This window comes from Platichthys flesus, chromosome 11 (assembly GCF_949316205.1).
Source record: "Platichthys flesus chromosome 11, fPlaFle2.1, whole genome shotgun sequence".
NCBI classification, from domain to species: Eukaryota; Metazoa; Chordata; class Actinopteri; order Pleuronectiformes; family Pleuronectidae; genus Platichthys; species Platichthys flesus.
Window position 1 is genome coordinate 2,561,221 of NC_084955.1, and position 262,371 is coordinate 2,823,591.

The window sequence follows — 262,371 nt, forward strand, 5'->3', positions numbered from 1 at the left end:
TAAATCAATCAGCAGATATATTAATAATGAAAATAATCATATATTACACTTTCATCTACATCACGCAGTTTTATTGTTGGGTTTTCGTCAGGGTGTCGCAATTGTGTCCTCATAAAAACATACATCATTATAAAATGCAGCCATATGGTGTAAGACTGATACTGCCCTAAAACACACAAGATTTGATAAATTTGTAAAAAGTTTTTTAATGCAATTTAAACATTTGAAAACTAATCATTCACCACAAAAAGTATTTTTCCACTTTAACACAAATATAACTCTTTTTATATTTTCTTAAGGTATCCATGTTCAGTGCAGTGGTGCTGGTGCTTGGCTGTTTTCTGCAGAGGAAACTGGTGACCACAGAGGGGCATCATGGGACCAATCGCTTTGTCCTCTATGCAGTGCATGTGGACGGTGGCATCAGAGCCGCCAGAACTCTGGCTGCACAGCACGGACTGGAGTTCATACAACAGGTCAGTGCATGTTTAAACCCCCGGTTATTCCCTCTGCCTATTATTTACACATTCAAAATCGGGTTACTGATAATTTTTTCTACTCGAGAATTGTGAATGTGCTGACTTCTAGTTCCTATTTGAGGGATATCTGACTTTCATCAAATTACAGCAGCATTTCTGAATATTTCATATCTGATCAAGGACATACAGACTAGGCTGTCCACACAGAGGGAAACGCACACACACACACACACACACACACACACACACACACACACACACACACACACACACACACACCCTCACGCACACACACATGCACAAATGAAAAGAAATATACATTTGGACCCCGTTAGACATGGGACAAAATAACAAATTGAAACTATATCGTCGACCTGAGTCATTATACATGATTATTGATATGCTTGTGCCAGCAGTCATATATATATATATATATATATATATATATATTTTTTTTTTTTTTTTTTTTTTTTTTTTACATGATTCCAAAGTATGGTACATGACAAGTTACCTGGTGTTTGTTCAAGACTCAAGAGGCACTAAGATAAAACTTTATTGATCTCTTTTGTACATTGTTTAATCTCAGTTTGTGTCAAACTCTCTGGAACTAACACCAATGTGATGTGATGTTAATAAATACATAAATCCTGCACTTTAACTCTTTAGGGGCATTTTGTATTCTTCAGCTAGAGAGATATCATGATATATTGTTATACGATTATCTTGCTTATCGTTAATTGCATAATCTCTATATCGATACTATTGTTATTGATATCATATCGCAAATTACCCTACGATTCTCTCCCATAGACCCCACTGTACATGCACCCAAAACAGCTAATATAATGTACATATCCAGACACTGTCCTAGTTTATGCCTGAGAGAATCTTTTCTGTAAGAAACTATGGGGTCTTTACCTATTTGGCTGAGTTTTAATCTTTCCATTTGTCACAAGAGTACATGTGATTTATCCACATCAATATGTTAAAGGTTACTCTGGTTGTTGAGTCTGAAACTGTGTCAGCTCCCTCCCAAAAAAAAAAAACAGTTCTCAGCTGCGCTAAGGGCACGGAGGGGGCTTGGTTAGGTGGAATACAGTAGTTCTTCTATTTTTTTGCCAGAGTGAGTTCAAAGACAGGGTTCGAGGGTATATAAGATTTTGAAATGAACATCTTCTGATTCTCTTTTGTGTAAGATTCACAGTCGAGATCTAGATTTAAAAGGTCAGGGCCCTTACGAATTGACATTCATTGCTGCTGTGCTCTGTTGAATCCAAAAGGGATCCTTTTTTATTTACTCCTTTTTTTCAAATGCAACGACTAACTTATCAACGCAAATTCTTCTGATAAAATGTACCATTATTATTACTATGATTAAAAACGGATCATAAGCCATCCATCAGAGAACATTTCAGATCCAAAATCATACAGATGCTGTAACTACCTGACCTTGACTACACAGATTTTGACATTAAATGTTTTCTTAGTTATGAATGTAAATTATATAGTCAGAGCCCTACAGGAGAGAAAACTGAGAAAATATTATAGCAGCACACCTTCAGTCTCTAAGAGTCCCCGTAAAAGGTTTGAGTAGCACATCTGTAATTTAAAAGCGTGGTCCACTTTGTTCTTTGTTGGCAGATGTGTGTCCTTGCATTGATTCTGCTCACAGCAGACGATCAAAAGCACTGTTTATTTGAACCCACTGATGAGTGATACTGGAGATGTGTGCCTGCGCTTGTGTTTTGACATTATTGATAAGAGTTAGTGGGGGTGTCCTCTGGCCTGGTGTGAGGCTGTGTGCAGAGTTGGCTCTGGGGAACGTGGACGCAAGCTCATTTCAACCTTGGCCCGGCTGCCTATGCTGCTGCTGCTGCTGCTGCTGCCGCTGGATCATGAATAAAACATCTCTTTGACCTTTATCAGAAGTGTATTGGACAGTCCACCCCCGTCTCCGTCTTCCGCTCTGCCTGTCTCTCGCTCATTGTCCCTTGCTCATTGCACATAAACACCTCTTCCTCTCTCTGCATTGTTTTCTGCTCTTTTATACTCCACTGACCAAAACAATCCCATTGCTTTATGCATTAGCACAGCACGTAAAAACACATGTATTTCCAATAATAGTATTGTTGTTGGTTTTGTTAACTGGTGAAACAATTTTGCAGCGTGTTAGAAAGTAATGACAGGATTCCGTCAGGAGCATTTGTAGTAGTTAGCATGATTGTTAGTTGATAAAGGTGTACAACCCAGCAACATCATATCCTGAGAGCCTCAACATACACAGCCATACCCCTCCAGGGCCCAATCTGCTGACTGGCTCCTTTTACCTGTCTGTTGCCAGAGGCTGATGCTAAATGTCACTGACACTCGATCGCCTTTGTTCAGTTAAACCTATTTTAATTGTGTCACCTGTGATTTGTGCCTCGCGTGTGGCAAATACTACTATCAAGAAGAAGCTGCTGGCTCACAATTTTCTGTGATTTTTTTCCTTCTTTTTTTCCCTTGAAAACATTGAAGTGGAATGAAAAGTCTGACAAGCCCAACGCCAGCTTGGAGGATTGTGATGTCTGCTGGCATTCCAGTGGTAATGCCGCATGAGTGGAATGGGAATCAAATGTCTCCATGCTGGCACTCAACATATTGTTGGTCTCTTTGATTTAGTGTACAGCATCCAGGAAAATGTCATCGCGTCTCTCCATTGTGTAGACTTGACATATCCATTTTGCAACTGTGAAATACAAAGAAAAACAAATCAAAACACCCAAGGTGATGTCTTAATGCTACATGGACAGATCTGCTGTTGGTGGCAGACACGCTGAAGCCTTTCCTTTCAGTCTATATACAGTATTTGTATATGTATTAAAGAGAGAGAGAGGTGATCTGTACACAATTATCTCTCAATAACCATTTAAATATGGTTTCTCAACTTTCTTTTTAAATTAGTGGCCATAACAGCTCATTCAGAAGAAGATGCTGCGAGGTGGCACAACAAATTTAATACAGAAAGAAACCCATCAAATGCAGTGGACCTGGGAAGCTCATAATTATTAGAGCTGTGTAGCAGTGCTGGTGTGGATTCAAAGATTAGTGTCAAACAATGGTGAGTCTCATCTCCAGCCAATGCTGTGGTGAAGTGTAATGCAATCACTGTGAGTCAGAGAGACAGAGAAGCTCTGAGTATGCAGGTGATTGCAGCCATTATAGGTGCAGGGTTCCACACACGACGGCTGAGGAAAAAACAAGCTGATTTTCTCTTTCACATTTTGCAACAATAGAACAACAGCACAGTGACTTGATATTACACGCTGACTTGAGAAAAAAAGAAGCTTCAGCTTGCAGCCTTCCTTACAATTCAGCCGACCTAGTTTAAAATCGTTTACAGGTAATTATTCCAGTTTACTTAAGAGTTTTTAAATCCGATTAAAGCCAGATTAGGTCTATGTGTTGTATTGTTTTTTATTTTAGCTGAGTTCACTGCTTCAGAAATTACATTCCTCCGTTTTCGTGTGTGTGTGTGTGTGTGTGTGTGTGTGTGTGTGTGTGTGTGTGTGTGTGCGTGTGCGTGTGCGTGTGCCTGTGCCTGTGCATGTGTCTGTGTGTGTGTGTGTGTGGGTTTGTGTGTGTGGGTTTGTGTGTGTGTGCGTGTGTGTGTGTGTGCGTGCGTGCGCTCAGGCTTTTTGTCTTGAACTTTGACACCAGGAAGTCCCTGGTCTACAACCAATGGTGAAAGGCCTCCCAGATTCCCCTTCTCTCCAGTCAGGTGGAATACCGCCGACAGATTACCATGTTATTACCATATCATTAGCATAACATTAACACGGCACAGCTTGGCTTGCTGTCTGCGGATGTGCTATCAGCTCATCGAGAGATTCAATCCCCAATCCGCTCCATGCTTCCCCCTCCCTCTCCTCCCCTCCACCTCCCGTCTCTCTGTACACTCGAGGTGTGTTTTCCATCTGAGTAAAGCAGATGTAATTGAGGTAGAGCACTGGATTTACCGGCTAAATGAAATCACACAAATGCTTCACAATCAGCCAGAGCCACTGTCGTACACATTCAAAGAGCTCCTTCTCTGAAACCTCATAGTGCTGCAGCCAATTCAGAATTTCTAATATCCTCTCAGAAATGGCCTGAGTGAGATGCCAAGCTATGTCAAGCCTTACTCTGGCTGGATTACTCTGTGCTGTGATGTTATGACCAGGTGTGTGTGTGCTCGCACGTGTGCACAAATGAAATAAGGCCGATGTGCCACCATCATCTCCCTGGCTCCTTCCTTTCCCCTTTTCTGTAACATAGGGCACCCAGGGGCGCCAAAAGGGACACCAATCCTCTAATGGTTGGAAGCGAGGGCCCATTCCATTAGTCAGGGGGCCCAGAGTTCACCGCAGCTCCCCAGCACGAGGAGGGTGGAGGGAGTGAAATGGAGGCAGGTGTTGGCCGGGGGCAACATAGAGGGCAACGCAGCACCAGCTGCATGCTGGGAAATACACATCTCCACTCCTCTGCCTATTTCTAATTCTTCGTGCAGAGTACAGATGCACACACACCTTGTGCATATGGCACACGTATGTATGTATGTACGCACGTGCACACACACACACACACACACACACACACTGACTTCCTATCACCCGCTTTTGTCACCAATTTCATTCATTCCAGTAAGCTTTTCTCCATTTCCCTTATCTCTTTCTTTCGCTCTCTCAGCCTCGCACACTCATTCACTCATGTCTATCTCCATCTCTTTCATTTTCGCTCTCTCTTTGCTTACCTCCCCATCGCAACCCTCGCTCCAGTCCCGCTCATTCCTCACTCTCATTTGTAAATGCAGAGAGGACCGGACTGAGGAATATGTGGAGAAAATGTGGTTCCCCTCCCAGGTGGGAAACTCTGCTGGGAGGTGAGGGTAAGAAGAGGAGGAGGAGGAGAGCACAAATTATGATACCACTCCCTCTCTCTCTCTCTCTCTCTCTCTCTCTCTCTCTCTCTCTCTCTCAGGACTGAGATGATGTATGGCTGCAAAGGCCACATGTTGGCCGTGTGATGGATTAAAGCACTTTGTAGGAAAATTACTGAGAGCCTGATTCTAGCCCTTAATAAAACTCTCTTCAATATTGAAATGGAGAGAGAGAGGGAATGAGAGAGAGATAACGAAGATAAAGGAAGATGGTGGATGAGAGCAGGGAGCAGTGGTCCAAGCGCATAAACATGTCCATACATAATGTTACATTTTGAGAGATATTGTAAAATGCTATGTTCCCTTGCTTTTTTGTTCAATTCCAAAACAACGTTCTAAAATTGGAAATAAGGGCGTTTTTTGTTTGAAGCTTGGTGGACAAACCTTATGTGTTTGTCTGCTGCTGTTTTTATTTCCATTTCTTAACCAAAATAACATCAGAGAGAGTTTTCAAGAAAATACAGAATCCAGTTGAAACCTGTGTAATAGGATTCAGTGCACACCAGTCTTCCCAATAGCAGATGACTAGAGGATTATTTGACTTCAGGTGGAGAGTTAGTTTTGCAGTTGAAGAACTATAATTCTTTGTTTTGCTTTGGAGGCTGGATTTTATTTGTGGGGGCTGGTTGTTTACTAAGGGTGTCTAATGATGGACAGATTTAATATTATAATATTTTATGTATACAGGCCTGTCGTGACTTGGATTTGACTGTAATCATCAAAATGTTTTCATTCTTTTATTCGTACTTATTCTTGTAATCAGATATATTATCCTTTCTCTATTGAGGATTTGAGTGGTTGTGATATGGTGTGTTTGTTCACACCCTTACATTTTCTCGTACTTTTGGCGCGTTGGGGGGAAATAATCATGTCTCAGTGTGTTTCAATTCTTGTTTTGCTTTAATAGCAGTCACGTGTTATATTCTTTTCCTTGTTTGTCTTCATTTTAGTGATGTTGCCGCATTCCCAAATATGAGACATTTTGTTGCCTATAGAAATATTGGTACAGCAGAAGATAAGGTCCAGGCTGTCATATACTAGAATGCTTCAGTAAAATGTACATATTTAATCCTAAACTAATAATATTTTCAGACCCGTTTTGTTTCTTTAAAAAGGACTATAGACCCACCTCTCCTTCCTGGATTTCCTGCCAATACTGTAACCAACCAGGCTTAACTGCTCACCTCATTTAGCCCCTAGCATACCCCCTTCATCACAAGGCCCTCCTCCCATCTCTCCTCTCTGCTTCTCCACAGTCAGGGCTGTGGAGGCCACAGCCCCTGTAGGGCTGTTAGTGTACACACCAGCTGCTGTTTTCTCCATTGGGTGGGCTGCCTCACGTGGCTACCTCAGACAGCTTCAATGACTCCTGATGTCTTGATGTTTGCTTTTGTTTTATCTTGCAATATTTTACTGTCTTCCCCCCTCCATTTCGCTTCCTCTCTCTTCTGTCTTTGTGTCTGTTTGTGGCTGTCAGCAGCAGTGGGGAGTACAGCCTTCGTGAATGAAGTCCAGCTCTGCTGAAACTGGCACCCATCAGGATTGTGCCGAAGCTTGTTATTAAGACCACTGCAGAGATGTAACAAATTTAAATATATGTATTTTTGGACTGTGGTTTTTGATGGGTTACAGGTTGTGTTGCCACCAACATGAAGGGAAATGAAAACAGTCTACAACTAAATAATTGGATAATTAAATTAAACAGGTGATAGAACTTAGTTGAAGTGCACTGGTTGCCTGTGTACCTGAAATCAGGTGTTGTAGTGTTTTCTTTTTTCACTTAAAGTCTGTTGTTTCCAGGCACAAAGAAGCTCATCCAAAGATGTTGAAAATTCGGCCCCAAATGTAACTATAGGCAAAATATGACAAGATTAAGATGCATTTATTAGTCCCAAACACATGCACAGACATGCAAAGGCACACTCATGCAGGTAGGGAAATTTAACCTCTGCTTTTGACCCATCTGGTGCAGGACACACAGAGCAGTGAGCGACCATGTACAGCACTCAGGAGCAGATGTTGGGGGAGTAAGGTGCCTTGCTCAGGGGCACTAGACAGGGTAGGGAGACTCTTGGATTTTTGTAAAGATCAATCCAGGTTCGTCTTTTGTTGTTTCTTCGTGGAGTCGAACCAGAGACGAACCAGAGACCTTCTCTGCCCATAGTCCAAGTTTCTGCCACTAGACCACCGTCTCTCTCTAGGACATCAAACCTCTATCTATATACTGCATGTTAAAATTCCTGAACTTAAGGTGGGATCAAACAACCTGTAATTCTCTAACTTTATTTGAGTCTTTGGTGCTGGGTAGGTTCCTGCTGCTGTAAACATGATGAGAGCCCTGAGACTGGTACGTTAGGAGCTGTAAAAACAACTAAAGCATAAGCTGGAAAACATTAAATCGCTGTGTTTAGGGAAGCTTAGGGGTTGGTTGTGTTTTTCCTTTTGCATAGTTATAGTCACCGTGACAAAGAAATTTGTTACATGCAGCTTTAAGTTTCATTTTATGGCATAAAGAATCATAAAAAAAAGCAGAAGTCAAATTTACAGTCGTTTCCTTTTCTTTTGCTGTCTCACTATTATTTTTCTCTTTAGATGTGTGGTCTGTGTGTCTTTCTGTGACCGAGGTAGCACAAACTGTTTCAGACTGATTTAGCAAAACAACTTACATAAGTCTCCTCATTAACTTATTATCTTCTGCTGGCCACAGTTTCACAGATGAAACATTTAACTTTCTAAATTCTTTCAAACATGTTCAATCGTAAAATGAATTATAAAAGCAATGTCTTAACACTGCTCACGTGCATGCTGTTGTCTTTACTTTTTGTATTATATGATAATGATGTCATCCTAAAGAATTCCTCGGGAAAAAAGGATGAATGGTTTGACAATGTTTAAGGCAGAGAAAGCCACAGATCATCATGAAGCTTCATGTCATGTCACGTTTTTTTGCAAAAATGTACCTTAATAGAAAAAAAGAACACTAATACATAGAAATAAACTCAGTATAAAAAAACAAGCATTAATAAACAAAACAGAAAAATGCAAATACAATGTAATACCCACATCTCTTCCTGAGGTTCTGTGTTTACACAGTGTCTTAAAATCAGCTTTTCTTTATAGTGAGTAGTTTTGAATGTTGATTTTCGGCCCCTTAAGTCATGCATTGTGCAGTATGAGATTCTGATGTGCTGAGGGAACACAGACATTTGATCATAGAATCAATGAAGAACAAGTGAAAACTAAAACAAATGCAGATGCAAGGAAAATGTGTAATAACGCAGTAATTAAATAAGTGTTAGAGTGGACTGAATAAGATAGAAACAGAGACCTACCTCACATAATAGGAAAGTAGAGTTGTGCTATAACATGTGTGATCTTTAGCAACTATTTATCATTAATGTTGTGTGATCAGCTATCACAGATTAATATAAATCAGCACATCAGATACACATTGACATATTTATGTTTGACTGTTATTCAATCCAGTGTCATGACATTGTCATGACAACATTCATAGTTTTTTAACTCCCAATGAATCAAGTGTTGTAGGACGTAGAGGGAACCAGCAGAGTTGTTTTGAGACTTAAGAGCAGTTCAGTGTTTTGTGTAGATATTAACTATTTTTTTAATTAGATTTTTGGTATTGCCTTGATTTATGAAAAAATGTATGTTGTATATTACTTGTAATTTGTGTGTCTTGATCAGAAAGAAGTAAAAGAGTCAAATCTAGTTGCAGAATAGACGTGCCAGGGAAACCAGCCAATGAAACATTTAGTGTAACACAAATTAATTTACTGACGCTGAACCTGTTCCTCAGTGTTCCTGAACATTAGGTGCTAAAACTAACTGAAAAGCCACGATGAAATAATTCAAATTCAATTACTTTAGTTATCTATTCTCCTTCTTTCTAGTAGACTTTTTCTAGTACACCTTTACTCCATTATTAGTTGAAGTCAGCCATGGTAGTTATGTCTGCAGCTGATCCAATGTAAATTCAAAAGGATTAAGTCTTTTTTGTTTCCTTGATAAACTGGCTGGTGAAGTGTAGTTTGCATGTTCTGCCATATCCCTGTAGGTTTCCACATGCAGATCATATCCCTCTGTGGCTCTTTAAACTGCTCATACAGTAGAAGATTAAGTTAATGCAACTTTTACATTATCCTTTTGCATTATATATATTTTTGGATTACAGACACAGAACACTGAGGTTATTTCCACTGGTGCTTAAAGGGCACACAGCTGGTATTTTTGCCGTCTGCCGAGGTGCAACCTTTAACAGGGAAATGCGCATGATGTGAATAATTTCAAATGCACATCCCTCTGCCAATGGTACAGTCCTTATATTGCATTCTGGGAGTTTTTTAGTACATTCATTTATCAGTGATGTGCTTTTTGGACGGGAGAGATTCATTTAAGCTTCATTTTTTATGGAACAACTGAAATTACAGGACAATTAACAGGACATTTGAGATAAGATTGAATTGAAATTGCACGTATCATAATCGTATATCTGGGTCCAGGATAATATTTTTTTCTTGCTGCAACATTTTCAAACATTACTTTGAAGGCTTTGCAAGTCTCATCAATTTCTCTTCACCAGGGCTTTGGTCTGAGTTCCTGTGTCTGAAGTTCTGAAGTGTAGAGACCTCTTCAGTCCAATAGGGTGTTAGGTTAGGGGGCTGGAGGTCTGAGCACTGTATCACTGACTAATATATTATATCATGCATTAGAAAGTCTGTATGTACAATGGTTTCTAGAGTACTTGTTATGAAGTTGTTTTAGTTTTAGTTATTTATTTTTATTTTATTGTTAATTATATAGCTGCAAAGTGTGCCATGTTTGAGACTTACCTGAAAAGAGCCGAAGTCGTTATTGCTGCTATAGGATTCTTCTAAAGAACTGAATAATCTCTGAATGAATTGAAATGAAATGATTTCCACAAATGTATGTGGAATGGTAATTTGATAAATTTGCAATTAGATCTACATCACAATAAATATGTGAAAAAGGTGAAAAGGTCTGAATATTTTCTGAAGCCACCATAACAAATCTGTGTTTAGTTATGGTTGTGGACATATGTTGTAGAGTCTGACATGGTTTAGACAGTATCTTGAACAATTCAAACCACACCATCAAACTGCTAAGGATAAATTAAAGGATAACCACTTCTTATAGGGATTAGGGAAAAACTGGTGATCCACAACCAGCCATATTTATCTTCTAGTCAGTTTTAGGTATACCTTGTCTCAACGACATAAAGGCTTCACATTCAGCAGAAATTTGGGATTCGTTGTTTTTAAGACCTTAAAAATACAAAAAAAAAACTTTACAGTGACATGATTTTTACATCAATAAGCAATTATTTATTAATACTAACATCATTATTCATGAGTCAGACAGTATAGCAGTATGGTAAATACTGTTTACACTGTTTATGGATCCTTTGAAGAAGAGACCTACCTCTGACTGCGGCCAGTCAGGATGTCCTAATTTAGGCTCAGCGTACTGAGTTAATTGTGCAATGATTCTAATACACAGTATCACTCTGTTTGTGTGTGCGTGTGTGTGTGTGTGTGTGTGTTTTTGTGTGCGCGTGTGTGTGTGTGTGTTTGTGTGTGTGTGTATGTCTGTGTGTGTGTGTGTGTGTGTGTGCGTGTGTGTGTGTGTGTGTATATCTTTGAACACTCTCATGATTAGTGTTCTCAGTGACTGGCTGGCTGATGGGGTTGATTTGTCCGACAGTGCTGTGTGTCAGACAGCCTCAGCGACCGCACTGGAGAACATGAGTGAAGGAGCGGATAATTGATAGTGACAAGGCGCTCCCAGCCTTAATTGCTGTTGGTGAATTAGATTACCTTTTCAAAGTGCCTTCATTAGCAGAGGGAGAGCCATACCAATGGTCCCCTGATTGGCCTCATATTGTTTTGCTGTGAACCTGCGCTGGGAGGGCACTGGATATGTGTGTATGTTTGGGGTGGAGTGTGTGTGTTTGTTGTGGTTGGTTTGAAATTGCTCACTAATTTGTGCAGCTCTAGCTTGACTGTGTGCAAGTGCATCATATGTTACACACACATCCAGTGTCAATAATGTCAGGTTGTCAAAGTGACACGTTTAGCTTCAAGTGTTAATCTGTTTTTATGGGCCACTGGGTGCGTTGGGTTTGTGTGTCTGTGGGATTTTTGCTGCTACCCCAGTTCAGTGGACATGAGTCGGATGTTGCATTTAAAAATTCAGCAGCAGTGTGTCTTTTCAGAAACAGTACCCTGGTTACTAGATACTAGAAGTGTTTTGTTTGACAATGAAATAAATCACCATGTTCTGATAAAGGGAGGGAGAAAGAATGTTTAAAACCTGACCTGACAGAAATTGACTGGACATGACAGTGGCAGACTCCAAAATGTGCACTGCAAATATTACAGGTAAAGTTAGTGATAAGTCGTTAGCCATGATTAAGTGTTAGTCTGAACTCCCCACTGGTGTGAACATGAGAGAGAAACAGAGAGGGAGAGAGCGCGGGCACTCTTAATCCTTTCACAGCCACAGGATCAGTACCATGGAGAGCGACTCAATGCATAGTCCCAACAGGGTCTGGACGCAATGACACCTGATATCAAAGTATAAAGATAAAAATTAAGATGTATTGTTTCTTTGCAAATACGGGCATCAACACACTTTTCTTCATGATCTCCTAAACACGATCACTACAGATGCTACCACATTAACTCTAATTCTCAGAAACTTAAAAATGACAGAGAAAGAACATTTTCAGGTTGTATGGATGTTATAAATTTAGTTTAAAATAATACAAATGATCCAATAATCCAGTCCAGGATAGAGACAGATTTGAGGAGGGTAGGGAATGGGAAAGGGGAGGAGAGGGAAGTGGGTGGGTTGGTGTTTGGAGAGTGGGGAGTCTGGTGTTTGTGAGAAAGGGGGAGAAGGGGATGAGAAAGGTGTGCTGTCTTCAAACTGGATAGAGATACAGTTGCTGTTTATTTGGAGTAGTACATTTAAAGAGCTCCAGCTTCTCTTCTTAGACCTTTTCTCCTAAATATCCTGAATCCTGGACTCCAAAGCATTCTGGAGCACAAGATGCTGCTCCAGTCAGTTATATCCTTCAACCTCTCCTTCAGGTTTTGCTGTATGTGGCTGTTTGTGACTTTAAGAGAGGCCTTACCACTGTTTTAAATGGCCCTCTCTGCTTTCTTCTGGACAGCTGTTACTTTGGCGTTCACTTACGTCAGGTGCTCCAGCTGAGCACCGGAGGAGTCTCCCTGAGCTTCTCCAAGTCGTGTTTCTTCTACAGCAGGGTTTCTGTGCTGGAGCCCAGTCTTAAGTTTGAGGGCCAATGTCTCACCAGCACTCAGCTTTTCTTTAAGCTGCTTTGTTTCCATTAGATGAACCTTCTCCCTCTTCTTCATGATTGCCTCCTCGCCCAGGTCCTGTTGTTTCTTCCTCTGGTTCAGCTTCCTCTTTGCCATGTCCAATTTCAGAGTGAGAATAAAGGCTTTGTTTTCAAATTCAACAAGGTCACGGCAAGTCTCCTCTATCTTACTCATCATGGCAATGAATATCCACTCTTCAGCTGCAGTTGTCTCAAATGAGATTTGCTCCTCTTCATCTCTCTGGATTTGTCCTGTTGGAAAGTAGACTTGACCTTGTCTCTACTGCTGTACATCATTGCTCTGTGTTTTATCTTTTGATGGTGCTCCACAATTATTCTCTGTATTTGTGTGCTCTCCAGTTTTGACTGCTCTCAGCAGTGGCTGTGTCCTGAGTATATGCAGAAACGTTCAACCATAAGAACACCTCTGTTGACCATTTGCATCATAGAAAGTGTGACGTAACAGTAAGATCAGAGCCACAATTGTAATTTTGCATAATGTTCAGAATTTCGTTCCATTCAGTGTTTGTTTTTATGTCATTATTGAACAGCTACAACTAGCCTGCCTGACTTCTGAAAGAGTTTATTCCACTCAACCATTCACACACACTCAAACTGAGGTCTTGCCAGAGTACATATAGGCATGAGAAATAGTAAAGATCCTGTGGAGCTTTTGGCAACTAAACATACATTGATGTACACTTTATAGAATTTAACATCAACAATCAATAGATTTATAAAACCTTTTCAAGTGTGTATCAAGGGTTTTGTCATAATTCAAGAAGACAAATAAAACATAGAATTTGTTGTAGATTTGGTACAGTTAGGGCAATTTGTAAAGTCTAATAGGTTCTGCCCAGAAGGACCTATAATGGTCCCAGTTACCTCTGCCAAGGATGTTATGGTCATCATGGTTCATCTACGTGTGTTTGTTATGTTACAGGATTACACTCAAATGACTGAGGAAGTTCATCTATCACGAAATTATTATTTCATATTTTGTTATTTTAGTTAAATATAAATTTGTATTTTTGTTATATTCTACATCTGAGGAGAATGTTGATATTCCTGATGGTTTATCTCTACAGGGAAAACAAATTCTGTCCCCTTAGTAAAATCAAAGTTCCGGGTTAGTTAGATGTAGATGTATCTTGAAATTCAAATTCTCTAGTTAAAGAGATGTTTCTCCCATCCTGCTGCCAGTATTAAAACACCCTAAAAGCTAAGGGGAGAGAAGCAGTGAAAGTACCATGCGGAGATGGTCACATGAGCATATAAAAAAAAATCCCAAACCCAAAAGTCCAAATCCTTACCCGCTCTACATCCCCTGCAACACCAGTTTCATTCCCATTTTTTTCATCCCATTTCCATATCTGTTTCCAGTCACTGCTCCATCACCAACCCCCCTGGCAGCCCCCATCTCCAAAAACCCACTGGCATCCCCTGTCCCTGTCTCATACTTCATCCCTGCCCCAGCCAGCCCCCCTGCCGAGTTAAATGGAGTGTGCCAGTGTTGTGGAGATGCGTGTGCTCAGTTCAGTTCAACTTGGCGCAGCTCGGCTCAGCTGGGCTGCTATAGCGTTATGAACTTACTGTGTGATTATTGTCAGAGCGAGACTCCTCCACCCAGGAGGTCCACACTGATGGGTACCATGTCACCAGGTACAGCGAGCAATGGAAGGTGAGATGAGAGAGAGCAAAGGAGGAATGAGCAGTTGGGAGAGAAACAGGAGTAAGGAAAGCATGCGGAGAGGGAAGAGAAATGGTGTTGCCGTTGGTTGGCTGGCATTGAGGGAGAAAGGAGAGAAAGGAGATAGAGGAAAGAGAACAAGCGGAAGGGGGGGGGGGTCATCAAAGGGAAGAGCAAGCCAAGTTGAGCAAGGAAAGCCTGATGTATACCTATCACAGCAGACAAAGACAAGGGATGACACACAGGGAGTGATACAAAGACGGAGAAGCAGAAGAATAATGTGCTGGGAGAAGAAAGAGAAGCAGAAGGGAAATCAGCAGAGGAGAGAAAAAGAGGGATAGACAGGGAGGGTGGGTAGAAAAGAAAGGTAAAAAGAGAAATTAGAGAGGAGATTTTCAAGCGAGTGATGTGTGCTGTGATTGTTTTCTCTCTCTACCGCTCCCTCTCTGCCTCTCTCTCTCTGTTTCGCTCTAAACGGTTGGGATGTGGCCTGTATCTCCCGGCAAGAAGGAACTCAATTTGGGACAATTTACTCTGCAGTCTCAGCCCTGATGCACCTCAGGGACAGAGAATAGAGAGAATGAAAGTGAAGGAAGATAGAATCAGCAGGCCACACACACACTCACACACAGACACACACTTGCATGCACACACATCGTGCGCCCTGCACACAATTGCTGCAGAGTAGATTTCACTTAGTTAGTTCTAACTCTCCCAGGTGGTCAATACGATTGAGTTTATAAGGCTTGGAAATGAAAAGCCCAGGATGAAGTTAGATAAACTGTGTGCTATTTGATTTCAGCCCACCTCTTGCAGAAAAACCCACACAAGACAGATGGCCAGAGGGGATACACTGAAATCATGTTGTGTAAAGGGGTAATTTGGGTGATTAGGCTGAATACGCCAAACACTCTACCTTTATTGTACTCTATGTAGTAATGAAAACACTTGCATGATTTACCAAATGCATATTTTTTGCGTTCCTATTCTTTAGAATGGCAAAGGACACTCAACCAAGCAAATCTCGTATCAAATGTCACGTTGTGTAACTCTGAGAGTGTGGGCTTCTCTAACCTGGCCACACGTTCTGTCTCCATGCTGACAGGTTGGCAGCCTGGAAGATGTTTACAGCCTGAGAGACAGCAGGGGGCGCTCTGACCGAGCCACCTTTGAGAGCAGACTTGCGACTGCACCAGGGGTGAGTGTTTCTTAACTGTACCAATAAATCAACAATAAAATGGGATCTGGGGAGTGGATAAAGATGCACGTTTTTTTTCGTGGCCTGACTTGCTCTGTCTGTGTAACACAGCGGGAAATGGATTTGTGACTACAGCAAATCAGAGTGTTCAGCTACTTAGACGTGAGTGTTTGATACATTTAACATGGCCACGTCAAGGTGAACTCACACTCTGGCGTCGGTTCTGATTTTACACAGCATGTATATGCAAATGGCAGTTAATTCGGCTGGCGTTGCTGTTTTAATCAGGGTCTTGTGTTGATTAGCGTTAAGGGGAAAAAAAGAAAAGAAAAGCAGAGCCCTGCGGTGAGTAGTGGCTGAAAGTTGTTTACCTTGCTTGTGTAGCTTGTGTGCCTGTTCCACCCGATATCACTTTGTGCCACCCTCCCTTCCCTCCCTCCCTCGCCACCTTCAACAAGCCTCTCTACGCACAATGCTGCCTCCTCACCGGGCCCCCGTTGCTAGGGAAACCGTCACCCGCTGAGACATCCCATGACAGCCCAGGGTTAGGGAGGAGGGACGGGAGGAGCAGTCGGAGAAGCGGCCTTGGTGCTGTCCTCTGTCCAGGGTTCACCAGACCTCTGGCCCTTCCCCAACACACTGGTCCTTTTAGTGACACACAGATACAAACACACAAGGCAGCAGTCTGTTTATAGATACACACACACACACACACACACACACACACAAACACACACACACATGATACAGCAAAACACATGAGCAAGAGCAATAAAAAGTAAAAAAGAGAGAGGACTCCAAACTTTCTGATTCAGACTTATCATCTGAATCAGTGTGCGTGTGATTAATTAATTTAATTTATGCGCAATCTTCAGTGACTCCATGTATGGTTCATGGTTTCATTAAACTGTAACTTTAATTATTTTCTACCATGGTAACTTCAGGTGAAAATGACTGCCCCCCCAAAACGTCCTACATTTCGTAATGAGTCTTAAATGTAATGTATTACACATTGGATAATGAACAATTGCACACTTGGATAATGCATCTCCTGACAAAACAATCTTGCATTTTGAAAAAAACCTTCCTGTTTAAGTTTGTGGGCCAGTTTGCTGAAAGACTGAGGCAAGGAAACACATCTCTAACACCCCTGCGTTGAGCCCGATAGAAAATCCTCTTTAATAGGACAATCACTTCCTTGTTCTTAAATCAATTAGGCTTACAGAATCCACTTTAATTGCATTTTTAGGCTGAAACACTCAATATTGTAATGGCTTTATGGAAGAAGTATTTACTGTGGGTTGTGTGTTGCCAAGCATAATTACAGTGTGTAAGCTACAGTAGCTGGCCAGCTGCCAAAGCCTGAGCTCCATCCGCCCACCTCTGACCAGACCTCTGTCTCCACAAACCTGTATACTGCCTCTCACTCTGCACCACACACTGTACTCTGCATTGCTTGGCAGGTGGGTTACATTACAGAGCTCACTAATTGCGGCACCATGTCAGGTGGAGTCGCTTAATGTTGGTTTATTGCTTCTTAAACTGTCTTCTGAGGTAAAATCCCCACCACTATCTACAGTAACACTCTCAAAACAAACCCTGGGATGGAACATTAAGTTTCCGCTGGTTACTCTGCAGAAATGCTTCACTTGGCAGACAGTGTTGTTGTGTTTGCTATAATTCTGAGTAAGTTCTTGAGCTTGTAACAGGGTTCTCTGGCAAAATCACATCAATCTATATGTGTAGAACATCAGGACAGATGCCCAGGATCCATCATCTGAATGGAGTGAAAGAACGGAAACAAAATAAAATTAGAGAATGTTTATGATGGTAATAATGACCTCTCACACATTTATATATTACATTTTTTAGAAAAAATAACAATGTGCTAATCAAGGTTGGCTGAACAGGCTATATTTGATAATACAATCACACAGTCAACAACATCACACAAATCAATTAAAGGAAGTAGCCTTTTAACTAATTCGTTTTTTGCTAAATTCGACGACCACCACAAAATATTTTTCTTTTAACATGCATGAAGGCAGATGATGGACCAGAAAGGGAGGAGATTCCCACCACATCAGCATCACTGGGGCTACAATGGGAATGAAGACACTTCTGGTTGACTGACATACAAACACAGAGCTAAACAATGCCAATTGAGCAAACTTTGACCTGCTCCAGACCGATTGTAAGTGTAAGTGGGCCTGTTGTTATTTGCTGTTTCCAAAGTCCAAATGAACTGTCAGGCTCATTCTCCATTATGTTCGTGGCCTGGCCTCCCTAATGTGATTTCAGTGGAAACTGACCATTTGAGCGACATGACACGCCCGCTGGATTAGGTCAATAAAATAACCAATAGCCATGTGATAACCACTGTATTTTGAAAATACTAATATATTAGAGCCTGACCATTCTGCGAATAATATGTTTTTCACGATATTTTTACTGATGTAATAGAGTGGTATATGTTAGGCCTAAATAGTCGTCAATAAATACAAATACATTTAAACACTTTGACAACTACAAGAACTAAAAGTGAAATCTAATATTTTTAAAGTAACTCCATCCTGAAAAACAAAAAACAGTCAAACAAGGGGAGATTATGATCGTGATGATGATGTGGAACCGAGGTAAACAAAAGATAATTCACAGTCATTTCAAAATGTCAGAAATACCTGTTCATCACAGTTGATGAGATCTATTATTTATTTCTTCAAAATGAAAAACCCTCTCAAAGTAAAGCGTTTTACTTTAGCTCATGACTGTGTTATGTGTTCCATAAAACAGGAATAATAGACACCCTCCATAAATCAATGGTATTGCAGCAGCCACTGTCGCTCCTATCAAAGACAGGATGCGGTAAAGCGGTCCATAGGAATGGAGATCTGAGGCTCACATGTGGAGAGCTATATGACAACAGCTTATTTTTTACAGCAGAGACACACAATCATGGATGCACACATCCACGCTACACACACAATGGAAGTCCGTGGTGGTTTCTCAGAGGAGGGGGAGGGGGTTTTGCCACCATGTAATCCCAGCCGACACTGCCCTCTGTCAGCAAAGCAACAATCAGCTGTTGTATTACTCACACTGCTAATGACATAATTAGAAAAGCTGTGGAAAAAAACAGATCAACATATACATGCAAGGATAAGAGACAACACACACACACTTACACACACAAAAACACACAAGAACTCACACAGCAAACATACATATGCACATTAACATCGGACATACGCCCAAGAAATTAACCACACAGGAAACCGCAACTGTGTACGGTTGTGACAGTGAGACAGGACTGTGTTATAATCCTATCTCAGTGTTTTTCATGTCGTTCTGTGAACCTTGTTTACTTCAGACCCCTCCCCTCCTCAGTGACCCTCGTCCTAACTCTCCTAACCATCATACCTCATGCAGTTTCATCCTCAAACGCACAGTTGTGACTCTGATTGACCTTTTACAAAATGTCTCACAAAATAAACCCCTGCCAGCTTCTGACTTGAACACCCCACTCCCTGCTGGTGTGCTACACACACTAAATGCACATGTAGAGAAAGCAGCGGTTCGCAGTATGTACCAGGCTTCTGATGTGCATGTTTATTTTCTTGTATGAACAGGTGCCTACAGTTAACTTAGCGTTTGGAGGCCCCGGCTAATTGTCGCACCCACTTTAACCTTGAACAACAGAACTCTCTGCGCTGAGAGAAGTCAGACACATACACCTCAGACCTGGTTTGAAGCTGTGCTGATATAAACAACAACAACAAAAATGTAACAAGTGATCAGTTTCCTCATAGTAGAAGATGTAACCATCAGGAGCAGGAGCAGGTCAATCAAGCATGGCTCCAACTCCTCTTGAATTATTCTTATCCAAGTAAATTAAATGTTAGCTCATCGTTGGAATAAGAAATCCAAAAAAATGGGAATGGAACAATCAGGAGTTGATTTTATTTATTTTTCGGCCTTGGTGAAAGACAAGTGTTTAACCATGCTGTGCTACCAAATCTAAGTACTGTCTTAAAGATAGTAGAAGAGCAACACACACCATCTTCTGAAGACTGAAGACTTCCTATAGTTATCAGAAACTGTACCAATTACTACACTTTTAAAATTAAATAGATATATTATTCAAAATCTAAGCAAATTTGTACAAATGCTCCCAAATTTGCCTTGATGTCTTGATGTTCTCTCAGATCATATTGATGCTTATATTGTAGTATAATTTTATTAATATGTTCTGAGCAAGAATATTAGTAAAAAGCTTCTTTCTTTCTCCTGTTGTATGATACCTTTCAATCTTCCTCTTGCTCAGGGACTACAGGTGTAAATGAGCTCCTACAGCTAACCCTGGGATATTTACATTGATGTTGATCAATGCATATACAAGCTTGGAACGTGTGCTAACTAAATCGTAGTTGAAGGCCCAGCAATCGGGTTTCATAAATCCTGTGACTTAAGATGCAACTACCCCAGCTTAATTTTGTGTAAGTCACCTGACTAAACCCAGGAAGCCTTTCACAGATGGTGATCTCCCTTTGAGCCAAGGGTCGTAATACAAGGATGGGCCATTCACGACTTCAAGACCAAAGAGGAAATCAAAACTGAACTCAAAACAAAGTGCTGCAGTGACTTGCTACCCAAGATAAAAACTTTTCTGATAACAAGAAACAAGGAGCACGAGGAGCACGAGGAGCATGAAGAGCACGAGCAGCACGAGGAGCACGAGGAGCACGGGGAGCACGAGGAGCACGGGGAGCACGGGGAGCATGGGGAGCACGAGGAGCACGAGGTGCACGAGAAGCACGGGGAGCATGAAGAGCACGAGCAGCACGGGCCTCTTGAACTGGATCTCTGACGGTAAAACTGAACACCATCAACCTCAGGCTCGAAGGCAAAAAACATCATGGTTGGTTAGACCTCATGGCAAACATGCTGCATATGTCTCAACACCCTGGATAAAGAACGGTTTGCAGCCAAATTCCAAGCATTTGCTTTGCCAATTGAAGTTGACATGGAAATAGTTAATTTGCCCAATGAATTCAAGCTGAAAGTCAGAGGACATATGACATTGACTATTGTGGACCCATCAGCAGAGAGAAGTTTCCTCTCCTCGCTGAGAGCGAGGGCCTACTTTGGATCCACTTACCTCTGAGAAATGGCGTAATAATCAAATTGAAGTACAGGAGCCGTCCTACTGACAAACACCTCACTACAGCATGTCAGACCGGCTGCACAGCACTCAGACAGTATTCAGTCACAGCCGGCGCACCGGCATGAGTCAGTAACATGACGGCTACAGTTTGGCCTTCTGATGGTGTTGTGAAAAATGATGCTACACAAGATGAGTCTCAGAACTGCACTCAGTTTAATTGCACCGACTGAGAATTTTGTTGGAACATGTTGTTGCTCTGCTTTCTAAAATGTTAACGGTAAATGTAGTAACTTCCGTGGATAGATAACTATGGCATGCTGTATGATCTGCTGTGTCGATGTGTTTTTTGAATATACTATTTCCTCCATGATAATACATCATTTCTGCCAATATTTTTTTTATATAAATAATTTCAGATTGTTGCATTTGTTAGCTTAAAAAACAACAGGTAAAAAGCATTATTAGGCCAGTTTTCACTGACGTTCCATCCTGATGCTACAGATGTGTCTCCCCCCCATTCCACTGTCTACACACATAAAAAAAATACCTTAGAGTTTGCCTCTATGCCTCTCCTCTGCTGTGTTTGGTGCTCTTCTTTTTATCCACCCCTTATATTTCTCCTTTGGCTATTTTTTTTTTTTTAAACTCTAGTCACATCCGCAATCCCGCGGCCCTATAAGGAGCTTTCACGCTTTTTGGTTTGCTTTAGATGTTTAATACCCACTCTCTTTTGTGTCAGGGAGCCGGAGAGGCGTTAAGAAGCGCTGATAAACCCCACTTAGATCCCTTCCTGGCCCGTCACCCTGGCCTGCCAGGCCGCTTTAGCAGGGAACTGATCTGTGACGGGCTGCCACTCAAACTGAGCACTTCTGAAGGCTGACACAATGGAGTGAGCACCACACCAGAGGGCCCCGGTGGGGAGGGGGTGAGGAGGAGAGAAGGGAGAAGAGGCCAAGAGGTGCCCGAGAAGAAGGCTAGAGGAGGGGCCAGAGTGTATCTGCCTGTCATCTTTCTCCTCTCTTTCAATTCATGCCGTTTTGGCAGTCACTCCCTCCCTCCTATTACTGCCTGCCACTGTAGAGCTCACTGTTTTTTTTCTTTTCTTTTTCCAACGGGTCTGTGTTGGTTTCACTGTTAACCTTCTGGTTGGCTGCTACACACACACACAATCCCCCTCCTCTATCTTTTTTCTCCCTGTGGTCGGGGCTATCAGCGTGGTATGTAGAAATGGGAGATTGAATGAAGACACAGAGAGTGGGTGGGTGGGGTTGAAGGATTGAGGACCAGTTTATCAGGGTCTAGGTGTTTGTGGCAGTGGAGGTCCTGCGGCGTTTTCAATACTTGCGTAATGTTGTAACGTGTCCAGCTTGGGGTCGATAGCTAGGCCAGGCCAGCCCTGGGACGGCCTTTTGTAGGGAAACGCAGTGTTGGGAATGACAGGCAGAGGGGGGGCGGTGGTGAGCCTTGGGGTGTGTGGGGCATGTGGCCACTGCCGCTGTCGCCATTGCTTTCCCAAGGGGCTGTGGGTAGGTAGCGAAGCCCAAAATGTCAGCGTTGATATGTGTGCAGCCCGGTGCATATCACACAGCTGCAGCTGCCTGCCAGCCACCACACCCACTCATTCATGTAGAGACATGGGAGTATTGTGTGCACACACACACACACACAATTTTCTTTCAATATGCACTGCCATTCTATAGTAGTACATACACATTCATCATGGGATGTCTAAACACACACATGCACACACGCATGCACGCACGCAAACACACACACACACACATGCACACACACGCACACTTACACATATACAGTTTTACTTCCTCTATCTTACTGTCTTTCCTTTCCTCCTCCTGCACACATTCACTTGTGTTCTACCTCAGTCATTCTATCATGCAAGTGCTCAAATTGTCTTTTTTTCTCCCTTACTGCTGGAAAATGATTTGTCAAATTTTAATATTTTTTATATTTCCTGCCTTTATCTTTTTTCACGCATCTAGCTTCTATTTATTATGTATCTTTTTCTGTTGGGTGACTTTTTGGGCGTATTTACACACCACTTTTTATACAGAGTGTGTAATGTGTGTTGCACTTGTGGTGTGTGTGCATTGTCTGTGTGTTTGTGTCTGTGTGTGCTGCCTATATGTCACAGCTGGATGATGAATGCGCTGACAGTGGAGGGGTCAGTGTTACAGACAGTGTGGTCAATTGCCCCTCGTCCCCTGAGTCTAACCTTGAGCAACACTCCCTAAAGAGTCTCAATCTGCCATTAAAGGCCACGCCTACACCCACAAACACCCACACATGTGCACACACACACACACACACACACACACACACACACACACACACACACACACACACACACACATACACACACACACACACACAAACGCACACACACACACACACACACACACACACACAGAGGTTTACAGACGTTCCCTGGTGAGTGTGTGCCATTAGTAGCTGGCAGGGGCTGGTTTGACAGAGAGCGATTAGCTCCCTATCATGTGTATTGATCACCGTGTCCTGGCTGCTCCTCTAGGAGGGGCTCGAGGGTTTTTACAAGGTAGTAGACACATACACACACACACACACACACACACACACACACACACACACAGTTACATCCTTGTTATCTCTGCTGGTATGAACTACTGCAAGTTAAGCCTGCTGCACAATAAAGGATTTTCAACTCTTGACCGATTTTTTTAACTCAGGAGACCACAGACATAATGACAGATTTAACATTTTTTTAAACTGTACCGTAAAGCGCTCTGAGTGGTCAGACTAGACCATTCACTATTTAATCTTGGCTGAGGAGGCAGAATTGACTTTTATATTTTGCAGAGTAAGCTGGGGGTGATTTGGAACTGTATTGTTGTTATAGTTGCAGTTATACAAACATCTAGTCGGTGACGCTTCCTGGTCAGTTCTCAGGCGGAGATGATTATCGTTACAATTCGAGATCGGGTGGCTCCAACTCAACTGGTAGCATTAAGGTTAAAACACAGTGTAAATGTCACTGTTTGGAGTCGGATTTAAATATCGGTGGTTGTGGAGACTTTGATAACACCACATGAGCAGTATGGAGGCATTTCTATTTTTTTTTAATGTTGTTTTAATAATGTATTACACAGGATTATCTGGGCAGAATCGGCACAAGCTGACCTGTGGTCAGGAACCCTCAGGTCTAAAACAGGCCTGATTTTCCTAAAGGACATATAAAGGATGATTTACCATTTTTAGTTTTCTTATTTTGCATTGTAAAGTATGTGCACATGACAGTTTCTCTTTCATTACTGGACATTATTTTCTTCGTAGAAAAACCCTAAATGTACTCTGACTGAGTTCACAGGAGAAACAGTGCGCCATGGACTTAAAGCCTGTAAACTGTGTGAGAGTTCTGAATGCAGCTGTGATTAGGCAAAATATTTAGTTACAGAATTGAATCATTTTCAGAAGACGCACCTTTATACTATGCTAAATGACTGTTCGGTTTGGATACCTGGCTGGAAAACAAAAGTTTCCCAAGTCCTAGTGTGAGTAGTTTGACAGTGTGGGAGAGCCGTAAGTTTAACAACTTACCTTAAAGACAAATGTGGGTTGAGCTCTCCCACACTGTTATAAACATAAACAACTTTAGATGTTCTCCCATGTTGAGTTCCTGTGGACTTTATAGGAGGTTAGGTGGAGAAAGTCTCCAGAAACTCCGGAGGCTCTTAAACCTAACCTTAACCATAAAACATGTAGCAAATTAATGAAGGCCGGGGCTTACGGACACTTGGATGACACCACAGGAGCAGTATGGAGGCATTTTATTTAACAATCCACCATCTGAATCCACCACCACTGTCAGGATTTACCATCACTAACCACGACCTGCCATCACACGATCTATACGCGATCCTCCGTCATGATTCATCGTCCACAATCACAATTTACGAGCCACCATCACGACCCACGATGTGGCCACAGCAGTGATCTTGGAACTGCAAACGACAAGGCACAAGGGATGAGGTGAAGTCAGTTATATGTATTGAGAAATTAATGTTATAAAGAGGGAGAAGATGATAGAGAAGCCCCAAATGTCAGGTGACCTGAAATTTTAGACCTATAACAGCAGAACTAAGGTCCAAGCCAAACCTGAACCAGCTCTAACTATAGGCTTTATCTGAAAGAAAGGTTTTAAGTTGACTTTTAACACAGAAAGAGTGTCTGCCTCCCGAATTGAAACTGATGAGTCCACAGGAGAGGAGCTTGATAATTGAAAGGCTTTGGCTCTTACTCTGCTTTTTTGTATATAAACCATATGTGTAATAAAAGATTGTCTCCAGTATATATGCACTAGTGTTTAACTGAGCTTACACTGTTTGGTATTTAATCTCTCCTTTAATCAAGATAATCAATATGATCAGCCTAATATACTGTAAACATTTATTTGAGTAAATTTCCAGTACTGTACATGTATCACATCCACTCCTTCAGAGCAGCTTCAAGTTCTTGTTAATTGAGTCTAATTGAAGAATATGAAGGGAGAATAAAGCTAGCAGGCTTTTAGGACATAAAAGACTGCAGCCGCCTCTCAATAGTATTTATTTTTAACCTCTTCCACTCAGATATAGGAGGACAATAGTGCCCTGACACTGATATGTATGTGTCTGTGATCTGCTGTTTGATTTAGTGTGCCCACCTTCACAAGGACCAGCCTCTTATCAGATCAAAGCTGCAAGCAGCAGCCTATGAAAGAAATGTGCATGTGCGTGTGCGTTGTTGAGGACAGAGGAGAATGAGGCGCAAGTGTTTCTTTGCTTTTAACCCAGGACAATCGGACCACAAACAGCAGAGCGAACAAGTGCTCTTTAAACTATTGAAGAGGAAACCTTTTACCCTCCTGCATAAAGATGCCCAACTCTCCCTCTGCTACGGATTTCCCTGTCTTTCAAACCAGATAAAACTGGATTAAAACAAAACATTTCATTATCTCTGTGCTTTTCATTATTATTAAACTTACCAAAGTGACTTTGTAGTATTTGTATTATAAAGTAAAAACGAAAAATATTTTAGCGATTGACTAAAGTCAACAGTATTTCCTGTTGTCCTTACAGTAATTTGTGTTGTGATCTGCAGGTTCACTGGTTCCAGAGGCAGTACAGCCATTACAGAGAGAAACGGGCTGTTGTGAAAGGACTGGACCACAGCAACGCTCACAGTATGTTTTCACTAAACTGCTTTTCCCCTGTAACCTCTTTTACTTTACTAACTCGGCACGATTTATCAGCAACAACAGCATTTTAGTTTTTTCTCTTTCTTTACCACACATGTTTTTTTCTTACTTTCTTTGAAATGTAGTTTTGACCTTTATAAGAATGAAGCTGTCTGATGAAACCAGTCATATGTACATTGTTGTGCAATACGTGTTATTAGTGTGTGTGTTTGTTTGCTGCGAAGTGGTTACTCTTGCTCTGAAAGATGATAGAAAAGTAACAGAGAGACAGTGAAAGATGATAAAATGAAAGGAGATGAAGGATACTTGTGTGTGTGTGTTTGTGCGTGTGTGTATGTGTTTGTGTGTGTGTGAGTGTGTGTGTGTGTGTGTGTGTGAGAGAGAGAGAGAGAGAGAGACAGAGACAGAGAGACAAAGAGAGAGAGAGAATGAACATCTTGACCCATAAGAACTTTTGAAGTCTAATGTTTCTTTCTCAGTATTTCTGAACTGATGCTTGCCAATGTTGAATATTGCGTGCCAATTTTAAATATCTCAAAATTCATGTTTCTTGGCAGGATGGAAAAGCCTCATTATATCACAGTAAACTCTATTAAAGCACAGGGTGCAGTTATTGAAAACAGTATTAGTACTGGTTGTAACTTCACACAAAATCAACAGGAAACGCATACATAGAAGATCACATTTTTATTTTTGTCGTGGAAACATTTAAATGTTTCTCATTCCTCACAATTCTTTCTAAAACTGGCATTGGGTATGTAATGCTCCATCATTTGAATTAACAAATTATTTAACGAATTGTAAATGTATTTGCTTACTCTATGTACAACGTGTTAATTAGTTAAGTAGAGGTTTTACTTTAGGGTGAATGTTAGTCTTTAGCTAGAGCCAGGCTGGATGTAATCCCCGATCGTTATGCTAAGGTAAGCTATGGTAACCTTCTCCGGTCTGTAACTTCCTATTGAATTATAGATCCTCTCATCTCAATTTAACCAAAATGTCAAATTATTTATTTTAATAAGGCGCCATGTCCAAATTGTTCTCAGTCTAATTGGGAGTGTCTTTAGATAGTGTCCTTGAGCTTTGAGTCAATGTGTACACTATCATAGTGGCTCCAAATAGATATGGGAGCAAATATTGTAGAAAATCAGTAGCCAGTGTAACAACAAATAATAAAATGAAACAATGTTTTTTCAGAATTCAGTACAGAGGGATGTTAAAATGATAGCTGGGACTATTATCGGTTTTGTCACTTTTATTGTAATGTATCTTTGCTGGTCAGTGTGTTTGGGTCTGTGCAATTTGGTGCAGCTTGATTGAATTTAAGGGGACTTAGGGAAGGTGCAAGCTCTAATGATCGCCATGCTAGTTTCCCATTGGTTTGACAACACCATATATAAGACTTAAGAATTATGGAATCTCTTCTATACATGCTAAGATCTGGCCCTAATGAAAGTGTAGAAGGCTAATTTATCAGTAATTACCTGATTCACCGAGAGTACTGAACCACAGAGAGACACATATACTGAGTAGAGGCATTCAGGACTTATACATGTGCCATAATGATCCTCATTAATACCAATATGTTCACACATGTTTGTGTGCAGCATTGTATTAGTCAGAAAAAATCTATCCCTCAATCACAATTGTGATAGGGATGTGTGAATTCTTTAATACATACTGTGCAGTATGTTATGAAATGAGCTGATCATCATATGTGAGAAAAAGAGGTAGCAAAAGATGAGTGGCAGTGATATGGAGGGGTGAAACAATGTGAGGAGAGAGAGAGAGAGAGAGAGAGAGAGAGAGAGAGAGTAACAGTGAGTTTAACATGTAGTGTATATGGAGAGAGAAGTGCAGGCCTTGATGAGCCGATAGCACATTCTCAGACAGCAAGACAAGCTGTGCCACAGCAATGATATGCTAATGATATGCTAATGATATGGTAATCTGCCAGCAGCATTCCACCTCACTGGAGGAAAGGGAAATCTGGGAGGTCTTTCACCATTGGTTGGAGACCAGGGACATCCGGAAGTCAGAGTTCAAGACCAGAAAATACACACACACACAAATACACACACACACCTCCATAGTCACGTTATGGATATGTGTGTGCTTGCAGGTTCCCAAAGGAGGGAGTATACAACTGACAGGCACCCTGAGGAGAGGAAGAGTGACCAATCCCTCACCTTCAACGACCCGCTCTGGCCCATGCAGTGGGAACTGGTGGGTGTGTCTGTTTGTGTGTGTGTGTGTGTGTGTGTGTGTGTGTGTGTGTGTGTGTTTGTGTCTGTATGTGTGAGTGTGTGTTCACTGGAAGGCTCCTCTCTCTGTCCTCTCAGCTCTCGTTCTCACAGTGAACGATGTTCCTCTGACAGACATAAGTCAGACAGGCTTTCATGTGTGACTGTAGGGAGAGAAACGGAGGATAGAGGGAGGTAGGGAGATTGTGGGGAAAGTGAGAAAGGGAGAATGAGAAGGGAAGCGAAGGGGGTCGGCCATGTTGAACTGAGACAGATGTCAGGGATTGATGAGGCCTGGAGCAACAGTGACACATAACTGAGTGTCAACAACAAGACAAGCTCATCCCTTCAGCATAGCCTTGTTCAAACTGTTTGGCCAATATGGAGACAAAGAGGAGAAGAGAACTGCATTGTTTGGGCATGAAAGTGACATTTGATGCTCTAGAATACGCAAAAAATAAATTCCATCTCAATCTCTGACTTTTCCAAAGCTTCTTTTATTCCCATAATAATCAAAAAGAGGTCTCAATCGAATAAAATCCCCCTCATCAGCTTCTTGATCAGAATAAACTGACCCTTTAAAGAATTTGATTCAGTCTGAAAAAGAGGTGCTTCTTTTTTTTTTTTTTTATGTTAATGTTTTTAAAGATCACTTCCTATTTTGTAACATCCATTCTATCTCGGCACAAGTGCAAATCAAGTCAAAGATGTTCCCCTGGGCAGATGTGTCCCTCCCTCCCCTACGAGTTGTCTTCTCTGTGAGAGACCATCTTAGAGTGAGAGATGTTTAGTCCCTTTGTGGAGGTAAACAGTTTCTCTGATAAATCTGCTTAAGGAAAACTCATATCAAAAGTTGAGTTTAAAAGCACAGCAGGGAGCTAATAAGTACGACTGGGCTTCTGTGTTCCTGGAGGAAAAATGAAAAGAATTTCAGCAAAAATTGTGATACAGTAATATCTTTACATCTAATATTGGAAGGTTCTATCAAAAGGACAATCTTAAATGTGTCTCAACACAAGCAGCTTTGCAATGAATTAATGAATGCAATGAAGAAAGGTGAGGGGCAGGATTTTGGGAATAAAAGCCTTCTGGTTTCCGGTCCTTTTTTTGACCAATCACATTTTAGCAGGATTTGGTTGCCTGCAGGTAAATAAGAGACCAAGAGTCAGAACGCATTGATTAAAAGGCTTAACAATGCGCAGCTAGTTAATTGATCTGCTATCAAATGCAGAAAGCTGGTAATGAAAAGAAACAGTTGCTAGCTGATGAAAAATCCAGCTGTGGATGTCGGACTGTTGATGGCGTCCTACAAACTGAAGATGGAGTCACGGGCGATGTCTCCTCCAGAAGCTCAAAAATATTGGTTTAGCTTCAACCAAAGATTGTATTATCCAAGAAACAGTTAGGATGAATGCATAGTTCTGGTTGTGTCCAGATGTTTGTAAACCAAGCTACTATTAAGTATAACAAAATGATCAACGGCTGTTTACAGTGGTTGGCTTTTAAATATGATTGTATTGACATCATTTGTTTCATAATCAGTTTCAGTTTTACCAGTCTATGGTTTAAACCTTAAGTCATCTTCTGGTAATCTTAAGCCTTAAAGCATATCAAATTAGCCTGTGTACAGTATACAATATCCGTATGTACACATACACAAATATACTTACTTGGCAGGACGGCAGGGCTCAGCCAGTTGACACTGAAGACGGTCTTGACTGACATGCAAGGGTGTAATCTGACAGGGCCAGGAGGAGGGAATGCGGGGTCAGGGATTCACCACAGCAACTGGCGACAGACTGATTGACACCTCTTCTCTCAGGGCAAGATGGAGGGGTGAGAGTTAGCATGGGGGTGGAGGGTGGTTGAGACTTAAATGGCTGGAGTGAGCAGGGTAGACAGGGGGGTAATATAAGGTAAAAGTGACAAGACACTTTCATAATTACTGTTCTATTAGAGTTACTGACATGATTGTTAATGAAGGGAAATAATTCAATATTATTATCAGTAGTTCAAGCTTGGGTTTTCTCTCCCTCTCTCTCCCTCTCTCTCTCTCCCTCTCTCCCTCTCTTTCTCTCCCTCTCTCTCTGTCCCTTGCTCACACTCTCTTTCCTACTGTTCTGTTTAATCAACCTCTGGTGGGCATAGGTATTGATTGAGGATCAGCGTGTATGTGTGTGTGTGTGTATATATATATATGTGTGTGTGTGTGTGTGTGTGTGTGTGTGTGTGTGTGTATTTGATCCTATTCACACACTCACACACTGATGGTATACAGTTTTGAGGGGCAGTTTGGGATTCAATAATTCGGCCTAGTGCAGTCTGAAGTAGAAGAGTATTGAACCCCTGACCCTCCGATTTATAGACAACTCCTCTTACCTCCACAGTCACTCTCAAATACATACGTATGTACATGTGCATGTATGTGTGCTAGCTTGCATGTAGCTTGCATGTGTTTCCTCTGCACAGAGAAAGTTTGAGTGTGTGTCCTTTTTTTGCTGGAGTGTTGCATGAACTTTTTCACAATTCTGCAATACATGTACGTGCGTGAGTGTGTGTGCGTGTGTGTGTGTGCGTGTGTGTGTGTGCGCACATGTATGCGTCAGAGAGGACTGGTTGTGTGCCCGTGCTTCAGAGAATAATTGTGAGTATAATTTGTAACCAACTCTCTCTCTCATGAGACCACATTGCTGTGGAGTGTGTTTGTGTGTGTGTGTGTGTGTGTGTGTGTGGATAAGAAGCTTCTCAATATCTGTGTGAAGTCAGTCAGTGTTCAAGATGCCTCTCTGTGGGCTTATATCCAAGTTCACAAAGGTGCGCGTCTATATCACTGCACATGTGTGTTTGTGTACCCTGAGAGAGAGAGAGAGTGTGTGTGTGTGTGTGTGTGTGTGTGTGTGTGTGTGTGTGTGCGTGTGTGTGTGTCGTGCGTGTGTGCGTGTGTGTGTGTATGTTTGTGTGTGTGTGTGAGCGAGCTCTCCCCAGGGCCTGTCCTTGTGCTCTGGTGGACGTTAGCTTGCTAGCAGCCTCCATTCATCTGCTTTATCCTCACACACTACAAAGCAGCACTGCTCCCCAGATGCAATCCTTCCCAACACACAATAAACACACACGCATGCACAGACACACAAACATGGGCACACTATCCCCCTACTGAGCCATTTCCACCCCATTGTGCTCCCTCTTTCTCTCGGTCCATCATGATAACAACAGCAGAGTGGGAGCCTCTTCGAACACACACTTTGAATATCAAATTGTTCTTGTGGGTACCAGTGTACCAAACATATGTTACACTGGTATGTTTGGTGAAACTGTTAACATTTTGGTGAGACTTTTAGGTTTAGTTCTTGTGAGCCTCTGTGTATGCAGATACACACGTCTTTCAGTGTTTTCACCCTACAACTCTTTGTGGACCACTAATACCTGTGTTTGTGTGTGAGTGTGTGTTTGTGTGAGTGTGTGTGAGTGTGTGTGCATGAGTATGTGAGGTTTGAGGTTATCATGTGAGATCTGTCTCTGTTACTGGCACATGAACTCTTTGGGCTGCTTATGTACACTCAGCCACAGGCATGTGCATGTGCACACACTTTCCCTGACACATAGGCAGAAATATTCTTTTGGTTGGGCCTGTAAAAGGAGACTTTTAAAATCGTAGTAGAAAAAAAGGCAAACAAAGAAAAACTGTGATGATTTTACTTTTCAACAATCTGCATTATAGGGCAATAACAGCAAAACATTGCCTGTACAACAGAGCTCAGTCTATAAAGGCTTTACACAATGTTATACATTAAACCCTATTCATTCAGAACTGCGCAACATGCACGTGCATGTGCACACAGGTTGTGCATCAACACTTTTCAAATTGCACAGAAATCGCACATATCCTGCATCCCTTGTGCATTCATTACAGCCATTGTTGCTTCAGTACAATGGTCAAGTCACGAATAACAGCAAAAGTACAAACATATTGTGTGTCTTGGGTAACCACATTCAGATTACTTTATATAGCTTGTTTCAAATTTAATCAGAAGTTTATATTTATTTTATTTATCATAAATTTTAGTGACAACATGTATTTTGATCAAAATTGGCTGGGTTGGCCAGTGAGTAATATGGGTGGGCCTGTGCTCACAATATACAATATATACACCACAAGATAAGGTCCTGACTGGAAATGAATATGAGTGAGATTGTAGTGATACTCATACTAACACTGTATTGTAAATGGTCCAATTGCTGCAGTAGATATTGTAAAGTTCTCTGTTGGGAACATGCAACACAGGACAACTGGAGGTGATCAAGTAGCGTGCTAAGAGCACAGCAGACTAAGATTGTATTTATATGTAAACATCTGAATTAAGTAGGTGCAGGAGGTGTTTGGCCACATAGTATTGTCTCCATTACAGTATCATCTGCAATGCTTTAGAGTAAAATCATCACATATTTTTTTAAAGAGGGAGAAAAATATAGCCGCAGTCCACCCAACTTTCATGTGTAGAATACCAATATGCTTTTTGCACAGGAAGTGCCAATAACACAACATGAGATCTTAAGTCTAATGTAACATTACACAATGTAATGGCTTCATCAAACTACGTATTCAAGCACATGATTGATTGAAGTAAACATTTGTTGTAATTCAAATAAGTTCGGATGATACCATAACTGTAGTTTATGAGAAGAGGTTTTGGAAGGATGAAGAAACCCCGATGACATAAATCACATGTCGACTTGAGTGGATATAGGCAGGGAGGTAACTGGATCAGGTGGGAGGCAGGTGGAAACACAATGTAATTTCATGACAAATGTAGACTAGCACTGCACCACATGATCTGTAAACACAACTTCTGCTTTGCATAAGCAAAGAATGTACAAACAGCCACAAATTTCAACATGACAAATAATGTCCGATAAAAGTATTCTTGCATTAGCATTGTCTAAAGTTGCATGTCTGTTTTATGTTTGTGTGTGTGTAGTTTACACAGGGCGAGTACAACTCCAGTGGGTTTGACCTGAATGTGATGCCAGTTTGGAGCAAAAACATCACTGGTAGCGGAGTAGTGGTCAGCATCATTGACGACGGTGAGTTTACACACATCAAACATACTCCGACACACACAGACACACAGACTGGATCTTTTAAAAAACGGTACTCAGGTACATCAGGGAGACTTTGGTTTTTATTTGGTGCGATGAAGCTAAACTTTGGCCCCTTAGTGGAGAGGGTGAATGATGTATGCCCCGCCATACCCCCACCCTCCCCCACCAACACCTTCACCAACCACCGTCATCTCCGCCTCAGTCATGCCACAATGAGAATTCATTTCTCTCTGATTGCTGGGATATCTGGCAACTAGGGAAATGAGAGAGCGGCATCTTATGGGCTCATTCATCAAGAACTAATTGAAGCCTCACTAGTCTCAAGTGCTGATAGAGCGGGAGTAGTGCTGGAGTTTGCTGTTTGTATGGTTGTGTTTAAGTGTTCATACAACACTTTTTTTTAACTCTTAGAGCCTCTAACTCTGCAGTGTGTAAGTGTGTATTTCTCACACTTGTATCATATATGTGAATCTGTGTGTCAGGTATTACTTCAGTGTCTGTTTTCAATGAAAGATGCTGTTGCCTTCTTTGTGCTGTGCATCCCTCTGCATAGAGACAGGACGTTCGATGTTTGTGTGTGTGTGTGTGTGTGTGTGTGTCTGTGTGTGTCAGTGAGTGAGTGTGTCTGAATATGGGTGGAGGGGGTGGATACAGAATGAGCAAGCAAGCGAGAGAAAGAGAAAGAATTTAAATAGACGAAGGATATAGAGGGAAATGTCAGGGGAAAGCAAGAGCGAAAAGGATTGAGAGAGGGGCGAGTGTGGACGTGTGCATACGTGTATAAGTGTGTGTTAATTTATGTGTGTGTGTGTGTATGAAACACAGAGTATTAGACTTGCACCACTGAATCTCCTCTCCTCTGAGGCTATTGTACTCTGCTCCACCTCTCTGTATTGATTCCACTGGGCAAGCGCTCCTTTACTCTTTCTCTCCATCTCTGTCTTTCTTTTTCTCTCATGTTCTTGGTCTTTTCCCACACTTTTTATTCTATTCCTTCTATGTTAATTAGGAGTTGACTTCTTCCTCTGGCCACACTCCTTATTTTTCTTCCTTCCCCCTCCACTTTATCCCCATCACTCCCTGCCTCCCTCACTTCCTCCCTCTTGGACAGTCTGCCTCTCACAGCTGAGAGATCATGTACACGTTCACCTTTAGCCACCTTTCAATCGATGCCTATTGATTTCTATATCACAATGAAATAAATTATTTTTCTTTGAGTGAAAGCGCCCCGACCTCCTCCTCCTCCTCCTCCTCCTCTTCCTCCTCCTCCTCCACCACCTCTTCCTCTGTGTCCATCCTTCTATTCAATCCATCTCTTTAAAAGGTGATATAATTGGCAACTGAGGCTAGTCCTCGTCAAGTGTTGAATCACATTCACTGTGATTTCTTCAGTTTGTGTTGGGTTAGTTTCCGACTTGGGTCTCTCACGCTACTTTCTTATTGTGCAACCTTTTGCTTATCTTTATTTTATTACTTTTCTTCTTGGACATGTGCATTACCCTTAAAAAAAACTAAAACTCTCTGTGCAAACAATTGTGTGTGACTCTCTTTTCTAGTTGTAATTGAACTCTGATTGGTGCTGAAGTGTAAAGTAATTCCTGAATACCCACACACTGTCAGCCACGTCAGCACAAGTTAGAGATAGTCATCCCTTTTCTGGAAGAAGTATGTGTTTTGAAGATAAGATGATTTTTATCAGGAGTAAGAACATCAACACCCTTATTTGTTATTATTCTATTCAGCTGTAATCAGTCTTTATTTTTTCTGTTATAGCAAAACTATTGAAAACATTTTATAATTTATTTCTATAATCTATGAAAAGTGGCATTACATTTGTTATTATGACGACATTTAATTTGACATGTTGATGAAAAAACCTTTATCATAGAGGATCTATTTTTTTTTTTCATCTATGATATGTGAGAAAGAGAAGGTTAGGAGTCAGAATATGTAAAAGAGGGCAACAGGGGGTAGCAGCATTTCAACTAATCCCCTTTATTTGCACAGAAAGGAGGCACTAGCTGTGTTTCCAAATCAACACTACACACTAATTCTGCATTAGTATCTACAGGAAATTAAGAATCTGTACAGAACAGACAGCAGAGGGTTTTGATATTGTAGGAGCTGTGTCATCACTGCACATGATTTCTTGACATTTTTGCCAGCCTTGAGCATCTCCACTGTTTGCCTTCTGCATTGTATCATGGGAGGATTATATGCATCAGCACAAATAGTAAAAACCTGCATGGAATTGAGTGACAGTTTATTTTTGTCTTTGTATATTGGCCCTGTGATATGCTGGTGATCTGCTAATGTTGTACCATGTGTTCCGCAATATATCAGCTGGAATTAGCTCCAGCGCCCCCTGCCACCCTTACAGGGTAAGCAGTTTAGATAATGCATGCATAGATGAATGGATGACTAAGTGGGTGCAATTGATTTAGGAAAATTCTGATTAACTGTGCACACGTCGTCACTCGCAGTGAGATCCGTTCTCTATTCAGTAATTTTCCAGAAACAAATGAAGTGTGGACATGTTGAAGGTAAAAAGTACAGTAACACCAGCACCAATGTGGGAACATACATACATGTCCATAAGTCTATGGCTCCAATGCATGCTGGGAAGCTTCCCTGCACGCCTACATTCAAGATGCTGCAGTATCATAACGTCACAGTCTGTGCTTTTCTTTGTATTTATCTTTTGTTCAAAACAACTCTCCATTCAAGCTACTCTGACTTACTCTGACTTTGAAATGAATGTGGTTGACCATATGTGGCACTGTGGGCCAGTTTCTTTATTTAAATTAGCCTGTATGTGCACAAGCACTAGTGAAATTAACATTATTCATTGCAAAAAGATGAAAGCACTGCACAGTTTGGTAAATACTGTTCCTGTGTCGACATTTCAAACATGCTCCATGTATGCTTTGATCAATGAGGCGCTCTGACCCCATAGCAATAAGAAAAGACTTGTCACATGCTGTGTGAATCAACAGAAACAGTGGACATTAGGCTGTCGTCCATGGAGTATGACCCCTGAGTGGGTCAAGAATATAGATTCATCAGTGAAATTGCATGCACCCCACACCCACGTTGTCCCACGACAGCGCCACAGTGTCCCTGTCGCTGTGCTATCAACACCAACCTTCTCACGTCATGCATGCAGAGCCCAAAAATACTCTGATATCGATCCGTGATTATGCCACTTTCAGTACATGTCATTGGTGGGACACAGGACACAAATGAGATAGGAGTAGGGGAGAGAGATGGATGGATGTGTGTGTGTGTGTGTTGGGGGGGGGGGGGGGGGTATTTACACAAAGAAGTCTGAACAGAGTTTAGATGATAATTCAACCAGCTCTGGCTCCTATATATAATTCAGAGCTATTTATGTCAAACTGCTTTGGTAGAGCATTGAAATGGTCCTTTTAAAAAAGCTGTCTCACTGTGCTCTCTGCTGGATGTCAGGATAGTATGAAAGATACAGTAGACTACATACAGGTTTGAGAAAATTCTGTATTCGCTCTCTTTATTGTTGACTGTGATAATAATGCACCATTTCTCCTTTTTTGATATCAGGAATTAGAGATCTCTGTAAGTTTATAGTTGCACTGAGTCGTCTCAGAGAATAATGCAGATGCAGAGCTGTATTTATGTTGTCATACTATCTGTTGATATAGGAGGTGTGATAAAATATTTTTATGGCTTATTAGGAAGGCTCATGTAGCTGTTGTAAGACATAGGGCTGTATTTTTGATATTCTACGACTCCAGCTGATTCAATTAATGAGGTGTATCCATATAGTATAAAAAGCATTTACTCCACTGCCTGTTCATGTTGTGTGTCATCCTGAGTAGGTCAAAAAACGCTTCTCTGATAGGTCAATCATGATGAACTAGAGCTTTTTAAACACTTTGGTGTCCTATTTAATTAGTTTTTCTCTCTGGCCTGCAATGAAATCGCATACAAAAAAAAGAGGGAATTACTGCTGAGGTTTAAAGTATTTAGGGATTACTGTCTGTACAAACAATGTGTGCTAACACTAAAGATGAGGAGTGGTTTAGGTTTATCATCATCACTACCATCTGCCACCAGACACCTCATCAAAGAGAAGCAGATCCACGCATTGCATTAGAGACGTGAGTGTGATATGTTTTTAATAATTTAGTTCGGCCCACAAAGGACATTATAAAGATTGAAATGGCCCTTGATAGGCAAAAAGGTTCCTTACACAAGTGTAAACAAAGTAGGCCATTATTTCCCCAATCATTGTGAATTTGAAAAACACACAAACCACTGAAGACAAACTGCTGGGCTGTTGTTTGAGGTACTTTACTGGATAAAATAAAAGCCATTACATGATTATCTTTCATGAAGCAACAAAGACCTTAAAGTGTTTTCTCTGCCCAAGATAATGTTTTCTTCAGGGGAGTGGGCGGGGGTTGATAAGTGCCAAAGGCTTCAGCTATCGTTGCAAGACAAGACGTTAAGCTATATGCCCTATGAGCAGGGCTATTTCTTCAGGGTAGACTGGACGCTACAGTGACTCACAATGAGAAAGTGATGAGAACGGGCGGGCTGCCCTGGGCTAGCTGGTTAGCATGCTCATTTCAGTAGGCGCAATGAAGTGGTGGAAAAAGCTAAATGTGAGAAAACATTGGTGTGGGAGAAGTTTGATGCTAAACTCCTGTTTCTACTAGATTGTAAATGTATTTGTTTTATTGGTACTTTAACTTGGGAGTTTTGGAAGTTGTCGTTGTTTGACTGTGGCAAAAATCTGTTAATTGTGTGTATTTTATCCTCCCTAGGCTGTTTTCAGAGACTGCCAACGTTGGTAACTGTGTGATAAGATAAATCTCATCTTTACATGTGTGTCTCAGTATCTTTACATCAGCGTCCATTAATACCAGTGTTTGTATGCTCATGGTGTGGATGCATCCATGCATTAAGGCAGGATCCTGGCTAAGTCCCAACACTGTCAGAAGTCTGCATGTGCATACGTGTGTGGGGCTGTTTGGAAGAAATGACACTGGCCGGCTATGGAAAAGTGTGTCTGACAGGGGGAGCGACGGAGTCAGCTTTTTTTTTTCTCTTTCTCCTCCCTCCTTGCCCCCCGCTGTTCAATCCATCCAGCTGCTGTCACCACAGGGGAGCAGACAATCTATCAAGGCATCGGGATGCATTCTCCTCACCTGCGCCGCGCCTTTAATGAACAGCCAACATGATCCCGGCTGACAAGCAGGAAATGGATGTAATAAAGATTGTTTCTGCATGCTCTTTGCATCCCTGATAAATCACCTCGCTGTGCAACAGATACAGGAGCCACATGGAAATTTGATTTCACACGGCAAGGGGGAGGAAGAAGACAGCAGTGGGGGGAAAAAGAGGGCTGCTAGTGGCAGGGTCACTCTATTTTATTCCCCTTTTTTCTCCAGCGGAGCAGTGGAGCAAGATGTGTGGGGGCTTAATATTTTTTTATGCCGGAGTCCTTACTAATCCCACCAGCTTTCTGTAATGCCAGGAACATACCTCTGTGCATGTAAGTCTATAAACAATAACAACAGACTTGTGCGGACGTCCACATAGGTGTCTGTTATCATACTTAGATGTATCATTAATGTGTGCACTAGGGGGCAGGAACACATCTATAAAACCAGATTACGTAGGAGGTGAGAATGGAAGCTACAGAGATGGAAACCCTTTTTCTTTTTAAAATCTGCTAAATAAATAAAAAGAAAATTAAAGCACCACCATGATTCTGGATGCCCTGCCAGGGCCACAAATATACACGAGGCGTGGAGGAGCCCTAACCCTGCAATTCCTTAATCTTTCTTTATTCAAGATAGAGTCATTTCAAGAAAGCTATTGAAACAAGAGCATTTCTGTTTAAAAGTTTTTTGAAATATTCATACTCTTATGATACTAAGTATATCTACCACATACAATTATGAGTATAATGTTTCAAGCACTTCAGCCAAAGACAGGGAAGTATTTGTGACTGTTACAAGCGAGGATCAAATTTGAGTAGTTTGAAATTTCATCAAGTCTGTCAGATAATGACTCATAATTCTGTGTCTATGTCTGATTTTCTAACATATCCAGCTAAAGCTTAAAGACAGAGGCTAAGGTATCAATTGCCAGCAAAATGAAACAACATTGTTCTTGCATTAGATTGTAAAGTTATAGTCCCTTAAAGATCACATTGTCATTTCCACACAACTGTTTAGCAGCTTATTTTAAACACATAACATTGGCAGGGATTGCTTTGATTTGAGAGCAAGATGACTCGCTGGTAACACAACCCTAAACTCCAGTAGCATACAGGATTTTACAAATACCATACAGTTGATGATCTACTAAACATAGACTCTAACTGTATAGTTGAACTGATGATGGCCTTGGAAGCAACCCAGGTACAATTCTGTGGGTTAGAAGCTGTTTTAAAACATTTACATTACATCAAAGAACCTCTTCGATTTTGGTGCAGATCCAGGTCAGGAGGCGGACCCAGGAATTTTAAGGTCGATAGTTTCTTTGACATTGTTAGATCGTGTTTTTCAAAATTTTCCTTGAAAATATAATAATTCATGTTTCTTGATAAGATCTTCAGATCAATTATGAGTGTGATATTTATGAGCGTAGACATTTTGGTGCAGTTGCAAATAAAAATTGGACATAGTAAATTTACCTGTGGTTTCGTAAGAGCACTGTTGGGCTTTGACATATGTGCTCTGAGTGCCATTTTAGTTGCTCATACTTGAAAACCTGAAATTCCTTAAAGTGACTTAAGGCAAAAACATTTGATAATATAAAATAATTTCCAGTGTACCACATATGATCAAGAGGATGTGTCTTTAAGCTAGATTTCTCATACCCCAGGACTTTGTATAGCCAACAGAGTAAACATGACATCACATGTCCTGCCATGTGAGCGTGTTGGCTGACACCACACTGCAACACACTACTCAAGACACAAGACCAAACAAAACATCACACTTGCAAGCACAGGGCCCGCTGTCCAGACCCAGTGTAACAGTGCTCCAACAGAAAAGGCTTTCATATTGTGGAGCACAGGGAGAGGGAGAGAAATGAGGGGGTGAAGAAAAGAGAATGATGATTAGAGCTGGGGAGAAATAATAGTGGGGGAGCAGGAGAAATACATGGGGAATGGAATACAGGAGAATAAAGGGAGAGTGAGATTGAGATAGGGAGAGAGCCGGAGAGGGAAGAGTGAGATAGGGGGGGAGGGAGGGGGGATGCAGATATGGGGGTGGGTGGGTAATTTATGATTTAATCTAATGCAGTGTGGACCTAAGTCACACAGACCTCAGCTGGGAGAGCGAGGGAGGGAGAGATAGAGAAATAGAGAGAGAGACATTAACCTTTCCTTGGAGCGAGCGCAGAGCCGTTTTATCTGACCACCATCTACTCCTGTAAACCTTCTCTCCTCTCCACCTCTGCATACCGCTCCCCAGACCTCACCATCGTCTCCTAAATGTGTTATGTAATCACGATCAACCTCTGCTTCACTGAGTCCTGTTAAGAGTCTCAGAGTAAATGAGTCGATCTTGCTACTTTGCATCTCTGATTCATGCAAAGTAGTCGCGTTTCTCACGATGCTCCAAACACCTGATGCTAGATATGCAATTTTCACAGGAAGTGATGCCCACGTGCCTGCCTACACTTGGGCTGTGTTTGTGTTTAGCTCAGCAGAAGACCAGGGTAGGAAAGAGAAACTCAGAAGCAACTCAAACTTCATCAAGGGAATAAAGCCCAAGGGGAACGCTGTCAGAAAACCACCCACACTGCTTGACTGACAAGTTATTGCTGGGGAGTGCAGAATGAAGGCGCCAAAGACCGAAACAAACTCACAAAAAAAGAGAAATTGGAGGATTAGCAAATTGAACAACAGCAGATCATGTATGTTTCTCACACACTCATCCTGCAGCTCAGTGTGAGGTAACACACAGTCAATCTGCAACATAAGCTGCCGCAGGAATCAGCTGTTGCCACTGGCATCGCCAGCAGCACTTTAGACTGTTTTGAAACTTCTAGAAAAATATAATTTTGTTTTAAATGTTCTGAGGCCACATGTGTGTTGCTTAGTAATTTAGTTTTTTTGGAGCCTGGAAATTAGTTTGTTTTCCTCCAAATGCCAGAAAAAAATATTTGCAATTATAACAAATAACCTATTATAAATAATCAGTTGTTGCCACTGGCATCACTGCTGGCAGTTATAAATGAAAAATGTATGATCTTGTGATCTGTGACTGAACGCAGGGTATGTCTGTGATTAATAATTAAAAAACACTGCACTCTCCTCTGACTTACATTAATGTATTTATTCTGTATTTTTTTCAGACTATAAACACAATAGACATCATAGTGTTTGCTTAAATACTCTACACCACGTCTCTTATACCAAAGTGTAATGAGCACAAGATCAAATCACAGATTTCAGCAAGATAAGTTCACAACAAACTAATTTCAGATACTGAGACATGACTGGAAGACACTGATTCTGCTATCGGTCATTTACAGTATAATTCAGTAAATTATACCAAACTCTGGTGCAATGTAAAGTTATGATGCATATTTTTATTTCCAGAAAAATATCTGTAAGTAGGACTCAGTGTTAGGGCCATTTAAAGGTTTTAAAAAAAGAGATTTATGGAAATTTCTGATGGTGGTTAAAATCCACAGTTAATATGTGTAAAGAAGTTTCATAATTTCACAAAGAGCTTGATTCAAGATTTTAGATCCAGAGGGACTGGACTCTAGTGAGCATGGGTTCGCCCTCCTGGGTATATGAGAAAGATATCTCTTTTATATATTTTTTCTCATATATTCTGTCATAAATATTTGTTATCTATTCTAACATTATACATTTACTTTTCTGGTTAAATAATGTTTGTTGTTGTAACATCATGCCTTAATTCTCTTTTTTTTAAATTACATCTTCCTTCTCATAATTTTACAACTGTATTCTCATAATGGTCAGATATTATTCTGAAATAAATTTAGATTAATGTCAGATTTCATAAATTGATATCACTATCAAAACGCAGTTGTATTGCACATGGTCAGGCTATATGATCTTGTAATTATACTCCACACATTAATCTCAACACAGTGAATGTTTTTTAATTCTTTCATTTACTCTGTGATATAGAGTGACTGATGGCTATATACTCAACTATATGCAGAGCAGAGTTATATCTAGTAAGGTATATAGGCCACTTCTATCTCATCTTATCACATTATTAAACAGGAGACTGCCTTCATTAAATCACCATGTGAAGGGAACAGGGGAGGACATGCAGACACTTTTAAAATCAAAACCTTGTAGCAAGTTGACAACGCTAACAACTACACACCCATGTTGAATAAAGAGATAAGACAATGCAATGATTGTAGAACATTATGATAGAATATATTATGAATCACATTATATGGAAACAGCATTATTCATATGAGTAATAAGCAAATAAAGGAAAGAAAATGTGTTGGTGGACAAGAGGCACCACACTTTAACAAGGGGAAAAAAGAAGAAAAAGATATCTCTGCTTCTGCTGCATCAATTTTGATTCTCTGACAATGGGTGCAATGCTAAACTTGGCAGAGCATTCTTAAGTAAATATCAAGAGTCTGAGGTGAAGTGTAAGTGTATGGAGGAAGATGGAAGATCATTGAAAAAGGATATGAAGTATGTTCAGGTGCTGGTATTAGTGGGAAGGACCTTGATGATAAACACTTGACTGCAAAACTGAAAGATCACACTGATGTGAAAAGAGGACCTTAGTTGCGGAAAACCGCTGCAGTCCTATTGTTTTCCTCAGGAATGTTCCCATATGAGTGAAATGACCTGGAAGTACCTAGTTGGCAGCCATGATAAGAGCTGGTTGAATTTCTAAATGCTAAGGAGAATATGTTTCAATGCTTCCTTTCTAATCCTCTTTAGCATAAGCAGCAACATTTCAAGTTGCACACCTATGTAGTTTCACCAGGACAGACCCACATAAATGTACAAAACAATAGATCACCTGTTCACTTCCATTCTATTGGACAAAGGGACATTTGCTGTGTTGAAGCAAATTTTGAAGCGTGGCTTTGAGTGGAAATGAACTTTGATGAACCTTATCCAGCACATCACAGCCTCAACCAATAGCAACGACCACTTGGCTGGTATTGGCACATCCTCCTCCTGCCCGACTTCCTCTCTTCTTCCTCCTCCTCACCAGCAGCAACACCAGCAGCTCCCTGTACTCACTGTACATTTTCTCACAACCCATCCAATAACTACAACCACAAACAAAAAAGACCACAGTGCACATAACATATTTCTTTGTGCATCACATTCTGCACATCCAACAGTCACCTCGGCAGGCAATTATCATTCTTCTACGTTTCTGTATTTGTGACTTTACATGCTGAGGAGCAAACGTATTGAATACCTACATAGTTAATAACATTATCATCATCTAAATAAATATTTTATTAGATTATTTAGACTAATATTGTCATGAAATACCTTCCATAAAGGAGTCCATTGAAAATGTATGTATTGTATCGAATGTAGACATTATGTCAAGAGTACTGTATTCTATATACTTATTGTCTGCATATCATTTATTTTGGCTCCTTGTCTAAGAAATATTCTTCATGTATACTTTATTGTATGATTTCAACATTGTTTTTATTTTAAACAATATCTATGTTGTTATATATCTTATGAGTCATTGGTTAAACATAGCCTATATATGAATCTAATAATAATAATAATAATAATGAGGCATCAATAAATAAACAACTTCTTTGGTTGTGTGATTCTGCTTTGTAGAGGAAGTAAAGAGGAAAGAGTTTGTCACTGTGCTTTTTCTTCATTTTATCATTTCATAACTCCTGATGAATTCTTTATTACATGCTCTCTCTGACCTCATGACAGGAGGAGATGTTTTTAACCACAGCAACCAGTTACAAATCAAAACAACTGTGTCCAGCAAAATGGGCCCCTGGGGCAGAGATATAAATTGACTCTAATTTGGGGTTGGGTATCTTTCCCAAGGGCCCTTTGGCACAGGGAATGGGGGAGATCGGGATATAACCGCCAACCCTCTGGTTAGTGGGGTCCTGACCACAGTCTTATTGTTGATGTCACCAGGTGTTTTTCTATTACCTGTAAAACTGTTTGGTTGCAATTGTATTTTCCCAGGATCTGTGTGCAGACATGTTTTCGGAGAAGCCTGTCACTGTCAGTCACAGCATTCCCTGTGAGAAAGACTGTCAATCCAGCTGTTTCCTGCTGTGGTTTCTTGAACTCTGCATGTTACAAAAAAAGGGATTTAATCCCTGCTCTTCAAAACACAATGGATCAGTGGAGTTAGCCAATGCCATGGTGATGGGCAGCACCAGCCCCTACTACTGGAGTGCCACTCTTGTGTCTGCATCAATAATCTCCCTCCACAGAACCATTTGCCTGGATAAATATTGGTTTTGCGTTGGCCCCTGTAATGGCCCCCTGTGCAGGCGGCAGGGCCTGTAAGTGACGTTGTCTATCACACTGTTGGCAGGCTGGCGTGGGAGTCGTTGGCACATTGTGGGGTCTCTCCAACGCTCATTTGAATTCGCTTGTCCCCAATCATGCCACTACTCTCAGCGACTACACACTTCCACACTCCACTCGCACACTACTCCCACTACCTGTTTGGGCGCCGGCGCACTCATTTGCATGAAATAAGATGGAAATGGAGCCCTTATTTATGCCAACAGAAATGGAGTGTGTTATTAAGGGTACTATTGTGCAAAAGAGACAGTGGCGGTAAGAATACATTACAGAGGCTATTTCTGGAGTGGCTCGAGTCACGCAGAGGGTAATGCTTTACAGGTCCCTGATGACTTCTACAGTCTGGGCGCCAACACTCGGATGGGCTCTGTGTTTATGTGAATGTGTGGATTTTTTGTGTATGCCTGTGTTTGTACTGTGTATCTACAGTACAGATGAGTGTGTGTGCATTTGTGCCTGTGTACTGGCTCACGCCTGGTGAATGTGATTCTAGGAGATGATCATTTGTATATTGCCTGGTGATGGATGGGTTCCCTGTGATTGACAGGTCTCCATTCATACACACTTCATTGTGAGACTGTTTATGTTGTGTAGGCTGAGCAGGAGGGAGGCAGAGCTCCATTTCTGTCAGATTTTGATACTGCGGTTTGTGGAGTTCCCTGGGTCAGTTTTGTTTTTAAAGACACTAGCATGGGAGGTTCAGCATGTGTACCCTGAAACCTAGGCAGGTGTTTGTAAAGTGTTTTTTAAGTAAATCTGTCTGTTTTCGCCTGCAGTTGCAGCATCGTCTCATATTGTGATTATATTTTATGTAGTTTTGGTAATTATCCTATTGACATTTTGTCTTGGGTTGAATATTGACAGGTGAGATCCAAGTATTTCTCCACAACATCTACCAAAGTCTGCTGCTCAGCTAAATCAGCTGGTCTCCTCTCAGCTATCTAGCAGAGTAGTTTAGGCCACAGTAGCAGGTTGAATCTGCTGGTCATTTATTCGATCCACCACTGTGGTCCATACTGATATAACTCACTATTTACTTGTTTGAATTTAATTGTTGTATACACATCCATGGTTTCTCAGGCGGTGAATCCTGCAGACCATGGTGATTCTTCAGAGTGACGTGTTTCATCATCTTTTTTGCAAGTCAACATCTTCTCTTATTTTAATTAATAAATAATTTGGTAAACACATTCATGTTTTGCTCACAATCAGTCAAGGCTAGGGTTGGTGATCCTGGAGAAGCTAGCCTTCATTAAGTGGACGGGCAGGGTGCGTGCAGGCAGGCATTTCGGTCACTGACAGACAGGTATGCCAGCCAATCATTTCAATCAGTTCAATTGAAATCAATGGTCATACTTGTGAGGGCCGCAGACACCAACTTTTTTTCCCCCAGACAATTTTGTATGTTGACGGCTATAGGGCTATAGGGCGAAATCAATATCATGATTATTTTTAACTTTAAATTATTATTATAACTGACGAATATTTCATTGTTAAGTGTAAAGTGAGTGCAGGTCAGCTGGGAGTGAGGAGGGAGGACATACAGTAGTGTAATACGACACGGTACGAGGTTACCGGACATGTAATGTGCGTCTGCCCTGATCCTGGCGCAGCATGTCGGGGCCCCCGCTGCAAAATGAAAGTAGGGGAAACCCGACAGTTTGTGAATGCTCACATCGGGGAAAGTTAACAGACATGAGAAGAATAACTATTGCCTAGCTCCATGCACTCATAACTTAACTTCTTTTTTCTTTTGTTTTTATATAGCACTTTTCTAGTCTTGATGACCACTCAAAGCGCTTTACAGTACAGTTCTACATTCACCCATTCACACACCCATTCATACAGTGCATCTATTCGCAGCACTTAGTTATTCTATGGGGGGCCATTCAGGGTTCAGCATCTTACCCAAGGACACTTCGGCATGCAGATGGGTCAGACTGGGGATCGAACCGCAGACCTTCATGTTGGAGGACGTCCACTTCACCCCTCACCCCAAGGTTTTCCTTTGTAACTGTGGTTGGGGTTTTAACACATAAAACAAAAACAAATTAGATAGTCATATTCTTATATCTTTCTCATGGAAAGTGCAGTGTTATACAGGAAGCAAAACACACACACAAAAAAAACGAATTTCTTGTCACATTTTCTGACACCAACAGACATTGAGCCCATTTCCTTGAGGTGTCACGACCCCCTTGACCTTTGTCATCTCTCCTAAACCTGAACCTGCTACACCACTAACCCTTGATTGGCCCCTGGGTGACCCACAACCTTTAACCTTATTAGCTCTCATGTTCCCAGGCTGCCTCATAGGAGGGAGAGCATGCTGGGTAAATATTATGAGCTACTCAACTTTGTGAACGCCACAGCTGAACCCTGGCACAAACAAAGCAGGGAGTAAAATGAGAGAAAACTGTAATTCTGTAAATCTGTGATAATATATGTGTGATTGTGATTCTCTGTTTGCAATGCACTGGTTGTGTTCTGCTCATGTGTCTTTGCATGTGGATTTAGTATCTTAGCAGGATGTAGGGAGCGCCTGGGATGAAGCAGTGTAGTAAAATAGAGACCCAACTCATTTGTGCCAGCGCTGTCTTGTTTTTATTTTGTAGTCGTAATAGATTTTATTAGCATGTGACTGGCAGTCTCAGAGCACGTCTCATCTGTCCTGCTGAAGGGAGGCCAATTTTAAGACTGGATGTTAAAACAACAAGATGGAAGGGGAAAAAAAGTGCCTGTTAACTGGAAATTCCCCTTCCCAGGGCTAAATTGGTGTAAATAGTATTGTTCCCCTCTCTGTCAAAGATATATGGAATGCCGTTTCGCTGATGGCTTCAGTAAATGCTCCAGCCAGGCAGGCGTATAGATATAACAGATTTGCTCCAACACTGCGTCTAACCACTGTGCTGTGTAACTCGCCCTATGCACCATTTGTCATGTGTTTGTGTGTTGGGGTCTGTGTGTGGGTGTGTGTCGGTGTCGGTGTCGGTGGGGGTTGGGGATGGGGATTTTGCACGTAGGTTACACGCATTTAGGAGAGGGGGAAACAAAGCAATTGAGTCAAGAGAGGGAAAGGACAGCAAAAGAGTAAAAAGACAGGGGAGGAGAGATGGAGAGCAGGGAGAGAGAGAGGAGCTGGTGTTGGGAAAACACACATCAAATAAGCTAATGTCAAGGCCAGCATGGTCCCATAACTTCTCCATTCAACGAGAGGTCAAGCTGGGGTCAAGCTCTATTGATTTCTTTCTGGGCTTTGTGGCAGTATTTTTCTCGACTAATAGCAAGCAGCAGGCTTAGGCCAGCGCTGGATGGGATCACCGTGTAACGTCGGAGAGAGCTATTTCTGGACGAATATTAAAATGGTCTCCTTGACATGACGGCTTCTAGCATGGTAAACGTTACAATAGGAGAGATTGTGTTATATGCAGTGTAGTTACCGAAAGACAACAGCTAGAAGTTTGAATGCATGATTTGCGTTGCATGTGTTTATCTCTGTACTTGTCACGTGCATGCAGAGTCCTGTGCATGTGTATTGACTGTGTGTTTGTTCTGCTATTAAGCTCATAATTTTTGCATGTGCACTGCATCAGTGTGTTTGTACGCGCACGCACGCTCCCGTATTGCTGTGTTCCTGTGTCCGCTGGCGTGTGGTGATGGATCGCAGCAGTTCCCTGTTTACCTAGCCTCATGATTTCCTGTGCGTGCGTGTAACAAGTGGAGTTTGGCAGGATTAATGAGCACACAGCTTGCTGAATGGGTGTTTGGCTCCGCAAAGCACTCCATCATAGCCTGATGCTGCTACCATATCCCTCACAAGCACACACACACACACACACATATATACACTGACACACACACACACACAACATGCACTCTGCAACTCACCACTTACCCTTGCTCTTAATTACACATGCTTAGCCAAGTCCCATTAAGCAAGCCCCCACCCCTCCTGCTAAACAATGTTAAAGCATCCACATTTCTCATAGAGCGCAGTGTTTAAATACACTATAGTCTCCATATTGCAGTGTGTAGGAGGAAAAATCATTATATTCGCTCCAGCGGGGAATAGACAAAGAGATAGTGATGCTCTTTGGAAAGTTTTAACTCGAAACCAAAAAATATATAAATAATAATTGTCACGTTTTGATTAATTACATGTTCGTATAAATGTCAGGATTTCAGTTCAAATACCTTGGGTGTGTTGTGTGTATCTGAACTGTTTTTAGGTGATGTTCTTTAACTTTAAAACCCATGGCCATCTTTGCTGTGTCCTCAAGGGAAACAAAGTTGTTTTTTATCAATGTTACGTTTGAATGATTTTATCTGGTGAATGAATGTCAGCGTCATTAATGGTCTTTCACTGATCTTTTCAGAATTAAAGAACAACCACAGGTGTCATCTAAGGACTGTAGGAGGCAGCTAGCTGAATGGTAAAGGCACATACCATTTAGAGCTAGGGTTAATTATCCTGGAAGAGCTGAAAAAGCTTGAAAAAATACAACAGATACATTCCACCCCCTCCCATCGGCCTTCTTGTCAAAGTCACGCCCCCAAAACCCACGAACACACACTGACAAATGCGAGGCGCCGACTCTTACGTGACTGGCTCGCTAACTTCTGACTATCCTCTCTGCTGCAGCAGTTCAGTTCTCTCTGGCTGAAGACTCCGGTCATGTGCAGTGAGAGCACAGGCAGAGTGTGCACAGACAGGCAGGTTGGTTAGTGACAGACACCTAAGCCAGCCAATCATTTCATCCAGTCTGGAACTGCTCATGCTTTGTACAATCCTGCCACAATAACCGTCTTTTTTTCCATTATTTTCAGACGTTTTTATTTATTAATGGCTATCGGGGCATGAAGAGGATTTCAACAAAAAAGATAAAACGTGTTTTAAGAGGCAAATTACCAATCCTACATCCCTAGTGGGATTCCCACTGGACACATTAGTTACATGTCATACCCCTCCCCTTATATTTGATGTTGCAGATCCAGTTGTGGATGTGGTAAAACCTGTCTGTATTATTTTAACATATTCAAGATACCACTGGTTAGAGAACTTACATATATAATAGAGGGAGCGGTGTTACACTCCATGCACTCCCTTTTAATTTACCCGCTGGCTCTACGATAGTCGTGGCTATGGTTTGACTTGCCTGTAATTAGGAAGTTAACAACACAAAATCTGAGTGATTGGTTAAATGATCTCACTTTTTCTGTTGCAATGCTTTTACACAGAGAAAATTAAAGTGCTGTTATAAACACAACTGTACAACCAATCAGATCACAGCTTTTCACACATTAGTGGAAACAACTTGCTGGTTACTTTCCACTAATGCAGGTTTACTCATCAGTCTGTGTGGCTATACTGAAGCAGTTTTATTAGTCTGGTATAATCTCATCTTTCAACGTTGTAAAGATCCCTCATATCAGCTAATGTGTCCGTGTTGAGGGTCAAAGCCTGTGTGTGTGTGTGTTTGCTTTTTTGCATTTGTGTGTGTTTCTGTGTACACTCAGTGTGTTCTTTTGGATGATACAGTTCGCAAAGAAGAACTTTAACTGTGTTTCTTATTCTGTTTGCTGGTGTGTGAGTGTATGTGTGCGTGTGTGTGGCCTGAAAGGGGGATGGTAAAAAGGAGGACAGGAGGGTAGAGCAGAAATCAAATCACTTAATTGCAGCATTTTTCATCTCCATCTTTTGTTTTATGGCGTCTGAGGGCCGGCGAGGAACTCAGGCTGTGATTCATGAACGTCAGGGAGGCCCATGAGCAGCGCCATCCCTCATCGGCACCCAGCCGCCCGCATTCCCAAAGCGCCCACACAATTACCATGATGAATATTACTTGTTTTTGTTGTTTGGTTCTTCTTTTTTTCCTCCATTCTTCCACTTCACTACCTTCAACCGGTTTTAGTGGAAACAGGGTGTTGCTTAATGCAGCCGCTGAGCTGTCAGATATAAACAATTTACCATTCCAGGTTCATTCCTTCCACTGCATCCTCGTCTTCTGAGAGCTGAGCCCACTGACTCTGGGAGAGAGAAAATGCAAAAAGATAGGCATGCACTGGGAGAGAGAGAGAGAGGGCAGGAGATCCAGATAAGGAGGGGATAAATATAGGGAGGGGAGACGAGAGATGTGTTCATAGATGCTGGACGAGATTTAGGGAGTGGAGGATATCAGAATGGAAAGAGGGAGTGGAGATGCCGTGAATGCGGAAGGGGCAGAAAGGTACAGGAAGTATGTAGGAGATGCTGAGAGATATTACACATCTGAGAGAGAGAGAGAGAGAGAAAGAGAGGGAGAGAGACCTATACGATGAGGAGGAGGTGAATAAGAAGATAGAGGCTGCAGGACAGATAGTGGGAGGGAGTGTGTGAGAGAATGAGAGCAGTACCGGAAGGACAGATAAGGAGAAAAGAGAGCAGAGCAATAGACGAGAGGATGAAATCATAGAGAAGCTGTTTAGGATCATGTTGAGTGTGTGACATATCAATAATGAATTGATCTTTTATATTTCAGAGTTAAAAATATCTGAAAAATATTTTAAATTTAAATATATATAAGTATTCTGTAGCATTTACATTTCAAGAATCCCTAAATTTGGTTATTTGTTACTTCAAATATCACATAGAAACACACAAAATATGACACTGATTTGTATTCATAATCTTCACTTTGAATTTGTATCAATAACAACAGAAGAAATACACAAAAATATATAAAAATAATGGAAATTTAAATAATGAAAAGTAGAAGAAAGTTCATGAAATGTATTTTGAACATATACTGGTATGTTTTATAACTTGATGTTAAAACTGATATATCTGTGATCAGCTAAAATTCTTTTACATTGATCATTTTACATATTTGACTTTTCTGCAAGTCATATTGTCATTTAAATCATTGAGCCTTTTTGAAACTTACAGAATGTGTAACGCACAAAACATTATAACAAACTGTAAACAGTGCACATACGACTCAGTTCTGTTCATTAACTCAGGAGTATAAGCTAAATGGAATTCAGACATTGTTTATTTTGTTATTTACATGTTTGCTTTTCCTGTTGAGACGCATCAACTTGTCAAAAAAACACTGTGTACGCATGAGTGAAGATGTTAAGAAAGCCTTTCAAACATACGACATGCCAATTAGGTCTGAAGGTGAATCCCTTTTTTTTGACAATGATTTCATGATTTGATTGATGATGATTTATTACATATTCAGTGTTCCCAAAATAAAATGTATTTATTTTTTACTAAAATTAATGGTGTTATTCAGTGCAGTGGCATAGAGATAAAACTCCCCTGGCTTGATTGACAGCCACAGTAACAACAGTTCCAGGTTAACAATCCCAGCTGTGAGCACAGAATGTGACCTTTAAAAACGTTGGATAAATGAAGCAGTTTTTCACTGAAAGGCACAAAGAGTTGGTGACCCATCTTTTTCTTTTCTTTTTTGTCTCTTGGCTTCAGTCAACACCAACAATCGTTGTCAGTTTGTCCTTTCACCCTCCATGTCTGCATCCATCAGTTAAATATTATGATCCATTGGTTAGTTGCTGTTTTTTTTTATTGTTTTGTTCCTTGGCCACATTGCTCAGTATCCAGTAATTTAGCTCTGAAGGGACATATTTTTAGAAGGTAAATATTGTAGCTTTGTGCAGTTGGTTATGCAGAGATTTTATAGTTGTATTTTTTGGAGTGATTGTATATATTAATAAGAAAAACAGATGTTACACATGTCTGTATCAAACAAACAAAAAATCTCATGGCACATGCAGTAACATACATGCACACAGAGGTTTTGATCACACACTCGGCCAAATAAACCTACCCTGGAAGCTAGGCTGCCTCCCCATCGTGTCCTCCTAGTGAGGTGTGTGTGTGTGTTGCGCCAGTGCTGCATCGCACAAACTGCGATAAACACAAAGGAACGGACAAGAAAAGGAAGATAAAACAGAAGCAGAGCCTCAGACGTCATGTCAGCTCATCACTGTGGTTGTTTGTCCGTTTGTTTGCATCCCTCACAGCGGTGGACAGAAGTGGGTAGAAGAAAGAGCACGAACAACGCTTGTGTCTTTGAGCATGGCTGGGCATTTCTGAAGACTGCGTGTGTGTATCCGTGTGTGTGTGTGTGTGTGTGTGTGTGTGTGTGTGTGTGTGTGTGTGTGTGTGTGTGTTCACCCAACCTGGGAGTGGCAGAGGAGGTGAAACAAGTGTGGGAGAAAAAGTGATGGTGATGCCACACATCAAAAGAAAGCGCCATTAGCCACAGGCCACATGTACTGCTCGGAACAATCTGTGATGGGTCAGTTTAATTCAGGTGCACAGAGAATACATTATTAGTAAAAGCAATCTGGGCCTATTTAGAAAAAGAGATCATTAAATGAACATTTAATATTTAGATTTTCACAGTAGCTGAATGGAAACAGCCGGTTTTATTAGAATAGCACCTTTCACCTTTTAACCTTTCAGAAATGCTTTACATAAGATATAAATGCATTGAGATAAGATTCAAAATAAAAACAGAACAATATAAAAACAAGAATGGCACTCAGTTGAGCACTTACCTCTGCCAAGCCCCAACAGTCCCTTTAAATTTAATCAAGCTGTGCCAAAGTGGACACACAAATAAAAGTCCTCTAAATATGAAAAATATATAATTTTTTCAAGATCTATGAATAATTCCCTGGGAAATCAATGGAAAAGTCAAACAATGCACACAAATGTCACAATGGACAAGACTCTGATCTGCCCCCTGATCTGGATCTGCACAAAAATGTAATTATTCCCCGACCCATGCAGCATCCTTCCACCAAGTTTCAGGGTAACTCATCTGGTTCTTTAAGTTTAATCTTCTAAAAACAAACACACATACCAAAAACGAACAAATGAATGTGGTTGAAAACTTAACATCTTTTTCTGAGGTAAAGGCACTAGATTTGAATAAGATTCAAACTAAATAAGATATTATATCACCCATGAACAAAGGAGGAATAAGAACAATTAAACGGTAGAATAAAAAAGACAATCTTTGAAAAATTACAATCGATGTAAAGGACATAAAGGTGAGATTGAGTAAAGACAAGATAAAAAAAAGTACTTAACTCAGTTACTCAAACGACCTGTCTCTTTTTCTATAATTTGGGCTTTTCATTTCATCTGCACAATTAAGAGAGAGAGACATACAGTTGCAATCAGAAATATTCAACCCCCTCACCTCAATAGACATTATAGTGATGTTGATGACAGATAATGACAATAAATGACAAAAAAACCTCATCAAACAACAAAAGATATTTATTGATGCATATTTTAGTTATTTTGACAACAGAAGTAGACTTAACTTTGAAGTTCAAATGAAAAATGTAACTCTTTCAACACATGTGCATGTGCAGTATTATTCAACCCCCCAGCTTCAGTACTTTGTGGCGCATCCTCTAGCTTTTACAACTTCTAAAAAATGTTTTCGGTAAGTGCGGACAAGCTTCTTACACCTCTCGATTGGAATCTTTGCCCATTTTTCAGTTGCAAAAGCCTCTAGATCAGTGATGTTTGATGGCTTCCATGCTGCAACTGCCTTCTTTAAATCCCACCAAAGATTTTCAATCAAATTTGAATCTGGTGACTGTGAATGCAACTCCAGGACGTTCCAGGATCTTTTTCTCAACCAAGCTTTGGTGGACTTGGAGATTTTGCTTTGGATCATTATCTTGCTGGAAAGTCCAATGATCACCAAGGTTCAATTTGTCAACAGAAGGAATCACATTCCTCTTTAAAATGGCCTGGTATTTCTGTGAATCCATGATGCCATGTACACAATAAAGATTGCTAGTTCCTGCCGCAGAAAAACAGCCCAACATCATCTTTGACCAACCTCCATGCTGGACTATGGGGATGGTATTCTTCTGGTCATAAGCCTGTCCTTTCACACGCCAGACATATCACTGGTCCATACGTCCAAACAGTTCCAGTTTGGTTTCATCAGTCCATAGAACTGTCACCCAAAACTCTGTAGGCTTATCCAAATTCCTCCTGGCATATTCTAGTCGACTTTTGATGTTGCTTGTGGTCAAGAGCTGAGTGCGTCTTGGAGCCGGCCACGGAGGTCTTTATTATTCAGTGCACGTCTTACAGTTGCCACTGCAGCACTTGTACCAGCCTTCATCAGGTCATCCTGTAGGTGTCTTGCAGTCACACAGGGGTTTATCTGAGTTGTTCTGACTAAGTTGCTGAGGGTCCTAGATGAAATGCTGGGCTTTCTTCCACGGCCAGGCCTGTTTGAAGCTGCTCCATCAGTTGTAAACTTCCTTATAATGTTCCCAATTGTGTCTCTTGGAATATAATTTTTTGGGGAATTCTTCTTCTACCCAAGACCTTTCGTGTGTGATGAAATAATCTCCTCTCTCAGCTTTTGTGTAAGCTCCTTTGTCTATCCCATGATTGCAACTCACCTTGAATACCTTCATGGGTGGGGTTTATATATGCATCACAGCTGAAGCAAATGAAGGATCAGTATAGAGTTCCCAAAGGCTTAATAATGTTTCAACTCAACTTTAGGACAAAAAAAACTGTCAGACAGCTTTAAAAACAACAATATTATATAGGGGTTGAATAATTGTGACATGGCTATCTTAACAAAATATACTGTTACACACAAATACTACATCATGCATTTTCCGTGTTGATTTTTTTTATCACTCAACTTATAAAGAAGGCATCCGAAGCAGAATCTTGATCAAAGAACAAGATTCTGTCTACTTTAATTGATAAATCCTGAAAATCTTTGGGGGGTTGAATATTTCTGATTGCAACTGTAGCTGTCATCACAGCCATCAGTTGGTCCTCTAGTATCTTCTGGGGGCTGGATGTGTGAACGGAAATGTCCAGGTGAGAGCCTCCTGAGTGTCTGTGGACTTTCTCTGCCTGGTCCCCTGGTATAAAGTCTGCAGAAACCCCAGAGCAGCTGATTTGCGATAACGTCAGGAGATCCTCGGCAGGACTCAATACGAGCGCGTGGGAGGGTTGATGAGGTTTCTAACATGCAACAGATGCAATATTGAAAAAAAAAGACGAATGTAACCAGATAAAAAAGCGGTGCCATAAACGTAGAAGACACTAAGGTGTAAAGGGAACTTTTGGTGATAACGGCCGGTGATGATGTGCTGTAAACAAAAATATGTGATTAATTCTATAGTGGAATTAATATGTGACATCCTGCCTGTGTCTGCTGCTCCACTCACGTCGATTGTTCATCTGTGAAAGGAAACCTCTGGAGAAAGTACGGACCCGCAGTTCCTCCGGAAGTCACGTTGAAAAACAGCTTTACTCTACTTGTGATTCAATGGTGAAACCAGAACTGCTGCCCTTGAAGCACCGAAACACCTAAGAGCTTATGAATTAAGCTTCAGTCTTTCAGGTAGAGATACTCCATGGATTTACAACTTGATAAACCTAAAGGCCACAGCAAATCTACGAAACAGAAACAACACAAAATTGCATTTTCCTCGGTGAAAAACCAAAGTAGGCTCACAATATATTGTGAAAAAACAAAAAAACTACACTGACTTAATTGAAGTGGATCCGTTCTAAAACTGCTGTCTCACTCAGAGACTCACTCAGAGTGCAAACACAACAAAGTCAGACAGCTTGATGGCAGCTGTTTGTTAGTTTTCTACATTCCCTTTTTTTCATTCTGTACTTATACTGATGCTTTCATTTCATTATTAACAAAGTAAGTAATATGTTGCCTCACAAGCGCGTTAAGAGTTTTATAGTATTTTATATAACATATAAATAAAAACAGTCAAGATCTGCTTGTTGCTGAAACACACACTATATATGATTTTGAGGCAAAACTTAATTAGTTTGTCCTGGAATACTTTATGTACAGTGCTTCAGAACAAGTGAGTAAGGTGAATAAAGTAACACATTTTAAGGCAATGAAATCTCACTTTTTAATAAAGACATTTTTATCACGGCAGAGTTTGAAGGTGGCTTAGGTGTGGCAGCATCTATATTTTGTCAAACTCCATTTAACACCCACTAGGAGGAGAAAAACTGTGAAGTAGCACACACTATTTTATATGTTAAACAGCAGAAGACACAAAGTATGTGTTTCTCTACCAGAGAGATGAAGAGGAAGCAAACACAGGGGCACCAGGGCAAAATCAAACAATGAATAGATTCAAATGACTAAACCCAGTGCAGAGAGAAAAAGGTTGTATGTTAAACCATTACACAAAAATTGTTTTCTTTCATTATTTGAAGTTCTTTTTTATGTGCTACTGAGTTTCACATGATTCATGGATCCAAGATACTGAGTCTAGAATTATTTAATATTATTATTATTATTGCCAACCAGTTTCTTAAGAACTATATATTATTGGGATGATTTTTATTTATTTTTCCTCCAAAACATTCATTTTCTGTTAAATAAATAGTTTTTATTTATTAAAAAATAAATAAATTCTTATAGACTTGAAAATGTTAATTACCTCGGCACTGCAGACAAAACATGTACTGGTATTTTTTTTATATATAGCATATATTTATATCTCATTCATCCACATCTACACCATATACAGAACATCATCAGCCTTTCCTTTATACAGTATTTATAGATACAAGTATCAGCACAGAACAGTTGGTTAATGAGGAAGACTTCAGTGCACCAGTGCCCGCAGGGCAGACAGTGAACCGTGTGTGTGCATGTGACTGTGCACGTGTGTGAGTGTAGACTGTAGCCAGCTTTTAAATATTAATCTCAAGGTCAAAGGGAGAGAGCTTTTTGATATTCATGCAGGGTGCTGTTTCCTGTTTCTGGTGCTGGAGCCCGACCCACACTGCTGCTTTCCTCACTGGCTCACTGGGTCATTTTGTCTGCTACTGTTTCTCCTTTTCTTTCTCTGATGTGTCGGCACAGTGTGTACACCCACAGATACAGAACATATGCAGCGACGTAAACGTATCGCATGTGCTCTTTAGTGCAGTTTAACATTGAAGTATCATCAGTGCAGATGAGATCAGCAGCTTTTTGTTCTGCCACGATGGATTTTGTAAAAATATCCGCTCGGCTGATATAGTAGGATTTCAGATTTCCTGGTGTCAGTTAAGAGTGAAATGAAAGATGATTATATTTTTTCATGCAACTGTAGTTTCCTTCTTTAATCAAGAGAAAAAGGAACAACTACAATGGTACTAAATAGACAAAGGCCAAGGCCCAACAGTCCTCTTAAATTCCACACACTCATCAGTTCCCTAAATGTACCAAATGTTTCCTTCTAGATCAATGAATTGTTACCTGGGAAAAATAGTGGAATGTGGAAAAACACGCCTGGTTACACAAAAATCTTGGATCTGCAACCTGATCCAGATACACACCAACATGTAATACAGTGGAAACTGGATAGAGTGATAACGGATGACGTGTTCAGCTGCTTATGAGGTACTGACCCTACTCAATATATCCAGCATTACTTAATTTTTCTTTTCTAAAAGGAGAATAACCTCAATGCGCATCCTCATTGCTCACAATATGCTTCTCTGGTATTTGACAGATAGAGATATTGATGTAGACTTTATCCCCACAGTCTGGCCTGGCATGCTTGTTTCAGCGTTTGTAGTCGTTTTTATGTTCTCGTCTGGACAAAAATAATTTATACGAGGAAGGTTGTGTGGTCTGCAATTCTTTTATAAATAGAGGGGAATATGTCCACTGTAATGTAGACTCGTTCCTGGTAAATACAGAACTACTCTCCCCCACATGAACTGTGAACAAAATACATGAACAAAATATTTATTTTAAACTTTTTATTTTTACAACATTGGGATTTGTCAAGTAAATTCTTTCACTGAAATGAGATACTAAGACAGGGTTGTAGACACTGTGTTTTGCCTCAGATATGTCTGAGCAGTTTTAGATAAAAATATATTGCGGAGGATGAATTGATCTCTGTAGAGAAGGGGAGAGTTCATGATATCAGTAGCCTAGATGGCTCTTAGATTGAAAATGTATGTGTCAAATTGTTTTTATAATAGGGGCCACTGATGTATCAGAATGAATTGGGCAAGATGCAGGATACATCCTGGACAGGTTGTACAACACATTGAGACAAACAGACATTCACTCTCACATTCACACCTAACGTCAATTTGGAGTCTTCTATTCTTCTATTAATCTTAATCCCAATATGCATTTATTTGATCTGTGGGAGGAAGCTGGAGAAAACCAACAGAAACACAGCTAGAACAAACAAACTCCTCACAGATAGAGGGACTTCGAGGGGATTCAGGATTCGAACTTGGACCCTTCTTGCTGTTAGGTGACAGTGCTGACCACCTTGCCATGAGCAGCAGTAGTAATGTTGCGAATTTTCTTATCCGTCCACAGTAAAATCAACAACAGTTCGGTGTCAAACATGTTTTTGCAACAGGCATTGTGTTGCTTAGAGGCATATCTAACAAACAGCCACAACTGTGTGTTGCATTGTTGTGTGTATACTTTGAGGCCAGATAATCTGTGTGTACGTGCATACAGTGCTGAACAAATGTATGATTTAACGATAAGACCGTGTGTTCATAGTATCCACTGCACTGTGTGTGTGTGTCTCCATCACAGCTGCCCTACACTGTAGTTAAGTAACACTGTACATTGTTACGCTGTAGTTAAGTTGAGAGCTCCTGGGACTCCTTATTATTTAAGCCATTTATCAAACTGGCCCTTTTGTCCCTTGTGGTGGGACACATGAAGACACACGCTCATGCACACACACCCCCCCCCACACACACACACACATACACACACCAGGGAAGCTGATGTTACGCTGAGTAAATGATAACTCACTCCTTCATTTGGATAAGTGCGAGGACAAAGTCCACAGTAAACAGAAGAGAGACAGACCAACATGGTTCACTCGACAGAGGAAGTGAGACTGAACGCTGTAGCACTGCACTGACTCTGCACACCTTCACTATGGAGCTGCTGTACACTCCTGTTGTGTCATGTTGACGTTAAAAGGTTCAGTGTGAACATGGTTGACCGTGGACTTAATGAGCTCTTTTTCCAGAGAGAAACTGCTGATACATACAGTTCAGTCGGGCTCGCTTAAAATCAAATGCTTCTCTACGCTTCTTTATGCGGTTAGAGGGTAGGTGGGGCTATCATGTAGAAGTCACATGTAGAATGTCATTATGAACAGCTCTTAACCACCAAACACAGATGACTCTGCTTCTTTGAATTGTAATTTTACAATCTTTTGAATTAAATTTGAAGTCACACATTCCTTATTATATAAATATATAAATTTAAGTACTTTGGCTTGAAACTGGATTTTTAAATGAAAGTGATGATTGGAAATGTTTATTAAAAAGAGTCGAGTGAATCGTAGTTTGGGGAATCTGGGAGCATATTTAAACATGAATGAGAGCTTAACTCGGACATTAAACATCTGACCTACTACTGCACTTAGTATTTTGTGCAAGATGTAGTAAGGTTTGGGTTTCTCTTATACTGGTGCTAAATTGATAGATTTAAAACGATTCCAGTGCCTTTATAGTCCAGGCAAAGTAACCCATTTTGGAGCCAAAAATAGAAGTAATTGTAAAAGAATTTTTTTCAGCATAGATCATTTCTATGAGGTGTCCAGAACAACATACTAAAAGTACTAAGAAATCCTAGTTGAGGAACTATGTTTAATTCCCATCAATCCGAGATGTGTGCCAATAAGGCGATGCAACAATACATCCCAATGGGGCCATTTTTTTCCTTTACTCCTATCAAAATGAAACTTTACACAATGAAAGTACCCATGACAAGTAAAATTTTTGGTATTACAAGTTTCTTTGAAAATTAATTAGAATATGCAAATGAGCCATACACAAATCGAATATGCCCAAAATACACTCAAATAGGCTTAATTTTTTCCTTTACTCCTACCACAATAACACTTTACATGGTAAAAGTATACATGAAAATAAACTTTTTTTGTATTACAAGTTTCTTTTGAAATGAATTTGAATATACACATGAGCTACACACTTATTGAATATGTCCTAATACTAATACTAAAAGTCCTAAGAAATCCTCATTGAGGAAATATATATTTCCTCAACCTTTCGTGGTGGGGAGGCTTGTGTGCCTCCGTGTCCCTGAAGACTATACCGGCGGGGTAATACCCCTGGCAGGTACTACCAAGCCAGGCAGTTTTCAGGTTAGAGGTCAGTCTAAAAGCAACTTTGACATCACCCATTGGCAGTAGAATGATTGGATGAAGAATATTTGTCATACATATGAATGGTGTTTCTGCCTATGCAAATTAGGACATATTCAATAAGTGTGTAGCTCATGTGCATATTCAAATTCATTTCAAAAGAAACTTGTATTACAAAAAAAGTTTATTTTCATGTATACTTTTACCATGTAAAGTTTTATTGTGGTAGGAGTAAAGGAAAAAATTAAGCCTATTTGAGTGTATTTTGGGCATATTCGATTTGTGTATGGCTCATTTGCATATTAATTTTCAAAGAAACTTGTAATACCAAAAATGTTACTTGTCATGGGTACTTTCATTGTGTAAAGTTTCATTTTGATAGGAGTAAAGGAAAAAAATGGCCCCATTGGGATGTATTGTTGCATCGCCTTATTGGCACACATCTCGGAATGATGAGAATAAAACATATTTCCTCAACTAGGATTTCTTAGGACTTTTAGTATGTTGTTCTGGACACCTCATAGAAATGATCTATGCTGAAAAAAATTATTTTACAATTAGTCTGTTGTAAAACGCTACTTTGCCTGGACTATTAAAGAAGACACAAAACTATGGTCGATGATAAGAATGTCTTATTTATTGCTAGGCAAATTTTTTGTAAAAAATTGAACATATTAAATGTTTACAACTTAATGTACACCTAACTTAATTACAAATAAGTGCAAAATTCACATATAGATAAAGCCAACCCCCACTTCAAAAATTGATCACCGTGTAATGGCTGGCAGTGGCTGAGGAGTAGAGCAGTTGTCCAACTAGGAGGTCAGTGGCTCGTGTCCCCCCCCATGCTGAAGGTTCCGTGGGCAAGATACTGAACCCTGAATAGCCCCTGGTGTTAAAAGCACTAATTGAAAGTCGCTTTGGATAAAAGTGTCAGCTAAATCCCATGTAATGTAATGAATAACAAGTGTTGTGCCAGTATAATTTTATCATGTAAACTCGACATGTGTGCTGGTATTTATGTTGCCTGTAAGCGGTGGAATTATATCAGTTCAGTGGAGGAAGTTTTGATACAGTGATCCATCAGCTGCAGTTACAACCTCCAGCCATTTACCAAGGTCTTCTCTGTTAGGGATTTGGTCAGTTCCATCGCTTGTGTTGAAGTGTTGTCTTTTCTGCCATCATAAGAGAGGTACAGTATGACTTACATGTCAAGAATGAACTGTGGCACACAATACCTTTTATAGTTTTGTGTAATCTCTTCTATTAGACATCTCGGTCCACATTCCTTTGTTCAATATATGTATGCTTCCACATGCATGAAAGGCACAACAGTGTCACCTTTGTGTTCTACATCGGAGCTTGTCCTGTCCCTTTAGCTCCCTAGTCCAAATATTTGGTCTGTCAGCGTGGCCATGACAGCAGATGTAGCTGTCTAGCACCGTGTTTTAACAGACTAACTCGTGGTTTCCCCTGTCAGTGACAGATTGACACCCCGGCTCTGATCCGAGCCACACTAAGGTGTGTAACTGACTGCTCTGTTTCCAAGTAATTACATCGCGAACCTGACGCAGTCTCCAATGCCTGAGTGTGTGCTGTCTGTGTTTTTTTCATGGAGTGTGTGTGTGTGTGTGTCTTTTCACCCCAGGCAGAAACATGTCATTTCTTGTGCTCCTGTCCTTCTGGTAGACAGATACAATATTAAGAGCCAAAAATCTGAGTGTGAGTTGAGAGGAGACATGGGAGGAAGGGGTAGGGGTATTGGGGGATGGGGAGGAGAGGAGAGGGGAGAGAAGAGTGCGCTGATGACAGTAATAACAGCATATAGACAATAGTCAGGGAGGGAAACAGCGATTGAGTGCAGTCGTACAAGTCATGCCAAAAGACAGGATGTGCAGACAAAAAGGATATCAGGCGTGAATCGATGTTTGAGGAGAGATGCGTTGAAAACAGTATTGTCAAAAAGTCTTATCTCAGTCACAGCATGAATCCTCCTATCTGTGTTTTTTACGACATGCTCAATTATCTTTCCCACTAACAGCCTGTTACTGTAGAGTACTGTACATTTGTATCCCTACAAAATTACCCATGGAATCCCTATTATGTCTCTTCACACAGTTTAATGTTTGTCGTGGAAGGACACATCCGTATACGGTACATGTGTAATTTTAATTATTTCCTGAAGATCAATTGACCATTACGTCATTATCAAGTCAGCAGGCACATTGCCTCAGTCTATTATTGCTGGGATTTTAATAGTTAATGTAGAATTGATCGTATAATGTACTTAAAGAAAAGATATAGCTTCAGCACAACATTGTAAGTGACTTCAGCTTTGTTTACTGCACTAATGGAGATGTGTTTCAGTCTCGCTAATTATTGTGCGAGCCCCCCCCCTGCTTTGCATATTTACATATAGTGCAGTGTCCATCGTGAACGTGCCTGTTGTAAAGGGGCTGTTTGGTTAGCCTGTGGTGATGCTGGTTGCAGCTGTCTTTCTTAAACTGAAAAAAATGGCACGGCAAGTAAAGACCGACTGTGGGACTCAGTCCCAGAACCCTGAAGCTGCAACATCACCTGTTTATTCCACGTTTGGTTAAACTGGAATCAGTAAGCAGAACCCTAACTGGAAACTCAGAAGTTCTGAGTTGTCATGAACGCACTATTGTCATGATGGAAAACGTCACTTACACTCATGAGTCCCAGCTGACGCCGATACAGAGCGCAGATCACCTGTTAATTAAAGGCTTATTAATATTGAATATACCACATGTCCAAATCACACCAAATTAGACACTCGACTTCCCTGGGCCTTCAACAATAAAGGTTGCCAGGACGATTGATTGTCGAGATATGTGAGTCACAAAAATTTAATACTTTTTTTAGAAACACCACACTAATTCTGTGTTTTTACTCCATTTACTCCCAAAAAAACCTTGGTTCTCCATATTTAATGACTCTTCAAGGTGTTTGACACTTTCCTTTGAGATTCTGCAAATTTGTAAGATACACATTCATGGTGCCAATCACCTTATCTACCAAATTCTTACAACTGGTTAAATTTTAACCAGTTTGAGACAACTACTACTTTGTGAGATGGAGCATCATCCTGCTGGAATTAGCCATTTGAAGATGGTAAACTGTGACCATAAAGGGATGAAGATGGTCAACCATAATACCCATACACTGGGGCATTCAAACCAGTAGAGATTCGTTGTTATGACTGCAGCTCTTGAGGGTTACATTTTACTTAACCTCCAAACAACAAAGGCAGAGTGAAAACAAAACATAACTAACTATTTTACCAGTGAACAAAAGCACATCCAATAACAGCACCACTGTTCCTACAATTTTTACTCAAATGTATCTACAATATATGGGTGCAGTTTCAGTATAGTTTTTTTTTTTTATCTCAAAATTCAACAAAGCTCTTTCAAACCAATTAACAAATGGTTCTCCAATGAAGTCTTAATTGTTGAACCTGATTGGAAAGAATGGGTGTAGGTCAGTACCAACAGGGAGAAGGAAAGTTAGGAACCAGTCTTCCACACTGGGTCCAATCTGATGGGAGGTTGCACACATCCTGCTTTCACCTTCAAGAGTTAAAGAGAAGAGACAGTGCTTACCGCCGTAAAAAATTGTGTCGTGGGGACCAAGGGTTAACAAAGAAACTCTGATCACATCATTGAATCTCAACCATTCCAGACTGTTGACATATGGCAGGTAGAGTCCATGAATTCACGCTGTTCACACTAAATTGTGAGCCATCTGCAGCCTCAGCAAAAATCCAACTGTCCAGTTTTGTTTGTCCTCTGCAGCCTCAGGATTCTCTTCTTGGCTGACAGTAGTGGAGCTAGATATGGGCCTTCCATGCTTTGCATGCTGAGATGATCATCTGGTCACAGTTGTGACGTTATTTGATTTACCAGAGCCTTTCAGTCCAGCTCCGTCTAGTCTATAGCAACTCACCTCTGACCTCTCTTGTTCAAACAGCATTTCTGTCAACAGGCATGCTGCTCACTGGATGTTTTTCACACCAGAAAACCCTGGAGGCTGACGTGTTAAATTCCCAGGACATCAGCAGTTTTACTCAAAATTGTCTGACACCAACAATGATGACACAATCAAAGTCACTGAGATCACATTTTTCCTCTTTATGACTTTAACTGAAGCTACTGATTTGGGTCTGCATAATTTTTAGAATTTGCAATGCTGCCACATGATTGGCTGATTGGATAATTGCATCATTAAGCAGATGTGCAGACGCTCCAGATAAAATGCTTTATGTTTTTACAGACTTAGATTGGTAAATTATTTGGAGTTCGCCTTTAACTTATAATAATGTTGATGCCATCAAGAAGGACAACATTAGACATTAGAAACTTGTGGGTCAACTCACAAGCAGCTCATACACACCAGTTATTTGTAGTCCCTGCTGTCTCCATGTGGAGACAACACATTAAGGCGTCTTGCCCAATAGTCCTGATGTGTAGCTACCTTTTTACATGTCATTCAGTGAAGCCTGGACTGTCACTTCCTCTAAAATGTATGATGATGATGATTAAATGATCATTTGAATCTTTTCAAAGTACCTCTTACAAACAACTTTAAACAAAACAAGCTGTTTATACAATTATGTTAAAACATGATTTTTGCAGACCCTTACCCCCAACTAGCTTTCATATGGAACACACACACACACACACACAACACACACAGACACACAGACACACACACACACACACACACACACACACACACACACACACACATGCTCATGTAATACCCCATGACCACCCTCCTACTGAGCCCTGAGCTGCACAACACAGCCAGATTTATGTTCCATAGGTCACATCAGATGGCTGGCACACTTGAGCCCTGTTGACAGCTTGTTGTTTACAGTATGTGCAGCCAGCGTGGGGCAGCCCCCGCCGATCAGGGGCCTGGTGGGAGGTGCATACAGCAGTGTGTGTATTGCATGCAGGGTTTTGGAGGGGTGGGAGGGGGTTGGAGGCAGGGAGGCAGCGGTGGCTAAGGTGAAGTGGCGTTAGGGGGGTTGATGTTGGCGGGGGGTCTTGGGTAGGTTGCTTAGCGGGGAGCCCCTGGCGTGCGGCCCAGCAGTCTTTGATGCACTCCGGTTCTGAGAGAGAGAGGCAGCGGAGGGAGAGGGGTAACGAGGGAGAGGGAGAGGGAGAAAGAAAGACAGATATGAGTATTGAAAGAGGAAAAAGGTTACCTGTGGATCAGACAACCTTCAGCGCAGAAGGGTATGGGAAGGGGTGGTGGTGGAGGGTCAGGGTGAGGGGAAGTTTGCGACTATGATGTGTGTCCAGGTTGGAGAAGAGCATTGATCGCAGAGGGAGGGAGTGGGGGAAAGGTAGGTGGTGTGGGTGCAGAGGAGTGTGGATGAGCTGAGGATGGCCAGAGCTCGACTGCTGCAACACTTCCACCTTCTTCTGAGGAGGAGGCTGGAGGGGGGTGCGGGCTGAGGATGTCTTATAGCCATGGTGTAGATAAGCTCTGGGAAACGTGTTAACACCGCATGTATTGATAGTGAAGCTGGATGTCAGCGGATGAAGTTTAAGAGATCCATCTTTTTGCTGCGGCTTGCTGTGAATGTGAAAGTCTTTCATCTCTCTCCCATGTGTTTGCAGCAGGAGCGCTGGGGAGATTTACTCCCTTAGTAATTGCGAGTGTGTATTATATCTGTATACCGTGTGTGTTTGTGTGCGTGTCAGGATGTGTGTTTATGAGTGGATTGTTCAGAGTGAACTCTTTGTGTGCATTCTGAACCAACAAAGGCGGGATCCTGCTGGGCTGCTGTGTATCCCTAGATCAGTGGCGTGTGTGTGTGTGTGTGTGTGTGTGTGTGTGTGTGTGTATGTGTGTGTGTGCGTGTGTTAGTGTGTGTGTGTGTGTGTGTGTGTGTGTGTGTGCATGTGCATCACTGCGTCTCACACAATCATTGGGACAACACACAGGCACAACACCCGCTGGGCATACCACTCCCCATAATACACCTCGGTTCCCACAATGCATCGGTATTTCAAAGCTCCACATCCCGGGAGACTTTGCTCTAACAGTGAGGTCTCTCCTACCAGGAAGTGACACGCCTCCCTGCTGAGACACAGCTCCTACAATGCACCGAGGTGGCTCCCATAGAGATGCACACAATGTGTTTAATTCCTGTTGGAGTCTACTGGCATGCATCAGCCAGCCTGATGCTAACAGCATTCACCCATCTCTTTTAATTCCAACCTCGTGGTTCCATTCTTTCCCTCCTCTGCTTTATCAGAGCACTTTCACTCCTGAACCCGCTTTGAGGATCAGCAGATTGTGGTCAAGGGCCAATATCGAGAACAAGAATACATCTAGTAGTCCTGTGTGTATTTGAAAATGTTTGAGGTGATCAGGAATTATCTACGGCAGGGTAGACACCATTCAATGTCTTTCCTCAGAGGTCTCCGATCCCATGTCCAGTTTACAGTGGATTCAGAATAGACTTAAACTCTGCCACTACAGTTAGCCACAGATCTTGTGCTATATAAATACAGACCATTTAGCACTTGGCAGCAAATGATTATAGAGTAACTGCAGCCTTTAACCAAATACTGGTTTCATGCTCTGCTCTATGGAGGACTGAAACAGCCAAAATTAAAGCAATAGGTAAATAAATACAGTTTGGTGTTGAAATAGGCTATTTTTGTATAACTGAAGTTACTTAGTTTGTACGTTATATATATACAGACCTACATTTATTTATTTCCACAATTATTTATTTATGTATTTCCACATCTATTCATTTATGCATTTTCTCTGTCTGTATCTTGATTACAATAGAGTACAACTGAATTAATCCCAAAGGTAAATTCGGTTTTAGGTCAATTAAAAGAAAAAGAGAAAATTCTGACCTTCACTGACGAAAATGAGATAACAAGGACACAATAAGACACAATGAGAGAGCTGTTCAGTTTAGTTGAGCTAAAAGAGCAATTTCTTTAAAAAAAAAAATGTTAGGCCTTATTTCCGTCTATAACCAGATGAGTGCAGCTGAGGGTGCTGTCATTCAAAGTGTGTCATGAGGCCACCTTTTCACCTATTTATTCATCTACATCGGAGTGAACAGATCCACTGTACATTCCTTCACTAATCTAATAATGATTAATAAGATGCTTAGAAATCATTAGCAAAAGCCATTAGCAACATCACTGCAGTGTGGAGCAGCAGCGTCTCATTGTTACCTGCTGCTGAGCATCGCTGTTACTGGTTAAACTAACAACATGCTGGTGGTTCAGGTCAGCTGTAACTAATTGTTAAACTTGGCTGTTGCTGGTTGTTGTTGTCGTGCTTTACGCACAGCAACGTGAGTATTTGTCAAAGATTGTTTGCCAAAGACAGGAACACAACTGTACACAATCAATCAACCAATCAAATTTTATTTGCAAAGCCCATATTCACCAATCACAATTTGTCTTCATAGGGTTTAACAAGTTGGGACATCCTCTGTCCTTTACCCTCAGAAGTGCAATGGATGCTGCGTACACCACAGTCAACTGAGTCTCTGCAGTTCCAACGAATGAAACAGAATGAAACATCTGAGTGTCATGGCACTGTTGGTGATGGCATTCTTCAAACTGAAATTTCATTCATTTTAAATCAATAAGTTCAGACTCAGATGTGTTTTTGAAACATGAATTAACCTATATGGAAGCTTAAGTGTTTACATTTGCCTTTACAGACTACAGCTGGTGTGTGAGAGAAACAGGAAGTGTCAGGGGTTAACCACATTGGGGGCATCGCTCTTCGCCCAACCGTAACACACTCCAATAGTAACAGAAGGTTACAGAGTTTATTTGGCTGAGACTGGATAAGTATAATCTCATATCATTTCTGCATGTGAATGTTCAGAATCTGTTGGAGAGGGTTATGTGGACTAAAGTCCTATGGTTTCTAGTTTGACCAATCATGTTTGGGCAGTCTTTAGTTGCCCACAGGTAAACAGTCAGTGTGGAGAGTAAAAGAGGTGAAACACATTGACAGAAATGTATCAGCTATCAGCTTTTAATTGATCTGGATTCTTATGCAGACGGGTGTTAACCAAGAGCAAAACATTTGTCTGGAGGAAGTCAGACTGTAAACAGTGTTCGGGGAATTAAAGACTGAGTCTTGGACTGAATATTTGCTGTTTACAGTGGAACCCCTAAATTCATTGTCGGATGAAAGCCTGTGATAGGGACAAGAAAAGGAAAACTGTGTATGATGTTGATCTGAATGAAGCATAATGAAATAGGAAGAAATTAGTTGTGAAAGATATGGGGGCCTGAACAGCAGAGATTTAAGAAGAAAGCTATGATCTCACCTTTACACCGTAGAATACCATATGATTTGATATTACTGTTGTACAATTTTTTGTCTTGTGATTATTCCAAAATACGAATATCTTCCTGAAATATCCCTACAGACAATGCATTGATCAGCTGAATATATACTGAACCAGTTCAAAGTTACCACTCTTGTGTTACTAGTATCAGTCAGTGCTCTCATTCTCTCTCTCTCTCTCTCTCTCTCTCTCTCTCTCTACTTTGTGTTTCTTCCTTCTGTTTGTTTGATTTCATCTGCAGCACCGCTCTTCAGCAAATCACTATAATTTTACAAATTGCTAGAAGGTTCACCCCTTTTCAATCAGGATCCTATCAGTGGTGCCAAAATATCATATCTGATGACAGATGAACAAACAAGTTTACAGAATGTGGTAAAACCCCTCAATCGCTCACAATGGCCTGTTTGCTCTCAGCGTCCTGAACGTGCAGCAGACATGATTCAGGTCAGGCACATTTGGCGTTACAGGACTTTAACTCATATTTCACAAGGCCTAATTGATTTCATATTGAGGAGCTGTCACGCAAATCAGAAAATTGTATTCGTAGCTGAGGTATTAGCCGCTGCAGAGTGTTTTAAATGTTTTAAGTGATCATCCCTTCACAGCGTTTTCTGCCCTGGAGTGGCTGGTTTATAATGGACAGCCATGACATCATAATTGCGTGTTTATGAACAAACCAGCTGGTTGAGGCAGAGGGTAATTATTTTCTCTGCGTCCTCCTTTCCACTCACCGCACACTTGCGTCTGATAACGGCCTTGGTAGGTGATAAAGGAGAGAGGAATAGAACAGAAAAGGAAAGCTGTGTAGTTCTTCCTGTCTGTTGTGTCTACGAATCCGCTTTTGCCGCTGCTCTCCCCCTTTTCCCTTCTCTGTGTTACATTGTGTCATCATGTCCTTTATATTGGATGCTCTAGCAGTAGCTAACCTGTCCTGAACTCATAGTTACAACTTTGCTTGGGGCTGAGTAAAGACAGAGCGCGTCACTCACATCTTTCAAACACCTTTTTTGCACGCTTTTGAAACCTCTGTGGCTTCAGTATAATCCAAACAAGCTAAATTGCATGTTGTGTCATTATCACATTCTGACCATGCAGTTACAATCTCACGGTTCATTTCTCCGCTTCCTTGAGTTTCGAGAAGCCGCCGCTTACATCAAATTTCTGTGCTCGCTGTGCTGATTGTACCAGCCTTATTGTGGGGGGCTGAACTGATTCTCATTGGATGAGATGTCAGATTTAGACTTGCTTTTCAAGGCTATAGTTATCTCTCCACTGAAATAAATTAAAACACCGCTCTTTCAGATCTACTCTATACCTCTGTTTGTATTTGAGCTCTAATTCAGATCATCCTTCACAATATGTCCTGTGAAAAAAATGATTATGCAGCACTGGTCGCTTTTGGAGACTGACCCAAGATTTACCTCAGTTGTTTCAGTGTAAGTTCCTCAGGGACCTACAGTGCATGATAATGTGAGACACATGCAACGAGGAAAGGGAGTCAGAAGATCAAAAATAATGGAATATATTCACTGGATTTTGGCAAAGTTCCGTCATCGTTTCATAGTCCAAAGGAAATCATGTTCTTTCACAGTGTTTTCAGAATAGTTTTTCAATTATCATTTGTGGTTTATAAGCAATTTGGAATAGACAAATTATTACTGGATGCTTATCTTACAGAATGCTAAATTAGAAGGTCAGTAATTCTATCCAAGTCTCCCCTGTTCCGCATGCCAAAGTTTTCCTTAGTCCTGACATCATTGCCAACAATGATGAGTGCACATGTTTTTTTCTAATTCCTGAGCTGCACTTTGTGTGAAGCATAAAGCAGCCTTCACCTTGCTTCTCCAACCTCTTGCTGCCACCTGTTTGTGCGTGTGAGACAGAGATAAGAGGAGTTTGGTTTCTATTGGTCCAATGGCAGTCAACTGCAGCATTCCAGAAACTAATCTAGGTAATTCAAGGCAGAACAGGTCTAACGTGGATCTGGAAGTAGAATGTTATCCTCAGGGCCAGGGAGAGCTGACCTGCTCAGGCAGCAACTCAGCACAGTTATCCTGTCTCATTACAGAAGCCACTGCTCCCACATTTAGCCTCGTTAGCCGCTCCGGAGGAACATCCAGCAGCCCGCTGAGGATTCAAGGGTTAATTGTTGCCCGTGTCAGAACTTGGACCTGGCCGGCTCAATAATGGGCTCCAGTTATTGGCTTGCAAGCAGGGTGTATATGTGTGTGTGTGTGTGTGTGTGTGTTTGTGTGTGTGTGTGTGTGTGTGTGTGTGGTTTATGGTGCTTGTGTATGCGTGTGCTGCCTGTCTTCATGTATTGGCTTTGGTGTTGACCCAGGGCCAGAGCTGCCTCTCCCTGCTGTCTGTATTGACAGACATCAGACTCCAGGGAGAAGGCAGAGGTCTGGAGGCCTCTGTGTACTGGGGAGACACACCTCCAGTGAACGGGACATCCCCACATGCATACACACACACACACACACACTAACACACACACCTTCTGCGTCCAAGGAACCTGAGAACACTAACACGAACACTCACACATGCAACGCTCTGCCTACACAAACACACTTGACCCCCCACCCCTTGACCCATGCCCCCTCCCATCCTCTCTAGCTCTATTCGTCACCATCAGCCCTTTGGGGGTAACTATCCACCTATTCATCTTTCCATCTATCAATGCATTGACTATGATAAATTGACCTAGGACCCCTCTGACCTCTGAATGACAGCCCTGGAGCCTGCCCCCCCCCATACCCCCTGCTTATGACCTGCCACTGTCTCACTCTACCAGCATATACCATATTTGCCCCCCCCCCCCCACACACACACAATTGGCGACACATCCAACCGACAGCCCTCAACCCCTCAGCACCACCATCACCACCATCACCACTGCTGCATGAAGTCCCTCTTCAGCAGTTTTGTAGATTACTCTAATGCTGTCAATACATACCAGCCTAAATATACATGAAGAGGTTGGTTATCTGTACTATAAACCTATAGTGTAAACTCTTACGTGAGATTACATCTAACTCTGGAAACACGCATAGAACATTTACTGTAGCCTACATATATCTGCATAAACAATGTAGATAGACATGAATATGTGAGAGTTAAGATGTTTCCTTGAGTGGGAATGATGGCAGAAGCTGCATAGTGTGAAGTTCTTAGTGCCAAATCACACCTAAATCGTTGGTACTTCTATTTGAGACTCTCCAAGTCCTCTGTGATCTCTCAGTCAGCACTGTCCTGACTGGTGCTGACACCAATGATTCCTTCTTTAATCTATTATCTTTAATCAGATTCTTTTCTTAATCAGTCTTGACCAAAACAAGGTAATTTTTACTTGTTCAACCGAGTAACATAGATAAAAACCTCTGACAACAAACTTGAATACAATTTTTTGCTGTTTTCGGTCGGCCAAATGGCAGCAAGCCGGACAGTTTATGGCAAGGGTGATAGGTGTCATTAATGATCCTGTTGGCCTTATTCCCACACTGCTGGGTGTAGAGATCCTCCATGTATAGCAGCTCTGTCCTGGTGATGTGCTAAGCTGACTTCAGCACCCTCTGTCGAGCCTTAAGGTTAAGGGCGGTGCAGCTGCCATACTAAGCGGTGATGCAGCCATTTAGGATACTCTCTATGTTGCACCTGTAGAAGTCGCAGAGAATCCTGGAATCCATGTTGAGGGGGTAGAAGAGCCGCTTTCTTTCTGATGGAGTCTGCGTGGTGAGTCCAGGTCCAGTTCTCTCTGTCCTGAACCTAGAGGAACCTAAATCTGCTGACTCTGTCCACCATAGTCCCATTTATGGAGAGGGGGGCGTGTTGTTCTCCTTGTCTCTTCCTGTAGTACACGATCAGCTCTTATGTTTTGCTCGTGTGAGATGGTGGTTGTATTCCTGGCACCAAGCTGTCAGGGCTCTGACCTCCTCTCTGTAGGCCATTTCATCTTCACCCTTGATCAGGCCTATGCTGGTAGTGTCATCAGCTAATTTGATGATTATGTTGAAGCTGTGGGAGGCCACGCAGTCATTAGCGACCAAGGAGTACAGGAGAGGACTGAGCAGGCAGCCCTAGGGGATAACGGTGTTGAGAGTAAGGGTGGAGGAAGTTGTGCCGCCTGTCTGCAAAGCCTCAGGTCGGCCATCAGGATGTTCAGGATCCATTCACAGAGGGTGTTGTTAGCCCAAGGTCTCTGAGTTTTATGACGAGCTTCAAGGGCACGGTGGTATTGAACGCTGAAGTGTAGTCAATGAACAGTATTCTCACATATGTGTTCCGCTTGTCCAAGTGGGAGATGGCATCTGCAGTTGACCTATGTGGCCTGTAAGCAAAATAAAGTGGGTCCAGTGGGTCAGGGATGGAGGAGGTGATGAAGATTTTGACTAACCGCTCAAAGCACTTCATAATGGTGGAGGTGAGTGCTACTGATTGGTAGTCGTTCAGGCAGAGGGTCCAGAGCCACTTGGGGCTCAGCGTCTTACCAATTTGGCACAGGGAATTGAGGGGGCAGGGATCGAACCCTCAACCAGCTGGTTAGTAGACGACCCGTTCTAACTCCTGACCGCTCAAATACAATGGCATTTTGATCATCTTTAAGGCACCAGAAATTGTTTAATAACCATAGTTGACCTCAAGGGCATATCTTTAAGATGAAGACAATTACATAAATAGTTCAATGCATAAAAACATTTGAGGATCCAGGACACCTTTCTTTCCCTGTTTCTTTTAGAGGTCTATCCTTATTGGAACTGTTTATCAGTGGGAATAATCTGACTTTGACAACTTGGTTTTATTTTCACCTTTGATGTAGAGAAGTCTGTGCACAGTACTGTACAGTTTATGTCACTCCGGTCCTTGAGCTGTGTTATGAACAATAGGCCAGGGAGTCATACTGGAGAGCTGCCTGTATTTATTACTCATTTGTTGCCTGAATGCTGCTTAAAACACTCAGCAGGCTTTTTACTTTAATGAGGGCTGGCCAGTGCAACAGCACCCTGCTGCAATGAATTGTAGTGTACGTTGAGTGTGTGTGTGTGTTTGTGTGTGTGTAACAGATATGGCTATATGCGTCTGCATGTGTGTTAAAATGAGTGATCAAGAGAGTGTGTGTCAGTGTTTATTGCTCTTTTGGAGTGTTGAGATGTCTGGCTGTGGTTTTAAATGCTACTGGCTTCAGTTAAAGAAGATGTCTGTGCCTGATTGGGCCTGTGTAGGTGTATAACCATTGTGCATTTCTCTCTTGCTTTCTTACAATATGTTTTCTTAGAATTATCTTTTTTATCACCCACCTACACACAGATTATTTCTCTCTCTCTCTCTCTGTCTATCTCTTTCTCTCTCTCTCTCACACAGACACACACACACACACACACACACACACACACACACACACACACACACACACACACACCACCGTCTCTGTTGACAGGGTAAACTGTATAAAAAGCTTTTAAGGCAATTAGTGGATTGAGCTGGAGTCTTTCTTCCCATTCGCACTGTTCATTAGTGGCTCCTCAAGTCTCTGATATTACCATCACTCCAAGCTGGCATCAACACCACTCACTCCTTGTGCGTATGTGTGTGTGCAGATGTGTTTCTGCATGTGTATTTTACACATCTCGTTGAAGCACAATTTCAAAGCATACAATTGTCAGAAAATAGTTCCTTGCCACGCTGACGTTCTGATGATTTGAATCCATTTCAATAAAAGCACGAGAGAGGAAAATCCAATGAGATTATGGCCATCATTGCTTGATAATTTTTTTGTTATTTTGTTGAAAAACGAACTTAGTGATTAACTTTTCTATCCATCAGGCCACCGCTTTTTCTTGTTTTACCCACTAGAAATTAACTAAGATGGGTTGTATCAGCGTCAGTGTGTGTGTGTGTGTGTGTGTGTGTGTGTGTGTGTGTGTGCATGATGTCATTACTTGTTGTGTTCTTTTAACTGTAAATCAGTCAATAAGACATCACATCAGTCAGTGTCTCTCAACTGTGTGACTGCCCAAACTTGTCTGAGACTCTATTTCTTGCTATTGCAGACCCATCTTTCATTTCAGGTCACAAATATAGTTAAATTCTAAATAATAATAATAATAATATTAAATAGATTTGGCACTGTTTTAGCAAACAGAAGGGAACAGTGCATTTGATGGGGGGCTATTTTGAACTGTGGATTGTTCTCTAGTCTCCTTCTCTCCTTTCCTCCACCTCCACTTCTCTCTCTTTCTTCTCTCCACTTTTTTCTACCCACCTCTCTTATCTACCTCATTTTCCTCGCTCACTCCAACCGGTCGGGCCAGATGGCTGCCCACATCGAGTCTGGTTATGCTAGAGGTTTTTTCTTACCTCCACAGACGCCGAAGTGTTTACTCATTCTCCATAATTTTTAAGGTCACGACTTTACTATGTAATGTGCCTTTAGAAAATGTATTTTATAATTTGGTGCTCCACAAATAAAACTGAATTGATTTTATGTGTTAGTCAGAATCTACATCATTAGGATGGATTATGCTGGACTGGCTCAAAATAGCTATAGTGATATAAGGAAAATAGTATTAATCAATCAATCAAATTAAATTTTTTTGGCCCATATTCAAGATTTACCTCATAGGGCTTTACAAGGTGTGACATTTTCTGCCTTTTACCCTCTAATAATTTGATGGCTATTAAAAAAATGCAGACACCGTACAGAGAGTCACAAAAGAGGGATCCCTCTTCCAGGATAGACAGAAGTGCTTTAATACGAAAGAAAATATCTGACAGAGATGAAGGGGGTAGTAATGGCAATTGTGATGATTGAGCGGCTGTGGCTGAGGGGTAGAGTGGTCGTCCTCCAACCTGAAGGACGGCAGTTCGATCCCCGGTCTGACCCATCTACATGCCGAAGTGTCTTTGGGCAAGATGCTGAACCCCAAATGGCCCCCCATAGAATAACTATGTGCTGCGAATAGATGCAATGTATGAATGTGTGTGTGAATGGGTGAATGTAAAACTGTACTGTAAAGCGCTTTGAGTGGTCATCAAGACTAGAAAAGCGCTATATAAATACAAAACTTACCATGATGATGGAGGTATTGCCTCTAATATTATTAATTATTAATTGATTGTATGGTATATCTTAGCAATCTAGTTGTAATCATAATCCACGATCAGTTGCCAGCACAATCACCTGATGTGTCAAACACGCCGCCGGACCTGAGCATCTCCCGAGGCAGAGAGGTTTGCCTGTGTTGCGCCAACCTCCACTGCTCAAGGTATGAGCCAGTTTTGAGAATGTAAGAAGTAGAAAGTACAGATATTTGGTTTCAAATGTAACGAGTAAAACTAAAAAGTCCTCAGGAAAGTAATACTAAAGTAAAGTACAGATATGTGAAAAAATCTACTTAAGTAAAGTAACAAAGTATTTCTTCTTTGTTACTTCCCACCACTGGTTTCACATGACATCACTGTCATCCTGAGCAGGTGTCACTATGCTGTCAGTGGAAGGGGAGGGAGAAAGGGTTCTGCCTATTCCAGGAGTTTACGAATAAATCATTTGGCTGTTGAGCGCCTGTGCCAGTCCCATCAAGTAGTTCAGATACCCTGCTCTATAGAGGACCCCCACAACTTCTCCCCATACTCCATGTAGACCATCTACTGGTCACCTTGGCCGGTTAAAGAGGTTACCAGCTGTAATATATTTTGTCTAGAATGGACATTGTTGGACAAGCATGAAAGTGAACGAATGAATGTACGATAAATGGAAAGAAAAGGTCAATGTACCACAAATATGAATAAGAATGGGGTTCTTTGCTGTTTCTTTCTATGTTCAGTTTCATCAGTTTCAATATCTTGGGTAATTTAATATCTTAAGCAGATGTTTTATGCAAGTAGAGTAGAAACTGAATTGTATTGCTGTTTTCTATGAAAATGTTCTCTCACATCAGGACTTAAAAGTATCAGTGTTATCAGGTCAGCTTGCCCTTGGGCTTAGTTGACGCTCTTTTCTCTCAGACTGTGAGAGAAAAACACAATAAATAAGATAATATAAGATAATGAAAGACACATTTGACATAATTTTTGTATGGATTTTCCTTGGATGCCTGTTTGTCTGCTGTTTCCTCAACTGTGTTTAGATGTGTATGTATGTGTGTGTCAGTATGTGTTTACTAAGACAGAGGGAGTTAATTATGTGGAACACTAGAGCGTCACTAGCTTTGAAGAGGGGCGAACCAAGAACTGTACATTATTGATGAGTGACACACATTGGCAACATCGTCACAAATACACACACATACACACACACACACAGACACACACACACACACACACAAATGCACACAAGCTCAAATGTGTGCACACATATAAATACTATACACATTGTATTTGGCAGTATTTCTTCCTCTATCCCCAGTGTATTTAACATCACTTGCTGACCGACTTCCAGTACCTGCTATACATTAGGTTTCCAACATTTTTCTGGTCCATATGGGACTGTCACTGGCCCTGTACGCTACATTATTTAACAGACAGAGTATTTTGATCACACAGAACTGATCTTGGTCCATCATTAATGCTGAATTTGGCTGCAACCAGAACATGTTTTCATTACTGTATTACCCTAGCACACAAGCATGCATGCACAGTTTTGCAAATACACACACACAGACACATACCCTCATTCACTGCATTCCTGTTATGATCTTCTATGTAAGAGTCTTTAAATTAATCATAACATGTTTATTTCCTCTCTCTATCTGTGCTGGTTTAGTTAAGGTAACAAAAGAGATTTTCTTATCCAGCGACTTTACAAATTCAAAACAGTGCTTCAGTTGTAACTCTGTATTCAGAGTGTAATGTTAGCTGTGTCTCCCTACGGTCTCAAGAGCTGGTAGTATCTTTAGCCCCTGGTAATCCCACTTTCAAATTTTTGTTTGAAAGCTGTACTCATTAATACATAGATTGTTTTTTTCAGTACAATAGCTCTAGTTTCAAAAAACAAATTTTCAGCACTGAAATGTTTTATATTTGTTTTTAAAAGGTTACTAAACTGAGTATACACTATGTATAAATTATTTGTGGAAAAATATTTGTAAGAAACTAGCTAGTGAAGCACTAAGCACTTAAAAAGAATAAATACATAAATAGTTGTTGGTGAACATAAAAGAACTAACAGTAGAATGAATATTGCTTGTTTTGCTTGATCCCCTCTGGTGACAAATAACTATTAGTCTTTGTTGCTGTTACCAATCAGATGCTGTAGCAAATTCAAAATTGTTTGTCTTTAGTTTTGATCATAGCAATATTAACTTTTAATGAATGTGTGTAAAAAGGGAAATAATTCAAATTGTTGAATGTTTTATCAATGTTCTATCTAAGCCCTTGACTTGGGCTTGACATTAACAGTGTACAATTCAAAATGTTTAGCTTTGTGATTAGATATTTCTTACCAAACCTGTGCTTAACTTGATTTATTTCTGTAAGAAGTAAATCAAGAAAAACAAGAGTTTTTTGTGTGTCCAAGTTTTTGTTTTTACAGAAAATTTACTTGAACTTTACAAATCTGAACTGCAATCTCAAATAAATACATGCATAACGAATTATACCTCCCCAAAAATTTGCTGTTAGGATACAATTGTCTGCCTTTTTACTTAAAAAAAAAAAGTAAGCTCACCTCAAATCCAAGATATAATTATCAACAGTCTCAAAAATATTGTTGTCTACAAAAATGTGCTCAAAGGTTTTATTTGATATGAAATATTCTCAGAAATCCTGAACAGTCACTGTTTGTCATATTTCAGGACTGTTACTGGACTTGCTCCGGTTCAGTGGCTGCTCACCCAGTCATTGCAGTCTGGGGACACATTGTTTTTTATGGAGGCGTATTGTGCTTTTATTGGGGTCAATGGTCAAGCGCGTATACTCTGAGCTCCTGCTACAGATCAATATGATATAGAGCACTCTAAGGAGCACAAATATTGAATAATGAATATGCGTAAATCTAATGTCACACTACGCTATCTTTCTTGCACCCACGCACACAAACACACACACACACACATGCAAGAACATACACAACTATTTAACAGATGCATAGTCACAAAGCAGACACACAGGACTTTGCTTATGCGCACAAATACACACCCATTGCCACATGCTGAGCCTGAAATAAATTCACAAGCTCCAGCAGCTATTAGCAATGACACATGTACGGACCATTTCCCAGTTCATGTCCAAACAGAGACTCCAGGCTCATGCTGTTGCCATTGACCTTTTATTCTTTAGAAGCCAAAGATTACTTAACGTTAACCCTCGCCTTCTTCACTACCGACCTTTGTCTTTTTTTTAAACCAGACATATTCACCTTAAACCACCAAATGCCTTTAAAAGAAGCAGCTCGTGTGTTGTATTATTTTTACACCCTGGCTTTTCCCTCTAATAAATCAGCCTCAGCTATTAATAAGCTCACCCCTTTGTTATGTAACACATTGATGGAATATTATAGCAAAACACAAACAGAGGATGACTTAAAGGTGCTCAGTGTCCCATGTTTAAACATCATTATTACATTAATAGTTATACCCTGGTGCAATTACTGCTAACAAATGAGGCCATGGACTTGATGATTGGTAGTCTGCAGCTCACATCATTTTTCAGGATAATGCATGGCGGTCACTTATGTTAGCGATTATTTTTCCACAAGGAAGAAAGCCTTTCACAAGCGATCACTAGTGTTATTGTCTCCTCAAAATTGTAACTAAATATTTTGAAAAAGGTGATCTCAAGTGTGTCTAATCGAAACATTTGTGGCATCAGGGCGCTGGAGCTCACCTGAGTCACATCCGTCTTTGGAGAAAAAAGAGTGAGATGATGTAATTAAAAGAGTTCCAGTGAGATCTCAAACGATGGAAAATGTGATGCAGCGAAGGTGATGGAAATATGGCATTCATGTATGATTCAAGTATTAATTTGAAGAAGGTTACGGTCGCCACAGTGGCAGCTTGAATGACATATAAATCAAATGATTCATGTACAATATTATTAAGACTTCGACTTAGGACTGAGAAAATCTTTAATGTCCTCCGAGAGGCAGTTTGTGGTACAGCGGAGAACCTCAGGCACACTGAAACACATCAAATAAACAGAACTAGCAATAATTCAAACCATCAGTCATTATAGATTTATTCCCAATATCTGTTTTCATACATCACCACCAAATCCACAATGAAAACATGTATGCACAGATCTAAGAGAAAATGCGCAGGAAGCAATTGGTGGTAAACACTCTGTCATGGTCCTGTTTAGGTAACCGCAGAAATACCTAATATTAATTTACTGTAATGTTGCAGTCATGCATTAATATTGTTACAGAAAACATACAATGTCATGGGGGTGAAAAACAAAGCAAAGCACTTGATGTTAAAGTAAAATCCTTATATGGACTGACACACATAACAGCAGGAGATAAAGAAAACTCTTGACGCTGATATGATCCTTTAATCCTTTACCCTCAGCTGTAGCCTTTGCCCCGTAGCAAGGACAAAAAATCCCTCTCCTGCTCTCTACCTTTCCACTTTCTATCAACATGATGACATTGTGTGTGTGTGTGTGTGTGCGTGCGTGTGTGTGTGTGTATGTGTTACACAGCTATACTTCTCCTTCTGACTTACTGAAAAAGGAGACTGACTTCTGAGGGACCTGTGGTGCGTCTGAAGTCCTCTAAGCTCCTGACCTCCTCACATCCAGAGCTGCTTGGCGGATGAGACGCCTTTGGATTCTCTCTCTCTCTCTCTCCCTCTTTCTCTCTGTCTCGCTATCTCTCTCTTTCTCTCTCTTTACCCCTTTGTTTCAAAGAAGACTGAAGCGGAGCATTGTGGAGGGTATTTAATGCCCCTCACTCTCCGTCTTTGTCTTTTGCTCTTTTATCGCCGGCCTATCTCTCACTCTCTCTTGCTGTCACCCATCTCACTAAATCAGGGTGACATGACCAGTCCTGGGTTGCCATGGTGACAGTCCCACTGGTACATCAGCAGTGGTGATGGTAGTGTTCAACGGGTCTATATGTGTGCATGTTCTCAGGGGTGTGAGTTGAGTTGCCAAATGGCGGTGGTGCGTGTGTTTAAGTGTGTTCATTTTTGTGTGTGTGTGTGTGAAGGCGTGCTGCGTTGTGGCCTCCTGCAGATGTTCTCTGGCCCCAGTACCTCCTGCCAGCTGCTCCACCCCCAGAACACACACACTTCTCTTAATTAAGAGCCCTTTGCCATGGTGGGCGACTCAACAGGGACAGGCTGGCACACACACCACATACAAACACACAGACAGAGAAGCAGTGGTCAAGATAGTGGGTTGGTGTGTGTGTGTGAGAAGATGATCCTCTGGTGTTGATCTTGAAGCCCCGTGATCAAAACCGTAGTGGTACTGGTGGGTAAACAAGCAGCTAATCAGGCGTGTGTGTCTAATTCACTCTCTCCAACAGGCAGGGCTACTGACACCATCAGACTCTGTTTCTGTTCAGCGGGTGATGGGAGGAGGAGGGGGAAAGCACAGAGGAAAGAGGAGGAAGGGTGAGAGAAGCAGCCAGGATTAGGTTGTTTATTGGGTGGAGAAGTGAGGAGTAGTTAAAGATGGAGGTAGGGGAGAAATTAACATTTTTAGATGGTTTAGATCAATATATGTCCAATAGGGAGAAGGAATATGAGTGCAGGTAACAAACATGTGTTTTGATGATGTGCAGTTTTCTTCTGCTTTGATGTTTGATAAGATTGCCGAATTTCAATTTGGTTTGCACAGTGGTGAATAGAATAATCAGCTACGTAAACACAGATCTATAAACAGAGAAGAGTCTTGGTCCAACTGATGGACTGTACAATGTCCCTGATGTAATTCATTACGATTCCTATACGATTTCTCATCCACAACGTTAAAGGTCTTGAAAGAAGTATAAATCACATATCCTCTACTAAATTTGAGTGTATGAGACCTATATCAGCATGTTTAGAGTTTACAAGTACAGCTCCCTTTTTCATTGCAATGACAACACTGTGATGAAACTTGGTTGTCCAACACAAAGGGCACCAACAAGACAGTGCAGGGGCATGAAAAAGGGGAATGGTTCGTCTAATTATAGTCTGCATACATGTCAGAGATACCCTACTTTGTATTGTGAACACAAAACCTTACATTTACCATAGCTGTGTCCTGAGAGATAAAATGTTTGACTTTGCCCTAACTTTCAAACATTTAAAAATCTCAAATAAACCAGCCCGTGATATCCCAAAGCACCCTTTCTTGATACAATTTTATTACCTGAAAACTGATTAGTGGTGATATATATGAGAGAATATTGATTTTAGAAACACCGCTGTATGATCTTAGTTAAACATGTGTATGTTACCTTTAAGACTCTATGTTTGGACAGGTCCACTTAAAGGAATAAGGTCACATCTTATTCAATTATAACACACTTAATTTATTTTGCTCTAAAATAAGGTTATAAAGTGCTTTACAAAATACTGTACATTGGAATAATACAACACACAACGAAACAAGACAAAACGAAAATAAGTTCGATAACACACAATTATATAAAAAGAAAGAAGAACATCCATTGAAACCAATTAAAAATCAGGGGATAACAGGGTTTTCTTATAACAATATGTTTTAAGCAATGATTTTCAAACAGGTGAAGTGCTGCTGAGTATAGCCTACTCTCCTCAGGCAAGGAGTGCAAGCGCTTAGGGCCATATCCTGTTACCAGCCTTGATTTAGGTACTACTGCCGTTGTTTGGAAGATCTTACACTAAGGTTTGGAGCATAGTGAGTCAGCAGCTCTGTCATAGAACTGCATTCACAGAGGTTTGTGTCAGTGAATATGCAGCATTATAGCCATCAAACACAAGTTAAACGATGTAATGCCCAAATGTTGAAAGACGAAGATACATTTTCAAATTTATCATCCGGTATAAGCAGCTTTTCAATGGTCATGTATTATTGAGTTTATATCTAAAGTAACTGAGGCTTAAAGGAGAAAGTTAAATGTACACTGTTCTTCAATCGATATTCTACTTGTTCTCCCTCTCAATGATCTTCTATGTTATGCCCCCAGTCTCTCACTCTTCTCTAATGTTTGTCTTAGTCCCGACTAGATTTACTCTCTTATATAGTCCTGCTGCTCCTCATGTTTCTTATTATCTCTTTCTTTTCCTTTTTTCCCTCTGGTCTCCATTTAACATAACCTACCCCTTTAATTTATCTGTTCTCTCTCTCTCTCTCTCTCTCTCTCTCTCTCTCTCTCTCTCTCTCTTTCTCTGTCTCTCTCTCTCTCTGGGTCTCCCTCCCTCCCCCCTCCTCGGCACTGTCATCTCCTCTCCTCTTCCTCCTAACACACCCGGACATAACAGAACGCCACGGATAGTTAATAATTCTCTAATTTCCGCTCTTCACGGCGTGTAGAAGGTGTCGCAGATAACCTGATTTATCAGGCTGCTATTAGAATGTGAATCAGGGGTATAAAGCAATGGACATTAACGTGCACATTGTTTAAACAACGCCACGGGACTAATGGGTTTCAAAATGAATTTGTCAACACCGTACCCCGTGAATATAATTAGTCAAATGAGATCGAAGCAGCGGAGGAGACCGGAGGAGGAGTTGGGAGGTAGTTTAGCAGGAAGATGTACGCAGACACTGCAGCAGCGAGCTGCAAGGAATTTAATAGATGGAGAAGAGTACACTGCGACTATGACATGTTGAGTGATGCTGATGGAGATGAATGGGATCACCAGTGAATGTGTCAAATACTGAGAGAAAAATCACCTCCTTTTCCCCTGAGGGGTCTTCATTTTATGAAAAATAAACAACGTATTAGACATGCTGAATAATGCCAACTGTACATCACTGGAGCCAAGCCATTAACTTCTACGTTGGTGCCAATGCTTACATTTTTTAAGCTTCAGTATAAATGGTTGTAAGTATAAAAAAGGAAAGTGGTTTTCAGCCCATTTATCTGTGGCACTTGCATGAAAAGAAATATAACACAGGAGCCCCTTAGAAAGCCGAAAGCTATATACAAACAAAATACTAATTATGAGATTCGTTTTCATCAGGCAGATGCAGTATGAAGAATCAAGCAGAAAGCCCATCCACCATGACCTAAACACATTTTTTTTTCTGTAAAGCCAGCCTGACATGGATCCACACTCAAAACAAACTAAAAACCGATGTCATTGTGTTTTAGTCACAGCGAATATGCACCATACTCTGCTGCAGGAATGTTGAAAGTATCAAGCTCCGTAATCAATTTAAGATTTTATTTTGTAGATGTATCTATTAGTGGCTTGTAGCCAGTGGCAGTATGATAGACTTCAAGAATGACACCCATAATATGTTAAATAAACAATAATTTAATTTAATAGAAAAAAGAAGCACTTCTACTTTTTGCATTTCTTGTTTTTGCTGTACTGAAAATCCTCTAAACCATGACCTTGAAACCGAGGCACGTAGCAAACCGTGACTTTTGTGAACCATTACAACCTTTAGTTGTAGACATTATGTCTCCTGTTTAAATACGACCTGCACACAGGATGCATCATGTCGGGTTCTATTGTTCTATGGCTAAAGTCATGAATCAGTATTTAGCTGCTCTGGTGCTACACAGTGTTACAGATCACACTGCTTGACTTTCATTTTCTGCTGGCTGGACCTCAATGTATCTATGTGTGCATGTAAAAGTGTGTGACACTGCTTAGATTTGCTCTGAGAAATAACAAGAAATAACAAATCGTGAATACCCACTGATTTACAGTAAATGTTTCAACTTGCAGGTGAAATTTAATACATTTTTGAGTGCGCACTGAAAGCAACTCACTTCAGAAAAACAAAAGAGGTCTCTCTAAACTGCAGATTTCCGTTGAAGGAAGCGTTTATGTTCTGTGATAAACCTAAGTCTCTCTCTATCACACGCACACGCACACACTTTCTCTGCCAACCCCCAGCTTTAGCTGTGGGCCCATCACAGGGGGAGAGCAGGCCTCTGGGCAGACAGGGCAGCAGGGTGTGGTGAGGGGGGATGATTGGAGGCAGCTTGAATACTAATGTCCCACTTTAAAAATCAACCTTTTCTCTATCCACACATGCCTTCTGTAATTCTGTCTTACCATCATTTCCCTTCAGTCTCATCTTTAGTCACCTCCCCTTACTCCTCCTAGAGCTGAACACAGCAGCACGTCACATGACACACATCGAGTTCCACCCAAGCACCAATAGGAAGTGCCGCTCATAGAGCAGGACAACGAAGAAACCAAAATACTTTTTCAGGAGTGGTAAGGCTGGAAATAGGACAGGGACATGAAGTGTCACAGGGCGGGACATTGCACATCCAGACGCTGCTGGTTCAGGAGTTGTACCTAGAAAATAGCAGGGGTGTCTATTTTGACATCTGCCGTTCGACGACAGTGTGTTAAGGTCTCTAACGTGTTTTTCCCTTCTTCTTCCAGCTTGTCTTCTCTTCCTCTTCACTCCTATTCTGTCCTCTCTTCTTCATCATCCGAGCCTGTCCATCACCCATGTTCCCACCCCCTCCTTCTATCCAACTTTCCACTCTCTATCACTCTTCTGTCTTCTCCCCATGATCTCTCACTTTTGAAACCCACACACACACACATCCTTGACAAAGCCAGCTAATTACAGGCAAGTGTCCACTTCAGCCCTTCTTAAATACCGAGCTGATTAATGAGACGGAGGTGTAGGGCCAGGAAGTCTCACCCTCATTGGGTGGTGAAACATACCCCTGTCTCTCTCCATTTCTCTATTACTCACACATACACACCTTCCTTTTCTTTTTCACACTTGCAAACACAAATTGTCAGCCACGTGCAGCTTCATTACAGAAATATTGGCTGCGGTTTTTCATGGCTTACTTCATCCCACATATTTCACAGTCCTTCTAAACCTTTTCAGTATCTGAGGCAGCCTGTTGTCTTTTGCTATTATTTTGTACAGTAACTCCTGCAGAGGAGAGCTAGGCTGCAAGAGCCAGCCGTGGGGGCCCCAGGTGTAGCGAGGGCCTCCTCTGAAGTAATGTCGGTTCATTTTCTCAGAGGCGGCTCAGGCACGACTCACCGTCGGCTCGAAATGGCCTCCGACACATCTCTGTGTCTGATTTGTGTGTGTGTTTGACCCTGAGGACCGGCGTGAATGCTGCAGGAGCAAGGAGATAGAGTGCATCTGCTGCTGCTTAATGCTGACACGCATGCAGAGCAGCGAACACACGTACACACACTCGCACACACACACAAAATCACAATCTAGACTGGGTCAGCCAGGTTCAAAGCATTTGTATTCATGGGAGGTTTTGCATTGGCTCCACCACCTACAGTGTTCCATCTAACTGTGGGACGTGGCTTTCTACTTTCACACTCAAAAGACCTTGGACTGTGTTGGAGTCTGTTTATGGCTGTATTTTTGGCAGTATGGTGCAACCTGAGTGAATACACCTGACTGGATGTATTTGTGCAAGTACTCAAGGGTGCAGTATTTTGACGTTCTAATTGACCTGTGTGACACAGCAGCTCTAAGCATACAGGTGCTAATGCTGTGCACGTGCCACTTCCGATTCAGACAACCACCTCTTTTGCTTCAGCGCAACATGTACAAGCACATTCATGTTCACATACATACATAACCAGACATCTTCAATATGTTGGCAGGGATAACCAGAATCTATATCATACCCCTCAGATCAAAAGATTGTCGACCAACAACTTTATTTACTTTAAATAATGTAATTTTAAAAAATGTATCAGGACTTCACCCCTTCATTGAACTGAAACCTTCAAATATTCAAATGAACAGTGTTACAGGCAAAATGTATTTTCCGATATTTTTAGATCTCATCACAGCTTTTGACAATGTTAAAACTATTTTGTTGTTAAACTGCTTAGGGCCTTTGGGCCCTACCCTGTCCCCCGTAAGTTACTTTAAAACAGTTCATTTAATGAAGTAAACCTGTTGCTTTTAGTGTCATGTTTTACCAGTGGAAAAGAGGCTTAAGGGCAGGCTGTGGCTGAGGGGTAGAGTGGTCCTCCTCCAACCTGAAGGTCTGCAGTTCGATCCCCAGTCTGACCCATCTGCATGCCGAAGTGTCCTTGGGCAAAATGCTGAACCCTGAATGGCCTCCCATAGAACAAAAAAGTGCTGCGAATAGATGCACTGTATGAATTTTTGTGTGAATGGGTGAACGTAGACTTGTACTGTAAAGCGCTTTGAGTGGTCATCAAGACTAGAAAAAGCTCTATATAAATACGAAACGTTTAAACATTTAAGAAGCTGCACATTGTCACTGATTGGTCGACTTATTTGAAACACCTCTCTGATGATATTGGCACTGTCCAAATCTGACCATGCTCACAACTGAACTTAAATGAAATAGATTATTTAGCTGCCTGTGATTTCATGTTTGCTCCTGCTTTGGCTTTGGTCTGCATTTGGCTGCCACTGAATATAAATTTGCTTGCCTTGAGTTTTACCACAGTCATTGCCAATGCACCATCAGCCTTGCTAGTGGTGAAAGGTATCTGAGTTACAACAGTAACACAGTGTGAGGGGGTTATCGTTGCAGATTTGTATAATTCCAGTCATCCGTTCTCTATCGTGGTCCCTCACTTCGGCTTCCTTTTCTTTTTACTGTTCCCATCTGAGCAGCTGGACACTTCTTCTGATTTTCTAAATGATGAATTTATAGAACTAAAGACACCTCCGCATCATTTCAGGAAGATATTTGACATTTTAAAACTTAAATGACACATGGAAATCCCAATTATGTAATTATGTGGGATCATTGTGCAGCATCACTTCACACATCAAACACAGACACAAATCAGAGTACACAAAGTTGCTCAGAAAGCTTGCTTGGCCTTGTGTTCAGTGTGAAAATCCAATTTGGCTCAGACTAGGAGGAAAGTCGGCCACAGATCTCTTCTCTCTTGTTCCCTTGAGAAGTTAGAAATCTATCAAACAACCAGGGCCGGTCTTTCCTACAGGCGACATAGGCGGTTGCCTAGGGCGCCACTCAGAGGGGGGCGCCAAAAACTGCGCCGAGCAAAAAATAAGATAAAATAAAATAAAACAAATTTTGCTAGGCAGAGTTTTTTGCGCCCCCTTCTATATGTGGTATAGCCAAAAATATTGTATTTAATTACTCTGACAGTAATTTAAGTAGTTTCATTAGAGAAATCAGTAAATGACAGCAGCACTCAGGTGGAACGTTTGGCACGGGAGCAGTTGCACCCCGTACTGTCAGATGCAGTCTGGATGAGGAAGTGAATGCTCCGTGTCGTTCCTGCTGCTGCTTCCATCCTGTATTCTACAGGTTAGTAGTTGGTGAGAGTCACCTACGTTAGCTCCTAAAGCCTCGCTTGATCACCACGGGTGTCATTGAGACGTGTTGACTGGTAGAACTTAGAAACTCCGCTGGGCAGTGAGGAGAGATACTCGCGCACTAGGTGGGCGGGGCTACATTCGCCTGTATAGGTGTTTATTTTACCTGCTCGTCGTCTTGCAGGCGGGTCGCGATAGTATATTGTTTACTTTACAGTGTGTAGTTCAGCTCCGACACACACAGACTCTGTAATTCATGTATTGTTATTGTGCCTTATAAAGACCAGTTATAAGCTAATGTTCAATAGGTCTATATTGTAAATGTTTATATTTCTTTATGAGTGATGATGTATATTAAGATGTTTGGAGGAAAGAGACACCATAATAATTGAATGTATGTTTTATACAGTTTAAAATGCAGTTACACTCAAAGAAATGCTTGTACTTGAAACTGTGTTTAATTTGAATAAGATGCAGTCTGGATGTGGAACTGAATGCTTCGTGTCGTTACTGCTGCTGCATTCATGCTGTATTCTACAGATATACTTTGTTGCTGTGGTATAAATTTTGGGACCCATAACATATATCTCCAACCAATACTTTCACATTAAAAAAATGAATCTAACATTGGGTAAAATGAGGCAAAAATTGAGGTACAAACCTCCTTGGTGTTGTCAGAACATGCTAGCACATTGAGGCTTATGGTTAGTGTGTGTGTGTCCAAGCAACTTCGACGAAGAAAGAAATAATTTTATAATAAGCTTTCGTGTGGGGGGGGGGGGGGGGGGGGGGCGCCAGGAGTGAAGCTTGCCTAGAGCGCCAAATGTGCTAGGGCCGGCCCTGCAAACAACACAACTTTTTTGATTCTTTATGAGAAGAAAAACTCAGTGTCAACTGGTGCTACAACTTTGTTCTCACCCACCAGTTGCAGGTACAGCATATAACTCTATTGATATGTTTTTATTTGAAAGCTGCTTTAAAGCAGGGTGGAGAGGTTTGCTGTTAGAGGCTTCTGTGACCCAAACTCATTTAAGAGCCTGGCAGCAGTGCTGAGATATATTCCCTTCTGAAGTTTTTGAAAGGGCCTTGTCCATCTAACCAATCAGATTAGATGGCAAGAATGTAAGGGCTGGGTTGAGCTTAAATGGTACATGGTAAATGGTTTTGTATTTATATAGTGTTACAGAGCAGGAAGGTGGAAGCATGGAAAGAGTGGGATGGTTTTATTTAGAGTCTTATGCACATTGTAGCCTTAACTCTGAACTGTAGCTCAGGGGAGCTTTTTAGATTCATTGTTTATGTTTGCTTTTGGTCACTTTGCTTTGTGGCATTGCTTTCCAACACAATTAGGTGTGTCCTTGGGTGTGATGTTAGCAAGGCTTTAATCTTAAAGCTAATTTCTTGAAGTGAACCATTTGTCATTAAAATTACTTTCTGACATGGACTAAACTCCGGGTTTAATCCTCTGAAATTACCTGGAGGGATTCTTTTGAAAACGCAAACGTCTGACATCTCTGGCCAGAGCCCAAGTAAAAACTCTGGATAATGTCAGAGTGAGCCTGAATGAGAATAAAGCAGGATATTCTGAGGATGATTCTTCAAGAGCAAGTAGGCATGTTGATAACGTCTTTTACACATGACGGACGCTAATCAGAAAAAAAATGTATAAACCAAGATTCAAAAGGTGTCTTGATTAAAAAAAGTTGCTTTAAATGAATATGAGATCAGTGAAAAGTTGATTTGAGAGGTTTGGTGATACAGACCAATGTCGGTGTCTATGTACTGTAAACAACAACATGTGATCTGCATGATACGCCAGCCCTCGCCTGAACTCTGTTTTGCTGGGAACATGTCTTCTGCATTCTCTCATCTGTGAAAGCCCAATTCTGGAGAAAGTCCGGAAAAAATTTGGGAAATTTTTCTGGAGTTCATGTTCGAAAGTAGCTTATTGTCTCGATCTTTTCATTAAGAATTAATGTGGCTGACAATGACAACAGTTTGGGGACTTGACTGGGTTAAAAATACAGAGAAACGGATTAGAAAAATATTTATTTGTAAAAATTAACAAGAGCAAAGAAACATTTTCCACATGTGATGGCTGCAGAAATCTGAAACCTTGTTGATTAGGGAGACGCGTGTTCAAAGTGGTGGGTGAGGAGAGAATAAAGAATCAATGGTTATGTAGAGGACATAGCAGGTTGACCTGCCCTGCCATGGCACAGCATGGCATGGCATGTCAGGCTCCAATGAGGCTTCACCCAGTCAGGGATCCATCCCGCCTGAGCTCAACACAATCAGGCCTTAACAGTGAAACCGACTTCAGGTTACCATGACAACACGGAGGCACTGCCTGCATGGGACAAAGGCTGGCAGGTCCCGTGTGTGTGTGTTTGTCTGGTGTGTGTGTGTGTGTGTGTGTGTGTGTGTGTGTGTGTGTGTGTGTGTGTGTGTGTGTGTGATTGAGAGTGAGAGTGAGAGTGAGTAGTGAATGAGTGATGTGAGGCAGAGCAGGAGCGGCCCTCCTGGGGCCCTCATTCGTTTGTCTCTCGCTGAGACCACAGGAGCCCTGATGCAGCAGGCAGAGATGGAGGAGGGGGAGGTGGTGGTTGGTGGGGTGAGGGCAGGGGGGGAGGATCAGGAGGGGGCAAAGGAAAGAGAGGCAAGTGATGTGGAAAGAGAGGATGATAAAAAGATGCAGAAAGAGGTGTAGAGCTGACGGAAAGAATAAGAAATGGAAAGAGTGGCAGAATAGATGGAACGGAAATTTGGGGCCCAGATGTTATTCTGTGCCCATTTGTTCCTTCACTCATCCATCATTCATGTGCGATGTCTCACACTGCAAAAACGCGGGATCTCGACAAAACGAACTCAAAACTAGACTCCATTACATTTTGGCAAACTAATTACACCTATTAGTATGGCACTCATATTTTAAAATTTGAATAACCTGTCCTCTACATTCTAAGTTCAAATGACATGAAAGGACCCTGCTATCAGAGACACGGAATGAAATGAAACAGTGAGCATTTAGACATGTCTGAACATGCACCGTTTTATTGCACCAAAAGTATACAAATTGAGAAACTGATTTCTGGGTTAATCCTACACACACTTGAAATCAACCATGGAAAGCTCCGAGCCTATATTGTGCAGAAACTTATTCGAGACTTTAATTATTTATTTTTCTCTGCTTGTATTTTACAGCTAAAAGGGGGTGGAGAAAGGATACCTTCTACAAGGCTAACTCCCATATCTCACCATGTGAAAATACGCTTCTTTCTGCACAAAATTTCATTGAAATTGTGTATCAAGTATTGTTTTTGCGTAACCCTGCTCACTAACTAACAAACAAACAAATTCAAATGAAAACATAACTTCCTTGGCAGAGGCATTTACCCTACAATTAAATGTTTAAGTGTTTTGAGCTTAATTTTACTGTTTTCCCACAGGTTGTGGATTGTTAATATCACACGTTCAGTGTAAACTTTGTCAAAGCAACATTTGTTCTTTTTTAATATAAGATTGTAACTTCTACTTTTCTTTCTTTTTTTTTCCAGGTGTTGATCACACAAATAAAGACCTGAAGAGAAACTTTGTAAGTAAACTTTAAATGTCTTCAGATTCAATTTTCGAAAAGTAACTCATCTTTACCCAAACATGCTATAGCTTGGCTGTGAAATATCATCATTCCAGTTATCTCAAGTGGATCACAGAGATGGGGCAATGCAATTTATAATTCAGTTGTCCTTTCACAAGATTGTATTCAGTCACCAGTGCCACTTGGCTCCAAAAACAAGTGGATTTTCACTGGAGAAAAATTTTGTATTGACCTTCTCTTTAACTGCCCAACTTCTCAATTACATTAAAAACCTGGAACAATACGTTTCATATAATTCTGAAGCTTTTTTATTCTGTTAGGCTGCTGCTCCACTGGCCTTCCATACAGCATATGTGGAGTGGCAGTCAGTTTGCTCCTGCCTTGTCATTTATAATCCTATCGGCGGCTTGAAGCACGCAGGCCAACTTGTACTTTGTCAGAGCAGATTGTCTGGCATGGATAAGCCTGGCTGGAGAGAGAGAGAGAGAGAGAGAGAGAGAGAGAGAGAGAGAGAGAGAGAGAGAGAGAGAGAGAGAGAGAGAGAGAGAGACACAGAGAGAGAGAGAGACATAATTGCTCTTGTTCAGTTTGGTGCCAAGACATCCTCCTGCTGTTATTCCTACACAACGAGAAACAAGTCATTCAAAGATGCTCTCTTTTATGATGCGCACACATAAACCACACGGGCACACGGAAGCAGGCTTCTCCTCAGTGACAGTGATTACCGTCAGTTACAAGAAATATGATGACAGACTACTGTAATTCAAGTGTCACGATCGATAGTTTTTCATTAGACTCTTGCTGTTTGCATCTGGTTTTGAGAGTTGCGTGGTCTTACATAGAGCTTCACTCATTTTCTATCTGGCTTTATAGGAGGCCCTCGCCAGTTTGGATGTGTGTGCCTCACACGGACCATCTCACGATCCCATGCCTGTCAGAGATGAGGAGAACAGGTAATTACTGTTGCCTGTCTTTCTGCTTCTTTCATTGGGAGAATTAATCAGTGGACCCATATATATTTAGCATGTCCAATAAACAAGTAAAAAGAGTAACAGGGTGAGGAATGGATAAGACAACCACAACCAGTTGGCCATCATTGAAAATGTTTTTAAAATTAGGTAATTTTTGGAAATATCAATAAATCATGACTCTACCCATTGTCTTGCTTCTCTAAATTTACTAAGATTAATATAGAAAGAAATAGTTTCACGTTGTTGTACAATGAGCAATGCTTTGTCATCATTATCATGGTGGGTGGTGAAGATGCATTTTTTAAATGTCCTTTTATTGGTTCTTGTTCTCTAATGAATGGGTTGGCTGGCAACACAAAAAAAACATTTTCTGCTAACCAGAGACATCATAAGACAGACAAACACCTTAAATAACCCTGAATAATGAAAATTACTAATGTTTGAGTCCTATGCCACAACAGGAAACAATTAGTTAATTTCACACAGTAACTAAAGGTGAGCCTACCAAGATATTAGTATAAGATACAATGTTGTGTTGTGGCAAAAACATAAACAAACAGGCAATCAGCAGTAGAATGGTGTTTTGGGTTTGAGTTTGGGCAGCAAGCTGCTGAGTTCCCTGTTCAAATTCCTGCTTAACCTCGTGCCTGCATGGATTTTCTATGGGTACTCCAACTTCCTTCCACAGTAAAAACACATGCAGATAAGGCTCGGTATAGGAAATTCTCGAAATGGTCCGTAGGTGTGAATTTGAGTGTGAATATTCTCTCCGTGTTGGCCCTGCCATTCGCTGGCTGCCTGTCCTGTCGCCCAATGTCACCTGATTGGCTCAAGCTCCCCCCAGGAACTTCTAAGGATAACCTGTGTAGTTAATGGATGGATAGATGTGCTTGAGTTTGTGTTCATTTTTTGTCATGTGTTAGTTCTTACCGGCTCTAAATTTGGGATGTAGTGTGTGTCTCATCTGTCTCAGTATGTGGCTAACCTCTTATTCCCTCTCTGTTTTAGTCACGGCACCCGGTGTGCAGGGGAGGTTGCCATGGAGGCCAACAACTCCTACTGCGGTGTGGGTATTGCCTTCAATGCCAGGATTGGAGGTGAGGCAAACAACACAGCTTAATAGAGACTGTGTGCGGCATGCTTTACAAAAAAATCTTTGTAGAGCCATCTAATCCCACAACTCTGTTCGAGCCTCACAGTCATTGATGGTTTTGTCTGTGGGGGAATAATACAGCAGAGGCTAAGTAGTCAAGAGTTGTAGTGGTAGGCGAGGAGAAATATTTCTTTACATTTAAATTTGTATTTCATTCATAAACACAAACAGATATTGTGTTTGTCTATGTATATATAGTAGCTGTACTATTCTTTGTCTGGCTATGACATACTACAGAGTGACCGGCTGCGATCAAGCTGCTCTGACCTTATTTGGAGTGATTGAACCATATACACAAGATTTCTGTTTTGAAATCAAATATTTTGATAGGATTCACTACAAGTGCCAGAAAGGACAGAATAGCGAGGATCACGTTGTGTTTGAGGAAGAGACTTCTCCACAGTTCTCGGATCTGAACTCATCAAAATCAATCATCAGCATGAACCACGGACATAGGAATACGAAACTCTGGGTTGAATTCTGACATATAAAATCTGCTCTGTGAACTTTCACCCTTGACCTCCCCTCATTTGTCAGTTGCCTATGGGAGCCTCTTGCAGAATTGACCAAAAGAAAAAAACATATTGTGAGGCAAGACCACAAATCTCTCTCTGCAGTTAGTCTTAATTTCACCTTGCTGAGTCTATTTTATCGTTACTCATAAACAGAGTCTGGCACACAGGAGATGAAAGGGCAAGACCCAAATGAAAGATGCATGTTGAACCACTGGCTGCAGTTGAGACCTGCTCTCGCTGTCTGACAATGAGTTCTTACCTCGGTGGCTGCCTTAGCTTTGACAATGTACTGAGCATTTTCAGTCTGTAGCAAGTTACCTCATTTGAAGGGTTGTTTTTGAATGTAAACATACATATGAGTAGAGAGAAGGCAAATGAAGTCCAGCGAAACAGCTCAATGTATTGCAAACATGTTTAAAAAGACAATTGGAAGAGAGTTGACATGTAACTCTGTAATTTACAACTCTCTGTTTCTTCGGGGATCAGTTAACTTAGAGTGATCTTTTAAGAAAGCCTCAATCAGTTTTTTTTATCAGAATTAGACAGAGTGCATATAATCATAGCATATAATGCATGATTAAAGTTAATAGGCTTACTAATGTTTTATTAGTGTTCTTTACTTATGGCTCACGATCCAGTTGACTCCACTCATTTAATGTGAGTAATGGTAAGTAGCTTTGTATTTATATAGCACTTTTCTAGTCTTGATGACCACTCAAAGCTCTTTACAGTACAGTTTTACATTCACCCATTCACACACACATTCATACAGTGCATCTATTCATACCACTTAGTTATTCTATGGGGGGCCATTCGGGGTTCAGCCTCTTTCCCAAGGACACTTGGGCATGCAGATGGGTCAGACTAGGGATCGAACGGCCGGCCTTCAGGTTGGAGGATGACCACTCTACCCCTCAGCCACAGCCGCCGCAAGCAACAATGTTGCAGAGACACAAGTTTAGTTGTGTTTAAAGACATTATACATGTTACGTGGCACACGCCAGTAGTACTAGATTTATTTTCTTTATGGATGGTACAGTTGCTCTTGTAAAGGATGCATTTTGGTATCATGTGTGTCATCACGGCTTTAGCCAAGCCGCAGGACCAGAGGTCCAACCCAGAACCTGTACGGGTTCGGATTCACATTTTAAGCAGTCAGTTAGATTCAGGTCTTTTTTTTTGCTCTTTTACCCCAGGTCCCAGCACTGTTTAAAAATCATGTGTAAAAAATGGACTAGCAAAGACCTGCATAGCCAAGTGATCTTTAATACTGCAACAACACTGCAAAGCTAAATGTAAACATCTCGTGTTGTCATCCATCACTTGACAATAAATAGATTTTTAATCCAAAATCTCAAGTGGATTAAGTTAACCATGCAGCTATTTCATTGAGAAAGAATAACAAAACCTGGAGCTATTGTACAACTTTCTTGGAGGATAGACTATATATGAGGTACAGGGGTTTAGGTTTTTGGGTTAGGGCACCAACTCCTGGACCCGTGAAGAACAGAATAGTTTTATGGTTTCTACAAATATAATCGGGCAATTCTCGCAAAATCAATCCCTCTACTGGAGTTTTGCCTTTGTGAATTTCTACTCTGAATATGTCCAGATTTTTTGGGACTGAGTAATCACAAATATCCTGTTTAACCAGACTGAAATGTTAATCTCACATTTCAAGTTGGAATACATAGATATGAATAATAATAATAATAATAATGATTTACTATTCTTTAATTATTTTAAGGTGGATAAACTTGTCAAATGTTAAGGTTTAACATCACTGAAGTGCTGCCCCTCTCTAGGCCATCATTTTAATCTACATAAGTTGTAGACTATACATTGTGAAGTAAACCATTGTTCCACCAACGTTTTTTTTGCATTCTGCATAGTGAGAAGTTATGTTGGCCGCCATTCATAACTTTGATAGAATAAGCCAGAATGATGCCCTCTAAGGCGCCAGAGGTGAATAGAAGAAAACACTTGCCTCAGCCCGCTCTCCCTGTAGTTACTCTTTCATCTTCTGATGTCACAATTCAACATTGCATCCTATGTAGGCCTATAGAGTATGTCTACATGAAAATAATTCCATGTGATTGATAAGTTTGCTTTTAGCCTATACATATAGTGTGTATGTCTTGTATCATGTTCTACTGTTTAAAATTATAGAGAGTGAGAGGGAGAAAAATAATGTTTGGTAGAGGGGCCCCCAATCAAATTTTGAATAGGGCCTCTAAAGTCTAGGGCCAGCTCTGCTTACAAAAAAACTGCTGAGATTAATTTCACATGTAAATGTTCACAACATTCCTTATTCAGTGACAAATGAAATAACAACGTCTTTGTGTCTGTGTCCTGTGCAGCACAACACACTTCTTAAACAGAATTGTTATGTGGAGTGTAGCTTCTTCCCTCACTCCTCCACAAGCCTCCTTCCGAACTCTGATCTATGTGACCTTTTTTTCCCGGTACGTCCAGGTATCCGCATTTTGGACTGCTCTGTCACTGATGACATGGAAGCCACAGCTCTGACCTTCAACATCCAATTCATTGACATCTACGTCTGCAGCTGGGGCCCGCGGGACGACGGGGCCACGCTGGATGGGCCGCACAGACTGACAGCGAAAGCCCTCCAGCTAGGAACTCACAAGGCACAGCTTTCATCTCTAAGTTCACACTGGTGTCTGTCTGACGCAAAGCAGATACCCACGCTGTTTGCAGAGCTGAGACTGAACAAACATTTAATTATGAAGCCAAATTTAGATGCAAATTCTTCATTTTTCTTTAAACCTTATAAACAAATATCTAAGCAAAGTGGCCCGTTATTAGGTTAGACATAAATCAGGAACTGTGCCCTGGGACTGAGTCTTTTTTTTTCGTGTTTTCAGTTTCCAATGAATAGGAACAAAGATGATTATTTCTCTCAATAGAAGCTTTTTTCTCTTTGTTTACAAAACATAAGATCCTAGAAGTCTTAATGATGCAGACAATCATGAGAAAAAAAAGTTAAGGCACTCTTTCTTTAGGTGAAATCAACAGGTTTACTTCATTAAATGAACTGTTTTAAAGTAACTTTTTTCCAAGTAGTTGGGTAGATGAACTACAACGTACACACACTTTGTTTCTTGAATCAATTAACAAGAAACGCCCGTCCCTTGGACAATATAGTCTTGTGGCACAGTACTTACTTTCTTTGTAAATGAATATAGTGCACAAGTTGTAGCAGCCGCATGACTTGTACATCATCCGTGACTTTGTTCACAGAAAATTACTTTAGACAATATTATAGCAACAACAACTTTGACAATGTAGGAAGATGAGCATTGGGCACATATCCACTGGAGGATTGGGGGTAACTGAGTCCTTATAAAAGGTTTCTTAATACTTGTTCACTTAAAAGCTTCAAACTTACCCTGGCTATATTCATATTAAAAATGCTTGTGAGTGAATATGGATTTTACAATATTTCATTAGCTGTAAGCTTTGAGCCTGGATACTGTGGTTTCTGAGTTCCTTTTAAATATTTGCTGGGCTCAGGGAAAGAAGATGTATTCATCCAAAAACTCCTGTCTGTGTCCAAACTTTAGTTAGTTCTACTTTGCAACACTTTTGAAATTGAATTAAGCTCCTTTGGGTGTTTTGAATTCCAAATTTCTTGCTTCTTACAACTGATGTGAATATTGAGCTGTCACCTAAGTTTTTACTTAGTTTTGGATTTGTTTGTTTCACTTGATGCTTGTGAGTTTGTGAATTGAGAAGATGCTCTATGGCACTTAAACTGTGTTGCAGCCGTATACTGTGAGAAATTGCAGATTTCGTTAAATAGCTGAAATGTTTTTTGTATCCTCAAACCACAAAGTTTGTTTTGGTCGCTTGCCCAGTAATTCTTTCTTCAAATGCTGGTTAATGTCATTTTGAACATCAAACAAAGGTTTGTCTTCACTTCTCACATAATGTGAATGCATTTTGTTGGATATTATGATAATATATGAGATGCTCTGCTTACTAGATGGAAAAAGTCTTGATGAAATCCACTTGTTCTTTCCCTTTGACGTCCCTCTTTTTGTGTTTTCAGGGCCGAGGTGGGAAGGGCAGCATCTTTGTGTGGGCGGCAGGTAATGGTGGTAAGCATCATGACCACTGCGGCGCAGACGGTTATGTTAACTCCATCTACAACATTGCCATCGGCGCTGTCACTCAAACAGGGAAGCCCGCCTACTTCGGTGAGCCCTGCCCCGGGGTGATGGCTGTCACTACGACAGGGGCCGGCGTGGGAGGACCACTAACTCTGGTTAGTGTGTGTAGATCTCAGAACACATCTAATAACAAGGTTTATCTTTATGAGTGCATATATATATTTGAGTGTGTGAGTCCTGGCAGCGACCTGTGTGATATTTATAAAGGGCTGCCAAATTACCTCACACACACACACACACACACACACACTCACACACTCTTGCAGAAGCAAATGAGTGTTAATTGGAGGTAAAGCATGGCTGTAGTGGTGGCGATAGTTGGAGGAAGAAGCCGAGGTGTTGATGGCGGAAGTAACAGTGAAAAGCCAGAAGCAGCAAACGTAGTGGCAGCTCCGCGGCTGGAGAAAGGCCAATCTTATCAGTGTGATATTACCTTTCTTTGCTGTAAGGTCTCTTCCACCTAACATCAGCAGGTGGTCACACAAGTTATTTTCTTTTAATTATCCTAAAAACTGGTGCTAATATAGTAGCTGCTTCATGTGTTAGAAGCCTCTGACTGGATTAACCCCTCAGAGGAAACCGTTTGAAGAAACCATAGCGTAGAACTGCTTTTTTACTCTGTATACTGATACGTCTACTTGTAACATATTTTGTTGGTGGTTTCCCCAGATCACTGTGACCACCGTTGGTGATGGCTGCGTCACACACTTTGTCGGAACATCCAGTGCTGCTCCGATGGCTGCAGGAATTCTGGCCCTTGTCTTAGAAGTAAAGTGAGTGTCCGAGTGACCATCCGCACCACACGCCACAGATACTACAGGATAGCAATAAATGTGATTTGTTGTTGATTGCTGTTGGGGCTTGAAATGTTGCTCAAGGGCACTTAGCCTTGTGGTGATGATTGTGCCAATAGCTGGAACTCAAACTGCACTGGAAGAATGGCTACAGCTATTCTCATTCATGGTGAACAGGCAGTTTCTTAGTCCCAATAACATAATTCTTCTTTGAATTTTCCTTTTTTTTTCTAACACTCTTGTTTATAACCAAATACCATAAAAAAATTACTATTTAAAATACTCTGTATACTTTTGTTTTAAGGCCAGAAAAGCTAATGTTGCCATCCTAACATTAAATTATGATTGTGAATATCATTAACTGTATATGTGGATGGATTTCAAACCTGCTCCCCAAATGTGAAGCCAAATCATTTTGATTGCCATTTGATAGCAGGTTGCAGTATAGCCGATAAATCCTGCCTCCTCCATGTTAGCAGATGGGACATAGACCAAACTAAAAAGTCAAAGTAGATAAATAAATCACATACATTTTTGTCAAAGATGGTTTCTGTCATTTTAGGTAGTTTTTTAGAGTGCTAGTTTGTCCTTTTATCCTTGTCAATTTTAGCTTAAATTCTGGATAGTGGGGACAAATAGTGATGCAGTCTACATTGAATAAGGTTACAGCTAACAGTCTAAAATAGTAGTCATACTAAAAATTTCAATATGAAAAAAAAAATGCCATCATTCATAATTTACCTGAAAGCAAGGCGGGGTCTTCAAAACAGCTAACAGCCAAAAAGTCAACGAGTCTGTGGAGATTCTCAGTCATCTCATTCCGAACAATACCTGGGACCCCCAGCAGTCAGTTTGAACTGAAGAAGTCTCTTGGATGAGAGGTAAACCATCTTCAAAAAACTCAACCAAGTCCAGTTGAGTTTTTATTCAGCACTTGAATCAATGTAAAATAATTTTATGTAAAAAATTACACAGTTATAGAATGAATAGAATGACATTTTCTCCAAATCGTCAAATAAGTTACGGAATGAGGGGGTTAACTGTATCTATGAGCATTTTCTTACCTTGTGTCTCCTCCCCATTTTCCCTTCTCTGTTTTTAACTCTTCCTTGGATGTAAATCATCTTCTCTCCTTACCCCTTCTTTCCCTCTCCAATCTGCAGATATATCACATTTACTCATTTTTTCCTTCCTCTCCCTCCTTTGTCTCGCTTGCCACTTCCTACCATTTCCCAAGCCCCCTTTTTTCTCCAGCCCTCTTAACTCGCCAGCTGTCGGTGTGGCCTCGGGCCTGGTGTTTTGTGGTGGTATCAGCGACGTCTACGCCTCCTTCATGTTATGGATGGTACTAGAGGCTGGCTTTACTGCTCCAGCTGTCGTGCCACGGCGTCTCAGTCTCAGTCGCTCGGCTGTAAAATGGAGCGCGGGTCCCCTGGGCAAGGCGACTCCCAGGACATTACTGTTAAAGGCTTTGTCGTGACCCGCTGCTACTGACTTAACTATATATCACCTCTCTCGCTCAGATCGGCAGCATTCTGGTCACGTCTTTATGGAGCTGGCATCTCTCTCTCTGTCTGTATATCTTTCTCGGTCTCTCTCTCTTTGTCTGTTTCACACACTTGTTCATTCTGTGTCTCACTCTTTTTCCCCACATTTCACACAAACACGAACACTCATATATTTTACCACAGAGCAAACCTAGAGGTTTTTTCGCTCTGATCCCCATTCATCAGAAACAATCTGCCTCATCTAGAGCATTCACCTGCACTAAAGCATTTGTTTAAACAGACATGAAGATACGTTTGATTCTTATTGTAGTAATTACATGCCAAGCATGTCTCCAGAATTACCCTTGAATTTGAATTCTAAAACAACATTCAAACTGGTATACAATAAAATCTAATTTAACCAATGGTTTTCAACCTGGGGTATGTGACATCCCAGAGTGTTCCAAGAATAGTTTGAGGAATCGTCAAATTTTGAAAATTATAATTCAACAACTAAAAATTTGTTTAGAATTTTTGTATGATGACAATGATGATGAACGCTGTGAACATTGCACTGCTAATCACATGACAACATGCCCACTATTAGCATTCTGAGATTACCTCTTAGACTTGAGACTCTGTCTTTACAATGAGAATCTCAGCAGGATTTAGTGATATGATGAAGAACAGCCTTAATGTAGGGATCATGGGGAAAGTGAGGTGAGAACATGTAACAAAGGTCTGTGGCTGGAATTGAATCAGGGATAATATGGTATGTGTCTTTCCCACTAGGCTACCAGGCTTCCCTTTTTCATCTCCGGTGTAATGAAACGGTTTTCTGCTGGCAGCGGGGGAAATTACAACATACAATGTTGATCAAAAATAGCAGAGGGCCTAAATGGGTGCACAGCAGGTGCATGTCCAGATTACCAGAATGGCCTCCAGTGTGTTACTGCCCTAACAGTGTCAGGGTGTCACTGTCTGTCTGTCTCTGACAATCTTGGCCTGTCTGTCTCCCTGTGTTTCCATCTGACTTCTTCCATCCGCCGTGACGGCTGTCCAACAAACCATCAAGGCAAATCAATTCCTCACTCATTCAGTTTGACAGTCTTTCTGTCTCAGAATGTTTGTTCACTTGATCCCAATGTCAACCCCTCTGTCACTTAATCTCTGTTTCTCTCATCCCCCAGCATGTCTGTCTATTATCTAGAAAGGAGCTAAACATTTGATTTTATTCTGCCGTATTCTCTCTGATTTTTACCTTTCTGTTAATTCTAAGACCGTTTGGTCTATCCGCGAAGATGGATTGTCTCCTCCATCACCCCAGACACTCTTTTAACCTGTTGGTCAGATGAGACATTTAATGATTTAGTGAGACATAAAATGTATTCACCTCAAGTGCTCAATGCTAACTGTGAATAAAAATGGGACACTTACATCATTCAACAACTCATCTTTGTAAATACAGGTTGTTAATGGACTTTACTGTATGGCCCCTCATTCTTAAACTATACAGAAGATAATGCACTTAACAGTGGTTAACTCTGCCAAGTAGGCTACTTTTCCATTGCTGCTGGTTTGTCTGTCTGCAGAATTATGCAAAACCTGAATCGAAAATTGTTGGAGTCTGGGTCAAAGAAGAACACATTAACATTTGGAGTGTGATAAGGGAGGCTTTTCCTTTTCTTTAACGTTGAGAGATACGATACATTTCTTACATTTTCATGAATTTCTGAAGAAACAGCGCATAGAGAAAAAATCGTAATACGAATAGGACTGAGGTATGCGCTCTACTGAGTTCCAATTTAATTTACAAGCAACCTTTCGAGTTGATGAAGTTATCATTTCTTGTTTAAGCTCTCATTCAGTGGATATGTCATCCCTGATGATGCTTGTTTAGGATTTTTGTCCAGAGCTTTTTTCTTACATCTGCGCAGCCAGCCAGTCAGTCACAATGAGGAGTGTCTTCTACGCATGGCTCCTCTTTTTCATCCTGAGATATATTTGTTCTTAATTTTATACTTTGCGCTTGTCAGGTGTCAGAAACTTCACTTCCCAGGTGTGAGTTGTTGGGCCATCAAGTTGATTAAGGTTATTATGTAACAATGCTAACTGCAGCTAGGAAGTAATTTTGAGATTAACACCTATTTCCATTTCTGCACTCTGCTGTGTGTCAATCTAGTTTATATTGGAACTAAAGACTAAGGCCACTGTGTATCAAAATAATGTGGCTGCTTCCAACCTGCAGCCAAAGTCACTCAGAGCTTTCTCTGTCTAAACACTTTAATGCTCACTGTCATACAGTGTTGCAAATTTTTATAGTATTTTTACTATTAATTATCTGACAGAAGAACCTACATTTTGGTTGCTGTGTAGCATTTCTAAATGTCATAAGATATTAGGGACGATGTTAATATTACACATCAACAACATCTACGCTTTTAAATACTCAAAAACTGCATACAAACTAGTCACACAAGTGCAATGCATTAAGGCTGTGTACAAACTCACCTTAACTTAATATAGTATTCATGCATACCAACTATTGCATTTTTCTAGGTCTGTGAGGATTTACACTCAAGCACACAAATGGTAGAAGTGCACACATAGGCACATTCAACATATATATATATCCATATCTACATATATATATATTTAGCTCTCAAAGCTAAACCATAAAATCAGAGACACACATGCTCCCTCTGGCACACACAGACATATTAAAAATCAAACAAAGACACAAGATGCAAGCTGTCCACGGCCTCACAGTCATGCAAACACACACTAGTCTGTGTGAACGTGTGTGTGTGTGCGTGCATGTGCATGCTCGTGTGTGTGCATGCATTTGTGAGTGTGTGTGCGTGCGTGTGTGAGCGCATGTGTGCACTCATTAGGTGCAGAAATCAGGGCTATGCTGGTGGAGTGTATTTAAAGGCGATTGCAGGCATGCAGTTATTGGACTTGGCCTAATTGATAAACCCATTAGTTACACTTGTTCAGATAACATGGAAGGAATCACAGTCTGCTCACAGTCGCTCCAAATGGGTTCACTTAGGCTTAGAGTGCAGCACATTAAGAGAAGATTACAGAGCGATGTGCGGCGTCTAACCAGTCCAAGCCTCACTACTGTGAGATTAATAGAGACAAACTAAGGACAGAGATGACGGGAACATTTGGACTCTGAAGCTGCACAGGGAGGGTGGGGAAGCTCTCTATGTGTGTAGTTGTACCACAGTGGGTGTTGTCTATGTGTCTATGAGTGTGTCCATGCTTTCCTGTGTGTGCTCATCGACACATGTTATTGGACATAAGGCAGTGGGTGATTGGCCTTCTCATGTGTATGTAATTTGCGTTTGTCTCTGCCCTTCAAACAATGCTGCGATGTGGCTCGGCAGAAGATCTTAATGGGAAGTGTCCAAGCAGAAGATGCGCTAGGATGAGACAGTGAGGTTTAAAGTGCTGCTGCTCTTGTACCAACACATTATACCCCACTGACTAATTAGCTCCACTGTTATTGATATCTCCTTCAGTTGCTGTTCAACAAAAAGAAAAGAAGAGGAAAATTGAACAAGCTGAGCATCAGTAAATGAAACTGATGATGGTTCATTTCTTGGCTGCTCATGTGTTAAATTGGACCTTTTCAGGCCAATAAACTGCAAGTATTTAATATTTCTTTTAATTTTGTTTTATAAGTTTATTTGCGGGCAATGTACACACTGTAAAGATACTAATGACTCTCTTTCAGTCTTCAAAGATCTTCAGTCATCATTCACCCATCATCTTTCTGATTTGTCGAACTGTGAACATTTTCAAACTGAAAATTCCCAACAATATTTTGTAGATTTTTCAATCATTCATTGTGCTAAGTGGATGAATGCTGTTGGTTTTGGTGATCAACAACCAGTGCTACCTTGATTTCGACATTTGAGGTTTAAAGTTTTATATTATTCATTTAATTATATATATATATATTCAATTATATTGACTGATGGATGGAATGCCATGGAATTTGGTAACCACACATTTACTGTAATACCTGGTAATTTCTTTACTTTACTTTACTGCAACACTGGACAATCCCATAAGCCTCAACTTCTGTGTTTTGGACTTATTTGGCAAATTATAATGCTAACACATTTATCAAAAATCAGAACATGGTCATGAACATATCAACATAAAAAAAAAAATTGCTATTGTTTGCATTTCTGCAGGCTGGTATTTTCATTTAGCTGAAAGACTTGTCCAAATCCATTGCAAATAGTTGCAGCATCAGTCACATTGCTCAAAAGACTTGTTGTGGGTATCTTGATTAATTGTGGGTGTTTAAACCAATCAGGGTGCCGTGTCCCATTCTCTTCAGAGGCCAGCTGCATTTGCACGTTGTTAGATTGCCGGTGTTGTTTGGACTTGCCAGGTAGTAAGAGAGAACCCCTCAAAAGGGTCTGTTTAAACACCTTTTGTATCAATTTGAATATTTGTCAAATAAATAGGGAGCACTGCTGTGTGAGTAACATGCACATTGTGCTATGTGGGCTCAAATATTTCTATTTAGATAATGCACCCTTCAAAATAAAATTACTACGCTACTGACGTATGTGCTAACAATGTACCAGACCAAACATCATTCTAAGATCATGACACCCCTGGGAGCGCAAAGGGACGCACGTGTATTTGCTTCTGAAACAACATGGCTGCGGAATGGGAAAATTTGGATAGATGGACAATTGCATCTGTCTCAAATTCACTTGCAGGATGTTATGCATTAATATGTCATGATAAAAAAGTTGTTGAATTCATTATATATGTCACAATTAAAAATATCTTGTAATATTTTAGATGAATCACACAATAAAAATATTTTGTCCTGCCTCCTACTCTCAGCATGAGCAAATATACAGTATATTGTGTTAAGAAATATTATATTTATATATACAGTATATGTTCCTTACAGAGTTTCATTTTTGATTGTTGTTGAAAGAAAAAAAAGAGTGTTGAGTGTGATATTCCTAAACGGCAGTGAGCTGACAGGGTTTTCCTTTAGGACCTGATCTCGCTCTTTCTTTCGTCACCCTTCCATCTTTCTGTCCCCTCAATTGCCCGTCTCTCATGCTCTCTCCCCTGGGCTGGACACTTTGTCCTTGCGCTCTCTGACTCCTCCTCCTCATCCTCCTCCTCTCTGCCTGGGCCGAGTGTGAGTGATAAATTATTCGTGGGCCATGCTCTGAGGGCCCAGGGCTGCTCATTCCTGCACACAGAGGACTAGCATTGATCCGGCCTGTGGTTCAACTTAATTGGAAACCCAGTTACACAAACTACAGACAAACTCCCACACACACAAACACGCTGTGCCTATACACACACACACACACACAAACACACACACGTGCACCTCCAGACATGCGATTCATACGTGTATATGTGCATGAATATTACAAGTGCTCACATAATTACACAACACTCACATATTCATTAAAGTGATACCGAATTTATATCTGCCCAGTATCAGCTTATGTATGTTTTATGAATTAACATTGCACACATTCAAACTGCAGTATATAACACAGTATTATGCACACATGTTCCTTAAGCACAGTCACAAAGCTCCAACTGCACACACATACTCTCTCACACACACACACACACAAACACACACACACACACACACACACACACACACACTTTATAGTCACTAAGCCTGCATTCTAAGCAGCACTAAAGAGGAGTAACAGTCCACAGTGGAGCAATATGGAGGCCCAGGGTTATCGATTGGACTGAGACACTGACTATCATACAGCTAATAGATTACATCAGACACATCGGAGCAGCCCAGTCAATGAGGCCTGATCCTATTAACTGGGGATTTGTAAACAGTTGTGTACTCACTGTGACGGCTGCTGTGCTGCTTTGTGAGCCTTGGCGAGGGGATGAAGGCTGTGAGGCTCTTGAGGAGGCTCATATATTGTTCCACTCTGCCCCTGCAGCTCAGATGTGTTTGTTGTGCGTGTGCTTGACAACATGCTTTTATTTTGTTGTTTTAACACTGGTGATAATTCCCTCTGCAGTTCTGTGTGTTGCTGTTTATCCTTCAGAAGAAAACCCTGACAGAAGGACACAGTCTTTGACAATATGATTCATTAGGCTTCGTTCAATTTTAACGTTTTTCATGTTATTCCTTCATAGTTTATTCTTATTATCTGTTATTAAGGAAATAATCTATATAATTTTTAGAACCAACTCTGCATCTTAACACCCTGAGAAAGTTTTAATCTCCTTGTTTTTCAATATGTGCACCATTGCCTGCTCTGTTGAGTTGAAGATACTCAAGCATTGGCAGTGCTGTCGCTTACCGGCGCCATTACCTCTTTGAAAAATGGTTTGCCACTGAAGCGCAATCCTGGGATAGGCTGGGCTGGGAAGGATCCGCCCATCCTTTCGTTTCTCAGGGATGAAAGAACCCATTTGTCAGCCACTTTTGAAGCAGTCCAGCTGTGCCGCTATGACACAATCTGCCTTTGAAGGCAACCTTATGTCAGAAATGTCATCCTCACCCATTGGGCATGTGAAGGAATGCAGCTGTGCAACTTTCCTTTACAACCAGAGGCTGAAGCTGAAATTGTTTTACTTTCTTTAGATTCATGCTTTACATTATTATTCAATTCAATTTTATTTTTGTTGTGATGAATCATAAAATACATTATCTCAAGGTACTTGACTTATTAAGGTCGTTACAACAATGAGCAGCACTTTGGTGCACGTGAAGTGAAATAAGTCCCTCATTAACTTGAGGAAACCACTGCCAGAAGCAACGTGAGCGGCCATCTGCCTCGACTGGTTGGGGTGAGCAGAAAAACTGGGGACAAGAGGAGAGAAAAAAGAGAGAGGGTTGGGAGAGGATGAAAGAGAGGAGCGAGAGGCTAGGAATACTTGTCTCACTCTCATATTATCGGAGCACTTTATATTGAAGTATACAGTGAAACCATGTACATGGCACATCTTGTTGCAGATGTTGACAATACAAACTGTGTATAATTTATTTTTTAAAAGTATGTGTAACAGTTAACATTACCAGGTCGGTTATATTGTATTTCTGTGTAATAGCAAACAAAACACAAGAGAGAATATCAAGCAAAGCTGGAAACCATAGAATTTGAACACTGAGAACAATCTTATAATAATCATATGTGATGTGTCTAGAATATTTAGGGGGATATTAATTGAATACTGCAGACAGTAAATGACAAGAAAGTGTCTTATGTTATGTCTCATGTTATCCCATAAATAATGGCTTTGAGCTTTTATTGCATCAAAACCACCAAGAAGAGAAACAATTGTTCAAGCATTGATAGTGCAAAGAAAAATGTTGTGTTACCTATAAGTGAACGATCCCCCACACATTAACAGCTCAGTTCATCTTAAGTCCATTACACCATGAGCAATACGTCTGAATTTGCAGCACTCTGGTAGACGCTGGTCGGGAGTTTTTCGGATCCATTTTGTGGCTTAAAACCTGTTCACATCATTTCAGGGGCTGTGTGGCAAAGTGAAGTGAAAACCCTGATGCAGAGAGAGGGACGGCAGTTAACTGAGTTTTCGGCCAAGTGTGTTTTAAAGAGCAAAATTACTTTTCCAAAATATATACTGTAGATCTGTGTCGCGGACTGCTAGCAGAGAGAAAAGCCCTCGGTTCAATAATTAATTCCCGAGTCGAGGGTTTTGGAGAGCCGCTGATTGGGCTGATTTTTTTTTATTCTGTTATGATACAAAGGAGGCCGTTTGAAGTAATTTGTCCCAGAGAGAGCGGCTTGGAATACCATACATGCTTTGATTTAGCAAAGCAAATTTAATTTTGTTTGCTTTATGCAAACCAGCCGGGGCCGCGGGGCTTTCTCTGATTCCACCAGAGGGGTGATGGTGGTGGTGCTGCTGCTGCTGCTGATGATGATGATGATGGGGGTGGGGGAGTGCACACAACAGAATCACGCTGCTGCCGCTAATGTGTAATACAGAACGCACACTCGTACACACAGACACACACAGTGAGCAGCAACAGTTCAAAAGTACAAAGCCTATCCCCTCCCTACACACACTCCGATCCCTTTGAAATCAAAGCTTAAAATAATTGTTTGTGTGTTGTGTTTTGCATCATTCTATCTGTCTATTATTAGGGTTACTGGTATTATTCCTATCATGTTGTTTTAGCTGCCTGCTCTCGCTGCTTGCCAGGGTTTGTTTTATGCTGCTAATGAAAGCTTCTCTCCTCACTTTTTGTTCTGCTTCATTTTTTCCAATACGTGGATGGAATAAATCTGTTTCTATCTTTGCCTCATATTTTCTGAGATGTCTAACACCCAAAAGCATTATAATGAAAAGGCCACTTGTGATTTTTTTTCTTTACATCTTTATGCTAATGTTTGCCATACAGAAGGGAAGATATAGCTCAACGTGACTGAAGAGACATGCGGAATGAATTGCAGTCATGTCATTAGTGATAGGGGAAATTAGCTTTAACTGTGTGGTACACCTTTAATCACCTTTTGTTTTGCTCCTGTAGTGGAGAGGAGACTGTGCGCGTACAGAGGCAGACAGTGGAGGCATTTTTTCACAGAAGTAGAAAAAAGCTGTTCAGAATGGGTCGCCACACGGTTTTCTTAGACCCCATTCAAGTCATTTTCTTAGGGAACAATAATGACTGGATAAAGCAGAAAAACCCAATTTCCTTTATGCTTTTTATATCCAGTAAAAGCCCTCGTTGACGACCCTTTGGTCTTTTGTTACAGAAAACTGAGCTAATATCCTCCAGCTCTCGGCGCAGTTTAAAGGTCTTAATTGGATTCCATTAGTATATTGCTTGACATGACACTTGAGTCCGCTCTATTAGAATTCCCCTGCCTGGGATTAAAAAGAAGACTTTTTCTACATCCCACTCTCTAGGCCCTTCTGTTAAAGTCTCAAATATTCTTTGTTGGATTCACAATTTTTCAGTGACACCATTACTAAAATATTAAGCTTGACTTAAACAGGTGCTTTTATGTCTAGAGGACCTGCTGTAAAAGCTATGGCCGTGTCTCAGCTCAGCAGTTTATGTATCAATAAACCTTAGCATTAATACAGTATAAGCTTTACATGCAGGGCTGAGAGAATGTAAGCCCCATAAAACAGTCCTCCAGACACTTTCTGCACAAAACAGGAGCTTGTGTTGAGCTCTCGGCAGGTCTCTTCTCAGAGTATCACACAGAGTTGAAGTGTTTCCTCTGGTTTCAGTTGGTGTAGAGCAGGGGCAGAAAGAAGGATGCTGTTTGGTGATATTCTGTTTTATGTTCCTTGCCCCAGTCCTGAGCTGACGTGGAGGGATGTTCAGCATCTGATCGCCAGGACAGCTAAGATCCCCGACCCCGAAGAGCCCGGCTGGAACATCAACGCAGCAGGATACCATGTTCACCATAGGTACTGTGACACATCTGTGCCCTTTCTGCCCACTATTTAAATGAGGCTCACATGTAAACAGATTGGTGTATTCATAAATCAAACCTTAACATCTTGTTCCTTTAAGCCACTATGTGTGGCTGAAAAACCTTATTGACCAGTTGCTACGGCCTTCTCAGCAGCATGTGCCTGTCAAGTTTACTTTGGAGCAATAATACTCAGAGTCACTCACGTCTGGTAAATACAATACTTTGTTACAGAGAGGTTTGGGCTACCAGCAAAGCTTTCAGGGATTTACTGAACCCATCTGAGAAATTGCCAGGTACATAACCCCTGTATAACCATAACTAAACCTTCTAGCTAGGCGGCTGTGGCTGAGGGTTAGAGTGGTCGTCCTCCAACCTGAAGGTCGGCAGTTCGATCCCCAGTCTGACCCATGTGCATGCCTTGGGCAAGATGCTGAACCCCGAATGGCCCCCCATAGAATAACTAAGTGCTGCGAATAGATGCACTGTATGAATGTGTGTGTGAATGGGTGAATGTAGAACTGTACTGTAAAGCACTTTGAGTGGTCATCAAGACTAGAAAAGCGCTATATAAATACAAAGCCATTTACCATTATTGCGAGTAGACACATTGGTGTGTTAAAGGTCTTATTTAGTGTGGGACCATTTCCTAAAAGGAGCGGTTCCCTAAGCAATAAATATACTGTAAGTTCTTGGCAGCTTGAATGGAACAAAATAAAGGTGTACATTTAGGACATGTTTCTTAATAGCTACATTATCTGTCCGTATAGATTTTATCCATAGGAAGAAGTTGATGATTGAACAGTTTACATTTCTACAGTGTATGGCGATGCAGTGGATGTGGTTGTAAAATGTGTGATTACTGTAATTATCCCTATATTATCTCTAGCTGGAATAATTTCAGCCACATTAAATAGCCTATTTGAACCACCTCAAGCTTCCCCACATAATTTTTTGTTAAAATAGTTAAATTACCTTGTTAAATTAATATTTTTACAATCAAATAAGCTCAAATTAACTAAGAGTAATGGATGTATGCATAAAGCTGAAGGAATAAAGCACTACCCATGAGTTAACTCAAGTAAAACGATCTGTGACGATCAGGCATCGTCCACGTCACTACTGTGATTTATTTGGGTGCATACACACAGACACAGACACACAACACTTAAAAGTGCACAAACCTACACACTCTCGCCTAATATAAAGCGCTTCAACCACAAAAAGCAGCAGTCTGTTTTATGACAGTTGAGACAGGTGAACTTGTCAAGGGAGGAGTGTCATTGTAATCCTCTAATGTTATTATCACACCCACAGCATGTCTGAGGGTCTGTACCTGCTCTGATTTATACAGACTGAGGCTGGAGGAAATGGAGCTTCTCTCGCTCCCGCTGTATGTAGCATGACTCTGAGAGAGAGAGAGAGACTCAGAGATAGCCCTGTGCTCCTCCAGACATCGTATAAAAGCTTTTACAATGTGTTTACAATGTCAGCCAGGCGATGACATATTGGTAATCAGTCATAGCGTTTGTGATGTTTTACCTCTGCTCTCTGTCTCACTCACCTTAACATTTCCTTCCTTCATCCTGGCTCTGACTCTCTGTCCTCACTTCTCTTTGTACTTTCTTCTCCCTCGTCCTTCCTCTCCCCTTGTTTTTCCTCTGTATTATTCCCTCTCGCTGCCTTCCCATTTCTCTCCTCCATCCCCTCTTTCGCAGCATGCCATGTCATAAAATAGATTGTAATTACTGTGTTGCTGTGAGAAGAATGGATTAATTAAAATATAATGATGGCGATCACACCAGCGGGCGTCTGTTGAAATCTGTCCATTTAGGGGCTGTGGCAGAGGACTTGTAATGCCCTGATCATACTGCCGCGGCCACTCTAATTATGAAGAATGGTTTATTGCATGTGCGAGGACGGATGGAATAGACAGTGCAATGAGCACAGGGTCACTTACCATCAATGAGGTTGTTACAATACGTTAAAGATTTGATATGATATCTGTAATAAGAGGATCCTTGTTTAAGGAAATTGAAGATAACGCTGAATGCTTAGGTTGGGGTTACTGAAGAAGAGAACAAAAGGGCACCTCAATAAAGACAGATACAAGAATGCTGGTGTAAAACATAGACTACATTGATTGTGGCTTGTTTTATGAGATGATAGTAAATATTTCCTGGATAGGGGACGTTTTTCTACACCCTTTTGCCAGTAAACACAATGGTGTGGTAAAGGTCTTGTTTTGTGTGGGAATATTTCTTAAAAGGAGCGGTTCCCTTAGCAATAAATGTAAGTTCCTGTCGGCTAGTTAGGAAAATATTGAAAACTTAGCCTGATCAGTGACAGTCAAAAGAGACTCTAACAATTTACACTTTATCAGAGTGAAAAACACATTATCGTGTTGATTCATTATTCAATTTAATAAATTTAATTATTATTTGAATTAAATTATCACAAATGGAGGCAAAATTAAATTGAACACTTATAATCTTGAGTTAGTAAAAGAACAGATGTTATCACAATAGAATTGAAATTAAGTTATATATGTAAAATTGTATTTCATTATACTCAACAGGACTTGTTCTTGTTACCCTTGATTAGTTTAATAACAGTGTGTTATATTTTCTAATTATAAATAACTCTTGATCTGAAAATTGGAGGTAATTGTGAAAAGTAGCAGAAAAATCTACTAATGAGGCAGAAGTATCTTGTACAGTGCATAAGGAAATGTAGTGTTACTATCAGCAGTTAGCATTATTCTATCTACAGTTTACTGATATTACATATACAATGCTGAAAACAAAGCAATCCAGATGTTGTATAGACTTATTAAACCAACCATTATTACACTACACAGTATGGAGGAAAAAGAAAAAATAACTCAAACAGGGTTAATAGGTTTGGGACTATTTCCAGCTGAGTATTAACATACAGTCTCCAGCAAGGTGATTAAATGTGTGTGGGATTGACACTAAATGCCTGACAAAGTAATTGATCTTTAAAAGTTACATGGTCTCTGTTTAAAAGTGAAAACTCAATGGAGATGTCGATTATAACTTTTGGAAAACGTTTCACTGGGGCGGTGTGGATTGTGGACAGTTGGTTGCGAAGAGAGCAGCAACTGCATGGCTTTTTAAAAGCTGCAGGAAAAAAATGTTGCCTTATAGATCGTGGGAGTGAGTTGTATACGTGTGTGTGCATGTATATATTGATGTGTGCGTGCACATTATTTGAATGTGGGTGTGTGTGTGTCCTGGGATTTAAGAGGTTGTTGGGTGGGTGGAAGGGGTCGCCCGCATCCCAGAGTTCCCATCTGTTTGACCTCTCCATATAGTCTTGAGCTTTAGAAAACTCTGATGTTGTGGTGCGACCTCACCCGCTATACCCCTCCATCCTCTGCTCCCACCACTGTGACGACAATAAACATGTCAGCCACCACACGCCAGAGCAATCTGCAATCAGATTTACTGTTCATGAAATATGGTGGTGCTTTTGTTGGCGCAAAGCCTTGTCAGTCATAATTTATAGGTTGTTGCCAACGCCGGCTGTGATGTCAGCGAGCTCCCAGCACCCTCAGGAGAATCAAACGGGGGAGAGAGCGGAATCGATAGGGGTGAGGAGTGGTGGTTGAGTGGGGGATAAAGATATGAGGACAGAAAATGTGTGTGTGTGAGAGAGAGGAAGGGAGTGAGGGAGGAAATGTATTGAAAACGTGAGGGAGGGGGGGGGGGATAACACGCATCCATCCTGTTCCTCTCTGTGGTAAGTTTATCAGGTTGAGGGAGTGAAAGTGTCAGTTTTTTCCAGGGCCTGTACAAATGGATCTCCTCCTCTCCTCTCCTCTCCTCTCCTCTCCTCTCCTCTCCTCTCCTCTCCTCTCCTCTCCTCTCCTCGCCTCTCCTCTCCTCTCCTCTCCTCTCCTCTCCTCTCCTCTCCTCTCCTCTCCTGCGGCATTGCTCTGCACCCTTTGAACACTGACACCTATTGATCACATGGTCGTCAGAGGGGGGGGGGGGGGGGGGGGGGGGAAGAAAAAATGTATCTGCGATTCACATCTCCACTTGAAGCCTCTCTGACCCAGAAATAGAAAGTGGAGAGTCTGATGTTAGCGGCTTTGCACTAGAGGGATGACGTACGGAGAAGAAGCAGAACGTCCAAACAGGCTTAATTTCATTTAATCTCCTCTGATAGCATAGGTGAAACTACAGTAATTATCCTGTGGGAGATTTAGATAGAAAATAACAGCGGTGGAATAGATCAAAGTAACGCTGCCCTCGCTGCAAAGACAAATTGAATATCAAGGAGAATGCATGAGTGGTGAAATGGTATCTTAAAAAAAACTGGTGTGGCATTCAAAAATTAGATACGATTCAATCCCTCGTTTGAAAAATGATCCTCCGTTCACAGAGAACTATTAGAATGTTTACATTTGCTGCATTTTGCTCCATATCAAAATAATTAATTGCCTCCGTTTTCAAATTAAAAGTACATTACAACACAATTAAGGATGCAAATGAGCCTGGGCCTGTCGCGAGGAGCCAGGAAAAGTGAAAGAGTGACTTTGTTGATGTATGAGTGTTTGTGTATTTTTTTTTGTAGTAGGTGTGTAGCAATGGATCATTATGCATGAGTGTGTATGTGTGTTTGAATACAGCAAAAAAATGCTGCTGTTGTTGAAGGGAAAGAATCAGTGTTGCTGTGTTGAAATTACATCAGCGCAGGGAAATAAATCAGAGCTCTGCAGTAATAAACAACAGAGTAATTAGGTCATTTTCCCTCAGTAACTGATCGACCAGAGGAGCAGATACTATGTTATTCCTATTGTGTTAAAGGCTTCTGTCTGGGGTTTAAAAAAAACATCCAACGTAAACACAACACGCACTCCTACACACTTCTCTATCTGTGCCTCTTCCAGAGGCTCTGACCTCCATCAAGCCACTTCCATGAAAAATGTCTACATCGCTCTAGAAACCGGGGACAGTAAAACATAATTTTGTCATAACCTTCCCTCTTTGGAGGGAAAACAGATATAAAAGTATATAGCCTGTGGTTTACTGCAAGTCCCCCTCACCCAGCCTGGCAGCTGCACGCAGGGCTGATGAATGCCGGGCGTCGGCCGACTTTTAATTGCTCGTAAATTTTTGATCCAGGGAAACCGCCACGTTCCCCTTGTCCCCGAGCGACATGGGGGACTCAGGAGGGAATAAAAAGAGCCACGGTGAGGAACACAGAGGGGATAGGAGTGGTAGATAGAGAGGATACCGAGCACCACACTAACACGAGCCACATCATCAGGTGCTCCACAGCACAACATAGGAGAGTGTGTGTGTGTGTGTGTGTGTGTGTGTGTTTAAGTGTGTATGTGTGTGTAAGTGGGTGTGTGTCTCTTGTCAGGAGGGTCCTGTCACTATAAAACACTTCTGATATGATGGATATTCCTTTCTGAGTACAGACACATCACCCACTAACAAAAATACCTTCCGTGACAAGATCTTATTTTGTCTCAATATAAATAACACAATATGTTGTGGCAAATCGTCTTCTTATGCATGTTCTCAATTCATCCACTGATTTGTCATTCACTGCCAATGAGTAGATAGATGCAACAGTATTCATGTCAAACATCCCAAATGTTGGTTTCATTTGTAAACCAACAGTAAGCTAAATATTTTGTAAGCAATGTAATGTGGTCCAGATTGCATTGTTTTAATCAGTTTAATGAGATAATTTTCTTAATTACTGACACGCGACATTCTGATGCCAAACAAACAAACATTCTAACTGACAGCATATATCATTAACTTTTTTCCAACCTCATAGCAACTAAAGCCCTGTGACCCAAGGTTTCAAGTACTGCTTTGCACTAATCCATTCACCCAGACCAGCTACAATACCAGTACAACACAGTGAAGTACAGTATAGTGCAGTATAAAAACGCACTGCATGTAAACCAGGGTCTGCTATAATACTTTTCCAGAGGCTGCGCACATTTGTATTTGAAGTTGCTGAAGGTTGTCACAAAGCAACTTAAGGTATTGGGACGGAGCACAAGGAGAAAATTACTTGGATACAAGAAAATAAAACAATGAGTTATGGCTCTGTGATACACAGAGTCTGGTAGAGCGGGAATTCTCTGGTGCAGGTGACCTTGAACTCCTTCACTACACTGCTGAATAGAAGCTGAAGCTTGGTGTCCTGACCATGAAAGATTAGCAGTGGCCAGAGCAGTCAAGGTAGGAATCTGTGTTGGTAAATCCAGGCCTTGAGTTTGCCGGAGAGCCCTGAATTGTCCACAGTAGAAAGCCAAGTTTGGAGGTCTGCACTGGTTACTTACCAAGCAAGTAAATGTTACAAATTTAACACAGAAATGATATTGTATTTCATGTAGATTCCTTAAAATATCTCCGCCCCTCATTTTGTTTCAATGAGCTCTCTGAAGAATTCAGTAAAAAAGACGCAGGGCTCTCTTGCACTGGTGCGCATGCCTTGTACATAACTCTATAACATGAACTATAATTCAAATAGTATATTTTATGAATGTGTGAGCTGATGATTAATGGCTGTATGTCATAATAATGTTTCACAGTTTAAGATTTGTCTTGTGTTAGCCACTGTGTTGGTGTGTAATAAGCCTTAATTGTAATGGATGTAGTGTTCAGGAGGAATTTCTCTGATCATATTTCAGCTTTTATGCAGCACTAGCACCACAACAGCATACCACCTTGGGTCTTGTGTTTTATTTCAAACTGAATTTCCTATTTTGATCCTCCATTAAAACAGTGAGTGGCTGAGGACACTAGCAAAACCACAAGCAAGAGTAAAAATACGCTGCTGAAAAAACTAATCTAACTTTTAAAAGTTGCAGCCCTAATTCAGTCTGAACTCACGTACAGAGTATGAGAGCATGCTAGCGGTCTCTGCAGGCTGTGCAGGGTCTAACTGACCTAGCCTGACCTCTAACAAGGCAACTTAATAGCAATGAAACTGGAAGCAGCACTAACATGCCGCTCTAGAATTAGCACATGAAAAACCCCTAGTTGGTGACTTCTGTTATGTTTCTGCAAGGGTATGTAGTAACGTAAGGATTGTGCAGCTATATGCTACTGACAGCCCTTTAATTTCATCTACTTTCTACTCCTTTACGCCACATCAAGCACATCCTGTGGCGGCAGAAATGAGAGAACATATATCTGAAAGGAAGAAGGAGGTAAATAAATAAGGTCCAGTTGCCTGCATTTGCATATACAGCGCTCCTTTTTCTTCTTTTACTGTGGAACAGTCCTTATTGACAGTGCCTCTTCTGTGTTGACAGTAATGGAGATAAGATTGAAAAATGGGCTTTAAAAACTGTCTCTGTAGACTTGTGACTGTTGCCAAGTCTAACAGATGCTCATCTGATCAATTTCTTACCCTGTTTGTCTTCCTCCAGAGATGAAAGTAAGAGGAGATAAATATAGGTTTATCCCACCATTTGCTTGTTCATTGCAGTTCTTTTAATTTATTTTTCTGTGCCTCCTTTTCTCTCTCTCTCTCTCTCTCTCGTTCTTCCCCTGCTGTTTTTGTTGTTCCAGTCTCATCTGTTGGTTCTCGGCTCACCAGGTTTGGCCTGTTGTGATCTCTTTCCTGCCCCCTCCTCCCCCACTTGTGGCCATATCCAGAGACCCACAGATCATCCACAGGTGGCACTAGGGGCCAGAGGTCAGGGGTCAAAGGGAGCTGGCCAAGTGTTGGTATAGGCACTTTAAGGGGGAAAGTTCATCAGACGTCTACAGATACCAACACAACTACACCATCAAACATTAGGAAATTACTGCATAAAAATCTATTTTGTAAAACATTTGTCTGACAGATATTCAATATTCCGAATTGAGGAAAAGTTTATTCTACATGACGTTTGCTGATATTGTGCAGAAGTTGTGTAGGAATATTTTCAAAGTAAATACATGGAAGTCTTTCAGATTTTTGTCACCAGCTTTCTTTTCTGTTCTTGGCAAATAATAATGATAAGAGCCTCTTTTCAGTGAAAAAAAAACACTTTTAGTTGACATTTTGTGGACTGTTTCTGTTGCCCCTCAAAATTAAATTGTCGCATTTACATACCCACATTTTCACATTACCCTTAAACAAAAAGCACAAGGGGCCAACAACAGCTGAATAGACAAAGAATACTCCAGTGAGAAATATGTCAAAGAGAAAATGGAACGTAAAAAAAACATGACAACATTGATTGACTTGTGACAGTGAAGATTTAATGTGTTGACATGGTCCTCAAGATCCATCATTCCTGATGCCTCTGTTACAGTGTTTCACAGTCTAACTAACACCATGCAGTGCTGCTGCAGGCTGACCAACGCATTGACGCACAGCTCACTTCCAGTGGGCACAAAGGGAGAGAGATGGGTGAGCCTGATCAACCCCAGTAGTGTCAACCCAATTACTCATTCTCTTTAAGGTCTATTAAAACATAATTGCCCGGCGATTTACATCCAAGTTAACGTGGCCCTGAGATAATTTATTATTTTCCATAAGCCCTTTCTTTTGTGTGCTGACTGAAAGAGTGTGGAGGGGGAGAAAGAGGAAGACTGTAATTTCCTGAGTCATGAAGAAAGGCATGTTGGCAGCGCAGTGTAATTGTTTAAACCCCACTCTCAGACACCTTCCAGTCACCCCCTTTTAATCCTCGTTATCGCTCTCATTAGGCCGAGGTTAGGGGTCAGCCGGCTCCCCCCGCTAGAAACACAAACACTGTGATGGATAGAGGAAGGGATGGATGATGGGCTGGATGAGGGGACTGGAAGGGGTTGAGCCGTGGTTGAGACCGGGATTTCCACTTAGGAGGATAAATCCTTATTGCTTACATTCACTGCACATTTCAAGTAGAATGAAAGAGAGTTAACATGAGTCTGATCCCGTGGCTGCACAAATGTTTTCAGAAGTTGACCGTGTTGTGTTCATGATAAGTGACTTTACAGTGACAATTTTCCTTACAATATGTGTTTTAATATATAATGTTTTTAATCAGTTAACACAACTTAATCAATCAATTATGTTGTCTTGCATCAAATCAAAATATACCTTATCTCATTAAAAATATTATTGAAAGAGATCAATCACTTTCCACCATGTGCAATGGTTTATTGTGTATGTTAAAGTGAAGGTTTTAAGACTCAGCATTTAACAAAATATTCTACTCTGGTTAGTTTCAAACTGATCTGCAGTCAGACTTCATCATAGCCTGGTTGTTAAAATACACACAATGTAAGCACGACATCCGAGGGTTGGTTCAGATTAAGATATTTGTTGCATGTCATTCTCCTCTCTCTCTCTCTTTCTCTCTCTCTCTCTCTCTCTCTCTCTCTCTCTCTCTTTCTTTTTCTGACAATGTATAGTCCAACACAAATTAAGATTAAGATGCAGATTAAGATGCATTTATTAGTCCCAAACAAATGCACAGACATGCAAAGGCACACTCATGCAGGTAGGGAAATTTAACCTCTGCTTTTGACCCATCTGGTGCAGGACACACAGAGCAGTGAGCGACCATGTACGGCGCTCGGGGAGCAGATGTTGGGGGAGTAAGCTGCCTTGCTCACGGGCACTAGACAGGGTAGGGAGAATCCTATTGGATTTTTGGACAGATCAATCCAGGTTCGTCTTTTGTTGTCTCTCCGTAGAGTCGAACCAGAGACGAACCAGAGACCTTCTCTGCCCATAGTCCAAGTTTCTGCCACTAAACCTTTGGAGCAGTTTTTGTGAGAGAACAGTCTCTACCCAGAAAACCTTTGAGATTGTTGTGATCTGGTCTGAATCTATCTTCACATCATACCAGTACATCCGTCTTTTCACATACAACGTAATTTGAGCCATTTTCCAGGTCTTTTTGTGGATAACATATGGTTATTAGCTGTATGCCAGGACCCATTCTTGAAGCCCACCAGCTATGGTCGGACAAATAGGGGGCAATGGCCAATATTTTGGGGCTTCCAGTATTTAGCGGATATACAGGCCAAGACTCTGTCTTCCGTTTGACTTACATCGTTTACACTTCAACTAGTTGTTTTATTTTTCTCCACACTACCAACAAACAGATAATTTTTGTTTTATCCCGACAATATTTTGGCTAATCCCTATTTACACCTATCAATCAATTTTTTTGCTCTCTGGACTGTTTACCTGCAGGCAACAAAAGCCTGTTCAAATGTGATGTGTCAAACGAGAATCTGAAACCAGCATCAAATTCTTGTCTCTCGCCCACAGATTCGGCATAAATGTAGAATCTGTTCATGGAGATAAGCCAGGATCAGATATGTCAGCCCTGTTTATGGATGTGTGTCTATATCTGTTTGCATCTGGGCTTCCTTCTAATTTCACAACTCTCCAGGAACTCCAGTTCTTTCTGTTTCACTTCAATGACTTTTCTGGAGCCTGCACCCTTCTTCCTCCAATCTCTGTTAGTTTATGAAGTTGATTTATAAAGTTCTGGGGAATAACTTTTTTATTTTTGCTCAAACATGCTATACAGGGTCTTCGAATCAGTTCTTGCATCCATTTTCATTCAATAACTTTCAGTCAAATGTCTTTGTATGGATCTAGGCTGCTTAAAAATGTGCCTTGTATTTTTCCTGAACACATCTTTACTGTCTACATTGTGTGTAGCTTCATTACATTCACAGTAAGACTGTGTTGTGTTGATTATCTGTAAAGGCTCTTGTTCGCTGTCTTCTATTGTTTCCTCTTTTTTTGATTCTCAGTCTCCTCCCACCCATCCATCTTTGCCTGATCCCACTCACCTCTGATCTGTCTAAAGGAATCACAACCTTGTTTCCCCCAGTGTCTCTCTCTATTTAAACCCAATAAAAATCAATTAAAGTCATTAAGGGCTTTTTTTTAAACAAGGCCAGACTAATAAATGAGTTAGCAGCCCCCCGTCTTTCTTTATATTTAGTTTACGATATGTCTCTCTCTCTCTCTCGCCCTATTTTGAATGCACAAGGGCCTGTTGGAGTCTGTGTGGGGCCAGGGTATTTCCAGGGTCACATCAATGAACAGTACTGCTAAAAGCTGACATTTATACAGTGCATCTGAGGACAATACCCATATGGTTGCATTGACGCTGTCAATGGGTAATTCTTGGCCTGACATTCGGTACATAAGGGACGGCATACTATTATATAATCAGAGACATTGTTAAAGATAAAGATGAATTCTGAGGAAGCACACCTCAACAGCGATGGCTGGATTGTCATGAAATGTTGTCCAGACACTCAAATACATCCGGCTGAATTTGTTGAAACCTTTGACTTTTGTTCTAGATCAGATCATCGAAAATGTTACTTTTTATATATGATATCTAGCTAACATTTTACTCTTTTTACAGTGAGCATCAAAGCCTCATAGAATTACTAGAGTTGCTGGTTCTTCTCACCTACCTTGTCTGTTATGGACCTTCACACCAAAATACCAAGTGTGAAAGGTGTCTTGGACCACAGTCTTCAGAATAGTCTGGACTTTTGAGACTGCATTAAAGAATACAACAAGTCAAAAAAGCAGAAGAGGCTCACATGGTTTATTTTAGTCTTCCCCTCTGACAATATAATGTTTAAACGACAAGGACGTTCAATTCGCTGGTAGTAATACCATAATGATAATGGAGTGGCAACAAAATTAACAAAGTGGATAAGTTCATTAATTTTCGCTTTTATGGAGGCCAAAGCTAAATAAAATCTCGCCATATCTCACTTCTTTGCATGTGTGTGTATGGTTCGTGGTGTGTGTGGAATGTGTTTCATTAGTCGCAGCTTCACGTGCCCGTCTCCTGCTTCAGCAGTGTACCAGCCATTCTGGTACAGGGGCAAGGCGGGAAGCTCCCGATCACTCAGCCTGGGCTCTGCCTCCCTCTCCATATGGCCACAGAATTCCTCCGCTGCCTCCCCAGGCCTCTGCCAGTATGAAAAGCAATTGTGTGGAATGTGTACGAATTAAGTATCCCATCATTCAGCGCAGACATGCAATTAAAGAGCTGCAGCCGTCACTCGCAGTAGACATCATGTGAGTCATTTCTTTATAACTCAGCACAGCGGATGCCTGACATTTTTTGTTTGCTCAGTTGGTCAAGATAGACAGTTGGTCTATCTTAACACAATCCTTGTGTGTTGGTTGATACAGTATCTCCCTGTCCACACTGGGCCTGAAGGGAACTATTCCTACACCACAACATCTCCAGATCTAATGCTGTGATGAATGGGACATTTTTATGAAAGAAGTGAAGAGTAGACAAAATTGGTATATGCGGCATAAGGGATGTCAAGAGGACCGATAGTTTGGTACCAAGTCAATGCCAAAGTTGTGAAACATATCATGATAATTGTTTATCTACAGTAACGTCTGTAAAGCAGATGTTGTATGCACCAGAGAGGATATTATTCTAGGACTTATGGGGACAGCGTTATAAACCCGCCAGTGTCATGTCAAATGTGAAGAAGAAGAAACGGCAAGAAAACAATGACATCTTGTAGAATGGCCGCAATAAGTGTCTACCAGTGTTTCCGTTCTGACTTTTACATTACATTGCATTACATGTAATTTATCCAAAACGACTTACATTTGATCCATTCAACATCTATGAGGGGCCAGAGATGTTGACTTGGAGAACTAAGACACCAACTATGTCACCAAAGGCATCCTCCCCATTTTGGGGAATTTGGTTGGACGAGAGCATATCAATCAACCCATCAACCAGTCAACTGGTTGACCACAGCTCGATAGCTTTTATATACTGTAATGGACAGTGTTGCAGATGACAGGTCGCCATTACTCAAACTGGAAAAAACTAAGAGGTGACTTAAAACTTTAAAAGATATTGAGTTGATTTTTTTTTCACATTGGCTGAAGTCTTGCATTAGATTCGTAACTGAAGGATCATTTCAAGGCCATAAGTGAAGGCCACCAGTCATCCTTCATCCTTTCATCGTTCATATCTACGTACATGTTAATATTATGATATGGCTTAAACAATTTAACTTGACTCATTCTATAACAATGTACTCACCTTGGCAAGTGATAAGCTGTACATTAAGAGACAAGGACATTAAAAAAAAATGTTGGCATTCAAAGAGAAGCAAGGTCATGCAGATCATATGAAATAATGGATGTAAAGTGGATGAATTTCTGGTACTGTACTTACTGTACATGTGCACTGTTCTAAAAATTAAAGTGGTTTCTGATCAGTCTTTTTGTACCTGGAATACATAATAATAAGGCACACTAGTGCAAGTGTTACATATGTAACTTGTGTATTGAATGGCATCATCACAAAAACACATTGTGATGATTTAGTTTAACATTTAAACTTGAATAAAGTGGAGGCACTGAGACATTTGAGTAATTGCACAAAAAAGAGACATTACAAGAAGCAAAAGACCTTTTACACGAAACAAAAGGAACCTTAAATAAATGCTCCAACTCTACAGTTATTATGCGGTGTTGTGGAAGTTCTATTGAAGTACTATTCCTGCTACAGTGTTTTCTCAAGGAAGAAGTCGTGGTTGCCTCTGTAGTGTTTCCACTGGGTTGCTTCTATAACTCCTGATAGCTCATATCAATCTGTTCACAGAGCTAAGCTTGAGTGGGCTACAGTGTAAATATCCCAGACCTATTATTAATCCAACTAAATGTTCCTAGCCGCCGTCAAGCCACAGTACAAAATGGTGAATTGCAGACACGAAGAGAGATAATTGCCATTCACACTGGAAATTTGGCAAGCGCCTTCCCCACGAGACCCCGGATGAAATGGTGCTTCAACCCCCGAAACTGTCATTCTTAATGAAATGGTAATTACAAACCCAGTGGAACAGCTGAGGGGGCTGCCGGTGCCCACGGAGAGCCCAACTACCAGAATAAACCTGCAACAACAACCTGCAGAGGCGAGGGAGAGAGAGGGGGGGGGGGACGAGAGAGGAGGTGGAGAAGGGGGGGAGAAAAACATTAAGAAGCAGGAGAGTGGCTCAGGTAGGCAGTTACACCAGGAATATGAGATTTATTTCAATTGTGAAATGTAATACACACTACAGCTTGGAGTGTGCTGTATGCTGGAACCCTCATCAATAATGCCGGCTGTGTGGCAGGCAGGGGGGGAGGTTGGTTAAAAGCACCCACACATCCTTGGTAATTGATTGCTTTGTAAGTGAACGTGTCTTTAACCTTTGGGAGGTCAGACCCAGTCGGACACCATCAGTTCTGCCCGGGGTTGAATCGCTTCCAGCCGCTTGTCTTCCGTTGCTCCCTCGTCTCAGGGCCGATTTGTCAAGCATGAGATGTTTTGGGTGTTTAGATTACAGGCAAGATGGATAAACAAAGGCAAAATGCCACCCCAAACAAAAGGCCCAAGCCTGGATCTCCCACTGATCTGCGAGCCGGGCAGGAGGCCAGCTACCTGGGGTGCTGAAACTCAAAGAGGGGAGGCAGGGGAGGGGCGACTTTGCTGAAACAGAGCCACAATGAAGCCCCTGAAACAGCCACTGTGGAGCTTGAACCAGAGCCAGAATGGAGGCTGAACAGGAGCCAATGTGAGAATTGAACGACAGCCAGCACGGTGACATGAGATAGAGTCAGAATAGCGCCTTGAGACGCAGCCAAAATGGCAGCCAGAGACTCGGGGGGGATAGGAGGGAGCTTGGGGCGCCGACCTGTTTTCTTCACGGCAATACTCCTCATCACTGAAGGTTTTAAAGTGTCCCTTTGCCACCCTCCCAGGTACTTAGGCCTTTCTGTCTGTCAGGCGGTTAGAGAGTGACTAAGGATGATTTATCTCTTAGATCATCTGGGCCGGTAGCTACACCGTCACTCATATGATGCCCTGGAGAGACAAACAGACAACACCTTATAGGACCAACACTCTGACACCTTCATTTCTTATACTGGAGGAGCAATTTATATGTGACCTGCACCTTTTAACACTCTGACAGCAGATAGTCAAATGTGATATTTCATCACCATAAGGTAAAAGCAGATTGTTATTGCATGTTTGTTTTTGTGTGTGTGTGTGTGTGTGTCTGTGTGTGTGTGCGCGTGTGCATGTGTGTGTGTGCATGTCAAAGCACAAAGTGCTGTGTCTGCCTGCCAGTTCCATCTGCTGTTCTGTTACCATAGACGTGATGTACCTGCCACTTCTCTCCTCATCTGAGGTGTGTCTGTGCGTGTGTGTGTGTGTGCGCGTGTGTGCCTGCTTGTGTGTGTGTGTTGTACCCATAGTGTTGTTAGATCTGACAACCACTAACATTGGTTTGTGCTGGAATACTCTTAAGTTCCACATCCCACCCTGAGTTTGACAAACTGTCTCGAACTGTGGAGCGCTACTCTCTCAACTCACACTCCTCACCTCTTTCCTCATCACCCAAGCTTCAGCACAAATACCACAGCAATGTTTTGTTAGATACCTTAACAAAATGCTGAATAAAATAAGATATATCCTAAATAAGGATAAACTGGCTGCATTGCAAATCAAGATATTCAACGGTTAAAAAAAAAGCACAACCTGACAAGCAACAAACAGCAGGCAAACACAGTTACGGATTAGTTGTTGGATTAATTTAGATGAATCTAGATTACTGTAACTCCCTCCTGGCAGGTCTACCTGCTACTGCCATGCGACCTTTGCAGCTCATCCAGAATGCAGCAGCTCGACTGGTTTTTAACCAACCTAAATTCATTCACACTACTCCTCTCCTCCGCTCCCTTCACTGGTTACCAGTTGCTGCTTGCATCCGGTTCAAAACACTAGTACTTGCGTACCATGCTGTGAACGGATCTGGTCCAGTCTACATCCAGGACATGGTCAAACGTTACACCCTAACTCGTTCACTCCGCTCTGCTTCGGCTAATCGGCTCGTTGCTCCTTCACTGCTAAACACTCATCAAAAACACGACAGTTTGCCGTCCTGGCTCCTAAATGGTGGAATGAGCTCCCCATTGACATCCGGACATCAGAAAGTTTACACATCTTCCGCTGAAAACTAAAAACATACCTCTTCTGACTTTACCTTGAATAAAACAAATAAAAATAAAAAAATATACTACTAACAACTTTTGAAACTAACACATTAGTAGCACTTAAATGGCACTTACTTATAGCACTTTGTAGTTTTGCTTTATTTTGAAGAAATTGTACTTTCTTGATTCTTGTCGTCCTTGGTATGTACCCTCGGGTTTGAATGCACTTATGGTAAGTCACTTTGGATAAAAGCGTCAGCTAAATGAAATGTAATGTAATGTAATAATGTAATGTAATTTGAGCCTTTAGCAACGAATGAGCCAGATTATTTTTTCCGAAAAAAATTATAGAGACCATTAAGAGGGCTAAAAGAAAATATTAGTTGTTAAAACTTATTTTTACCGACACCTGTCCCAAAAAACCCTTTAACCCATTTTTTATATTATCTGTAGTTGTACGTTGGTTAAATGAAAAAACTAAAACTATGCTGCGTTTCCATGGTGAGCGGTTTCCTTGCAATACATTTCTTCTATGTACTTCTTAGAGCAAATTTCTTCTCTCCGCTGTTCGGATCCATGTTAGTTGGGCTCACAATATGAAGTCCAAAATCCTGACGCTCCACCCCTCTGCTGCAGAGCGCATGACTTCTTTATTCAAGGTTTCACAAAACTAAATATGTCATGTGTGCAAATTGCACACACACATACACATGTACAGACAGACACACAGAGAGTCTTGCATTACAATTAGATGAGATAAGATTTTTAGATGTGTTTTGCCTGCTGTGGTCCATTTCTTATCCTGATGAGAGTGTGCTGTGGAGAATATCAGACCGTAGCTCTGCTCTGCTCTGCTTACATTTCAGAGAATTTAATTAATAGCTTCCTAATGTAGATGTATCATTTCACCAACAGTTTATAACATTTTATTAATCAGTGTTAATTTGTATGACCCTACCCGCCCAATCCACAGATTAAGTGCAGTGCCCACGGGAATAACTGCTGTCCATGTACAAGCTGTGTTTACAAAGTGTTTAAAGCTTGGATTATGATAACAAAAGACCATAACAGTTCTTTTTAAGTACGGCATTTTGACCTGAGTCTGGTAGAGATGGTGCATTGCCCTGGCAATCGTCACTTGAGACATGGACAGGTGTTATCATGAGTTTTGTATCGGAACATCTCAGGTCTTACGTTAACTGATAGTAAAAGTATATATATACTTATATATTTACTTATATATATATATATACAATGGCACCAGTCTGGTTTTTTTCCGTTTCATGTGTGAAATGACTAAAGATCACTCAGATCACATCTCTGTCAGCTCCATGAATCCAGATGAATATGTGTATCAGTTGTAGTGTGTGTGTGTGTTTGTTTTAATGTGAGAGTACACCTAATGCACTCTGGCAAGCCATTTCAATTTCATGCAAGGCCATGGATCGTCCGGGGGCCACAGGTCTCGCTCTCTCCTCTCTCTGTCTCACACACACACAAACACACACACACATTGTAAGCACTGTAAAACTGGCCTCACGTCTCTGCCCCGGCTAGATAGATTAATTAATTATCCAGGCCTCCTCTTTTTTCTTTGCTGAGCCAATTACTGTGTGGCTGAGCCTGTGGTCCATATACATGTGTTCAAGTAGGGAGAGACTAAAGCCTGAAACATGCTTCTGCGACTGCGTCTGCGTCTTTTCACGCCGCTGTGGCGCAAGACTCATTTTCATTCATGCTTCCCCAACCGTTGCGCGTCTAACAAAGCAATTCCGCGCCAGAACACTAGGCGGAGTAATGCTTTTTGTCGAGACGACCTTAGAGACGCCTTCTTTCTTCTTCGTCGATTGTTTATTTACATAGCCACTGCGGCTCCTCGTAGCCTTTTTCTGGCGGACAAATCCGCCAGTCAGTGACAGGTTATACAAGTGATCATACTATCGGATATCTTCTGCCAAGTGCTCTTTTATTTGGTCCATATTCATTCTTCTAAATCTTCCGTGATTTCTGCCGGTATTATGGGGCATGAAACCGGAAATGCAGCCCCAGAAGGGATGTAGAGCAGACCAATCACAGCCTTGCGGGCTGAGTGAGCTTGCGGAGCTTTGCCGTAAATTTTAGAAAAGGGGGTCGACACCCGTCAGCACGTAAGGAGGGATACATAAGCACGTAAGGGACCCGGAAGGGCTCTTGCGCTTACGGGCCCGTGAAAACGCAGAAGCATGTTTCAGGCTTAAGAGTGTGTGTATTTGTTCCAACTACACACAACAATCCCACTGTCATTTAATATGAGAGTACCTCTGCAATGATATTGTTTCCTGTGAAAGGATGGTAGATATATGTGTGGGTATTTGTTGGCTTAGGAAGTTGAGGTTTTTAATCGGTGTGTCGTGTGTGTGCGTGTGTGTGTGTGTACTGTATGCATGTGTGGGTCCACTAATGATTAGCGTATGGAAGGTCTGGGGTGGCCAGTGGTTTCTCCATGACCCTTGACCTAAAATCATGTTCTGTTATTTAGACATGATTTGGTTTGTATAGATAAAGATGGTTCCATATCTACATTGGCCCTGAGAGCTCAACGAACAGCAACTTAAGAAAACACATGCAAGTTGACAAAACACATGCAAGTTGACAAAACACAAGCAAAGTAAGAAAACATCTTCATCAATTTCACAACACAACACAACACATTACAGAAATGCACTGCAAATAGACACACGCGCTGCAAATAGACACAAGCGCAGCAAATAGACACACGCGCTTCAAATAGACGAACGCGCAGCAAATAGAGGCGACAACACAACGGAAGTGTTTCCAGAGGACAGCTAAAAGGGATGGACACCGCTGCCACAGGAGACACTAAAACGTCCAATACACCATACAATTTCGGTTCCCCACAGGCATCGGCAACCCGCGGCTCTGGAGCCGAACGCGGCTCTTCAGTCCCTCTGCAGTGGCTGTACAGTACAGTGTTGTGCATATGTTTCGCCAACACTGAACTTAACGAATCAGTTTTCATATTATTAACGTGAACGTAACGATGAACGTGATTGAACGTCACGTTACTTTTTTTAATCATCATCGTATCAGGCCCTCATGAAATACCAGGAGCGGGCGTTTGTCTGTTGTGTGTGTGTGTGTGTGTGTGCGTGTGCGTGTGCGTGTGTGTGTGTGTGTGTGTGTGTGTAGCGAGCTGACCGGTCTCGGGTCTCGGGGCACCGACCCCGCCCACTCGCTCAGAAGAGGGCGCAAAATGTCTCTTCTGATAGTAAAGGTTTCAAACCCCTGCTCACTATGGACAATACATGGCCTCACAAACAGGGGCTTGCTTGTTAGCGCTGCTTATTCAGTTTAACAGGAGAAGACGGCATGTCTCTAGATCGGACCATCTCCAGAGCTCAGAGCTCACTGTGGCTCTCTCCGAGCGAGTGGGCAGGGTCGGAGCCCCGGTGCGCTGGCCACACACACACACACACACACATACCCACGTCCGCTCCTGGTATTTCATGAGGGCCTGATACGATGATGATTAAAAAAGGCAACGTGACGTTCAATCACGTTCATCGTTACGTTCACGTTAATAATATGAAAACTGATTCGTTAAGTTCAGCGTTTGCGAAACATATGCACAACACTGTACTGTACAGCCACTGCAGAGGGACTGAAGAGCCGCGTTCGGCTCCAGAGCCGCGGGTTGCCGAACCCTGTGCAGAACCGAAATTGTATAGTGTATTGGACGTTTTAGTGTCTCCTGTGGCAGCGTTGTCCATCCCTTTTAGCTGTCCTCTGGAAACACTTCTGTTGTGTATTCGCCTCTATTTGCTGCGCCTTCGTCTATTTGCTGCGCGTGTGGCTATTTGCAGCGCGTTTCTGTAATGTGTTGTGTTGTGTTGTGAAATTGATGAAGATGTTTTCTTACTTTGCATGTGTTTTGTCAACGTTTTGTCAACTTTGTCAACCCTAACCCTAACCCTAACCCTTATTCTTACTTTCTTTTTATTCTTCTTATTCTTTAACATTAGTTTTTTATTTAATATGGCTCAAATGAAAATGTTCCTGTCCTCTGAAACCCTAAACTACTACAATGGTGTGTGTGTGGGTGTGTGTGTGTGTATGTGTGTGTTTGTGTGTGTGTGTGTGTGACATACACCGATTCGCCCTGAGGGACAGGGGAAGCAGAGCACTGCACCTCCTGCAGGGGGTGCCATGTCTCCCGGCAGGGGGGTGCAGCAGGCAAACAGAGGGGTTCCGTATACCCTCCGCACACACACACATCCCACCCCATCCACCACACTGAGATGGGTGGGGGGGTTTGTAGGGACCCCGTGTTCTTCTAAATCTCCACTGATGAATAATTCATGTTCAAATAGCAATCTTGATATTTTGCTAGGGGTTAGAAAAGCAGTTTAAATTCAACATAAAGCTCTACAACACTCTGCACTTATATCCTTCCCTTATCCTCTTTATTCAGAGTTAACATTTGTGACTCTGCCCTGGCTGTAGTCTGTGTAGAACCAATCAATATTCACCAGCAGCATTTCATTAATGCTCGGTTTGGGGTCCTGCAGTCCCTGGGCTTAACAAGGTTAAGTATTCAAGACACTTACTTAATTTGATCGGTTGTATGTTTCAAATTTTCATTACAGAAAACGTTATTTCTGTTTGGGGTCTTGGAGACTCAAGCTGCAAAACATGGCTAAATACAACAACAATGCTAACTGGAGTTTACCCGCAATTTGCCTTTCACACCTGCACAACACAGGGTGAGTTTCTCTGCACAGAGGCCTTCACAACAGCAACACATCCTCAGCATTATTCAGGTGAAAGGTGGACACCGTCATCAGCTCTTATCACCACAAACTCTCTTGACATCTTTGTTGGTGTCTCGACGTGTATGATGCCGCTTTTTGACTGCCAGATAATTGTTTTGTGTTTTTATCATTTCTGATCAGCTTTAGAAGAGCAATTTTTAAGCAATATTTAATTTTCAAAAACATGAAATAGTTATTATGTTTTTATTGTTCCTGAATTTTGCCTATTTATTGAGGATACAAACTCAGTTTAAGGTAAAGTGTTGATTTTACAGCCATCTTTACATACACACATGCATCAATGTGGTTAGAAAAAACTGAATATATATATACGCACATATATATATGTGGTCAATTTTGCTATTAGGCTGTTTTACACATACAGAAGTAGAGACTGTGGGACACCAAACAACAATGTAGTAGAGCCAATAATGTAAACAAAACATGAGAGTCAATTTTATAAATATCAAAACAAAGAATTACAAATTTTACATCGTTAGATGTAGATTATTGTATGTTGATGCGTAATCCAATAGCACAATCATAAGCCTTGTTGTATTTGTTGTTGAATACACAACGTTTGAACTTGATGTAACTCCCATGATGAAATCATGTAGTTGTCGTACTGCTCGATAAACACATAACAAATAAAGACATTGTTTTTTTAGATTTTGTTACATTTCAGTTTGCTCTATCACATTTAGTGACACGGCATTAAAAACCGGTCCCTTTGAAGAGGCAAACAAAGACTCCCGGTTCAGTGTTTGCTTTGTCCAGAGTGAAAGGAAAAGCACTCGGGACCAGGGAGGGAATCTTCTGCCAAGCTTGTAGTGCAGCCTCACTCGCCCTCACACTCTCTCCCTCCCTTTCTCTCTTTCTCCACAAGGGCAGAGACATCTTAAAGGACTGTACCTTGGTATGAGTCCAACAAAGGCTCTCTGCTGAATTTCATCCTCTTTTGAATTTGTGTTTGAATAACACAAGAGCTACAAATCAAAATATGTTGGACACTGATAGTGAGGTCATGGGATGTAGATCATTGTGGCTTCCAGAGAAGTCTCCTTGAGGATAGGAAGGGTGGCCGCTACTTTGACTGATGGCTGTACAGACTGAGAGAGCCGTTTGGTGCCCATTCTCCTGAGACTTACGTCCATGCCTGTGCCAAACCCCTCCCCCCCCCCCCCCCCCCGCCATATATTTCATTAAACTTTCAACTCTTTGCAAGGTAATTCGCTTGGCATTTCAAGGCTCTGCAGTTGAAGGCTGCTGAGTGCCTCTCTCTGTGTAATTTCATGTCAGAGCAGATATTTGCCTAATACAGTCATGAAAAGTATGCTCCAAAATCTTCTATGTACAAAAACACACATTCAGAACAGAGAAATGGATGAAACTGTGGAGCATCCTAAAAAGCTGAGCGGTGCGGCGCAGCATTTCACGGTTACAGCCATGCAGGTCCCAGTGGCACAGATATAATTAAGACCTCCTCTTAATTACTTAATAAGCCTAATTAGTAACATTTCTCAGCAGCAGATTTGGCTGTACGAGCGATGGAAATCAGACGGATGTTAAGTCTATTTGTTATTTCATTTAAATATTAATGTTAATGAAATTAGTGCATCATGATATAGGAGAAACAAACCACCCAGGGATTGACCATAGGGTTAATGCTGTTTTCTATGCTCCTGATAAACATTCAATTAAAAGAACAAAGGGTGGACAATTTTTTTTTTAGATAACAAGAGTAAATATAGTTTTTGTTGGTGGCTCAAGTCATCAAGTATTTATTGTATCCACTCTTTCTTTATTTTTAATTACTCCATGGCCAGATGTGAGGGAGAGGTGCGTGACGCTCACCGGGGGTCTGCGATGTTGTTGTCTAAGGCAGCTAACTAAGGCAGGCCCACCAATCATGCACTGGAGCTGCTGCTGCTGCATTCTTGGCCACTTAATTAGAAGTTGTTGATACCACAGAAGGTGTCACCAACCTTTTCAGGCCCTGAACAGATGGTGTCCCCGCTTTTTGAGGTCCTGCCAGTGCCCACTCTGGGGCTCCTGGGAAAATGACCTAACTCACAGGCAGCTGCTTAGTGCGGCTTGAGTGATTCTTTACAGCCACTTCTATTCGGGAGGACTTAGCAGGACATACCAGTGCAAACAAGGGGTGAGAACGCCATACTTATGTCCCCCAGAAAGCTGCAAAAATCTGTTTTGGTTTCAGCGTTGCAGTTGTTAAAGCTGTGGTTTTTAACGACGAGTGTAGAGACGAGGCAAAGACCCCGACCCCTGGAGATCTTGATATCTCTGTGCTAGCCGGGTCTGTGTGCACCTTTCTCCGCCGCTGGCAGATTGTGTGAATATCAACAGAGAAAGGACCTGGGAAGGCCTGCAGAACAAAAAGTGAAAAGGGTTCCTCGACAGTTACAAAGAGGCCCCATGGATAGGTGGGGGGGGGGGGGGAGTGGGGGTGGCCTTCACCCTAATGGATAAAGACATGGAGGGAGTAAGAGTTTACAAGGGCATTCGCTGTCGACGAGTGAGAGTGGATGGAGGATATGCGAGGGCCGCAGATTCGATATGTGTGGAGGCGGGGGGTCGGGGGTTTAACATGCTTCGTGCTGCGTGGACAGAAGATGTGCTGTCACTCTGTAGTCGACTTGGCTCAACCTCCCACCAACCACGCAGGAGGTGGAGAAAGAACAAGTAGAAAATTGGATGGCTGTGTTATGTGACTAATTGCTTGATATGCATTACATTACATGGGTTTCATCTTAAAGACTTTTCAAATCTTAAACCTATTTTTCTGCAGGAATTCTAGGACCAAAAAATCCTGTGATTAAACTTCTCAGGAATGTAACAAATCACTACAACAATCAAAATGTTGTTCTGTGGTTTGAAGAAAATCACAAGCCTCTAGCTCAAAGTAGCTGTGTGCCTACTCTCCGAATTCCTTGCTACTGTTGATGAGTTTGCTGAAAAGCTCCCGAGTCTTCTTGAATAGTGGTTCAGTGGGGGACAAAAGATCTGTCATTTCCATCATGTTGTGTTGTGGGTAAACCGGTTTCCTGCAGCTTTCTCTATTAAATGTATGTCTGTGTGGGCTTACAGACATGGACCTCGGGCTGGCCGATCGATCTGCGGGAGCCATGGCATTTAATAGGCGCACCGCTCTCGCTAAGGGGTACAGGTTGCTTCTGCTCCAACTCTTCACCGCTTTCACAACCTCCCAGAATGACCTTGAACTTCAGTAGCTCACCTCAACCCTGCACACCCATCTGCCTAATGCTATTATGCTGGGCCCTACATGCTAAAAGTCATTGGTGGTGATAGTGGCTGATTAGATTGTGTCCATTGATCGTGCAGCGTGCTGTTAGGACGAGGACGGTGTGGGCTGCAGCTCCTGCCTCTCTTCCTCACGCACACTGACAGTCTGAGACAGAGGAGATGGAGCCCCATGCAGGGCAGCAGATTGAGTTATTGATCAGCCCTCTTCGTTCGCCTGTCTCTGTGTCTCTCTCTGCTGCTGCTGCTGCTAGAGACCCCGTCACCAGGATAATGAATTTCACTTATTGCAAATTAACGGCATAAGGTTTTTATGGTAATAATAGCGGATAGTAGCTCTTTGTCACCCCCTCTGGATTTCCAAAAGGAGGAGGGATGAAGGTTGTTACAGCCTTGTTACTCAGTATGAGGACTGTGATTTAAACAAGGCTGAACTGAAAGAGAGTGTGTTAAAATGAAACATTTAAGGAGAGAATTAAGGAGGAAGTTATGAGGACTGTGATTTCAGCATCACTGAAGCGGCAGAGGAGAGTTCTGATGCAAGAAATTCAGGTTTGATGGAGGAGGGTGAGGGCGAATTTAAAGAGGAAAGAAGACTGAATGACAGGCCGCTCTGTGGAAATGAGAGGGCAAAGAGGAAAAATGAGAGCAGATGATTCTGAGGAGACATAAAGATATTGCGAAACAGGAGTGGTAAGGTGGAGGGGAGAAAGTAAGATAGGCAGTGGTCATACAGTCACGATGCCGCTTAAGGGACAGCCATTGTGTCTCCAGCACCAAGATTGGTGTGGTGAAGAATGAATAATGAGGCTTGATTACAGTCCATGAGATGGCACATTGTTCAGGATGAATCCTCCAGGCAATTACAGGCGGCACAAACAGCAGCCCTCAGCCTCAGCCCGGACAGTGCAGGGAGTGATTGTGTCAGAGGCCGGCATCATCTTCGTTCAATGACTTGTTGCCTCCTCATGTCGGAGCCATTACACTTACTCTGCTCCTGCAGCACATTCAGCCGCCCACATGAAAACCCTCCAGCTCACATGTGTGTGAGGATATAAGTGCTGCCACATGCTTGTTTATCATATACATCAGGACATGGTATAATAGTGCATAACAGAGTGCATGTTTCCTCCTTGTTACAGGTATGGCTTTGGATTGTTGGATGCTGGGCTGATGGTGCAGCAGGCTGCACACTTCAACTCGGCTGCTCAGCAGAGAAAGTGCACCCAAGAAGTCACACTTCATCCAGCCAGGTAAGAGTTATATTTTGTCAGCTTTTACATGTTTATGCTACCACCGTGGTTTTTAATATTCAATTCAATTCAATGTGTATAATAAAACTGTTTATATCATCTTATTTGGTCTAAAAGCCTTCATAGTGTATTTGTATGTTGTATGTTTTGTTTGGCTATTGAATGACAGATGATTTTTTTATTTGTTAGGATCCTTTCTTCGGGAGGCAGGGTCAGTGTGAACATCCTGTCAGAGGCCTGCAGTGGAGGGACTAATGAGATCAGTAATCTGGAGCATGTTCAGGTTAGATGGATATTTTTTCATAGAATCCAATATCGTGAACCTACAGTGGTATGTTCGGTATGTCTTTTCAGGAAATAACTTGCATGTAAACATACGGGGAAATGTTGTTATGTCTTGGCATCTATTCTGAATTATTTATTTCTGACAGAAGTAGTTTAACGGTTCAAGTTGTAAAGCTATATATTTCAACCAACTGAATACCCTTCTCCCCCCCCGACAAAGCATGTAAAACCTATGGTGGCCTCCAGGATATGTAATAGGAAAGCCCTTCTCTGGAGCCAGTGTTTGGTTTGTTCATTCGGAGCTTACACAGCGGAGTCTGGAACACGGCAGACTCCGGTGAGCTTTGAAAGATGCTAGCAGATGGATTTTGTTGCCTCTGGAGAGAGCCACGCTTGCTGCTCTCCTCTACTTCCAGTTGCTTAGCTAAAATGTCAAACTATTGTTTTAAAACACACAGGGTTAACGGCAATAACTGTGGAAATGTCAGTCTTCACCTAAAGATAGATATTCTCCTATGTAGACTGTTTTGTGTTTTGGCAGTAAAGCTGCTCTTACAGCCTTTGTTTCTCAATCATGTTTCCTTTTTCCCTTGACAAGATCCAAATCAAGAATCGCAACTTAACTTCTACCAGCAACTGGGGAAGCCACAAAACTGTTTTCAGGTATCTGTGTCATGGGTTTTCTCTGAGAATAGAAAAGACAAAAAAATGGATCTTACTGTGATGTGTATTCTGTCAGCTATGTCATATGCAGAAAATGGCAAAATTGTGTTTTCTTGATTGTATGCCCATGCATGCAAATGTGTTTATGTTTGACTGTGTCAGCAGTGTGTGTGTAAATGCACGCGCACATTTGAGTGAGAGTTATCTATGTTTGTGAGTGTGTGTGTACTTGTGAAATAACAAGAAGAGGGAGAGAGAGAGAGAGAGAGAGAGAGAGAGAGAGAGAGAGAGAGAGAGAGAGAGAGTGTGTGTCAGCATGTAAATTGAAAAGGCTTCATCTTTGCGGCTGTGCTCCCTGGCAGAGAGCGTGGGTCAGACCATCGCTGCGAGGTGTGATTGATGGATGTGTTGCCGTGGTAACGCGCCGTAAACAGGAGTGGGCTGTCAGTCTTTTTGCAGCTTGGCGGCTCTCTCTGCGATGTGCCATTGTCACACCAGATGTGCTGCTTGTGATGAACAGGGACAGGGAGAGTGTTTACTGGGGGGGAATTGGGGGATTGCGGGGCACAAACGCTTATTTAAATCATCTCAATAATATTCCCCTCAGCCTTTTTTGTGACTGTGTTTTCTTCTGCTCTCTTCGTTTCTTTGTCTTTATCTTTTGGTGGACAGATCATTGCTTTGTCCATCTGTATGGCACGCACACACATTGCAGCTACACTGATTTGATTTAGATTTAAACATGAGGAAACAATACAGGTTAGCACTGCACTGGAGCCTTTCCAGAGTCACTCTGATTGAACTAATCATGGGGAACTACACAGTTTATCCACGTGTCTCACATTATCAGTACCGCAATCTCATATTTTTAAAGAACATTTTCGAAAAATGCACCAGCTTCCTCACTTGTAAAGAGTTAGATGCGTAGGCTGATTTCACTCACATTTGTATGGTAGATGACAACCTGAAGCTAGCAGCAGGCTAACATAGCTTACCATGAGGACTGAAAATGGGGAAACACTTGAATCCATTTGTATCAGTGCAATATTGTTTTTGCATATCCATTATACAGGTATCTCTAAAAAAATGTGTCTGAGAATGACTTTGCCTTCTAACAAACAAAGTAAATATGTTCTACTTTCACTGATGTCCATCATTAACATTTTCACAATATATATTGTAGATAATAGATCATTAGAAAGTCACTCATAATCAGCTTGGAACAATTATAACCTTTTACCTTATTCAAGTTCAGAGATGTGTTGTGGAATTCACTGAATGTAAAGCTGTTATCACCTTTCGAGCCTTTAGGACACCATTGAAAAAATAATTTTTTCTCAAACTTTGTGGTAAGATGTTTCTGTTAGTTGCACATATTTACTTTGCTAGTTCTTTCTAATTCATGTTTTTATTGTTTGCTTTTGGGTTTCATTATTTATTCTTTTCTTTTTTGCTAGTAAGTTAGTTTGTTTTGTAGCAATAAAATGTTTATGTTTAAATAAAGAGAGTACTCTGAGAGTAATCTTCCCTCATTACATAGAGCCTATTATATATGCTACACATTATTAACTGTGTAAATCAACTAAAAATATGACAGTTGTTTCTGTACAAAATTCTCCAAATAGCGTCTCTGATTCTAATTAATACATTATAGTTACTGTATGTCTGTTGTCTAATCTTGTCAAAGACCAAAGTGAAAAAATGACATTTGATGGTTGTTTCCTGACCAAAGTCAGAGGAACCATTTTCGAACAACTTTTCGTTTCTTCTTTAACATGTTCTCTGATTGACCCTACACTTTTTTGACTTTTAAAGTTAAATTTGATCTGGACAAGTATACAAGTAAAGTAAGTAAAGTTCCCTGTGTTAATAGGCTTGTTTGGGGTAGATTTCTTTTTTTCTTGTTGAGGCCTAAGAAAAGACACCTTGTTAAGCCCAATGAGACAAATTCAGATTTGTAAATATGGGCTATACAAATAAAAGTTGATTGATTAATTGATTGATTGATGCAATTATTAAAGTCAAGGGTTTTTTCACCTTATTAAGACAGTTCCTCATTTAATATTTTCTGACACTTTCAATGAAAAGTGGTACTGACAAGCTGTGAAGAAACATGCGTCATCACTGGAAGATAACATTTTTATATTGCTCTGTCCCTGTGCACCCACATCCTCCCTCTTGTTTTCATTCTTTGACCTCCATCAGTCTCCTTGTTCACACCTTCCTCTTTTTCATGCCTCCACTCTGGCAGCAGCCAGTGGCCGGATACATTATGTTTTCAGATTGGCCAAATATACCTCCTTGCAATTCTTGTGAACATGATATCTCAAGGATGCTTTGAGAGAATTTCTTCAAATTTGGTACATTTATTCTCAGAAAGTCAAAAGTCATGTGACCTCCCTGTGCCTCGAGATAATCCTTTAAAATTAAAAAAAAAATTAATTTACAATCACAGATCAGATTTTGGTGGTCAAGGGTCAAAGGTCAAGATCATTGTGGCCCAAAACATGTTTGGGGGCATCTTGAAAATAATTCCTCAACTCTGCCTTTAAGGAATTTCTTCTGATTAGTTATCTCTTGGGCTCAAAGATTGACTTATTAGATATCCGTGGTCAAAGGTCATGCTAATTCCATATGAGTGGAAAGAGATGTATTTAGACAGTAACTTGTCTAGGTGACAGAGGCATACAACCACAGTCTGGTAATTTCTGGCCACCTGTCTCTCACCAGGTGACAGTGAGCATCCACGCAGTGTGTCGCGGCGACCTCTCCATAAGCCTGAAGTCTCCAGGTGGCACAGTCTCACTGCTGTTGGACACACGACCCAATGACGCCTCCACTGACGGCCTGATAAACTGGATCCTGATGACTGTGCACTGCTGGGGGGAGCAGGCACGAGGATCGTGGAGCCTCCAGGTGAGAGAAGCGACCTGCTGCAATTTGTTTCTTTTCTTCTTCATATAACTACACCCATTAGCAACACCTAGCTGCTGCACAACTGTATTTTGTGCTTGGTGTTAACGAGCAAATTTTAGCATGCTAACATATTAAACTTAAATGGGGAAGGTGGTAAAAATTACACCTGCTTAACATTAGCATAGTAACTTAGTCATAATTAGCATTTTGTTCGAATTGAGTTCAGTGGCAGAGATAATTTCGTGTTTTCTATTTTTCTTTACTATTGTTTGACTTAAGAATGCTATAAGCATTAAGCTTTTTTCTGTTCCACTTTTTGAATACTCATTTGACATTTGACTCAAAACACTTGATCCATTCACCTGTATATATCCTCAAGATGACCTACAAAAATGTTGACTTTATTAGCTTCTCTAATGCCTTTGATAAAAAATTTGTATCGAGAGAAGAGTTGAGGTATAAGTATAGGTCCTGTATAACTCTGCTAGCAAACAAAATCAACCAATACAAGTAATCTTGGCAAAGGTTAGTTATTAATTTTCACATGCCCTCCTGCATGGAAATCCTATTTCACATGATATAGAAATTATTTGCTCTGCTTCACATTGTCTTCCTTCCGTAGCTGTGGTGTATAGAAGTTTAAAAATAGCCCAGCACAGCACAGTTCAGCTCAGCTTGGTTCAGTTCATTTTGCCATAGCAATGTGAATCATCCTCTACTTTCATCTCTGAGCTTCAGCCAAGCATGGCAATCTTCATTTTCCTCCCCGCACTCTTCCCTTCCTGTTTTTTTTCCCTCTCTCATAAATGTGCTGATGTTTGATATGGAGCAAGGAGCTAAAATGGAAGGGAAATTAAGACTGGAAGGTTAAGTAACCTTGGCCGGGTTTGACAGACACAATACTGCCGACGTCTGATTAGAATCCATACTCACAGACAGTAGTGCACTGAGGTCATTTACTGTATACGTGTGGGTGGAAGCAGTAGAGGTGGTGGGGGGGGGGCTCTTTCTGTGTATGTATTTGTGTGTGTGTATGTGTGCAAATAGGCGTCAGTCCTTGTAAACAGTTGGAGGTTTATAGAGAAAAAGCTGTGAAGATGAAAGACACCCACCCCCTGTCCTCTTTCACCTACCCCTTCCTGCAAACACACACACACCACACACACATACACACACACATATTCTATCTCTCTCTCTCTGTCTCTCCCACGTCCTCGCGCAGATTTACTGTCCCCTCTGTGACCAATTACCAGGACCCGGTGTGTCGCATGAGATGGGAAGGTAAGACCGTGAAGCTGAGCCGCATAACACCGGTGCTGCTCATTATCGGAGGGCCAAGACGAGGCACCGTGATGCTTGCAACACGAATTAGCGCTCGCAACTGACGTGCTGCATGCCTTACCATGCCACTAATCAGCAGACACACATACACACTGATTGGGTCCACACTCGTTGTCAACTATACCATAAATTAGAGAGAAACATGTTTACACACAATCATAAATACAGGGCACCAAAGTGTTACAATGGTGGATGGTAACATGCTTTATCTTGAAATAATGTCCAGTACAACCCAGATTTTGAATACACTGAATATCTTTTTTATTACAGATTAAATGTCATGGCTCATTCAAAGTTTACCTCTACTAACTGTTTATTATTGACTGCTTAGTCCCTGATACAAGTACAGTAATTTGTCAAATTTTCTTTTGAAAAATTGCCTCCGACAAGCAGCCGTGCCAATTAAATCTTGAAACGTATAGATAGCATGGACATAAACAGAGGACAAGAGCAGAGAGACGGACAAACAGAGGACTATGAGAAAAGACAGAAGGAGGGATGGAAGAGAGTTAAGGGTAAACTATAAAATTGAGGACCTGGGAAAAGACTTTAACTGGACTATCTGCTGGATCAGTGTTTAAAACCTCAAGGGCAGCAGAGGAGGGGGCACGAGGAGGAAAGTCTGTAGAGAGTCTATATTGATTCGCTATGATGACAATTGTCAAAAAAGTGCTGTGGTGCTGGTGGAATAAAAGCAGGACTGAAGTGAAAAGGGAGCGAGTGTTATGGCTCGAGGCTCGGCTGACCTTCCTGCTCCGTGAAGGGGACGAAACCGCAGGGCTGGGAAAACTCTCTCTCTCCTTTCTCTTATCTGCTCTCCTCTGTGCTCACTCTACCGCCATCTGTGGTGCCTATAGGCTCTGCTCATTGCTTTTACTGTTGATCAGAGACAGTATTGCGCAGTATGGAAACCCCACACAGAACTTTGCAGTGTAAACCACTCCGACATGATGTGAGAACAATAATAGAGCAGCATCAATGGTCGATACAATGCTTATAACTTCGATTTAATAATAAGCAAAAGAGAATGTAAAATTAAGCTTTTGTCGAAATTTTATTTAAATGTTGGATAGAAAAATAATAAATTGAGAAATATAAATTTCATCAACGACATCAATGACAATAATAATTAAGAGTAGATCATAAGCAGATAAAAGTGAATCACATTATTTTGACCCAGTTTTGGTTTTAGACAACATCACCTCTGCTTCATTTACACTCGATTTCTCAGGCCCTGTAATTGCTGCACCCATTCTAACAGATTAGACCTGGTACCGGCTGCTGCTGCGGTTCAGCCGTGGAAGCAGTGCTGCTCTTCTAGAGGATAGAGCTCTTGTGATTTTTTTCACTTTCCTTATGCTGTTCTCAGCAAAATGAACATTAATCTTTCATTACAGTTTTGATGCTCATTCCGAAGACAAATAGATATGTCTGTCGAATATGTCAGCAAAGTAAACGTTTGCAATGCTTCCTGTAATCGTTTTCAAAATAAGCGTTTCTCCTGGCTGAACCCATTCATTTGTTTTAAAAAGTTTTTTATTTAGAAATATTTGCAGGAGCAGAAGATGCTTGGCTTCATACTGTGTAGTACCGCTATTTATTTGAGTTCATAGGATTTATTTAAAAAAAATACACAACAGATGATGGGCTGTAGGCTCTCTCTCTCTCTCTCTCTCTCTCTCTCTCTCTCTCTCTCTCAAACACACACAAAACCATGTGACTGATGCGCAATATGTAAAAAACCTTCTCATTCACCACTCGTTGTGGATAAATACAAAATGTTGACGTATCGTGACATCATAGTAAAACTTGTGTTATTTATGGCCATTTTCAAATTAAACCCTATGCAAAAAACACAGTGTCCAGTGTGCCCGGGCGTTAAACTGAGACTTTTGGAATTGCTTGATGTGTCTTATCAGTCACTAATATTTCCAGATTGTCACTGATCCAAGTATATCATTCTTGGGTCTTACTCTTTGCTATTGCTGTTCATATAATTCTGTAGAAACTCAACAACCAGATGGTAATGCTTTTCTTCCTGTGTACATTTGGACAAATGTATGTAGACAAAAACTGCATCCAACTGCAGTACAGTACTTCTAGTTTTTAATGTAGCAAACAATATTTTAAATGGTGTCTGCCTGTAGCTCTACTACATATCTAGTAGGTATTCAAAGGGAAAGATGTGTTTCTATTTGTTAGTATGGACATTATTAGGCTCAACTTTCAGAGAATTACACAACCACGACAAGCCAAATGCACAAACATAAATTAAAATATAAAAACCCACGTACACATCACTCTCCTCTCTAAACCACTCTCCATGGCTCAATGCAACCCTTTCCACAGGGTGATTGTGTGTTTTTTCGTGCAGGTTTGTTTGTTTGTGTGTTGTGTGTAGTAGGGTGACAGCGGTCTTTGAGCAGAGACATCTCTGATTCCCAGAGGAGTTGAGACTCAAGATGACTGTGAGAAGTGGAGCTGTTGGAATATAATGGCATTATAAAGCCTGCAGCACAGTGGTTGCACACAATCATACACACACAAACACACATACACACACACACAAACACACTTACATGCACACACGCGTGCGGACACAGACAGACAAACACGCACTCTTCCTGGTCATGACTGACAGATCACATATTTACCATCATCATCTCTTGTGCTTCGTCTTGAGTCACTCTGGTTCCTCGCCTCTTGTCTCCACAACAGATTACACAAACCAAACACACACAGTGAGAAACTGATAACACAACAACCAGTGGATAATTTCAGAACTATGGAGTTTCTGCTGTGCATGTGGCTAATAGAAAAAATATTACTGGAGTTTTCTTGGGAAGATGAAAACTGCTTCTGAAATATTTTGATCTGATTCGACAAAAGAACAATTATCTAAACACTGTCTCCAAATGCCCACCCCTGTAACAATGTATGGCAAAAACACATCAGGTTTTTTATAGTTTATTTCACAACCTAATAGTCATTTTTGAAGATAGTAAATATTAACACACAACATCAGCTTTTTACAGCTGCAGTGTGACGATACCATATCTGTGTCATATATCAGTGAAAACGTATCAGATGATTTCCTAAAAACTTAAAGTATAACAAGGGTAACTGAGCAAAGAAAGCCTCAACAGATACTAGATGAACCCCTGAATGCTTTTTAAATATGATAATATAACATTGAAAGGAATAAATAATAACTAATTCCTATTTTTTACACATTTTTGATAATTAATTCCATAAGCGAGCTACATACTAAAACTCTTGTAGTGCTGTTACAGTGGATGTCAATGCAGGTGGTTACAGCTCGATACACCGATTCTTTTTTAATACAAACGGAAAGTAATACAACTACAAATAATTAAGAAACAGATTTAAGAGGTGATATTAGTTTTGATTTATGAATAAAGCTGTATTAATTTCCAAGGTAGAAATATAATCCGATGCGCTGTTGCTTGCCTCTAGTAAACAAGTGTATAAACATCTGCAGACTTTACCAAACTCACACACAGCATCAAGTTTGCAAGGCACACTGTCAAAGCCTGCATAGCTGCAACAGTGGAAACAAGTTCACTCGCACATTCACACAAATGTGTACTCTCACCCACAAACATATACATACACACAGACACACACACACACACACGCACACACACACATACTCACTCAATCTGGCCCAAGGTGGATTTCTAGAGGTGCATACATTTGCATATATCTGCATGTTTAATGAGTTTAGGGAGATCAAGCGATCCGAGCGGCCCTTTGTGGGTATTTCTTTTCTTTTTTTTCTTTGTGTATGTGTGTGTGTGTGTGTGTGTGTGTGTGGAGGTGGGGTGGGTCTACATGTAAATATCACCCACTGTGTGTTGGCACCCGTCACAGATGGTCGGGGGCGAGGGCACCCTGTAGGCACAGGATACCTATTTCTGTTTGTCTGTGCGCTTTGTGGTGGCTGGGAGGCAGAGAGAGTGTGTATGTGTGTGTGTGTGTGTGTGTGTGTGTGAGTGTGTGTGAGTGTAGGAGTGTAGGAGATGTGCGTGTAGGAGATGTGCGTGTGTTTGGTTTTTCTGTATTTAAGCTGGCTGCACTGTGTGTGTGCCTGCATGTGCATATCTCCCAGCATGTAGTGCGGCTGTGATGGCCCTGTTTTGGATGATTGATGTGTTGGAGGGAGCAGCGAGGAGCTCAGGTTGGGCCAGAGCCTCCGTCTGACACACTGCTGCTTCCCTGCTGCTTTACATATGTAGACGCAGCAAGACTCCTCCTCCTCTTCCATCTGACACTGGCTCCCGTTCCAACATAACCAACACTCACAGGTTTTTTTTCTGGGTTTTATTTTGAAGCCTATGTGTATTGTGCTGCTTCCTGTTTCACATTTTACATCTGATGTTGCCCAGTCCCAGTCCCAAGGCGTTAAAGTACTACAGACTATTTGTTCAGACCTCAATAAAATATGTTGTGTCTTTCTTTTCTCCACAGGTAATAATCAAACTTAATGACAACCAAATACCATTTAACTGCTGCAGTTTCAGGTTTGAGTTTATTTCTCAGGCTGACTCATCCCCACACAGTCATGGCTTCGGAATCAGAATCAGAAAGTATTTATTGCCAAGTAGGTTTACACCTACCTGGTATTTGATTTGGTATATAGGTGCATACAATGAACATAAAAGATAAAAACACAATTAGTACTTCACATAAGAAAAAAATTAAATGAAAAAAAATTACTGGAACATCGTTAATAGTACTTGTATCATACCATGAACAGGACTGTAAGTTGATTACCACTTAGTTAATAAAAAGATTTAGCTAATTTGCTATAATATACTATAAACATATATATATATATATATATTACCTACATCTTCTCAGCCAGTGCCGGAAATCAAACAACCAAACATCCAAGCACAAATTCTCATTATCTTTTATCTAATTTGCTCACAGCCCAGTGAGATATCTTAAATTGATTTCAAAATATTGTCTCTTTGACGTTGACATGTGGGACTGCCCCCCAACCCCCCCCCCCCCCCCCCTCCTCCTTGTAGCAAGTGGTAATTTTTTTAATTGGTAAATTATTATTGCTCATCCAAAGAAAGGAAATCAAAAGAACCATAAGAGCATTATCTTAAAAGTCACAGTAGGTGATGCTGGAGAAAACAGCAAAAGTTGATTTTTAAAAGACGGCAGTTGACAAATATTTTCATGTTGTCGTTGGACTTTTGCGATTTATTCATTGTTTTCAGGATTTCAGGAGATTTAACAAAAATACCTTTGAAATAAATCATCTACCTTTAATGTAGGCAGATTTAGTTGTTGGTTATGTTTCTACAGAATTTGAAAGTTACAATAGTGCCTTCTGTTCTAAGATGTTTTCCCTCTTTTCATCTCACTTCATCTCTCATACTTCTCCTCTTCTTGTCGGTCTCTCTCCCGACCCGCCTCTATATTACCACCTCTCTCTGAACTCCTTTCCCCTCTCTGGCTCCTCCTGTATCGCTGGTTCTCACTTTCCTTTCCCTGACACTCAGTTGTTTCTATATCCTTCCATCTCTCCCTTATCACTAATCCTCCCACTTCTCTCTTTTTGTTCCTCAGTAGTTTCTCTCTCTGGCTTTGAAATCCTTTCCCTTTCCCCTCTGTTCCACTGCTTCTGCTAATCCTTTCATTTTCTTTGTCTCTCTTTTGTCTAAAAGTCAGTTTAATTTCTCTTTTCTTTATGCCCTGATTTGTATCTAGCTGATTGTAGTTCTCACAGTTTTATTCCACTGTAGTGGAACAAAATTTGTAACATGCCATAACAAGTGATATATTTCTCCTTAATTACTGGTCAGTTATAGGCAACTCTTAGCCAATTTATACAATGACAAAGAGCACATATGTCTGATATCATCACCAAACATGACGTGATATTTTACTGCTACATAGAGTTGTATTGTGAAATAATACCATTCAAAAACACTATTCATAGATTTCAATGGCTCTTGTGTTAAGTCGCTTTATGTTCGAAATTAACTCTAGCTCAAATAAAAACAATCAGGCAGCTGAAAAACACTTGACTCATGAGGTTTCCCAGCGACAGTGGGGTCACAGCTCCTAGCAGAGCCGTGTCGACTAAGTAGAAGGGCATGCTGGGAGGCTGGAGTGCATGAGAGGCATATTGATCTACCTGTAGCATCCAGCTGTTTGTTTATCTACAACAAATCAATGCAGTGCTCAGCTGGGGGCTGCCATGCCTGGCCTCTGGTCTGCTTAGAGAACTCACACCTAACACTCTCACACAAATAAATACATGGCACTCAGACCCTTTCAATTTAAGTACACTTTATTGTGTGGAAGTTTCAATTTTAAATGGAGAAATTTGAGAGTTTTGCAGGTAAATCTTAGATTATACTCTTGTTTTTTATTTATATTCAAAAATCAAAAGCTGAAATTTCCAGTCAACAAAAATGCTCCAGCCTTTTGCTGTGTAATCCAGATGGTTGTCAGATACTTTCTCTTTTGATTAATGATCATTGAGATGTGCCTTGAGCTTGACTGGAGCGTTGACTGGTAAATTGAACTGATTGGATATCGTTTCTAAAGGCACAGACCTGTAAACATATGGTCCCAGAGTTCACACTGCATGTGAGGGCTTAAACCAAACCGTGAAGTTCAAGAAACTCTCAGACCTCTGTGAAAAAATTGCAGCGAGGCATTAAGGTATAAAATCCAGTGATTCACAGAGGTTTCAATAATTGTGAAATGGAAGAAATGAATAATCACCGGTACTCTGTGTAGAGTTGGCCATTCAGACAAACAGAGCAACTGAGCAACAAGGGCCTCTGTCAGGGTGGTGACCAAGAGCCCAACAGCCAAAGAGCTTCAGGCGCCTGATGGAAATCACCTGAAACAAAAACAAATGCAGCCTACTCATAGTTTGTCAAACAGCATTTAAAGGATGCTGAGAGCATGAGGGAAGATTGGCAACAAAAATGAACGTCTTGGGCAGAAGTCCAAGCCCTCCTCTTGGCAAACAGCTGGCACTGCTCATCACCTGACCATTATTGTAGTGAATCCTTGTGGTGGCAGCATCAAGCTTGAGGGACAGGTCATAATCAGGAGAGGGATGTATCTGCTCAAGACTCCACACGACCACTGGGACCACAGTTGCCCTCTCAGGAAATCAATGACCCAAAGCAAACAGCCAAGACAATGCTGATTGGACAAATTGCTGACTGTTCCTGAGAAACACAGCACAAGAGACTCATAGAAGCAAGTTCGCAGGTGCTTCACATCCAACCTGACTGAGGTCAAGAGGATCTGCTAAGAAATATTTGATTAACTGCCCAACTTCCGGAGTGCGAAGCTTATAGACTTACCCAGACTAAAGAACCAAATAGGTTGTTTCTGATCCTACAGGTTCACAAATAGATTGTTTAATACATCTGCTAAGATCAAACTACATATCAACCTTAAGGCAAGAAAACTGATACAGCATCTGCCCCAGAATCTTGTTTTTGTTTCATCCATAACTTTTATGATGTGTTCTCTGATAAATACTAGTGCAGAGCATCTCAGTGTGCACACCTGTAAAACTGCTAATGAGAACTGATGTTGCTGCCAGTGTATTTGTATCAATGCCACAACTGAAAAACAAGATTACAAACAGTGACACAATAAATAGTAGTTATCTATTGCAGGAATGGATCATTAGTGACTACATGACCATATCCTTATTAAAAGCCATTTGAAAATGATCTCAGTCATCAGTTCTGTACATAAGGAGCTTCCCACATTGACCTGTAATCAGGAAGGAATGTGTCAATATGCACTTACTAACACACAAACTCCACCATGCCACTGAACTCCTCTAGGCATGTATGGATGAGGTCAATATTATCAAGTTGAATGAAAAGATACAAATATTAATTTGATTAGAAGGACTTGTGCTGAATTATTTCAAATGCCTGAAGTCCAGATGTGTGCGTACAAGCCATCACCTGCGTTTCCTCTTTACTATTTACAAGTGAAGAACAGCTCTTCTAAGAGACAGGATTGGCTTTTTGCCTGAATGATAAATGTTTAGTAGATGGTAGTTTAATAGAAAAGTTTTGTGAACAAAGTTGAATAATTTGAACTTCAGTCATCAGTGTTTCCCCTCTCTCTTCTGTAAATGTATGATATTAACTTTTGGAAGTTTTCCACATGAATCATTTCATGATGCTCTTACTAATGTGTTTGTTTCTAGGTGACTGACCACAAAGGCACTGTGAGGGGATGTGGGAGGCTGACTGAAGAGGAGGCAGCCGGAGCCTTGCTCGCTGTTACACTCATCCTCTATGGCACCTACCACCCACACCAGACCATGCACGGTAAGTGTCAACCACTTGCAGAACTTTGAACTCATGCAAACTTAAGTAAGCGGAGGCACGGTTACTGTAAAAGGTTTGATTACAGCATCCACTGAAAACCATATAAACTGATGTACAAATTCATGAATGATTCGAAAAGAACAGCAAATTTTGTGTGTGGGTATGAACATTTTAATTTCATCAATCCCATATTTTTCTGTGGAAAGTGGAAGCAGGAAGCCAAAACTGACCTGACCCTCCCCTCCCATGGCCACCTGCCTCCCACCTGCCATCTCTACTTCCTTGGCTAGGGCTGTGGAGGAAGTCAGTCGAGCCGCTGACCACAGGGACTGTGATGTGTAATTACAATGTGACCCCTGGCTGCCCCTCCCCAATCCCCCCCAACAGTGTGTGTCAGCTCCCCCGGTGCACACACCTCGTTAGCCGCACCGGCACGAAGCCACAGCGCCGTCCTCCCTGTCCCTGTCGGGGGTTTTGGGTTTGTTAGAATCACCGAGGCATGCTGGGAGAGAGACACGGAACCAGACTTTCCTGTTGCTCTCTGTCAACAGGAGTTCATAGTGGTTATGGAGGTCCTGGAATTTCATGGACTTTTGAAAGATAGCCAAGAAAGATAAGGGAACTTAATAAATTAGAAGTTAAAGTAAGGAAATCTGATTGGATTTATTTTTTTTTACTTAAAACTATCACCTGCATTTAAATAAAAAATTCAAATTTCAATAAATACCACAACACAAGGAGGGAAGCACACTTTTAGGACAAGACACTAATCCAGCTCAGTGCTGGAAACCTGGAAAGAGACGGAGAAGTTGTGGAATTCAACCTGTAGGTCCACAGTGGGACCCTCTCTCCCTTTTCGCGCGTGTGTGTGTGTGTCTTGCTCTGTTGCTCTCTCGTCCCTTTCTGTCAAGATGCTGATCTCTCTGTTGAGAAATCAATGGCTCTCCCCCTCCTCCTCTCCTTCTCTCCATCCATCCATATATCCCCTCTCTATGCTCCTGGATCTAACCCAAGTTCAAGCTGTTAGTCAATCTGCTGTCTACACACACATACACACACACACACACACACACACACACACACACACACACACACACACACACACAGGTTGTTCCAGTGTTGCTGCTCCTCAGACTCATCCCCAATGACATCCCCCTATAGTAGTTTACCACATGGTGCTCTGAACTTCGCCCAGTCTTTACATTCTGATTGTTATTTGCAGTCAACTAGTTAAGGTTACTCTCATATGAAAGTTTGGGAAATATAATTTACAATACCTTATTAGAAAAAAATACCATCCTTATGTCTATAAGCTAAATGGGTTGCTGATTAGCTTAGTTTAGCGAAGAAAAAAAAGAAAAAAACATGATACTTGTTGAGCTTTAGAGGTACCACAATGCTGATTTTATACATTCTGACAGCGCTCAGCTAGCCGTTTAGCCTTTGCTTCCAGAGTTGTAAAATGGGCTGACACGACTGCTCTCCAAAAAGGGAGCCAAAGCATCTCTTTTCCACCGATCATAAATTCAACCTCTTCAATCTTAGTAGATGGGGCAAACCAAGTTTTTCAAAAGATGTTTTCTTTCATTTTTGGTTGTGCTTATCACACTGTATGTTAATTTTTTTCGAAAATTTGGTTTTAATTAGTTATTTGATTGAATAAATATACGGTGATATGTATTGATTGACAGCTGAAACTGACTCCTGATTGGTGCATAATTTAATTTCTGGATAGTGGGCAGAGGTGGCGTCACGTCGTCCATCTTTAAATGGGACAGGGATTAGTTTAATAAAGCATAGAGGTAATGTCTGATAGTTATAATAATAATAATGATAATAATAGCTTTATTTTGTTATAACACTTATCTAAACATGTTACAAGCAGGTCACATAGCTTTCACACTTAATGACGCTAAAGTGCACCACTGAAGATATGTCCTTAACATCAGCTGGCGGCCGCTAATAACTGCTGACATCAACTGATAACATAAATTAAAAAAAATCTTAGATCCACCATTAGTGCATCCTCCCCAAACTAAGAAACAAAGTTTCTTCATTAAGCTGACTTTGTGCACAGAGGCTTTGTCACGTTGAAACAGGAAAGAGCCAAACACAATATTGTAAAGTGTCTAAAGCGTCAGAAGCATTAGGATTTCTCTCAGTTGCAAAAAGGGGTTTAGCACAAAGCATGAAAACATCCACAGAATATAAGTATACATTGCTATAGCATGCAGAAGTGTCCCAGGGTGCATTTTCGGGTTTTGTACAATGTCCTTTAAGAGTGCTTATTATTTAGCGTCATAACTGTAAATGCTTGGTCAGAGTTCATCATTTAGCAGGGAGCTGGTGAATGTCAGAATTTAGGGGAAGACCACTGTCTCTGTCCAGATATTTACTTTTATTAGACACTCTCCACTTTTTACTGGAGAGATTTTAATGATTTCTGTCCCTTTCCACGTCTACCTGATAATTATTATAGACCACACACATCCCAGTGGGAGTAGAAATTACCGAGCAAATAACGTCTACTGATTTTCTTTGACCCCTGTGTCCTCTGTTAAATCCTCTGCACCTACTCCAATCATTGGAGTAGAACAGAGATACCATTGCCATTTTATAAAAGGTACACTTAAAACCAAACTAATGCAGTTTAATGAAACACACTGAAATAAATCCTACCTTCAAGCACTACAAACTACACTCTCCAAAGTTAAATCAACACTTGAACAACAACTAAACATAACAACCGTCATAAAAAACAGGATTTATTGCAGGGCTGTTGTATTAGACTGCATTTACTTGCATTTACGGCAAAATAAATTAACTGTATCTGCTGTCTTAACTGAAACTAAATTAAACTGATTGCTGGGCAGGAAGCACAAATATTTACACAATGCAGAGAAAATCAGGGATAAGAAAAGAATTATTGAATCCATTCCCGCTTCTGTAACACTCAACACCTGCGAAATATATGGCTTATATATAGAGAATGTATATGATGGTAGCTGGTGGATTATTATGAAACCTATTATCTCATTACTCATAAAGAACTACTTTTACATGCTTTAATTTAAATTGACAGACTCATGATTCCAGTTTTATGTATTTATAATTCTAACATGTCCCTGTTTATGAACAAGTCTGTACATTTGCTACACCGAAAGTCATGATGCTGGTGAAATTGTGATGAAAAAAAGACATGTTTGTAAATGTTATTGCATGTGGAGAAAAAGTAAAACCAGCAATGCACTTAATTTGTTCTCTGCCAACATCCTTGATGTTTGCTTTGTGCCAGTCCCCCCCCGAAGACACCACGTGGCGAGTCTTACACTCACGATGTGTAGGATGAAGCTGCAGCAGCTCCAACCAACCCGGGTGTCTTTTGTGATCCAGCTTCATCCGTGTGTTTGAGCGCGTCCCTCCACCTCTGTATGTGTGCGCTACCCATGTGTGTTTATTTGGTGGCTGTGCGGGAAGCGAAGGTAAATTGCTGTGATTATGTGGCAGTAATTGAACAGGGATGGAGTGTTTAATTGAGTTGTTGTTTCCTGATGTTTCTTTGTAGCAGGAGCTGCAGCGCTGACAGGTGCCTCGTCTCGCCTCACTGAGATGAGAGTTTTTTTTATATACCATCACATAGGCTTTGTAGTGTGTGTGTGTATCTGTTTGTGTTTGATGTTTTTGCTGGCGCTCTGTGTGTTTTGGCTCAATGGTGTTTGTTTGGCTGAGGAATATTTGTGTGGGCTTAACTGTTTCAGCAGGTTCAGGAAAGCGTGGGGTTTGAGAGATGCTTCACTGAGCTCTGACAAGTTATACCCAGAGATTACAGGGACGTATTGTTTTAAATCTCTTTGCCTATTTCAGAATCAGAAAAACTTAAATGATCCCCAATAATGATACTAAAAATGATTATTGTTGTAATTATTATTGTTATTATTATAAATATACTACAAGTGTATAGATACAATGTTCAGAGTCTAATGTCGTAAAAAAGTAAATTATGTCATACACGGTTCTCATTTAAGCAATAACCAAGATAGCGTGTGAGAACTCCCTGGACTTGAAGTTTGGACGTAGCCCTACTGCTAAACAGTTCATGTCTGTATGTGTCTACCTGCCTGTCAAAATGTGTATATTGGTGCTTATGTGCATGCATGGTTGTGTGTGTGTGTATCACTCTATCTGATCTGCCTCCTGGGCTCTATGGCCCAAATCAAATGGTAGGAAACATCAATTTAACCATCCCCTCTCCTCCTCCTCCCTTCTTGTATAATTTCTCCTCTCTTCTTCCTCTCCTCCCCCCCAGCTCCTCTCCTCCTTCTCTCCTCCCTTCCTCGGCGTATTGCTCTCTGCGGAGGTGTGATTACGTTCCTCCTCTCAGCACCAGTGATCTGAGGGTTCAGTGTGTGTGTACGTGCGTGTGTGTCAGTGTGTGTTGTGTGTTTGGTGACTGGTTGGTGATCTGAGCAGCCTGGCGCTGGGTATTGTGCAGCGCAATTCAGTGATGATGTCTCCAGTTGAATGCCTCCATTCACAATCACAGCCTCTCCATTAGCTGCAGCCCACACCACCGGGTTGTTGTCTTTTCTTCTTCTCTGCAAAAAAAAACAAGCAATTAAAGAGGGACAAAAACAAGCTCGAGCACAAGCAGTGTACCTGGAAAAATGAAGAAAAAAAAACAGCAAGTGAAGGGATGTTGGAGTGGAACTGTGATTCTTTAGTTGGGGTTCACACTACACACTATCTCTGTTTTACTCTCAAGGAAAGCCTCCAGGATTCATTTGAACATTCACACGACTGCCAGCTCCTCTAGGAGACTCACACTACTCAGTGTCGGATATGTATTTTGGATTTTCCTCTCGTACTGTAAGTGTGTGGGTCTTATATTTCCACACTTAAAAGGATCAGATTTCATTCACAAGCATAGGAAGTCTAGGGAACCCCTCTAAAGGAGGACATTTGGGAGCTGCTGGTCAGAAAGGAGCAAGTTTAGGTTATAAACTTTGATGGTGAAACATTAGTTGTGTGATTCATTGTCAGAACACTGGGTGGACACAAAGAGTCAACAGCTGCATGCAAAGTTTAATGCCGCTTTATTTGTTCAAAATATATCAATAATATTGAAAGATAAAAAGTTTTATAGCACAGCAGAATGTTTCTATTTATTTCAAATAGCAAATGAAACAATGCAATACATGAATGATGGTTTAATGATTGATCATTAAAGTTGTAAGGATGGTTTTGTTTGATTGTAAAACAGCTTTGTTAAAGAAACGCAACTGTCCTGAACCACACAAAATCCCTGCAACACAACCATTCACATGTGTCTGATCTGTCTCTGCTTTATACAGCTCGGCCCTTGTGTGTGTATAGGCAATTACAGTCCTGTGTGGAAATGGCACAACCAATAAAAACATTACATGGATAATTAAATACTGAATGAAAATACAGTTAAAGGATATCAGTGAAAAATGATTTTAATAAATAATATAAATGAAACAGAATTACATTTTATGATAGTAACTTTAAATATTGCACAAAATAGACTAAAATAAACTTTACAAATACTGACAGGTTAAAGGATTTCTGCAAAGGAGACCCTGAAAACCTGTTCCTGTTTTTGTCCCATTGTCATTATATTTTCAACTCTTACTTTATCCCACTTGATGCATTCAAAGATCTATTGTTTATTTTCATCCCTTGCAACATTTTAAATATTTGCAAAGACCTGTTACTTGGATAAAAACAATTCAGCAAACACTTAATCTAAGCCTTCTCTCTCTATCTCTCTCTTTAAACATCAGAAGGACCCCTCCAGAGCATTGTGTCCATGGGGTCACGCCACCTCGTCCCTCACAAAGGGGTGTACCAGGGGGACCTTTACCCGCCTCTGGGGCTGATTCAGTGGATCTACCAAATGGAGAGAGACAGAAAGGTGCGGGCTGCTGATATCAACGTCCCCGCCAGACACAAGGTACAGTACTGTACACAGAGCTGGAAAGGCACGTTTCACACATCGCACACACTGTGATTTACTATTCCAATAAATCACTGGCACCACCTAATTTCCTATGGATTTCAATTTCCCTCTGGACATATCTGCATTGATCAACTTCAGGTGTAAGGATGTGCCAGGCGTCGCTCACTGTGACACTGAAGAATGGCTCACAGATCTTTGCCATTTGTGTGCGTGTGTGTGTGTGTGTGTGTGTGTGTGTGTGTGTTTGTGTGTGTGTATGTGTGTGTGTGTGAGAGAGAGAGCCTTTGCGTGTGCATAGGTGTACGTACGAGGGATTTGTGCAGATGCAGCACTTCTGTTGAACACCGTCGCCACCGTCAAGGCTTTAGGATACAAATCCTTGAGTCTGAGTAATAACATCTGAAAATGTCAGAATCATACAGACAGCGATAGGGATCAGACAGTTGAACCAAGACTTGAGATATTGTTATTCTGATCATATCTGCTCGTACACTGAATCTTCGCCTGAATATATGGCACAATTAAATATAAGCCACAATTCTCCAACTGTTGTTATTGGAGAAAAAAAGGCCAGGGAATGACTGTTTTAAAATTAGACAGCACCTTGTGGTCGACTTAATCATATTCCATATATATCAATGTTTGAACTGAAACCAATATAATTCTCTTTCTGTGTCAGGATTATTCTCTCAAAATCATTGAAGCCTTGTGTCTGTGTCCTTATTGCTGCATTATCAGGCCAATTACAGCTCTGACCCAATACCTGACGTCAGGTATAGCCCTGTTTGTGTGTATGTTACTGGCCGACACATGCCCTTGCAGGGGTACATGGTCCCTGGGCCTGTAGATGAGTTTTGAGCTGGTGTTAGGAGGCAACGACGAGGCCTGACAACGTCTTTACCCCGAGTTACTCCCCTAGAGGCAGATCTGAATGGATCGTAGAGGCTAGGAGGAGAAATAAATTGGAGAAAAGGATAAATCGATGCTTGGCAGAGAGGCAAACAGACCTTCCAACCCCCGGCCCAGACCCACACACACACACACGCACACACACACACACGCACACACACACACACAAACACGTACCACAGCGTGGCTTTTTTTCCTTGGGCTGTATTGGATTGGTATGCAGAGCTGAGGAGAGAGACGCTCAGAAAAGACTTGGCCTACAAATGATGTCCTTTGTTTGATCCATTAGGTTGGGGGGTTGGTTGGTTGGTGGATGGGGACGGTCGTCCCACGGAGACGGTGGAAGGGCTGGGAAACAAACATCTCTGTCTGTGAGCCTCTCTCTCCCCCTCTCTCGCTCTCTCCCTCTCTAACTGCTTCTCATCTGAGGGAGGAGAAAGAGATCAGCTCCAGGAAATGCTGCTTATCATCTGTTTCTGTTGATGAGTTAGAGGGCAGAGAGGATATACCGGCGGTGTGGGTGCATTCCACTGTCTGAAGGATATTTCCAGGTTATTTCCACATGTGTGTTATTTTGTTCCTCATTCGTGTGAAATTAATTCCTGAGTATTGACAATACAGTCACATTGCTAAGAAACACAAGCAATCATACAGGTTTATCCCAATATGACTAATAGAAATGAATGCCAAAACCACAATCCAGAAAAGAAGACCCCCAACCATCTTTGAGACCCACTTAACATGTTCATATTCTCTGAAGTTTCCTTGTTAGAGGGTTTCAGTTCCAAGGCAGATCTTATTAACTCTAAACTGCACACGCTGCTCGTAAATGGCTTGTTTCAGCCAGGTGAATGTCATGTGTTTGTGAGGGCCGCATCCGCAAGATTTGAACATTGTATCAACGCGCCTCATTTGCTAAATAATATATAGATTTTATACAAGAAGAAAAACAAAGTACTTCACATAAAAGCCAACAAATTCAGCCCTGTCAGTTGTGCTATTTGGGGAAACCAGAAATATGACTTACATAATCAATATAATGACGATAGATTGCAGGTGGTCAAAGTAGTGTGACAGTCAGGGATTAATGATGGAATATATTCTATTATAGTGTGTGGGACCAATAAATGTATCTTATTATCTTTGCCAAGGACATTATGTTTTAATCCGTGTCTGTTTGTTTGTTGGTTTGGTTTGTATTTCGAGGAAACTTGGTGAGGGATACAGTATGGGTCCGCGAAGAACCCATTACATCCGGATTAGGGGGCAGATCCAGGATTTTCTATTCATTTTCTTTAGCGTTTTTTTTTCCCCCAGTTTTCCTAAGGGAATAATTCAAGGATCTTGATGAAACCATTCAGACATATTTAGGGGCCTAATATTTAAGAATAGAATATTAATTTGACATTTTATTTAATTTTTAGAGGTGCACACAGCCTGTTCTTCACTAAATTGATGAATGGTTGCGGAACTGAGTCCAGCTTCAAATCAAACAGGTGTTTACCTACTGAGAAGAGAGGTACACTTCTTGTAGGACAGGCCTGGGCCGATGCTATGTCTAACAGTTGTTTGTGCCTGAGACCTGTTATCAAGTTCAGCAGCAAACTTCTGTCTCAACTCAATTTCAGCCTCACTCTATATTTCTGCTCAGATTTGTTGCTCCTTTGCTGCTCCCCTGTCTTACTTGTACCGTTCTCGGCTCTTTACCGGCAACGGCATACGTTGCCGTTTATTTTGGCGCTGGAGTTCTCTTTTCACTCCATGTCTTTTTATAGTTTTGTCGTTCATAGCGTACTCCCCGCTGTGCTTCTATTTTCATGAATGCTGTGAGAAATAATTGAAAGCTTTGGGTATGCTGCCGTCTGTTGCAGCGCCCTCACTTCCTGGTGCCTGGTAAATACTGTATCACTGAAACCTCTGCTGCAAGCTACTGGCTCAGGATTCCTCGCAGCTCTGGGACGTTAAAGCTTGCTGAAAACTTGAGCCAAGATCAAATCGTAACTGGTGTCTAAATGTCACTCCTTTGGACAGAGACAGTTTTTGGTAGATTTCAAATTCAGCTGTTTGTCCCGATCTTTTTCCCTGACAAAACAGAGTTGAGTCCATGTCTTTGAACTGTTCATTTCCTGTTGCTCTCCTCTTTTAATCCATGACCTCCATAAGGAGGAGTAAAATTATGTCAAAGGAGTCACAGCCCCTGCTGCAAGTGGTGCTGGTGCGAAATACAACAGATTGAGGACCTCAAGGAGTCTTAACAAGCATGAACAATGTGCCACAACAACTATAAATAAAAACATGGCTTTTTACAGCCAGACTAAAGGGCTACTGCACAGATTTATCTCATGGGGAGTACGAGTCTACAAAAAAATAGAACATATTATCTTCTGTGGCTCCTGAAGAGCTGCTAGTGGGAAAAAAACTTTGATGTCATCAGATTTGGGGAGGAAGACAGAAACCCTCCGTTAGAAATGACATGACGTCGGACTTGCAGAAAGTTGATTGGATATTTCTACAGTTTATTGTGTCAATATATGGGAAAAAATAGGAGAAAACAATTAACCAATTAATCGATTATTTAATTTTTCAATAATTTCACACATTCCCTCATTAAACGACTCCTCAATTACATTCTGTTGTCTGGGTTTTAACCTCAGAAACAGGAAAATATGTGTGATTCTTCACTTTTTCACCTTTTATTCATCTTTAACACAAATGTTTAATCACCCAGATGTGGAAGATCCCTGGAAACTTTGAGTGTTAACAAGACGCCAAATAGCATTGAACTACATTATCAAATGGAAAACCTACTTTAGTCAAGTTTCCAAACAAATGCAAATGAAATCGGATTTCTAGAAACACGTGGATGGAATCAACATGTATTTTAAAGAATTCTGTGACCGTTTGAGGTTAACTTTCATTGCATGATTAACAATTGACAGCGACTGTTTACCGTTTGGGAGACTGAAAGAGATTTTACGAATAAGATTCCATTTGGAACCAAAATACCTGTGTCCTTTCTTTTCCATCAAAAACAACTGAGAGTAAAGTTGTTCAACAGAAAAATATTTTAGAATGATTTTTGGGATATAGATACATTATTCGAATCATTTTATTTTTCTTTTGTTATGTGTTACTTTTCATATTGATCCTTAGTTCCAGCTTCTACATGTGAGCATTTATCTCTTTTTATGTAGCCTGATAGTTAATTAAGTATCTCTGGCAGTATGAAATTGTCCTTTCTGTGCTTTAGAAATAGGGCCATTCTGAAAAAAAATAGAATTTTGAATAAAACAATAAGGGGGAAAATATCATGTAGATTTTCTGATCTTTATTATAATTGTTATATGTAACCCTAGATCAAGTTTTCTTGTGTCATTCTCTCATCACCCACTTCATTTCCAACAGTTACATCAGACAAATGTACGGAAGCCCTCCACGAGACCTGCTGCTGCTCTGAAGACATTTCAAGAGACTGAGACCATGCAAGCTGATGTGAAGGGAGAGATCAGACCGTTACCACTGCAGAGTCTGCAGGATGCTGTCATGGTGGAGGTGCAGCTGTCAGACTCTTCAGATCCGGGGGTTGGAGGAGCTGTGAGCGGAGAGAGGCAGGGGAACGGGCGAGGGAATAGGTAGAGAAGTTAAGAAACAAATGTGAACCATGGTCAAATAAAGACTGTTTTTTTTCACAGTGCAGTGGTCACTTGATCATGAATCAACTCCATGTACTGCATGTGACCATGTGGCCTCACCTCTGTGTCAGCAGAAATCATTTACTTTAGATTCCTAACTTCTCCACAGCCACAGAAACACACACAGGCTTATTTGTCGCTCTATAGTTGTGAGCTCCTAACCTTAACCATCACATCTAAATGCCTAACCCTAAACCAAACCTAATTCTAAACCTAATACCAAGTCTGAACCCTCAAACAACCAGCCAAAATGTCTCACAACGCGCACACACACACACACACACACAAACATATAAATCCTTCCATGAAAACAAATAGTCCCGGGAGCAGGTCTCAGCACTCATCTGTACTCTTTGTTTGCCTCTGGAAGTTGCAAAGGTTAGTGAAAGATATGTTTGTCTTTTTCCACTTCAGTGAAGGGTGAATTCAGCTCAGTGCAATAAGGAATGGATTACCCATTTATTAAAGGGGCTGTGTCACTCCTCATTGAGTTGGACAAATAACAAATTAATTTCTAGCCGCCTAATTTCTCTCTGTTCTCCACTGAATTTCCGATAACGTTTAATCGCAAGCCTTGTGAGTTCCCTTAACTTTTTATCAATTCATTAAAAATGTGCCACTGCGGAGATGCTACAGAGGAAGAGCTGCAACTTTCACTCCAAATGTGTCCGTGACCATCCTAAATGTACACAAACAGACCAGGTGAAGTGTTTCACAAAAACTAAGATGCTAAATACACCAGCAACCAAAGGAAAAGTGTTGGAAAGTTTTTGCCTTTTTAGAATAAGCCAGGAACTTTTTGTCTAGTGCTTCCCAGTATGAAGCAAACAATAACAGTGCCTTTCCCCAGTCAACTGCAGGTCTGTAGGTAGTGGCGTTTTGTAAAGTAGCAGTAGTGTATTGACATGGCAGTATTGATGTTTCAATTAGAGCAGCGTTACATAGTGCCGCAGCATGGTAACATGGTGCGTCTCCTGCCATCTGCTCTGCCTCCACGTCTGATGAACGAGGCACGTGGGGCTAATCGAGCCGCACATGAGCGATGGGACCACGAGATCTGTCTCACACACACAAACACACACACACACACACACCCACACACTTATCCTATACGCACGTCCTTATGCAGAAAAATGGGGGGAAGGACGAGGCAGAGCTCCTCAGCCCGCTGTTCAAACAGCCTTCAGAAAGCTTGTGATTCCTCCCTTTCTCCCTGCACATGTGCCACAGGAGCAGCCAGCAGCTTATTTCTCTTATACAAGGAAACAGGGAAACGCACCAGACGCGAGTTAAAAATCTTCAAAAGCTCATCTGATGGAAAGACAAAAAAAGGCAATGGCCTCTGCCAGCTTTTCTCGTGCTGGGACAGTCTGAAATAACAGTGTGCATTATGCCTGGCGTTACTGGCTGCCAAACCACACAAATCAAAGGCCTCATTGTGTGGATTACCTCGTTAATCTGTTGATGCCATTAAGTAGTATTGCAGGTGATAATGTGCCAGTTCCCCCCCCCCCCCCCCCCCCCCTTCTCTTATTGGGGAGGTGTAGTGTTCGCTTAGTAATCTGCTTTAAACGCTTTCTGGGGAAGGGACTTTCTGAAACCCAGCCAAGAGAACTCTGCTATCATGGAGAGCTTTCCCTTAATACAGCAGAGGGAACTGACTCACTGATGCAAACAGGGACGAGCGAGGAAGCTACACCCGCCCAACGCCACTTGTTGAAATATATGACTGTATGAATAATGAAAGAGGAAAAGGAAAGCGATATTACTAGAGCAGTCCCACAATGGCATCCATCACAGTAGTGCCTCATCGCTCTTCTTCTTCTTCTGTTTCCTCCTACAAAAACTCAACTTTCTGTCTCTAACCAAAGCTGTGCTCTGCGCCTGCCTGAGCTCATACACTTTAGAGGTGAAACCAGAAAGAAAGAGAGGGATAATGGAACAGAAAGACAGAAAGACAGAGGGAAAGGAACAGAAAGAGAGGTAATCCTCCCTTTTTTCTGCTCCCCGGGGTGGTCTCTTCATCCAGGGCCTCAAAGAGGGACAGAATACACCTCCCTGCTACAATGGAGGGAGCCCACAGGGGCTATTGCTATCTGTGTGTGTGTGTGTGTGTGTGTGTTTGTGCGCGTGTGTCTGTGTGTGTGGGTGTCTGTGTGTGTGTGTGGGGTGCAGCTTTAAGCAGGCCTTTGAGTGGCCTAATTGCATTGGAATACAGCAGTATGAGAGAGCGGGCTCAGATCACGGCGGGCTGCTGGAGGGGTTAGCGCCCGCACCTCGACATCCACACTCAGCAAAAGAGCCCCGGCACAATGCACACAATTAATGCTCTCCCTCTCGTTAACTCGCTCCCCACTTTTTGTCCTCTCCCACTTTCCTCTCATTCTCCTCCCTCTTGTCCCATATCTTTCTCTCCCTACACCCTCCCCTCGGTTTGTCTTCACTCACCCACTGTATACAACCTGTCAGTCTGCCTCTCTTTGATGCACACAACAATTACGGTAAGAATGTGAGGCGTGGGTAGGCTCCCATTATGTAAGACGGGAAAATGGGCCTCAGCAAGGACGTTTGATATCTGAGTAACTCATCTGAAATAAAAAACAAAACACTAACATGAGGTCTTAGTCTGTGAGAAATGACCTGAGCTTGATGGAAAAGTGTTAAATGTTTTGCCTTTAACAATATAGACTAGGGCAACAGAGCTGACCATTCAAAGACACAGTTTTATATAACTTGAATAACATCAGACAATTTTGATTTCCGAGGTCTGAGCTAAACAAGTCAAAGTTGTTGCAGGTAGTTGAGCTGCAGAGCAAAGAGGAATCCATTTAGTCATGATTGTTCCCCGACGATGAGATAATAAACCAGTAATGCTCCTACAGGGAGGTCTGGTGTCTTTATGGTGATAAATACTGAAGTTGTTAAGATCTTATTGTACTTACTTGAGTTTTTATACCTTACAGTAAAAGTACAGATAACAAGTACAGATTGATTCCATTATTGAGAAATTAGTCTGACTTATTTTTATATATAAATATATATATATATCAAACATTCTTTCTTTTCAACCTTCTCAGATATAACTATTTGCTAGTTTTTCTCAACTTCTATGATACTAAACTAAACGTGTTTTGGCCTTGGACGGTTTCTAAGAAATAACAAGTGAGTCACTTCCAGTTCTAAGAAGTAGAAAAGCCCTACTTTGAGTAAAAGAATGTGTCTGATAGATTTCCCTAACATTGTTAAATTTGCAATCGCTTCAATTACTCAGTGCAAGATCCTACTTAGCTTGAAGTCCATTCTGATACATGCTAGTTATTCATATCTCCACATCATAGTTATGAGGTGTATGTTGGACGGTGTTGTGCTTCACAACTGGTTGAGCACCTCTTAATTTGACCAGTGTGTAAACAGCCTGTGGTGTCACACTCTGCACCTGCATGAACCTGCACAGTGACAACCAAACACCCAAGTCAAGGAACAATAAACAAATCGTATTTTTGAGTGGAGGGGGAATTTAAATGTTTGTATTGCTCTATATTACACACTGCTAATTCCAAGTGGTGTTTGTAATATGCCTGATTCTATATACTATATGTACTGCTTACTGTATCCTCCCTCACCAGCCGAGAGTGGAGAGTTCATTAAATGAGTCACACACACACAGACAGATTCCAGTCCCTCTCCTCCTCTGATTCCAACTGTCCTTCTCTTTAAATGGGACTCAGTGGTCTGTGTGTGGACCAATCAATGCTTTTTAAAAACATATAATATATTTAACCATCCGCTTCTTTGATTTTCTTCATTACACAAGCCGTGTCTTAATAAAATCTAATTATTTCCGCTCGCAGGACGCTTTCTGGTGAGAAATTGGCAGAGGGATGTGAGCTGATGTATGGGGAGACGGTCGCCTAATTAGAGCGTTAGAAATTGAATCTTTACAGCACACGGGTCATATAATTATCCTACTGTTAATTTAACGCTTACATTCTCTGCTGTTCATTTTTAATTCCCTTAAATGTAGTTTGGCAGCAGCCCTCAGCGCTCCGCTCTGGATTTTTTACAGTAGAAGAGGAGGCAGCATGGTCCCTTAATCTGGCCCCTCTGACTGACTGAATAACTGAGGACCCTGCAGTCCAAATAACAAGGCTTGCATCATTTATGCATTGTTAAGCCCTGTAATTGAAACAAGCCATAGTTTGCATATTACACCATTAAAATAATGTGCTTTGCGTTTCTCCCAACACGACTATTTAAGCCTGTGTGGCGATGTGGTAATTCCTTGAATTACAGCCTAATTACCACAATGTTCTTTTGATTTGGCCGATTTCAATGTTATGCCACAATAGCGTTCAATATTACCAGGATGAATTACTGAACCGTGTCTGGAAACTTTTCCGCGTACGACTTAAATTCTAGGTTCTGCGTGTGGCGCCAGTGCAGCTGGAGTCACATCCCAAAAAGATTATTAGCCTATGAAATGAGACCCATTTAAGGCCCAATCAGTAATGCTTAATTGAAGAACTGGAGCTACAAATGGAATCTAAGCGTTTTGTGTGATTTTGTAGGCCTGGTTTATATGACTGTTCACTGATATCATTCATGTAAACAGTCCAACACATTGTTAACTTGCGCTGTTGTTTACTCTTTATCCTCACAACAAAGGACATGTTTATTACAAATCATATGAATATATTATATTGAAATTATGGTTATGTTTGGGGGGTTTCTATGTTTGAGACATACGATGTGCCTTTAAAGGAGGAATATAACATAACTATGCATTTATTTTGCAATTTGATGGCCATTAATTCAAAGATAATTACTGTTTAAAGCAGCATGGTGAAAAACAGCTTAAATGGGAATTGGTTTGTATTTATATAGTGTTTATCTGGTCTTGATGACCACTCAAAGCACTTTACATTACAGTTTGCCATTCATACAGTGTATATTGGCAGCACCTTTTTTTCTATGAGGGGAATCAGGGTTCAGCCTCTTTACCAAGGAGACTTCGAAAATGCATATGGGGAAGACTGGGATTGAACTGCCGACCTTCTGGTTGGAAGCCACAGCCGCTTGTGAAATCAAAATCCAACCCAGGTCATATAAAGCAGAGAACAGAGAACATCTTATAATTAGCACTTGTCCTTTGTTACATGCCGCTGTATTGTTCTCACACCTCACATGACGTGTGTCCCTGTGTGAACTTTTTGAATAAATTTAGGATGCTAAGAATGATTTGTCTGTCTGCACATTCACTCTCTGTTTTCACTGGACATTTTGAATTATTTTCTTTGGAAATATTTCTTATAAATTGCTTTTTTTATTGATTTAAATTTTACTCCCTGGTCCAAGTTATTAAAGAAAAAATGTTTAATTACAGTTTCAGTCATTTGCATAGTTTGGAAGTTATAAATTGAGGATATTGAAGAACTGTGTGCATTGATTTATAGGTTTAATTTGTGGGCAGTGTGTATTACTTTATTTCTGTAGGACTGAATTGTATAGGCCTTAGACTAAAAGTGCTTTTTAATTACACATATACAGGAGGAATTATTAATACATCTGAACATTCACAATTAAGGGTTTGCTGCAGAAGTGGAAAGTTAGCGTTAGAAGATTTGTTTGTAATTTCTTTTTTTTCACACAGTTTGCTTTATCTCACTGGAGTGTGAAGAGCAGCTTTGAGGACAGACATAATCTCTCTCATCTTTTTCACTGGCTCGGGCCCTTTCTCCCTCTCAGGGCCCTGTGCTCTTTACTCCTCCCTCCTTTATCCCTGCGAAGGCTTTGTCCCGACACCAGAGAGCCTTTCTCTCTAAATAGAGGCCTTTAGATAGTCCAGGGACGGGGTGTGGGGGTTGGAGGGGGGCGAGGGGCAGCGACGCAACCGCCGTTGTTTCATTTACCCCTCCCTATGGCAACGAGCAGTGGTCGGCCAGGAATGTCCCCTCTCTGGACAAAGTCCTGGTCCCCGAAGCTGACACCGAGGGGGACGACAGCTGGGATGGGATGGAAAGCTGCCCTCCTTACCCCTGGACCAGAGGCCTGAGTCTAGACTTAATCCTCCTCTACACGTGTGTCTCTCCTCACTTGAAGGGAATGATGAGTGGCCAAAGAGGTTTTTCACACACTATTAACTCTGAAATAGTTTGGATATAAGACCAGAAAAATCATTTCTGAATCTGTTGGTGTTAAAAAAGCCTCCTGGAAGGATCCCAGTGCGGCTGCACCACGCTCTGCTGGTCCCACATAGAACCTATTCAGTGCTGTAAACAACCATTTAGAGAACACAACTTTACATTTACCAAAGGAACATCTTTTAAGTCAGTCATGATACAAAATCTCAGTCCCAATCCAGGCACCTTATTTCTTTCTATGTGTAGCCTCTCTTACTGAGATGGAGCTTGTAAAATTGACTTTACAGCCTATTTGGACACAAAACTTTATTTGATTATTTCATGGGATGTTTAAAGTTTTTTATTCAATACATATGAAACTTCACTGTGGGGGGAGATATACAAGTCTACACTTTTATTTGTATTTGAGAAAGTGCAGCCAATTAACCAATTCATTATAAAAAAATGCAAACACACTAAAAAGAAAATAACAGGCTGATGTAAGCACTCAGTGTAAGTGTCACCTTTTCAAATGACAAACATATCAATTTGAACAAACAATAAATCTTAAAACCTGCATCTTCTGAATGCAGATCAGGTGCAGTCAGGAGCAGGCTGCATGTCAACAAATAAGGTCCATGTCCTGCTCAGTCGCAATTTACTCCAATTTATTGCTGCTTAATCGTCAGGACTTTTTATATTAAATAAAATATTCACTTTAATTGTGTCTTCTTTCATCTTTTAACGTGGTTTTATTCCTTTTACATTTGACCTTAGCTTACATCCAGAGAATCATGGTGAAGTTTAGGCTGTAAGACAGTGTGTTTTTTATTTGTTGATTTAAAACCAATTTCAATAAATGTTATATATTATTATTACTATATAATAATATATTTAAATTATAATTATTTTGTCTCACACGTACATAACTTGCAAAAATATCCACATTTAAATGTGAACTTTGCTAAGGAGAAATGTAGCAGTAATGGTTGATTGATTATCCTTAAGAATCAGGTTACATCAATAATTTAATGCACACACATTTTCACACACACATTACACTGCACAAAATAATACAATTGTATTAATTAATAAGCACACGCCTAATAACGTCTCAACAGAACTCGTGTAAACACTCATCTGTACTTTTCTGTCGAGCAGCTCCAGTTTGCAGCCTGACCTGTTGTATTCTGCAGATAACATGGACATGCTCTGAAATCCAGCTTCCTTTGTCGCAAAAGTTGACGCTGTCTGATCACATCAGGATGTTGAACACACGTTTCCAGCCTTTTATGGCATAAACCTGCGCGTAATCACAGCCAACTCTTAAAAACAAAAAGCAGCCCAATGATTAGACCTACACATCAGAGGAAACCCTGCTCTCCACGAACTAGCCTGTCTTGATACAACATGATTATCAAAGTAAATCAACTGTATCTTACAGTTGCACTGCTCATCCCGGTGCTCCGTCTCCCCACGCTGCGCTCCGGCTCTCCGCATCCACGGGAGCCTCAACTCGCACCTCTCCGACAAAGAGAGTAGTGTTTGCGGAGACTTCCCCGCAGCCAATCGCCGTACCGTTGCCCCTGGTAACCACGTCCATCATCTTTGCCCGTCCAATGAGTGGCAGGTGCGGGGCGGAGTCCAGGTGCGCCTCGGCGTACACTTGGCAGAGCGCCTGGGAGCCGCCTGTGGGCAGGAGAGGATCTGTCAAATGCGAGGTTCCTATAATAAGAGCGACCAGTCCGGCTCCGGAAGTCATGGCGACCGCAGCGTCTAACCACTACAACATACTCACCTCCAGCGCATCCATCGTGCACTCGGAGCCTGGCAGCATGCAGCAAGCCACGGCGTACCGGGACGCACAGAGCCTGTTGCAGGGCGACTACGCGCTCCAGAGCAACAGCCACACGCTCAGCCACGCACACCAGTGGATCCAGGCGCTGTCCCACGGAGAGGGAGCCCCGTGGTCCTCCAGCCCGCTCGGCGCAGAGCAGGACATCAAACCCACGGTGCAGGGCGCCCGGGACGAGATGCACAACTCCAGCAGCAACCTGCAGCACCAGTCGCGGCCGCCCCACCTGGTGCACCAGACGCTCGGGAACCACCACGACAGCCGGGCGTGGAGAACAACCACCGCGGCGCACATACCGAGCATGGCGACGACGAACGGCCAAAGCCTTATTTACTCCCAGCCGAGCTTCAGCGTGAACGGGATGATCCCGAGCAGCGGGCAGGGGATGCACCACCACATCCTAAGAGACAGTCATGACGACCAACACAGCCCGCACCTCAGCGACCACGGCCACCCGCCGTCCCAGCATCAGCACCAGCACCAGCCGGGGAGCCACCACGACCACTCGGACGAGGATACGCCGACCTCGGACGACCTGGAGCAGTTCGCCAAACAGTTCAAACAGCGGAGGATCAAGCTGGGCTTCACGCAGGCGGACGTGGGACTCGCCCTGGGGACCCTGTACGGAAATGTGTTTTCCCAAACCACCATATGCAGGTTTGAGGCCCTGCAGCTCAGCTTCAAAAACATGTGCAAGCTGAAGCCTCTGTTGAACAAGTGGCTGGAGGAGGCGGACTCCACCTCGGGCAGCCCAACCAGCCTGGACAAAATCGCTGCGCAGGGCAGGAAAAGGAAAAAACGGACTTCGATCGAGGTAAGCGTAAAGGGAGCGTTGGAGAGCCATTTTTTGAAGTCCCCTAAACCGGCAGCGTCGGAAATAATCGGCCTGGCGGACAGTCTGCACCTGGAGAAAGAGGTGGTGCGGGTTTGGTTTTGTAACAGGAGACAGAAGGAGAAACGCATGACTCCTCCCGGAGGAGCTCTGCCAGGGAGCGAGGATGTGTACGGGGACACGCCGCCGCACCACGGGGTCCAGACCCCAGTCCAATGAACTCAGCCGGACCGCTCCTCCAGGACTTGTTTATCCTTTTTATTTATCCCCGAGGGTATATATAAATCACTGGACTATGAAGCGATATAGTGGTGTTTTATGTATAATAGATTGCAGTGACTACTCACACAATATCTGCAGTGAATCTGTGAAACACGGAGAGTGAGTGAGGGGAGGACGGGACATTTGATTTCCTCTGCCAGAGCTAAAGGAACATAAGCCTGTGTTGTGTTCTCCGAGGATACATGGCCAGCACTGTGACTCCAGTCGACGCAGTTTAGAGGTGTAGCCCCCATTGTGTTATTGAAATCATACTTGACGAGAACAAAAGTAGAGGGAGGGGGAAAAAGGCATACGTGTTTTTTTGACGACAGGCACAGCTCAGCGGTTCCCATTTGCTACTTTTTTTTATTTTTTCAAATCCAATTCAACATTTATTTTGTCCTAGTTTTGTAGCTCTACACTGTGCGTCCAGCAGTGGATGGATAGATGGGTGGGTGGCTGGGTGTCGCAAAGGAGGGTCAAAGGAGCTGCGTTAATGGGGTAAACTGGGGGCCAGTGAATGCTGCGGCCCAGAACAGTGGAGTCCAGCTGAGGGTGAGCATCGGCCGAGTCCCATCTGTCAGCCAGGCAGCACAGAGCCGCTCTGCGCTGCGGGAGGAACTCTGCTGGAGGCTGCAGGCCATTCAGCTCGTATTTATTCTGAGAGGATGTGGTCATGGACATTATTATTATTATTATTATTATTATTATTATTATTATTATTATTATTATTATTATTATTATTATTAAGTTCACTGGCTGACCTCTCCACTGGCCTGCAGAGCAATCGGGCCCTGACCAAGTATTAACGTGATATTACATGATATTCTTCACAAAACCAGCGTTAAATAATATAAATAATATAAAATATCCTCTGAGAATCTCCCAGCTCAGGCTTGGTGGCGATTGATTTGCTTATCTGGCACTTTTCCCACAACAGGATGGGCTATAGATATATCTACAGAGATATATGTCAGCAACTCTCACATAAATTTTGGGTCCACTTTTGTAAATATTGTATAACTTTGAAAAGTCATGGCTTCATCCCTTTTTTTTTCTTCACTGAGGCACTTTTCTGGATCGATGTTTTCAAAAACAAGCGGGCTGAGTTTCCATTCATAGCCTTCCTACTGCCTTGTACTTGTTTGCTATTTAACGTTATTATTTTGTATTGTGTTGCCGAAGTCATGCTCGTTTGCGGTTTTACAATTTTCGGTTTTAATTTGACTCTGACGACGTGTTTAAAAAAACACGTGGAATCAGTTTAATTTTGATCAATTGTCCGATGAGTTCTTTTTTCTTTGTGAAACTACGTTAGATTGTGTTTCCAATCAAAATACTGTCTGAATTCAGATTTAACATTTCTTTCAAACCATAAATGAATCAGGACAAAAACAACGAGCTCACCACCATGATTAGTGGGTTTGGAAAATAAAATAAATAATTATAATACATTTCTATCTAAATTTATATTTGAAATCACATTTGGTGACATTCCAAAAATTGCAGCATATGATCAAAATTAGTATTATTGTTATTATTATCATTATTATTGTCATTATTATTATTTGTTCATGAGCTTGTTGCCATGCGTTTCATTTCAGCCATTTTGTTTATCTTCGTTCTTTATTCTGGGGGGATATTGTTGTGGAGAACTTTTATTTTGTTTTTTAATGAGATTGTAATTTATTCTACGTTGGGTTTTTATATAGGTGACACGAAGAGCAAGATATATATGAAATGACAGCGAAGAGGCTTTTGTTTTGAAGGGAAGGAGCGAAACTTAGATTTTATTTTGTTTTATTTGACTTTTTTCCAGCGGCATTGCCACAGCTTGGACCGGTACATTTAAATGTACATAATACATATTTTCTCCGCACAGCATATTGTCCTTTTTGTAATTATTTTATCGTATCTTGTTTTTTGGTTTGAAGCAAACACAGATATCCAGGGATGTGTTTTTTTCCTCTCTCATGTGGGAACAGAATTTATCTTCTTGTTTTGTTTTTTTCATGCCATTGAGATGTTTTCCTCGGTAGCTTTAATGAATCGAAGTTTAAATTCACGTTGTGGGACGTAGACCTGACCTGTAGCAATCCGACGCCGGTTTCCATCTGGTTTTGGTTGAATCGCCTGCTGTTAAACCTTTATTTTTATTTTGTATGTTTTGATGGGGTCGGGGGGGGGGCTCTGTGGGCTCTGTCATAATCGCTGGATGAACTTGGGGTGAAGCAGAGGAGACAAATGCCTGTAGGTGTTTCATCACTTGACAAATGAACAACGGACTTGCACATTTTTAAATAATGGGGTTGATATTAAACAGCTTTTTTCCAACGTCAAGGCTAAATGTATTTTTTTACCCAAACCTGAAAGATGATGATGATGATAGTGATGATGATGATGATGCAGTGAGTTCACTGTCTGCTCTGCAGCTGTGTTGTTCAAAAAAAAAAAAAAGAGAAAGAAAAAAATCTGTCTCCTGCTTTGAGCCCGTTGGTCTGTGCGGAATTAATGGTGGGGAGAAAATCAGGGTTGATGAATGGAAGATTGTGAGCCGATGATGTGTTGTTTCTGCCCCGGGCTGATTTAAAATCGACTGGCTCTGCCTGAGAAAACCTCCGTTTCAATGTAAGGTTAAATTAAGGGCTCCCAAAGTAAGGCGCTAGGACCCACAGTGGTCCAGGGATTGGCTGATCGTGGCCCAGCAGATTTTGGTTTCACTGACATTTCACTGAGACTTAAAGGTATGACTTTGTCTGTTGTATGCTCACAGTATTGGGAACTAAAAAACAAAACAAGTATAGAATCAAATATAAATATATACATATATATATATATATTAAATCTATAAAGTTGAGGGTTTGTTTTGTTTTTTGTATTCTTGCTTTAAGAGACAAAAACCAGCAACACTTTTTTATTTATTTAACGTAATAAAACCTTTTTCAATGGATAGTTCATTCATATCAGTCTAAATCCAAAAATATAAGCTCTCCATCACATCAATAGCAACATTTGAATGAGCAGACCTCTTGACTTATCTGTGATAACTGCTAAACCAAACATGTGTACTCACAATTCTGATACAGATAATGATAAATAAAAGTTTTTATTTCTTAAATAATATTAAACAACTTCAGAAGATCAAAACGTGCTTAATTTGTACAGCCCAAATAGTCCCAAACAAAGCAAGTTTGAAATCTTCTGAAGTACATTCAACAACCCAGACTTTGAACGCACCACGGATCATTCGATTTAAATAACTGCCTACTGCTATTCAAACAAAAACCTATTGTATTAAATATACATAATATTCCCTCATCACCACAGAAATGATCTGGATCAATAGATAAAGCAATGCCCTAAAGAGGAAAAAGAAATCCACTATAATATTTCTATAGGGACTTCTAGTGACAGTGATATTGACAGTGGTGACCATGGTGGCATTTCCCCATTCTCCAGCGTGTCATTTCTACATAATACTCCCAGAGGAATGTATGGTGTGATCGGACTCTAGTTGATTTTATGATGAAACTGATGGCCATAATGCAGAGTTGTTATTTCCTTTCCACCTCCTGTTTTGACTAAAAGATATCTGAAAAAAAAAAATGTTTTTCCCTCTGTTGCTCTTATAATAATATTAATTCATATTCGTGTCAATTCAGCTCTGTTTCACTCCACAAGCGGCCGGCCTCTGTCCTGCTGTTTGCAGCAGTAGTGAGGAAGAAGAGTATAAACTGAGATTTACAGGGCACACATCAGCATCATTATTGATACATGAGAGGATCAATTGGGTGATTGATAGTTGATTTCTCAGTGATGACCAATAAGCCTAATCATAAACCAAAACAAAAATTAGGGTGTTCTTTTGGATCCTAAATCCATTGAACTGAGAGAATGAACAGAACAGTCTATTTTAACTAGCTGTTACGATGAATGATTTCCTTTGGGGACTTCATGTATGACTATGTAAACATGTTTGTACTTGCAGAACCTATTGACACTCTCTTTCTACTGTGGACAAAACAATGACATAAAAAGTAACAATTTTCTCAAGTGAAAAATGCGTAGGCTGGGCATAATATTCCAATAATACACAGGATTAGAGCCGCCAATGTGGCTTCTTATTCAGAATGTGTCGTCAATGGTAACATGCATTTTTCTCAGCCGACATTTTGACTTGAGGCCCAGATGTTCGTGAAAACATTAACAATAACTCTGTTGTTAATGTTCAACTGATTCATTTCATTATTGAAACCCATGCTTTATTGTTTCATGTCCAAATGTCCCTATATGTTTAATTTGCCTCCATGTAGGCTGATAAGCAAAGCTGATATTATCTCTCTTTAATGCACTACAGTGGCTCCAGATTACAGCACAATACAACGCGATCATTTCCACATCCTGTTATGTTGCTGATGAAGGGGAAATAAGACGCTGACCCTATGTCAGTGATTCTCAAACTGTGGGGCCCGCCCCACCGGTGGGGCGTGAAGGCATATCAGGTGGGGCGCGGGACCGGGAGAGGGAAATGTGATGCCGGGTTCCAACCATACACGGAAGCGCGCGGCGCTCAGCGCGGCCGTCAGCGCGGCCCTCAGCGCGGCTCTCAGCGCGGAGCACCGCGCTTCTGTGTATGGTTGGAACCCGGCATCACATTTCCCCCTCCCGATCCAGCGCCCCACCCCGCTCTGCGCGGCACTCAGCGCAGTTCTCTAGCGCACAGCCGCCTGGCTGTTCACGCCGGAAGACTTGACGCCGAAACCATCGGTGCAGGGCGCGAGGCGCAGCCGATGTGAACGGCACAATTGAGTAACAGAAATGGCGCTCGCGCAGCGAGGCGCTTCCGCGTCCGGTGTGAACTGAAGAGGACCAGTTCATTGAGATGACATCTGACTCCAGCCTGAGGCTGAGGTTTACAGCAAAGACACTGAGTGAATTCTGGATTGGCGTGGAGGAATGAAGGAGCATCCACTCATAGGGCAGAGGGTTAGGAGGATTCTGCTTCCCTTTGCCACATCCTATCTCTGTGAAATGGGCTTTTCTGCTGTGGCCTCACTTAAATCAAAGTACAGATCTCGGCTCAATATTGAAAATGATTTAAGAGTGGCATTATCAAGCTTAAAACCCCGTTTTGACAAGTTGTGCAGTGTAAAACTCATTGCAGCCACTGATACAGTTGACAAGACTTGAGTTCTTACATAGTGAGTTGTTTCTGCATGTGTTATTTTTGGTTGAACTTTATCATCTTGGAAACAAAGTGATTGTAATTTAATACATTTTTTCTCCATATTAGAAATAGCACGGACTGATGGAGGAATGTAGTGAAGAATGTCACAAAAAGTTTTAATTGCTAATCAGAAATTCCTGAAAGTGATGTGAAGTTATTGTTCATGTACATGCTATTTAAGTACACAAGTTAAACGTGACAAAGGTATTGCACTATTTTTTTGTAAGAAGCACACAGATTGATGTGGCAAAGTAGTGACAAATGTCCCAAAAAAAAGTTGTAATTGGTTAGCAGAAATTCCTGAAAGTGATGTGAAGTTAATGTGTATGTTATTTAAAATACACAAGTTAATCTTGGCCTATTTTTTAATAATTTTGTTAGGGCAGGGAGCGGGTGGGGCATTACAAATATTCTCGCTCATAAGTGGGGCATGACAGAAAAAGTTTGAGAACCACTGCCCTATGTGCATCATCGTGACCGCTTTACCTGCCATTTGGACGACTGGCATGAAATGACACCCTGACATAAAGGCCTCTCTCTGATCTGTGAAGTGGACATTTGTGGGGCCAAGTAATCAAAAATAAAAAGTGTGCCCTCCTGCCCTTCACCCACTCTTTGGCAGATGCAATTAATAGCACGTCGCGTTAATTACACCTTCCTTTTTATTTAGGTGACTCGAAATTTCCCATTAGGCTTCCAGGGAAGAAAAAAATGTAAAACTCCACTGTTGTGGTGCTGAGGAGAAGCAATACAGAGGGGGGATTATTGGTGCTCTAGCGCCATCTAGTGACACCATCACAACCCAAGGGTGAGCAATTTCTCAAACTGCATTCAGATGACACAGTCCCCTGTCAGTCCCTGTAGGACATTTGTGGAGCTGTTTTATAAGAAAAAAGGTGTAATATTTTTACATTGATTTCTCTGTTGCTATTAGTCTTCCTGACACAAATAGAGAAGACATCATCACATGATTATCATATAATCAGGGGTAAAAGGTAAACTTTCAACATTAGATTTTACCTTTTCAAATGAATTAACATAATTTTATCAAGCTTTTATGGACCAGAGCAAAACGTAAACCTCGAGAAATTTATCTCAACATGACCATGTTATGATTACATTTAACATAGTTATGAAATCTTTTAAAAGATGAATAATTACAATGGATACATAACTATAGTTTATATAAACATTAGAGAGAATATCAGTCTCACAATATCCACTTAATAATACAGGTGTTTTTTGTTTTTCTGCCTGTAAGCAGCATTACACAAACACCCCTACTTGTTCAAAGGATGTTGTATGGAATAGAAAAGCACCCATTACATTTTGGTGTGGATCTGAATCTGGGGACGAATCCAGGAACATTGGGGTTAGGGTTTGTTTTCACTTTATTTGACAATTTCTGCATATTTATAAATTTATAAAAAAAATATATATAAAGATCTCGAAGAAAAGATCTGGCATATTTAGAGAAGTGTGTGTGTAATTAATAGTGGAATGACTGGATTTAAGGGGCTTTGGTGGAGGAATGAGCTCTACTGTGTGCCATTCTAGTTCTCCTAAGTGATAGAGCCGAGCAACACATTTTAGAATTTATTAACCAACTCATAATGTTTAATGGTTGTGAAGATTATAAATTAAACAATTATATCTTTGCTGCTTTTTTAATCATTGCGTGAATGTGGATTATTGGGTAAACAAGCAGTGAGCCTTGTTGTCAAACGACTTTGAGATCGGTTACAAAGGCAAATAATGTAATAAATGATGCCTGTTCCATTGAGCTGCCTCAGTTTCTGGGCTGTGGCTCACTAAGACACTCAAGACCAGAGTTAATGTAATAAATGACACCTATGATTTTAAACTGGGTTGTCACATTAGTATGATACGACAATCAATAATGACAATTATCATACAAGCAGCCCCAGAGCAATAATAGGAGTACGATAATTGTGCAGACCTATACACTGGATGCAGAGAGCTTTTTACCAAACTTCACATCTCAGCCTCACAGCTCTGTGCCTGGAAAGCAGCTAAATGTGAAAGGACATCTCAGCCTGTCGAGCCTGTTCAGACGAGTTGGAAACCTCATCGTGCAGAGTGTCCTCTCCGACTGTCTGAAGAGCCTTTGACACACATTGTGATCAGGTTATCAGGAGGAGAGCTGCACATCATCTCTTCCTCTCTTCTCCCTGGCTTCTCATCGGTTTGTCCCGCAGCTGCTCCACAATATGATGTTTGTGGAGCAGATGAGACAGTTGGTCATGCCTGCAGCCATAGGTGCTGTAATTAATTGAGACGATATGTAAAATACAACAGCCACTTTCTGGTGTCAAGATGCGCTTAAAGTACGAGTCAGCAGTTTTAGTCCTGTTTCGCGAAAAAACATTGTGTAATGAGTAGATTAACTTACTGATAAGCATTGTGACAAATTACAAATTAAAGAGTGAGTACAACATTAAGCAGACATATTTATGTCCGTCCCTGAGAAACAACATTAATACCTAATCTTCCTCTGATCAGATTATGTCATTTAACATTGTGTAGAGCTACATCATGTTTCAATATGATTTCCTGGGGTCTAATTAACTTTGAAAAATGAATGTTTAATTTTTGTGACTAACTTTATTGACTCCCTAGAGATCTCCATTGAACATGTTTGTACAAAGTTTCCCTGTCAAACATCATCTCTGAATCTTGTGAAGCTGAATCAGCCGTCTGTATCAATCACTCATTCAGCCTGTCTTCCTCTCTTCGCTCACACCTCCACTCCTCCTCCTCCGCCCTGAGCGCACAGATAACTGTGATACAAGCTAACGGCCTGAACGTAATTCCACCGTTTGACATTGTTGTTCTTCAATCTCACTCAGATGCATCGCAGCTAATTACACTTTGCACACTTAAGTACACAAATGTGTGTTTGCGTTCATTTGTAAACGGGTTATTGTTTAATTATAACTTCACATGAACTTTGCTGAGCAGCGGGGCGAAACGTGTCTCCCCTTCAGCACATAATTATTCAGGCTGTAATTGCTCGGCCTGATTGTGAATCATGCTCATCTCTCGGAGGCCATCTTGTGCTGTGCACCGTTCAAACCCAGCACTCATGTTCAGTGAAGGGGAATTACGAGTCCTTTTTCAATGAGAATGCCTCATAATCAAAGCGCTGACCTTCCGGTTAGTGGACGAGCCGGACTAACTCTATCGCCTGAACTACAGCTGCCAAAATCAACACCTAAATGTGTATATCCTCTCCGCCTAGATGAGAGAAGATGAGTTACAGAAGCTAAAATGCCCAACATCTCTAAATGGACTGGTGTGTGTGATAAGCCCTAACAAGCCAAAGAAGTTGAAAACCTCTGGTCTCTGACACATTTCTGAAAGATGTATCTCTTGCTTTCAAAACATAAAATGACCTGTAAGCAAAAGAACAGGCAAAAACTTGCCTCAAAAGTGTTTTGATAAATATCTGGTCTTCATTTTGAGAAACATAAGCACTAAATCTGCACCACCAGCATCTGATCAGGGTTTCTCAAATGTTCTCAAATGTGGCGTCACTTGTTTACAGTAATTACAGCAGGGTCTCACAGTTACACAGTGTGTACAAAATGAAAACTGTTATCCTGGTGGATTTAGACATGGCTAAATAAACATATCCCCTGCCTGCTGCTTCAAAAAGCCACATATGGTTTATAGTATTTAGTTGGATGTGACAAACTCAGTACTGATATTCTCCTTATCCTTAAAAACAGAACAAAAATAACAAGCTGTCGACACAGCAGCGCGCGGACTGACAGGGACGTCTGCGTTATTAAGAGTCTAAGGTGGGAAACGAGAGAAGGAACACCATGCCACATAATGACGGGTATTACAAAGCGGCCTCCCTCAGGCAGGTCTGAGGTCTGTCGAGTCTCCGCCCGAAAGGCAGACCACAGCAGTCTGCAGACATGTCTCACTGGGGAGAAGAGTATTACTCTACTGGCAGGGTGCTGCAATATTTGTCAAGGTATGTTCATGTGTCACTTACGTGGTTTGTATAGAGAACAATATAGCACAGGGCAACCTTGCGCTAGCACCCACTAACCCTCTATTTTAATGTTGGATTTATTATTCAGGAACAATATTTCCATCCATATATTCCCACTGCAGATTCATCAGGCTATGTCTGTACGCGCTTGAAAGACAAATAAAAAGCTGAACTAATTGCTGCGGATCCCCCCAGGATATATCAGCTTCACAGAGTGGCGTGACAGCAAGGAATCAAGCTGTAGCGCAGAGCGGAAAAGCCTCCATGAATCACGCTTGCATCCGTTCTCGCGCACACAGCAGCAGAGGCAGAAGCGGTGGTGTCGCTGGCTGAGGAATAATCATCGGGGAGGCAGTCCAAATTAATACTTCAGCCGAGGCCGCCTCGTTCTCCGTCATTAGGGCACATTACAGGGCCACAATATACATCATTAAACCAGGCATAAACAATTCATTAAAACACAGTTAAGAAGACTAATGTCACGTCTCCCTGTGGTATTAATAAACTGTAAAATAGCAGAGGGTTAAGGACATAAACGATCATTCCACCACCACTGTTCAGTCAGTCAATCAGACTAAAGGCCTATCTGGTGGTTGTGGATTCAGTAGACGACCATCCTTTCCTCCAGTAACACTTCACACTGGTCTTGGCATGACAGAGAAATGCAATAATTTTTTACGACAGTGATAGTTCACTGTGCACTAAGGCTGGAGAATAAGTAAGAAAGCCATATGAGCAAGTTAAAGGGATAGCTCACCCAAGAAAGTCATCAATCATCTACTCACCACTATGGCTATGGAGGGGAGGGTGAAGTGTTTGAGGCCACAAAACCCTTTGGGAGTTTCAGGGTTAAACAGCTTTGCAGCCAAATCCAATACAATTGAAGTAAATGGTGACCACCTCTTCAAACGTAATAAAAAACTGAAATAAGAAAAAATGCCATATCATTGCTTGTGTGGTGTCATCAAAGTGTCCGTATGCCCCGACATTCAAATTAGACTCGAAACACATTGATTAAAAATGTGTTTTAGCCTTACTGTCCTCTGATATCCTCCCCTGGAGCCACGCTAGTTGAATCAAAGGCTTAAGGACACTCAGATGACACCAGAGGAGGCTTTTATTCTTTTTTTTTTTAAGTTGTTCTTTTACAGTTGAAGAATCGGTCTCCGTTTACCTCAATTGTATTGGATTTGGCTGCAACACTGTTTGCCCTTGAAAGTGTTTTGTGGACTCATACATTTCTCTTTAATGCGTTTGAAGCAACGAAGAAAAATATGTCTTTGAAGGATGGCAAGAGAAGTGTGGAGTCACAGAGCAACAAAGCTTTCAGTGTCGGTCATCAGTGTTCAGGTTATTTAAAATCTGGTGAAAGGGAAGCACCCGGTTTCATCATGACAGAGGCACAACCTTTTAACACAACAGTGGTGTTCGCGGTCATGTCAGCATCACTGCATGTCCAACCCGTAGCACAAAGGCTGATCAAACAGCCAGACAGGGAGGAGAGAAAATGCATACTCTTGAAAGAAAAGCAGGGTCGTCCCAGTCACTCAAGGTGGCAAATAAATACAACACATAAGTAATTATCTTGAAAATACTTGTCTTGGGTGGGCCAGAAAACCCCGACGTGCGCACTTCTTAGCTTCTAGACAACCAGCTGTAATAAAAATGTTTTCATCCTCTGTTGTCTGATTCCAGCTCTCTGGGGTAATGCTTTCATCATCCATAAGCCCTCATAGAAACACATATTAATGCCATACTGTAAGCACACCTTCTAGTTCAAACACAACCACTGACTAAAAACAAAAACAAATAGAAAATGACTTTAATGGGACAGTCCAGCCTTTTAAAGGTTTTTTAGTTAAACCAATTATTATCTTGGATGATTTATATCTGTTGGGTTTCAGGCTCATCCTGCACCAGGCTTCTGTCAGGAGATTATCCTAGCTTAGCAAAAATTAACAGCGATACCACTAGCATCAGTCCCCAAACAGCATTTTTTTCTTTTCATTGATAAATTACCCCGATTTAGGCTAAACATTTACCATTCTTATTACTAAGCTAAGCAGGAGATACTTCTGTTCTTTTTAGGCTACTTAGCTTAGTGCAATACATAATGCTGTTCCTCCTTTAGGCTAATTGTAGAACTTACCTCTGTCCTTTGTTAAAAGATAAGTGTGAATAAAAGAGAACATAAATACCTTCTGTTCACTTATATTTTTATTTTCTTTTTGTCACTACAGCCATAAATGAATGATATGATTAGCCTGACTTTTGGCAACATGACAGCATGGAGAATCAATGTGCCAACAAAGAAACATTTGTGCATCGGTGATAACTTTGGGGTCATCATAATGACATTATGTTGGATTGAGGGGCTCTTTATACTTAGCTAGGCTAAAGAAGTCCTCCCATCCTCTGGGCTAAACTAGGCCAGACCTGCTGAATGCATTGAGGTGAAATATCATTCCTCTCATTTGACTTTGGGTAAGAAAAAAAAATTCTGTATTTCCCGAATAGAACATAACAGTTTTTTATAAAAGGGTAATGATTTTAAATAGCATTTAATCAACCGGGGATCAATATAAATAAATATTATTTTGCATATTAATAACATGGCTGTTATACAACATTTGGCATATAAAGTGGTCAAATACAGCAGTGATACTAATGACCATTTTTCTCTGTATTACTTTGGTTGAAGGGCATAAAAGCAAAGCAATTCACTACAATCTATACCAAATCGACACCACACCACATTCAAACTGGAGTATAAGGCACAAATACTGACCAAACCCATGTGGTTTAAATAAAACTTCAAGTTGTTTTTTTCCAGAAAAAATAAAAGAAATGCCTTCCAAGCACTTCAACCACATTGCAACTGTAGCTTTATATATTACAAAAATTAAATAATTGATTACAGGAATACGTTTTTCATAATCATATAATTAATGTAACATTTAACACCCAATGAGCTGTGATCTTTCCTGTGTGCACTTCAGTGCTAATTATCATTTGTGTAGTGTTTGTTGGTCAAGATCAACACCTACAGCAGGTAACTTTAAAGTTGAGTGAGTCTTGTGTTACTATTAAGATGTGCTGGTTTCTGGAATAAAATATATATTGAAAAAATTCAAACCAGATAAAATATAACCCCTGAGTTTCAGGACAAATACTGAGATCACAGTGGGCATTTACACTGTGTCACTTTGACTCTACTCAGCTTCATTCACAGAGCCCCTACATCAGTCTGGTGGTGAGCACAGAAAGTAAGTGGCTTTAATCAAACAGCTTAATGTGAATAACAAGAGGAAAAACATGCAACATCACAAAAGAACTTTGGAACAGGTGATGTTCAAACTTGAGCTTTGGAGACAAAACTCTCAACATTCCAAAAACCCAGGACCTCCAGCTACCTTAAAATAAAATCCAGTCCCAAAAAACTTAATGACTTGTCTGGCTTAAGCATACTCAATTACCAATTACAATTAACACTGGCCAGGCTGACTAAAAAACCTGACCTGAATTTTTGCTTTACTTGAGCCGGATAAAGTAAGTTTTCTCAATAAAAACTGAAGAAACACATCATTTTAAATTAAGGGCAGATTTAAACAGAAGTCAACCCAACACAGGTTTCATGTACAAATTTAAACCAACTTGTCTCAAATTCAGTTAAGCCTTTCATTTCTCATTACGTGATGATCCTGGTATTTTTAACCGGGGCCAATTTTTGTTTCTAAATGATTCATTGGGACAATCCATCTGGTTGTATGTAAGTTTCAAAGTGCATCCATTCAAAGTGCTTGTTTTTTCAACAATCTCTGACACTATATTGAAAAGATCCATACAGAGATCGACCTTTCTGTTGAAAAGCAAGATCCTTTTTGTTTTCACCAGTAACAAGCCCAGTTCAAAGACACCAGACTAACAAAACAGTCAGTTAACCTAACCGAACACAGTTCGACCGGGATGACACAACTGCCAGTCATATAGGGAAAAAAATCTGTGTTCGACTAAATTACAGCTTTTCTATGGAGTCTGGTGGTTTTGAAAAAAGCGCTATAAAAGCCATTTAAACTCTTTAACAAGGTCTTTCTCTGTAGGGATCCTTTCCGCAAAATTGTCAGACACTTGTAATAACAATCTGAGCCTGGGGGCAAGACAAGCACTTTTGGTGAACATACTATGATGCACACTACTGCCGTGGTTTCCTTGCATATGTTTTGCAGCTATTATCAGGATCATGCTCATTATTGGACATATTCCAGACATTATGGTCGCTAATAATCATTAAGACACAAATTGATGGCAAAATAGAGCCCTGGTTTAAAAATACTGGAATAATCCTCAATCACCTACCATGCCAAAAAGCTCAATAAACATGATCGGATTCATATATAATTATTATATCCATCTGCAAAGAAAAAAAAAACACTTATCAAATCAGATACATCAGCCATGTTTGGTTGAAAGATAAGTCAGTTAATCAATTGGCCAACTGAGAGTAAATTCATTTCAAACTTAAGGTGATTGACAAACGCAAAACAAAATGTCAAACAGTCAATGGTTTCAGCTTCAGGAGAGAATTGGCTGGTCTTCTCTGTTCATACCACTGTAAAGTTGTTCAAGTGTCACTTCTTACTACTATTATTTGAAAAGAGTCCCTCTGTCTGCTGTTGATTTGATGCCCTCTGTGCTTTTCCTTTGTCTGCATTTGTAGCATGTGCAAATCCAAGCTACTTTTGTTCCAGTTTAGTTATTCAAGTTCTCACATGTTTCTGGATGACAACATGTTGAAGGTGTATCTCAGGCATGTTTCTGTTCGAGCGTGAGATTAAGCAGTCAGTTTGCAGCAACACATAACCAGCGATATCTGCATCTAGGTTTGAGTTGGCACAATCCACACAGTAGTGTGTGAAATAAGGCTGCGTTCACTGCCATTAACACCCCTGTTATCTGTGAGCACAACTGCATCGAGTATGAATTCTTAAATCAAAATCAAAATGGCTTTATGTTGACAGGTGCCGTCAGAGTGACCCTCGTGCATTAAAATAGCTTGTTTGCAGCACATTCTGACAAGGCACTGATCAAGGCCCTGATCTTTAAATGTGTAACCAGCGAACATTAGTATGTGGCTACCAAACACAGGTTTTGTTTTTCACGGTTTTCATAAAGTGTGAGTTTTACACTTTTTTCTCCAATTTGTTGCACTCACACAATGTTCATGGGAGGAGTTCTCACATTGTCAGATTGTTTTTGTGTCTCGCATCCAGTAGGAAGGCATATTTTACAGCTTTTCTCTTGGCAATACGTAAGTGGTGATTCATATTTTTGGAAGATGCAGAATCTTTCCTGATAATTTCAAGTGTCCAAAAGTATTAACAACAAAAAAGTCTCACATTTTGTAATCCTTTAACTAGCAGTCTGTAGTTGTTAGCATCCAGCCAGTTGACCAAAAAACTCCTCTTCCAGTCAAACTGGTTTGTTTACTGACCACTAAAAGATCTCGTCTGTGACACAGATGCAGGCCGGTTTTCCTCCAATAACTGACTCACTCTGAGGCAGTGTTTGCTGATGAGCACCACCCCGCTCTTACTTCCTCTGCTGGGGATCACTGAGTGAAACTCTTCTTGATGGCAACGTTAGGGAAGAGGCCACAGAGCTCCTGGACGACGCGCATGTCTATCTGGGAGCAGAAGGAGACGTCCAGGAGGAGAAGCCGAGGACACGCCTGGAGTAGCTTCTTCAGCGAGGCGGCACTCACCAACCGTGTACCTGTCCAAGAGACAAGTCCCAACAGGGAAACAAGCATAAGCAATGAAATACAAGATAAATAATGGAAGTAAATGTGCCCCCCAAAAAATGTGTGCAAATTTCGTAGTAGAGAAAACCAGACATGGACAGCAACATGTTAAACACCAAGCAGATTAATGTACAAATAAAATAAATTTCAGCTCTTGATACCAATTACGATTTCCTCAAATTACAAATCATATACTCAAAAAACTGTCATCGATCAACCCTGGCAGGGCTTTCCTCAGGTGAGTGTGTATAGTGATTATGGACGAAACATCTGATCCTAGGATCCACTACTAACAATGTGTCCTTAAAATCTAGAAAAAAAAGAAAAAAAACTAAACCCAGGAAGGCAAAACTCTTAGAGAATATACAGTGCAAAATTATGTCATTATCATACAAAATTATTATGCTTCAGATTTATTGCATTCAACTAATGATTTACAGTCATTGAGCTATAACTGATAACGGAAATCTCATAATTTTACTATAGGCCACTGCTCTGTTTCATAATGTTAGTAGTCTTTTCTTTGTATTTATTATTTGAAGGCAACATAGCCATGAAGGTTTTTTGTATGCTCAAATATTGTTATAAAGGTATGTTAGCTGAAGTAAATGGGATTCATTGTTTTGATTTTGTTCTTTGCAGTGGTATCGAATTGGGTATCGAAAATCATGGGAATTTCATGGTATCGGTAGATACTACAACATTTTTGGTATCATTACATCAAGAGTTCATACCCACATGTGCCTGTATATTTACAGGGATATGACCCAATATCACAGGAGGAACTTGGACATTAATATTCTAAACTCAGACCAGAATGAGAAAACATAAATCAAAGGCAAAAACAATATTTGTTTTCTATGAGCATGGACACATGTAGTGCAACCATGAAAAAATCTGTCCATGATTCTTTGATGCAGTCCCTTATTCACTCATGTGACGATCAATGGCCGAGAACAAGGCAACGGTGTTGGAGTGATTCCATTATACATTGATTCTGTCTTCAGAGGTTGCTGCTGTGAATCTGCTGTTCACTATGACACCTGACAACATCCTACAGTGCTAAATGTGAAGTTTACTTGAAAAACACATTAGCAGCTTTAGTTGCATGAACTATTAACAAATCATTATTAAATAACAAATGTTTCTGAACACATATGTGTGATATCAGTCTTTACCCAGTATGTCGAGATGCTGCAGTGAGGGACAGCTGGCGGCCAGCTCCTCTATGTCTGAGTCGCAGACAGTGCGGTTGGCGGTGAGGAAGAGTTTGCGCAAACGTGGGAGGCTGCGGGCGAGATGCTGGAAACATCCAGTGCTGCTCTGCAGTGTGGGACACCATCCCAGGTCTAACTCCTCCAGCATCCTGAACAAACACAGACCAATTCCCATTCAAATGGAATCAGATGTGATCTACAACCTGTCAGTCTGTCGGTCTGTCTGTCTGTCTGTCGGTCTGTCGGTCTATTTTACCAAACATTGGAAGTGCAGTGTTGAACTTAGTGCGATTTTGGCATATGATACGTTCAATACAAATAAACTGAATAAACTGTTTACCAGTGCTCTGACCCAACAGCGGCTGTGAATTATCAATGTTATTGACATTGCAGTTTTTTTCTCAGCCCTTAAAGCCCTTCTTCACCTTGTGACTTGAAAACAGAACACAACATTTCTTTATTTTTTGTAAATCTTAGTCTATTTACCAACAAAACATTAAGCAGTAAAACATAAAGATTGGAAAGGCACTGGGGCATTATGAAATAACTCTAATGTAGTGATTTACCAGACACAAGGTGATCACTGGGAATATCATCCATCCTAACTGGTCACTACATTATATTACATCATGAGGCGTAACATGCCATCTGTGTTATTGCTTTGCAGCACACAGCAGCAGCCCGACTCTGCAAAAGAATGAAAACCTGATAAAACATGTAGTCTGACTATGTTTGTTCTCGTATAAGATAAACACTTTCAAAGCATGGAAAACAACTGCACTGCCTACCTGCAGCCAGAGACGAGCTCGGCCAGGCCTCGATCTGTCAGGTTTCTGCAACGCCACAGGTCCAGTGAGCAGAGAGAGCGGCAGCGGGCAGCCAGCATGCTGGTCACAACGTCACAGTCCTCAATCTGCAGGAGAGACAGTCAGCTTTTAAGATCCATTTTCACTCTGCAGGTTGTCTGTTTGCCTGTTCGCAGCATTAGCTTCACTGGGATTCTTTGGAGGAAGAAATGGGCCCTCAGAGTATTAAATACTTTTGAATGGATACTATGTTTGTCTAAGTGACGCTGCCAAGATGGAGAGAAATTCTCTGGAGTTTACTTCCAATACTTTAGTTACTTTAAAATGTCTCTGTGTATTTCATGCAGTCACAGAATTCAGGGATCTGCCTTGAGGATGCCATGACTGAGGACATATATAAAGTTGACGCTATGGTCCGAGAAAATGATGCCGTTAGGGGGAATGAAGTAATGAGCATGTCACTACTTTTCTAACTGTCTGTCTGTGTGGTTTGAACAAACTTTTGAAATGCAGCAACAATAAAAAGCTGAGTGGATGTATCGGCTGGTTTGCAGCACATAACCTCCCTCTCAAGAGGGAACAAAGCTCCAACAGAGAACATCATCATCATCAAAAAAGGAAATGATATAGTCTTTCAAGAAGTGATTTGTGTTTGCGGGACTGTTATTGTTCTATGGTGTCAGGTAATGTTGGCCATATTTCATCCTTTCATCCTAAGATGAAAGCAAAGAAATGTAATTTAGCAACCAACAGCCAGTGCGGGCACCCACAGAAATAACAACATGCAACACATTAACCCTGGTTAGCAGTGGAAGGTTATTAAAACTTCAGCTGAAGGACTTGCTGTCATTATGTATTTCCATTCCATTACTGACAACACTTTGGGTCTTAAGAAAAAAAGATTTGGATTTCCACTCATATTTTACGAGTTGCAAAGATCTAATTTGCATCAAATATGAATCAATTGGTTAGAACTCAGCTAATGACAAGGTGTGTGGTCGAGTTGTTGAGTCACTTTGTCAGTTAAAGACTTAGGGAGTGAATTAGTGAACAGAGTGCTTAAAACCAATTTTCTATTTCTTATAAAATTGTATATAAAAGGGACTAGTCCTGAGACCGATCCTGATACCTGGACTTTGCATATCCGTCGATAGAGAGTACCAATCAGATACAAGTGCATTTAAATAAAACAACTTAATATATATTAACAGCTTTATGCTACAGACCCTGAAAGGAAATTATGATTGCTATCATTGTTGGCTTGGCTCAGGTTAAACCATTTGAAAACAAAATAAATACAGATAATGATGCTATAGAACTTATTTTATCGTCTAGTTTCACCATCATAACTAAAAAAATAACAAAAGTGAACTAGGGCTACGTTGTAGCACTGGCGGGCCCGAGCACCCGCACGTTGAAGCCTGTTGCGGTCGGTGAAGAGAGCGATCGATGACTAAGCGCATGTCTCCGCGTTGCATCCATTTTGCGCTCTGCGGCAGTAGGTTTGCCAGTAGGTGGCGCCATCACTATTATTACACACAGACATATAGATCTGTTCAAGTAGCCGCTCTGATATAGCGTGAGCAATTTTGTGTCAATTGGACAATTTTACCACAACATAATTTTCACACTGATTAGTAGGTGGCGCTATGACCCTGAACTAATATTTATATGTGGAGCTGTTCAGATCAGTATTGTGATTATAGGTCAGTAGTTTGAAGCCGGTTGGATAAGGCAGAGTGGATTAACAAAGTACTTCCTGTTTCCTGGCGAATCAGTAGGTGGCGCTATGACACTGAGGAAATATTGACACATAGAGCTGTTCAGGCTTGTACTATTATCATGTGACAGAAGTGTGGTAGTAATAGGACAATGCACAGTGGACTTGCCCTGTTTGGCGAAGGATAATCCTTCGCCAAGCATCAATGTTTACATAGTTTGATGAAATGTCACAATTCTGACCTTGATCCAATGACTTGACTGAGGTCATTTGAGCTGTATATTGTAAAGCAGCCCGGAGCAGTTCATCAAAAATATAAAACATGTCACTTGCTGTAGCCACCAGGGGGCGCTGTGATTTCAAATCATGATTTCTGTGTAGATGTCATCAGGGACTCTTGTCTTACATGTCTAGTTTGAACTCGATTGGACCATGTATGTTCGAGATACAGATGCTCGTGTTTTGATGGCGTTTAATCAAACTTTGACGCCACGCCACGGCCACACGGTGTGATGGAAAAAAAATCCCTTAGTCAATTTTTTTCTTAATCTTGTTTTGATGACACTCATTAGGGCCCGAGCACCGAATGGTGAGAGGCCCTATTGAATCTGTAAGGATTTTTATTATTAGGGCCCGAGCACCGAATGGTGAGAGGCCCTATTGAATCTGTAAGGATTTTTATTATTAGGGCCCGAGCACCGAATGGTGAGAGGCCCTATTGAATCTGTAAGGATTTTTATTATTATTATTATTATTATTATTATTATTATTATTATTATTATTTCCCTTTGGGGGGCTTTTTCAGGGTCTAGACATGCTCAAAAAGTTATGAAACTTTGCAGGAAATTCAAGGTCTGCGGATATTTTAGTATTCTGGAGTAATTGGAATTGGGCGTGGCAAAATGGCTCTACAGCGCCCCCTGGAACCAGCCCCTAGGTTTCCACATAACGGATTTTCATCAAAATCTGGATATAGGTGTATCGTGACCAGTCATGAAAAAAAGTCTCATGGAGCATTATGAAAAACGCAACAGGAAGTCCGCCATTTTGCTTTTAGTGGCCATTTTGGCAATATCCCACATTTTTACTTTTACGTACTTGTCCCAGGGCTTTCATCAGATCAACTTCAAATTCAGATGAGTGTCATCACAACAAGATGGAGATAAAAAATGATTGAGGGATTTTTTTTTTATCACACCGTGTGACCGTGGCATGGCGTTAAAAATTGGTTACACGCCATCAAAACACGGGCATCTGTATCTCGGACATACATGTTCCAATCAAGTCCAAACTAGACATGTAAGACAATAGTCCCCGCCTGATGACATCTATGCATAAATGATGACTTAAAACCGCAGCGCCCCCTGGTGGCAACAGGAAATGTCTTGTTTTTTGCTTGTCTTACACTTGGATGAATTTCTCCTCATCCACTGACCTCAACCATGTCAAACTGTATCAAATGGGTCCCAAGACATTGACAATGAAGACATAAGATTACCGTGACTTTTCGTCAAACGCCATATGAATGGCGTGGCATTAAAGTTCATCAACTCGCCGTGAAACACGAAATTGCTGTAACTTCAGTGTTCATGATTCTATCTCTCTCAAACTACATGTGTGTAACAACAGCCCCCCCCTGAAGATATTCATATGGTTTTAAGAAATGGGCGTGGCAAAAAAACTGACCAGCGCCCCCTATAGGGCAACCCCGGCACTACGATGGCCGACATTTATACAAATCTATCGGGACATGTGTCGTTTCATAACAAACAAAAAAATATCTTGGATAGGTATGCTTGACCAAACAGGGAGGCCGCCATTTTGGATTAAGTGGCCATTTTTTTTCCATATTCCACATTTTTACTTGATGCACTTGTCCCAGGGCTTTCATCAGATTAACTTCAAATTAAGATCAGTGCCATCACAACAAGATGGAGATAAAAAGTGATTAAGAGATTGACCTTTCGTCACACCGTGTGACCGTGGCGTGGCGTCTTGAGTTTGATTAAACGCCATCAAAACACGAGGTTCTGTATCTCGGACATACATTGTCCAATCGAGTCCAAACTACACATGTAAGACAAGGGTGCCATCCTGATGACATCTACACAGAAATTATGACTTGAAATTACAGCGCCCCCTGGTGGCTACAGGAAGTGACATGTTTTATACTTTGATGAACTGCTCCTGGCTGATTTACAATATACAGCTCAAATCAGATCAGTCAAGTCATTAGATCATGGTCAGAATTGTGACGTTTCCTCAAACTGTGTAAACATTGATGTGCGGCGAAGGATTTTCCTTCGCCAAAGGACACGATGTTATCATAACTCCACTGTGCATTGTCCTATCACTACCAATCTTCTGTCACATGATAAGAGTACAAGCCTGAACAGCTCTATGTGTCAATATTTCCTCAGTGTCATAGCGCCACCTACTGATTCACCAGGAAACAGGAAGTACTTTGTTAATCCACTCTGCATTATCCAACCGGCTCCAAACTACTGACCTATGATCACAATACTGATCTGAACAGCTCCACATATAAATATTAGTTCAGGGTCATAGCGCCACCTACTGATCAGTGTGAAAATTAAGTTGTGTTAACATTGTCCAATTGACACAAAATTGCTCACGCTACATCAGAGCGCCTACATGAACAGATATATATCTCTGTGCGTAATAATAGTGATGGCCCCACCTACTGGCAAGCCTACTGCCGCAGAGCGCAAAACGCATGCAACGTGGAGAAGTGCATGCTCGATCGATGATGTGCGCTTGGTCATCGATCGCTCTCTCCACCGACCGCAACAGGCTTCAACGTGCGGGTGCTCGGGCCCGCAAGTGCTACAACGTAGCCCTAGTTAGGGCCCGAGCACCGAAATCGGTGAGAGGACCTATTGAAATTGAAAAGATTATTATTATTATTATTTTTCTTCGCTCAGTGAATTGGCTTTTTGAGGGCTTTAACGTGCTCAAAAAGTTTCTAAAGTGTACAGTAAATTACAAATGTGCGCAAGTTTACGTTTTCTGAAGTATTTTGAAAAGGGCGTGGCAAAATGGCTCAAGAGCGCCACCTACGGAAAAGCCCCTCATTTAGCATTCACCGATCCTCAAAAAAAACATAGACTATTGTGTCTCGTGACAAGATGCACAAAAAAGTCCATCAGTGCATTATGAATAACGCAGCAGGAAGCCCGCCAGTTTGACTTTAGTGGCCATTTCGGTCATATTCCATATTTTTTCTTTGATGTACTTGTCGTACAGCTTTCATCAGATCAACTTCAAATTTAGACGATCGTCATCACAACAAATTGGAGATCTAAAGTTATTGAAGGATTACGTTTTAGCAAAACCGTCTGACCGTGGTGTGGCGTTAAAGTTTGATGAAACGCCATCAAAACACAAGCTTCCATATTTCAGACATATTTTGTCCAATTGAGTCCAAACTAGACACATACGACAAGAATCGCGACCAGAAGACATCGGTGCAGAAATTGTGACTTACAATCACAGCGCCCCCTGGGGGCAACAGGAAATGTCTTGTTTTTAAGATGTGTTATGTTTTTATGTACTACTCGGAGAGCTTTCATCAGATCAACTTAAAAATTAGATGAGACTCTACAAAACAAGATGAAGATCTAAAGTTATCAATATTTAAACTTTTCATCACACCGTGTGACCGTGGTGAGGTCTCAAAGTTCGACTAAACGCCAATATAAGCAAGCTTCTGTAACTTAGACATATTTTGTCCAATCGACTCCAAACTACATATATAAGACAAGAGTCGCGACCGGAAGACATCTACCTAGAAATCATGACTTAAAAGGAAAGCGCCCCCTGGTGGCATCAGGAAATGTCTTGTTTTTGTACATCGTGCGCTTTGATTTATTTGTCGGAGAGCTTTCATCACATCAATTTAAAATTTAGACGGGTGGCATCACAACAAGATGGAGATCTAAAGTTATCAAAGAAACAACTTTTCGACACACCGTCTGACTGTGGCGGGGCGTCAAATCAGCTCACCATGACACACGAAACCGCTTAAAGGGGACATATTCGCTTTAAAGGGGACATATTATTTCCATTTCAACACAGTTGATATGGTTCCTTGGGGTCTTAATGAAATGTCTGTAAAATATTTTGGTAAAAATACCCCAAGGATAATTTAAAACAGCACCTTTTTACTCTGTCTAAAACAGACCTCCTCAGATCAACCTGCCCCCATCTTACCCCACCCCCTTTCACCCCTCTCATCCCTCCCCCTTCTCACCCCTCCCCCCTCTCATGGAGGTGTAGGACATGTGCTTGAATGTGTTCTCACTACAGAATGCATTCAACATCTATAGGGCAGATTATGGGCCTCGTGAAAATTTACGTAATCTGGGGTATTTGGAAATGGGTGTGGCAAAATGGCTCAACAGCGCCACCAACGGTGCTTTCCCTCATTTACGGAGAAACACCTCATTTAGCATTCACTGATCCGCACGAAATTGAAGACAGTTGTGTATCATCACCAGATGCACAAAAAACGCGCGGAGCAATATGAAAAACGCAACAGGAAGCACGCCATTTTCGATTTCGTGGCCATTTTGGTCATATTCCATAATCTTTTACTTTGATATACTTCTCGTACAGCTTTCATCACATCAACTGAAAATTTAGACGAGCGTCATCACAACAAGATGGAGATCTAAAGTTATCAAAGAAACAACTTTTCGTCACACTGTCTGACTGTGGCGGGGCGTCACATCAGCTCGCCATGACACACGAAAACGCTTTAACTTCCGTGTTCATGGGTCCATCTCCCTCAAACTACATGTGTGTATCATCAGCCCCCCTCCCTTGAAGATATTCAGATGGTTTTAAAGAATGGGCGTGGCAAAATGGCTCAACAGCGCAACCAACGGAGCTTCCCCTCATTTATGGAGAAACACCTCATTTAGAATTCACTGATCCTCACGAAATTGAAGACAGTTGTGTATCATCACCAGATGCACAAAAAACGCGCTCGGAGCAATTTGAAAAACGCAACAGGAAACCCGCCATTTTCTATTTGGACCATATTCCATGTTTTTTATTTTCAAGTACTTCTTGGAGAGCTTTCATCAGATCAACTGAAAATTTAGACGAGTGTCATCACAACAAGATGGAGATCTAAAGTTATTGAAAGATCAATTTTTCGCCACACCGTGTGACCGTGGCGAGGCGTCAAAATGTGACTAAACGCCATCAAAACACAAGCTTCTGTATCTTGGACATATTTGGTCCAATCGAGTTCAAACTACACATGTAAGACAAGAAGCGCGACCTGATGACATCAACAAAGACACCATGACTTAAAATCATAGCGCCACCTGCTGGCTACAGGAAGTGAAGCGTTTATATCGCAGCAGTGCGCAAATGCATGCAACGCTGAGACGAGCGCTTGGTCATCGAACGTTCTCTCTTCCCCGACCGCAACAGACTTGAAATTGCCTGTGCTCGGGCCCGTTAGTGCTACAACGTAGCCCTAGTTAGGGCCCGAGCACCGAAATCGGTGGGAGGCCCTATTGAAATTGAAATGATTATTATTATTATTATTATTATTTTTCTTAGCTTAAATGAATTGGCTTTTTGAGGGCTTTAATGTGCTCAAAAAGTTGTAGGAGTTTGCAGTAAATTCGAAGGCGGCGTAAAATTACGTATTCTGGAGTATTTTGAAAAGGGCGTGGCAAAATGGCTCAAGAGCGCCACCTACGGAAAAGCCCCTCATTTAGCATTCACCGATCCTCAAAAAAAACAAAGATTATTGTGTATCATGACTAGATGCACAAAAAAGTCCATCAGTGCATTATGAATAACGCAACAGGAAGCCCGCCAGTTTGACTTTAGTGGCCATTTTGGTCATATTCCATATTTTTTCTTTGATGTACTTGTCGTACAGCTTTCATCAGATCAACTTCAAATTTAGACGATCGTCATCACAACAAATTGGAGATCTAAAGTTATTGAAGGATTACGTTTTAGCAAAACCGTCTGACCGTGGTGTGGCGTTAAAGTTTGATGAAACGCCATCAAAACACAAGCTTCCATATTTCATACATATTTTGTCCAATTGAGTCCAAACTAGACACATTCGACAAGAGTCGCCACCAGAAGACATGGGTGCAGAAATTGTGACTTACAATCACAGCGCCCCCTGGTGGTAACGCGAAATGTCTTGTTTTGGTACGTGTTATGTTTTTATGTACTACTCAGACAGCTTTCATCAGATCAACTTAAAAATTAGATGAGACTCTACAAAACAAGATGAAGATCTAAAGTTATCAGAATTTAAACTTTTCATCATACCGTGTGACCGTGGTGAGGTCTTAAAGTTCGACTAAACGCCAATATAAGCGAGCTTCTGTAACTTAGACATATTTTGTCCAATCGACTCCAAACTACACATATAAGACAAGAGTCGCGACCGGAAGACATCTACCTAGAAATCATGACTTAAAAGGAAAGCGCCCCCTGGTGGCATCAGGAAATGTCTTGTTTTGGTCATCTTACTCTTTGATGTATTTCCCTCCAGCCACTTTACTAAACCATGTCAAACTGTGTCAAATTGGTCTCAAGATATTGATAATGTAGGCATAACATTATTGTGACTTTTCATCATGCAGATTGTTAATGGCGTGGCATCAAAGTTCATCAGCTCACCATGACCAATGAATCCCATTTTAACAGAGTTACCCTGAACGCAGCATGAGACCGCTTTCGGTTTGTTACGTCTCACACTTGGATGAATTTCTCCTCATTCACTTTGCTAAACCATGTCAAACTGTGTCACATGGGTCTCAATATATTGATAATGTAGGCATAACATTGCTGTGAGTTTTCATCATGCGGATTATTCATAGCTTTGCAGCAGACTTCTTCAACTCGCCATGACAAACGAAGCTGCATTTAACACAGCTGCAAGTGAACGCCTCATGAGACTCTGAAAGAAGTTACGTCGTCACAAGCTGCGGAGCTGTGTATCACGAAGAACCGGAGAACGGTTGGCGAGTCTGGATGAGAGGACGGCGGCGGAGTCACTGTGGACGTTGTTCGCTCAGCAGGTTAGAGTGTGGGACTCAAAGGTTTTTGTCCCCTCTCCCGTTGTGTCTTTTCCTGTGTGAACTCTGCCGCTCTCAACAGCAGCACTGGCTATGAGCTAGCTCCTGCTAGCTCCAACGAAGCATCTCTCAACTGCTACGTAAGTTAAACGGACACTTCTGACTGACTGTGATGATAAGCAAAAGAGACACTGTGGATGTGTGATGTGTTGTACTGCATTTGTTTGATCTGTTTACTAATACTAGCTCTAATAAATACTGTATAAATTATATTTTGCTCCTGAATTGAACTGTGTTAAAGGGGTTCACATGGAAAATATATGTTCAATTATGTAAAGGGTGATTTTTGTTACTATTATACTAATGGAGATTTAGCACTTGCTACACATTGTAAGAGCAGCTGTTCAAAGGAGCACTACGTCTTTTAAGGCTCTTTATTCAGAGTCACGGTGTTGATGTCCTGTCACGTGTTACAGTGAAAAATAACCGTGTCTCCCACCTTCAGTATTTAAATCGTTAATCTCAGACTGACTTCACTGAATTCTTTTGTTAAATATGAGTAAGTCATAGCCTTGTACCTTTACTAGAACAGACAGTGTCATACAGAGTTGTGGGCTTATATGCACTACCTATTTCCTAATCTGAAATGATTATGCTCTGATTAACTTTGAACTAATATTTTATTTTTACCATTTAAAAGTCTGTTAATTACTTAACCTGGCCCATGTATGACTTTACATATCTGTGTATTGGTTTCATGTTCCTCTAGAAGGTCCAACTTGACACACAACTTGAATCCAACCAGACTGAACACTGACTCCAGGTACAGACCTGATTTCATTACTTAAAAACAATCAAAGTATTGCACATAATACATAATGTATTAAATTATAATGCAATACTTTTAATGTGAAATAGCTCCATTAAAAACATTCATTGTCATGGTAGTGCACGTTTTAATCCAAAAGCATATTCAAATACACAGTTGAATATCCACAGAAAATAAGATTACACACTTTGTTCATATGTAACTCTTCCTCTACAATAATGACGATCACTTTCATGTTTCCTATCATTTTATTAGGGACAGACGAGCCTGAAGGACACAGCTGTGATGACCATGTTCTGTCTCTTATGGCAAAGCAGAAATATAAAACACTGGGTTCTTATCTAAAGTGTTTCAAATCAGATCTCCACCATGTTGCTGCTGAGGACATCAGGTGCTGCAGTTCTTCATCTATGAAGAGAAAAAACGCACTGTTAAAGAATGTTTTGTGTTGTGTATAAAGCACAACAGATTTCAGATAGAACTGTTGTACTGTGGTCTTGGTTTATATCCTCATGGTGAAATGTACATATTTTAAGTCCCTTCTGATAAAAGTGCTGAAAGAAATACAACATTGTACAAATACATAAAATGTCTTTCTACCTCATCAGTACTATTCAAGGTGATAATCTCCCACAGACCTATTGATAACAGTCCAAATCAAGTCTTTCCACTTCTCTCAGTGTGAAAACATAATTTTATAATTAATTTGAGAACTGTTTACAACACTGATGTGTGGAGATTAAAATCATACCTAAACTGTCTAATTCACTGTAAAACTCCATGACATTCGCAGGCCATCTGTAGTTAAGGGAGCAACGCATGGAGTGATGTGTAGATTACTAGTTTGATGATGCATGAGGAGAGGCGGTGGTCGAGTGGCAGAAACTTGGACTATGGGCAGAGAAGGTCTCTGGTTCGTCTTTGGTTCGACTCCATGGAGAGACAACAAAAGTCGAACCTGGATTGATCTGTCCAAAAATCCAAGAGTCTCCCTACCCTCTCTAGTGCCCATGAGCAAGGCACCTCACTCCCCCAACATCTGCTCCCCCGAGCGCCGTACATGGTCGCTCACTGCTCTGTGTGTCCTGCACCAGATGGGTAAAAAGCAGCGATTAAATTTCCCTACCTGCATGAGTGTGCCTTTGCATGTCTGTGCATGTGTTTGGGATGAATAAATGGATTTTAATCTTAATCTTTTAATCTTAATCAGTTGTCTTCCAGTTGACCAGCATGAAGCTGCAGATCTCCACCATGTTGCTGCTGGGGACATCAGGAGCTGCATTAATGAGGAGCAGAAGCGTACTGTTATGAATGTTTTGTGTTGTTTATGAAGCACTACTTATTTCAGCTAGAACCGATGTACTAGGGTCTGGGTTTGTATCCTAATGGTTAAATGCACATACTTTAAATCGCTTTTGATAAAACGTGACAAAGAAATACAACATTGTACACATAGATAAAATGTCTTTCTACCTCATCTGTAATATTCAAGGTGATGATCTCCCACAGAGCTGTTGATAACAGTCCACATCAAGTCTCTCCACTTCCCTCAGTGTGAAAACATAATTATATAATTAATTGGAGAAGTGTTTACAACACTGATGTGTGGACATTATAATGTTATCACTACTGTCTAATTCACTCTACAACTCCATGACAGACTAAATAAACAATGTGAAAATAGTAATGGCGGATATACCATCCTGTATCAGAATATTGGTGAAACAGTTACTATCACATGAAACGTACACGTGTAGCGTATTGATAGTAACTCATTAAAAAAAATAATGTCACAACCAAAACAAGACTGTCGAGTTATCTTGCTTCAATCTGTTCATTAGACGTGATAAATAAACGGTAACTTTTATAACAATTACATATTACAAAAAACTTGAGGCATGTAAGCATATGATGATAGATAAAGCAATAGGTTATGTTGGATAGTTTCAAGGTTACTTACCTCTAGTTCAGCACCAGCGGCTGGCCAGAAGAAGTGGAGCGATCTTCCTTGCCGCACAGGGCAAACGCAGGCAATGTGGAGACGAGCGCTTGGTCATCGAACGTTCTCTCTTCCCCGACCGCAACAGACTTGAAATTGCCTGTGCTCGGGCCCGTTAGTGCTACAACGTAGCCCTAGTTATTATTATTTCCCTTTGGGGGGCTTTTTCAGGGTCTAGACATGCTCAAAAAGTTATGAAACTTTGCAGGAAATTCAAGGTCTGCGGATATTTTAGTATTCTGGAGTAATTGGAATTGGGCGTGGCAAAATGGCTCTACAGCGCCCCCTGGAACCAGCCCCTAGGTTTCCACATAACGGATTTTCATCAAAATCTGGATATAGGTGTATCGTGACCAATCATGAAAAAAAGTCTCATGGAGCATTATGAAAAACGCAACAGGAAGTCCGCCATTTTGCTTTTAGTGGCCATTTTGGCAATATCCCGCATTTTTACTTTTACGTACTTGTCCCAGGGCTTTCATCAGATCAACTTCAAATTCAGATGAGTGTGATCACAACAAGATGGAGATAAAAAATGATTGAGGGATTTTTTTTTTATCACACCGTGTGACCGTGGCATGGCGTTAAAAATTGGTTACACGCCATCAAAACACGGGCATCTGTATCTCGGACATACATGTTCCAATCAAGTCCAAACTAGACATGTAAGACAATAGTCCCCGCCTGATGACATCTATGCATAAATGATGACTTAAAACCGCAGCGCCCCCTGGTGGCAACAGGAAATGTCTTGTTTTTTGCTTGTCTTACACTTGGATGAATTTCTCCTCATCCACTGACCTCAACCATGTCAAACTGTATCAAATGGGTCCCAAGACATTGACAATGAAGACATAAGATTACCGTGACTTTTCGTCAAACGCCATATGAATGGCGTGGCATTAAAGTTCATCAACTCGCCGTGAAACACGAAATTGCTGTAACTTCAGTGTTCATGATTCTATCTCTCTCAAACTACATGTGTGTAACAACAGCCCCCCCCTGAAGATATTCATATGGTTTTAAGAAATGGGCGTGGCAAAAAAACTGACCAGCGCCCCCTATAGGGCAACCCCGGCACTACGATGGCCGACATTTATACAAATCTATCGGGACATGTGTCGTTTCATAACAAACAAAAAAATATCTTGGATAGGTATGCTTGACCAAACAGGGAGGCCGCCATTTTGGATTAAGTGGCCATTTTTTTTCCATATTCCACATTTTTACTTGATGCACTTGTCCCAGGGCTTTCATCAGATTAACTTCAAATTAAGATCAGTGCCATCACAACAAGATGGAGATAAAAAGTGATTAAGAGATTGACCTTTCGTCACACCGTGTGACCGTGGCGTGGCGTCTTGAGTTTGATTAAACGCCATCAAAACACGAGGTTCTGTATCTCGGACATACATTGTCCAATCGAGTCCAAACTAGACATGTAAGACAAGGGTGCCATCCTGATGACATCTACACAGAAATTATGACTTGAAATTACAGCGCCCCCTGGTGGCTACAGGAAGTGACATGTTTTATACTTTGATGAACTGCTCCTGGCTGATTTACAATATACAGCTCAAATCAGATCAGTCAAGTCATTAGATCATGGTCAGAATTGTGACATTTCCTCAAACCGTGTAAACATTGATGTGCGGCGAAGGATTTTCCTTCGCCAAAGGACACGATGTTATCATAACTCCACTGTGCATTGTCCTATCACTACAAAACTTCTGTCACATGGTCAGAGTCCAAGCCTGAACAGCTCTATGTGTCAATATTTCCTCAGTGTCATAGCGCCACCTACTGATTCGCCAGGAAACAGGAAGTACTTTGTTAATCCACTCTGCATTATCCAACCGGCTCCAAACTACTGACCTATGATCACAATACTGATCTGAACAGCTCCACATATAAATATTAGTTTAGGGTCATAGCGCCACCTACTGATCAGTGTGAAAATTAAGTTGTGTTAACATTGTCCAATTGACACAAAATTGCTCACGCTACATCAGAGCGCCTACATGAACAGATCTATATGTCTGTGCGTAATAATAGTGATGGCGCCACCTACTGGCAAACCTACTGCCGCAGAGCGCAAAACGCATGCAACGTGGAGAAGTGCATGCTCGATCGATGATGTGCGCTTGGTCATCGATCGCTCTCTCCACCGACCGCAACAGGCTTCAACGTGCGGGTGCTCGGGCCCGCAAGTGCTACAACGTAGCCCTAGTTAGGGCCCGAGCACCGAATGGTGAGAGGCCCTATTGAATCTGTAAGGATTTTTATTATTATTAGGGCCCGAGCACCGAATGGTGAGAGGCCCTATTGAATCTGTAAGGATTTTTATTATTAGGGCCCGAGCACCGAATGGTGAGAGGCCCTATTGAATCTGTAAGGATTTTTATTATTATTATTATTTCCCTTTGGGGGGCTTTTTCAGGGTCTAGACATGCTCAAAAAGTTATGAAACTTTGCAGGAAATTCAAGGTCTGCGGATATTTTAGTATTCTGGGGTAATTGGAATTGGGCGTGGCAAAATGGCTCTACAGCGCCCCCTGGAACCAGCCCCTAGGTTTCCACATAACGGATTTTCATCAAAATCTGGATATAGGTGTATCGTCACCAGTCATGAAAAAAAGTCTCATGGAGCATTATGAAAAACGCAACAGGAAGTCCGCCATTTTGCTTTTAGTGGCCATTTTGGCAATATCCCACATTTTTACTTTTACGTACTTGTCCCAGGGCTTTCATCAGATCAACTTCAAATTCAGATGAGTGTCATCACAACAAGATGGAGATAAAAAATGATTGAGGGATTTTTTTTTTATCACACCGTGTGACCGTGGCATGGCGTTAAAAATTGGTTACACGCCATCAAAACACGGGCATCTGTATCTCGGACATACATGTTCCAATCAAGTCCAAACTAGACTTGTAAGACAATAGTCCCCGCCTGATGACATCTATGCATAAATGATGACTTAAAACCGCAGCGCCCCCTGGTGGCGAAAGGAAATGTCTTGTTTTTTGCTTGTCTTACACTTGGATGAATTTCTCCTCATCCACTGACCTCAACCATGTCAAACTGTATCAAATGGGTCCCAAGACATTGACAATGAAGACATAAGATTACCGTGACTTTTCGTCAAACGCCATATGAATGGCGTGGCATTAAAGTTCATCAACTCGCCGTGAAACACGAAATTGCTGTAACTTCAGTGTTCATGATTCTATCTCTCTCAAACTACATGTGTGTAACAACAGCCCCCCCCTGAAGATATTCATATGGTTTTAAGAAATGGGCGTGGCAAAAAAAATGACCAGCGCCCCCTATAGGGCAACCCCGGCACTACGATGGCCGACATTTATACAAATCTATCGGGACATGTGTCGTTTCATAACAAACAAAAAAATATCTTGGATAGGTATGCTTGACCAAACAGGGAGGCCGCCATTTTGGATTAAGTGGCCATTTTTTTTCCATATTACACATTTTTACTTGATGCACTTGTCCCAGGGCTTTCATCAGATTAACTTCAAATTAAGATCAGTGCCATCACAACAAGATGGAGATAAAAAGTGATTAAGAGATTGACCTTTCGTCACACCGTGTGACCGTGGCGTGGCGTCTTGAGTTTGATTAAACGCCATCAAAACACGAGGTTCTGTATCTCGGACATACATTGTCCAATCGAGTCCAAACTAGACATGTAAGACAAGGGTGCCATCCTGATGACATCTACACAGAAATTATGACTTGAAATTACAGCGCCCCCTGGTGGCTACAGGAAGTGACATGTTTTATACTTTGATGAACTGCTCCTGGCTGATTTACAATATACAGCTCAAATCAGATCAGTCAAGTCATTAGATCATGGTCAGAATTGTGACGTTTCCTCAAACCGTGTAAACATTGATGTGCGGCGAAGGATTTTCCTTCGCCAAAGGACACGATGTTATCATAACTCCACTGTGCATTGTCCTATCACTACAAAACTTCTGTCACATGGTCAGAGTCCAAGCCTGAACAGCTCTATGTGTCAATATTTCCTCAGTGTCATAGCGCCACCTACTGATTCGCCAGGAAACAGGAAGTACTTTGTTAATCCACTCTGCATTATCCAACCGGCTCCAAACTACTGACCTATGATCACAATCCTGAATAGAACAGCTCCATATATGAATATTAGTTCAGGATCATAGCGCCACCTATTGATCAGTGTGAAAATTAAGTTGCGGAAACATTGTCCAATTGACACAAAATTGCTCACGCTACATCAGAGCGCCTACATGAACAGATATATATGTCTGTGCGTAATAATAGTGATGGCGCCACCTACTGGCAAACCTACTGCCGCAGAGCGCAAAACACATGCAACGTGGAGAAGTGCATGCTCGATCGATGATGTGCGCTTCGTCATCGATCGCTCTCTCCACCGACCGCAACAGGCTTCAACGTGCGGGTGCTCGGGCCCGCAAGTGCTACAACGTAGCCCTAGTTAGGGCCCGAGCACCGAATGGTGAGAGGCCCTATTGAATCTGTAAGGATTTTTATTATTATTATTATTATTATTATTATTATTTCCCTTTGGGGGGCTTTTTCAGGGTCTAGACATGCTCAAAAAGTTATGAAACTTTGCAGGAAATTCAAGGTCTGCGGATATTTTAGTATTCTGGAGTAATTGGAATTGGGCGTGGCAAAATGGCTCTACAGCGCCCCCTGGAACCAGCCCCTAGGTTTCCACATAACGGATTTTCATCAAAATCTGGATATAGGTGTATCGTGACCAGTCATGAAAAAAATTCTCATGGAGCATTATGAAAAACGCAACAGGAAGTCCGCCATTTTGCTTTTAGTGGCCATTTTGGCAATATCCCACATTTTTACTTTTACGTACTTGTCCCAGGGCTTTCATCAGATCAACTTCAAATTCAGATGAGTGTCATCACAACAAGATGGAGATAAAAAATGATTGAGGGATTTTTTTTTTATCACACCGTGTGACCGTGGCATGGCGTTAAAAATTGGTTACACGCCATCAAAACACGGGCATCTGTATCTCGGACATACATGTTCCAATCAGGTCCAAACTAGACATGTAAGACAATAGTCCCCGCCTGATGACATCTATGCATAAATGATGACTTAAAACCGCAGCGCCCCCTGGTGGCAACAGGAAATGTCTTGTTTTTTGCTTGTCTTACACTTGGATGAATTTCTCCTCATCCACTGACCTCAACCATGTCAAACTGTATCAAATGGGTCCCAAGACATTGACAATGAAGACATAAGATTACCGTGACTTTTCGTCAAACGCCATATGAATGGCGTGGCATTAAAGTTCATCAACTCGCCGTGAAACACGAAATTGCTGTAACTTCAGTGTTCATGATTCTATCTCTCTCAAACTACATGTGTGTAACAACAGCCCCCCCCTGAAGATATTCATATGGTTTTAAGAAATGGGCGTGGCAAAAAAACTGACCAGCGCCCCCTATAGGGCAACCCCGGCACTACGATGGCTGACATTTATACAAATCTAGCGGGACATGTGTCGTTTCATAACAAACAAAAAAATATCTTGGATAGGTATGCTTGACCAAACAGGGAGGCCGCCATTTTGGATTAAGTGGCCATTTTTTTTCCATATTCAACATTTTTACTTGATGCACTTGTCCCAGGGCTTTCATCAGATTAACTTCAAATTAAGATCAGTGCCATCACAACAAGATGGAGATAAAAAGTGATTAAGAGATTGACCTTTCGTCACACCGTGTGACCGTGGCGTGGCGTCTTGAGTTTGATTAAACGCCATCAAAACACGAGGTTCTGTATCTCGGACATACATTGTCCAATCGAGTCCAAACTAGACATGTAAGACAAGGGTGCCATCCTGATGACATCTACACAGAAATTATGACTTGAAATTACAGCGCCCCCTGGTGGCTACAGGAAGTGACATGTTTTATACTTTGATGAACTGCTCCTGGCTGATTTACAATATACAGCTCAAATCAGATCAGTCAAGTCATTAGATCATGGTCAGAATTGTGACGTTTCCTCAAACCGTGTAAACATTGATGTGCGGCGAAGGATTTTCCTTCGCCAAAGGACACGATGTTATCATAACTCCACTGTGCATTGTCCTATCACTACAAAACTTCTGTCACATGGTCAGAGTCCAAGCCTGAACAGCTCTATGTGTCAATATTTCCTCAGTGTCATAGCGCCACCTACTGATTCGCCAGGAAACAGGAAGTACTTTGTTAATCCACTCTGCATTATCCAACCGGCTCCACACTACTGACCTATGATCACAATACTGATCTGAACAGCTCCACATATAAATATTAGTTCAGGGTCATAGTGCCACCTACTGATCAGTGTGAAAATTAAGTTGTGTTAACATTGTCCAATTGACACAAAATTGCTCACGCTACATCAGAGCGCCTACATGAACAGATATATATGTCTGTGCGTAATAATAGTGATGGCGCCACCTACTGGCAAACCTACTGCCGCAGAGCGCAAAACGCATGCAACGTGGAGAAGTGCATGCTCGATCGATGATGTGCGCTTGGTCATCGATCGCTCTCTCCACCGACCGCAACAGGCTTCAACGTGCGGGTGCTCGGGCCCGCAAGTGCTACAACGTAGCCCTAGTTAGGGCCCGAGCACCGAATGGTGAGAGGCCCTATTGAATCTGTAAGGATTTTTATTATTAGGGCCCGAGCACCGAATGGTGAGAGGCCCTATTGAATCTGTAAGGATTTTTATTATTATTATTATTATTATTATTAGGGCCCGAGCACCGAATGGTGAGAGGCCCTATTGAATCTGTAAGGATTTTTATTATTATTATTATTATTATTATTATTATTATTATTTCCCTTTGGGGGGCTTTTTCAGGGTCTAGACATGCTCAAAAAGTTATGAAACTTTGCAGGAAATTCAAGGTCTGCGGATATTTTAGTATTCTGGAGTAATTGGAATTGGGCGTGGCAAAATGGCTCTACAGCGCCCCCTGGAACCAGCCCCTAGGTTTCCACATAACGGATTTTCATCAAAATCTGGATATAGGTGTATCGTGACCAGTCATGAAAAAAAGTCTCATGGAGCATTATGAAAAACGCAACAGGAAGTCCGCCATTTTGCTTTTAGTGGCCATTTTGGCAATATCCCACATTTTTACTTTTACGAACTTGTCCCAGGGCTTTCATCAGATCAACTTCAAATTCAGATGAGTGTCATCACAACAAGATGGAGATAAAAAATGATTGAGGGATTTTTTTTTTATCACACCGTGTGACCGTGGCATGCCGTTAAAAATTGGTTACACGCCATCAAAACACGGGCATCTGTATCTCGGACATACATGTTCCAATCAAGTCCAAACTAGACATGTAAGACAAAAGTCCCCGCCTGATGACATCTATGCATAAATGATGACTTAAAACCGCAGCGCCCCCTGGTGGCAACAGGAAATGTCTTGTTTTTTGCTTGTCTTACACTTGGATGAATTTCTCCTCATCCACTGACCTCAACCATGTCAAACTGTATCAAATGGGTCCCAAGACATTGACAATGAAGACATAAGATTACCGTGACTTTTCGTCAAACGCCATATGAATGGCGTGGCATTAAAGTTCATCAACTCGCCGTGAAACACGAAATTGCTGTAACTTCAGTGTTCATGATTCTATCTCTCTCAAACTACATGTGTGTAACAACAGCCCCCCCCTGAAGATATTCATATGGTTTTAAGAAATGGGCGTGGCAAAAAAACTGACCAGCGCCCCCTATAGGGCAACCCCGGCACTACGATGGCCGACATTTATACAAATCTATCGGGACATGTGTCGTTTCATAACAAACAAAAAAATATCTTGGATAGGTATGCTTGACCAAACAGGGAGGCCGCCATTTTGGATTAAGTGGCCATTTTTTTTCCATATTCCACATTTTTACTTGATGCACTTGTCCCAGGGCTTTCATCAGATTAACTTCAAATTAAGATCAGTGCCATCACAACAAGATGGAGATAAAAAGTGATTAAGAGATTGACCTTTCGTCACACCGTGTGACCGTGGCGTGGCGTCTTGAGTTTGATTAAACGCCATCAAAACACGAGGTTCTGTATCTCGGACATACATTGTCCAATCGAGTCCAAACTAGACATGTAAGACAAGGGTGCCATCCTGATGACATCTACACAGAAATTATGACTTGAAATTACAGCGCCCCCTGGTGGCTACAGGAAGTGACATGTTTTATACTTTGATGAACTGCTCCTGTGTGATTTACAATATACAGCTCAAATCAGATCAGTCAAGTCATTAGATCATGGTCAGAATTGTGACGTTTCCTCAAACCGTGTAAACATTGATGTGCGGCGAAGGATTTTCCTTCGCCAAAGGACACGATGTTATCATAACTCCACTGTGCATTGTCCTATCACTACAAAACTTCTGTCACATGGTCAGAGTCCAAGCCTGAACAGCTCTATGTGTCAATATTTCCTCAGTGTCATAGCGCCACCTACTGATTCGCCAGGAAACAGGAAGTACTTTGTAAATCCACTCTGCATTATCCAACCGGCTCCAAACTACTGACCTATGATCACAATACTGATCTGAACAGCTCCACATATAAATATTAGTTCGGGGTCATAGCGCCACCTACTGATCAGTGTGAAAATTAAGTTGCGGAAACATTGTCCAATTGACACAAAATTTCTCACGCTACATCAGAGCGCCTACTTGAACAGATCTATATGTCTGTGCGTAATAATAGTGATGGCGCCACCTACTGGCAAACCTACTGCCGCAGAGCGCAAAACGCATGCAACGTGGAGAAGTGCATGCTCGATCGATGATGTGCGCTTGGTCATCGATCGCTCTCTCCACCGACCGCAACAGGCTTCAACGTGCGGGTGCTCGGGCCCGCAAGTGCTACAACGTAGCCCTAGTTATTATTATTATTTCCCTTTGGGGGGCTTTTTCAGGGTCTAGACATGCTCAAAAAGTTATGAAACTTTGCAGGAAATTCAAGGTCTGCGGATATTTTAGTATTCTGGAGTAATTGGAATTGGGCGTGGCAAAATGGCTCTACAGCGCCCCCTGGAACCAGCCCCTAGGTTTCCACATAACGGATTTTCATCAAAATCTGGATATAGGTGTATCGTGACCAGTCATGAAAAAAAGTCTCATGGAGCATTATGAAAAACGCAACAGGAAGTCCGCCATTTTGCTTTTAGTGGCCATTTTGGCAATATCCCACATTTTTACTTTTACGTACTTGTCCCAGGGCTTTCATCAGATCAACTTCAAATTCAGATGAGTGTCATCACAACAAGATGGAGATAAAAAATGATTGAGGGATTTTTTTTTTATCACACCGTGTGACCGTGGCATGGCGTTAAAAATTGGTTACACGCCATCAAAACACGGGCATCTGTATCTCGGACATACATGTTCCAATCAAGTCCAAACTAGACATGTAAGACAATAGTCCCCGCCTGATGACATCTATGCATAAATGATGACTTAAAACCGCAGCGCCCCCTGGTGGCAACAGGAAATGTCTTGTTTTTTGCTTGTCTTACACTTGGATGAATTTCTCCTCATCCACTGACCTCAACCATGTCAAACTGTATCAAATGGGTCCCAAGACATTGACAATGAAGACATAAGATTACCGTGACTTTTCGTCAAACGCCATATGAATGGCGTGGCATTAAAGTTCATCAACTCGCCGTGAAACACGAAATTGCTGTAACTTCAGTGTTCATGATTCTATCTCTCTCAAACTACATGTGTGTAACAACAGCCCCCCCCTGAAGATATTCATATGGTTTTAAGAAATGGGCGTGGCAAAAAAACTGACCAGCGCCCCCTATAGGGCAACCCCGGCACTACGATGGCCGACATTTATACAAATCTAGCGGGACATGTGTCGTTTCATAACAAACAAAAAAATATCTTGGATAGGTATGCTTGACCAAACAGGGAGGCCGCCATTTTGGATTAAGTGGCCATTTTTTTTCCATATTCCACATTTTTACTTGATGCACTTGTCCCAGGGCTTTCATCAGAATAACTTCAAATTAAGATCAGTGCCATCACAACAAGATGGAGATAAAAAGTGATTAAGAGATTGACCTTTCGTCACACCGTGTGACCGTGGCGTGGCGTCTTGAGTTTGATTAAACGCCATCAAAACACGAGGTTCTGTATCTCGGACATACATTGTCCAATCGAGTCCAAACTAGACATGTAAGACAAGGGTGCCATCCTGATGACATCTACACAGAAATTATGACTTGAAATTACAGCGCCCCCTGGTGGCTACAGGAAGTGACATGTTTTATACTTTCATGAACTGCTCCTGGCTGATTTACAATATACAGCTCAAATCAGATCAGTCAAGTCATTAGATCATGGTCAGAATTGTGACGTTTCCTCAAACCGTGTAAACATTGATGTGCGGCGAAGGATTTTCCTTCGCCAAAGGACACGATGTTATCATAACTCCACTGTGCATTGTCCTATCACTACAAAACTTCTGTCACATGGTCAGAGTCCAAGCCTGAACAGCTCTATGTGTCAATATTTCCTCAGTGTCATAGCGCCACCTACTGATTCGCCAGGAAACAGGAAGTACTTTGTTAATCCACTCTGCATTATCCAACCGGCTCCAAACTACTGACCTATGATCACAATCCTGAATAGAACAGCTCCATATATGAATATTAGTTCAGGATCATAGCGCCACCTATTGATCAGTGTGAAAATTAAGTTGCGGAAACATTGTCCAATTGACACAAAATTTCTCACGCTACATCAGAGCGCCTACTTGAACAGATCTATATGTCTGTGCGTAATAATAGTGATGGCGCCACCTACTGGCAAACCTACTGCCGCAGAGCGCAAAACGCATGCAACGTGGAGAAGTGCATGCTCGATCGATGATGTGCGCTTGGTCATCGATCGCTCTCTCCACCGACCGCAACAGGCTTCAACGTGCGGGTGCTCGGGCCCGCAAGTGCTACAACGTAGCCCTAGTTATTATTATTATTATTATTATTATTATTATTATTATTATTATTTCCCTTTGGGGGGCTTTTTCAGGGTCTAGACATGCTCAAAAAGTTATGAAACTTTGCAGGAAATTCAAGGTCTGCGGATATTTTAGTATTCTGGAGTAATTGGAATTGGGCGTGGCAAAATGGCTCTACAGCGCCCCCTGGAACCAGCCCCTAGGTTTCCACATAAAGGATTTTCATCAAAATCTGGATATAGGTGTATCGTGACCAGTCATGAAAAAAAGTCTCATGGAGCATTATGAAAAACGCAACAGGAAGTCCGCCATTTTGCTTTTAGTGGCCATTTTGGCAATATCCCACATTTTTACTTTTACGTACTTGTCCCAGGGCTTTCATCAGATCAACTTCAAATTCAGATGAGTGTCATCACAACAAGATGGAGATAAAAAATGATTGAGGGATTTTTTTTTTATCACACCGTGTGACCGTGGCATGGCGTTAAAAATTGGTTACACGCCATCAAAACACGGGCATCTGTATCTCGGACATACATGTTCCAATCAAGTCCAAACTAGACATGTAAGACAATAGTCCCCGCCTGATGACATCTATGCATAAATGATGACTTAAAACCGCAGCGCCCCCTGGTGGCAACAGGAAATGTCTTGTTTTTTGCTTGTCTTACACTTGGATGAATTTCTCCTCATCCACTGACCTCAACCATGTCATACTGTATCAAATGGGTCCCAAGACATTGACAATGAAGACATAAGATTACCGTGACTTTTCGTCAAACGCCATATGAATGGCGTGGCATTAAAGTTCATCAACTCGCCGTGAAACACGAAATTGCTGTAACTTCAGTGTTCATGATTCTATCTCTCTCAAACTACATGTGTGTAACAACAGCCCCCCCCTGAAGATATTCATATGGTTTTAAGAAATGGGCGTGGCAAAAAAACTGACCAGCGCCCCCTATAGGGCAACCCCGGCACTACGATGGCCGACATTTATACAAATCTATCGGGACATGTGTCGTTTCATAACAAACAAAAAAATATCTTGGATAGGTATGCTTGACCAAACAGGGAGGCCGCCATTTTGGATTAAGTGGCCATTTTCTTTCCATATTCCACATTTTTACTTGATGCACTTGTCCCAGGGCTTTCATCAGATTAACTTCAAATTAAGATCAGTGCCATCACAACAAGATGGAGATAAAAAGTGATTAAGAGATTGACCTTTCGTCACACCATGTGACCGTGGCGTGGCGTCTTGAGTTTGATTAAACGCCATCAAAACACGAGGTTCTGTATCTCGGACATACATTGTCCAATCGAGTCCAAACTAGACATGTAAGACAAGGGTGCCATCCTGATGACATCTACACAGAAATGATGACTTGAAATTACAGCGCCCCCTGGTGGCTACAGGAAGTGACATGTTTTATACTTTGATGAACTGCTCCTGGCTGATTTACAATATACAGCTCAAATCAGATCAGTCAAGTCATTAGATCATGGTCAGAATTGTGACGTTTCCTCAAACCGTGTAAACATTGATGTGCGGCGAAGGATTTTCCTTCGCCAAAGGACACGATGTTATCATAACTCCACTGTGCATTGTCCTATCACTACAAAACTTCTGTCACATGGTCAGAGTCCAAGCCTGAACAGCTCTATGTGTCAATATTTCCTCAGTGTCATAGCGCCACCTACTGATTCGCCAGGAAACAGGAAGTACTTTGTAAATCCACTCTGCATTATCCAACCGGCTCCAAACTACTGACCTATGATCACAATACTGATCTGAACAGCTCCACATATAAATATTAGTTCAGGGTCATAGTGCCACCTACTGATCAGTGTGAAAATTAAGTTGCGGAAACATTGTCCAATTGACACAAAATTTCTCACGCTACATCAGAGCGCCTACTTGAACAGATCTATATGTCTGTGCGTAATAATAGTGATGGCGCCACCTACTGGCAAACCTACTGCCGCAGAGCGCAAAACGCATGCAACGTGGAGAAGTGCATGCTCGATCGATGATGTGCGCTTGGTCATCGATCGCTCTCTCCACCGACCGCAACAGGCTTCAACGTGCGGGTGCTCGGGCCCGCAAGTGCTACAACGTAGCCCTAGTTATTATTATTATTATTATTATTATTATTATTAGGGCCCGAGCACCGAAATCGGTGGGAGGCCCTATTGAAATTGAAATGATTATTATTATTATTATTATTATTTTTCTTAGCTTAAATGAATTGGCTTATTGAGGGCTTTAATGTGCTCAAAAAGTTGTAGGAGTTTGCAGCAAATTCGAAGGCGGCGTAAAATTACGTATTCTGGAGTATTTTGAAAAGGGCGTGGCAAAATGGCTCAAGAGCGCCACCTACGGAAAAGCCCCTCATTTAGCATTCACCGATCCTCAAAAAAAACATAGACTATTGTGTATCATGAGTAGTTGCACAAAAAAGTCCATCAGTGCATTATGAATAACGCAACAGGAAGCCCGCCAGTTTGACTTTAGTGGCCATTTTGGTCATATTCCATATTTTTTCTTTGATGTACTTGTCGTACAGCTTTCATCAGATCAACTTCAAATTTAGACGATCGTCATCACAACAAATTGGAGATCTAAAGTTATTGAAGGATTACGTTTTAGCAAAACCGTCTGACGGTGGTGTGGCGTTAAAGTTTGATGAAACGCCATCAAAACACAAGCTTCCATATTTCAGACATATTTTGTCCAATTGAGTCCAAACTAGACACATTCGACAAGAGTCGCCACCAGAAGACATGGGTGCAGAAATTGTGACTTACAATCACAGCGCCCCCTGGTGGTAACACGAAATGTCTTGTTTTGGTACGTGTTATGTTTTTATGTACTACTCAGACAGCTTTCATCAGATCAACTTAAAAATTAGATGAGACTCTACAAAACAAGATGAAGATCTAAAGTTATCAGAATTTAAACTTTTCATCATACTGTGTGACCGTGGTGAGGTCTCAAAGTTCGACTAAACGCCAATATAAGCGAGCTTCTGTAACTTAGACATATTTTGTCCAATCGACTCCAAACTACACATATAAGACAAGAGTCGCGACCGGAAGACATCTACCTAGAAATCATGACTTAAAAGGAAAGCGCCCCCTGGTGGCATCAGGAAATGTCTTGTTTTGGTCATCTTACTCTTTGATGTATTTCCCTCCAGCCACTTTACTAAACCATGTCAAACTGTGTCAAATTGGTCTCAAGATATTGATAATGTAGGCATAACATTATTGTGACTTTTCATCATGCAGATTGTTAATGGCGTGGCATCAAAGTTCATCAGCTCACCATGACCAATGAAACCCATTTTAACAGAGTTACCATGAACGCAGCATGAGACCGCTTTCGGTTTGTTACGTCTCACACTTGGATGTATTTCTCCTCATTCACTTTGCTAAACCATGTCAAACTGTGTCACATGGGTCTCAATATATTGATAATGTAGGCATAACATTGCTGTGAGTTTTCATCATGCGGATTATTCATAGCTTTGCAGCAGACTTCTTCAACTCGCCATGACAAACGAAGCTGCATTTAACACAGCTGCAAGTGAACGCCTCATGAGACTCTGAAAAAAGTTACGTCGTCACAAGCTGCGGAGCTGTGTATCACGAAGAACCGGAGAACGGTTGGCGAGTCTGGATGAGAGGACGGCGGCAGAGTCACTGTGGACGTTGTTCGCTCAGCAGGTTAGAGTGTGGGACGCACTCAAAGCTTTTTTCCCCTCTCCCGTTGTGTCTTTTCCTGTGTGAACTCTGCCGCTCTCAACAGCAGCACTGGCTATGAGCTAGCTCCTGCTAGCTCCAACGAAGCATCTCTCAACTGCTACGTAAGTTAAACGGACACTTCTGACTGACTGTGATGATAAGCAAAAGAGACACTGTGGATGTGTGATGTGTTGTACTGCATTTGTTTGATCTGTTTACTAATACTAGCTCTAATAAATACTGTATAAATTATATTTTGCTCCTGAATTGAACTGTGTTAAAGGGGTTCACATGGAAAATATATGTTCAATTATGTAAAGGGTGATTTTTGTTACTATTATACTAATGGAGATTTAGCACTTGCTACACATTGTAAGAGCAGCTGTTCAAAGGAGCACTACGTCTTTTAAGGCTCTTTATTCAGAGTCACGGTGTTGATGTCCTGTCACGTGTTACAGTGAAAAATAACCGTGTCTCCCACCTTCAGTATTTAAATCGTTAATCTCAGACAGACTTCACTGAATTCTTTTGTTAAATATGAGTAAGTCATAGCCTTGTAACTTTACTAGAACAGACAGTGTCATACAGAGTTGTGGGCTTATATGCACTACCTATTTCCTAATCTGAAATGATTATGCTCTGATTAACTTTGAACTAATATTTTATTTTTACCATTTAAAAGTCTGTTAATTACTTAACCTGGCCCATGTATGACTTTACATATATGTGTATTGGTTTCATGTTCCTCTAGAAGGTCCAACTTGACACACAACTTGAATCCAACCAGACTGAACACTGACTCCAGGTACAGACCTGATTTCATTACTTAAAAACAATCAAAGTATTGCACATAATACATAATGTATTAAATTATAATGCAATACTTTTAATGTGAAATAGCTCCATTAAAAACATTCATTGTCATGGTAGTGCACGTTTTAATCCAAAAGCATATTCAAATACACAGTTGAATATCCACAGAAAATAAGATTACACACTTAGTTCATATGTAACTCTTCCTCTACAATAATGACGATCACTTTCATGTTTCCTATCATTTTATTAGGGACAGACGAGCCTGAAGGACACAGCTGTGATGACCATGTTCTGTCTCTTATGGCAAAGCAGAAATATAAAACACTGGGTTCTTATCTAAAGTGTATCAAACCAGATCTCCACCATGTTGCTGCTGAGGACATCAGGTGCTGCAGTTCTTCATCTATGAAGAGAAAAAACGCACTGTTAAAGAATGTTTTGTGTTGTGTATAAAGCACAACAGATTTCAGATAGAACTGTTGTACTGTGGTCTTGGTTTATATCCTCATGGTGAAATGTACATATTTTAAGTCCCTTCTGATAAAAGTGCTGAAAGAAATACAACATTGTACAAATACATAAAATGTCTTTCTACCTCATCAGTACTATTCAAGGTGATAATCTCCCACAGACCTATTGATAACAGTCCAAATCAAGTCTTTCCACTTCTCTCAGTGTGAAAACATAATTCTATAATTAATTTGAGAACTGTTTACAACACTGATGTGTGGAGATTAAAATCATACCTAAACTGTCTAATTCACTGTAAAACTCCATGACATTCGCAGGCCATCTGTAGTTAAGGGAGCAACGCATGGAGTGATGTGTAGATTACTAGTTTGATGATGCATGAGGAGAGGCGGTGGTCGAGTGGCAGAAACTTGGACTATGGGCAGAGAAGGTCTCTGGTTCGTCTTTGGTTCGACTCCATGGAGAGACAACAAAAGTCGAACCTGGATTGATCTGTCCAAAAATCCAAGAGTCTCTCTACCCTCTCTAGTGCCCATGAGCAAGGCACCTCACTCCCCCAACATCTGCTCCCCCGAGCGCCGTACATGGTCGCTCACTGCTCTGTGTGTCCTGCACCAGATGGGTAAAAAGCAGCGATTAAATTTCCCTACCTGCATGAGTGTGCCTTTGCATGTCTGTGCATGTGTTTGGGATGAATAAATGGATTTTAATCTTAATCTTTTAATCTTAATCAGTTGTCTTCCAGTTGACCAGCATGAAGCTGCAGATCTCCACCATGTTGCTGCTGGGGACATCAGGAGCTGCATTAATGAGGAGCAGAAGCGTACTGTTATGAATGTTTTGTGTTGTTTATGAAGCACTACTTATTTCAGCTAGAACCGATGTACTAGGGTCTGGGTTTGTATCCTAATGGTTAAATGCACATACTTTAAATCGCTTTTGATAAAACGTGACAAAGAAATACAACATTGTACACATAGATAAAATGTCTTTCTACCTCATCTGTAATATTCAAGGTGATGATCTCCCACAGAGCTGTTGATAACAGTCCACATCAAGTCTCTCCACTTCCCTCAGTGTGAAAACATAATTATATAATTAATTGGAGAAGTGTTTACAACACTGATGTGTGGACATTATAATGTTATCACTACTGTCTAATTCACTCTACAACTCCATGACAGACTAAATAAACGATGTGAAAATAGTAATGGCGGATATACCATCCTGTATCAGAATATTGGTGAAACAGTTACTATCACGTACACGTGTAGCGTATTGATAGTAACTCATTAAAAAAAATAATGTCACAACCAAAACAAGACTGTCGAGTTATCTTGCTTCAATCTGTTCATTAGACGTGATAAATAAACGGTAACTTTTATAACAATTACATATTACAAAAAACTTGAGGCATGTAAGCATATGATGATAGATAAAGCAATAGGTTATGTTGGATAGTTTCAAGGTTACTTACCTCTAGTTCAGCACCAGCGGCTGGCCAGAAGAAGTGGAGCGATCTTCCTTGCCGCACAGGGCAAACGCAGGCAATGTGGAGACGAGCGCTTGGTCATCGAACGTTCTCTCTTCCCCGACCGCAACAGACTTGAAATTGCCTGTGCTCGGGCCCGTTAGTGCTACAACGTAGCCCTAGTTATTATTATTTCCCTTTGGGGGGCTTTTTCAGGGCCTAGACATGCTCAAAAAGTTATGAAACTTTGCAGGAAATTCAAGGTCTGCAGATATTTTAGTATTCTGGAGTAATTGGAATTGGGCGTGGCAAAATGGCTCGACAGCGCCCCCTGGAACCAGCCCCTAGGTTTCCACATAACGGATTTTCATCAAAATCTGGATATAGGTGTATCGTGACCAGTCATGAAAAAAAGTCTCATGGAGCATTATGAAAAACGCAACAGGAAGTCCGCCATTTTGCTTTTAGTGGCCATTTTGGCAATATCCCACATTTTTACTTTTACGTACTTGTCCCAGGGCTTTCATCAGATCAACTTCAAATTCAGATGAGTGTCATCACAACAAGATGGAGATAAAAAATGATTGAGGGATTTTTTTTTTATCACACCGTGTGACCGTGGCATGGCGTTAAAAATTGGTTACACGCCATCAAAACACGGGCATCTGTATCTCGGACATACATGTTCCAATCAAGTCCAAACTAGACATGTAAGACAATAGTCCCCGCCTGATGACATCTATGCATAAATGATGACTTAAAACCGCAGCGCCCCCTGGTGGCAACAGGAAATGTCTTGTTTTTTGCTTGTCTTACACTTGGATGAATTTCTCCTCATCCACTGACCTCAACCATGTCAAACTGTATCAAATGGGTCCCAAGACATTGACAATGACGACATAAGATTACCGTGACTTTTCGTCAAACGCCATATGAATGGCGTGGCATTAAAGTTCATCAACTCGCCGTGAAACACGAAATTGCTGTAACTTCAGTGTTCATGATTCTATCTCTCTCAAACTACATGTGTGTAACAACAGCCCCCCCCGCAGATATTCATATGGTTTTAAGAAATGGGCGTGGCAAAAAAACTGACCAGCGCCCCCTATAGGGCAACCCCGGCACTACGATGGCCGACATTTATACAAATCTATCGGGACATGTGTCGTTTCATAACAAACAAAAAAATATCTTGGATAGGTATGCTTGACCAAACAGGGAGGCCGCCATTTTGGATTAAGTGGCCATTTTTTTCCCATATTCCACATTTTTACTTGATGCACTTGTCCCAGGGCTTTCATCAGATTAACTTCAAATTAAGATCAGTGCCATCACAACAAGATGGAGATAAAAAGTGATTAAGAGATTGACCTTTCGTCACACCGTGTGACCGTGGCGTGGCGTCTTGAGTTTGATTAAACGCCATCAAAACACGAGGTTCTGTATCTCGGACATACATTGTCCAATCGAGTCCAAACTAGACATGTAAGACAAGGGTGCCATCCTGATGACATCTACACAGAAATTATGACTTGAAATTACAGCGCCCCCTGGTGGCTACAGGAAGTGACATGTTTTATACTTTGATGAACTGCTCCTGGCTGCTTTAAGATATCCAGCTCAAATGAACTCAGTCAAGTCATTGAATCAAGGTCAGAATTGTGACATTTCCTCCAACCATGTAAACATTGATGTTTGGCGAAGGATCTGATCATCAATCAGAAGATGGTGAGAAGGATCATCCTTCGCCAAAGGACACGATGTTATCATAACTCCACTGTGCATTGTCCTATCACTACAAAACTTCTGTCACATGGTCAGAGTCCAAGCCTGAACAGCTCTATGTGTCAATATTTCCTCAGTGTCATAGCGCCACCTACTGATTCGCCAGGAAACAGGAAGTACTTTGTTAATCCACTCTGCATTATCCAACCGGCTCCAAACTACTGACCTATGATCACAATCCTGAATAGAACAGCTCCATATATGAATATTAGTTCAGGATCATAGCGCCACCAATTGATCAGTGTGAAAATTAAGATGCGGAAACATTGTCCAATTGACACAAAATTTCTCATGCTACATCAGAGCGCCTACTTGAACAGATCTATATGTCTGTGCGTAATAATAGTGATGGCGCCACCTACTGGCAAACCTACTGCCGCAGAGCGCAAAACGCATGCAACGTGGAGAAGTGCATGCTCGATCGATGATGTGCGCTTGGTCATCGATCGCTCTCTCCACCGACCGCAACAGGCTTCAACGTGCGGGTGCTCGGGCCCGCAAGTGCTACAACGTAGCCCTAGTCTGAATTTGAAATTGATCAGATGAAAGCTCTACGACAAGTACATCAAAGAAAAAATGTGGAATATGGCTAAAATGGCCACTTAATTCAAAATGGCGGGCTTCCTGTTTGGTCTAGCATATCTATCCAAGAGACTTATTTGTTTGTTATAAAAAGACACATGCCCAAAACGATTTTTGTACATGTCGGCCAATCGTAGTGTCGGGGCTGCCCATTAGGGGGCGCTAGTCAGTTGTTTTGCCACGCCCATTCCTTAAAACCATTTGAATACCTTCAGGGGGGGGATTTTGCTAAACACATGTAGTTTGAGTGAGATAGAACCGTTAACACTGAAGTTGCAGCAATTTCGTGTTTCATGGCGAGTTGATGAACTTTGATGCCCCGCCATTAATATGGCGTTTGACGAAAAGTTACAGTTATCTTATGCCTTCATTATCAATGTCTTGAGACCCATTTGATAAAGTTTGACATGGTTGAGGTCAATGGATGAGGAGAAATACATCCAAGTGTAAGACATGCAAAAAAAAAGACATTTCCTGTTGCCACCAGGGGGCGCTGTGATTTCAAGTCATGATTTCTATGTAGATGTCATCAGGCCAGGACTCTTGTCTTACATGTCTAGTTTGGACTCGATTGGACCATGTATGTTCGAGATACAGATGCTCGTGTTTTGATGGCGTTTAATCAAAGTTTGACGCCACGCCACGGTCACACGGTGTGACGAAAACAAATTCCCTTGATCTTTTTTTTTCTCAATGTTGTTGTGATGACACTCATCTGAATTTGAGGTGATCAGATGAAAGCTCTACGACAAGTACATAAAACAAAAAAAAGTGGAATATGGCTTAAATGGACACTAAATTCAAAATGGCAGACTTCCTGTTGTTTTTTTCATATTGCTCCTTCAGACTTTTTTTCATGACTGGTCACGATACACCTATGTCCCGATTTTGGTGAAGATCGAAGAAGGGGAAACCTAGGGGCTGGTTCCAGGGGGCGCTGTTGAGCCATTTTGCCACGCCCAATTCAAATTACTCCAGAATACTAAAATATCCGCAGACCTTGAATTTCCTGCAAAGTTTCACAACTTTTTGAGCATGTCTAGACCCTGAAAAAGCCCCCCAAAGGGAAATAATAATAACTAGGGCTACGTTGTAGCACTAACGGGCCCGAGCACAGGCAATTTCAAGTCTGTTGCGGTCGGGGAAGAGAGAACGTTCGATGACCAAGCGCTCGTCTCAGCGTTGCATGCATTTGCGCACTGCTGCGATATAAACGCTCCACTTCCTGTAGCCAGCAGGTAGCGCTATGATTTTAAGTCATGGTGTCTTTATTGATGTCATCAGGTCGCGCTTCTTGTCTTACATGTGTAGTTTGAACTCGATTGGACCAAATATGTCCAAGATACAGAAGCTTGTGTTTTGATGGCGTTTAGTCACATTTTGACGCCTCGCCACGGTCACACGGTGTGGTGAAAAATTGATCTTTCAATAACTTTAGATCTCCATCTTGTTGTGATGACACTCGTCTAAATTTTCAGTTGATCTGATGAAAGCTCTCCAAGAAGTACTTGAAAATAAAAAACATGGAATATGGTCCAAATAGAAAATGGCGGGGTTCCTGTTGCGTTTTTCAAATTGCTCCGAGCGCGTTTTTTGTGCATCTGGTGATGATACACAACTGTCTTCAATTTCGTGAGGATCAGTGAATTCTAAATGAGGTGTTTCTCCATAAATGAGGGGAAGCTCCGTTGGTGGCGCTGTTGAGCCATTTTGCCACGCCCATTCTTTAAAACCATCTGAATATCTTCAAGGGAGGGGGGCTGATGATACACACATGTAGTTTGAGGGAGATGGACCCATGAACACGGAAGTTAAAGCGTTTTCGTGTGTCATGGCGAGCTGATGTGACGCCCCGCCACAGTCAGACAGTGTGACGAAAAGTTGTTTCTTTGATAACTTTAGATCTCCATCTTGTTGTGATGACGCTCGTCTAAATTTTCAGTTGATGTGATGAAAGCTGTACGAGAAGTATATCAAAGTAAAAGATTATGGAATATGACCAAAATGGCCACGAAATCGAAAATGGCGTGCTTCCTGTTGCGTTTTTCATATTGCTCCGAGCGCGTTTTTTGTGCATCTGGTGATGATACACAACTGTCTTCAATTTCGTGCGGATCAGTGAATGCTAAATGAGGTGTTTCTCCGTAAATGAGGGAAAGCACCGTTGGTGGCGCTGTTGAGCCATTTTGCCACACCCATTTCCAAATACCCCAGATTACGTAAATTTTCACGAGGCCCATAATCTGCCCTATAGATGTTGAAGGCATTCTGTAGTGAGAACACATTCAAGCACATGTCCTACACCTCCATGAGAGGGGGGAGGGCTGAGAAGGGGGAGGGATGAGAGGGGTGAAAGGGGGTGGGGTAAGATGGGGGCGGGTTGATCTGAGGAGGTCTGTTTTAGACAGAGTAAAAAGGTGCTGTTTTAAATTATCCTTGGGGTATTTTTACCAAAATATTTTACAGACATTTCATTAAGACCCCAAGGAACCATATCAACTGTGTTGAAATGGAAATAATATGTCCCCTTTAAAGCGAATATGTCCCCTTTAAGCGGTTTCGTGTGTCATGGTGAGCTGATTTGACGCCCCGCCACAGTCAGACGGTGTGTCGAAAAGTTGTTTCTTTGATAACTTTAGATCTCCATCTTGTTGTGATGCCACCCGTCTAAATTTTAAATTGATGTGATGAAAGCTCTCCGACAAATAAATCAAAGCGCACGATGTACAAAAACAAGACATTTCCTGATGCCACCAGGGGGCGCTTTCCTTTTAAGTCATGATTTCTAGGTAGATGTCTTCCGGTCGCGACTCTTGTCTTATATGTGTAGTTTGGAGTCGATTGGACAAAATATGTCTAAGTTACAGAAGCTCGCTTATATTGGCGTTTAGTCGAACTTTGAGACCTCTCCACGGTCACACGGTATGATGAAAAGTTTAAATATTGATAACTTTAGATCTTCATCTTGTTTTGTAGAGTCTCATCTAATTTTTAAGTTGATCTGATGAAAGCTGTCTGAGGAGTGCATAAAAACATAACACATACCAAAAACAAGACATTTCCCTGTTGCCACCAGGGGGCGCTGTGATTGTAAGTCACAATTTCTGCACCGATGTCTTCTGGTGGCAACTCTTGTCGTATGTGTCTAGTTTGGACTCAATTGGACAAAATATGTCTGAAATATGGAAGCTTGTGTTTTGATGGCGTTTCATCAAACTTTAACGCCACACCACGGTCAGACGGTTTTGCTAAAACGTAATCCTTCAATAACTTTAGATCTCCAATTTGTTGTGATGACGATCGTCTAAATTTGAAATTGATCTGATGAAAGCTGTACGACAAGTACATCAAAGAAAAAATATGGAATATGACCAAAATGTCCACTAAAGTCAAACTGGCGGGCTTCCTGTTGCGTTATTCATAATGCACTAATGGACTTTTTTGTGCATCTAGTCATGATACACAATAATCTTTGTTTTCTTTGAGGATCGGTGAATGCTAAATGAGGGGCTTTTTCGTAGGTGGCGCTCTTGAGCCATTTTTTCACGCCCTTTTCAAAATACTCCAGAATACGTAATTTTACGCCGCCTTCGAATTTGCTGCAAACTCCTACAACTTTTTGAGCACATTAAAGCCCTCAAAAAGCCAATGAGTTTAAACAGAGAAAAATAATAATAACTAGGGCTACGTTGTAGCACTAACGGGCCCGAGCACAGGCAATTTCAAGTCTGTTGCGGTCGGGGAAGAGAGAACGTTCGATGACCAAGCGTTCGTCTCAGCGTTGCATGCATTTGCGCACTGCTGCAAGATAAACGCTTCACTTCCTGTAGCCAGCAGGTGGCGCTATGATTTTAAGTCATGGTGTCTTTGTTGATGTCATCAGGTCGCGCTTCTTGTCTTACATGTGTAGTTTGCACCTCGATTGGACCAAATATGTCCAAGATACAGAAGCTTGTGTTTTGATGGCGTTTAGTCACATTTTGACGCCTCGCCACGGTCACACGGTGTGGCGAAAAATTGATCTTTCAATAACTTTAGATCTCCATCTTGTTGTGATGACACTCGTCTAAATTTTCAGTTGATCTGATGAAAGCTCTCCAAGAAGTACTTGAAAATAAAAAACATGGAATATGGTCCAAATAGAAAATGGCGGGGTTCCTGTTGCGTTTTTCAAATTGCTCCGAGCGCGTTTTTTGTGCATCTGGTGATGATACACAACTGTCTTCAATTTCGTGAGGATCAGTGAATTCTAAATGAGGTGTTTCTCCATAAATGAGGGGAAGCTCCGTTGGTTGCGCTGTTGAGCCATTTTGCCACGCCCATTCTTTAAAACCATCTGAATATCTTCAAGGGAGGGGGGCTGATGATACACACATGTAGTTTGAGGGAGATGGACCCATGAACACGGAAGTTAAAGCGTTTTTGTGTGTCATGGCGAGCTGATGTGACGCCCCGCCACAGTCAGACAGTGTGACGAAAAGTTGTTTCTTTGATAACTTTAGATCTCCATCTTGTTGTGATGACGCTCGTCTAAATTTTCAGTTGATGTGATGAAAGCTGTACGAGAAGTATATCAAAGTAAAAGATTATGGAATATGACCAAAATGGCCACGAAATCGAAAATGGCGTGCTTCCTGTTGCGTTTTTCATATTGCTCCGAGCGCGTTTTTTGTGCATCTGGTGATGATACACAACTGTCTTCAATTTCGTGCGGATCAGTGAATGCTAAATGAGGTGTTTCTCCGTAAATGAGGGAAAGCACCGTTGGTGGCGCTGTTGAGCCATTTTGCCACACCCATTTCCAAATACCCCAGATTACGTAAATTTTCACGAGGCCCATAATCTGCCCTATAGATGTTGAATGCATTCTGTAGTGAGAACACATTCAAGCACATGTCCTACACCTCCATGAGAGGGGGGAGGGGTGAGAAGGGGGAGGGATGAGAGGGGTGAAAGGGGGTGGGGTAAGATGGGGGCGGGTTGATCTGAGGAGGTCTGTTTTAGACAGAGTAAAAAGGTGCTGTTTTAAATTATCCTTGGGGTATTTTTACCAAAATATTTTACAGACATTTCATTAAGACCCCAAGGAACCATATCAACTGTGTTGAAATGGAAATAATATGTCCCCTTTAAAGCGAATATGTCCCCTTTAAGCGGTTTCGTGTGTCATGGTGAGCTGATTTGACGCCCCGCCACAGTCAGACGGTGTGTCGAAAAGTTGTTTCTTTGATAACTTTAGATCTCCATCTTGTTGTGATGCCACCCGTCTAAATTTTAAATTGATGTGATGAAAGCTCTCCGACAAATAAATCAAAGCGCACGATGTACAAAAACAAGACATTTCCTGATGCCACCAGGGGGCGCTTTCCTTTTAAGTCATGATTTCTAGGTAGATGTCTTCCGGTCGCGACTCTTGTCTTATATGTGTAGTTTGGAGTCGATTGGACAAAATATGTCTAAGTTACAGAAGCTTGCTTATATTGGCGTTTAGTCGAACTTTGAGACCTCACCACGGTCACACGGTGTGATGAAAAGTTTAAATATTGATAACTTTAGATCTTCATCTTGTTTTGTAGAGTCTCATCTAATTTTTAAGTTGATCTGATGAAAGCTCTCCGAGTAGTACATAAAAACATAACACGTCTTAAAAACAAGACATTTCCTGTTGCCCCCAGGGGGCGCTGTGATTGTAAGTCACAATTTCTGCACCGATGTCTTCTGGTCGCGATTCTTGTCGTATGTGTCTAGTTTGGACTCAATTGGACAAAATATGTCTGAAATATGGAAGCTTGTGTTTTGATGGCGTTTCATCAAACTTTAACGCCACACCAGGGTCAGACGGTTTTGCTAAAACGTAATCCTTCAATAACTTTAGATCTCCACTTTGTTGTGATGACATTCGTCTAAATTTGAAGTTGATCTGATGAAAGCTGTACGACAAGTACATCAAAGAAAAAATATGGAATATGACCAAAATGGCCACTAAAGTCAAACTGGCGGGCTTCCTGTTGCGTTATTCATAATGCACTGATGGACTTTTTTGTGCATCTACTCATGATACACAATAGTCTATGTTTTTTTTGAGGATCGGTGAATGCTAAATGAGGGGCTTTTCCGTAGGTGGCGCTCTTGAGCCATTTTGCCACGCCCTTTTCAAAATACTTCAGAAAACGTAAACTTGCGCACATTTGTAATTTACTGTACACTTTAGAAACTTTTTGAGCACGTTAAAGCCCTCAAAAAGCCAATTCACTGAGCGAAGAAAAATAATAATAACTAGGGCTACGTTGTAGCACTAACGGGCCCGAGCAAAGGCAATTTCAAGTCTGTTGCGGTCGGGGAAGAGAGAACGTTCGATGACCAAGCGCTCGTCTCAGCGTTGCATGCATTTGCGCACTGCTGCGATATAAACGCTTCACTTCCTGTAGCCAGCAGGTGGCGCTATGATTTTAAGTCATGGTGTCTTTGTTGATGTCATCAGGTCGCGCTTCTTGTCTTACATGTGTAGTTTGAACTCGATTGGACCAAATATGTCCAAGATACAGAAGCTTGTGTTTTGATGGCGTTTAGTCACATTTTGACGCCTCGCCACGGTCACACGGTGTGGCGAAAAATTGATCTTTCAATAACTTTAGATCTCCATCTTGTTGTGATGACACTCGTCTAAATTTTCAGTTGATCTGATGAAAGCTCTCCAAGAAGTACTTGAAAATAAAAAACATGGAATATGGTCCAAATAGAAAATGGCGGGGTTCCTGTTGCGTTTTTCAAATTGCTCCGAGCGCGTTTTTTGTGCATCTGGTGATGATACACAACTGTCTTCAATTTCGTGAGGATCAGTGAATTCTAAATGAGGTGTTTCTCCATAAATGAGGGGAAGCTCCGTTGGTTGCGCTGTTGAGCCATTTTGCCACGCCCATTCTTTAAAACCATCTGAATATCTTCAAGGGAGGGGGGCTGATGATACACACATGTAGTTTGAGGGAGATGGACCCATGAACACGGAAGTTAAAGCGTTTTCGTGTGTCATGGCGAGCTGATGTGACGCCCCGCCACAGTCAGACAGTGTGACGAAAAGTTGTTTCTTTGATAACTTTAGATCTCCATCTTGTTGTGATGACGCTCGTCTAAATTTTCAGTTGATGTGATGAAAGCTGTACGAGAAGTATATCAAAGTAAAAGATTATGGAATATGACCAAAATGGCCACGAAATCGAAAATGGCGTGCTTCCTGTTGCGTTTTTCATATTGCTCCGAGCGCGTTTTTTGTGCATCTGGTGATGATACACAACTGTCTTCAATTTCGTGCGGATCAGTGAATGCTAAATGAGGTGTTTCTCCGTAAATGAGGGAAAGCACCGTTGGTGGCGCTGTTGAGCCATTTTGCCACACCCATTTCCAAATACCCCAGATTACGTAAATTTTCACGAGGCCCATAATCTGCCCTATAGATGTTGAATGCATTCTGTAGTGAGAACACATTCAAGCACATGTCCTACACCTCCATGAGAGGGGGGAGGGGTGAGAAGGGGGAGGGATGAGAGGGGTGAAAGGGGGTGGGGTAAGATGGGGGCGGGTTGATCTGAGGACGTCTGTTTTAGACAGAGTAAAAAGGTGCTGTTTTAAATTATCCTTGGGGTATTTTTACCAAAATATTTTACAGACATTTCATTAAGACCCCAAGGAACTATATCAACTGTGTTGAAATGGAAATAATATGTCCCCTTTAAAGCGAATATGTCCCCTTTAAGCGGTTTCGTGTGTCATGGTGAGCTGATTTGACGCCCCGCCACAGTCAGACGGTGTGTCGAAAAGTTGTTTCTTTGATAACTTTAGATCTCCATCTTGTTGTGATGCCACCCGTCTAAATTTTAAATTGATGTGATGAAAGCTCTCCGACAAATAAATCAAAGCGCACGATGTACAAAAACAAGACATTTCCTGATGCCACCAGGGGGCGCTTTCCTTTTAAGTCATGATTTCTAGGTAGATGTCTTCCGGTCGCGACTCTTGTCTTATATGTGTAGTTTGGAGTCGATTGGACAAAATATGTCTAAGTTACAGAAGCTTGCTTATATTGGCGTTTAGTCGAACTTTGAGACCTCACCACGGTCACACGGTGTGATGAAAAGTTTAAATATTGATAACTTTAGATCTTCATCTTGTTTTGTAGAGTCTCATCTAATTTTTAAGTTGATCTGATGAAAGCTCTCCGAGTAGTACATAAACACATAACACGTCTTAAAAACAAGACATTTCCTGTTGCCCCCAGGGGGCGCTGTGATTGTAAGTCACAATTTCTGCACCGATGTCTTCTGGTCGCGATTCTTGTCGTATGTGTCTAGTTTGGACTCAATTGGACAAAATATGTCTGAAATATGGAAGCTTGTGTTTTGATGGCGTTTCATCAAACTTTAACGCCACACCACGGTCAGACGGTTTTGCTAAAACGTAATCCTTCAATAACTTTAGATCTCCAATTTGTTGTGATGACGATCGTCTAAATTTGAAGTTGATCTGATGAAAGCTGTACGACAAGTACATCAAAGAAAAAATATGGAATATGACCGAAATGGCCACTAAAGTCAAACTGGCGGGCTTCCTGCTGCGTTATTCATAATGCACTGATGGACTTTTTTGTGCATCTTGTCATGAGACACAATAATCTATGTTTTTTTTGAGGATCGGTGAATGCTAAATGAGGGGCTTTTCCGTAGGTGGCGCTCTTGAGCCATTTTGCCACGCCCTTTTCAAAATACTTCAGAAAACGTAAACTTGCGCACATTTGTAATTTACTGTACACTTTAGAAACTTTTTGAGCACGTTAAAGCCCTCAAAAAGCCAATTCACTGAGCGAAGAAAAATAATAATAATAATAATCTTTTCAATTTCAATAGGTCCTCTCACCGATTTCGGTGCTCGGGCCCTAACTAGGGCTACGTTGTAGCACTAACGGGCCCGAGCACAGGCAATTTCAAGTCTGTTGCGGCCGGGGAAGAGAGAACGATCGATGACCAAGCGCACGTCTCTGCCGTGCGTGCGTTTTAAGCTCTGCAGCAAGGATAGGCGCTTCTCTTTCTGTAGCCAGCAGATGGTGCTATCGTTTTAAATCATGGTGTCTTTGTAGATGTCATCAGGTCGCGACTCATGTCTTACATGTCTGGTTTGGACTGGATTGGACCAAATATGTCCAAGATACAGAAGCTCATGTTTTAATGGCATGTAATCAAACTTTGACGTCACGCCAAGGTCACACCGTGAGACAAGAAATCGATCTTTTAATAACTTTTCATCTCCATCTTGTTGTGATGACACTCAACTAAATTCCACGTTGATCTGATGAAAGCTCCACAACAAGTACATCAAAGTAAAAGTGTGGAATATGGCCAAAATGGCTACCAAATCCAAAATGGCGGGCTTCCTGTGTGGTTTAGCATATCTGTCCAAGAGACTTATTTCTTTGTCATGAAAAGACACATGTCCCTATTGATTTTTGTAGATGTAGACCAATCGTAGTGCCGCGGCTGCCCTTTAGGGGGCACTTGTCAGTTATTTTGACACGCCCATTCCTTAAAACTATCTGTATATCTTCAGGGGTGGGCTGTAGATACACACATGTAGTTTGAGGGAGCTGGACCCATGAACACGGAAGTTACAGCAATTTCGTGTGTCATGGCGAGTTGAACTTTGATGACACGCCATTAATAATCCGCATGAATAAAAGTCACAGTAATCGTAAGCCTACATTATTAATGTCTTGAGACCCATTAGACCCAGTTTGACATGGTTTCACAAAGTGGATGAGGAGAAATACATCCAAGTGTAAAATGTACCAAAAAAAGACATTTCCTGCTGCGACCAGGAGGCTCTGTGATTTTTAGTCACAATATCTTGTATATGTCTTCAGGTCGCAACTTTTGTCGTACATGTGTAGTTTGGAATCGATTGGACCAAATATGTCTGAGATAGAGAGCTCGTGTTTTGATGGCGTTTCATGAAACTTTGACGCCACGCCACGGTCAGACGGTGTGACGAAAAGTTTATCTTTCAATAACTTTTGATCTCTATTTTGTTGTGATGATACTCGTCTAAATTTTAAGTTGATATGGTGAAAACTCTACGAGAAGTACATCAAAGTAAAAATATGGAATATGACCAAAATGGCCACTTAATCCAAAATGGCGGGTATCCTGTTAACTTTTTCACAATGGTCTTTGAGGCTTTTTTGTGCATCTTGTCATGATACACAACTATCCTCATTTTTGTGAGGATCAGTGAATGCTAAATGAGGGGCTTTTCCGTAGGTGGCGCTGTTGAGCCATTTTGCCACGCCCATTTCCAAATACTCCAGAATACGTAAATTTACACCACTTTCTAATTTACTGCAAACTTTTACAACTTTTTGAGCATGTTTAAAAATTCTCAGAATAATACTTTCAATTTCAATAGGGCCTCCCACCGATTTCGGTGCTCGGGCCCTAATAACTAGGGCTACGTTGCAGCACTAACGGACCTGAGCACAGGCGATTTCAAGTCTGTTGCGGTCGGTGAAGAAAGAGCGTTCGATGACCAAGCGCTCGTCTCCTTATTAAATGCGTTTGGGCACTGCAGCAAGGATAAACGCCTCACTTTCTGTAGCCAACAGGTGGTGCTATCGTTTTAAATCATGGTGTCTTTGTAGATGTCATAAGGTTGCGACTCTTGTCTTACAAGTCTGGTTTGGACTGGATTGGACCAAATATGTCCAAGATACAGAAGCTCATGTTTTAATTGCGTGTAATCAAACTTTGACGTCACGCCGCGGTCACACCATGAGACAAGAAATCAATCTTTTAATAACATTTCATCTCCATCTTGTTGTGATGACACTCAACTAAATTTCACGTTGATCTGTTGAAAGCTCTAGAACAAGTACATCAAAGTAAAAGTGTGGATTATGGCCAAAATGGCTACCAAATCCAAAATGGCGGGCTTCCTGTGTGGTTTAGCATATCTGTCCGAGAGACTTATTTCTTTGTCATCAAAAGACACATGTCACTTTCGATTTTTGTAGATGTAGACTAATCGTAGTGCTGGGGCTGCCCTTTAGGGGCCGCTAGTCAGTTATTTTGACACGCCCATTCCTTAAAACCATCTGAATATCTTCAGGGGTGGGCTGTTGATACACACATGTAGTTTGAGGGAGCTGGACCCTTGAACACAGAAGTTACAGCAATATCGTGTGTCAAGGCGAGTTGAACTTTGATGACACCCCATTAATAATCCGCATGATAAAAAGTCACAGTAATCGTAAGCCTACATTCTCAATGTCTTGAGACCCATTTGACACAGTTTGACGTGGTTTCACAAAGTGGATGAGGAGAAATACATCAAATTGTAAAATGTACCAAAAACAAGACATTTCCTGATGCCACCAGGAGACGCTGTGATTTTAAGTCACGATATATTGTAGATGTCTTCAGGTCGCGACTCTTGTCTTACATGTGTAGTCTGGAGTCGATTGGACCAAATATGTCTGAGATAGAGAGCTCGTGTTTTGATGCTGTTTCATCAAACTTTGACGCCACGCCACGGTCAGACAGTATGACGAAAAGTTCATCTTTCAATAACTTTTGATCTCCATTTTGTTGTGATGACACTCGTCTAAATTTTAAGTTGATATGGTGAAAACTCTACGAGAAGTACATCAAAGTAAAAATATGGAATATGACCAAAATGGCCACTTAATCCAAAATGGCGGGCTTCCTGTTAATTTTTTCATTATAGTCTGTGAGTCTTTTTTGTGCATCTTGTCATGATACACAACTATCCTTATTTTCATGAGGATCAGTGAATGCTAAATGAGGGGCTTTTCCGTAGGTGGCGCTGTTGAGCCATTTGGCCACGCCCATTTCTAAATACTCCAGAATATTTAAATTTACACCACTTTCTAATTTATTGCAAACTTTTGCAACTTTTTGAGCATGTTTAAAAAATTCTCAGAATAATCCTTTCAATTTCAATAGGGCCTCTCACCAGAGGTGCTCGGGCCCTAATAATAATAATAATCTTTTCAATTTCAATAGGGCCTCCCACCGATTTCGGTGCTCGGGCCCTAATAATCTTTTCAATTTCAATAGGTCCTCTCACCGATTTCGGTGCTCGGGCCCTAATAATAATCTTTTCAATTTCAATAGGTCCTCTCACCGATTTCGGTGCTCGGGCCCTAACTAGGGCTACGTTGTAGCACTAACAGGCCCGAGCACAGGCAATTTCAAGTCTGTTGCGGTCGGGGAAGAGAGACCGTTCGATGACCAAGCGCTCGTCTCAGCGTTGCATGCATTTGCGCACTGATGCAAGATAAACGCTTCACTTCCTGTAGCCAGCAGGTGGCGCTATGATTTTAAGTCATGGTGTCTTTGTTGATGTCATCAGGTCGCGCTTCTTGTCTTACATGTGTAGTTTGAACTCGATTGGACCAAATATGTCCAAGATACAGAAGCTCATGCTTTGATGGCGTTTAGTCACATTTTGATGCCTCGCCACGGTCACACGGTGTGGCGAAAAATTGATCTTTCAATAACTTTAGATCTCCATCTTGTTGTGATGACACTCGTCTAAATTTTCAGTTGATCTGATGAAAGCTCTCCAAGAAGTACTTGAAAATAAAAAACATGGAATATGGTCCAAATCGAAAATGGCGGGGTTCCTGTTGCGTTTTTCACATTGCTCCGAGCGCGTTTTTTGTGCATCTGGTGATGATACACAACCGTCTTCAATTTCGTGCGGATCAGTGAATGCTAAATGAGATGTTTCTCCGTAAATGAGGGAAAGCACCGTTGGTGGCGCTGTTGAGCCATTTTGCCACACCCATTTCCAAATACCCCAGAATACGTACATTTTCACGAGGCCCATAATCTGCCCTATAGATGTTGAATGCATTCTGTAGTGAGAACACATTCAAGTACATGTCCTACACCTCCATGAGAGGGGGGAGGGGTGAGAAGATGGAGGGATGAGAGGGGTGAAAGGGGGTGGGGTAAGATGGGGGCGGGGTGAGAGGGGGGCGGGCCTTCAAAACAGGTTGATCTGAGGAGGTCTGTTTTAGACAGAGTAAAAAGGTGCTGTTTTAAATTATCCTTGGGGTATTTTTACCAAAATATTTTACAGACATTTCATTAAGACCCCAAGGAACCATATCAACTGTGGTGAAATGGAAATAATATGTCCCCTTTAAAGCGAATATGTCCCCTTTAAAGCGTTTTCGTGTGTCATGGGGAGCTGCTTTGATGCCCCGCCACAGTTAGACTGGGTGTCGAAAAGTTGTTTCTTTGATAACTTTAGATCTCCATCTTGTTGTGATGCCACCCGTCTAAATTTTAAATTGATGTGATGAAAGCTCTCCGACAAATAAATCAAAGAGTAAGATGACCAAAACAAGACATTTCCTGATGCCACCAGGGGGCGCTTTCCTTTTAAGTCATGATTTCTAGGTAGATGTCCTCCAGTCGCGACTCTTGTCTTATATGTGTAGTTTGGAGTCGATTGGACAAAATATGTCTAAGTTACAGAAGCTCGCTTATATTGGCGTTTAGTCGAACTTTGAGACCTCACCACGGTCACACGGTATGATGAAAAGTTTAAATATTGATAACTTTAGATCTTCATCTTGTTTTGTAGAGTCTCATCTAATTTTTAAGTTGATCTGATGAAAGCTGTCTGAGTAGTACATAAAAACATAACACGCACCAAAAACAAGACATTTCCTGTTGCCACCAGGGGGCGCTGTGATTGTAAGTCACAATTTCTGCACCGATGTCTTCTGGTGGCGACTCTTGTCGTATGTGTCTAGTTTGGACTCAATTGGACAAAATATGTCTGAAATATGGAAGCTTGTGTTTTGATGGCGTTTCATCAAACTTTAACGCCACACCACGGTCAGACGGTTTTGCTAAAACGTAATCCTTCAATAACTTTAGATCTCCAATTTGTTGTGATGACGATCGTCTAAATTTGAAGTTGATCTGATGAAAGCTGTACATCAAAGAAAAAATATGGAATATGACCAAAATGGCCACTAAAGTCAAACTGCCGGGCTTCCTGTTGCGTTATTCATAATGCACTGATGGACTTTTTTGTGCATCTAGTCATGATACACAATAGTCTTTGTTTTTTTTGAAGATCGGTGAATGCTAAATGACGGGCTTTTCCATAGGTGGCGCTCTTGAGGCATTTTGCCACGCCCTTTTCAAAATACTCCAGAATACGTACATTTTTGCCGCCTTCGAATTTACTGCAAACTCCTACAACTTTTTGAGCACATTAAAGCCCTCAAAAAGCCAATTCATTTAAGCTAAGAAAAATAATAATAATAATAATAATAATAATAATCATTTCAATTTCAATAGGGCCTCCCACCGATTTCGGTGCTCGGGCCCTAATAATCATTTCAATTTCAATAGGGCCTCCCACCGATTTCGGTGCTCGGGCCCTAATAATAATCATTCAATTTCAATAGGGCCTCCCACCAATTTCGGTGCTCGGGCCCTAAAAATCCTTAAGAATTCAATAGGGCCTCACACCGATTTCGGTGCTCAGGCCCTAATAATAATAAAAATCCTTAAGAATTCAATAGGGCCTCACACCGATTTCGGTGCTCGGGCCCTAATAAATCTAGGAAGAATCAATACCTTTAAATAGCTTGAAAATTAAGTCTTCAGAAGGTACATGTCGTGCAAGTTAGTTTTTAATGTGCTGACAAGCAGTTTTTACAGGGGAATAAATAGACAGCTCTTTACTCCTATTCCCAGGGACTGCTGGATGTAGCCTTCACAAATCAGAACAGATTTTTCCATCTTCTCACCTAACTCTCAACCAGAAAGCAAATAGATGTATTTAACAAAATGCTATTAGTTTATTTAGAACCTCACAGTAGCAAATTGCTAGTTTGTTAATTCTACTAATAAAGTTTATTAGTAGAGTAAATTAAAGGATCATCTAGTTTGTGTGTGTGTGTGTTAGTGTGTGTGCGTGCATGCGTGCGTGCATGTTTAAATACTCACCCTCACACAGCTCCCTAGGTTGAGGTGCCTCAGCTCTATGCAGAAAGTCAGGATGCTCAGAATAGATGTTTGCTGGAGATACAAGGAGAAAGAAAGTCACAGGGTTAGAGACTTATGCTTTAAAACTAGGCGTTATTAAACTAGAAAATTCCTCCTGCCGAAAAGAGACTTTTAGTGTTTTGGGGAAGAGAGACAGACTGGCTGCTTTAAGAGAGAGAGACAGCCCAAGAGAGAGAGAGAGAAAATGTACCAGTTTCAGAGAGAGACTCAGAGAGAAAGAGAAAGAGAGTGACTGGTTTAAGAAAGAGAGAGCGACTTGATCAGTAGGGGGCGCTATCACTAACACTGCATACACTCATAGGTCTCTTCAGGTCAGGGCTCTGATCATGTGACAGAATTTTGGGGTTGATTGCTCATAGTTAATTTTCAAACTGACCACTAGGTGGCACTATCACTATTAGTGTGTATGCAGTCATAGTCTTGCCTTGATCAGATGTTGATTCTGATCATGTGACAGAATTTTGGGGTTGATTCGTAAAAACGTCATTTTCACCCTGACCACTAGGTGGCGCTATCCCTATCAATGAATACACCCTAATATATCTGTTCAGGTCTGGCATCTGATGAAGTGTGTCCAATTTGGGGCCAATTGCCAAAACTTCATTTTCAGACCAACCACTAGGTGTCGCTATCACTATCAATAAATACACACTAATATATCTGTTCAGGTCTGGAATCTGATGTGTGTGATTTGGGTCCGATTGCTCAATCTTCATTTTCCCAATGACCACTAGGTGTCAAAGTTTCCCTTCTGAAAGACCCAGAAAATGACAATATTAAAGTTCTTCCCTCAATTGGACTTGAACCCCCGACGTTTGAGTTACTAACCCTCTTCTGTAACCACTAGACTACCTATGCTGTTGAACACCTTTGAAGTGGCTACTATAAAGATCTCACTGTCCCCCTTTCCCCCTCAGGCCCCCCTCCTCAGCGTGTGTATCTTCACTAGCGACGCACCTGTGACACAGAGGACCTGAGGAGAAGGTCCCAAACAAAATGCTCTAATTGAAAATCTATAACTCCTATCAGATAAATGAAAACACCCTGAGAACCACAACACTTGGACTAACAAGTACATATCTATCAGGCCATGCGAGCAGTTTAGAAATGTAGTTCTCATTTCATAAATCTCATCCTTTTGCTATCATTAGTTTTAAATGAAGAGACATTTTTCCACCCTCTAGCACCGTCATCAAACAAATACTTGTTACTCCAAAACTATAAAGTACCAAAAGTAATTTTTGGCTTCTGTTGGTTTTGAAGTCACAACCAGTGGATCACTGAGTCAGCGACAGATCCACTAATCCAATCACATTGACTTAAGATATCATTGACAGTTGATTATTTAAAGAATTCAACAGTTCCCCCCTGAAAGACAAAGAAAAAAACTCAATGTTTGTATCTTACCCACATTGGTACTGGAACACGCCATTTTGAGTAACTGTCCCTCTGCTCCTCTGAATGCACTACCTGCTGTGTTGATTAACACCTGTGAAGTCTAAAAATAGATCTGACTGTCCCCTGTTCCCCCTTTGGCCCCCCTCCCTCTGCGTGTGTGGCTCTGATTACGCCAGGTGTGCCAGAATGAGAGGGAGACATAAGAGCTCGGGAGAACCTCCCGAACAAAATGCTCTAATTCAAAAACTATAACTCCTATCCGATAAATGAAAACACCTTGAGAATTACAAGATGTGGTCGAACTAGGACATATCTATATTATTGTTTAGAGCCCAAAAATGAGGCTGTAGGAGCAGTTTAGAAACGTACTTCTCATTTCACAAATTCTCCTCCTTCTCCATCATTACTTTTAATGGAAGTGACATTTTTCCACACTCTAGCACCGTCATCAAACAAATACTTTTTACTCAAAAACTATAAGTCCTATCTGGAAAATGAAAACATTTTGAGAATCACAAGAATTTACACTACAACCATATATATTTTTTAGTCGTGAGAGCTGAGAAATGGAGCCGTGGGAGCGATTTACGTTTAATTTTTCAGTTTTAATCTTTTCAGAAAAATCTTCAGAATTAACATGGGGCTCCAATGGGAGAAGGATCCGGAAGCACAGGTCCGAGAGATTTGCGAGTGACATGTCTGCGAAGGAAACAACCTCACCACCTAAAATATCTAAAAATCATGTCTGAGGACCTCCGTTTGGGGATTTGAGAGCAGTTTTAGTGCACCCGGGGTACCTGAAAACAGGTCTTTTTCGCACTGTCGCTCTTTTGGTAAAGCGAGATTGAGTCCCATTGTACGTTTTCGGCTACGTTATCGCGATTTTTGAGTGAACCGGGGGACGAATCAAAAATCTGAATAATAGCACACCATTCGACGTAATTTCGCAGGTTTATTTGTGGGTCTTGTGAATGTGCGCGCCGAACTTTTTGGCAGAAGAAATAAATATAACTAGAAAATTCCTCCTGCCGAGAAATTTCAAAATGGGTGCCTTCTGCCTCCGGGTCGAAAAGAGACTTTTTGTTTTTTGGGGAAGAGAGACAGACTGTCTCAATTTGAGAGAGAGAGAGAGAGAGAGAGAGAGAGAGAGAGAGAGAGAGAGAGACTGGCTGCTTTAAGAGAGCGATAGACAGACCCAGAGAAGGAGAGACCCAGAGAGGGAGAATGGCTAGTATAAAAAAGAGAGAGAGGGACTGGTTTAAGAGAGAGAGAGAGAGACTTGATCAGTAGGTGGCACCATCGCTAACACTGCATACACACTCATTGACCTCTTCAGGACAGGGCTCTGAACATGTGACGGGATTTTGGGGGCGATTGCTATAACTTAATTTTCATACCAACCACTGGGTGGCGCTATCACTATCTCTGCATACTCACTTATATATCTGTTCAGGTCTTGAATCTAATGAAGGTTGTTCAATTTGGGACCGATTGCACAAACTTCATTTTCAAACGGACCACTAGGTGGCGCTATCAATTCAGGGTTTCCCCCAGCACTATCTTGTTAAGGCAGCCGCCTTAACAAGACTAGGGCCCCGCCTTGACTACCAATGTATTGAAAAAAAAAAAAAAAAAAAAAAATAGCATTGATAATACTCAGGCAATACTGTTTACAACATTAGTCGTGCCAATAAAGTTTTTTGAGTGTAATTGAGACGGCGACATCTGGTGGTTGAATATATTGTTGCATAGTCTATCATAGTCACCTGTCAATCTACCGCCAGTGACGTGCGGTGAGGTCAGTGAGTGGGTAGGCACTGAGTTCTGAAAGCCAGATTTCTCTAAACCTATATATTATTAAATCAAAAACAATAAACAACAAACAGGCACGCACGGCCGATTTCAAATAAGTTCCTCCCTTTCTTTCTTTCTTTCTCTCTCACCCACTCACTCACTCACACACACAGACGGGACGTATATGAAATGTCACGACGGTGACTTCAGGTTTGCCCGTAGCCTACTGTAGTTTGGTCTAAATGATTAAACATCGCATCCATCGACTTAACGGACCCGTCCCTCACACCGAGGGCAGAATAAACGTAAGGCAACAAGTCAAACCTTCGCCGATTCAAACTACCGGTACTACTTCTATTCAACTTAAAAATAAAAGACAGCATTCATCATCATGTAGGACTACAGCATAACGGACAGATAGGACCGCCTTCTCCAACGTGGAACGCCCTCTCCGCGGCTCCTCGGCGAGCTTTTCGTGCAGCTCTCCTTTTTCTAACTACACGTCGAAATGGCGGAGAGCCCACGGATAGCCCTTGGCTGTGATTGGTCCGCTAACGCCAGCATTTCGGAATGGAAACTTCCTGTTCCATTCCCTACATCACAATAAACCAAAATCACAGCTACAACTCTATAATTAATGTGACAAGTGTGTTAAGCCAGCGGCGTTGTCCGGCTGACGGTGGCTGGTTAGAGCACTTACGGCACGTGTGTACGGTCACATACTGTTATAACGAACTTTCATAACGTGGCTAGCGGGCTAACCACCATGCTAACTGCGGTGGGAACAGCGCAAAAACCCGCTGACTTTAATCCCACGGCTCATGACACTCTTTCTCAAACACCGTCAGGTTAGAAGCAAACACTTTAGATCGATACTAACTAACGGTAGTAGTTAGTATCGGGTGTCCCTGCTGACTGTGTGTGGAAGCTGGGGGGAAGCTAGCTGCCTCCGTGTAGCTTCAAGCTGTTGCAGCTGTTGAATTAGCAACGCAGTTTGGAAACAAGACCGGGGAACCGCTGCGTTAAGACACGATAACATAAGCATTATGACCCGCTGGGTGTCACTTTATTCAGCAAAAACTGTCGCGTCATCAACATCCTTTTTCTGTTAGCTGCCATCGTTCACTGTGTGTGAGGAGCCAGGAGGACGTAAATAAACCAGCGTGGATTTCTTCTATATACCTCATGAGGTAGGCTTCTCTAAGCTCGACTTCAGTTGCGCCATCTACTGTTCTGGCGGTGAATTGTTTTCACAACAAAAAGGCTCGTAGAACTATAAATCAAAAAGGGTCCGTCCGCTCCGTCCTTCCGTCAGTCCGCAACGGACTCGGAGTAGCATACATTGGCCTTAAGCTGCGTAAATGTCTAGTAATATCTCGATTTTAATTGGTCCATGAATGATATGTAACGTAAAGGCTTATGTGGCATACCATTTACGTAAAAAAGGCACAAAGAATGATGCTTATTTGCGTACATGTTAAATCATACAGAATCAGGTGCGCATGCGCGAAAACTTTTTTTTTCTTGCCGTCCACAATGAATAGGCGGTTAATTCGAACGGAATCCGACATCACAAACTGTCAACTTCCGAGGCAGCTTGATTTTTCTTAAAAACCGGCTTAAACCCTATTTTGTAGTGTCTGCATGTTTTCCACAACATTTGTACCTACTGTTGTTTATTTATATTGAAATAAACAGTTGTTTATTTCATTCATGCGTACTGGCATCTTTGAGCAAAATACCCCCAAAAATTTTCGCCGCGGCGCTATGCGCCGCGCCAACAGCACCGCCACCTGCTTACCACCTTGACTGAGACATTTACTGGGGGAAACACTGCACTTATAATGTGTATGCAGTAATAGTCCTGACTTGATCAGGTCAGGGCTCTGATCATGTGACAGGATTTTGGGGGTGATTGCTAAAACTTCATTTTCACAACGACTACCAGGTGGCGGTATCACTATCACTTCATACACACTAATACAGGAATCTGATCAAGAGCCAATCACATTGCACTACAACAGTTCCCCCCTGAAAGACAATGAAAATAAAAAAAACAATGTAAGCCCCGCCCACACTGGGACTTCAACTGGCCCCCTCTGGGTCACTGTCCCTCTGCTCTACTGACTGCAGCACCTACAGTGTTGATCAACACCCGTGAAGCATTCTATAAATAGATCTGACTGTCCCCCCTCCCTCTGCGTGTGTGAGTCCCTGATTACGCCAGGTGTGGGGAATGAGAGGGAGACATCAAACCTCAGGAGAACGTCCCGAACAAAATGCTCTAATACAAAATCTATAACTCCTACCCGTGAAATGAAAACACCGTAAGAATTACAAGGCTTGGACGAACAAGTACATATCTATATTATTGTTTAGAGTAAAAAAATTAGGCTGCATGAGCAGTTTAGAAACGTACTTCTCATTTCATAAATCTCCACCAACAAATACTTGTAACTCAAAAACTATAAGTCCTATCTGGAAAATGAACACATTGACTTAAGATATCATTGACAGTTGATTATTTAAAGAATTCAACAGTTCCCCCCTGAAAGACAAAGAAAAAATTCAATGTTTGTGTTTTACCAACACCTGGACTTCAACACACCATTTTGGGTTACTGTCCCTCTGCTCTACTAACTGAACAACCTGCAGTGCTGATTACCACCTGTGAAGTCTAAAAATAGATCTCGATGTCCCTTTTGACCCCCCTCCCTCTGCGTGTGTGACTCTGATTACACCACCTGTGAAGTCTAAAAATAGATCTGACTGTCCCCCCTCCCCCTGTGTGTGTGACTGTGATTACGCCAGGTGCGATAGATAGAGAGGGGAATATCAGCCCTCTGGAGAACGTCCCGAACAAAATAATCTAATTCAAAATCTATAACTCCTATCCGTGAAATGAAAAAAACGTGAGAATCACGAGACTTGGACGAACAAGTACATATCTATATTATTGATTGAAGTAAAAAAATGAGGCTGTACGAGCAGTTTAGATCGTACTTCTCATTTCATAAATTCTCCTCCTTCTCCATCATTACTTTTGATGGAAGAGACATCTTTCCACACTCTAGCGGTGTCATCAAACAAATACTTGTTACTCAAAAACTATAAGTCCTATCTGGAAAATGAAAACATTTTGAGAATCACAAGAGTTTACACTACAACCAGATTTATTTTTTAGTCGTGAGAGCTGAGAAATGGAGCTGTGGGAGCGATTTACGTTTTATTTTTCAGTTTTAATCTTTTCAGAAAAATCTTCAGAATTAACATAGGGCTCCAATGGGAGAAGGATCCGGAAATAATTCCTCGATTTTTCGATGCGCATATAAGCACAGGTCCGAGAGATTTGAGATTGACATGTCTGCGAAGGAAACAATCTCACGACCTCAAATATCTAAAAATCATGTCTGAGGACCTCCGTTTGGGGATTTGAGAGCAGTTTTAGTGCACCCGGGGCACCTGAAAATGCCTCTTTTTCGCACTGTCGGTCTTTTGGTAGAGCATGCTTGACTCCCATTGTACGTTTTCAGCCTCGTTATCGCGATTTTTTAGCAAACCGGGGGACGAATCAAAAATCGGAATAATAGCACACTAATCAACGTTATTCCGCATGTTTATTTGTGGGTCTCGTGAATGTGCGACAAAATTTGTAGGAGGAGAAGCGTATCGAAATTTTACGGAAGAAGAAGTAAGAATTATAATAATTATAATAATAATAATAAGTATACAGAATAGTAATATGTAGTGCAACGCGCCATGCAATGCACTGCATAATAATAAGTATACAGAATAGTAATATGTAGTGCATTGCATGGCGCAACATATTGCTGTGGTAGTGCATATTGCATTGCCTAGTGGTGCCTGCACCACTAGGCAACTAGGCAACTAGGCACCCATAATAAGAAGTATGGGGAATAGTAATATTCCCCATACTAGGCGTTGCGCCATGCAATGCACTGCCTAGTGGTGCCTGCACCACTAGGCAGTGCCCATAATAAGGGTCAAAACAGCTGGAAAAGATCAATAAATAACTGCTTTACTGCAGCAACATGACCAACAACAGATTAAAGCCCTGATATCTGATCTGAGTGAAATTCTATAAAAGTTATACATCCAAATAGCAAATTACGTTTAAATAATAATAACACGTCCGATCATGATGATTTCCTGGCATACTGGGGGAACTTAATATTGCAAAACAGATTTTTTATAACTTCTCATCTCATCTCATCTCATTTTCATCCGCTTATCCGGGGTCGGGTCGCGGGGGGAGCAGCTCAAGCAGGGGGCCCCAGACTTCCCTTTCCCGGGCCACATTGACCAACTCTGACGGGGGGATCCCGAGGCGTTCCCAGGCCAGTGTTGAGATATAATCTCTCCACCTAGTCCTGGGTCTTCCCCGAGGTCTCCTCCCCACTGGACGTGCCTGAAACACCTCCCAAGGAAGGCGCCCAGTGGGCATCCTTACCAGATGCCCGAACCACCTCAGCTGACTCCTTTCTAAGTGAAGGAGCAGCGGCTCTAATCCGAGTTCCTCACGGATGGCTGAGCTTCTCACCCTATCCCTAAGGGAGACGCCAGCCACCCTTCTGAGAAAACTCATCTCGGCCGCTTGTACCCGTGATCTCGTCCTTTCGGTCATCACCCAGCCCTCATGACCATAGGTGAGGATAGGAACGAAGATCGACCGGTAGATCGAGAGCTTTGCCTTGCGGCTCAGCTCTCTTTTCGTTACAACGGTGCGGTAAAGCGAACGCAATACCGCCCCCGCTGCTCCGATTCTCCGGCCAATCTCACGCTCCATAGTACCCTCACTCGCGAACAAGACCCCAAGGTACTTGAACTCCTTCACTTGGGCTAAGGACTCATTTCCTACCCGGAGTAAGCAATCCATCGGTTTCCTGCTAAGAGTCATGGCCTCAGATTTAGAGGTGCTGATCCTCATCCCAGCCGCTTCACACTCGGCCACCAGCCGATCCAGTGAGTGCTGAAGGTCACAGGCCGATGATCCAATGAGGACCACGTCATCTGCAAAAAGCAGTGACGAGATCCTCAGACCACCGAACTGCAACCCCTCCCCACCCCGACTACGCCTCGATATCCTGTCCATGTATATCACAAACAGGATTGGTGACAAGGCGCAGCCCTGGCGGAGACCAGCATCCACTGAGAACGAAACTGACTGGCTGCCGAGGACGCGAACACAGCTCTCGCTTTGGGAGTACAGGGATTGGATGGCCCTGAGGATAGACCCCCTTACCCCATACTCCCGCAACACCTCCCACAGATTCTCCCGGGGGACCCGGTCATACGCCTTCTCCAGATCCACAAAACACATGTAGACCGGATGGGCATACTCCCAGGCCCCCTCCAGGATCCTTGCGAGAGTGAAGAGCTGGTCTGTAGTTCCACGTCCGGGGCGAAAACCGCATTGTTCCTCTTCAATCTGAGGTTCGACGATCGGCCGAACCCTCCTTTCCAGCACCTTGGAGTAGACCTTACCAGGGAGGCTGAGAAGTGTGATGCCCCGGTAATTGGCACACACTCTCTGGTCCCCCTTTTTGAACAGGGGAACCACCACCCCAGTTTGCCACTCCTTTGGCACTGTACCCGACTCCCACGCGATGTTGAATAGGCGTGTCAACCATGACAGCCCCTCAACACCCAGAGCCTTTAGCATTTCTGGTCGGATCTCATCAATCCCTGGGGCCTTGCCACTGCGGAGATGTTTGACCACCTCAGTGACCTCCACCAGGGAAATTGACGATGAAACACCATCAACCTCGAGCTCTGCCTCCAACATAGAGGGCGTGTTATTCGGATTCAGGAGTTCCTCAAAGTGTTCCTTCCAACGTCCGACAACCTCCTCAGTTGAGGTCAACAGAGTCCCATCCTTACTGTACACAGCTTGGATGGTTCCCCGTTTCCCCCTCCTGAGGTGCCGGATAGTCTTCCAGAAACACTTTGGTGCCGACCGAAAGTCCTTCTCCATGACCTCTCCGAACTTCTCCCACACCCGCTGCTTAGCCTCCGACACGGCAGCAGCTGCAGCCCTTCGGGCCTGTCGGTACCCTGCAACCGAGTCAGGAGTCCTCCAGGATATCATATCCCGGAAGGCCTCCTTCTTCAATCGGACGGCTTCCCTGACCACCGGTGTCCACCACGGTGTCCGAGGGTTACCGCCCCTTGAGGAGCCTAAGACCCTGAGGCCACAGCTAGCCGCCGCAGCTTCAGCAATGGAGGCTTTGAACACCGCCCACTCCGGCTCAATGCCCCCAACCTCCACAGGAATGCCAGAAAAACTCAGCCGGAGGTGTGAGTTGAAGATACCTAGGACGGGGGCCTCCTCCAGACGTTCCCAGTTCACCCGCACTACTCGTTTGGGCTTACCAGGTCTATCCGGAAATTTCCCCCACTCCCTGATCCAACTCACAACCAGATGGTGGTCGGTTGACAGTTCCGCCCCTCTCTTTACCCGAGTGTCCAAAACATGCGGCCTCAGATCAGATGACACGATCACAAAATCGATCATTGATCTTCGGCCTAGGGTACTCTGGTACCAGGTACACTTATGAGCACCCTTATGTTCGAACATGGTGTTTGTTATGGACAATCCATGGCTAGCACAGAAGTCCAATAACAAACGACCGCTCGGGTTCAGATCAGGGAGGCCGTTCCTCCCCACCACGCCTCTCCAGGTGTCTCCATCGTTGCCCACGTGGGCGTTGAAGTCACCCAGCAGAACTACGGAGTCCCCTACTTCTCCTCACAAATTCAGCATAGCAAGGACAGAGGTCTCTCCAGGGGAATTGCAGTTAGAAGGGAGATATGGGAATTAAAAACTGCACCAGCCAACACATGAACCTCAGTGGCAGGAGAAAGTGTCAGACATGAAAGGAAAAGCCTCTTGTGTGTGCGTTTGGTGTTCGTACTCAGACACGTCACTGGCATCTTTATAAACGCCTCTCTGCGGCGAGCTAGCCATTTAATTAGAACAGTGACAGGGTAATGACAGCTGAGATGTCAGGGCTTAAAACAGACACAGCGCACTCTGTCTGCCCGGGAACAAACAACTTGCAGCATGTTGCCTGGCTCCGCCGCAGAAACTCGACGCTGCCTCGTGCTGCTCTAACAGACAGAAAACACTGGAGATACGCTGAGGTGTCACACCAACACAAGAGACAGCGGTTTAACACGTCCGACAGGCTTGAACTTGCATATATGTAGTATGTGTGTTTAAGACACCCTGAGCTCGGAGTTGTTTATGTTCACCCACTACATCAAAGAATTAACTGATTCCATCACAAAGCATATCATCAAATCAGCAGATAGAGGAAATAGCTATTAGTCCTCCACCCTCACAGGGCTTTCTAACTTTTGTATTCAAATTAAGACAAAAGTGTATGTATTTTTATGTATGAAGCTATTCACCATGAACTGAACAAACTGCAGCCAATGGCTTTTATCAAATCAAAGTTTTGTGAAAGAGTTTTACCTCTTTTTGAAAATATCAAAATGACGCTGACAATGTAAGCATGGAAAATTGTGACTTGGGGTGTTTGTTAATTTAAGCAAGTGTCACGTAGAAAGTAGTGGTGTAGGAAATGGCTACTTAAACATGCTACTTAAATAAATGTATTAAATTACAGATAAAAGTAGTAAAAGTATTAAAAGTAAAAGTTCTTGTTGAGTTTAACCTATTCCCTAATGCAACAATCAACTGTAAAACAATTTTGATAGAAAATTGTTCAGTCTCTGTCATACTAATAAAGAATGCCAATGCTACTGAAAACATTTAATTGGCATATTAATCAATGGTTGAGTCTCGTGGTCTATTTTGAATCCATCTATTAATCTATTAAAGTCATTACATTTTTAAGGCCAGTTTTGATTAAACGGAAGAAGAGGAAGAACCATTTAAACAAAGTTGTGCAGGACTGGATCACTGGACAGGAACAAGAGTACATTAGGATGCCCATGAAACGTTATAGACCTCTAATTGACATAACAAAGTATTAGAATTGTCCTCAACACAATTGTACTTGACAATTAAAAAGAGCTGGTAAACACCACAGTGTTTCTCTATTGCTGAAACAAGCTCAAAAGTATATTCTCCTATATCATTGTTTATGTCATTTAGTCATTTCTATTATATTGGAGCATTTTACTTCTTCAGACTTAGACACGCTGCTGTAACTGTTTGCGTTATCCTAGATAAGAATTAATATTGGCAAAAAATAGAGGCATATGAGGTACTTCTTTAAAGTAACTGCACAACATGTATATCTCTATATTACAAACAGCCAGGGTAACCAGTTAAGAACTGAAAAGAACAGATTATGTCTGCAGTTGAAAATGTGATTTTGATTGAGCCTACCTCTATTTTGGTCCGATAGAGCACCAGTCGGCGGAGGCGGGTTAGTTTAGAGATGTGAGTGAAAGCCTGCGAGTGCAGGCGGTCACAGGATGACAGGTTGAGCCCTTGCAGCTCTGGACAAGTCTGAGAGATGACCTCCAAACAGGCCTCATTCAGAAAATGGCAGCACGACAGCTCTAGACAGACCAAGCTCATGCCACACGCCTTCATGAAACTGAGTAGGAAGATGTGGGGATAGAAAAGAACAAGATTAGTCCCATATCAACTACCTAGTCCTCTGCCCCCTTATTTCTAATAATATTGCTTACATCTTTTTTTCAAGATCTCTTTTTTGGGATTACTGAAGAAAATGTTTACTTAGTATGTCCCTCAGTCAGAACTATGCTTATGCTTGTGCTAGTTTTACAAGGTCATCTCCATTTTCTATCACTTATGGCCCATTGACAATCTGACCTGCTGAAGCCAGTCAGGGTGAGAGCGGTGCGGTTGCCAGTCCAAGACAGGTTGAGCCTCTGGAGGAGGGTGCAGCGGCTCTGCAGGTGTCCCAGGGAAGCGTCACTCAGCCGGGCCCAATAGGGCTGAAGACTCAGTTGGGTGTACTGCAGCGGGTCACAGCAGTGCTGGTGCAGCAGCTTACAGCTCTGGGCCAGACGGCAGAGGTCTGGCAGGGTCAGGTGGCTCAGTATCAGCTGAATGAGCTGTGGACGGAAGACAAGGAGAGGGGTTAGATGACGAGAGGAGAAAGGAAAGGGGAAGTTTTGAGAGGGGGGCAACGAAAAGACAAAAGGTGTGACTGGAAAAATTACTTTTGCATAAAAAACAAAGCATATAACAGAAAACTCAAGAGGAGAAGGACCTTGTATAGAACAGAAAACAACAGAGCAGGGTAGAGAATGTTAATTGCGTCCCTCCTACAGGCAGATCCAAATAGTGGTTATCTAGGACATAAAGCACTGATTGCAGGATCAGTGGTTAGGTGAGCGGGCTTGTTTTACACTTTGTTCATGAACCTCTCAAAGTGTGTGTGTGTGTGGGTGTGTGTGTGTGTGGGGGGGGGGGGGGGGTGCAGTTTATTAACAATACAGTGTTAAAGCGAGTATCAGCCAACAGATAATAGCTATATTGTGTTTCTGAGACAACCCCACAATGGTTGTGAAGACTGCTGTTAATGGCAGTGGTTTGGAGAAGAAATAAGAGAACGAAAATCAAGAGCACTCCTGGTGTTTTGTAGCTCGTATCAGACGACATGATGTGTCAGTATGGCATGAAAATGACTCTGTGTCCATGAGTATAAACAAGATCAAGTGTCAGGTCAGGCCCAGGCCACAATGCGCATGTGTTTTTGTGGAATACTGTTTAATGCAGTGTGTACAAACACAGGGTACATATAATGATTTTTTAAGTACATACTGCAAATTATTATTGCATTGTTATTAAATCCATATGCATGAGTTCCAGTAAGGATTTTTCTTCACTGAAAACATCCCATTTCTACAGAGTCAGAGTCACAACTGGGATCCAGGTCATAGCTTAGTTATTAAACATCCCAGTCAGTCTTATGCTTTGGACATTTTTTAGACAAGAGTCAGTAGTAAAGCTTCAGCTCTGTGCTCTATGAGGCAGCTAAAATAAAATGTGTTCTGTGGACTCAGGATCTCCTCTTCTACCAATTGAGTTTCAGGGAGCAGCTCTGAATAACATCTTAGCATAAAGATTAAAGAGGCTTTCTTTCATGACAATATCCACTTGCATGTACATACAGATATTTTAAAACAACGCCAACTGCTAGAAAAGTTTGAAATGTAAGGCTGTGAAGGTGTTAGTCCACAGACGACTCTTCCACATTAGTTCTAATATCGGTAAATTAAACAATCACGTTCAGTTTCAAATGACTTTTCTAAAGAAAAACCCGAATCTAGAATGGCCTTCATAGAGTGCATATCTCCGCCATGGCCCAACAGTAACCTTTTAATTCTAGCCATCAAAATTGCAACTACTCATTGAAATATCAATAGCAGACTGATATTCTATCAATCCTCTATCAATTTCCAAGGTTTTCAAGAGAATGATGCATGGATCTTGATCAAAGATTATGATTTTATGATCTGTATTGTTTTGAGCTATTAAAACAATGCAGCTTTATTCAATTTAAGGGGACTGTTTGGTCTTGAATGAGCGTTATACAGAGTGGCATTATAATTCTGCTGTTTAATTACCTCATAGGGCAGCTTGTCAAAGTAGCCATTTCCTGTCCTCTGGTGCTTGATGTCACCTCCGTGTCTGAAAGGAACGCCCGTGTCAGACAGCTCCTCCTCGCTGTCACTCAGGTCATTGATGTCGATCATAGGCATCTTATACAGGGCCAGCATGGGCCTCTCTTTTACCCCGCGGAGAATAACAGCATCCAGCTCCGTGTAGTAATCTAGCAGAGAACTGTTGACCTCCAGACGCAGCAAGTTGGTGGGGAAGTTGATATGTTTGATTTTGGGGGAAAACTGGCGTGCCTGAGATGTCAGCACCTTGGTGGGCCCTCCCGACCAGAGCACCTCCCACCTGGACAAGAGAAAGTTTACATGGAAGTTGCCCCATAAAGCTACACCATTCTTTGAGATTTCAAACTAGGGCCAACATCTTAGGAGATTGGTGCTGATTTGTTAGCACCAATCTACATATAGTACAACACACTTTGCTATTAAACCTACAGTCATTCTATATAGATAATGGATGTGCAATGGGAGCTTCATACAGCCCTTCTTATGCAGGTTTATACTTGGGTAAATGGGGGGAAGACTTTGTATTTAACCACAAAATAAATGGTTTTCTAAAGTAGAATATCTTGTGGGGATGGTAAATTGATTATGTCTGTTTCTTTTGGACAATCAAGGGACCTTGCATAAATCAGTATTAAGAAAACCTTTTGACAGAAATACCGTTCTATATGCCAACAGTTTTCATCCAATGTGGCGTCAAGAAAATCTGTTGCAACAAATACTAAAAATCTATGACAAGGAAAGGATTACGAAGCCAAATCAAAAGTATTGTGGCCACGTGGTGTCATCCAGGAATGGGAATACAGGAACTCTATGCTGTGGAAAGCAAACATCTAGACAGACAAACTTTATGCCAAAAACTGCCTCCAAAGTGAGAAAAGATAAAACAGTTTTTGCCACAAAATACAGTACAGAAGCAGAAAATATTAATCTGATCACAAACAAAAATTTGGGTATCATTGAAAGTGATGGAACATTACGCCAGAGCTTTCCTGAACCACCATTAATCAGCTTCAGGAGATTCCAAACAATAGAGGAGAAACTGGTACATGCCGACATGCATGGCAGGGTCAAAAACCTAAGGGGCCCTACAAAGGTAACCACTGCACACATTTTAAGCACACTAAAGCCTGAAACATGCTTCTGCGACTGCGTCTGCGTCTTTTCACGCCGCTGTGGCGCAAGACTCGTTTTCATTCATGCTTCCCCAACCGTTGCGCGTCTTACAAAGCAATTCCGCGCCAGAACACTAGGCGGAGTAATGCTTTTTGTCGAAGACGACCTTAGAGACGCCTTCTTTCTTCTTCGTCGATTGTTTATTTACATAGCCACTGCGGCTCCTCGTAGCCTTTTTCTGGCGGACAAATCCGCCAGTCAGTGACAGGTTATACAAGTGATCATACTATCGGATATCTTCTGCCAAGTGCTCTTCTATTTGGTCCATATTCGTTCTTCTAAATCTTCCGTGATTTCTGCCGGTATTATGGGGCATGAAACCGGAAATGCAGCTCCAGAAGGGATGTAGAGCAGACCAATCACAGCCTTGCGGGCTGAGTGAGCTTGCGGAGCTTTGCCGTAAATTTTAGAAAAGGGGGTCGACACCCGTCAGCACGTAAGGAGGGATACATAAGCACGTAAGGGACCCGGAAGGGCTCTTGCGCTTACGGGCCCGTGAAAACGCAGAAGCATGTTTCAGGCTTGAGACAGGTATGGACTTTACAACTCAAAGGTAGTTGCAAAGTTTCTCCATTAGGAGAACAAAAAGACTAGCAGAACAAATATGGCATCAACACAGGTAGTGCCAAACTCTCCTATGGCTTGACATTTTCTGTACTTCCATAACACTTAACCATCCACACTCCAAACCTTTGGCATTAAACACATCCCCGTTTCCTTTCACAATAGTGAGAGACAGACTAAACTAAACCAATGGGAGGATCTTTTGATCCATGAATCCCAGGCTACAAAGTACCCAGGCTTATATGTGGATTTAAATTTTTATTAATTTATTTATTTACATTTGTTACTTTGTTTACAAGTTTTATATTGTTCTTTGATTCATTTGTGATTAATATGTTGAGCTAAACAGCACCATCTGCTGGAGTTTTTATGTGCCCACACCATTTAGGCCATAACCCAGTAGCCGAGTGGCAGTTTTCCTATTGGCTTAACAGCACTATAAAAAAGGAAGCCCAGAATCCAAAAAGTTTATTATTGCAAATATCTTATTATGGGCCCAATGATGTATTTACATATATATCAATTAATTTTATTGAGAAAGATAAGGCTGAAATACAACATATTAATCATTGATTACTCTCATTGTGTTGCTTTTACCAATCAACTATTGAGATACTTTCTAATCTGGTTAATGACCAGCAGGTCTGGGGTTTACTGATAGCCAGTTTCTCATTGGGTTAAAACGTGATCAGGTTGGTTTCACATGAGTAAAATCTGTCTGTCCCCATTCCTAGTATTTATCCACAGCAGAGCACATGGTCTTTACAAGCCAATCCATAGTTGTCCATTTGCATTACCCTCCAGGGACAAATAAAGTTGTATTGCTTTGATTTCAATTTACTTCACTCAAGTGACTATGGGCTATACAAATAAAATGTGATTGGTTGAAGTTAACCTTTGAAGCTTTTTGTATCACTGAAACAGAGGGTTAAGCTGATTGTAACAAAACTGCATTAACCATCAATATTTTTCCCTTAAACATTATACTTATCTATGATGAGGTTGCTTGTCCTACAAAAGACCAAAAACCAATTTCATCCAGGGTCTATTTTGAATGCCCCCGCCCTCAGTAGTTTATTTTACTGGTCTGTTGGTGGTCTTGTTTTCATACCTCTTTAAATACATATTTAATCAAACTGTTAAACCTCTTGGTTTTAACTGAAAGAAAAAAGAAACTCTGCGTGGATGCTCTAGAGATATGAAACTTGCTGCTTCTTTGTATAGGTAGTCCCCGATAAAATCTAAAGATGGTGTATGAAGATAAAAGGCCTGAAGTTGTGGCACTGCAGCAGGAAGTGAACAGAAAGCCAGCCATCATAATTAGTAAAGTCGGCAGATATAAAATACAAAAATGGGATGCTTCAACATGTTTAGTTAATGCGTTTTCCATAGAAGCCAGAGAAGCATGCACCACTGATGAAGATATTTTTGATCTCAAAGAAAACATTGCCAAACACAGAAGGGACACATTGTCCACTCGAGGAGGAAAGAAGCATCCAGAGTTTACTTAGCTGAACCTGAATGTCATCAGGGGCATGCATGTAAATACAGTACCCTGTGGTGTGCATCAGCTGAGAATTTGATCATAGGAAGATGTGTTCCCTCGTCAAGGCACAATCTGCAACATCTCAATGCAGCTTAATATGCCATTGCTCTGGTGGACCAAATATTTATATGTTTATTTTAAGAGGCCACAATGCTTCACAAAATACAGGAAAATAATCTTTTAAGAAAATGCAATACTGCATAAACATGTCAGCCCTCGAACAAGCAGAAGTGTGCTTGTGAGTAGGTTCGGATTCTGTTATTCCCTAAAACCTATCACAAATAAACCAGCATAAGTAAGTTTTGAGTTATAACACTAAATAATTGGTGAATGAGGCCCAGTATTTTGTCAGCAAAGTGTTAAAAAAACTAAAAATACAAATATTATTTTATGTAATAAACCCCAATTAATGTCATATGAGATGAATGATAAAATGTGTATCATGCTGCAAGAACTGCTAATGCAGTATTGTTTTCTTAAAAATATTATTTCAATTAAGATCTGACTGATGATGGTTTTCCACAACAGATGGCTGTTGTTACCTGACATCAGTAGGTGGATTCTGGGAGAAGGGGTTGTGAGAGCAGGCCAGGATCTTGACGATGGCTCCTGGGTAATATGTCTCAAGCACCTCCACTGCTGTAGGATAGACAGGCTCCTCAAAGCCAAGCTCAATATAATCCTGGCTGTAGAAGCCTTTAGGGGTGCGTCGGAAAGGTGGTGGAGCACTGGCACACTGTTCCCACCATGTCCCATATGCTCGGAATACAGCCGTCTGGGTGAAGTCCCCTGAGCTGGGGTACACGTTGGGTACCCCTGCCAAGTTCCACATGGTGTAGGACATGCTATTCTCACTGCCATAGTGAGAGCTGAAGTCAAGAACCTCCTTTGCATACTGCTCCACCTCCACACTGACCGGCAACACCGCTCGCTGGCCCGATTCCACGGCCCGTCGACTGGTCAGCGCCTCACCTCGAGTCCCACTCCTGGCGCGTCGCCGTAAACAGATATAGTAAAACATGCTCAAGAGGGTTAACATAGGTAGCTCTGGGGCTGGTGGAGGATGAGGGGTGAAAGAGAGACTAGGGGGGGGGGAAGAGCCTCTGCCTGGTGGAAGCACACTGGTCTCAAGGGTTGGGGATGTGCGAAGAGATGTCCAGAGGCCTGGCCACATACATGATCTGTGGGTGAGGCAGACAAAAAACATGTGACAGAGTGAGAACAATAAAAAGTGAATTAGAAAAAATAAATAGTTTTGTATAAAGACTATATAAATATACACATACAGCCATTTCAAAAATGGAAAACATTCAGGCTACATCCACACTTTAAGTCTTTCAATGAAGGGTAAATAAGAAGGTAAACTGCACTGATGAGAGAGGATGCGTCTCCTGACAACATGTATGATGTGCTGCCATGGGTGTAACACGGTTTAACCTAGCAAACACAACCTGACACAAACCTTTCTACAGTTGCCACAGCACCCCTGTCATCGAAAGGTAGACTGATGGGTTTGTCTATTTAAGACCATTCTTCATACTAACAACATGCAGGCAGCCAGTTAACATGACTGTATGTTTAACATGTCCAACTGGAATGTCCAAAATGTATGCTAACACCCCAAATCATCAAAGCACCCTTTCCCACACATTGTATTAAGATTGATTTTAAAATGTTACTGGCTATTTTTAAGGCTCTTTGTGGTCTGGACACAAGTTATATCTCAGATCTTCTAATTCCTCCATTACTTCTGTGCTACTTGTGATCTGCTGTCACTTCCAGAATATAGGCCGAACATTAGGGGGGAGCATTTGCATCAGGGCCCCAAGGCTCTGGAATGTATTGCCTGATGAGATAAGGCTGTCTGGGATGATGTCTTCTGTTAATTTCAAAGACATGTTCCTGAGTTTACTTGGGGTGCCAGCTTATTTAAGTCTACAATATTTAATATTATTGTTGCCATAACTATTATGTAATTCCTTCTGTAATTCAACAATTTGTTTGCTGTTGTGCAGCACTTTGTTCTCTGCGTTGACAAGTGATTTATAGATAAATGTATCACTATTATAATCAAAGAAGAGTCGAACCAGACATATACTTAACAGGACTAACACAACCATTACCGATCAGCCACTGATGACTGTTAAACCCAAATTGTAATTTAAAACGTTGGCTTTAGTGTCAGTGTTTTTAAAAGAACTGACGTATGGCACAAGCTTTGAGGTTGTTTGTACAGGAAACGATGTCATCGAGGCCAATCGGTCGTACGTTAGCTTCACTTAATCAATGCTACAGAGGAATGGCTTTGCTCTTGAGCATCAGCTAACATGTCATCTCTTGTCTCGCTTGCTCCGATTGCTGATCTACCAGCGAACTTTCTGAAGACCCTGGTTCAATAGCAGTACCAACACGACTTAACAAGCGGAGTGACACAAGCAAGAGGTCAGGATGCTACCTTCCCCCAGCATATGCTGCTGGTGTTTAAGCTAAACAGCTAGTGTTAGCCAGCGTCAGCTTGCTAGTCCACAGACAGCTGAGCTGTCAAAACATGGCTGTTAGCCTCCATAGGTCGTTTAGCAATAGTTAGCAGTCAAAGAAGACGGGACGTACGTCAGATTTACGGTCAATAAGGAACGATATATCCATTCGCAAGAGCAATTGCTTTTCTTCCCGTTTCAGGATATCAAGTTTTTCAACAGACCCCACTCCTGTCCTGCCTTTACCTTATGATGCCTTCATGGACAGTCCGACAGCTCTAAACCCACTGCGCGCACTGGTCAGGAAAAGGCGACACATTCAAAATTACCTATTCAACTTTATATCCCCGCTGCTGTAAAAAACACACTACGGAAAAACACAAACATTTTCATGTCGTCTTTGATAATATTTCTTCCTAAATTGGTATCTGAATACGATTGTATTGAGAGGTCACATTTTTGCAAAGAGTTACGTAGGAACTTTAAAAGCACCATCAGTTCCGTACAACAAATGATCAACATCCGGTCGGCGACTGTCCTGAAGGGTCCAGAAACAATCCCAGGGACTCCATCATGCGTGTCCCTTGAAATAATTTAACGTTGCCTAATTTTTTTACACTTCTAAAGATCGAGATACGGATTAAAACTATTTTCACCACGTCAACACATAATACCTGTATCATTTTTAGGGACTCCTAATGTACCTGTGCCAAACCTGCCTGTTTGGAATGGACTGTAATCTTGGTCTATGTTAACAATTAAGAAGTCCCTAATTAATACTCTTGAATTGAATTCAGAATTATTCCTTGTCATTCGTGAGTCCTCTTTAAACATTTATACAATATACTGTCACTTTTTAATGATTGTGTGCAGATGATTTCTGCAGTTTTAAAGGGCCTGTTAAGCAACTGACTCAATCTTCAGAGCCTCGTAAACACCTTTTCTAAATAAAAGCTCTATTGAAAAGCTTATCTCAGTATTTAAAGCACTGCACTACAGAAATAAATTGAGTATTGTTTTTTTCTTTGAAGATCATTTTTCAAACAGAAAGTGATAGTGTGAGTGCTGTGACTGTATGCTGAAATAAAAATATTAAAAAAATTATCAGGATGATCTGGCGGCAATTTTGACCTGTAGTTTTGCCCAAGTGCTGACCACTGCTGGAGTTTATCAGAGAACGTAGAGGAGACATGTTTAACTAGGTCCACAGACTGACTGTTAAAAAAAAAGCCATTACCTCTAAATGTATTTATTTTCGTTTCGTATGTTTGTGTGTGTGTTATTTGCCTTTTTGCCCGATAACAGCCCACTGAAAGTGAGGTCAGAAAGTGAGGACTGTACATGAGCTCATCCTTCACTCCTTTGAAACAGACCCATACAGTTAAGATAGAAAGACAGATAGATAGACCTGTTGACCCCTCTGGCAGCAACACAGCAACAGTAAAAAAACAAATCAGAGGAAAGAAAACACCACCCCACTAACATGCACACACATACTTGCCTGCTTGCGCACGCAAGCAGGCGCGCAGAGGGTATATAAATAGTAGCCAGCCAGATTTAGAGTTAACAAGATGATATGAATAGGTGGCTAGTGGGCCTACTCTGTGAGTGACAGGCTGGGCCGCTGTCAGCTCCTCCAGGCAGGCATCAGCGAGCAGCAGTCCTGCTACTGTCAGAGCTCAGTTCTGGTCCACTGTGCCACACATACATATGCACATGGCCTAGCACACACAAATGCAAATGGAGATGGACACACACTTAAGCACATGCTCAGAAACATTTGTATGCGCGCACACACACACACACACAGTTTTTGTGTTTTCTCTCACACACATACATGCAATCACACACTTTGTCCCCTGTTATGCCCCAGCTGTCAAAAGGCAGTCAAATAACAAGCACGGTGCTCTTCTTTTCTTCCTTTTTGCATAGAGGCAGAAAAGTTAGTAATTGCTTGTGTGAAACAGTATGTGTTTGACTTTCTCCCAGCTGGAGCATGGTCAGCCTGCGTGTCATGAAGCTCTGAGAATATCCATACATAGCTGCCCATCTCTGATTAGATTGAAGCAATGATAGCCACCCTTTCACTGTAGCTAACCGCCTGTATTAATGCACTTCCACTTACACTAGGGCATCGAATAGTATTGTCCTACCTAAGGCACTCTGAGTCTGAACAATCACTGAGGAGTTATAGAACCTTGTGATTTATAAATTGATTTTCATAGTACAGCATGGTCAATGCCATTACAAACATGACATCCAGGTGGCAGGACATTTATTATTCACATACATTTAAATACATCTGAGTGTAAAACATGTTTTATGCATTTGGGCATGTCAGTAGTGCAAAACCTGAATGGGCAGTTAAAATGTGAAGTAGCAGAAATTGAGAAGGCCCCGCATATGATTGACAACAGGATTAGGAAAAGATTTACTTATCTGTGTTAATCAGTCAGCGGAGGTGACTAAAAACACTGAATAAGTAAAGGATGGAAATAAAGATGCATGTTACAATTTGTTGTTATTTCCTTTTTAATCTGGGAAATACACTGCATTGTCATATTGTTTGCAGAGCAAACATTGAGAATCACCAATTTTTGTTGAGAAATATCATTCAAAATTACTAATTTCAGATTTGTGTTGCTGCTATTTGAGAAGTCATGGGATCACCAAAGTGACTTGTAAACATTCTTTGGGACCGTGAATACTTAAATTTAACAAAAATACTGCAATATTTCAATCTGGATCAAATTTTATGGTCAAATAATCTGGAGCCTGATAGTAATGAATTACAATAGTCCAGTCTCGATGTAACAAAGGCGTGGACTAGTTTTTCTGCATCTTTTTGCGAAAGGACATGTCAAATTTTTGAGCTATTACGCAAGTGGAAAAAGGCTGTCCTAGAAATTGTTTTAGGTGTGAATTAAAGGACAAATCAGGATCAAAGATCACTCCCAAGTTCCTGGCAATGTCGTCTAGCACAGCTATATCTTGAGATAATGTATCTCCAAGGTGTTTAGGTCCAAGTATTATAACCACTGTTTTGTCTGAGTTTAATAAGAGAAAATTGTGGGTCATCCAGGTTTGTATGTCCTTGAGACATGCTCGAAGTTTAGTTAATTGATTACTTTGTTCAGGTTTCAATGACAAGTATAACTGGGTGTCATCCGCATAGCACTTGAAATTTACAGAGTGTGTCCTGATTATGTTTCCTAGTGGAAGCATAAATAATGAAAATAAAATTAGGCTGAGCACAGAGCCCTGTGGAGCACCATGGTTAACTTTGGTGCGCACAGATGATTCTACATTTATATGCACGAATTGGGAGTGATCAGAAAAATAAGATTTAAACCAGTTAAGGGCAGTTCCATAAATGTTAATTAACTGTTTAAGTCACTGTAATAAAATTAGTTGGTCAATTGTGTTGAATGCTGCACTGAGATCTTACAGAACGAGGACAGACACAAGTCCCTGATCTGAAACTATTAGAAGGTCATTAGTGACTTTTGCTGAGGCTGTCTCTGTACTGTGATTGGCTCTGAACCCAGAATGAAAGTCTTCATATATATTATTTTCCTGGAGAAACTCACACAGCTGATTGACTACTAACGTATATTTTGGGCAGCCGAGAGTTCGATAATGGTGAAGTTGATGTTGAAGGAAGAATTCTCCGCAGACCCAGAACTTGAACGAACCAGCATCCAATAAGGTGTAGAAATGCTCACCCTTTGTGAAGTCGTCAGGAGACTCCTCAGTCCACAGCACGCCCGAAGTTGGTGACGCCAAGTCTATAGTATATTTTGGGCAGGCCGAGGGTTTGATGATGGTGAAGTTGATGTTGAAGGAAGAATTCTCTGCAGAACCAGAGCTTGCTTGTATAGTTTTAGTTTATTACACAGAAGTCTTTACAGGTCAGGATGGACTCTAGAAATCCGGAGACATTCACACGCCAATAGTGAAGCCCGCTTTGCAGGCGGTTGCCTACGCCCATGACAACGTCCCACATCCCATGGTTGAGAGGCGCATGACTGCATGTGTCTGAGCGCATAACATGTAAATGTAAGGATAAATTCAGAACGGCATGCCTCATGCTTAATAGACGAAAACCCATATTCTACACTCATCCATTAACAGGTCAGAGATCAATCCCTAGGGGAGAGAACTAACGAGAAATGCATAGAAGAGTTACTGAGAATGTTAAGATGGGGGCCTCATGCTTAAACATGTGATTCTGGTTCATACTAAGGTCAAAGTAGCAGAATATACTACACTACAACTTTTTCTTTTTAGATATGACATGAAGATTTTAGACATGAAGGGGAGATTAGATATTGGTCTATAATTGGCTAAAACCTCTGGGTCTAGGGTGTTTTTTTTGAAAAGGGTTTGATTACAGCTATTTTAAAAGACTGTGGTACATAACCTGATGATAATGACAGATTGATTGTATTAAGTAACGAATTTCGTGAGGTAATTTTGTCGGAATCGGATCTAAGATACAGGTTGTTGGTTTAGAACCTGAGATTATTTTGGTAAACTGATCATGGGTGATCAGAGAGAACCTGTCTAAATAATGGGTAGGATTCTCAGTCGTTTCTGAGATTTCATGAAAAAGGTCATAAAGATATTGTTATTTAGGGATCGAGGAATACTGTGTTCGGTGGAGGTGTCAAAAATAGCATCAAAGCAAAAGAAAAGGATGCCGGAAACAGTTGCAGAAAATGCAGATCAAGAAGAGGTAGAGGACGAAGAAGAATGTGGGTACATTGAGTATGCTGACGCACAAGAGGACAATGATCGAAAGACACCAGTGTTAAACGTTAACGAGTCATTGGTTGAAGAAAGGTCCACAGCAAACACAAATGATTCTGAGACACAGCAAAAGAATGAACTACTGGAAGAGGATAATCAGTCCTCACTATTCAGATTCAGGTGAGGATGACAGAGAACAAGGACAATACTTACAGAGGAGAGAAACACAAGCCCCTTAATTCTTTACCTATGACCAACTTGGGACTCCAGCATGTTATAGTGCAGGATGTGCAAATGAAACGCTCTACCAGTATCAGCCCCTATAGAGAAGTTCAACCAGTGACCATGTGGATGAACACATGGCACGTTTACCAACCTTTATTTATGCAGTGATACTAAGTATAAAATAGATCTAGGTTTTTCAGTACATAGAGGGTCTGTTTGACTAGAAATAAAAGATCACTAAATAAAGTAGAGTCATGTATAGGCAGTACAGTCATATTTATCGTTCTTTTACGTACTTTTTAAATAACCATAACTTGCTCAATTTTCAACCGATTTATAAAAGGTTTGGTTTGTTTTAAACGTCAGAGTTATGACACGGCATCTATGTTATTTTAAAAAAAAATTGAATAATGTTCTAAAATAGGTACATCTCCCTTTACAAATTTACATCAAGTATTTTTTTATTTTATTTTATTTAAAAAGGACATGTACCACTACCAACACAATGTTATGGGTGAGCGAGACGCCTGTGACAAGATGGCCGCCATGTACGGACGTTCGACACCGTTGGCACAGCATTATTCTTGATGAAGCTGAAGCAGCAGAAACACAGTGTCTGAGTCGCTTTATTAACTTCTCCCCTTTCCAGGAAAGACAATTTATTTTCATGCTCTGTGAATATGTTATGAAGTTGTTTTGTTACAAGATTATACCTATTTTGATAGTGGAATTTGTGATTGTGTGATATTTGTACAGCTAGTTGTATCACACTGTTATGTAGCTGGCTAAACTGCTCTTCTAGTGGAAGGCATTAGCACCACGAGGTTAGCATGAGTGCGAGTACTATTGGTTTTTGTGATAAACTGCAATACAAAATATGAAACATGTTATTTTAAGTCACTATGTTTATTACTCTGAACTTATTTAGAAATTAAACACACTCATGGCACTCTGCACATCACATCAGCCCCCCTTAACACAGACTATTCATGCTAGCCTATCCAACACATGAGGAGTAGTTTGATATAGTAAGGCCCTATGACAATAATGTATACCCTTTCTCACACACATCATAATCACTCACCAGTGTAAACATGCACCAGCATAATCTCACACGCTCGCCACTATAGTGAGTTTGACCAAACAGGTAGAAAGTTTAAATTCTCAATCCCGATTGGCTTAAAGTCTTAAATACAGAGCCTGTACCTGCTCAGACTCATAGCAAAATATTTGAGATACAACTAGCATTTAAATATAGCAGCAGCACGTTTCAGGACGACTTTACAGCTTTGTTAGATGGGAGGGAAGTAACCATGGTATTTCTTCTTATTTATCCTTATTTTTCAAGGTCAGTTTTTGTAGAAATGAGGGGGACATTACAATTTCTTCCACCAATACAATGAGGTGTTTTCAGGGTTAGGAAAGACAAGCTCCCAGTTTGAACAACAGACAACCAGTGTTGTCGGCCTTGGGACAACCAGTGTGTCCCCGGGATGTAACGCCCTGCCAGCATTATATTTTTACATAAGGTTTGCCCTTAAAGGAGGTGCCCCTGGTCCTCCCTGATAACGCTACACCTGATAAACCAGGTCAAAGTTACTGTTGCATTTCCTCCTCAGGCACATTTTAAGCGTTCCCTTTAGATGTCTGTATTGCAGAAGGTCCCAGTGTGGATCCAGCATTTCTGACATCGTTGTTATGGTGGGAGAGTTGAAGTATTCCTCAGGAGGAAGCGTGGTTCCGCTCCCAGTCCACCATCTATCCTTGTGGATCTCTAGTTCGGCAGGCAGGGCATGTCGGCGAAACCATGCTTCATCAAAGATAGCCAATCAGGAACTGTGAATTCAAAGTTATTTCTTATTCAATCAAAATGTTCTGTTCTGGGTAGGCTGTAATATACACCTGTGAATAGTAAGGGGAACTCTTGTGTCACAGTTTTCCTTTCAGGGAGAAGAGGAAGAGTGTAGAGGAGAGGGAGCTTGGAGATCCAGGAGTGTGCAGCATGGGAAACCGTTCTGGCCTTAGAGAGTAATGTCTTGCGACCCTTTAATGTGAGTCTAGCGGCAAAAGTAGTGGCGGTCGGTGAGAAAAGAATAAGGGAGTGCGTGAGTAATACACAGATGTTTGAGAAATGCTCTGCCTTATCGTTAGCCTAGCCTGGTTCTTGTAGCTCATCTATGGGAAAGGAAAGGCTGTACCAATCATCTCGCTAGTCAAACTGTCGGAAGAGAGGAGCTTTGTTGAATCGCCTCACCAGTCAAACTGTCAAAAGAGGAGCTGCATTGGGCCGCCTCCCTAGTCAAGCTGTTAGAGGATAGGAGATGTGTCAAGCTGCCTCGCTAATTAAGCTGTCGGACAAGAGGAGGAGCGTTGAGCCACCTCACCAGCCAGGCTGTTAGAGGAGAGGAGCTATGTCCAGCGTCGGGATCTAGGGAGACTGTGTATGTGTGGAGAGACGGTGCGGAATAGGACTTCTGTCACTGACAGGTCGTGGAATGTGGCCTGGTGCGGCAACGCACGTGTGAGTCTGCGTCCTAGGCAACCTTGTTCCAAAGTCATGCGGTTATCATTTAGGCTGTTGGATTCCCCTAAGGTTTGTGCCTATTCTGATTAAATTCAGACTGGGAGGTCAATAAGGGAGTGTAAGCACGAAACAACACAGTACATCAAGACCAGTTCTCTCACATATGCTATTATTCTCTTTCAAATATAATATAGCTGTGCAAGAAAGGGCAGTTTTGTGTGTATGAGCATATGAAAGTTTGGTGGAAATTCTTGTTGAGAAAAAATTAAATAAGAATTCTTAGACCTCTCACAGTCTTTTGTGAAATTATTGTAGCAGGAAATACAACAGAGAGTCTAACAAAAGAATATATCTAAGAATATAATTGAGAAGCTATCATAATATATCAGATTCTATATTCAGCTGAATAGGACAGAGTTCTCCACATCAGATTCTGATGCAGAAGTCTCAAAAAGAGTTCACTCCTACGGATAAATATGATATTCTGGTCATACCAATATCGTCAGAAAAGGAAAAAGACTTTCATCCAGTACCCATCCGCCAGCTCCTACACTGCAAAATCAGCACTGGATCAGCGCCAGTGCTTTTGGTCGCAGTGCATCTCGCGTCTTACAAGGTCAAGGGAGGTTCATGCACTAAAGGTCAAATGTAGTTCATTGAGTAGAAAAATTTACATACAAGGTATAACAGACAGTAATAATTTGCATTACAAATAAGAAATAAAGAGAGTATGATTGTGCTTGTAAGAGAGTATAAGTAGTAGTGTGTGTAAGAAGATAGTACTGTATGTGTAAGATGATGTAACATGTAGGAGCAATTTTGAATATACAGTGTGCCTGCTGCTTAGTGCTGTTTTGAAGAAGAGAAAGAGAGAAAAGCCAGCAGGGGAGTCAGTGGCGGTTTGAGGGAAAGAGAGAGACTGTCCAACAGAGACAGAGAGAGAGAAACAGATAGCAAGAGAAGAGAGCAGAGGAGTCTGTGTTTGTGTGTGTGAGTGTGTGTGTGTGTGCAGAGAAGTCAGCTGAGTCTGTGCCGGTTTGCGAGAGAGAGAGAGTGTATGAGTTAAAAATGTGCAACTTTAAGGCTCCTTCCAGAAATGTCAACTCAGATATTACATCGGAGTGAAGGGAGAGTTCTTTGGTACTCTTTCTGATTTAGAGCTCATTGAGCCAAAATATTAGGTCTTATAGATTTCACAGTGATATTTCTGTGAGGAGCACGAATGTTCCTATGCTTTGAGGTAAAATTATGTGGGACAATGTCCATTTATGGGTTCGAGAGCAGTTTCAAAACAACATTTTAGAAGAATGTCAGAACTGCTCTCAATCTGGCGATAATGTCATCAACTCTCGCTCAAAGGGCGAGAGACCTTGTCTCCCATTCAACATTTTTGACTATTTTCAAGCGAACCGTTTGGTAAATGTCTTGGTAAAGTCGTAGCACACTATTCCGGATAAAGGCACACGTTTTTTATGTTTTTCTTGTACATATGGGATTTAAGGTGCAGGAAGATTCGTGGGACAAATGTCATCTGCTATTGTTTTCCAATCTTTGTCCTCCAACTGAACTTCAACGACCGACAGTTTAATTGGTTTCAGGGAGTCGTGTGAAGAGGAGTCATGACCTTGATCTTTCTCTCTGATAAGTTTTTTTTATTTACCAACTACACATGCAAATATTCTGTGTGTGTGTGTCAATGTCAATTTTATTTATGTGTGTGTAGAGAGAGAGTAGAAAGCGAGGTAAACAGATACAGAGCATCTCATTTTATTGTGTGTTTAGTGGCTGATTAGGGGCCTAATTAAAAACAGTGTTATATGAGTTCAGAGGCAAACAGAGGAGACACCGA

At 41.5% G+C, this 262,371-nt stretch overlaps 3 protein-coding genes across 3 annotated transcripts; 2 read left to right on the forward strand and 1 right to left on the reverse strand.

Moving 5' to 3' along the window:
- Positions 1–305: 305 nt before the first annotated feature.
- On the forward strand, positions 306–160,860 carry LOC133964332 (furin-like protease kpc-1). The gene is made up of 18 exons (XM_062398353.1): positions 306–476; positions 15,616–15,708; positions 26,006–26,087; positions 28,225–28,328; positions 33,322–33,427; positions 92,520–92,557; positions 93,434–93,513; positions 94,540–94,628; positions 97,675–97,847; positions 99,272–99,487; positions 100,062–100,165; positions 111,004–111,117; positions 136,345–136,455; positions 136,645–136,738; positions 140,134–140,319; positions 149,900–150,023; positions 155,828–155,997; positions 160,318–160,860. Exons 1-18 carry the CDS (start codon positions 306–308, stop codon positions 160,546–160,548), a joined length of 2,286 nt encoding a protein of 761 aa, XP_062254337.1. The 3' UTR covers positions 160,549–160,860.
- A 6,964-nt stretch (positions 160,861–167,824) lies between these two features.
- pou3f2b (POU class 3 homeobox 2b) lies at positions 167,825–172,006 on the forward strand. Its single transcript, XM_062398426.1, has one exon. The coding sequence runs from the start codon at positions 168,343–168,345 to the stop codon at positions 169,627–169,629; it is 1,287 nt and encodes a 428-aa protein (XP_062254410.1). The 5' UTR covers positions 167,825–168,342; the 3' UTR covers positions 169,630–172,006.
- Positions 172,007–181,124: 9,118 nt separating this feature from the next.
- Positions 181,125–253,266, reverse strand: fbxl4 (F-box and leucine-rich repeat protein 4). Its single transcript, XM_062398936.1, has 9 exons — positions 253,155–253,266; positions 251,087–251,725; positions 247,205–247,541; positions 245,442–245,686; positions 244,989–245,202; positions 233,357–233,428; positions 186,731–186,855; positions 185,904–186,091; positions 181,125–184,697 (listed from the first exon to the last, which is right to left on the reverse strand). Exons 2-9 carry the CDS (start codon positions 251,716–251,718, stop codon positions 184,534–184,536), a joined length of 1,977 nt encoding a protein of 658 aa, XP_062254920.1. The 5' UTR covers positions 251,719–251,725; positions 253,155–253,266; the 3' UTR covers positions 181,125–184,533.
- Between the last annotated feature and the right edge of the window lie 9,105 nt (positions 253,267–262,371).

Bases quoted from the DNA above. Each gene is read 5' to 3' on its own strand.
- LOC133964332 (XM_062398353.1), top strand. From the start codon at position 306: ATGTTCAGTGCAGTGGTGCTGGTGCTTGGCTGTTTTCTGCAGAGGAAA. The intron at 99,488-100,061 runs GTTAGTGTGTGT...TGGTTTCCCCAG, and splicing joins TGGGAGGACCACTAACTCTG to ATCACTGTGACCACCGTTGG. The intron at 150,024-155,827 runs GTAAGTGTCAAC...TTTAAACATCAG, and splicing joins CCCACACCAGACCATGCACG to AAGGACCCCTCCAGAGCATT.
- pou3f2b (XM_062398426.1), top strand. From the start codon at position 168,343: ATGAGTGGCAGGTGCGGGGCGGAGTCCAGGTGCGCCTCGGCGTACACT.
- fbxl4 (XM_062398936.1), bottom strand. From the start codon at position 251,718: ATGTGGCCAGGCCTCTGGACATCTCTTCGCACATCCCCAACCCTTGAG. The intron at 245,687-247,204 runs GTAATTAAACAG...TTCCGTCCACAG, and splicing joins TTGACAAGCTGCCCTATGAG to CTCATTCAGCTGATACTGAG. The intron at 245,203-245,441 runs GTCAGATTGTCA...CTTCCTACTCAG, and splicing joins ACCCTGACTGGCTTCAGCAG to TTTCATGAAGGCGTGTGGCA.